General features: G+C 49.6%; 2 protein-coding genes across 2 annotated transcripts; both read right to left on the bottom strand.

Annotated features, from left to right (window-relative positions):
• Window positions 1-109,509: 109,509 nt before the first annotated feature.
• IARS1 (isoleucyl-tRNA synthetase 1) lies at window positions 109,510-287,050 on the bottom strand. The gene is made up of 34 exons (XM_088463393.1): window positions 286,883-287,050; window positions 280,206-280,332; window positions 270,380-270,536; window positions 268,414-268,533; window positions 268,235-268,317; window positions 262,671-262,788; window positions 260,278-260,425; window positions 258,635-258,722; window positions 258,428-258,488; window positions 249,254-249,349; window positions 247,600-247,722; window positions 207,653-207,744; window positions 207,475-207,573; window positions 200,900-201,026; window positions 184,252-184,325; window positions 182,356-182,550; window positions 182,182-182,268; window positions 179,660-179,743; window positions 162,181-162,325; window positions 152,800-152,920; window positions 146,125-146,216; window positions 142,927-143,004; window positions 142,370-142,491; window positions 136,285-136,387; window positions 135,004-135,087; window positions 125,594-125,768; window positions 123,804-123,916; window positions 123,333-123,428; window positions 118,384-118,560; window positions 118,172-118,283; window positions 117,684-117,809; window positions 117,396-117,539; window positions 117,183-117,314; window positions 109,510-109,831 (listed from the first exon to the last, which is right to left on the bottom strand). The coding sequence occupies exons 2-34, from the start codon at window positions 280,322-280,324 to the stop codon at window positions 109,749-109,751; spliced, it is 3,774 nt and encodes a 1,257-aa protein (XP_088319519.1). The 5' UTR covers window positions 280,325-280,332; window positions 286,883-287,050; the 3' UTR covers window positions 109,510-109,748.
• On the bottom strand, window positions 136,401-138,084 carry LOC148443013 (uncharacterized). The gene has a single exon (XM_088463394.1). The coding sequence runs from the start codon at window positions 138,079-138,081 to the stop codon at window positions 136,852-136,854; it is 1,230 nt and encodes a 409-aa protein (XP_088319520.1). The 5' UTR covers window positions 138,082-138,084; the 3' UTR covers window positions 136,401-136,851.
• Window positions 287,051-288,358: the final 1,308 nt, after the last annotated feature.

The following is a 288,358-nucleotide window of genomic DNA, read 5'->3' as shown; positions in this document are numbered from 1 at the left end:
CTGTAATGAGTATTAGTTGTGCTGAGAAGTGTCACTACTATTGGTGTACTCCTAGGCTGCTGGGTACTAATAACTGTAATGATTATTAGTTGTGCTGAGAAGCGTCACTACTATCGGTGTACTCCTAGGCTGCTGGGTAATGAGTATTAGTTGTGCTGAGAAGCTTCACTACTATCGGTGTACTCCTAGGCTGCTGGGTAATAATAACTGTAATAATAACTGTAATGAGTATTAGTTGTGCTGAGAAGCGTCACTACTATCGGTGTACTCCTAGGCTGCTGGGTAATAATAACTGTAATAACTGTAATAAGTATTAGTTGTGCTGAGAAGCGTCACAACTATCGGGAACTCCTAGGCTGCTGGGTAATAATAACTGTAATAATTACTGTCATGAGTATTAGTTGTGCTGAGAAGCGTCACTACTATCGGTGTACTCCTAGGCTCCTGGGTAATAACTGTAATGAGTATTAGTTGTGCTGAGAAGCGTCACTACTATCGGTGTACTCCTAGGCTGCTGGGTAATAATAACTGTAATGAGTATTAGTTGTGCTGAGAAGCGTCAATACTATCGGTGTACTCCTAGGCTGCTGGGTACTAATAACTGTAATGAGTATTAGTTGTGCTGAGAAGCGTCAATACTATCGGTGTACTCCTAGGCTGCTGGGTACTAATAACTGTAATAAGTATTAGTTGTGCTGAGAAGCGTCAATACTATCGGTGTACTCCTAGGCTGCTGGGTACTAATAACTGTAATAATAACTGTAATGAGTATTAGTTGTGCTGAGAAGCGTCACTACTATCGGTGTACTCCTAGGCTGCTGGGTAATAATAACTGTAATAATTACTGTAATGAGTATTAGTTGTGCTGAGAAGCGTCACTACTATCGGTGTACTCCTAGGCTGCTGGGTACTAATAACTGTAATAATAACTGTAATGAGTATTAGTTCTGCTGAGAAGCGTCACTACTATCGGTGTGCTCTTACGCTGCTGGGTAATATTTGCTGGGTAATAACTGTAATGAGTATTAGTTGTGCTGAGAAGTGTCACTACTATCGGTGTACTCCTAGGCTGCTGGGTACTAATAACTGTAATGTGTATTAGTTGTGCTGAGAAGCGTCACTACTATCGGTGTACTCCTAGGCTGCTGGGTACTAATAACTGTAATGAGTATTAGTTGTGCTGAGAAGCGTCACTACTATCGGTGTACTCCTAGGCTGCTGGGTAATAATAACTGTAATGAGTATTAGTTGTGCTGAGAAGCGTCAATACTATCGGTGTACTCCTAGGCTGCTGGGTACTAATAACTGTAATAATAACTGTAATGAGTATTAGTTGTGCTGAGAAGCTTCACTACTATCGGTGTACTCCTAGGCTGCTGGGTAATAATAACTGTAATGAGTATTAGTTGTGCTGAGAAGTGTCACTACTATCGGTGTACTCCTAGGCTGCTGGGTAATAATAACTGTAATGAGTATTAGTTGTGCTGAGAAGTGTCACTACTATCGGTGTACTCTTAGGCTGCTGGGTAATACTTGCTGGGTACTAATAACTGTAATGAGTATTAGTTGTGCTGAGAAGCGTCACTACTATCGGTGTACTCCTAGGCTGCTGGGTACTAATAACTGTAAAGAGTATTAGTTGTGCTGAGAAGCGTCACTACTATCGGTGTACTCCTAGGCTGCCGGGTACTAATAACTGTAATGATTATTAGTTGTGCTGAGAAGCGTCACTGCTATCGGTGTACTCCTAGGCTGCTGGGTACTAATAACTGTAATAATAACTGTAATGAGTATTAGTTGTGCTGAGAAGCGTCACTGCTATCGGTGTACTCCTAGGCTGCAGGGTACTAATAACTGTAATGATTATTAGTTGTGCTGAGAAGGGTCACTACTATCGGTGTACTCCTAGGCTGCTGGGTACTAATAACTGTAATGATTATTAGTTGTGCTGAGAAGCGTCACTGCTATCGGTGTACTCCTAGGCTGCTGGGTACTAATAACTGTAATAATAACTGTAATGAGTATTAGTTGTGCTGAGAAGTGTCACTACTATCGGTGTACTCCTAGGCTGCTGGGTAATAATAACTGTAATGAGTATTAGTTGTGCTGAGAAGTGTCACTACTATCGGTGTACTCTTAGGCTGCTGGGTAATACTTGCTGGGTACTAATAACTGTAATGAGTATTAGTTGTGCTGAGAAGCGTCACTACTATCGGTGTACTCCTAGGCTGCTGGGTACTAATAACTGTAATAATAACTGTAATGAGTATTAGTTGTGCTGAGAAGCGTCACTACTATCGGTGTACTCCTAGGCTGCTGGGTACTAAAAACTGTAATAATAACTGTAATGAGTATTAGTTGTGCTGAGAAGCGTCACTACTATCGGTGTACTCCAAGGCTGCCGGGTAATAACTGTAATGAGTAATAGTTGTGCTGAGAAGCGTCACTACTATCGGTGTACTCCTAGGCTGCTGGGTAATAACTGTAATGATTATTAGTTGTGCTGAGAAGCGTCACTACTATCGGTGTACTCCTAGGCTGCTGGGTAATAACTGTAATGAGTATTAGTTGTGCTGAGAAGCGTCACTACTATCTGTGTACTCCTAGGCTGCTGGGTACTAATAACTGTAATGAGTATTAGTTGTGCTGAGAAGCGTCACTACTATCGGTGTACTCCTAGGCTGCTGGGTAATAATAACTGTAATAATAACTGTAATGAGTATTAGTTGTGCTGAGAAGCGTCACTATCGGTGTACTCCTAGGCTGCTGGGTAATAACTGTAATGAGTATTAGTTGTGCCGAGAAGCGTCACTACTATCGGTGTACTCCAAGGCTGCAGGGTAATAACTGTAATGAGTAATAGTTGTGCTGAGAAGCGTCACTACTATCGGTGTACTCCAAGGCTGCAGGGTAATAATAACTGTAATGAGTATTAGTTGTGCTGAGAAGCGTCACTACTATCGGTGTACTCCAAGGCTGCAGGGTAATAATAACTGTAATGAGTATTAGTTGTGCTGAGAAGCGTCACTACTATCGGTGTACTCCAAGGCTGCTGGGTAATAATAACTGTAATGAGTATTAGTTGTGCTGAGAAGCGTCACTACTATCGGTGTACTCCTAGGCTGCTGGGTAATAATAACTGTAATGAGTATTAGTTGCGCTGAGAAGCGTCACTACTATCGGTGTACTCCTAGGCTGCTGGGTACTAATAACTGTAATGAGTATTAGTTGCGCTGAGAAGCGTCACTACTATCGGTGTACTCCTAGGCTGCTGGGTAATAATAACTGTAATAATAACTGTAATGAGTATTAGTAGTGCTGAGAAGCGTCACTACTATCGGTGTACTCCAAGGCTGCTGGGTAATAATAACTGTAATGAGTATTAGTTGCGCTGAGAAGCGTCACTACTATCGGTGTACTCCTAGGCTGCTGGGTAATAATAACAGTAGTGACGCTTCTTATCACATCTAATACTCATTACAGTTATTATTACCCAGCAGCCTAGGAGTACACCGATAGTAGTGACGCTTCTCAGCACAACTAATACTCATTACAGTTATTATTACCCAGCAGCCTAGGAGTACACCGATAGTAGTGACGCTTATCAGCACAACTAATAATCATTACAGTTATTATTACCCAGCAGCCTAGGAGTACACCGATAGTAGTGACGCTTCTTATCACATCTAATACTCATTACAATCGGTGTACTCCTAGGCTGCTGGGTAATAATAACTGTAATGATTATTAGTTGTGCTGATAAGCGTCACTACTATCGGTGTACTCCTAGGCTGCTGGGTAATAATAACTGTAATGAGTATTAGATGTGATAAGAAGCGTCACTACTATCGGTGTACTCCTAGGCTGCTGGGTACTAATAACTGTAATAATAACTGTAATGAGTATTAGTTGTGCTGAGAAGCGTCACTACTATCGGTGTACTCCAAGGCTGCTGGGTAATAATAACTGTAATGAGTATTAGTTGTGCTGAGAAGCATCACTACTATCGGTGTACTCCTAGGCTGCTGGGTAATAATAACTGTAATGAGTATTAGTTGCGCTGAGAAGCGTCACTACTATCGGTGTACTCCTAGGCTGCTGGGTAATAACTGTAATGAGTATTAGTTGCGCTGAGAAGCGTCACTACTATCGGTGTACTCCTAGGCTGCTGGGTAATAATAACTGTAATGAGTATTAGATGTGATAAGAAGCGTCACTACTATCGGTGTACTCCTAGGCTGCTGGGTACTAATAACTGTAATGAGTATTAGTTGTGCTGAGAAGCGTCACTACTATCGGTGTACTCCAAGGCTGCTGGGTAATAATAACTGTAATGAGTATTAGTTGTGCTGAGAAGCGTCACTACTATCGGTGTACTCCTAGGCTGCTGGGTAATAATAACTGTAATGAGTATTAGTTGCGCTGAGAAGCGTCACTACTATCGGTGTACTCCTAGGCTGCTGGGTAATAACTGTAATGAGTATTAGTTGCGCTGAGAAGCGTCACTACTATCGGTGTACTCCTAGGCTGCTGGGTAATAATAACTGTAATGATTATTAGTTGTGCTGATAAGCGTCACTACTATCGGTGTACTCCTAGGCTGCTGGGTACTAATAACTGTAATGATTAATAGTTGTGCTGAGAAGCGTCACTACTATCGGTGTACTCCTAGGCTGCTGGGTAATAATAACTGTAATGAGTATTGTGCTGAGAAGGGTCACTACTATCGGTGTACTCCTAGGCTGCAGGGTAATAATAACTGTAATGAGTATTAGTTGTGCTGAGAACCGTGACTACCAGTGGCTGTTCTTGGGTCGGGCAAACAGGACTAATTCCCTGGGCGCTGCGTTCTACGGTCACAGCCACAGTGCCCCCGTTGGCAACTGCTCGCGCTTCCCGGTCCGGCCCTTGCACAGCCGTCTTACCATACAGCAGCTGCCACTTGCTCACTCCCATCTTTCTCCCAGAATGCCGTTGCGGCACCTCCATTGCTTTCTGGCAGTACTAGAATGCTAGGCGCGGCCACCGACATCACTGCGCAGGGGAGAGAGGACCGCCAGGACGGACCACCGAGGGAAGTGCTGGCTGCAGTGATTGCCGTTGGGTGTTAATCGCCCGACTCCTCAGTCCTCGCTCCCTCCCAGCTGGATGCACAGTGAATTCCCATCTGAATTCTGAGTCGGCCTGTCCCGGCCCCAGCAGCAGGCAGCACATGGCATTGGGCTAATTAGTACATCCATGCGGTACTAGTAGTAGTCTTTCTAACTATGCTCTCAGACACCTTAGTCCCTGACCGGCCTCTGAGTTCTGGCTCCTGCTGACACTGGACTATGATTTTCTTTTTCCATAAAAGAGCAATAGTGAGTGACAGAGAGCGCAGATCTAGGACAGGTGGGAGAGGGGAGGTCTTCATATCGTCATCAATAATATGAATATTTATACATACAGCAGAGGCCACAGCACCATGATGTAAGTGACCCAGGCATATTATAGTGTCACTTATGTGCAGTCATCCTGAGACGCTCCTTACAATGAAAAGGGACAGTGTGCAAATTAGGGATGAGCGAGTTCGGTTCCCTGAGAACAGAACCTGCCAGAACTACGGGGAATCCGAGGCAGATACAAGTCGGTTCGGGTTTTCTCGCCTGACTCTGATATGAAAACGAGGCAAAACATCATCATCCCGCTGTCGGATTCTCGCAGGGTTTGGATTGTATAAAAGGTCTCGCGATCGCCGCCATTTTTCATTCCGACTATGGAGAATGATGAGGGAGGGGGCTTTGAATGTGATCGCTGTGCTGTTGCTGTGCATAGGGGTTGGCTACTGTTGTCACTCAGGGGCTGGCTGCTTAATGTCCATAGGGGGCGGGGCTGGCTGTTGTACATAGGGGCTGGCTGCTTAATGTCCATAGGGGGCGGGGCTGGCTGTTGTACATAGGGGCTGTCTGATTAATGTCCATAGGGGGCGGGGCTGGCTGTTGTACATAGGGGCTGTCTGATTAATGTCCATAGGGGGCGGGGCTGGCTGTTGTACATAGGGGCTGTCTGATTAATGTCCATAGGGGGCGGGGCTGGCTGTTGTCCTGTCCATAGGGGCTGGCTGTCCTGCTGTGTTGTCCAGGAGGTGCTCTGTCCATCAGGGGTGCTCTTCACCCCCAGTGTTAAAAAAATATATATTTTTTCTGTGTGTGTGCAGATTAGCCACACTTATCAGCAACGTAGGTGTACAGGGGTGCTGCCTGTGTCATTTATCAAGAGGCTGCTGCCTCATTCGGGTACTCTTTCCCCCCACCAAGTGCCAAAAAATGAATCAATCAATGTGTATTTTTTCTGTGTGTGTGTGTTTGCGCGTTAGCCATGACATCACAAAAACCTCAGCTGAGATACCACACAAACATTTTCAAAAGGTGAAATTAGAGGATATTTCTTAAAAATGGAATAAAGTAGCTAAAACTGCGTTCTCTGATTATAGTGTCCCTACTCCCTACCCATGGTCCCTCTACCTTAATTTCAGTGAGTCAGTGGGGCAACTCCATGAAACCGTATTCCAGAATGCAGCTGCTCCTCCTATAGCCCAGGTCAGAAGATGTGTAGGGGGTGTGGTGGTGATATGGACTAAAATGGAGCTCACATCCACTAAAGTGGACTATGAATCCCCAGTCTAACAGGGAGCGCAGCTGTAATTATATACAACACAGGATGGGATGACGATATAGGTTTGGGTGATGGTATAATCTGGGGTGATGGTATAATCTGGGGTGATGTATACATCATCCTCTTCACACAATATTAATTACAGATGATATCCCACTAGCCCGCAGTGAAAGTGCAGAGTATAGTGATTGTTACTATTCAGTACTAAGCATATTACATCATATTACATCATTGCACCTGTTGATACATCTGAGCGCTGCACATTTCCAACCATTTATTCAGGCATTACCTGATTTGGTTCTGGATGCAAACTTTAGTGTCTTCCAGTTTTGTTTCCTTTATTATGTGGACTAGAATGGAATAAAAACACTTTGACACGGACACAGACCGTTTATTTTGTCAGAACCATCTTTTATTAATTTCACATCAGTGTTATGATTTTCATGTTTATTAATTACATATATGCATTGCTATTGATTATGTCAATTTATTATTTATTTATTAATATCATATGGCATAATTGTTTTTCACACTTATAATACAAAAATATATTAATATATTTTTGTATTATATGTATATAAATATTTTTTGTATTATTTTTCACATATCGCCTTTGGCAAATGGTTATTTATACCATTACCATAAATACCTAATTATTGATTTGGGTTGTCCATATCAAGAAATGTATAACCTGATCATCCAACAGATCATTCCGTAGTGGGGCTGTTTTTGATACATGACTGTCAAAATGATGTGTTGGATCCACGGCTGCTCTTATTGCAGAAGTAATGTTAATTGTATTTACTTTACCACAAAGCACTTTAACACTACATGATTTGTGCAAATCTTCTTACTTCAGCCAGGGGCTGCGCCAACTATCAATTCTTCAGCCAGTGGCTGCGCCAACTATCAATTCTTCATTCCTCAAGGGGTACCCTAACCATCATCTTTGCACAGTCCTCAACTCTATTTATCACTCAGTATTGAGCCAGCTAGCTGGATGCAACCTTTTGGCCCTTAACTAGATAAAAAAATCAATATTGTGAGATGGTCAAAATTGACTGGAAACTAGTGGAAATAAATGTTATTGAGGTTATTAATACTGTAGGAACAAAAAAAGGGCAATTTTATTTGCTTTTAGCTGTTTTTATGATTTTTTTTTTTTTTTATAAGAAAAAATTCAGTACCGAAAACCAAAAAAAAACTAAACACTGACGTGAGGTTTTGGCAAAAAAAACTAGATCCAAAGCCAAAACCAAAACACAGGGTCAGTGCACATATGTAGTTACTAATACACTATGAGGGGTACAGGAGAGAGCTGATAAGCTGTAATAGGCCTATAAGGGGCAGTATGTGTGTAGGTAATAGGCCTGTAAGGGGCAGTATGTGTGTAGGTAATAGGCCTGTAAGGGGCAGTATGTGTGTAGGTAATAGGCCTGTAAGGGGCAGTATGTGTGTAGGTAATAGGCCTGTAAGGGGCAGTATGTGTGTAGGTAATAGGCCTGTAAGGGGCAGTATGTGTGTAGGTAATAGGCCTGTAAGGGGCAGTATGTGTGTAGGTAATAGGCCTGTAAGGGGCAGTATGTGTGTAGGTACAGGGCCGGCCCTAGCCCAAATTTTTTGGTAAACGAGTAGGTTTTTTGGCGCCCCCCCTATGCAGTGCCCGCGGTAGTGGTCCCCCCTGTGCAGTGCCCCTTGTGCCCCCATTAGTAAGCTTATACAGTGCCCCCAGTAGTAGTCCCCCCTCTTGTAGTGCCCCTAGTAGTCCCCCCTTGTTGTAGTCCCCCCATTGTTGTGCCCCCAGTGGAGGTTTCCCCCCATGTAGTGCCCCCAGTAGTAGTCCCCCCCCCAGTAGTAATCCTCCCTTAAAGTGCCCCCAGTAGTAGCCCCCTTCAAGTGCCCCCAATAGTAATCCCCCCCTTCAAGTACCCCCAGTAGTAATCCCCCTTTCATGTGCCCCCAGTAGTAATCCCCCTTTCATGTGCCCCCAGTAGTAATCCCCCTTCAAGTGCCCCAGTAGTAATCCCCCCTTCCTGTGCCCCCAGTTGTAATCCCCCCCTTCCTGTGCCCCCAGTTGTAATCCCCCCCTTCAAGTGCCCCCAGTAGTAACCCCCCCTTCAAGTGCCCCCAGTAGTAATCCCCCCTTGTAGCCCCCCCCCAGTAGAGACACACGTTATAAAAAACAAAACAAAAAAAAAGCAGTTACCTGAACCCCCCCGCTCCTGCTCCCGCCGCCGATATACGCTACTCCCGACCATTCTCCAGGGCCGCTTTGCATTATGGGAGAGACGTCGTCATGACGACGTCTCTCCCATTACAAACTGCGGGAGCCGGAAGATGGCTCCCGCAGTGGGAGCTACAGCAGCCGATGAGAGTCTGACAGACTCTCATCAGCTGCTGAAACAAACACACAGTTGCCGGCTCCGGTGGCTGTGTGTTTGGTACTGTGTAGCGCTGACCGAACTCCGTCCGGTCAGCTGACCGAACTCCGTCCGGTCAGCGCTACACGCGCGGTGCAGACTGTGTCACAGAGACACAGTCTGCACCGCGGTAATTCTGCATGGCCGCGGCGCCCTTCACTACGTGGCGCCTTACGCGGCCGCGTACCATGCGTAACCATAGAACCGGCCCTGTGTAGGTAATAGGCCTATAAGGGGCAGTGTGTGTGTAGGTAATAGGCCTATAAGGGGCAGTGTGTGTGTAGGTAATAGGCCTATAAGGGGCAGTGTGTGTGTAGGTAATAGGCCTATAAGGGGCAGTGTGTGTGTAGGTAATAGACCTATAAGGGGCAGTGTGTGTGTAGGTAATAGACCTATTAGGGGCAGTGTGTGTGTAGGTAATAGGCCTATTAGGGGCAGTGTGTGTGTAGGTAATAGGCCTATAAGGGGCAGTGTGTGTGTAGGTAATAGGCCTATAAGGGGCAGTGTGTGTAGGTAATAGGCCTATAAGGGGCATTGTGTGTGTAGGTAATAGGCCTATAGGGGGCAGTATTTGTGTAGGTATTGGGTACACACTAAGCTATTCCTGGCTGGGTTACTATTACACGGCCACTACATAATTTATCAGTGACTCAGTCTATCAGCAGATGTAATTCACAGTCCAGTCTCCATACAAAGACATAATCCCTGCTCCTGTTCCTGCACTATATTTATCTTGCCCATTATATTTGTGCAGGGCCTCAAATGCAGATTTAGGCTTCCAAACAAGCACGATGCCTATAATAAATAATATATGTACCAGTGTCACCGTACAATGCGGAGGGCACATTGTGATTTCAGCCGCTGCGCTCTGTCTGACCTATTTTGCTTCACTGTGGAAATGATTAATTGCATTGGATTCCCCAGTAGATTATTTGGGGAATCTTTTCGGCGCACACACACAGTCGGTACAGAAGATGAGGCCCATCGGCACTGCTGTGGGAACGCTATGGTCTTATAATGTGTGTTTGGTGCATTTATTATGTGACAGATTTTTATTTTAGTCCTAGTAGAGACTCGTGTTCCTGAAGGGAAGCGATAGGAGTTACAGGTTATAGTGTAAAGGGTTTAATGTGGATCCATGAGCTTCCATGACGGGTGAGTGCGGGCAGCGGGCGATCGATGGCGCTGCTCAGACCACTCTCAGCCTCACAAACATGATGAAAATATTTTTGTCACCACCAAAAACTGTAGTGTCCTAGTATTGGGAGCACATGGATGTTAAGTGGACTAGAGAGATTTAGGGTAGGGGTGTGCACCGGCCACTTTTCGTGTTTTGTGTTTTGGTTTTGGATCTGGATCTTTCTTCGTGTTTTGGATCTGGATTGGTTTTGCCAAAACCACCCTTCCGTGTTTTGGGTTCTGGGTTTTGTGTTTTGGATCTGTATTTTTTTTTAAAAAAGCATAAAAACAGCTAAAATCACAGAATTTGTAGGTTTTTCTGCTCCTATGCTATTATTAACCTCAATAACCTTAATTTCCACTCATTTCCAGTCTATTCTGAACACCTCACACCTCACAATAGTGTTTTTATGTCCAAAACGTTGCACCGAGGTAGCTGGATGACTATGCTAAGCGACACGAGTGGGCGGCACAAACACGTGACCCATCTAGGCGTGAAACTGCAGTGGCAGACAGGATGGCAGTTTGAAAAACTAGGCCCCAAACTGTACATAATGCAAAGAAAAAAAAGAGGTGCAAGATGGAATTGTCCTTGGGCCCTCCCACCCACCCTTATGTTGTATAAACAGGACATGCACACTTTAACAAACCAATCATTTCAGCGCCAGGGTCTGCCACACAACTGTGGCTGAAATGATTGGTTCGTTTGGGCCCCCACAAAACAAGCTGGCAATTAATGTGTCCCTGCACAAACTGGCTCTATGGAGGCAAGATGTCATCCTCATCCTCCTCATCCACCGATTCCTCACCCTCTTCAGTGTGTACATCCTCATCCTCACAAAGTATTAACTCGTCCCCACTTGAATCCACCACCACAGGTCCCTCTGTACCTTCTGGAGGCTGGTCTCCCTGGAAGAGCTGATAATTCATTTTGATGAACATCATCTTCTCCACATTCTGTGGAAGCAACCTCCTACGCCTTTCGCTGACAAGGTTCCCGGCTGCACTAAACACTCTTTCGGAGTACACACTGGAGGGGGGGCAACTCAGGTAAAATAGAGCCAGTTTGTACAGGGGCCTCCAAATTGCCTCTCTTTCCTGCCAGTACAGGTATGGACTGTCTGCCATGCCTACTTGGATGCTGTCACCGATGTAATCCTCCACCATTCTGTCAATGGTGACAGTATCATATGCAGTGACAGTAGACATGTCAGAAATTGTTGCCAGGTCCTTCAGTCCGGACCAGATGTCCAAACTTGGTCCTGCCTGTCCTGCATCACCGCCAGCGGGTTGCTTAGGATACCTAAGTTTTTTCCTGGCAGCCCCAGTTGCAGGAGAAAATGAAGAAGGAGCTGTTGACGTGTCACGTTCCGCTTCAGCTGACAGTGTGTTCACCAGCAGGTCTTTGCACCTCTGCAGGCTTGTGTCGGCCGGAAAGAGAGACACCACATAGGCTTTAAACCTAGGATCGAGCACGGTGGCCAAAATGTAGTGGTCTGATTTCAACAGATTGACCACCCTGGAATCCTGGCAAAGCGAATGAAGGGCTTCATCCACAAGTCCCACATGCCGAGCGGAATCGCTCCGTCTTAGCTCCTCCTTCACTTTCTCCAGCTGCTTCTGCAAAAGCCTGATGAGGGGAATGACCTGACTCAAGCTGGCAGTGTCTGAACTGACTTCACGTGTGGCAAGTTCGAAGGGCTGGAGAACCTTGCACAACACGGAAATCATTCTCCACTGCGCTTGAGTCAGGTGCATACCCCCTCCTTTGCCTATGTCATAGGTGGATGTATAGGCTTGTATGGCCTTTTGCTGCTCCTCCATCCTCTGAAGCATATAGAGGGTTGAGTTCCACCGTGTCACAACCTCTTGCTTCAGGTGATGGCGGGGCAGGTTCAAGAGTGTTTGCTGGCGCTCCAGTCTTCGGCACGCAGTCGCTGAATGGCGAAAGTGGCCAGAAATTTTTCGGGCCACCCAAAGCGTCTCCTGCACGCCCCTGTCGCTTTTCAGAAAATTCTGCACCACCAAGTTTATTGTGTGAGCAAAACATGGGACGTGCTGGAATTTGCCCAGATGTAATGCCCGCACAATATTGGTGGCGTTGTCAGATATCACAAATCCCCAGGAGAGTCTAAGTGGGGTAAGCCACTGGGCGATGATTTCCCTCAGTTTCTCTAAGAGGTTGTCGGCGGTGTGCCTCTTACTGAAACCGGTGATACACAGCGTAGCCTGCCTTGTAACGAGCTGGCGTTTCTGAGATGCTGCTACTGGTGACGCTGCTGCTGTTGCTGCGTAAGGTGATACATCTACCCAGTGGGCTGTCACAGTCATATAGTCCTTAGTCTGCCCTGTTCCACTTGTCCACATGTCCGTGGTTAAGTGGACATTGTGTACAACGGCATTTTTCAGGACACTGAGGACACTTTTTCTGACGTTTCTGTACAGTCTCGGTATCGCCTGCCTAGTGAAGTGGAATCTAGACGGTATTTGGAACCGGGGACACACTACCTCCATCAATTGTCTAAATCCCACTGCACTAATGGCGGATACCGGACGCACGTCTAACACCAACATAGCAGTCAAGGCCTCAGTTATACGTTTTGCTTCAGGATGACTGCTGTCGTACTTCATCCTCCTCGCTAAGGACTGTTGGAGGGTCAATTGTTTAGTAAAAGTAGTGGTGTTCCTACTTCCTCTCTGGGATGATGAACGACTCCCAGCAGCAGCAACAGCAGCAGCGGCAGCAGTAGGCGTAGCAATGCAGGATCCTCCAGAGGAATCCCGGATAGGAGAGTCAGTCATGCCAGTGACATGGCCTGCAGGACTACTTCCGATCCTGACTAAGGAGGAAATTGACGAGGAGGGAGTTGACGGTGTGGTTTGCAGGCGCTTGGATACAACAGGACAACGGGATTTAGGTGTCCCTGGACTGCTTACGGTCTTAGCCAAAGTTTCTGAACTTGACAGTAACTTTTTATGAACGCGCTGCAGGTGCCGTATAAGGGAGGATGTTCCTAGGTGGTTGACGTCCCTACCCCTACTTATTTCACCTTTACATATGGCAAGACAGTTGTTGTCCGGATTTGGATAGAAATATTGCCAGACCAAAGAGGTGGAATGTTTGGTCTTCTGCCCAGGCATGACCGTGATGGGCTTTTTCATCCCACGGACAACAACTGTCTCCCCCGGAGCCTGATTTAAACAAACCACATCACCATCAGAATCCTCCTCGCCAACTTCCTCCTCAGCGCCAGCTACACCAGTATCCTCATCCTGTTGTACTTCAACAGTGACATCTTCAATTTGCATATCAGCAAGTGGACTGTGGGTGCTCCTTTCAGCACTTGCAGGGGGCATGCAAATGGTGGAAAGAGCCACCTCTTCCCGTCCAGTGCTGGGAAGGTCAGGCATCGCAACCACCACCACACTTGGACTCTCCTTGGGGATTTGTGATATCTTCTTAGAAAGCACAGTTCTTCGCTGTGCTTTTGCCAGCTTAACTCTTTTGATTTTTTTAGTGGGAGGAGGGCTTCCATCGTCATGTGAAGCTGAACCACTAGTCATGAACATACTAGGGATCGACCTTAGCCGTTCCTTGCCACTCCGTGTCGTAAATGGCATATTGGCAAGTTTACGTTTCTCTCCAGCTGATTTAAATGTCTTTTTCAAGGTCATTTTCCTGAACTTTGCCATTTGGGATTGTATGTGCCCTCTACTATGACATTGGGCATCGGCCTTGGCAGACGACGTTGATGGCATGTTATCGTCTATGTCATGACTAGTGGCAGCAGCTTCAGCACTAGGAGGAAGTGGTTCTTGATCTTTCTCTATTTTATTTTTATCGGAGAAAGTTTGGTCCTCCATTTATGTTATATCGATTTGATATATACGTGCGGCTAAACACAGAAAATAATTTTTTTTTTGGTTTGGACTGGAGTGTACTTTGTGGGTTACAGCACCCTTTAACGGTCAAGCCAGCCGGCCCTTTACTTATGACACAGGCGCACTCTTGGCACTACTTTGTTGATGCACGTGCGGCTACTGCGCACACAATTCACAAACACAGAAAATAATTTTTTTTTGGTTTGGACTGGAGTGTACTTTCGGGGGTTACAGCACCCTTAACGGTCAAGCCAGCCGGCCCTTTACTTATGACACAGGCGCACGCTTGGCACTACTTTGTTGATGCACGTGCGGCTACTGCGCACACAATTCACAAACACAGAAAATAATTTTTTTTTTGGTTTGGACTGGAGTGTACTTTCGGGGGTTACAGCACCCTTAACGGTCAAGCCAGCCGGCCCTTTACTTATGACACAGGCGCACGCTTGGCACTACTTTGTTGATGCACGTGCGGCTACTGCGCACACAATTCACAAACACAGAAAATAATTTTTTTTTTGGTTTGGACTGGAGTGTACTTGGGGGTTACAGCACCCTTTAACGGTCAAGCCAGCCGGCCCTTTACTTATGACACAGGCGCACGCTTGGCACTACTTTGTTGATGCACGTGCGACTACTGCGCACACAATTCACAAACACAGAAAATAATATTTTTTTTGGTTTGGACTGGAGTGTACTTTCGGGGGTTACAGCACCCTTAACGGTCAAGCCAGCCGGCCCTTTACTTATGACACAGGCGCACGCTTGGCACTACTTTGTTGATGCACGTGCGGCTACTGCGCACACAATTCACAAACACAGAAAATAATATTTTTTTTGGTTTGGACTGGAGTGTACTTTCGGGGGTTACAGCACCCTTAACGGTCAAGCCAGCCGGCCCTTTACTTATGACACAGGCGCACGCTTGGCACTACTTTGTTGATGCACGTGCGGCTACTGCGCACACAATTCACAAACACAGAAAATAATTTTTTTTTTGGTTTGGACTGGAGTGTACTTTCGGGGGTTACAGCACCCTTAACGGTCAAGCCAGCCGGCCCTTTACTTATGACACAGGCGCACGCTTGGCACTACTTTGTTGATGCACGTGCGGCTACTGCGCACACAATTCACAAACACAGAAAATAATTTTTTTTTTGGTTTGGACTGGAGTGTACTTTCGGGGGTTACAGCACCCTTAACGGTCAAGCCAGCCGGCCCTTTACTTATGACACAGGCGCACGCTTGGCACTACTTTGTTGATGCACGTGCGGCTACTGCGCACACAATTCACAAACACAGAAAATATATTATTTTTTTAGCACTTGGGGGGAGCACCCCTGATGGACAGAGCACCCCCTGGACAACACTACAGCACTCCTTTAGGACTGGGACACTGCACAGGACTTTGGAGTGGACACAGCCCCTATGGAGAACTGACTGCACAACACAGTCCAGCCAGCCCCTATGGACTTTGAAGTAGTGGACACAGCCCCTATTAACAACAGCAGCACAGCACAACACAGCCAGCCCCTATGGACTTTGAAGTAGTGGACAACAGCAGCACTACACTACACTACACTACACAGCCCTAACTCCCACCCTCCCTCTTCACTGTCCACAGCCGAGTGAGAAAATGGCGCCGACGTGTGTACCTTATATAGGATCCAAAACCCGCGAGACTCGGAAGGCGGGAAGATGACGTTTTGCCTCGATTTCAGATCCGAGTCAGGCGGGAAAAGTCGAGCCTGACTCGGATCGGACTCGGATCGGGGGGGCTCGGGGGGGTTCGGATTTCAGAAATCCGAACCCGCTCACCCCTAATTTAGGGGTAAACTTGCGTTTTTAATAGACTAAAAGTAGTATCTAAATTGATCAACATCGATGTTTAGCTTCAGGGGATAAATCAAATTTACTAACAGACTATTTTTTATATACATTTTTAAGTGTTCGTAAATGTGTGATTTAGGGGCCTATGGACCTCATTCAGACCCGCTTGCAAGTGCTATGTGCTCGCAAGAGGGCTGATAGTCGGGCACTGCGCCCGTACCACGTGCGCAAGCCCCGTAGCAAGTGAGAAATTCACTCGGTCTGGGGCTCGCTATAAATGGGGCGACCGTCGATGTGATCAACAGATCGCCTTGTTTTGTAGGTGGGGAGGCGGGTGGCTGGACAATCGGAGGCGTACCTGAAGGAACTCCTGCCGTTTGTGGGCGACCTTACTGACATCACTCGTGATATCAGTAGTGGGGCCTGCGGCAGACGAGACCATACCACAAGGGTCTCGTCACAAGCCCGATGGTCGCGACCATCACCTGGCCGCTTACAAATGCTGTGGGTGGTCACCCATAGCTTAGCGAATGGCCAGGAGGCCGGCTACAGAAAAAGAAAACGGCCGCCCTCATTAAGAGCGAGCGCTTGCTTTCTGCGAGCGGCTCTGAATGAGGTCCTATGTATCAAGTTGATTTTTACATAAAATTATGCAGAATTGGAAAAGAAGATGAGAAATGTCCCAGAATTCAACATTGAAGACGGCAGAGAAATTATGTTTCTTGTCGATGTGCGGTTCAGTCTCCACATGAATTGAATACGCCTGAACTTAGGGTTATAAGTCAATGCGAGCTGGTGTTCAGGTCTCAAAACGAGGCAAAACGTCATCTTCCTGGTGTCTGATCTCGTGTGTTTTGAATTGCGTATTAAAGTCCCTCCTTTGTGATTGGGCGACATCTTACACTGGAGACCAGGGGACTGGGCTACATGACCGAATAAACACCAATAAGAGGAGTGGAAAGGAAAAGCCTATATAGGGGCACTTATTCCAGTATATAGGGGCACTTATTCCAGTATATAGGGACACTTAGGGCCTGATTCAGACCTATGCAGGTCGATGGTGGCCCAGTGCGCGACGGAGCCGTCTCCGTCGTGTGCATGCGCAAGACCCGGATAGCGATGGGCAAACCGTCGCTCCGGGTCTCGTACCAAAGGGGGCATGCTGTCGATGTTGAGTGACAGCATGCCCCCTTTGGTGGGCGGGCCGGGGGGGTGGCTGCCCAGACGGAGGCGTTCCCATGTGAACGCCTCCTTTTGGGACCGGCCCCACTGACATTACGAGTGATGTCAGTGAGAGAGATTTCTGCTCTGGTAGAGCCAAAAGCACTCTAGGGCTTGCGGCAGCGAGACCCTACCACAAGGGTCTCGTCGCAGGCCTGATGGGCGTGATGGTCTTGACATCTTCCTGGCCGCTTGCTATAGCTGTGGGTGGTCACCCAGAGCTATGTGAGCGGCCAGGAGGACGCTCTGAAAAACAAGGACGGCCCTGATTCAGGCCCTTATTCCAGTATATAGGAGATATATATATATATATATATTAGGAGCAGTGGCACTGGGGACTGGCTGCAGAACTGTGAGGCACAAACAAAACACCATAGGAGTGCACTGCAGCTTTGTGTTTGTTACTGAAATAATAAAGCTTACTAGGACACTGTTTTATAAAACAAATAAAAAACAATTACAACGTCATTGGTGTGCCACCCTTATACTAGTAGCACTATGAGACAGTTTGTTGTGTGTCCAGGCACTGTTGACAATTTTTTTTATATAAAACTTTGGTGTTAAAACTTATAACATCATTATTGGGGTGCCACCGGCTTATACTAGGGGTGCTGTAAGGCAGTCTGTTTGTTTAGGGCCTTCAGCAAGGTTTAAAAAATTTACAATAAAAGTTGTATTTTTTTAATACACATCATTAAGGTACCACTCTTATTATAAGGGCTCTATGAGTCAATGTGAATTAGTCGATAGAAGAGAAGGAGCAGCAACCCAGTACTAATGCTGTGGCTGCTGCCAGTAGTCATGATGGTACTTCAACATCTACTAAAGGTGGTCCAGGAGAAATATTGTTTAGATTTCAGGTGCCCTTTCTTATGTTTTCTTTGACAGTTAAACTTTATTTCACAATGTTAACAGGTAAAATTGCCAACATTCTATATTCCACAAACCATGGCAAGAAAAGGCTCAGACTATGGCCTTTCTTTGCAAGTGATGTTCCTGCTACTGATGTTTCATGCACTAGAATACCTATTGTGGAAGCTGGGGCCAAACACAGTCAGGCATCTTCTAAATACTCACATGCAACACTGTCTCACTGTAAGGGCCTAATTCAGCAGCAACCACAACTGCGATTACGCAGGCAATTGGCCGATTGTTGTGTTCTGTGCATGCATATGCATCGCAGTGTGCAAAGACTTCACTGCGATCGGCAGGGTAGTCTTAAGAGGCAGAGGCTCATTTGCATTCCCCATGCAGGGCCCCCTCCTCTCTCCCTGGTGGCCAGCAGCTGACTGACGTGGCTAGCCGGCCACCATAGAAGCAGTAGACTCTGGGCACTAGAGTGTGCCCATAGTCTACTGCACAGAATGTGGGAAAAATGGCCGCGGTGGACAATTACCATGTTCTGTGCAGCATTTACACGGACATTGGACCATGGACAGATGAGTTTTAAATATGGGTGCAGGGTGTGCGGTGCTGGCCTACCCTGGACTTATAGGCCCATGTGCCGCACACACCCTGCACCCATTACAGATACACCCCTGGTGATCAGAACTGCGATTGGAGTGACTACGCAGACCCAGCGCAGAGTGACTGACAGAAAGTACCATTTGGGGGTGGTGACGGAGGGATGGTCAGCGAAACGCAGGTGTACCAGGGCATTTGAAAGCCATTGTAGGGGTGTGCAGAAATTGGCCACTGCGATGCCATACGCAGCTTGGGCTTGCACTGCGTGCGATGAAGTTAGCAATTCCTGGTCAAGGTCAGACCTTGTGCATGTGGCTGTAATTGTACCCTGTACCGATGGTTTCGCAGTATTATGGATGTGTGTAAGGTAAGGTGGTGTCCTTATGTTAGGCTGCATATGGCATAGCGATTGCACACATTAGCATATCTTCGCAGTGAGACTGCGTGCGTAATTGCTATTGCAATCCATTCACCTCCGTACACCGAAACAAAACTAAGGCTGAAGAACAAACTGTGGGCCTGATTCAGACCCGGTCGCTATGAGCGTATGCTCGCATGATGCGTATGCAAATATTTGAAAGCGATGCGGCGGTGAGCAATCACTCACCAAGGCATAAGCACGCCGATCTTACCTGTACGAGCGTTCCCTTTGTGCATGCAGACTCCCCTTAGCGTATGCAGAGATGCCCACTACACCACGTCATCTCCTGGAAGATTGTGAAAGCATTGGTACATCGACCACTATCGGATGTGAACACTGGGTCTGATTCAGACCCGCTCGGGAGCGCAGAGCACTAGCAAGCGGGTCAATGGTCCCCCACTGCGCATGCCGGAGCCGGCTCCAGCGTGCGCATGTGCGAGACCCGGCCAGCGTACTAAAGCGGGGCAGCTGTCGATTGTGATTGGCAGCTTGCCCCGTTTTTGAAGGCGGGCAGGGGGGTGGCTGGCCAAACGGAGGCATTCCTGAAGGAACGCCTGCCATTTGGGGGTGGCCCCACTGACATCATGAGTGATGTCAGTGGTGAGCTTCCGGCTTTATTGGAGCCGAAAGCTCACTGGGGCTTGTGGGAACAAGACCCTACCACACGGGCCTCGTCGCAAGCCCCAAACGGCCTCTCTTGTCACTCACTCTGCTAGGCTAGTTTTGCTGGGTGAGCGAGGGATCTGTGATCGCATAGTGTAGTTTGCACATGCGCACTGCGATGCATGCGCAGATCTGCAACCATCGGCAATAGCGAGCGCACTGCGGATACCATCCGGGTCTGAATCAGACCCTGTGTCACAAACTTTGCAAATTCCTGAGGAGGGTCTAGTATCCCTTTTACACCGAGCTAAAACCCGGGTTATTGCAGGGATAACCCGGGTAGCTCCTTGGTGTAAAAGGGGACATGGTTGTATTCCCAGGTGGAGTGACCCAGCATCCAACCCAGGTAACTTGGAGGGTGTAACATGGGAATGACCAGTGAAACCCTGCAGTGTAAACAGCGCGATCCGGGTAACGGTAACCTGGATCGTGCCGCATGCCTGCCAATTGGCCCGGCTTCAGTGGCGCTTGGAGACTGTCATCTCCGAGCGTCCACTTCAATGCCGGAAAAGCTGGGTCACTGCAGACCCGGCTCCGGTGTGAAGGGCACCAACTCAGGAATATTCTGGGTCGGCGATGGGGAAATTCCGGGTCTGATCCGGATTGGAACCCTCTTCCAACCTCTGGATCAGACCCGGAATTTAGGTATAAAAGCGGTACAAAGGGGAATTCAATTAGACCTGTTAATTGGACGGGTGTGAAAAAGGGTGATAAAGCCCAAGTGTTATCTCCAGGGCTTAGCAATTAGAGCCCCTTAGTCACCAAAGACCCTTTTTAATGCCCATTAAATTAACGTGTTAACATGCGATAGCACATTACAGAAATATGCATTTCACCCATTAACAGCCTATTTATCAGGGATTTATTTTCGGGTCTGATCAGACCTTGAAAAAACGTCCCTGTTGAGTTCATCCTGCCTTCAGGGCTAATTGAATAGCCCCAGAGGAGCAATTGCCATGTTGTAAATATCTTCGGCTAATTGAATTCCCCCTAAGTGTGTCCATGAGTGCGATGTGTGAAGCTGGGTACACACCTATACAATCATCGGGCCGTTCATCCAATATTGAGAGAACGGTCATTGTATTGTATAGGTGTACTATGTCCCGATGCAGGAGCGTTAGGCCTCCCGATCCCATAGAAGCCTGAAGACACTGTGCTATGTGTGTACGCAGCTGACGGGGGGGGTCACACTGGGGACAGACTGCTCGGTTGATGGGGACAGTTTTCCCATCAGCCTGCAATCGAAAAAGTGTGTACCCAGCTTTAGTCTCACATTTATGACACTGTAATCCTATAGAAGCCTCCTTCCACCATTGCTGCACTTTCTGCAAATAAGGGGATGAGCAGCAGTAAAAGTAAAGATGGTGACTTAGAAATTGAGGTTGCAACCATGAAAGTGGAATAGGATGAGGAGGATGTTTGTGGGAGGGACTAGGTCAGGATCCGTGTCAGTGGATGCAGATTTCCTGGCCTTGCATCTGCCAGGACCTGCAGCCTGGCCAATGGAGCAACCATCGGTTGCGATGGTGATCCCAGGCTATGACCTTGGTTGCAGCACTGGGATCGCAGATGCAGCAAGGAGGTGTCTGTTTTCTACAGACATCTGCATTTACATTTGAGATAAACGAAATTGCACAGTTGCAATTCCATCGATTTCTGAATCAGGCCCTACATGGAAGTACATAATAGAAATGCAACTTAAGCGTGAGAGGCTGTGGAAAGTTACTATTCACCTAGGTGACAATCCATACTCTGATGATGTAGATTAAGCTCACAAAGCAGGAATTGAAGCTGCAATTGAAGTTGCAGAACAAGTATGTGACCCTTGATGTGCCAGCAGCAGGAGACATGTCTGAAGCAGAAACTACCAGCGTGGATATCCAACCACAGAGAAGAATATTTCGAAGGTCAAACAGTGGAAAACCACCTAAAAGATATTACGAGGAGTTTGCAAAAATCACAAAATATCCAAGAGTCAAAGTCAAGTAACAACTGGTGTGAGCGAAAATCAGCCATAAACAAGGAGATGACATCACTCAATGACAACAATACATGGACTTTAGTTGAGAGACCAAGTCACTGCAAAACAGTTAGGAGCAAAAAGTTAGGATCTTCGGCAAAAAGATGTAACAAAGCTCGTCTTACCGATATATGCAAGAACCTGGATTTAACTATGGTGAAACTTACTCTCCTGTACCAAGGTACAGTGCACTCCATTTGGTCATTGCGATATCTACTTTGCTGTTATATCAATTCAACTTTGACTCCGCTTTCTTGAATGGAGAATTAACAGAAGAGATCGTAATGCTCTGGAGGATCCATGTATGAGAGAACAAGTTCTAAGAGGGAGATGTCTGTTTCTTCAAAGAAAGCTTTGTATGGCCTAAAGCAGAGCAGCTATTGTTGGTGCATCAAGCTAGATGCTGTACTGTAAGAAATTTACTTTTGTGCCTTCAAAGACTGATCATTGTCTCTACCACAAATACATAGAGGAAACTCTTTATTATTGTTGTGTGTTACTAGCAGGCCAAGAACAGCACATCACAGATGTCAGGCAGCTGTTAGGGCAAAAGTTCATGATGAAGGATCTACTGTAGGCCACGTCCCCAATGAGCAGTCCCAGTACCAAAGGCATGAAACTAACTAAAGCAACGTCCCCAGTGAAAAAGGTTCCTTATCAGAACGTTATTGGGCATTTAATGTACGCAAGTGCTGGAACTCGCCCTGATATCACACATGCCATTAATCCTGGGGGAGCAGCACTGGAAAACAGTTGAGAATCTAAATATACTTAAAAGGTTCATCTTCCTTGAAGTTGGAATTCACCAAGACTGAAAATTCTTCACTGAAATCCCCGTGATGTGATAGGTGACAGATGAGGATGATGCTCATTCCTATACGGGATATCTATTTCTAGTGGCCGGCACAGCAGAACAGTAAGCTGGTCAAGTAGGAAACAACCCAACGTAACCCACCTACCACAGAACAGGAATATATGGCGCTAACAGAACTAGCTAAGGAAGCATTACACCTTAATGGGACTTTGTGAACAATGATGGCACCATCAGCAGGGAATTGATCTGTCTTCTGGCACCAAGCACTATGGACAATCCAAGCACATGGAAATCAAACAGCACTTTATCAGTGATCTTGTGGAGAATGGGTCTGTAGCTGCGATCCATATAATGGGTGAGAAGAAGCCATAGCTGCGATCCATATATATAACTGGTGAGAAGAAGCCGTAGCTGCGATCAATCTTTATATATATATATATATATATATATATATATATATATATAATGGGTGAGAAGAAGCCGTTATTATACACAAACAGTAACATATACTTCCAATACCACTTACATCTGAGCCAATGTTTGGCCTAGTGCAGTGCAGGGGATGTGATGCATTTGTTTTGCAGGAAGAATGCTGGAGACTCAGCTGCTGCCCAATCTGTAAGCAATGTTCTCTGCTGCAGGAGGAGGAGATATGTCCATGAGGCCACCACTGCCTCAGAGAGCCCCCAGAAGACATACTGCCTCAGAGAGCCCCCAGAAGACATACTGCCTCAGAGAGCCCCCAGAAGACATACTGCCTGGACTACTGGGGGCTCTGAAAGGCAGCGATTTCCAGAGGGACACAGACACCTCCCACAAGCTGTGACACTGCAACACTCCTATGCTGCTAGGTACAGCTAATACAGGCAATACAGAACAGGAAGATATGGGGTCTTCCACTGACTATAGGAACAGGAAAATGACATCTTCATAAAGGGCTACACTTCTCTTGGGAGATTCCATTATTAGAGGAGTACACCTGGGATACACTGCTGAATTAGAGAGACAAGTAAGGTGTTTACCTGGAGCCACAGCTCCAAGGGATAAAGAGCGTATGCTGAGAATTGTGACGGCAGCAAGGACAGATGGAGAGGTGGATGTCATTGTCCACCTAGGGACTAATGACCTGGCCAATGCTGAAGGCATGGCAGTAAGAGATGAAATTGGGGGCTGCTCTATAGCGGGTGGCATCACTGTAACTTTGTCAGAAGTATTCTCAGTACACAGAGGGGAAGATAGAAATCATTGCATCAGAAACCTCAGTGTTTGGCTACAGAAGTGGTGTATGAGGGGGGATTTGGACTGACAGCCCATAGCCACGCCATCTGGTAAGACTGAGGGGCCTATTCATCAACACTAAAATAAAGTTTTTAAGGACATTTTCCTTAATTAACGTTATTTTAGTATTCATGAGCAGACTTAGCACAGGATATATCAGTGATATATCCTGTGCTAAGTCCCCCTGTGTTAATTTCCACACTCACCGTACATTTGTACGGGGATATTAGTACATTATTACGGAGATATGGAAATTAGGCTATTCATCAGATTCCGAAAATTATGCATTTTCGGAATTTGATGGTGTTACCAAATGCCACTGTTGTGTAGTAGGTAACACTTACCTGCTTCCAGCTGGGCAGGTCCCCCGGCGTCTCCCTCCGGTGCTCTGGTCTCTCCTCTGGCTCCGTCTGCTATGCTGTCATGTGTTCTCCCCCCGCTCACCTCGCCCCCATCCCCGCACTTACCTGCCCACGCAGCAGCCTCCGGCTCCGTCTGCTATGCTGTCATGTGTTCTTCCCCCGCTCACCTCGCCCCCATCCCCGCACTTACCTGCCCACGCAGCAGCCTCCGGCTCCGTCTGCTATGCTGTCATGTGTTCTTCCCCCGCTCACCTCGCCCCCATCCCCGCACTTACCTGCCCACGCAGCAGCCTCCGGCTCCGTCTGCTATGCTGTCATGTGTTCTCCCAGCAGGACACAATATAGTTTAGAAGAAAAAAAAAAAGAGTCCTGCTGGGAGAACACATGACAGCATAGCAGACGGAGCCGGAGGCTGCTGCGTGGGCAGGTAAGTGCGGGGATGGGGGCGAGGTGAGTGGGGGGGGACACAAACTTACCACAGCTGTAGGCAGTGCTGCACATGTGCTGGGTTAACGAATGTAATGACGCATGCGCAGCACTGTTTCCAGCTGCAGTAACTTAGAGTAGAGAGCGATAACTATTTATTTCCTGAAAAGCTGTCATCGCAAAAATGACAGGTACCGGAATAGTTATAGGGAGGAGGAATGATGAATCCTCCGGTAATTAGGTAGAACGCCATGCCAGCTCTAAATACTGTGTTCAGTTCTGGAGGCCATATCTCCAGAAGGATATTAATACATTAGAGACTGTACAAAGAACGGCAACTAAAATGGTGCAAGGTCTACACCACAAAACGCACCAGGAAAGACTAAAAGATCATAATATGTATAGTTTGGAGCAGAGAAGGGAAAGGGGGGACATGATAGAAACATTCAAATATATAAAGGGATCTAACATGATAAAGGAAGGAGACGTTCTTCATAGGAAGAGAAGTATTAGAACAAGAGGACATGTACTGACACTGTGGGGAGGGAGGTTCAGGGGAAATTTGAGGAAAAATTACTTTACAAAAAGGGTAGTGTATAAGTGGAATAGCCCCCATCAGGGGTGGTAGAGGCTAAGACAGTAGAGCAATGTAAACATGCATGGGATAGACATTGATCCTTACTTCTTCTGAAGGATATCCTTAAGGGTTTTGGTAACAATGTTTAAAAATGGGGCAGACTAGATGGGCCAAGAGGTTTCTATGAGATTGCGGTGAGAGACGCAGGGTGGAGATGATGGTGTGGCTGAGAGATGACTCCAGGTGGAGATGATGGTGTGGCTGGGAGATGCAGGGAGGAGATTGTGGTGAGAGATGCAGGGTGGAGATGATGGTATGGCGGAGAGATGACTCATGGTGGAGATGATGGTGTGGTTGAGAGACGATGCAGGGGGGGAGATGTTGCAGGGTGGAGAAGATGGTGTGGTGAGAAACTTGGAGATTATGGTGTGGCTGAGAGATGATGCAGGGTGAAGAAGGTGTGTTGAGAGATGCAAGGAGGAGATTGTGGTGAGAGATGCAGGGTGGAGATGATTGTGTGTTTGAGAGATGACGCAGGGGGGAAGGCGATCGTGTGGCTGAAATGATACATGGAGGAGATGATGGTGTGGCTGAGATGCAGGGAGGAGATGATGGTGTGGTGAGAGTTGCATGGTGGAGATGATGGTGTGGTGAGTTGCATGGTGGAGAAGATGGTGTGGTGAGAGTTGCATGGTGGAGATGATGGTGTGGTGAGAGTTGCATGGTGGAGGAGATGCAGGGAGTAGATTATGGTCTGGGTGAGAGATGATGCAGGGTGGAGATGATGGTGTGGTGGGAGAAGATGATGGTGTGGCGGAGAGATGACTCATGGTGGAGTTGATGGTGTGGTTGAGAGACTATGCAGGGGGGGAGATGATGCAGGGTGGAGAAGATGGTGTGGTGAGAAACTTGGAGATTATGGTGTGGCTGAGAGATGACTCAGGGTGGAGATAATGGTGTGGCTGGGAGATGGCGCAGGGTGGAGAAGATGGTGTGTTGAGAGATGCAGGGAGGAGATGATGGTGTGGCTGAGAGGTGCAGGGTGGAAATGATGGTGTGGTGCGAGAAGGGAGGAGATGATGGTGTGGAACAGTATAAGGAAAAGGTGGAACAAGATAACAGGTGGAGAGGAATAACAGATGTACCAAGATAACAGGTGGAGCAGGATAACAGGCGGAGAGGGATAATATGAGGGGCGGGATAAAATGTTGTGAGGGATTACAGGTGGAGAGGGTTAAAAAGTGGAACAGGGTAACAGGTGAAGCAGATTAACATGTGGAGAGGGGTAACAAGTGGAGTGGGGTAATAGGTGTAGAGGGATAACAGGTGGAGTGGGGCAATAGGTGTAGAGGGATAACAGGAGGAGTGGGGCAATAGGTGTAGAGGGATAACAGGTGGAGTGGGGTAATAAATGTAGAGGGATGACAGGTGGAGTGGGGTAATAAATGTAGAGGGATGACAGGTGGAGTGGGGTAATAGATGTAGAGGGATAACGGGTGGAGTGGGGGTAACGGGTGGAGTGGGGGTAACGGGTGGAGTCCAGTTATCGGTGGAGCTGGATAACCCCATAAAACACATTTTAGCTCACAGCTGTGAGCGAGCAGAGAGAGCCCGTGGACTGGTAGAGTGCTTGGTCTTCTCTGCAAAGGAGCCTAGTTGATAAGGTGTGAGATCTCTGGCAGATTCGGCCAATCATGAGCACATCTGGCTGAATGAATGGAATGACAGGCACCGTGGTATCTGCAATCTTTTTAGACACTGCGTTTTGTGGCCAATCAGGACTAGAATTGGTGGTCATCATTGTTATTGTTTATATGTAATACATAGGGCTGTTGAGAGCCGACAAGGGCTTGGGTGCAGGGGTATATGGTGAAATCCGACAGGAGTGGCCACACCCCCTCCCAAAAAATAAAATAATACTATGTGCAAGGCCATAAAGCCCTCTCACACATTACCATGCTGACTTGTGGGAGTCAAGCATTTGGAGGGGGTGGAAGTCATTTTCTGATGGATCTCTGGCACCTAGATACCGATGATGACTGATCTCTGGCACCTAGCATGGGGCTGATGCAGGTGCAGATACTGATTATGACTGATCTCTGGCACCTAGCGTGGGTCTGATGAGCAGATACTGATTATGATGGATCTCTGGCACCTAGCATGGTTCTGATGCAGGTGCAGATACTGATTATGACTGATCTCTGGCACCTAGCGTGGGTCTGAAGAGCAGATACTGATTATGATGGATCTCTGGCACCTAGCATGGTGCTGATGCAGGTGCAGATACTGATGATGATGGATCTCTGGCACCTGGTGTGGGACTGATGCAGATACTGATTATGATGGATCTCTGGCACCTAGCATGGGGCTGATGCAGGTACAGATACTGATTATGACTGATCTCTGGCACCTAGCGTGGGTCTGATGAGCAGATACTGATTATGATGGATCTCTGGCACCTAGCATGGTGCTGATGCAGGTGCAGATACTGATAATGATGGATCTCTGGCACCTGGTGTGGGACTGATGCAGATACTGATGATGATGGATCTCTGGCACCTAGCATGGGGCTGATGCAGGTGCAGATACTGATGATGATGATGGATCTCTGGCACCTGGTGTGGGACTGATGCAGGTGCAGATACTGATGGTGACGGATCTCTGGCACCTGGTGTGGGACTGATGCAAGTGCAGATACTGATCTCTGGCACCTGGTGTGGGACTGATGCAGGTGCAAATACTGATGATGATGGATCTCTGGCACCTGGTGTGGGACTGATGCAGGTGCAGATACTGATGATGACAGATCTCTGGCACCTGGTGTGGGACTGATGCAGGTGCAGATACTGATGATGACGGATCTCTGGCACCTAGCATGGGGCTAAATGCAGGTGCCAATACTACTGATTATGTTGGTGTAATGGGCAGCGCGGGTTTCCTCTTGCTTGTGCACGAACCCCTGCATTAGAGCTAAGGATTCTTGCGTTAGCATGAGGTAGTAAATCTGGCTTCTGCAGGTGCCTGCAGCTACAGCCCCATTACCTGTGACTCAGAATGTGCCCTGTTTTGTGCTCTGAACCACAGACGTATGTGAGTCTCACTATGAAGTTCTATCTCCTGGTGCAGATGGGAGGAATTATTATATCTGCATTTATATTCCGCGTACCCCCTGTCTTCAATCAGATACCTGAATATTTTCATTAATTGTGATCTTGATTTTGATCTATTTGTGTGTATTGTAAAATAACTGGTGTAAGGAATACACATGGTCAGGAATTTACCAGGATATAACCACTGGGGGGAGAGATTGGAAAATAAAGGCCAGCACAAGCGCTGCAAGATTTATGTCTGAACCACAGTATGGGGCTGATGAATCCCAAATCGCAGGTGCAATTTGCATTTATTAAAAGAGCTGCAATTGCAACCATATCACAGAACAGGGCCGTAACTAGCTATGGGCTACTTGCGCCATGGCACAGAGTGCAGTGCTCTGCGGGCGGTACTGCCGACCATTCACAGTCCCTGTATCTGGTTAGCAGGTGCCTGGAACAGCACCCTACAGCCAGAATCGCAGATGCAGTACTGTCCGGAGCGTCCTCTCAACGCCCCAAATGGCAGGCCTCAGACACAACAGCCTATGGAGCATCCTGAGGATGCTCCGGGCAGCGCTGCTGTTCCGGTCGCTTGTGGTTCTGCCCCCCCCCCGTGACATCACGTTGTGCGCTGAGGGGAGCGTGGCCGAGAATTGGACGACAAAACTCACACTTGCGCCACACTTGTTACCATGTGTGGTTCCCCATAAAATAGTCACCTCAACTTACCTCTTGCCCCCCAGTATTCCTTAGGGTAGAGGGGTGTATCCCATAGATGTGCTGCAGCCCCTGACACTTTTTATTTCATTCATCTATATGTCCCCTAAGCCCTAAGGCTTGAGTCTATGCAGGATATCCAGACTGGAACCTGCGGACAGCAATATAGAAAACCCTGCAAATTAACCCCAGAGTGAGAAAGCGAGGATCTTGGTAGGTGGGCTGGCTGGTGGAAGGCACAGAAGGCAGCCTACCTGTGGATCCCCTCAGTCATGTAATTGCCAGGAATAAGGACCATCAGGAAGAGTGGATAAGTAGAAAAGACCGGATGCCCAGTGATCTGGTAGATGAAGATGATAGAGGAGATCAGGGGTCAGCAACTGTGGTAACAATCAGAGGAGCTGCCACACTGAGAAGAATCTGGGTGTGAATCTGGCATGAAGACCAGGGAGGACCCCTGCTGTCCTTGTCTGGATGAGCCATTCCCCCCCCATGTTTTTGCAACTCCAACCCCTCAGTGTCGCCCCAGCCAGCGAGCCTTCTGTCGCCCCAGCCAGCGAGCCTTCTGTCGCCCCAGCCAGCGAGCCTTCTGTCGCCCCAGCCAGCGAGCCTTCTGTCGCCCCAGCCAGCGAGCCTTCTGTCGCCCCAGCCAGCGAGCCTTCTGTCGCCCCAGCCAGCGAGCCTTCTGTCGCCCCAGCCAGCGAGCCTTCTGTCGCCCCAGCCAGCGAGCCTTCTGTCGCCCCAGCCAGCGAGCCTTCTGTCGCCCCAGCCAGCGAGCCTTCTGTCGCCCCAGCCAGCGAGCCTTCTGTCGCCCCAGCCAGCGAGCCTTCTGTCGCCCCAGCCAGCGAGCCTTCTGTCGCCCCAGCCAGCGAGCCTTCTGTCGCCCCAGCCAGCGAGCCTTCTGTCGCCCCAGCCAGCGAGCCTTCTGTCGCCCCAGCCAGCGAGCCTTCTGTCGCCCCAGCCAGCGAGCCTTCTGTCGCCCCAGCCAGCGAGCCTTCTGTCGCCCCAGCCAGCGAGCCTTCTGTCGCCCCAGCCAGCGAGCCTTCTGTCGCCCCAGCCAGCGAGCCTTCTGTCGCCCCAGCCAGCGAGCCTTTTGTCTCTGCAGACAGCCCATGCATCCAGTCCTTTACAACCCACAGACACTTACCTTCTCCTGTATCTTCTGACTGTTTATCTTCGTGCTATGTCTGGTTCCTCTGTCAGTGGTGCAGCGCGCATTATGACTTGACGTCACGTGCGCCTTATCTTAATACTAGAAAAAATAACTTTATTGTACCAGACAGCCGCAATCCCCCCCCCACATTTCTCTCTCAGCAATCCCCCTCCATACTTTCCCTCTCTCTCTTTCACTGATTCCTCCACATTCCCCTCTCTCACTAATTGGTTTGGGTACGGTATGCCGGCACTTGGATCTGCATCTGTACAATGGGAACTAGATGGGGGATGGGCCACAGGGGATTTATGCCACGGGCCCCTTTCTCATTGGAGGCCAGGGGATTCACATCTCCTTACTGTTAATTAATCCTATTTCCCTCTCCCAACTCTCCTCCACCTCTATTCTCCTCCTCTCCTTTCTCATACCCAAATGTGCCCCTGCACCAAACCCCCTCTAAGAGAGTGCCACTGGGGGCCAGACTGCACAGTTAACTGACAATAACCTGTTGGATTGTTAGGACCCGCCGTTGAGTGAACTGCTGCCACTATCACTGCAGAGAAGGGTGCCAGACAGTGAAGACCCCACCGAGAATTAGGATTCTGCCTCTGGATGTTCTGCCACCAGGACTGGAGGAGCTGCTGGAGACCAAATGACACTGCTGGAACCTAGGAGAGAACCCTGCTGGGTGAAGAGGACCTGGAGGAGGTGCCCGTTGCCAAGAAGGACACATCAGAGACAGTGGCGTAACTAGGGTATTTGGAGCCCAGGGCAAATTTTTAAATGGTGTCCCTCCCCCTATGTGCGTGCACCGAAAAAATGGGCATGGTCACTTAAAAATGGGGCATGTCAACATGACACACACCCCTTTCTCATCACTCTATAAGCACCTTAATGCAGTGCCTCTTATACAGTCCCCCCAGTAGTGGTCCCTCTTATGCAGGCCCACAGTAGTGCCCCTTATAGAGTGCCCTGTAGTAGTGATCCCCCCTATCCAGTGCCCCCAGTAGTGGTCCTCCCTATTCATTACACCCAGTGCAGTATCCTTTGTGCCCCCAGCAGTAAGCCCCTTATATAGTGCCCCCAGTAGTAGACTCCCCTATGCAGTGCTCTTTATATAGTGCCCCCAGTAGTGCCACCAGTAGAGATCCCCCACAGTGGTGCCCCCAGTAGTAGTTCACCTCCCCCCTCCCTGACAAATTCACACCATAAAAAAAAAAAAAACAGTAAATAGAAGAAAAATACTTACCTGAATCCATGCTCCGACTACTGCTCCCGTTGCCGTCCACACATCAGTCCTCCCGGGCTGGCGCACTCTGCATTATGGGAGAGACATCATGATGTCTCTCCCATTACCCACTGCAGGAGCCAGAAGATGGAGCTCATGAGTGAGCTCCAGCCCGGCTCTTACAGTGGGCGCAGCAGCAGCCAATGAGAGATTGTCTGACTCTCTTTGGCTGCTGAAATGCACACATTGCCACCGTGCTGGCGGCGATGTGTGTGTAAATGCACCAGTTTGAGCCCGCCTCCCACCTTCCGCCTGGCACTATTGGGAAAGCGCTCAGGGGGAGGGAAGGGGCTCAGCTGTGCAGCACAGGATCGGAGCTGGGCACAGGGAAGCCTAGCGCCAGTCCTGAGTAAATGTGTAGCGCTGACTGCATTCACTGCGGTTGGCACTACACTGGCTAACTAGGATCGGCTGGTACCGTGGCCAGCGGCAAAAAAACCTGTGCTGCCGGTCCCACGGCACCCGGGGCACGTGCCCCAGCAGCCCTGCCCTAGTTATGCCACTGATCAGAGAGGAAACTCCACTAGAGGAGCGGTGCCTGCCGTGTCACAGGAGGACCCATCAGAAGAAGAGTACCTGCCCCTGCCGATCAGAGGGAGTAACACCCACTAGGGATGGTCATCGATGGTTACCATCAATTGCAGAAATCATCTATGGGGATCCGTCGATGGTTTGCACCCCCTCAATAGTCACCTCTGCTGCGGGCCAATGAGAGTTCTAAAGCTAATTATCTCCAGAGTATTTTTACGTTTAATGAATAGGCCCCTAAGACTGGTGAATAGCGCTGAGAATATCACTGGAGAATAGGGGGCCTATTCATTAAACATTAAAATTTGATGGAGATAATTAGATTTAGAACTCTCATGGAGTTCTAGCTAATTATAGGTGGAATTCATCATTCCACCTCTCCATAAGTATCTATTCCGGTAGCTGTCATTTTTGCGATGACAGCTTTTCGGGAAATAGATACTTTTCCCTGCGTACACTACCTTATCGCATCTGGAAACAGTGCTGCGCATGCGCTGTTACATCTGTAAAACCAGCGCATGCGCAGCACTGCCTACAGATGTGTTAAGTTTCGTACCCCCCCACCCCCCTCCGCTCACCTCCCCCCCAACGTACCTGTCCGCGCAGCAGCCTCCGGCTCCGTCCTGCTGCGCTGTCATGTGGTTTCCCTGCAGACCACATGACAGATTAGAAAAAAAAAATTTTTTTCTTTTTCTAAACTTTCTTGTGCTCTGCTGGGGAGCACACATGACAGACCAGCCTCCGGAACCTGAGGACAGAGCAGAGCGCCGGAGGGACTCATCAGGGGACCTGCACACGCGGATACAGGTTAGTGGATTCTGCTATTCGCCACCTCACAGTGGCGAATAGTAACTGCATCAAATTCCGAAAATTGATAATTTTCGGAATTTGATGAATACCACAATTTCCACATCCCCATACTAATGTACTAATGTACTAATACTAATGTATGGGGAGTGTGGAAATTAACGCAGGGGAACTTAGCAAGGAGATATCTGTGATATCTCCTGTGTTAAGTCTGTTCATGAACACCAAAATAACGTTATTTAAGGAAAATGTCCTTAAAAACTTTATTTTAGTGTTGATGAATAGGCCCCTTATGGAGAGGTGGAATGATGAATTCCACCTATAATTAGCTAGAACTCCATGAGAGTTCTAAAGCTAATTATCTCCAGAGAATTTTTAGGTTTAATGAATAGGGCCCTTAATCTCCAGTATATTCTTCCGTGATATTCTCAGTTGATTGTCTTCTGTACTATTCTACAGTGCTACTCCCAGTACATACAATACCTGTCACCTAGTCTCCTCGCTATTTCCCAGGTACCTGACATGGGGGCCGCAACCTGCTCATTGGGCACTGCGAAGCCCATATCCCAATTGGAGGGGTCACTGGTGAAATCCACCAGCGAGTTAGACCCCATGCCTCTGGTTAGGTCTCGCCAACACCTGGATCTAGCTGATGATGAAGACCTACATCCTTCCTCCTCACCTGCTACTCTCTCCTCACCCCAGTACCCCAACTCCCAGTGCTCTGACTAAAGATCCCCAGGGCCAGATTGTGACAAGTATGCATTAGTTAATTCCATCGCTAAGTTCATTTGTATCTGTGCTCGCTATGGCTATTAGTAATATAGGTGCATTGGGTAACCTTTTCCCGCTGTTGCTATTAGTGATATAGGTGCATTGGGTAACCGTTACATGCTGTTGCTATTAGTGATATAGGTGCATTGGGTAACCGTTTCCTGCTGTTGCTATTAGTGATAGCTTAAGAGCCTTTACATGGCTGTAGAAGCCTGGCTGTAGTGCTCAATATAGAAGTGCGAAATTAAAAGTGCAATTTAAACATAATTGTGCCGTTATACCGCCGTTAAACCGAAGTCAAACAGAAGGATAACATGCTAACTGCACCCGAAATCTGAACAACATTTGGACAACGTAACATCATGAAATGAGAGCGCAAAATATTACTTATTCAATGCAAACACCGAATGTCAGAATTGCCAGGACATTATTCACTGGATTCTGCTTGCTCATTGTAAGAACTTAACACTGTACTTACTAAACTTTGTCCTAGACCTCAAAGCCCACTGTATTCTGCACCAATTTCCGTTTTCTTCTTAGGGAACAAGACATAGTTACTAAGTCCTATGCCCTGCCACATGTAATCTAACTTCTAACACTCTACTTTCACATTCATTTTCTCCAACTATTAAATCTCCACTTTTACTCCCCTCAATAATAAACTTTTGTTATTGTGCAGACACCTTTTATCCACTGTATTCTCACGTGATTTTCTGCAAATCTCCTGCACTGTCACTCACATTCATACTTTATTACTTCTTCCAGTCTTCTGCCCCCTAACCACCTCTACCTCACCTTGACCATGTGTTCTTCCACTTCCACCCTCACTCAGTGTCTACCTAATCCTCTGCTCTGCCCCTTTCCTCCACCTTTATCCTTTTCCCCTTGCCTCCTTCACCTTCTCCTTCCCTTATCTCCCCTCCTCTGTCTCCCTTCCTCCCTCTACTCTCCCACTAATACACTTGCATTCTCTTCTAGCCCACCATGGTCCTACTACCCCACTGCTAATCCCTCCTCCAATCCTCCTCTCCATGCCACCTCATCCCACCTCCATACACATCTCATTAAGCCCCCTCCCTACTCACCACCTTCCCAGCATTGGTGACCGCACAATCTCTCCACTCTATTTATCTCAGTCCCCAAAATCAATCTCACATACTCGTTACAGTAATCCTGAAAATCTCATTCACATCTCTCCCACAAACACTGTCACTTTATCCTGTGCACTCTGGAATGCCAGATCAGTCTGTAATAAACTGGTTCCCACCCATGACCTTTTCATCTCCAACAACTTGCATCTCCTAGCCATTACTGAAACCTGGATTTCACCTTCTGACACCACTTCTGCTGCAGCTCTCTCCTCTGGGGGCCTCACCTTCTCTCACACCCCTCGGCCTGGGGGTCGCCATGGTGGTGGTGTTGGCGTCCTTCTATCCCCTGGTTACACCTACCAACTTATACCTCCTGAACCATCCCTTACATTCTCTACATTTGAGGTTCATACTATACGTCTTTTCCAACCAGTACACCTGCGAGTAGCTATCATTTACCGTCCCCCTGGCAATCCCTCCAAATTCCTTGACAACTTTGCTTCCTGGCTCCCTCACTTTCTCTCCTCAGACCTACCCTCCATTATCTTAGGTGACTTCAATATTCCAATTGATATCCCCACTGAACTCTCTGCTTCCAAACTTCTCACCCTCACATCCTCATTTGGTCTTTCCCAATGGACCTCCTCACCGTCCCATGTGAGTGGGCATTCGCTTGATCTGGTCTTTACTCACCGTTGTGATATTTCTGATTATTCCAATTCCCCATTCCCCCTCTCTGACCATCACCTTCTCTCTTTTAACCTATCCCTCTCCCCTTCCCCCCCTCTACCTCCCAAGGCCACTATCACTAGGCGTAACATTGAGGCTATCGACACCGTATCCTTTTCTTCCCTACTTGACTCGCTTCTTTCTCCTTTGCTCTCTCTCTCTCCTGCCCTGAACAAGCTGCTTCCCTATACAATACCTCCCTTACTTCTGCTCTGGACTCTGTTGCTCCGGCGATCACTACTCACCCTCGCAGATCCACACTTCAACCCTGGCATTCCAAATGCACCAGATATCTGCAAAAGTGTTCCCGAACCGCCGAGCAACAGTGGAGAAGGTCACACTCTAAGGCAGATTTTCTCCATTTCAAATTTATGCTCTCATCCTACAGTGCTGCCCTTTCCCTTTCTAAACAGTCATACTTCAAGCACCTCATCTCCTCCCAATCCTCAAATCCGCAGCGTCTCTTCACCACCCTGAACTCCCTCCTCTGCCCACCCCCTCCTCGCCTTCCCTCCTTGCTCTCTGCCCTTGACTTTGCTTCCTACTTCACATCTGAAATTGACTCCATACATCAGGATATCATATCCCACCAGTCGCCCAGCACTACACCTCCTCCTTTCCCGAGTCATCCCTCCCCTTCCATTTTACCTACACTAACATCCTTCTCCCCCATATCTGGAGAGGAAGTCATGGCCCTTATCCAGTCCTCCCCCCCCTTCCACCTCCCCCCTTGACCCTATCCCCTCACGTCTCCTCCGCTACCTCTCTCCCTGTGCCTGTTCCCATCTTGCCCACCTCCTCAATCTCTCCCTCTCATCTGGCACTGTCCCTTCTGCATTCAAACATGCCCTTGTCTCCCCCATTCTTAAAAAACCTACTCTTGATCCTAACACTCTCGCCAACTACCGACCCATCTCTCTCCTCCCTTTTGCATCCAAACTCCTTGAGCGTATTGTTTACAACCGCCTTACCAGCTTTCTTTCCTCCCACTCCCTCCTTGACCCTTTTCAGTCTGGCTTCCATTCTCTCCACTCCACAGAAACTGCCCTCACTAAAGTCAGCAATGACCTCCTTGCTGCCAAATCCAAAGGCCACTACTCTCTACTCATTCTCCTTGACCTTTCTGCTGCTTTTGACACTGTGGACCACCCTCTCCTGCTGCAAATCCTTCACTCCCTTGGTCTACGTGACACTGCCCTCTCCTGGCTATCCTCCTACCTTTCTGATCGATCCTTCTCTGTCTCCTCTCATGGCCTATCTTCCCCCCCACATCCTCTCACAGTAGGTGTTCCCCAAGGTTCTGTTCTTAGACCACTCCTTTTCTCCCTCTATACATCCTCTCTAGGTGAACTCATCAGCTCTTTTGACCTTCATTATCATCTTTATGCTGACGACACTCGGATCTACCTTTCCTCCCCTGACATCTCTCCCTCTCTCCTCACTCGGATCTCCAACTGTCTTTCTGCTATATCTTCCTGGATGTCCCAGCGATTTCTTAAACTTGATCACCTCAGTCTTAGACATATTATCTTCCCACCCTCCCACATAACCTCACCTCCCACTATTTCTTTATCAATTGACGGCACAACTATCTCCTCTAGCCCCAAAGTGCGCTGTCTTGGAGTTATCCTGGAATCCTCCCTCTCCTTTAAACCACATATCCAGAACCTCTCACAGTCCTGTCATTTCCATCTTAAAAATATTTCCAGGATCAGACCCTTTCTCACCCAGGATGCAACTAAGACATTAATACACTCACTGGTCATCTCAAGATTGGATTACTGTAACCTTCTCCTATCTGGCCTCCCCAAATCCCATCTCGCTCCTCTCCAGTCTATCCTTAATGCTGCTGCACGGCTTATCTTCCTCTCCAAATGCTTTACATCTGCCTCCCCTCTCCTACAAGCCCTCCAATGGCTCCCCTTCCCCTTCAGAGCCCAATTCAAGGTTCTCACACTCACTTACAAAGCCCTCACACACTCCTCTCCCATTTACATCTCTGACCTCATCTCCCTTCACTTTCCTGTCCGCCCTCTTCGTTCAACAAATGCACACCTCCTCTCATGCCAGCTGATTACTTCCTCCCACTCCTGCCTCCAAGACTTTGCCCGTGCCGCTCCCCACCTCTGGAACTCTCTCCCTCTCCCCATCAGACTCTCCAACTCTCAACAATCCTTCAAACGGGCTCTCAAGACCCACTACTTCATCAACGCTTTCCAGCTCTCATCCTAACTTGCTACTACATGCTCCCTCCTCCCTGTCTTCCCCATCTGTATCACACCCATCTGTCTGCCCCTCCCCTTGAGAATGTAAGCTCTTGCAAGCAGGGCCCTCTACCCTCTTGTGCTTCTCCTTACTATATGTTCATCTACCTCTTACTCACCACTAGGACACCTAACACTTGGTGCCTATGCTTTGCTGCTTATGTGGGTGTTATGGCCACCTATGTATCAATGTATATTATCCATGTCCTTGTCCTTCATTGTATTGTATTTTACTGTAAGTCACTTTTTGGATATGTACCTTGTAAGGCGCTGCGGAACACTTGTGGCGCCATATAAATAAACGATAATAATAATATAGGTGCATTGGGTAACCGTTTCCTGCTGTTGCTATTAGTGATATAGGTGCATTGGGTAACCATTTCCCGCTGTTGCACGCTCAGTGTCATTTGTGTGATATAAAATGCTGCAGTTTATTATTTTGTGGTTGCCGTGTCCCTCTGCTTCTGTACTGCAGACTTTTTCCCGCATTGCTTCAGTTATTAAAGTCTGTGCTATCCTGGTGTCCTGCTGGTGCTTTGCTCAGCAATGGTAGTAAATTCACTATTCTTCTATTTGTATGGCTAAAATCAGTGTATTATCTTTTTTTACAGGGACATAGATTGCAGCAGGGTGCAGTCTCGTACTGTAGCTTCCGGGAGTAAAGTGTTGCTTATACAGTATCTGGGTATAATTTGTCATTAACCCATTTCCAAAAATACTGTCACTTTCAGAATTGTGTGGTGCCTGGCTATAGTCATCGCATTTACATTGATTCATTGTGTAATTATCTTGTAACTAATAATATGTATTATTGTATGGTCCAGCTCTCATGTAGCCGGCTGTGTGCTCTAAACTCTTCTTGTCAGTAGCTGAGAACCTATAGTACATACTGGAGCTAAATACACAGCTTTGTTTCTGAAGAATTTTTTCCCAGTCTGGTTTCTGCTACAAGGGGACCACCCATCAGTTTGTCTCTGTCCTGGTGTGATACCACGTCCAACGGTCACCAGATACCACAACCCAGGGGAAATCCTCACACCCAGAATCTATCCTGTATAATTCCTAAAGTGCAGGTTTTCTAGAAGTGCGGATGTTGCCCATAGCAAACTATCAGATTCTACTCGGCATATATCTAGAACCTTTGAGAAGTTAACAGGAAGAATCTGAATGGTTGCTATGGGCAACATCTAAACTTTAGTAAATATTGTAGTAACTGGTGATAAACTGTCGGATACTAGAAACCAGTGTTACAAAAGCCGAACCTTGTAACCTCTATTTCTGCTAAATACCGCCACCCCATGTATATTGTCATAGTTGCCTATTCTCATGGAAGTTTCGGGAGACTCCCCATTTTTCTGGTAGTCCCCTGCACCCCAGGAAGAGTAGGGAGATCTCCTGCATTCCTAGTGATGTGGAGAGGAAGATTAGCAATTCCTGAGCAATGTGCGTGAGGCTGCGATGGTACCAAAGGTTTTATAGTATTGCTAAGTATTACAGATGTGTATAAGGTAATGTGGGCGTCCTTATGTTGTGCTGTGACGGCATAGCGATTGCAGTGTATTAACATACTATCGCAGTGAGACTGCGTGCGTAATCGCATTTTGCAATCCATACTGAATCAGGCCCCGTGTTACACATTAATGTTATACAGTACTGCAAAGTTTTGCTGACGGCATTTATAAATATTGGTCTGAATAAACTTTACAGATATGCCAATATATCCTGATGTCCATTGTCTATTGTCTATTGTGTTAGTGTAGGCCTGAGAGTGTATTGTGCAATGTAAATGGTGACCAGGACGCTGTGTGTAATGAGGTTCCGAAGCTTCCTCTGGTGTGGCCAGGAGGGACATTGGCTGCAGGGCAGTTGGGAGAAGTCTTGGTTGTCTGACAGGTGAAGGACATTAGAAACATTCCAACATTTCCTCAACAATATTGAAATTTGGCCTCAGGGACAAACACTTTTTTTGCACAATATTTACTAGAGATGAGCGGTTCGGATTCTGTGGAATCCGAACCGCTCCGAACATTGGGGATCCGAGTCCACCCGAACCCTGTTCGGGTGTTCACCGCCTGACTCGGATCCCCGTTCGGGGCCGAACGGCGGCCGCCTGATGTCGGATTCTCACTAGAGAATCCGACATCAGGGCTCCTATTGTGTAGGGCAGAGCGCTGTGATAGCGCTCTGCCCTACACAGATACAAACACACAGCCGCCAGCGGCAGCTGTGTGTTTGTTACAGCAGCCAATGAGAGTCACACAGACTCTCATTGGCTGCTGCACGGAGGGAGCCGGCTGGAGCTCACACATGAGCTCCGTCTTCCGGCTCCCTCCGCAGTGTGTGACAGCAAAGCGGACGGCGCGGGAGCGGGGAATCAGGAAAGTTGGTTTTTTTTATCTTGTGAAAGTTGTGCAAGGGCCGGGTCTGCTACTTGGGGGGCTATACAACTGGGGGGGTCTGCTACTGGGCGTCCATACTACTGAGGGGCCTGCTACGGGGGGGGCTATACTACTGGGGGGGGCCATACTACTGGGGGGGGCCATACTACTGAGGGGCCTGCTACTGGGGGGGGCCATACTACTGTGGGGGCATACTACTGGGGGGGCTTACTACTACTGGGGGGGCTTACTACTACTGGGGGGGCTTACTACTACTGGGGGGCCATACAACAGGGGGGGGCCATACAACAGGGGGGGGCCATACTACAGGGGCAGCCTACTACTGAGGGGGGCCATACTACTGAGGGGGGCCATACTACTGAGGGGGGCCATACTACTGAGGGGGGCCATACTACTGAGGGGGGCCATACTACTGAGGGGGGCCATACTACTGAGGGGGGCCATACTACTGAGGGGGGCCATACTACTGGGGGGGCCATACTACTGGGGGGGCCTGCTACTGGGGGCACTGTATAGGGGGCACCACTGCTGGGGGCATTGTGTAAGGGACACCGCTACTGTGGGCATTGTGTAAAAGGGGCACTACTGTGTGTCGTAACATAAATAAGAGACACTACTTTATGGTGTAATGTGAATCAGGCCCTATGTGCGGTGTAATGTGAATAAGATTGTGCACTGTGACTCTTTGGGCCGTAGCCCACTATGTAAACAAGTACTGTGACTCTGCTGGCTGTACCCACTGGGTGGGTGCACTACTTTTCATTTCTGCCACTGCTGTGTGGCAATGTGTCATAGATGTGTTTTATACTGTGGTGTCTGTGTCGTTGTGCCGCTGCTTTGTCGCTTAGTAACCAGTCAGCTCACTGCAACCTTTGGCCAATAATGTTGAAAACAATATTATAAGCTGTGATATGGTCTAAATTGACTGGAAATTAATGTTATTGAGGTTAATAATACTCTAGGAAGAAAAAAAAGACCAATTTATGTGATTTTAGCTTTTTTTGTCAATTTTTGTAAAAAAAAAATCCAAATCCAAAGCCAGTCACCGCAGTTTGGCAAATCCAAATCTGGACAACGAATTAGAACCAAATCCAAATCCGGCAAAAATGGTCCGGCGCACATCCCTAATATTTACCAGCATCCTCTTCAGTCACATCTTGTGGCTCCCAATCTCGCCGCTCTGGCCGTGGCTCCCAATCTCGCCGCTCTGGCCGTGGCTCCCAATCTCGCCGCTCTGGCCGTGGCTCCCTTCTCGCCAGTCCAGTTAGTAATAAATAAGTTTATACACTCTAAATGTTCTTCTCAACTCCTGTCACTGAAACTCACAAGGTCCGATCGGTTTGAGGCGTATTTGTCATGGCTAAACCATATACTGTTACACGTGATATCAATGAAACATGATAGGAAGTGGTTTCCGTGTTCGATCAAATTTTTGGGTGTGTTCAGTCGTGCTCGGAGAAAACACAGCTGCGTAAACCATGGGCAAACACAATTATGGCAAACACAAATCTTAGTAATTTGTGAGTTTGCTTGAGAAAAGCTGACTTGTGCCATTGCGATGCCCAAACTGGGACAGACACGATTCTTGGTAAATATGTTCTACTCGGCATGAGGCCCAGGGCTATATCTTGTGCGTTCCTTTCATGAGATGTGGTAATAAGTCTCTCTGACCCTATTTACCATATAGAGCTCATTTCTGCAAATGTCTTCTTACAGATTATCTTACGAAAGCCCTGAAAATGCATTTACATTATAAAAATGTTACTGAGACAAAGTCATAAAATGCAGAGTAATCAGAGAAAATATAGATGTCTGGAAATAAAGATTTCCCAGAAACCATAAATCCAGGCGTCATCTGATTAAATGGCAGAGAGCGCTTCTGAAAAAGAATAGATACAACATAAGTGATGATGTAGGAACGAAATCAATCTCAGAGTACAATTACATTAGTATTTTTGGATGTTTGCCTAACACACAATACCTGAGATGTGCGCAGCGCATGTAACAAGAAGTGGTAGTTGCAAGGTGATACCATTTGCGCCATTATGAGGGCCTGTTAGAGGGGAGTTTGGCCACATTTCTCCCCTTGCTGCTTCCCGCTCTCCATTTCACATTCCTCTGTTACCCTACTGAAACCACCCAGGTTCCACCAATAGGTTATATCAATAGGGCCATGTGGCATCATCACCAGGACCAGCACGACCACTAGACACCTTAAGGCATCCGCCCTACAGTTTGGCCCAGGTCTGAATGTAATACGTCTCTGAAGCTTCTTACTTACCTGTCCCAAGTCTCTACCCAATGTAGGATACAGCACAGCCCATCCCCATCCATGGAGGAGATAGGAGAGTTGGTGGCCTGCCAGTGCTGCATAACCTACATAAATATACTGCCAATGCCCGGCCTCCAGCATTGAGATCCCCACCACTGTGTGCCACCTCTCCTCCACGTTTGCTCCACACAAGGTAGAAAGGAGCAGAGATACAGTGCCTGATGAGGATCATCTGGATGGAAAGGTGCCAGGTCACAATGCCCCTCTCTCTGGAGTCCATGAGGTCTTTCCAAATCAGGAGTCTCCCAGATGCTCGGAGATAGTACCCACCTTCCCCAATAAAATCCACCACTTACACCCCCCCCCCCCCAGTAAGCCCCCAGTCCATATTTCACATTGGAAGCGCTTTCTGCTAGTTGGTCTGTCAGTCCCAGGAGGACTGGGATCGTCCAATGGGAAGCCACTTCTGCGCTTAGTACGCCAACACTACCTGGCTTCTAGGGGCAGCAGCTGACACAGACCCTAGAAGCCGTGTTTTGTGCGCATGCGATGTGCGCTTCTCTCCCTTTCATTTTAGAATGAACACACCGGACTGCTGCAGTCGGGTATCCCACCTCTCTCCATAAGGTAGGGACCACCATGGCATACAGTAATTACTGTAGCGTCTCTGTGCTGCTAAGTGTAACATGTCAAGACAACACGCTCCCCTGAGATGTGGATGAATAGTACATCGTTAGCGTCGCAGTTATATTAGGGCAAGTCTATGTGTCGTTTGTATGTAGTAATAGAAATATGAAAGCTGTGATATAAACATTGTGATGACACTTGTGACCTGATGACCTCACTCATCGGCCAATTATAGATTGAATTTGATCCTCACTGGATCTTGGGGTATCAGGGATTTCCGCTTACCATCAGCGCAGTGGGCGAGTATGTTGCTGCCTTCACCAAACTCTTCCATTGGCTTTTGGAACCACTTCTTACGTACAACCAGGCATCTGGAACCGCTTCGGCTGCGTATGGGTCAACGAGCTGCGGCCACACCTCCTGATGGGTGTTGGCTGATTCCTCTGGATTCCTCGTAATGGACCAGGTACGGTAGCTGGCAGGGGCTTGAGCTTGGAGGCACCTGGCCTCAATCCAGAACAGCCAGAGAATGGAATAGAGTTTGTCGCAATTCTGTTGTCGCAGGACTCGGATGTAGTCGTTGTAACATCAAAGATGTTTATTGCTCAATAGTCTTAAAAAAAGACTCTTCCCCAGGTTAAGGGGCTCAGTATACAGAGAGGTCACATGATACAGAGAGGTCACAGCAGTTTAATCATTGCTATTCAAGAAGATCCAGTAAGGCTCACATGGATGTCATTTATGACACTCCGCCCAGTGGTTTTCAGCCAATCAATTTAAGTGCTTGTGCTGTTCACTTGCACGTTTAATGGACAGTGGGAGTGACGGCTCCTGCCCGTCTGGGATGAACAAAGTTTTCCCTCCAAAATGTCTTTCCAGGAATCTGCTAAGGGACCAAGCCTGCCACCCCTGCCTGAATCTGAGCTCCAGAGGTGGGCAAGCAAGGTCACCGGGCAGGGTTTCCTGGCCATGGAGGGGAAGCTCTTTGGAGCTCCCTAATAATAATTAGCTAGCTGCATTAGCCAGCTCCCCATACACCTCCTCATAGCACTCTCAGGCGTGAGGCTGCAAGGAGGACAGTTTATTTCTCTGGAAGGGGATCCAGCAGCCCACTGAGGACTCTGGATCTCCTGGCCATCCACAGAATCAAGGTAAGTGCACTTTTAACTGATAATTATACAATAAAATACATACATTAAATATATACAGTTAAATTACATTATCACACTGTACACCTGCCCAGCCTCAGACTTAGGACACAGCGCATCACTGCAGCTCAGGATCTGTGTGCCCGGCTCAGTGCTGCATATACAGGGTTAAACACTAATTTTATTTCACATTATTTGTACTTATGTGTTGGTGCTTTTACTCTGTGCCCAGCGCTCAGCACTGGGCTTTTCTGAACCTGCGCTGGGCTTTTCTGAACCTGCGCTGGGAGCTAAGTTCCCAGTCCACAGCATGCAGCACTTGGTCTAGCAGCCTAGGGCTGGGTCTGAAAAGCCCCCCCCCAGGTGTGCTGCAGCCTCTGTACATGGTCGAGGCTGCAGCACACCTGGCCCCTCTTGCGGCCCTGGGGTACCAGGAGCCAGCGCTCCTGACCCCAAAGCATGCGGCCACCACAATCCCCCCTCCTCCGATGCTTGCCCTGTGGAGCTGGGGCGCTGGGAGCTATCTCCTGGTCCCCAGAGGTCAGCCGGCTAGCCCAGTCCCCCTGTGTGTCCCTCAGCCCCACAGTCCGGGACACTTGCCCCAGCTGATGCAACTTCCTGCCGCCCTGCAGCCCAGGACCAAGTCCCGGCTGCAGTGGCTAGTTCACAAGGTCCCCCATTGCCACAGCCACCAGAAATAGTCCAGGGCTGCGGCACTTACATTGTATCGCCGCGGCCGCCGGAGCAGAAGGGTACACCCCCAAAACGGCTTAGACGGGCTGGTTTGGGGGTGTCCTGTGCTCTGGATTTGAACCCTAGAATGTTAGGGACCTACCCGACAGAGGTATGCGGTGGGTGGGCCCATAACCTTGGCCAAGATTATGCCAAAAACCTCTCTTCAGTGCAAAAATGTATTTATTTATATACAATCAGTTAATTTGGAGTTGAGCACCTGTACTTCTTTTTGGGTACACCCAGTGACACCTCTGTCCAGCTTTCATATGCGCACGCGACCTAGCCAGTGCTATCGGGATATCGGGACTGCCATTGCTGGACTACGCAGACCCATCGCAGAGTGAGCAACAGGAAGTGCTGATTGTGGGAGATGACGGGGGTGGTTGGTGAAACGCAGGCGTGCCAGTGAGTTTGAAACACCTTTGCATGGACATGCATGAATTATCCACTGCGATGCCATACGCAGCCTGAGTACTCCTAGCGTGCAATGAAGTTATCAAATCCTGAGTAAGGTCAGAGCTTGTGTGTGTGTGTGTGAGGCTGCGATTGTACTCCATGTTACCGATGGTTTCTCAGTCATGCTAAACATTACGGATGTGTGTAAGGTAAGGTGGGCGTCTCTGTTTAGTGCTGTGGCAGCATAGCAATCACAATGGATTAGCATACCTTTGCATTCAGACTGCATGCATAATCAGTCACGATCGCAGTTGCGATCCGTAATGAATCAGGCCCTAAGTCCTACATCATGTCTTTGTTTCTATCTGAAACAGGTCTTAAGAGATGCTAAGAGCTCCTTGAGAGCAAGTTGTCAGCTCAAGTGGAACATGACACAACAAGGTCTCCTTCTTCAGTTTTTCCTGCAACTGTTGGTGCCATGAAAAAACTGACCTGGTGATGAGTCAATAGTGTTTCACTCTGATTTATGTCATCTGGTCACTCTTCTATAGTAATTAGTCACACAACCACCCTGTAGCCTAATTTTAACCTTTATTTAGCTGAACATTGTTCCAGTAGGAACATTTTTAATGTATATCAAATAAAGATTAAAATCTTTTATATAAATAAAAAAATACTTTTGTGCGCCATACAGAAGACAAACCTTTTCTTTCTCTTCTTACGTGATTGCTATTTCTTGTCAATTTGCAGCATAATAATTACAGGGTTTTCAACTAAATATCATGTGATGTGTGCAGATGTATTTATTCCTTTGTTTTTCTTGGTTTTGCAGATTTGCAAAGTATTTCGGATTTGTGTAAGGTAAAGTGGGCGTCATTATGTTTGGCTGCGATGGCATTGCGATTGCGATCATTACGCACGCAGTCCCACTGTAAAAATATAGTAATCACAACTGCGAACACAATAGTGATCCTTAATGAATCGGGCCCATAGTTTAAAAACATTGCTGCAATAGCGATCATACCACTCAAAAAAGCAGCAGGGCGTCAGCAACCAAGTGTTAGGTGCCCTTGTGGGGAGTTTGGAGTAGACAATCGTATGAGTAGGGGAAAGAGAAGAACATGAGGGAAGAGGGCCCTGCTCATGAGTGCTTACATTCTTAAGGGGGGGGGGGACAGACAGACGGTGGCACAGATGGGGTACACAGAGAGGAAGAAGCTTGGAGCAACAGGTTAGGATGAGAGCTGGAAGGCTGTGATGAAGTAGTGAGTCTTGAGAGCTTGTTTGAAGATTTGTAGAGAGGAGAGCCTGATAGGGAGAGAGAGTTCCAGAGGTAGGGAACAGCATGGGCAAAATCTTGGAGCAGGTAATAACATGTGGCAGGAGAGGTGGCGTGCATTTGAGATCCAAGATGTAAATGGGAGAGGAATGGGTGAGGACTTTGTAAGCGAGTGTTAAAACTTTGAATTGGGTTTTGAAGGAGAAGGGAGCCAGTGTGGGGGCTTGTAGGAGAGGGGAGGCAGCTGTATAACATTTGGTGAGGAAGATGAGCCGAGTAGCAGCATTGAAGACAGATTGGAGTGGAGAGAGGTGGGAGTCAGGGAGGCCAGATAAGAGGAGGTAACAATAGTCCAATTTGGAGATGACCAGTGAGTAGATGAGGATCTTAGTTGCCTCCATGGGGAGAAGTGACGTGACTGCGAGAGGTACTGAATGTGTGGTTTGAAGGAGAGGGAGGAGTCCAGGATAACTCCAAGACAGCACAATTGGGGGCTAGAAGAGATAGTTGTGCCATCAATTGATAAAGAAATAGTGGGAAGTGAGGTTATGTGAGAGGGTGGGAAGATGATCAGCTTAGTCTTAATATGTCTAAGTTTAAGAAATCGCTGGGACATCCAGGAAGCGATAGCAGAGAGACAGTTGGAGATAAGAGTGAGGAGAGACGGGGAGAGGTCAGGGTAGGAAAGGTAGATCGGAGTATCATCAGCATAAAGATGATAATGGAGGCCAAAAGTGCTCATGGGTGCACCTAAAGAATATGTATAGAGGGAGAATATGAGAGGTCCAAGAACAGAACCTTGGTCATTGCTGACTTTCGTGAGGGCAGTATCAGTGGAGTGAAGAGAACAGAAGCCAGACTGAAACGGGTCAAGGAGGGAGTGAGAGGAAAGAAAGGCGATAAGTCTGTTGTAGACCATATGCTCAAGGAGTTTGGAAGCAAAAGGGAGGAGAGAGATCGGTCGATAGTTGGAGAGAGTGTTAGGTTCAAAGGTAGGATTTTTAAGAATGGGGGAGACAAGGGCATATTTAAATGCAGAAGGGACAGTATGAAAGAGAGATTTAGGAGGTGGGCAAGATGGGAGCAGGCAGATGGATAAAGGTAGTGGAGGAGGCAGGAAGGGAGAGGGTAAAGGGGGGAGGTTAGCATAATATTAGCATATTAATGTGCACTACATTTAAATGATATTCTACCAAATATTAATATATATAAAACTGTGCAGGTGATTGCTGGGTTTATGTCTGATCTCCTGAGCTTTGCCCTGTTACAGGTGGTTCAGCTGCTGCTGTTACAATGTGCATACGTTTTCCTGATAGGAGCTACTGCCCATGGCTGTGTCTCTATAACCAGCCATTATTCTGTCCTGGACATTACGTGCCATGTATTGGAAGTAGGAAGTAATGGATGATGATGGGTGCGCGTTACTATCAGTGGTTAGCAGTTGGCCTACGGATCTATCTATGGGCAGCGCCAAGGCCTGTGACAATGCCATTGTAGTATAATATATGCTATTGAGCCTGATATCTAAACCATACTTGCCAACTTCCTGGCTGCCCCCTCGGGGCAGCAGGTGCCATGTGGGGTGGCGTGGGATTGTGGTGGTGCCATCACCTCATCATGGCTCCATCCCCTGCTACACAATGCCGTAATCGCAGCCATTGTACAGAGGGGGCATGGCTAAGATTACACGATTCAGCGCAAATCACGTCATAGGCAGGCTGTGGCACGGTGTCGGGCGGACACGGTGCAGGACCGGGAGACCTAAAATCTCTTTCAGGTGACCGGTAGTAGCACCCGAGAATTTGTAGCCACAAGGCAGTAACAGGCCCTGCTCTGGCCCCGCCACCTTGCACATGACATTGCACATAGAGGGCGGGCCACGTCATGACATTGCACATAGAGGGCGGGCCTCCAGCACCTAGAAGTGCAGACCCTCTGGGCAGCTGTACACATGGTAGGGTGCCTGCCTGTAGCATCCTAAGGACTGGCGTTCCAGGCACCCTGCTAGACAGAAGTAAGGGCCGTGGAGCAGCGATGGTGCCATTGGCAGAGCCCTCTACAACAGTCGCACATTATTTACGGCCCTGGGAGTAGTGAATGTAAGCTTCACTGGGGCAGGTTCTGATGTAAATAGGTGTAGGAAGGGGAACGGATGCTCATTACCAGGCTCTGTTGGGGGGGGGGGGGGGGGGTGCGCTGCAGGATATGGGTCCCCCCAATGTACTTCGGACAGAGAGACAGACCGAGGACTGTAGCCTCCTCTCTCCCCAGCTGAGCACACACGCAGCAGTCAGTCATCGCTCTCCATGCGTTATGTGTTGGGGGGAGTGATCGCACACCCCCCGGACATTGGCGCCATGGTCCTGAACATATTGGATTTCTTTTTTGTAAGGGGTTCTGGCTGCACCTCCCCAGGTTGTTCATGCCGCCTCCGAGTACCAGAGCTGTCAGCAGCCCTGGATGTAAATGGCTAAATATAATATTTATGTACAGTAGCTCACAGATATTATAACTGCTAGATGCCTGAACACTGGAATTACGAGTAGTCTCATTTCTTCCCCTCGGAGCAGTTTAATGAGACAATTCCATCCAATTAGAAAATATTTCCCAAAAGTTAGATTTTTGTTTGTCCAATATACTAATTGGCAAATGCAGAAATCTAACTGTATTTACCCTATAAATAAGCCAAATATAATGCTGCAAACTTTCTACATGCATTTAGTGACATCTGACTCCCACCACTGAGGGCTCATTATAGAGAACCTGAATTTACTTCAATTTTACCTCCTGGAATTCATCCAATCATATAATTTTGGTCAAATGCCTAAAACTGTCGCTCACACTGGCTGTCAGGCTGGGTGGTCAGAGTCTTAGGGAACACACCAGAAAATGACAGCAATCTTATTATAATTGGTACGGTGTACAATTTGCTGTTGTGTATCTGAAATCACCACTTCTCCTAGTTATCTTATATACAAAGAGTTTGTCAGAATAAGGGCAGATGTCAGGAGGTAAAAAGTAACTAAAAATACAATAATGAGCAGGAAATTGCCTCCAGGAGCCATGTGAGGTGAAACCTATAATGTGGAACAACAACTAGCTGTATAGAGTATTGATACCTAATTAAAACCTCTATGCAATCCTGTCTATATAGCGTAATGAGTCGCACAGTAAATAAATGCTTTCAGACTTTGAATGTGGTTCCAAAGCACAAAAAGTTATTCAATATAAAAACAGATGATTACACGCTGTGATCTAAAGACAATTAGCGCAAATAAATTATCCAGACCCAAGGTACAGCTGTTATATATGCACGCGCTCTGGGCCCAGATACCGGCATCAGCATTAGAAACCTCCGTCAACAGCACAGCAAGAAGACTCAAGACTGGGGTCAGAGAGCGCACATATATACTCTTACAGAGATAGACAATATAATAGGCAAGTTTGACATGATTCCATTGGTTTTTCTTAAAGATGCTTCTGTTACAGGTTAGTTCATAGGTCAATTCGAATGGACAGCCTCTAACAACCCTTTGTTTCCTTTTTCCCGCTGCATGCTAATCTAAGCTGCTAACAGTACAGAGTACATTTTAATGTTTTAACTCTCTATAGTCCATAGTTTGCAGATGCATGTTGCGATCTTCTCACCGATGATAACGGGAATCTGTGGAGACACAAACACTGTCTGCTTACCATGTGCTAAACCTTAGATATCAAATAACCTTTATTACACAACATTAATAATTACTGCATAAACCTTGGATATTACACTTTAATACTAGGAAACCTTTTATGTAAGTGTGCAGTGTGTAAGTATTGGGGAATTGAGAAAAGACGCTAGTTAGTCACACAACGCTATGTGATTTGTGGAGTACACCATGATATGTGTTTTGCAGGGATAATCATTTTATATGTTTTAATGACTGTCTGTATTTACATGGTGAGGACTTTTAACTTCTTGCTATTGCATGGGAATCGCACAACGCTAAATAATAGCATCGCCGTATGTACTTATAATGGCAAGTTTCACTAAAATGGCGCTGGGCAGCCACTCGCAAAATGGTGTCGCCTCAATCTAATTTTAAACTGATCCTGTCTCAACCAATTATCTGGCTTCGACAGTCCACCCTTTGATAGCAAACACCATGCTATCATACTCTGATTTAAATATTAATTTAGGCTTACATTATGACATATTATTTAAAGTTATATTATGGGATGGCACAAGGTGGTTCTTAAACCATCAATAATGTGTCTCTAGGAGGGGACATAAAACTACCCCTATACACACACCGCGGATCTTGGGAAAGATGTGGGGATGCACTAATCCTATAAAGGAAGTCTTGAGGGGGAATAAGGACTTACATTATTATTATTCAACAATAACATTTTAATAACACATTTTATGCATGTCTAAATCTTATACATTATACAATGGTACCTTCTAGTTCAGGGTTATAATGCAGTCCTACATTTACCTCAGTATTCATATTGTTACTACTGACCACCATCATAATTTCATTCTTTCGGTTTACCTTATCTTTACATTTCCCACACTTCAACACAGTAGGAACACACCGGACACATATGCCAATTACTATGATGATGACCAGTATGAGGATCAGGAGTTTACCTATGCTTGCGATCATCTCCTGGACCCACTCCCCTAGACCTGAGAACCATTTCACTGGATTCAACCATGAAACCCATTCCTCTACCTTCTCCTCTACTTCAGCCACTGAAGCATTATGGTTCTTCCGAAATTCCCATTTTAGCTGCAGAATTTCATCCATCTTCTGGTCTATCACCTCCTTGGGATCGCTGGTATCGTTTGTAATATAAGTGCAACACTTTACTCCAAATTGGGTGGCCAAAGTTACGCAATACCAGTGACAGCTGTTAAATAATTTAATACTAGTCTGTGTTGCACCAGTTCTTTCTTGTACGCTTGCAACTCCCTACCTGTATACCTGAATGTGTCATCATACATCTCGGTGATATATCCAAGATCTTGCTAAATTAATAGATGATATCTAAAATTTAGTGTACCCCGAGCGATCCTGGTGAGATCCAATGCTACTAAAACTTGAAAGCCAGTTGTCTCACTAATTAACTGAGTGGCTTTATGCACATCACCAGGTATCATATTTATTTTGTCTCTGTGTTCATACTGTGTGTGAAGATATGGTGATGGTGTGTTTTTATGAATACCAATCATTTCACCATGTGTGGGGGTCATAACTTCTGGAATTACTCTTCCCAAATAACACAAACCTTCAGAACTCAGAGAGCCAGTTGTATATTTTATATGTGGAAGGAAAGCATATATCATCGGGGAGAACATAAGGAATAGTAAACATCATTATCGTCGTACACATTTCCCTAGCAAGTGATCCTACTTCAGGTTCTCCCATTTGACTCATACATGTTTCAGGTTGTTATATCTTGGCACAATACCCTTCTGGTACCCTACCAATCATTTCTTTGGTGGGACTCAGTGTATATTTATAACGGAATTGTCTTCCACTCGACCTAATTGTGCGTAACAGTTTATAATTCATAGGCTCACGATCAGCTCTTAGTGAGAAGGTCTTCGTCTGATTATTGCCAGTCACCTCCCAACTTCCTGGTTCATTGGAGTTGGTGATGTTTACACATAAAAGTGATTTATCTACTTGGTACTGGTGCAGTTTAAAATGGGGTGGTTTGGTATTATGAAATTTTCCATCTAGTGCATGTCCTCTCTGTGATTCTAAAATTTCAGAGACATTTAATGGGAATGTCACTAACCCTACATTATGCTGTCCTTGGGGCACGTGAGAGCACACCCAACAGTCAGTTTGGTTAAAAATGTTGCCCATCATGGTGTGATAATCCTCTAAAGGATACCCACCCCAATACTGATTATACTTAGATTGACACCGTTGGATGCAATTCTCATCAATTACGGACCCACAGAACTCACACATACAATAATCCTCAGATGATAGACCTTCACACTATCCCCGAGTATCCAAAATAGCATATCTCTTAACAATTAAAGTACTAAGATTGGTCAGACACTCTCCTGATTGGCATAGCACTCCTCCTCTCGACTCCACTCCATCAATACTGCCATTAGCTCCCATCTCCTCTATTGGTCCCCATCACAGAAACCAGAGATCCCCGAACAAACCAGGATGATGGAAACTCTGGAAGAGAATACAAAAATGAACACAGCAGACCAGTTCATTGCCGTAGCAAGGACCTGCAAATTTCTTTAGTTCAGATATCTCACTGCAACCTTTTAACCCTCCCAGAACAAACTCGCGATCAACAGGTCCACGTTATCCGCCTAGTCTCTGCCTTGTTTCTCCACCGGTTGGTTGACCTTCTTGCAGTGAGTGGAATGGACCCAGGTATCTCTCTCGGCCACCTTCAAAGATGTGGTACTCATCAGCAACACCTGATACAGACCTTCCTAATGATCAGTCAAACAACCTGAATGCAAGAAATTTTTGATCATAACATATTCTCCAGGTTCAACATCATGACAGTTTGTTTCAGGCATATCATGGTACAACAATTTCAGTTTCTGCTGTTATAACAATGAGTAAACAGTTAAAAGATACCTTACAGTTACCTGCAGACTTATAATCAAATGAGGTTGTCTACCAAACGGTATTTCAAAGGGGGACAGATTTAGAGGGGGTCTAGGGGTGGTCCTTATGCTATGTAGGACCAACGGTAATGCTTCTGGCCATCCGAGTCCAGTTTCTGCTATGATCTTACTTAATTTATTTTTAATAGTACCGTTCATCCTCTCCACCTTGGCACTGGCTTGCGGTCGGTAGGGGGTATGAAGTCGACTATTAATACCCATCAGTTTACACATATTTTGGAAAACATCACCTGTGAAATGAGTACCCCTATCACTCTCGATAATTCTCGAGATACTGTATCAGCACACAAACTCCTGAACAATTTTCTTGGCAGTAAACGCAGAAGTATTAGTGGCAGCTGGGTATGCCTCAACCCAATTGGAAAACACATCAGCGCACACTAATACATACTTGAGATTCCTGCAGGGTGGTAATTGGATGCAATAAATTTGTATTACCTGGAAAGGTCCGTCAGTGAGAGGAATGTGGGATGGTTCGGTAGGGATGGTTTTCCCAATGTTTTTCCTCAAGCAGGTCAGACAGGACATTGCTCTCTTTTCCACTTGGGAAGAAAACCCCGGTGCACACCAGTATGCTCTCACCAACTTGCACATACCTTGCTTTCCCAAATGAGTCAGACCGTGCGCTGCCTCAGCCAGGCTGGGGTAGTATGCCTTGGGAGCAACTGGCTTACCTTGTCCATCTCTCCAGAGTCCAAAAGACTCTTGAACACATCCCTTGGACCTCCAGACTGACTTTTCCTGGATAGAACACAAATTTTCCATCTCAATTAATTTCAGCATATCAATTGTTTGAAAAGTCATGATTTGTTCAGTTGGTACATTAATTTGTAACCCTGCTGCCCATTTTGCAGCTTTGTCTGCCCTATTGTTGTCCAGTGACACAGGATCATCCTCACATGTATGGGCTTTACACTTTATCACTGCCACTGCCTATGGCAATTGGATCGCTGTCAGTAGTCCTTTTATATGTTTACAATGTGCAATTGGTGTGCCTGCTGCTGTCATAAATTTTCTCAGACGCCATAAGGCACCGAAATCGTGTACTACCCCGAAGGCGTACCTAGAGTCAGTGTAGATATTAGCAGATTTATCTTCCACTAATTCACACGCTTTCTTTAGTGCCACCAGTTCCGCCATTTGGGCCGAGTGTGGTGGGCCTAAAGGTTTGGCTTCTATAAACGTCCTAGTCATTTACCACAGCACAACCTGTACATAACTCTCCAGTGTCAGTTGGTCTATGACAACTCCCATCCGTGTAAAATGTCACATCTACATTTTCTAAAGGTGTATTCGGTATGTCAGGTCTTGCAATAAAGGTTTGATTCAGAAATTCCATACAATCATGTGCATCAATATACCTGCAGAGCTAACCTGTCGCCAGCGGCTCACCTCTCTCCACGCTTTGTGCATCATGTTGCACATATGGTAAATACGTAGCTGGGTTTAACGTACTGCACCTTTTGATGGTGATGTTTGCAGGTACTATTAAGGCCAGTTCCCATTTTGTGAACCTAGCTGAGGAGACATGTCTGGTTTGGGCAGAGTTTAGCAAAGCAGATACAGCACGGGGAATATAGACAATCATATCATGGCCTAATACTACATCCTCACTCTTACTGACCAATAGAGCAGTTGCTGCTGCACTTCTTAAACACACGTTGGGAGTGATCTTGCCACAGTGTCCAATTGTGCACTGTAGTATGCTACGGGTCTACTGGCATCACCATGACTTTATGTGAGGACACCTGCTGCACAACCATCGGCTTCCGTACAATACAAATCAAAAGGTTTTTCATAATCAGGTATTCCCAATGCAGGTGCTCTTGTCAGACTATCCTTAAGATTAAGGAAAGCCTGCTCTGATTCCTCTGTGTGTATGACTAAGGCCCTGATTCAGAGCCGGACGCTCTGACAGAGCGCTCGCTCTGAATCAGGGCCAGGCTATTTTTTTTTGTAGAACGGCCTCCTGGCCGCTCGCATAGCTGTGGGTGACCACCCACAGCTATAACGAGCGGCCAGGAAGATGGTCGTGATGGTCAAGACCATCAGGCTTGCGACGAGACCCTTGTGGTAGGGTCTCGTTGCCGCAAGCCCCCCGAGAGATTTCGACTCTAACAGAGCCCGAAATCTCTCCCACTGACATCACTCGTGATGTCAGTGGGGCCGCCCCCAAATGGAGGCATTCACATGGGAACGCCTCCATTTGGGCAGCCACTCCCCCGGCCTGCCCACCAAAGGGGGCATGCTGTCACTCAACATCAACAGCACGCCCCCTTTGGTACGAGACCCAGAGCGACTGATTGCCCGTCACTATCCGGGTCTCGCGCATGCGAGCGACGGAGCCGGCTCCGTCGTGCGCATGCGCTCTGGGCCACCATCGACTCGGTTGCGAGCACTCAGCGCTTGCGACCGGGTCTGAATCAGGCCCTAAGTCCTGTAATGGCAAGGCCAAAATAGAAAAACCTTGGATCCACATTCTGCAGTATCCACACATTCCCAAGAAGGTACGAATTTGCTGTTGGTTCTGCAGCAGTATCATGTTCTGTATGGCCTGGATTCTGTCATTTGTGAGATGTCGTAACCCCTGAGTTAGGCAGTGTCCCAAATATTTAACCCTGGACTGGCACGGCTGTAGTTTGTCCTTAGCAACTTTGTGTCCTGTTTGCGAGAGAAGCAACAAAAGTTTAGTATCATTTAAACATGACATAAACGAATCGGAACATAACAAAAAATTGTCCACATATTGTATTAGAACAGATCCATTGGCAGGTTGAAAAGATTGTAAACAGTCGTGTAAAGCCTGGGAGAAGATACTGGGTCTGTCTATGAAACCCTGGGGCAATCGTGTCCATGTGTATTGTATACCCCTCTATGTAAAGGCGAATAGGTACTGACAGGATGAAGAGGTACAGAGAAGAAAGCAGAACAGAGGTCAATGACAGTGAAATGGGTTGCATTGGGTGGGATCTGCATAAGAATGTCAGCTGGATTTGGCACTATGGGAAATTGGCTCTCTACAACCTTATTAACCCCTCTAAGGTCTTGTACCAGCCTATAACCCCTCCCACCACTCTTCTTTACAGGAAAGATGGGACTGTTGGCTACACTTGCTGTGCGAACTAAAATTCCCTGCTGTAACAATCGCTCAATTATAGGATAAACCCCTAATTCTACCTCCTGTCTTAATGGGTACTGGGGAATTTTAGGAGCTTGCCTACCACTTTTTAGATTTACCATTATGGGACTTACATTTGCCATTAATCCAGTGTCCTGTCCATCCTTAGTCCAAAGTGAATCTGGAATTTGGGATAACATTTGATCTACCTAGGATGGATTTTCATTTAAACCAGTAAAGTGATACATTATCCTTTGGGGAGTGTCCAACATATCCCTCACCTCGTGCACAACTCTCTCTGGGATATCTAGAAATACACCATCAGGGGTACAATATATGACACATCCCATCTTACATAACAAATCCCTTCCCAGTAGGTTAGTAGGAGCCGCTGCTGCCAGGAGGAAAGAATGCCTGGTATGCAATGGCCCGATAGTTACCTCTGTGGATTTTGTTAAAGGATAATGTTGCACTTTACCCGTTACACCCATTGCTGGTACCGTCTCGTTGGTTACCTGTAAGTTAGCGGGAGATTTTATCACTGACCTGGTTGCCCCTGTGTCTACAAGAAAAGGATATATAGTACCAGCTACATCAACCATCATCACCGTTTCTTCCCTAGTGCTTCCCGTTAACCTGACTATCTGTAGACTACAGGTATGACCTGACTCCTAGTGTTGACTCTCACTCTCCAATACAGCATTTACAGCCACAATTGGAGCTGGTGCCTGTTGTGGGTTTCCTGTACTCTGTGTATATGCCGTATGGGGATATCCAGGTACTCCCTGGTTAGGGGGGTCCTACCTTCTTCACCCTAAAGTTCCTACTTACGTGTCCCACTTGGTTGCAGTTAAAGCACTTTAGTGAGTGGGGTGGGTGAAAGGATTGCTGTGTGGGTTGAGCGGAAGGGAAAGATGGTGGGTGTGGATAAGGATATTGAGGGTAATATGGTGGTTGTGGATAGTATGGGTTTTGTGGATGTGTGTGATACGTGGAGTAGGGTTGTGTTTGAGGTGGTGCAGGATTGGTGAGGACGTGTAGCTGTGCAGGTGTGTCTTGTGGCTGTGATGTTCTAGTCATTCCTTCTAGAGCTTGAATACTAACAGCCATTAGCTTCTCGCTCTGGGCCTCTCTCTTTTTAAGGATGTTCTTATCGAGTTCAATAGCGAATTCTATGAGTGTGTCTACAGTGACTCCTCTCCAGCCAGGCTGTGAGGTCTGAACTCAGGTCTTTAGGCTCTCTTTTAGACCATCCATAAGTACAGTTATCACTCATCACAGGGGAATGAGCGTATCTTTAATATCCTCTAACCCAGTGTACTGGGTGATAGCCTGCAGAGCTCAGTTACAATAATCTTCTGCAGTCTCACTCTCTTTTTGTTTTATGGTGAAAATTTTGCTCCAGTTAACTACTGGAAAATATACACCCAATTGAGTTATAATGCGGGAAATGTTACCTTGGTTAATTTCGTCTGTTAATGGAACATCTCCATCCAATACACAATCCGTGATAAACTTTGTCACGTCGGTATTGCATGGAAGACAAGCCCTTAACACCACTCGCCAATCTTTATTGGTTGGCTCGTGAGCACTACCCAAATTCTTTAAAAATCATTGGCATTTGGCTAATTCCTTTTTAGGGTCAGGGAAATCATTCATTATGGAATTTAGCTCCGCTCTTGTCCAAGGACAGTGCATTGCTACCTCCCTTGTGGGCACTACACCGTTCACATCAGCATTCCCATTCAGAACAGTTATTGTCCAGATGGGATGCAGACCGGCCGCACTGCTACTTTTGACCTTGTTACATGGCTGGGGATTTAGGGCCTGATTCAGACCCGGTTGCAAGCGCTGAGCGCTCACAACTGGGTTGATGTTTGCCCACTGGGCATGCGCACAACGGAGCCGGCTCCGTAGTGCGCATACGCGAGACCCAGCTAGCGAGTGGTGCTCTGTCGCTCCGGGTCACGCACCAAAGGGGGAGAGCTGTCGATGGTGATTGACAGCTCACACCATTTGGTAGGCGTGGCTGGGGGGTGGCTTCACAAACAGAGGCGTCCGGCTCTGAATCAGGGCCTTAGTCTACTACTGCTACGTATGTGGTTAACAACTTCCTCTATGGGTGCAATGGATGTTAGTACAGGAAGTGTTATCACTGATTAAGATGGCGGCACTACTTGTGTTTGTTGTGATGGAGCATCTAACATGTCTGCCATTTTCCATGCTGTACACATAACAATAGGCTCATCATCCGCATCATAAACATTTTCCTTATGATTACTTAAGAGGGTACAAGTTACTTGTTACATTTTTATGTTTTTTTTCAACAACTGTACCTGCACCCCCATCCGCATAGGATGGCGGTGGTGCGCGTGAACCACTGGCAATACCTTCCGCAACGCTACCTTGTTGCATGTGCAAGCTATCTCGTGGCGCGCACGCACCGTAGTTTAGCGCTGCGTGTGTACTCTCCGGGAACGTGCTTGCGATGCTAGTTTGCGTAGCGTGCACCCCTTTAATCCACGCATCCCCCTCACACTGCCATAATTTTAAACACTCGTTATATTTTACCTTTTTCATTCGAGAGTGCACCATACAGATGCTATCTCGGACATTGTTCAATACATCCTTATCAAAGCTGCCAATTCTGGGAAAAGGTCTAACACTCCTCATCATCATTTTAAACCATACATCACAGTACCTAAGTACGGTGCATAAGCACCGTACTTAGAGCCTGATTCAGACCCGCTCGCGAGCGCTGAGCGCTCACAAGCGGGTCGATGTTGCCCAAGTGCACATGCGCATGAGGGAGCCGGCTCCATCGTGTGCATGCGCGAGACCCGAATAACGACGGCCTAGCCGTCGTTATGGGTCTTGCAGCAAAGGGAGCATGCTGTCTATGGTGATTGATAGCACGCCCCCTTTGGTGGGGGCTTTTGGCTGATAGAGCCAAAGCACTCCAGGGCTTGCGGCAGCGAGACCCTACCGCAGGGTCTCATCGCAAGCCTGATGGTCGCGATGGTCAAGACCATCATTTTGGCCGCTCGCTATAGCTGTGGGTGGTAACCCACAGCTATGCGAGCGGCCGGGAGGCCGCTCCAAAAAGGAGCAGGGACGGCCCTGATTCAGAGCCAGCGCTCTGTCAGAGTGTCCGGTTCTGAATCAGGGCCTTAGTATGCATAATATGGCTTGCCGACCCAAGCGGCGCTTCCAACAGCAGCACATCATCTAACATCTCTACCGTTTGCTTGGCCCCCATCTGGAAGAACCCTAAGCTTTTCAATGGAGATTTAAACTGGTGAAAGACAATCAAGATACTTTCCCTTACCTGTGGATGTCTTAATAGGACGCGCCCACAAACCTATGGAAGGATAGTCTAGATGCTTCCACTCACCTATGGAAGAAAGTGTAGATGCCTCTACTCACCTATTCCCTTTTTGACTACCTTTCAACTGCTGCTAGCATGTAGGTATTCCAATAACACCCTTTTCAGTGATTTCGTCCACCCTCTACTCAGTTCACAATCAGAATTTAGCCAAAACTGTGCGGTTCAATTACAATGCTCAAATAACCCTAACTGATCACTAAATACTGTAATCACACTGAGAGCCGAACCTACAACAAAGACAACAACTACACCTGCTTATGTGTTAGAACAGTATCTACTACCGAGCTACTAGGTCGACCCTTGCACCTAGTCCTTAAGGGTGCTACGATACCCTTAACTAGGGAACTGTTGTCCCTACCAACAAATACTCACTGTTACAGACCCTTTTCCTGTGCAGAAAAATACACATTTTCCCAGACTATGGCAACACTGATCAATGTATTTACAACAATGCTATCTATCAATATCACCATGCGCTCTCAATGGCTTTGTTTAAAACATGTGGCAGCAATATAGGAAATACGTATACGCTATTGTGCAATTAGTTGCATACACAATAAGCGACTACTACACAAAACATATTAGGATTTTTATGCTATAGTGCGACAGGTCGCATACACAATAATGCGACTTCCCCTTTTTAAACACTAAAAAACTACTGATGAAGAAAAACAAACTTTTTTCCTCCCTCGTCCCTGGATTCTCAATCAGCGCTCCTAAAGCCACAATAACAGGTAGCGGACTCTCAGCAACAAAGTGGTAGCAGATTTCAAAGACACAATGTGTTCTCCTGCTATGGCGCCTCCACCCTTTTCCTGAGAGATCGCTACCGAGTGTTACCAAGTGACCAGTAGCGTGATTAACACAGCGAGCCCCCAACTATAGATACCTAATTAAAACCTCTATGCAATCCTGTCTATACCTTCTAAAATCCTGCCTATACCTTCTAAAATTGTCGCTATTTAGCGTAATGAGTCGCACAGTAAATAAAAGCTTTCAGACTTTGAAAGTGGTTCCAAAGCACAAAAAGTTATTATTCAATATAAAAACAGTTGGTTACATGCTGTGATCTAAAGACAATTAGCGCAAATAAATCATACACACCCAAGGTACAGGTGTTATATACGCACGTGCTCTGGGCCCAGACACCGGCATCAGCATTAGAAACCTCCGTCAACAGCACAGCAAGAAGACTCAAGACAGGGGTCAGAGGGCCTGATTCTGACCCACTCGCGACCACTGTACGCTTGCAAGCGGGTCGATGGTGCCTAAGTGCGCATGCGCACGATGGAGGGAGCTCCGTCGTGCGCATGCGCGAGACCTGGTGAGCGACGGGGAATCCGTCGCTCGGGATCTCGTACCAAGGGGGGCATGCTGTCGATGGTGAGTGACAGCACGCCCCCTTTGGTGGGTGTGCCGGGGGCGTGGCTCCCAGACGGAGGCGTTCCCATGGGAACACCTACCGTCTGGGTCCGGCCCCACTGACATCACTAGTGATGTCAGTGGGAGTGATTTTGGCTCTGATAGAGCCAAAATCACTCCGGGCTTGCGGCAGCGAGACCCTACCGCAGGGTCTCATCGCAAGCCTGATGGTCGCGATGGTCTTGAATAGAATAGGAGAATGAAGCAGTGTAGGATAGAATAGGAGAATGGAGCAGTGTAGGATAGGAGAATGGAGCAGTGTAGGATAGGAGAATGGAGCAGTGTAGAATAGGAGAATGGAGCAGTGTAGAATAGGAGAATGGAGCAGTGTAGGATAGAGTAGGAGAATGGAGCAGTGTAGAATAGGAGAATGGAGCAGTGTAGAATAGGAGAATGGAGCAGTGTAGGATAGGAGAATGGAGCAGTGTAGGATAGGAGAATGGAGCAGTGTAGGATAGAGTAGGAGAATGGAGCAGTGTAGGATAGGAGAATGGAGCAGTGTAGGATAGGAGAATGGAGCAGTGTAGGATAGGAGAATGGAGCAGTGTAGGATAGGAGAATGGAGCAGTGTAGGATAGGAGAATGGAGCAGTGTAGGATAGGAGAATGGAGCAGTGTAGAATAGGAGAATGGAGCAGTGTAGAATAGGAGAATGGAGCAGTGTAGGATAGAATAGGAGAATGGAGCAGTGTAGGATAGGAGAATGGAGCAGTGTAGGATAGGAGAATGGAGCAGTGTAGGATAGGAGAATGGAGCAGTGTAGGATAGAGTAGGAGAATGGAGCAGTGTAGGATAGGAGAATGGAGCAGTGTAGGATAGAATAGGAGAATGGAGCAGTGTAGAATAGGAGAATGGAGCAGTGTAGGATAGAATAGGAGAATGGAGCAGTGTAGGATAGAATAGGAAAATGGAGCAGTGTAGGATAGAATAGGAGAATGGAGCAGTGTAGGATAGGAGAATGGAGCAGTGTAGGATAGAATAGGAGAATGGAGCAGTGTAGGATAGAGTAGGAGAATGGAGCAGTGTAGGATAGGAGAATGGAGCAGTGTAGGATAGAGTAGGAGAATGGAGCAGTGTAGGATAGAATAGGAGAATGGAGCAGTGTAGGATAGGAGAATGGAGCAGTGTAGGATAGGAGAATGGAGCAGTGTAGGATAGGAGAATGGAGCAGTGTAGGATAGGAGAATGGAGCAGTGTAGGATAGAATAGGAGAATGGAGCAGTGTAGGATAGAATAGGAGAATGGAGCAGTGTAGGATAGGAGAATGGAGCAGTGTAGGATAGGAGAATGGAGCAGTGTAGAATAGGAGAATGGAGCAGTGTAGGATAGAATAGGAGAATGGAGCAGTGTAGGATAGAATAGGAGAATGGAGCAGTGTAGGATAGAATAGGAGAATGGAGCAGTGTAGGATAGAATAGGAGAATGGAGCAGTGTAGGATAGAATAGGAGAATGGAGCAGTGTAGGATAGAATAGGAGAATGGAGCAGTGTAGGATAGAATAGGAGAATGGAGCAGTGTAGGATAGAATAGGAGAATGGAGCAGTGTAGGATAGAATAGGAGAATGGAGCAGTGTAGGATAGAATAGGAGAATGGAGCAGTGTAGGATAGAATAGGAGAATGGAGCAGTGTAGGATAGAATAGGAGAATGGAGCAGTGTAGGGTAGAATAGGATTATGGAGCAGTAGGAGATAACACTGATATCTCCTTGCTAAGTCCCTCTGCGTTAATTTCCACACTCCCCATACATTAGTGGGGACATTAGTACATTTAGTATGGGGATATTAGTACATTAGTATGGGATATGGAAGTTATGTATTCATCAAATTCCAAAAATTATGTATTTTTGGAATTTGATGGAGGTACTATCCACCACTGTGAGTTATCGAATAGCAGGTGAGACTTACCTGCTTCCAGCTGTGCAGGTCCCCCGCAGCTCCCTCCGGTGCTCTGGTCCCTCCTCTTGCTCCAGTGGTTGCTCGCACACTGTGTTCTCCCAGCAGAACACAATAAAGTTTAGACAAAAAAAAAAGTACTATGGTTTGCTGGGAGACGACGTGAGACCAGCAGGACGGAGCCGGAGGCTGCTGCGCAGGCAGGTAAGTGTGGGACGGAGGGGGAGGTGAGCAGAGATGGGGGGGTTGGGGGGGGCACACAAACTTACCGCCGCTGTAGGTAGTGCTGCGTATGCGCTGGGTTTACGAATGTAACAGCGCACGCGCAGCACAGATTACAGCTGCGGTAAGTTAGGGGTCATTTTTGTGATGACAGCTTTTTGGGAAATAGATACTTTTCCCTCTCTACACCTGAGTTAGCAGGTTTCTTGAATGTGAAAGTCCGTCCTCTAAATGTTTAGATAAGACGTTCTTCTTTTGAACTGTGTGACATTAGGCAATGAGGGATCCTGTGGGTATACCGTCCACCAGAAAATCTCCCAACAGAAGGCCAAAAAGGCAAGATACCAAATGTTTATCAAAAATAAAAACAGGTTCAACATGGAGAAATTCTGGTTCACATAAACAAAGTAAAAAATAACATAAGATAGATCCAATAAAGCATAGAATAAAGAATAAAGATAGAATAAAGCAGTGAGCAAAGGCCGGTGTAGAGGTGTGACATTGCCCAGGGGTAGTGCGCTGAGGCACTAATGATATACGTTAATAAAATGGAAATAGCTGTCAATCACTGTATGTGATCAATCAAACTACATGACCCAGCATACCCGACTTCCACATCCGCTCTCATCACACGCAGCTCACTGCTCCCGTCTCTTACTGAGCGCCCACACAGCGGGCATAACTAAGCGCGCACCTTACATCCATCTATACATGGACCAGTCTCCTCCAGAGTCAGTACAGCCACCTAACAGCGACGGTGGATGGCGGAGGACCACGTGACCTCGCGGAAGCGTGGGACTCGAGCTGTGCCGCCGCTGAGGGTGATTCCGGCCAGCAGCACAGAGCATCTCGTCCATCAATCGGGAGCCGCGTCGCAGAGAGAGACGCATCAGGAGGACAGGGTAAGTTGTCGGACCAGAGCGCAACACACGGAACATTTGTATTTGTACTTTACGAGATCTTCACCTCGATTTGAGACAGTCACCTCTGATTAGGAATTGGTGCACATACAGTGATTGACAGCTATTTCCATTTTATTAACGTATATAATTAGTGCCTCAGCGCAATACCCCTGGGCAATGTCACCACCTTCCCTCCCCCCTCATTCCCTCCCCCACACCACTGCAGGTACATTAGGGATAATGTCAGGGTAGTCACAGTGCTGAGAACCTATTTCTATCTGCTCCATAACATATAAAAGGTATTTATTGTACATATAAATCGGGTATATCACCTTGGTACTAGTGCATATTTCATTATGGGCAAGGTCTTTGCCAATCGTACACTCTTTAGATTAATTAATACATCCAGCACACGTATTCGTGATATATTATCCATAAAATAAAATATGAGAATATAAGAATGACAAACCCTTCCAGACTAGTGGGGCCATGGTATAAAGAATAAATAGTACATGCTGTTACGAATTCCAGTGACCACTCCTAGTAAGCCGTCTAGAACTCAGGCTACGAGGTCTTCTGCCACTAATAGCCGCCCGTTGTTCCCTTAGAGATGAATTGCACACTGGTACTTAGGTGGCCACCTGGACTTACTGCTTGGAGTAGTAGCAGCTTACAGGGGTCACCTGGAATCCTGAGATGAGGGAGAGTCTTGTTCAGGAAGAATTTAAACTGTACCATAAAGAGATGTGGCCTGGGAGCCGATGGTGTGACCAATGTGCCGATGGTGTGGCCAGAGCCGATGGTAGAAAGCTGATAATGAGTGCTGCGGCTTAGGAAGCTGATGGTGCTGCATTAGCCGATGGTAGATAGCATAACAGTAGATGCTGCAGCTTGGAGAGCCGATGGCAGCACTGTGGTATTGGTACGGCTGGAAGAAGCTGAAGAGCCGGGGACAGCACTGAAGCTGTTAGTGCGGCAAAAGGTGCCGGAGGTGCGGCAAGAGCCGATGGTAGAGGAATAAGTAGTCAATGCTTCGGCTTGGAGAACCGATGGCAGCAAGGTGGTATAGGTGAGGCTAAGAAGTCGTAGGGAAGCTGGAGAGCCGGAGGTAGCACGGTGGTATAGGTGAGGCTAAGAAGTCGTAGGGAAGCTGGAGAGCCGATGGCAGCACGGTGGTATAGGTGAGGCTAAGATGTCGTAGGGAAGCTGGAGAGACTGAGGTAGCACGGTGGTATAGGTGAGGCTAAGAAGTCGAAGGGAAGCTGGAGAGCCGGAGGTAGCACGGTGGTATAGGTGAGGCTAAGAAGTCGTAGGGAAGCTGGAGAGCCGATGGCAGCACGGTGGTATAGGTGAGGCTAAGATGTCGTAGGGAAGCTGGAGAGACTGAGGTAGCACGGTGGTATAGGTGAGGCTAAGAAGTCGAAGGGAAGCTGGAGAGCCGATTGCAGCACGGAAGCCACTTAGGGGAAACCAAAATCAACACCACGAGGAGGGACAGAACGCTGACCATACAGCCGAGCCAAGGGAACCCACAGATACGCTATAGTCAGTGAGGCGGCAAAAGTCCAGTGTGTACAAATAAGAGGATCCAGCAATCACGCTGCACTGTGGACGACACGTCATTTCCTGAGGCGTGCCGATCGCCTAGTGACAGGAGAGACTTTAGTTACCCCGTCCTGACCGGGTAACCTGCTCGAGGGAGACAAGTCATGACCACAACTTGTAACACATACTCAAATACAAGCCAATAATCAAAAAGTGTCTGCCACAAAAGTGGTCGAGGCAAACATGACAAACAAAGAAAGTGTCTGTCTTTTTAGGGTTGGCACCTACTGGAGGGTCAGGGCTAGAAAACAAACAAAAAAAAGTGTTGACATTTTTTTTTGGTGTCGACCTTTTGATAGTCAACCATTTGTACCTCTCAACTTTCTTACATGTCGACCTTTTGTCCCTGTCGACCTATTGACTGTCTAACATCAGGGGCCAAATGTAATAGTGTGAGAGTTTAGAAGATGCGAGAGTCTAGTAGTAAACGCTCACACTTTTTAAACTCGGCCAATATAATAGAGTCCGAGAAGAAAGCAACAGAGCAAACTCGCTGCTGAGGAGATGCCACCACCATCGGAGAAAGAGGGCGTACTGATGAGGAGATGACTGTGTTCCGGGACCTGGAGGAAGACCTGCCAGGACAGCAGTGTGAGGGACCACCCACCCCTAAAATGTCCCCGTAGCTCGTGGAGTAGGTTTGCCTGAGGAGAGTGAAATACAGGAATGCAGCCCAGGATTACACATTACTGCCGGCATCGCTAAAAGCCCAATGTCCGCTGCCTGCAGCAGGATCTCGATGCCCCAGTGGAGGCGGTGTGTTCCAGGCGTCAAGGAAGATCGTTGGCGGCAGAAGCGCCACAGCAGGTGGTGAGACCAAGATTACCCCTAACCCACCCCTCTTTAACATGCCATTCCTAGTGGGCCCCCCTTTGTAGTGGCTCATAGCGCTGCCGCCGCGCAGTTAGTGGTGGGGAAGAAAATACTGTAGTAGTTGCCACCAGTGAGTTGTGGATAGGAGCTGAGCTGGGGGTATTCCCAGTAATAGAGTATCTCTTTTAGGCTGGACCCAATGGGTAGGGCAATATGGGGGGAGTTACTCTGTTGCTCAGGTCATAGGTACTGTAAGAGGGCATCTTTGGGGTGAAGATGGTTAGCAGTTTGTTTGAAGTTGAGGCAATAGAAAATGTATTCTATGCTAGACGCTGGGTAATGTGCTTGTACCTGTTATGCTTAAATTCTGCAAACTAATTTATTGGAATCGGAGTAGTGTTCATTCTATTATGCTGTTTTTGGGGGCTCTCACCTTTGGTTTGTGCTAGAAGTTCATGTTTTTATGATACAGTGATCCTGTTATTCTCATGATGTGCAGGTAAAATGTGTCTCATGCTAAAAGTGAATGGTTTGATTTACAAGTAACTGCTAGCCTTTAATCTCGGAAACGGGATCGTTATGAATGACCGCCGGTGCAGCTGTGTGTTTGTAAAAGCAGCCAATGAGAGTCAGGCAGACTCTCATTGGCTGCTGCGTCCCCGGAGGGAGCCGGCTCCCCCCGCTGCGGGTGATGGGAGAGACGTCTCTCCCATAGTGCAGAGAGGAGCGGACGGCAGCGGTCACAGGTAAAAAAATTTTTTCTGTGTAATGCGGCCCTACTGGGGGCACAACTACTGCGGGCATAATCCAAGGGGCACAACTACTGGGGGCATAATACATGGGGCATACTACTAGGGGCATACTACTGCAGACACTACTACTAGGGGCATACTATTAGAGGCACTACTAATGGGGGCATTGTGTAAGGGACACTATTGCTGTGGGCATTGTATAAGGGGCACTACTACTGTGGGCTTTGTGTATAAGGGGTAAATTGAGTAAGAATCGAGATGGGCCGAGATCACCATCTGGGGTGATTTATTCATTTTTTTTCCGGCTTGAAAATTTACTAAAGGCAAAAGTCGTGTGAGTTAGAGAGAGATTTCTCTCATCTCACTCGTAAAACTGGGGTAAGACAGCAATCTGAAATCAAATCACCATCTGGCCAAATCGGAAATACTTTTCACCTAAAACAAACAATTCTCAAATTTACCAAAACACTAACCAGCCCTGAGCTTGCCAGTCTGTCCAGGTTCTTAACATTACAGGGAACAAAATGTGTAGGATTCCACAGTAATGTAAGAACCAGCACCAGGCAGCAGGGACAGACCTGGTTTTAAATATACGGCCAAAAAAATGATATGGGGACTGATGCCACAGCCAGATGTGCCCTTTCACCGGGCCCCCCAGCTGCAGCATCAGTCCTCACCGCTAGTCAGCCCAGGCCAGGGATACCTGGGGAGTTGGTGAGCCCCCAATAAAGGGGTCCCCCTCTCCAGGGCACCCCTGGCCTAGGCTGATAGCCCGCGGCTATCCCCACCACCCCTGGGTGGTGGGTGGCGGGTTGATTGTGTTATGTGGAGTGTAAAATTAAGATTTTTCATCATTGTCTTTACAGTGGAACTACAGGTCCCAGCAAGCCTCCCCTGCATGCTATATACATACATACATACATACATACATACTCACCTGGTTCCAGATGTTCACGTCCACTTGTCAACGTAAAGTATCCTTTTGGAACCACCTGTAAAAAAAAAAAAAAAAAAAAATCCAATACTCACCTTTGTGTCCCACGATGTTCACTGCAGAAATCCAAGCTGGTCCCCCAATACAGTGTAACAGCATGTTACTGCATACTGTTACACTGCGCTACTGTCTGCTCGTAGGAACGAGCAGACTTCAGTCCTAGGCCACCAGCCAATCAGTGCCGGCTAACATTAGCGGCCGCTCATTGGCTGGGACCCACGTGGAGGAGCCGCTCATTGGCTTAGCACACTATTTTGTCCAAGTCTGGACCAAATAACTCCCCATTGAAGGGTAAGGCCTCCAGGCCCTTCTTAGAATCGGCGTCAGATCTCCAGGACCTCTGCCACAAGGACCGACGAGCAGAAACTGCTGCCGCCGAAACTCTAGAGGTCAGCAGACTTGCATCTAAAGACGCTACCCCAATATAGGACGCCGCATCTCTCATCTGTCCAATTGACACTCTCTGAGGATACCTTTCCAGATGATGCTCTGGATGTCCAAACGCGTTGGCCCAGCTCTCAATGGCTTTAGCCACCCAGGAGATGGCCATAGACTGACGGGCCACTGCTCCTGAGAGAGTAGATAGACTTTAAACAAGTCTCCACCTTCCTGTCCATGGGATTTATCAAGGAGGAGATAGATGGTAAGGGCAATGTAGCTCTTTTATTTAAGCGGGTAACATGGGAATCCACTGCCGGTGGGGTTTCCCATTTCCTGAAATGAGCCTCAGGAAACGGATAATTGGTTTTTGTGGCTGGAATCTCTTTCTGGGCAACTGCCAGGCCCCCGCCATATGATCCGTCAGCTGGTCAGACAGGGGAAAACAGTCAAAGTCACCTTAGCCTTTTTAAAATTAGGATACTTTGACCGGTGCATCATCCTCTATGTGAAGGATGGCCCGCACCGCCCTAACCAATGCCGCACATTAATGGAGGACTTAGTCTCTACCTCTTGAGCCGTGGCATCCTAGTCAGTGCCCTCATGTACCTCCCCGTCATCTGAAGACACGTCCGTGTCCGTTAAATGCGCAGCCTGGGCAGCCAGCACTGGGCGCTTAGACGCCTTTGGAGGCATGTCACCCTGTAACATTGACTGAAAAGCCGAAGATGAGGCCGCCAAACTCTGGACAGAGCTGGAGAGTACATCCACCCTGGGTGGAGGTGCCGCCTGAGGAAAACCCTGAAAGGGCACCACAGACTGCTGCGTCACTGGGGTAGACTTAACATACATAGGCAACCCCGTATACTGACCAACAGCCTGAGACACGGGGGGAGACTGCAATAACTGCGGAATACCCGGGGAATGGGGGATGGTCGGCTGGGGCAACGCCCTAGTAGTAACAGCCGTCGGGACCGCTAGACGGTCCGTGATTGACACCAGCACCTGTGAAAACATCACCCAAGGAGGGTCCTGCGACGTAGGGGGTTGAGGAGGACCAGGCAATAGCTGGCACCGCCCGCACAGACCATCCTGAGATAAATCCTCCCTCTCCACTCCTGCAGAACAGCATCTGCAGGAGAACACCACAAGAGCCACGGAGTGCTCAGTCTCCACATCAGACATGTCAGAATATATTTATGGGAGTCCCCATTTTTCTTTTTCCTTATTTAATGTTGTTTAGGGTCATTTCTTTATATATGACTTTTTATTGTTGATTATTTTTGTAATATATATTTTTTTCAATGTTTGGTTTTATGCTGACATATATACCTACACCAACGCATTGCTAATAATATTTTTTTAAATGAGAACCCACTTTTGAACATTTATTCCCTGTGGTGTGTAGTTGTATTATCCTCCAGACCAGCAGGGGGTGTTATTGAGATATGTTGTGCTGCATGCCCTCTATTGTTTGGGTCCTTATGTGCCATTGAAGGCATTAGAGCAATAAACTTTTGCTGCTGAATGTGCAGATGACGTTGATCCCATTTTGGGCACTCTGACACTATTATAATGACAGCCCCATGAGAATGTCAGCGTTATTTGTAACTATAGCGCTGACTAACTCCCGACAATGATTTGTGCGCGACTTCCGGTTGTAGGTATGCGTCCCACTGCTGTGGAACGCATGGAACTTCCGGTAATAGCGCCGCTTTCTTTCTCTTATATCTGTTGTTTAATTCCATGTGGAAGTTGTTCTCGACGCTCTATGGGCGGTGGGACTCATTGCTAATAAGGAAATCATCTTAGTGTCGACTGGGATATGTTTGTTTAGTTGTTTACAATATGCAGTGACTATGTCCCAGCATACATTGTGTTTTGCGTGGGTGGAGCTCCACCTAATGGAAGTGGGTATATATGTCAGCTAGTGGTGGTGGTATTTAGTCTGTCTTTGGTTTTCAAGCTGAAACATGTCTGCTGTGATGTCCTGAAGAAGGTCCTACATAGGACCGAAACGTAGACTATGACTATTGCACTTTATGGCTCTATGCACTTTCTCCCTCAAGATGGGTAATTAAAAACCAATTTTCTTGTCAGCTACCTGGTGAGTGCCAATTCTTCTCATTTTTTATATATATATATATAGCATAATAGAGAAGTATGGTGTTGAACACCTGCGCACTCACCAGTATGCAACACAAACAGCCCACAATATGGTACTGTGTAGCACCCAACAGTATGTGACTGACCTCACAGATACGTGATTTATATATGTGAGGTCCACTGAAAACACCCCTCCCCCACACACCTGCCGGACCGTAGGAGAAGGAAAGGGATAGATATAAGCTGACAGTAAGTAGGAATCAGCACAGACAGGCAGCACTAGCAAAAGTCACATACCATGCAGAGAAGTATTACTCACTGCACCTTCCGCTACAATCACCCTGCCCAGATTCAGGACCTCATTCAGAGTCGGTCGTTGCGGCCGCACGGTCGTACACCACCGATGTTCGCTAAAGTGCGCATGCGCAAAATTCACAATGCGCGTGCGCAAACTAGCTATTACGATCAGAAATTGCTCTCTCCTTCAACTTGGCCAGGTCGTTAGTTTGAGTGACAGGATGAGGCGTTTGTGGGTGGTAACAGGGGAAGGTGCTTGTGAACGGGAGAGTGGAGATCCAAATGCAGGCGTGCCTGACTATGCAAACGGCGGTTTATGGGAGTGCATAATTAACTAAGTAGTGTCATGGCACATGTGACATGGGAGGTTTTTACACTGACTTGATCGTAGTGCTTAAGAGAGGGTATGGTCAACCTTAAGGTCTACAACCAGCTCCGATGGTCTCGATTAATCCTTATATGCCCGGAGATGACATGTATTGTGAACGAGAAAGGGGCGTATTTTAGTCTTGCGGCCGTATCCTCCCCTCGCTCGTCCAGCTAACAATCCCATCTTAACGCCGCAACTTGCGAGCGCTTCATTTGCATATCCAGCCCCTTTTACCTTACGACCATGTGGCCGCAACGACCGACTCTGAATGAGTGTCTGGGAGGGCTATAGCGCTGTGTACACTGTCCTAGCAGGGGAGAGGTACACAGGGGGACCGGTCCATGCACCTGCCTGGGAGATCGGTCCATGCACCTGCCTGGGAGATCTGCGATGTGCCAGGGAAGATGGCCGACGGAGACCTCAGAGGAGGAGTGGCCACAGGAGGAAGCAGCTCAGCGTCGTCAGTACACATGAGAAAAGGTGCGCTGAGCTGAGGGGAGGAGCCGCTAAACCAGGGAAGTCTCTCTCCCCTGGCTAGTGATTAACCCCAGGGATGCTGGTTCCCGTCCAGCCATTACTCTCTGGTGGTCTAGCGGATACGCAGGCTATGCCTGGAGAGGGGGAGCCTGTCGCCGCCACTAGCGCCGCCGGTCTGTCCCCAGAGACCGGTGGCTAAAGACTGCATTTACCCGCGAGCAACACAAGTTAGCGCTGCACGCGGCTTACCTGTCCCCGGCGATCCGGCAGCAGTCTTGGGAGGTCCCGGAGCCCTGCTAGTACAGACTCTGGGGTCCCGCTGCGATCCCCAGATCAGTACTGGCATCACTGCGCCAGCAGGGTGAAGGAGCGGCAGCGTGGACGTCCTAATGGACAATCTGATGCTGCCGCTCTGAAGAATGAAAAAAATAAAACTCTTCTTTTCTTCTGTTTTAAAAAATAAATCAGCTTAGGGGCTGCTCCTGCAGGCCCCCTGCGCAAGGTGACCCGACTCCGGTCGGGCACCAACTAAAACTGGAGTGCCTGTGGCTCGGGGGCAGGGTATAGAGGATGGACCCAGGTGCATGCTGGGAGCAGCAAAAGCTTTAACTGCGTGGTGCCCGTGGATCCAGATATACCCCAAGGTCAACCCTGTGGACCCTGAAGTAGAAATACTGGTAGGCTATTTGGCTCCCAAACAAAATTAGTGTGTTTGATGGGGAATATAGGGCCTGATTCAGGCCCTTACCGCTGTCACTTGGACTGGTCTGGCAGTCTTGTACTGGCCTGGGCCTATGACTGGCGTGTGACGCGCGACGTCATCACGCTGCTCCAGGCACCGGCTCTTCCCTGTTGTCGCGGCCTGAGAAGAGCAACACTGTGACTGCAGTCCGCAGCCAGGGCAGGGAGCACGAAGTAACTGGCTCCCGCGTGTACTGTCAGTTACAGCACCACCACCTCTCCCACTACAGACACCCTCCCATGGTGTCCCACTACAACGCAGCAACCAACACACAGCTTGGAAGTAGCAGCAAAAGGAAAAATTTGATATATATATATATATATATATATATATATATAACCAAATACTCGGCACTAGCACCTATAAATTCGTTATTTGGAGGTGCCTTCCCAGTATAAAATATCCAGACACGCGGAAGCAGTGGGCGGCACTCAAATAATAAGTCAAAAACGACACGGACACACCGTGAATCTAGTCAACGTTTCAATTCTTTTCAAAGAATTTTCATCAGGACATACGTATGCAGTGTGTGTGTGTGTGTGTATGTGTGTATATATATATTATATATCTAACTATGCAGAGTGCAGGGCTGTGTGTGTGTATATAAACTATGCAGAGTGCAGGGCTGTGTGTGTATATATATATAAACTATGCAGAGTGCAGGGCTGTGTGTGTGTGTGTATATATATAAACTATGCAGAGTGCAGGGCTGTGTGTGTGTGTGTATATATATAAACTATGCAGTGTGCAGGGCTGTGAGTGCGCGGCAGTAAGGAAGCCTCTTTCTCCTGAGGCCTCGCGGCTGAGACTCCGCCCCTTTGCCTCCGTTAAGCCCCGCCCCTTTCCCCCCACTCTACCCTGTGTTTAGCCTTCTCCTCCCCTAGTCTCCACCCACCAGCCAGTCCTCTTCTGTCCCCCGAGTCCCCTGTCTGTGTGGGGCAGTCTGTCTCTCTCCTCCTCCTCCGAGCTCTGTAGTGACAGTCTGCTGAGACCAGGACACCATGATCTTCCTGCTGAGGTAAGTACAGTGGATGAGAAGGTGTATGGTGTATGTTAATACAGCCTGGGGGTGGGGTGCATTAATGTTATCTGTGGAGGTACTGTTAATGGGATGGGGGGTGTATTAATATTATGGGGAGTAGATTACTGGCATCTGGGTGGTGGGAGTGCAGATATATTATGGGGATATATTACTGGCATCGGGGTGGTGGGAGTGCAGATATATTATGGGGATATATTACTGGCATCTGGGTGATGGGGTGGGGGTGTAGCAATACTGGGCCTGATTCAGAGGTGGATGGATCTGCAGTAGCAGATCCATCCAAGTCGCAGCCACTACAGCGTCTTGATGCCGCGGTCGGTAGGCATCAATTTTGAGACATCCACCGGCCGCAAAACAAATCCGCCGATGCGTACATGAAGACGCACCATCAGACATTAGAGCAACCCTATGGTTGCTCAGAATGTCTGCGCCAATGCCAGTGAAACTACGTCCGACACCAACACACCCATCGCCATTTAAGTCCCCGCCCAGGAACACCTATTGAAATTGCATAGATCTCTGTGCACTTCCAATATGCGTCCCCCGTTGGTGCCATAGCTGCACCCACCTCGGAATCTGGCTCACTATGTGGGGTGAGGGGTATAGTAATAACATCTGGGAGCATATACGGCAGAACATGCACCCACACACACACATTATATGGTAACAAAATACATATTTTATATAGGGAGAGAGATAATTCATCTGCCTACCTCTGTAATAGGCCCCCCATATCCTTAATCCGGCCCTGGCCGGTAGTCCCTTTTTATACATATACTGTCATACTGGTGTGATTGAAGATAACCTATGTACACAAAGTATCTCATCTCCTATCTATATACATCTATCCATACATTCAGCACCTCTCGCAGTCCTGTCGTTTTCATCTCAAAAATATTTCCAGGATTAGACCCTTCCTCACCCAGGATGCTGCTAAAACCCTCATCCACTCGCTGGTCATCTCCAGATTGGACTACTGTAACCTCCTCCTATGTGACCTCCCTGTCTCTCACCTCTCTCCACTACAATCTGACCTCAGTGCTGCTGCTCGGCCCATTTTCCTCTCCAGACGTTCTACATCTGCCTCCCCGTCAAGCCCTACACTGGCTCCCCTTCCCCTTCAGAACCCAACTCAAGGTTCTTACACTCGCCTACAAAGCCCTCACCAAATCCATCTCTGACCTTCTCTCCCCTCACACTCCCACCAGTCCACTTCGCTCAACTAATGCACACCGCCTCTCCTGCCAACTGATTACTTCCACCCACGCCCGCCTCCAAGACTTTGCCCGTGCTGCTCCCTACCTTTGGAACTCTCTCCCTCTCCCCATCAGACTCTCCTCCTCTCTACAAATCTTCAAACGGGCTCTCAAGACCCCCTACTTCATCACTGCCTTCCAGCTCTCATCCTAACCCACTTCATGCTCTTTCCTCCCTAAATAACCTTTTTCTGCCATGCCTGTCTGCCCCTCCCCGTCTGTGTCACGCCTGTCTGCCCCTCCCCTTCTGTGTCACGCCTGTCTGTCTGCCCCTCCCCTTCTGTGTCACGCCTGTCTGTCTGCCCCTCCCCTTCTGTGTCACGCCTGTCTGCCCCTCCCCTTCTGTGTCACGCCTGTCTGTCTGCCCCTCCCCTTTAGAATGTAAGCTCTCACGAGCAGGGCCCTCTTCCCTCATGTGCTTCTCCTTACACTTTCTTCTACTCCTTAGCAGTCATGTGTTAGGTGCCCTTGTGGGGATTAACTCCCTGCTGCTTATTGTGAGTGTTTGCTGCAATAGCGATTAAATGTATATAAGTCGTGTCCTTGTCCTGCACTGTAATGTACTGTAAGTTACTCGTTTCTTGTTCATCTATTAGTTCTATGTACTATGTAAGGCGCTGCGGAACACTTGTGGCACCATACAAATAATAGATGGATAATAGATAGATCTATCTCATACTTGCCTACCCTATCAATTCGGCCGGGAGCTTCCCATAAATCAGGTGCTGCTCCCGACCCCCCGGAAATGCCTCCCGGCTGCCGCCTACTGTGAAACCCCTCCCCCTCGGTTTAAACAGAAACTCTGAATCGCATAATTTTGGCCCCGCCCCCTGCTTCACAATGCTGGTAATCTCGGCATTGTGTAGCGGAGGGCGGGGCCAAAATTATGTGATCGTGTGGCCACACCCCCCGATCTGCCCCGCAACCCTGTCTGGCCACACCCCCCTGCAATGCCGATCTGGCTGCTCCCTCGCGGAATGGGCAGCCGGAAAATCAGCAACCCTGATCTATCTATCCATGTTCAGATAACACAACCTGTACTCCGGTTCTAGTTACACATCTATTCTGTATTACTCTATTTACACCAAAGGTGAATGTGAGAAGCTGGAACAAGCTGCTGTGAAATCAGAGAGCAGAATATGTCCCTATAATGTAACCTATATTTCTGTGTGTAATGGGGAATCCTGGTACTGAGCGACTGCACTTCCAGAGAGAGTAATTGCTGCCTCCGGCTTTCGCCGTCTATAACAAAACGCTGACTCTGATATAGAGCGACAAGAAAGCTCCGTAATTCTGCTGGAGAGGAAACAGCCCATAGCTAAAAAGCATCTTATTGTGGGAGAACCTTGTTACAGACGAGTAATGGGACCCTTGTGTTACTTTGGGAGTGCACCGCAGTGCTGGCATTCAGTTCAGTACTTTACCAATAGATAAAAAGCCGTAATTGGTGAGAGATCCAGTCACTGAGCAGTAAATGGGGATATGAAGGGATCCTGTAACACAATGATCTACAGCAGGGGTGGCCAAATCCGCGGCTCTTTTGAGTTTCCGATGCGGCTCGTGGCTCGGCAGACACTAGTACTGAGAATGCTGGTCAGAGACTAAAGAAGCCTCTAATCGCTTCATCTAGTGTTCTCCGTAATGCAGTGAGCGGGTGACATCATGTCATTAGCGATGTGAAGAGCATGTGCGTTTGCTGGATCCAGTTAGATCTAGCAGGCAGCGGAAGCAGCAGCGATGGCGGGACTCGGGAGCCCTGGCGCCGAGGAGAGGTGCCAGCATGAAGACAGATAAGTTTCTTCATAGGGGCGTGGGCGGAAAGGAAAAGCTAGTACTGGGAGTACAGCTACAGGGAGCATTGTAGAAGTGGCACTACTACAGGGGGGTACTGCATAATGGGCACAACTACAGGGGGGTACTGCATAATGGGCACTGGCTTTCTCAATTAATTTTATGTGGATCTGGCTTGTTTCAGTGTATGTTATGTGGATCTGGCTTGTTTCAGTGTATTTTATGTGGATCTGGCTTGTTTCAGTGTATTTTATGTGGATCTGGCATGTTTCAGTGTATTTTATGAGAACGTGGCTATTTCAATCTTTTTTATATTGCTCTGTTTTTTTTCTTTCACTTCAACAGTGAAAAAATGATATTGGGAAGTTTATCTAAATTGTAAATACACAATGTGCTGGGCTCACCGCCATTGTGGCTAAAAACGCAGGTGTGACACAAGGTCCTGCAAATGTCATACCAAAAGCGTGCGCATAAAAATGGGGCGTGTCCTTGTGACAGCGCATGCCATCAGCTCTTCAACTTGACCACAGATAATTGGTGTCTCTTTGCCTATGACTGATTGGTCAGCCCTGATCTACAGTCTGAAATAAAATAACGATACTGTACTCTCTCTAAACCCCTCGCCTCCCTCTCCAAACCATTCAGGGAGTTCACCGCGGTTTCTAAATCACATTTCTTCTGCCCGACCCCTTATTACTAAAGCTTAAATTTTACTTCCAATGGTGCAAATACCTGGACATCTGTATCACCAGGTCTTATGCCCAACTTTACAAAGCAAATTCTCCCCCTTAACTTGCCAAATAGAAAACGACCTTTGGACCTGGCATAAATATTATATTTCTTGGATAGGTCGTATTAAAGTGATAAAATAAATATCCTCCTGCGGCTTCTGTATCTATTCCAAGCGCTTCATATACCAGTAACCCATCTCCTTTCCCTGCAAAGTTCCTGTTCTCAATTCGTCTGGAACTGCCAAAAGCCATGTATTAGGAAGAGCCCCTCTCCCCGGACTTCCCCGTGGAACCATTTGCTCTTCCCTCGGGACCGCGTTCTGAAACGGCCTCTAGGTCACTAGACTCCATCATGTCAGTGGTAAATTCGCACCACACATGTTCCAGGAGCTCCAACAAAAATACTGAATCCCCCCACACACTTTGTAGTAGTGGAAAATTGAGTCACTTTGATAGCATTGCGTAAATCTATCAGGCCCAATCACAGATTGAGCGATGTTTAGCCATTGCGCATGTGGGAAAGCCGCACTGACCATGCGCAGCAATTGCTTTGCGATTACGCTCAGACAAAATGTACACGCAAATTGAGTGACAGGTACAGTAGTCTGTGTTTTGGGGAGGATTAAGGGGGGCATAGGTAACTGCAGGCATGTCGGGAACGTTTAAACGCTGGTTCATGGGTGAGCATAAATTAGCCATTGCCATCTCCTTTGCAACATGAGAGCTCTCAGCGTGTCAGCATGTCAGCAAAGACGCTGTGTTTGAGACATTCAACCCAGAACAGGCAGCCGTGCAGCTTCTGAGTGATGTAGCTCATCGGAAACATCGTTGGGCGGATATGAGAAGGCAGCAGGGGGCGTCTCGGGTAAGCTGTGGAAGCCATTAGCATATTTTCACTACTGCCATCCATAAGAGATCACCGTTAGGATTGCATTACCGTAAATCTCTGAATAAGGCCCTTTGTCCGCTCCCTCTTCCTGACTATTAAACCTCTCACCCATTGAACGTTACTGTATGTACAGAGGTGCCATCTCCCATCTTTATCATACTTTTCTAACCCAAATTCCCCCACCTATTGCCCCAGGAACAGGCCTGGGAACCTGATCTTGGCCATGAGCTAGGCCTGGAGGCGTGGAACCTGAAATCTACTGTATCAGTGTTGGCATAAAGTAATCTCATGTCCTCACAACATGGTATTTGGTTCCACATGACCTCCACAAACTGTATTCCTGGTGTCTCCTCTGGTGACCACTCCAGCAGCTTTTTCCACACTTGGTGGTCGTGCCCTGTCCTCACCCCCTTTTGGATCATGATCTATTACCTCATAACATATATACCATGGTTCACTCATTGTGTCTCAACCCAACACATGTACTGCTCTGCCTTCCCCCATGCCACACTCCCAGGCATACCTTCCATCTGATACTCGTCATCGCAGGCGCAGCAAGGTATGAACTTGCTGATTTTTCAGTGACTTTACAATTCTGCCACAAATCGCCATTACAATTTATAAAATGTATTTATTTATTTTTTTCAAATTGCTGAATACATGAAGCTGCCGTTACACAAAACTCAACCTGCAGAAAAGGCGAGATTACGAAAACACCGCTGTCTTGTCTATAATAGTGTAATTGTGCCGATAGGGGCTGACTGGCGCATTAAGGACCCACCAGGAAAATGTAGCTACAGGGGCTCACTGAAAGGGTGTGACCAACTATTTGTGGGATGCTCGTTACCTTCCCGTTGATGACCACACCCACCAAGGACGCGGCCTATTATGCATTCTCAGATTCCCAGATATTTTGTGCCCAATATAGTCCAATAATAATAATCAGCGGCAGCATTTGCACAATATGAAACTGTAGATGGCACAGACTAATGTGAATACAGCTTAGTTAGTTATTAATAACTATAAAAGTGGGCACAATAATAGTCTAGTATACTAAATAAAGATAAAATGTACCCTCTGTCTCACACACACACACTGACGCGCACTCTGTGCCTCTCATACACACTGACGCGCACTCTGGGTTATATCCACCGTTTGTAAGAGGCACAGACAGGTAGATGGATGTGGCAGACAGGTGGATGTGACGCAGGCAGGCAATAAAGTAGGTGGATGCATAAATAAAATACGTCTGCTCCCCTTCTAGTCCTGCACTTACGTCTGCTCCCTCTTGGAGGAAATTTAAGTGGAAGTCTAGCAGGGGAGCAACGATATAATGATTACCAGGTAATTTCTCTTCCTTGAATGCCCAGTGGTGTATATTTCCCACCTGTATTTATGTTTTGTAGGAGAGCTGGAGAAGTTTCCTGGAGTGTAGAGTCATCAATTTCTCAAATTAGACCTTGAACACAATTATCTTATTACCTTGCAAGCTCCGAGCACAGCAGTGAACCCGCATACTGTATAGCAGCATTCTCAAAATTCAGCCAGAGATTTACTGGGTAGAAACTGCAAAACAGGCCTTGAGGATCACAGCTTATATCCTTATCACCCGAGACCAAACACTTCTGAATCGTTGCATCGGACCTGCTGCTGTTTTTATGTAGAAACCTCCTCTTGTTGATATATTAAAGATCTGAGCCGCTACTGCTGATAACAGGATCTGGACGCAGATTAGTACATTCACCTGCAGATGGAACTAGCGTGGAAAGAACATTTCCTTACAAGGTGGCCACTTACCGTTTACCTGCATCCAGGACATGACACAGTTATATCTCCAGTCAGGATGGTCTTGTTATTCTACATGATCAGAAACCTTAACAAGAGATATGGTAAGAACTTACCTTTGTTATCTGTTTCTACGAAGTCCATAGGGTCCACAGGGTTGACCTTGGGGGTATAGCTGGATCTGGATCCACGGGCACCAAACTGTTAAAGCTTTTGCTGCTCCCAGGATGCACTTGGGTCCATCCTCCTCTATACCCCGCCCCCGAGCCACAGGCACCTCAGTTGGTAAGCAGCCAAGGCCGGAGGAGGAGACGAAACAGAGAAGGAAAACGAACACACAAGAACCATACTCACAGAAATGGGAGACAGAAAAACCGGTGACCAGCCACACAGCCCCTATGAAGCGAGGTGCGTCAGGTCAGGCGCCCTGTGGAAACAGAGATAAGAGATATGGTAAGAACTTACCTTTTGTTGTTTTCTACTTCAGGGTCCATAGGGTTGACCTTGGGGATGTCCCAAAGCAGTTCAACTAAGGGCGGGGACGCTCCTGTGCAGAAAGGAGAATCCAGCGCCTGAAGGATGCATCCTGAGAGGCAAAGGTGTCAAACGCATAGAACCTCAAAAAAGTCTGAATGGAAGACCAGGCGGCCGCCTTACATAGTTGAACAGCAGAGGCGCCACGTCTAGCAGCCCAAGAGGGACCCACAGAACGAGTGGAATGAGCCTTAACAGAGGCTGGAATAGGTAAACCCTACTGTGCATAAGCCTCACAAATAACAGAACAAAGCCAACGGGCTAAAGTTTGTTTGTTGGCAGGCCAACTCCTCCTGTGAAAACCAGAGGACAAACAATGAATCAGACTTCCTAACAGAATCAGTCCGGTCCACATAAATTCTGAGAGCACTGACTACATCAAAGGAAGCCTAACCAGCTGAAAGACCAGGTGACTGAAAAGCTGGCACAACAACTTCCTGATTGATGTGGAACGTAGAAACCACTTTAGGCAGAAACTCAGGACGAGTGCGAAGCACCGCTCTGTCCTGTTGAAAAATCAGAAAAGGGGGACGACAGTAAAGCGCCCCCAATTCTGACACCCTCCTGGCAGAAGCAATTGCCAGGAGAAGAACAGTCTTAAATGTTAACCACTTGAGTTCCACCGACTCAAGAGGATCAAAAGGAGGACACTGCAGGGACCCGAAGAACCACCGCCAAGTCCCAAGGAACCACAAGAGGTACAAAGGGAGGCTGGATTCGGAGAACACCTTGGAAAAAAAGTGTGAACATCTGGCAGTGTAGGGATCCTTTGTTGGAACCACACAGACAGCGCGGACACATGAACCTTCAGGGAGGCAAGACGTAAGCCTAGGTCCAAGCCTGGTTGAAGAAATTCCAAGATCCTAGAAACTCAGAACACCTAAGGGATCATACTTTCAGTGGTGTGAGTCCAGAAACTAAGTGCGCCACACCCTGTGGTAAATCCGTGCAGAAGCAGGCTTGTGTGCCCTGAGCATGGTACTAATAACCGAACCCGAGAAGCCCCGAGACCTTAAGACAGCTATCTCAAGAGCCACGCCGTCAAAGACAGCCGACCCAGATCCGGGTAAAGGCAGGGCCCAATGCTGAGGAAGAAGGTATGGAGCGTCGATTGAGAGGCTCCTCAGATCGGAGTACCAAGGATGTCTGGGCCGCGCTGGAGCCACCAGCACTAGCGTGCCGCCGTCCTGCTTGAATTTCCGCAGGATCCGAGGCAGCAGTGATATAGGGAAATAGGTACACCAGTTGAAACGTCAATTTCACCGACAGCGTGTCCACCAGACTTGTTCCTGCGTCTCTTGTCCTTGACCCGTACACGGGCAACTTGTGATTGTGAAGGGAGGAGATCAAGTCCAGCTCCGGCAGCCCCCATCTGTCTACGAGTAGTTGAAATACCTCTGGGTGAAGCGACCATTCCCCGGGATGCACGTTGTGACGGCTGAGGAAGTCCGTCTCCCAATTGAGGACTCTGGGGATGAAATCCGCCGAGATTGCTGGACTGTGGCACTCCGCCCAAGCAAGGATGCGAGACACCTCAGACATCGCAGCCCGACTGTGAGTTCCTCCCTGATGGTTGATGTACGCCACCGTGGTGGCGTTGTCGGATTGAACTTGAACCGCCCTTCCTTGAAGAGCGGTGCCGGACGACTGCAGGGCCCTGTACACAGCCCGCAGTTCCAGAATGTTGATGGGGAGAAGTGCTTCCTTTGCAGTCCAACGTCCCGGAAGTGACAACGAGCCTGTCACTGCCCCCCAACCCCGAAGACTGGCATCTGTTGTGAGCAGGACCCAGTCCGGGCGCCCCTCGACTAGATGAGTTGTTTGAAGCCACCAAGCCAAAGACTGCCAAACCTCCAGGGACAACTCCAGCATCTGAGACCAGATCTGGTGAGGTAACCCGTTCCATTCTGATAGAATCAGCCCCTGCAGGGGCCGGGAATGGAACTGGGCAAATTCCACCCCGTCGAATGCTGACACCATGGACCCCAGAACTCTCATTGCCCAATGGACCGACAGCCGGCAACTGCTCAGGGAACTGTGTAGGGAGGAGACCTTCTCCGGAGTCAGAAAGATCTTTTGCTGTAGTAAAAGGTTTCAGCTGCCTAAAGGCTTAATTTCCTTTTACCCTCTTCCAGCTACTGATTGCACTAATGGGAAGTTCCCCCAGCAGTGGATTCCCACATGACATGCCTGGCGAAGAACGCTACTTACCTATCCATACTGCAACCTCCTTAAAGGAGACTACGGATGGAAGCTTGTCTAAAATCTATATACTCTCTTACAGGAGCTATTACTAGCACTGCCAGGGCTACAGCCTGGGTGGCAAAAGCCATTGAGAGTTGGGCAAAGGCCCTAGAAGATAGATTTCCCTCTGATGCTTCAAGGGAACAGCTGTTCTACATATCTCACATTAGGGATGCAGCCTCCTATTTAGGTGAAGCAGCTTTGGATACTGGCCTCCTAGCTTCCAAGGCATCTGCTATATCCGTTGTAGCCCGCCGTATTGTTTGGCTTTGCTCATGGAAGGCAGATTCGGACTCTAAAAAGGCATTAGAGTCTCGTCCAATTCTGGGCCAAACAGGATCTCCCCAGAATAAGGCAAAGATTATGACTACCTTGGAAGCTTCCAAGATGGCGATCTTGCCTTCTGCATCTACTACGAAGCCTCGGATGTTATCCTTTCATCCTCAAGGAAAAGCTAAAGGTCAGTACTTTCCAAGGCAGTCAGCATCCGCTAAGGCCTCCAAGCCTAGGACCAAACAGGCAGGGGCTACTAGACATCCACCTACCAAATCTGAGGACAAGCCTTCAGCCTCACGGAATGGGCCTCCCAGGGTGGGAGGCAGATTTCTTTAGTTCGCTCTGGCGTCAGACCATCTCAGACGCCTGGGTAAAAGTGGACTCCCACGGACACACTCTCTCATTCCTAAATGACCCCCCTAGCAGTTCTTTTGCACAGGACCTCCATTGGACCCAAGCAAAGCCCTGCTCCTCCAGAAGGCCATTCAGTCCTTGCTACGCTCGGGTGTAATAATTTCCGACCCCTCCACACAGCGAGGGAAGGGCTATTATTCTACCCTTTTCTTGGTTCAGAAGCTCAACGGGTCTCATCGGCGTATCCTAAACCTCAGGTCTCTGAACAAGTTTATCGAGGTGCCCAGGTTTTGAATGGAACCCCTATGCTCTATTATCCTGGCTATGGAGCCTGGGGACTTAAGGAGTAATAGGTACATGAAGGTTATGTGTCTCTGGACATTTAAGACGCTTATCAGCAGTATCTCCGGTTTGCTATACTACAGCAACATTACCAATTCCAGGCTCTACCTTTTGGGCTTTCTACAGCTCCTCGGGTCTTTAACAAGATCATAGCAGTTATGGTGGCCTATCTTCGTAGTCAAGGGATCAGATTGCTCCCATACCTGGACGACCTCTTGCTCTTAGTAAGCTCCCCAGAAACTCTTCACTGCCATCTACAAGTAACCATTGCCTTTCTACAAACACGTTTGGCTGATAAACTGGAAAAAGTCTTCCCTGACTCCTTCACAAAGAATGGTGCAATATCTCTGTATTACAGCACAGAGTGAGCAGATTACTCCACAGTCGCCGAGTGTCAATTCACTCTGCAATGCAGACCTTGGGGTCCATGGTATTCACCTTCAACATGGTGGAGTTCGCTCAGTTCCACTCCAGGCCACTACAACACCTGATCCTCCCCAGGTGAAACGGGCTGCCCCATCTGCTCAGATCCCAGACAATGAGCCTCTCCCGGGGAGGTTTGCCTGTTCCTCTCCTGGTGGCTACAGATGTCCCACTTAAACAAAGGTTGCCCTTTGGATCCTGAACTGGGCACTATACACCACAGACGCAAGCCTTCGTGGGTGGGGCACAATTACCGGCCAGCACTTCTTCCAGGGACGCTGGACTCCAACCAAGGCAGTCTTACCAGTCAACGTCCTGAACTCCGAGCCATTAACAAAGCCCTCACTCTGGCACAAGATATTCTTCTGGGCAGACCAGTACAAGTACTGTCCGACAACACCACAGCGGTGGCCTACCTCAATCACTATGGAGGCACTCAAAGTCGGTCAGCAATGGCAGAAGTGTCCCACATTCTCACATGGGCCGAACGCTATCTCCATGGTGTTCATCCCAGGGATTCTCAATTGAGAAGCAATGGTGTCTACATCCAGAAGTCTTTCAGCTCCTGGTGGACAAATGGGTCTATCAGACGTGGACCTCATGGCCTCACGACACAACCACAAACTTCCAGTGTATGGGGCCAGGATGAGGAACCCCAACGCAGTCTTCGTGGATGCATTATCTGTGAGGTGGACCTTCCATTTGGCATACTGCTTTCCTCCAGTCTCCCTTCTGCCCCGGGTACTTCAGTATTTCAAGAGGGAAAAGTCCTCTTGGTGGGTTGGCCCATACGCAATTGGTACTCCGACCTTCAAAGTCTCTCCTTAGGCATTCCTCTCAAACTTCCTCTGCGACCAGACCTGTTGTTTCAGGGTCCCTGTCTACATCCAGATCTGGCCTGTCTTTAACGGCTTTGCTCTTGAGACATCCCTCCTAAGGTCTAAATGGTTCTCTAACTCTGTCGTCCAGACAATGCTCAGAGCACGTAAGCCAGCCTCTGCCAGGATTCATCACCGAGTGTGGCATACATATTTCCAGTGGTGTGTTACTAGAAACCCTAAAAACCTGAGGGTCAGAGTCCTTGCCTTTCTTTAGGCAGAGTCCAAGATCCAATTCAGCCTGGTCTCCTTGAAAGTACATGTCTCTGCTCTCAACATCTGGTTCCAGCACAGGCTTGCTCCTCTACCGGATGTTCACACCTTCCTGCAAGGTGCTCTACGTATACACCCCCCCCTTGTCCCTCCTGTGGCTCCGTGGGATGTCAGTGGGTCTCCATGCAGACTGGCCTTCCTGTGCTTGCTACAGTTCCTGCTCATTCTACTCGCTCTGTGGGTCCCTCGTGGGCAGCCCGACGTGGAGCTTCTGCTGAACAACAATGTAAGACAGCCATGTGGTCTTCTGTCAACAACTTTCTTAGGTTCTATGCCTTTGATACTTTTGCCTCTCAGGATGCTTCCTTTGGACACCGGGTTCCCCTCTCAGCTCAGGAGCATTCCCTTGTACATCCCCATTGTCGCCCTGTGGACCCTTTAGAAAAGGAGACTTTCTTTGAAGTCCATAGGGTCCACAGGGCACCAGCGCTGACGCACCTGGCTTCTATGGGTTTCTTCTCTTGGTCACTTGTTTCCTTCTCTGATACTGAGGAATCACATTTCACACAGTCTTCCTTCTCTCCTATCCTGCCTTGGGCTTGTTAACAAAACTGATTGCCTTCAGGCTGTGGGCGGGGTATAGGGGGAAGGACCGGAGCATCCTGGGATACGAAAAAGCTTTGCTGTTGGTGTTCGGTCCTCCAAGTACCACCTATACCCCAATGTCTCCGTGTGGACCCAATGGACTTCGAAGAAAGTGTTAAAGGAGAGTAAAACTTACCCTCTGACCCTTGTTAATTGCATAACCTTTGTGACACGCAGCAGCTTTGCCAATAATTATATATAATCTAGTAAAAAAACAAATTATAATTATAAAAATTGAGTTTTTTATGAATAAGCACCCGAAATGTATTACGGATGCCAAAATTTAGTGCAGTGTTTTATTTGATTTTGAGCATAAAATTATGATCTAAGATTATAACTCCAGACAGACTAGAAGCGCATTCCTCCTGTGGATAAAGAACGGGCAGAACAAAGCCACGCCATCAGCTCCGGTATTGGGGAAACAACACTTTCCAAAAGAAGAAGCTAATATATTACCCTGCATTTATTTAGCAGTATAGTAAGATATCTCATAACTATACCTGGTCAGCAGAGAAGATGAATGGAAAAGATGAGCTGCCATTGCTTTAGTCAGATGTTACTGGTGACATCTACAGGTACACTCTATAACATAACCCTCATGTTTGTGTTGTTAATTATATATCATCCAACCTAGGAAAGGACCAGCACACTGTAATACATGTCAACCGTTGTTTTATATGTCGGCAGAATAAAGGCATCCAAATAACCTTCAGTCACTTACTCCTATTTTGCACTTATTATTATAAAGTGACTGAAGGTTATTTGGATGCCTTTATTCTGCCGACATATAAAACAACGGTTGACATGTATTACAGTGTGCTGGTCCTTTCCTAGGTTGGATGATGTTATGAACGTCTTATGACCAAGCACCCACCATAACAGAGTGTAAACCAGAGAAGAAAAAAGGAGAAAGGACTTTGTGGGGGCGCACAGTAGGTACAGAGATTTGGCAAATTCAGCCTTAAAAATATACTTAATAAAAGTTAATGTTAAAAAGAGCAAAATTTTAAAACAATGGACAGACGTGTATACAAACATATAATACATAAATCAATGGCGATGCATAGAAAAGCCAGGCAAAATAATCTAACCGATTAGTATACTATATATTTAGTCAGCAATATAATATGTCGCCGATTATTCACAAACCAGGCATATTGTATGGTAATTGATTTGTTATAGCAATTGGCATGATACATCAAAGAGTCCTTTCTCCTTTTTTCTTCTCTGGTTTATATGTTGGAATCTGACTGTGGGGAGCACCAGGGACTAACCAATACATAGGTCTGTTGCACTGAGGTCTTATGTGGTATCAATATTCCCAACAGATGATCATGAGTATTTATATATAAGAGATATATTAAAAGTCCTTTAATAGGTTCATTTTACTGTTATTATTACAGCAGAATTTTTTTAGTGCGGTTTCCAACTTTTGTTTCTTTTTGTAAACGGAGTGTGCAATACTTGTTTTTTCTCTCTATATATATATATATATATATAGCAGGAACTGGTTGGTCCTCAGATATTCTGCTTTCTGACATAAATTGGTTTAATTATTATTTACCCTTATGTACATTGGAGATTTACAGGTTTTCCTAATCTCCAGAGGCCAAGACTTGTTACTGCATATATCTAAATTAGTCAATCATGTGTCAGCAACTCAAAATAAATACTTCTATACTTATGGTCAGGAAGTGTAGTTGTTGTTCAGACCACCACCAGGATGGGATAGAAATGTGATCTGACACTGTATCTGAGACGTTCCAACCCTCCTGTATGATACAATCTCCTGGGCTTTTGTTATGCACAATTCCTACAGTATACAGAATAGGTGCTACCTGGGGCCTGAAGTGCCTGGAAGAGAGCTCAGAGAATGGCCGACTGGTTCAAATGGAGAGCAAATCAAATAAGCGGGCATCTGATATTGTAGTGGATGGGCTACAGCAGCAGGCCACATGGGGTGCCACTCCTGCCAGCAAAGACCATCACCTCTGTGTGCTAGAGGGCACTAGCTCACCCACACTGGACTTATGCTGCATTCAGATGGTAGGGTCATGAACCTATCCTGCCCAGTGTCAATGCTACATGCAGCTGGGGTAATGTGTGGGGGATGGTCTCTTGGTATACAATAGGCCTCTGCTACAACATGGGCATTGCTTAAATGGCACAGCCTCATTGAGTATTGCTGCTGACCATGTGGGTCCCTTTATGGTCCCTGTCCTTCCACTCCTCTAATGGCAACACCCAGCAGGATAACTCGCCAGGTCACACAGCGCAAGTCCTCTCCAGCTGGTACCATGTACATGACCATGAGCTCAGTGTACCGCAATGGCCATCTGTCACCAGACCTCAGTACACCACCACTAGGATGTGGTACAACGGGAAATGCAGCGCCGCCAAATCTGCAGCAACTGTGTGACGCTATCATGGCGCCATGGACCAGAGTCTGAGGGATATTCCCAGCACAAATAATTCAGGATGTTCAGAGGCAAAGAGGGGAAGTAGCCAGTATAGAAGGGTGTACCATACCTAATAAAGCAGCCTCTATACTGGAACGGTTGTACTATTGCAGCTCTATGTCTGAGGAAGGAGTGTTGGAGACTGACCCTTTGTCAACAAGTTAATATATCTCTGCAGCTGAAGTCGTTTTTATTAGGAAATGCATTGTCATTGTGAATTATGAATGCTTATTAGAGCGTAACATAACTAAGCATGCATAGTTTCATCTATTGTCAGCAGACTGTGCTACTCTGCTAATGAAATATGGCTTTTATCTTATTCAAGACTTACTCTGCAGCAAGGCCTTGTCAATACACTCCATTCATCAGTAATGCACTTACAGTAAGATTCATTGTCCTTTCTCATTACCGCACAGTCTAAGATTCAAGTGCAACTGCCCATCAGCAAAACATCCTCTACCAACATATCCACCAAGATTGTAACTTAAAAACATAGCAAGATGGATGGTTTGTAAAAAGATGGCATCCCGTGTGTGTACTTATAATGCCATCAGCCTGATGGCATTATAAGTGGCAAGAAAGGTATTTTGACACCCAAGATAAAACATCAGACTGCACCCTGACTACAATGTCCACATGGTTCAAACATCCTCAGAACGTCAGCTTGCCAATATTGGAACTGCCGTAATGTTGACATGCTGACGTATGCCAGGGATAGGCTGCAGTAGTAGATTAAGGTCAGGCAGCGGGAGGTTAGGCACAAGGGGGACTGGTTAGAGATAATTACTAACTGGAACACAGGAACATCACAAGTCCGCACCGGCAGTGACTGCCACGTGGAAGCCAGGACCCAGGAGATGACACTGGAGCTTCATCAAGAAGATAAGTGCCTGCTGGGCCAACAGAGATGGATTGTCGACTATTTATCATGTTAACCTGATTAAAGTCGACATAACGGTCTAAAAATCATACCACACCACTTCGGCCTCAGAAGTTGCAATATTATCTTGGTATTCTATGGATCAGACATCCAAGCTATTGTATATGCACATTTATAATGAAAAACATTATGACCACCTACCCACCGAGGCATGGACTGTACAAGACCTCTGAGAGTGTCCTGTGGTATCTAGTAAAAGAGATTTCCAGCAGATTAATGTAAATTGCAAGGTGGAGCATTCGCAGACCAGACTTGTTGCTCCTACGTGTACCTGATTTGAGATGTTGGAATGGCCTTCAAATTCCCCAGATCTCAAACCCTTCAAGAATCGTTTGAGGAACATGGTGAACAATTGGTGGTGTTTGGCGGGGTGCATTATGCTGCTGAAATAAAATACTTCCATTGGAGAATACCATTGCCACGAAAGGATGTACAGTACCTGGTCCACAAAGATGTTTAGGTAGGTGGCACAAGTCAGATTAACATCTGCACGAATGGCTGGGCCCAGGGTTTCCCAGCAGACCACTGCCCAAAGCATCAGACTCCACCAGATGCATTTTGGTGCCATCTCTTCACTAAGTAAATGCTGCACACGTGCCCGGCTGCCAATAGGCACATGCCTGAGTATAGCTCTCCACCATACTCCAGCGTTTCCAGCTGCTCGTTAATGACCTTGGCTTCGTCCGTGACATGGTTCCATCTCCTGTTACTTTGCTTGGTATTCCAGGTTTGACCTTGAATATCCTGCGTCCTGCGTGACCTGAATACGTCTGCTCCCTGGTCCCGTCTTGTCCGTTCAGTTATGACCCGGCTTCATCGTACTCCGCTCCATCTAGAGTACACCAGCACCTGTATTAGGGAACCTAGTCTGAGGGCCGCGACCTGCGTGTCGGACGCAGCTAAGTCCAAATGTCCTTGAGGGGGTCCCTGGTGAATACCGCCGGCACATTAGACTCCACGCCTTAGTAATAGATCTCGTCAATCCCAACATACGTGTTAGGTAGTGGATGCAATCAGTGTATAATATTTGTGGCACTGGACAACCATGGGGAGGGGTAGAGGGCACTGCTGTAGGATAATCACATCCCACAGTGCCAAGCACCTTAGTTTGAACAAGAACGTAAAACTAGAACGAATGAAAGCAGTGTGAATTTTAATAAGCCTATAGGATAGAAATTACAGAGTGTAACAGAAAGGAGGAGGGAATGTAGATGGATCATGAGAAACTAATTTTCTGTTATTCTAAGATTTTTGGTACTTACCATTAAATATCTGGGGGAAACTGGATAACCATAGGGACATTCCAAAGTCGCCCCTGAAGGGAAGGTACACTAAGTTATGGCTATTTTCAACCAAAACTGGCATCTGACTACAGAAACATTACATTTGTATAACATAGTGGAAGTATGGACTGAAGACCAGGTGGCCGATTTGCATAACTGCTCCACAGAGGCACAAAGATCGGATCGCCCCAGTGTCCCATTCTATCAGAAGTCAGGGTCCCCTCTAAAACATGTTTGTCAGATGGTCGTCGTGACTCATCTGTCCAACCTCTTGTGTGCATCATAGAGCAGCAAGAGGCTGTCAGTCTTATGGACTGCAGAAGATACATCAACATAGATCCACAGGTCTCAGGCAATGTTAAGACCACCAAGAGAATCTCCACTGTCAGTAGAGGAGTTGTGGTTCAAAGCCAGAATCACAATATCCTGGTTAAGATGAAACACAAAACGACATTTGGTTGAAAAGAGGGTCTGGTGTGCAGAACCACACTGTCATGATAAAAAACAAGAGATATGGAATTTACCTTTGTTATCTCTGTTTCTACAAAGTCCATAGGGTCCACAGGGTTGACCTTGGGGTATAGGTTGGGAACCAAATCCAGGCACCACGCAGTTAAAGCTTTTAGCTCCCAGGATGCACTTGGGTCCACTCTCCCTATAACCCCGCCCCCCAGCCAGAGGCACCTCAGTTTGTAAGTAGCCAAAGGCCGGAGGAGGAGAGAAAAAGAGAGAGAAAACTGGAACACTCTAGAACCATACTCACAGAAAAGGAGACGGGAAACCGGTGACCAGTAACACAGCCCATATGAAGCCAGGTGCGTCAGGGCGGGCGCCCTGTGGAGCCTATGGACTTCGTAGAAACAAAGATAACAAAGGTAAGTTCTTACCATATTTCTTGTTTTCTACTTCAGGGTCCATAGGGGGTCCACAGGGTTGAACTTGGGGATGTCCCAAAGCAGTTCAACCAAGGGTGGGGTCGCTCCTGTGCTGAGAGGAGAATCCGTCGCCAAAAAGGAAGCATCCTGAGAGGCAAAGGAAACCAATGCCTAGAACCTTAAAAAGGTATGGACAGAAGACCACGTGATCACCTAGGAAGGCAAAACAGTCGAGGCGCCACAACGAGCCGCCCACGAGGATTACATGGCCTGAGAAAAAACAAGCCTCAACAACAGAAATGCCCACCCATGGGTAGGCCCCTGAGGAAGACATACGAGGCCATCCAGCCAACATTTCATTATAGGCCAGCCATCGTTTCCTGTGAAAACCAGAAACCGCAGACCACCAATAAGAAGTCCGATTACCATAAGGAACTTGAACGGATCACATAAAGCCAAAGAGGCCGGACCACAGTCAATGAGGCCACACCAGCCGAGAGGATTGGGGACTGAATGGCCGTACCATAAGTTCCAGAATAATATGGAACCTAAAAACCACTCTAAGAAGAAACACAGGGCAAGAGCAACTCACACCCTGACATGATGCCCTCCAGAAGAGGGAACCACATGAGAACGCTCCCAATTCAGACACTCTCCTGGTTGATTTAAACACCCTGAGAGAGAGAGAGCTTAAACAATAGACCATGTAATGGCTATCACAACCAGCGGTTCCATTGACTGTCCCCGGAGGGAACAAAGAACCACTACTAACTCCCCAGGAGTCCCTAGGGAGGACAAGTGGAGGCATAATCCAGAAAACACTCCAAAGGATGAACTGGATACCAGAGCGGAGCAATTCCATATCTTAACCATACCGACAGTGTAGAGATCCGCACTGTCAGGAAGGCCAGGCCAAGGGTGAAACCCAAGCCAGCCGGAAGGAATGCCAGAATATCTGGAAATCCTGGACACCGGAGGATCGTATCGACAGGCCAGACTTTGCTGGGATCTGCCACGGACTGTGGCATACATAATTCTTATGGTATCATACCTATCTGCTCTAAACATCTTAATGAAGACAGAGCCAGGGAAGCCCTAGGACCACAGTAGGGGCGCAGTCAAAGACAAACTATCCAGGTCCAGGGAAAAACAAGGACCCTGAGACAACAGGTCCAGATAGTGAAGCAGTAGGAAAGGAGCATCGATGAGGAGACTCCGAAAATCTTAGTACCAGTGAGGTCTGGGACGAACTGGAGCCCCCAGAAGGAAAGCCCCTCCGTCTCAAATTAAACTTCCGAAGACTTCGAGGAAGAAGGGAGACCGGAGGATACAGGTACACAAAGTGGAAGGATCACTTCACTGACAAAGAGTCACTGAAGGTAGCTTCAGTACACCTAGAGCTGGACTGTAACACCGGTAATGTGTGATAGAGTCAGAAGGCCATGAGGATCAATCCCCTCAGGGAGGCCCCCTCTGCTCACCAGGAGTTGAAACCTCTCTTGGAGAAGAGACTAGTCCCCAGGATGCACGTCGTGACGGCTGAGGAAGCCCGCTTCCCAATGGAGAGCTCCGGGAATAAACACTGCAGAGTTGGCCAGAAGACCCTTGGACTGTCAGAATGGATGACATTCCTGACATTGCCACCCAACTACCAGTGTTGCCTAGATGGAAGCCACTGTTGTGACACTGTCGGACTGAACCTATTTAGGTTTGCCGTGACATATGGGTTAGGCCAGAGTGAAGGTCCAAGACAGCAAGACAGCCTAAAGTATCAACAAGTTAAGTGGCAGGGCAGAAGCGACAGACGTCCAACTGCCCCAAAACGAATGCGGACCAGACACTGTCTGTAGCAAAGAACACCCTGGACGAGATGGCCATAGCCACCCGGACAGAGACCAACTCACCTCCGGAGAAAGTATCATCGTTCGAACAGCGATCCGATCGAAAAACCTCGATCCATCTGGAGGGGAGTCAATTATGGCAAGGCCTGGAATGGAACTGAGCACATTCCACCCTACCAAAAGGTAGACACTCTGGTAGACCACGCATCACAAATTGTAATTACACATGTCGACTGTGTAGATATCCGCACACTCCAAGTTGAAGAGTGGAGATCTTGTCTTACGCCAGAAAAATTCTCAGATTCTGAGAATCCAGCAGTGCTCCCAGATGAAGAAAACCCTGTGAGGGATGCAGGGAGGACTTTTTCTCAGTTGACTAATTAGCTGTGCCGAGAAGAAGCCATGGTTATCCTGACCTGGCGGTAAAGTACCTTGATGATCCTGCTAAAAGCAGGAGACCGTCCAGAGAAAGGAGCATTCGGATACACTGAACAGGTGAACTGTCAGAAAATCCATAAGGCTGGTAAACCCCGGTGGAGTTGAGGACAGTCCCAAAAGGCAGAGCCCGAAACTTACAAGTGTTGCTGTGGCACAGCAAACCTGAACCCATGCTGATGAGAGGGCTCTGTATGTACCCGTAGGTACGTATCCTGAATACTCAGATATACCATAAAATCCCCAGGTTCCAAACGTCGGATGATGGAGCATGGACGATTCCACCAGGCACCGTTGGAATCTGATTCAGGGATTTGAGACAGAGTATAGGCAAACGAGGACCAGTCGGTCACTGCCCCAGCAAGAAAGTAGAACAACCAGTCCCTCACTGAGATAGTGAGGTTGGCCGAAATAGCTCTGCTTACCACAAAGACTGTATAGCTTTCTGGGATTGTAAGGCCCTGATCAGGTCTTGAAGAAGGGCCCGTGTAACAATGCCTGTGAGGAGGCCGCCTGAGCAATGAGAGGCCGTTGAGAATCAGTACCTCACTGTGGAATTCCCCAGATGTAGACCTGTCCCGTCAGGTGTAGAAACAGGGTCGTCCGGAAGACCAGGACTGCTCGGTACTGGATATGGTGGCCCCCATGGAGGCCGACAGCCTAGGAAAAAACAAGCCTTTAGGCTGACCCTGAGGACAAAAAGACTTACCAGAGTTAGTCCGAATGTAGTGGGAGTAGCTAAAGACGGTATCTCCCCATTAGTGATACTGCCAATGATGCAACGATCTTGTCAAGGTCAGAACCAAACAAGATCTTCCCCATGGAAGGAGTCTGCACCTCTGCTTTCCCATAACGCAGCCATAGGGTATTGCGGCGGATACAGACGCCGCCGAAACCCTGAAAGTTGTAGGTAATCCCACATATGACCACTGCATATTTTATGTGAGCGGCAAAAGATATTTGAACCCCAGACGTGTTGGAGGGGAAAAACGTCACAAAAGCATCACCATGCGATGGCCATGGTAGGACGGGCAACAGGCCCTGAAAACGAGTACATTGATTTCAGGCAAATTTACCACCTACGGATCCGTAAAATCCGTCCAGGCCGGGATGGGAGGCGTATTAATGCCTGTAACCCGACGATTAACATACAAATCCATCCCAGAAGGGGATTTCCATTACTTGTGAGGACCCTCAGGGAATGGGAAACAGGAGGCCTTTGTGACTCCTCATATCTGGCGACAGCCAGACTCCCGCTATGAGATCCACCTGCTGGGCAGAAAACGGGAGATTTATGATACAGGTGCAGGATCGACATTCTCTATATCCAGAATGAACCTGGCTACCAGCCCCAAAGCAGGGATAATAAAACTTGAAATCTGCTCCCCCCATGTGAGAGGGAAAGAGCCGAATATACCATCCAGTTCACGGCAGAGCCACTGGTCAGTAACCACAGGGCGTATATCACGCCAATTAGTATTTTGTATAAAACGACATCCACCAGGGTGGCCGTTGTGGTAATCCCTGCAAGGGGAATGACAGACCGATGTGGTATCGGAGGTAATTCATGTACTGTGAAAAACCCCGGCGGGGAGCGATAGTCTGTTGCACAGGGGTAAATTGCGAGATACCCCGAGTTCAAAAGGGCAGTATGGTGAAGTAACTCCAAGCGAGTGACGACAATGGGGCCCGCCCGGCGATCCTCAAAGGAGAGGATCCTGAGAAATAAACCGCCCTTTAAGGGGGTCGTGCAAGGGGCCCCGCACCAGAAGGTGCCGCATACATAAACCTTTCTGAGTTAAAATCCTCCGCACTAATTCCTGCAGGCTATGACTTGCAGGATAGCAATAATGGGTGCAGTATCGTGTGCAATCTCCTGGTCAGATATATCTGACTATCTTGACGGAAATATTAAGCAGCGCCATACCGGTCCTGACTGACGCTAAGATTAGCTGCAGGGACCCATTATCAGCGTATGCAACTCACAGTTCCATCTAAAATATGGCAACGTGCAGCACGCAACAGTATGTGACAAACCTCACAGATATTAACAAGTATATATATGTGAGGTCTCAGAACCACCCCAGGTACACCTGTATTAGGGGAGATAAAGAAAAGGGATAGATATACACTGACAGGTGAGAGAATAAAGTACAGACAGTCAGCACTAGCATAAGTCACATACAATGGAGACATATATACTGTACATACATTTGCATGACATATAATATACTGCACAATGTCGCTACCTTCAACTGCCCAGATTCAGTGTCTGGGAAGGCTATAGCGCTGTGTACACTCACCCAAAATGGCCAGGTACGCAGGGGGACTGGGCTCACTGTCATCCTAAGAGTTCTGCAGCACCACAGAGAGAAAATGGCCACTGGAGACCTCAGAAGAAGCGTGGCCCGCGGAGGAAGCAGCTCAGCGACGCCAGACTGTAGTATTGAAAGGCGCGCTGAGCTGAGGGGAGGAGCCGCTAGACAGGGAAGGCTTCCTCCCCTGGCTAGCAATTAACCCCCCGGGATGCCGGCTCCCGCTGCTGCTATAATCCCTGGTGGGCTGTGGACACGCGGGGTATGCCTCCATGGAGGGGGAGCCCGCCGCCACCGCTAGCGCCTCCGGTTTGTCCCCAGAGACCGGAGGCATAAGGCTGCATGTACACGCGGGTCACCGCAAGCGGTGACCACGCGACTTACCTGTCCCCGTCGATCCGGCAGCAGCCCAGGGATTCCTCCAGAGCCCGGCTAGTACAGACTCTGGGGTCCCGCTGCGATCCCCAGATCTGTACTGGCGTCGCAGCACCGGCGGGGTGTAGGAGCGGCAGCTCAGACGTCCATTGGACAGTCTGATGCTGCCACTCTGAAGAGTAGTAAAAAATAATAAAACTCTTTTAAAATAAATTTTAAGCTTAGGGGCTGCTAAGCAGCCCCCCTGCAGTAACGGTGACCCGACTCCGGCCGGGCACCAACTTAAACTGAGGTGCCTCTGGCTGGGGGGCAGGGTTATAGGGAGAGTGGACCCAAGTGCATCCTGGGAGCTGAAAGCTTTAACTGCGTGGTGCCCGGATTTGGTTCCCAACCTATACCCCAAGGTCAACCCTGTGGACCCCCTATGGACCCTGAAGTAGAAAAACAGAATAGGAGACCTACAGGAAGGAGTCACTAATGCTGAGACTCATCTGGCAAGAAAAATGGCTACCAAATACCAAACCTTCCAGGGTAGAAAATGTATATTCACCAAATCCAGATGTTCGATAAGTCTTCTGAAGAGTTAAAGAACCAAGCTGAGATCCCCAGGAACAACAACTCGAACAAGTTGCCAAGTTGGGATTTCTTAGAAACCAGTGGGCGAGAAGATGCAGCTGGAAGGTCTGCAAATGGAAGCGCAAGAATGGAATCTCTTCAAAACAAAATTCTATCCTGCCTGGAACTTCTGCTCTGCATGAATAGACACCCTCTTGGCAGTGAGCAGGGTGCAGGCCAGGCACTTGTTCTGCCTGAAGAATAAACTATCTTGGCTGTCATCTTGTGAAACCTGGTTTTGAAGAAGAGACCCAAGAAGATTATGCACTGTGACGGGATGAGGTTGGAGATCTGGAGATCATTACATACCTCTCCTCCAGTAAAGGTCAGCGTATGTAGCGCTATCACTGCCAGGCTGTTGGTCTGTGTAAGTGATTGTATGTGACTTTATGCTAGCTCTGTGTGCCTGATTTTTCTCCTGTCAGCCATTTTAGCTATCCCTATTTCTTCCTCTTGACCAGCCCTCTCAGTGCCAGTACTGTCAGGGTAGGAATTTACCTCACAGTTTTAGATTTATTTCTTTGAGAGGAGTGTCACATACCACTATGTCCAGTGAGGACACTGTTAGAGGAGCACCTCTCCTATTTTCCTGCTCCAGATGTAAAGCAGGTGTGGGGGAGGGGGCGGTACTTCAGGATGGGTTTTGTGCTGCATGTTTGGCCATCCCTGGTACCTCTGCTGTACCCAGCACCTCTCAGGAACCACCTTGGGCTTGTTTTGCACAAGCCCTGACTATTCTGGTAAATAGGCTTGCAGCCCCTCCTACGTTTCCACAATTGGGGTTCGCACAGCAGGCGGTAATCCCGCCTCCTGTTCTGGGAGTTCCGGGACTGATATGTTGCGGGGGGCACTGCATTACTGTCTTTAATCAGGCTGACCCAGGTTTGTCTGATTCTGGGGTGCGGGGCACTCATCAGGATCAATCTAGACCTGCTAAATGACCGTTATTGTCATATCCATCCGCTCAGGATGATGAAGATGACGACTCGTCTGATTAAGGCGAAATTGTAGATTTTTCGGACACTGACAGCCTCTGCCCCTACTTGAGGAGTAAGTCTAGTATTTACATTCCAGGCCTCATACCGGCAGTGCGTGCGGCCATGGTAATTACTGACAACTTACCGGCAGCGCCTACTCATGCTTATTTTAAAGAGGTTAAAGGAGCTGCAGCAGTTTTCCCCCTATCTGGTCAGCTAGTTGATCACATTGAGGAGGCCTGGAAATCTCCAGGAAAAAGATTTCAACCGCACAAGCGTCTGGCTCATACATATCCCTTTGCGGAAGATTACTTCACTAAATGGGAGTCTCCTCCTCAGGTGGATTCTCACGTGACGAGCTTAGTAAAGAGCGCAACTTTGCCTATGCAGTCTACGGTCTGTAGTATCTGTCAGAGAAGACAAAGTGGAGGTGTGCCTAAAGTCCATCTATTCCCTTGCTGGAGGAGCATCTAGACCAGCTATGGCTGTCTGCTGGGTGGAAGGCTATGGAAAGGTGGGTGGACGCTTTGAAAGCATCATTTGCTTCTGAGGGTACCAGCGAACAGGTTGTGTTAGTGGGTAACCTTCGGGATTCTGCTACGTACATTAACGAAGCAGCTTTGGATTTGAGCCTGCTTACTTCTAGGATTTCTGCGGCGGCTGTGGCCGCTCGACGCTCCTTGTGGTTACGTTCGTGGAGGGCGGACGCTGAATCCAAGAAAGACTTGGAATGCTTACCCTACAATGGGCAGGTCCTGTTTGGACCAGCTTTGGACAAAATAGTGGACACGTTGGCGGCTGCCAAATCTGCATGTCTACCCTCAGCCCCGACTCCGTCAGGGCCGAAAGGACGGATTTTTAGACCCAATCGCCCTCCGGGAAAACCTAGGGTTCAGTCTTTTCCCAGACCTTCAGGTCCCTAAAAGACTGCCAAGACCAAGAAGCAAGCTTGGAGTACCAGACGTCCAGCTGCCAAGCTGGACGACAAACCCTCAGCCTGACGGGTTGGGCCTCCCCTTGGGGGATCCCAAGGTGGGAGGCCGACTTCTGCAATACACCCAGTGTTGGTTCAAAACCACCACAGACACTCGGGTAAGGGAGGTGGTATCTCAGGGATATGCCCTCTTCCTTCAGCAGAAGGCCTCCTCATCAGTTCTTTGTAACAGCACGTCCTTCTGATCCAACGAAGGCTCTAACGATCCAAGAGTCGGTGCGTTCTATGCTTCAGAAGGGAGTAATAGAACCTGTTCCGTTATCCCTGAGAGGGACCGGATATTACGCCAACCTTTTTCTGGTTCAAAAACCAAATGGATCATACCGACCTATACTCAACCTCAAGTCCCTGAACAAGTTTTTAAGGGTCCCTCGGTTCCGAATGGAGACTCTTGCGTTCTATTGTTTTAGCTATGCAGCCTGGGGATTTTATGGTGTCCCTGAATATTCAGGATGCTTACCTGCATATCCCCATTGTAAAACTGAGGTAATGCTGATGAACCCTGGCAGTGTCTGACCTCCATTACCAGTTTCAGGCTCTACCGTTTGGCCTTTCCACGGCTCCTCGGGTGTTCACAAAACTAATGGCGGTCATGGCGGCACACCTGCGGTTGCAGGGAGTTCGCGCCTGTTACCTTACTTGGACGACCTTCTGTTGTTGGCAGGGTGGCCACAAGTCCTTTGAAGCCATCTACAACTGACAATATCGGTATTGCAGGCTCACGGCTGGATAGTGAATTGGAAGAAGTACTCTCTAATTCCTTCTCAGAGAATGGTCCATCTCGGGGCATTGTTGGACTCTCAGCAACATAGGATTTTCTTGACGGAGGAAAAGATAGCCCAGTTGCAGTCCAAGATACGCAATGTTCTAAGCAGTCGCCGAGTGTCTCTTCTCTCAGCGATGAAGTTACTGGGTTCCATGGTGTCAACGTTCGACATAGTGGAGTATGCCCAGGTCCATTCCAGGCCTCTACAAATGTTGATCCTGTCCAGATGGGACAGAAATCCCCGTCGAATAAAGACGCAGATGATCAGTCTCACTCCGGAAGTGCGCCTGTCTTTGACGTGGTGGTTACAAAAGTCTCATCTCAGCAGGGGACGTCCGTTTTGGATTTCGGATTGGGTCCTTCTCACAACGGATGCCTGCCTTCGGGGCTGTGGCACTGTGACAGGCCCACACATCTTCCAGGGCCAGTGGACGTCAGAGGAATCGGACCTGCCAATCAATATATTGGAAATTTGAGCAGTGTTCAGGGTGCTGCAGCATGCAAGACCGTTTCTGCTGGGGAAACCTGTGCAGGTTCAGTCAGACAACGCCACCACAGTGGCTTACCTAAATCGTCAGGGAGGAACTCGAAGCCAAGCGGCTCTAAGGGAGGTGTCCTGCATTCTGACTTTGGCGAAATGGCCGGAAGATTGCCTTCTGCCCGTCTTCATTCCGGGTGTGCTCAACTGGGAGCGGACTTCCTCAGTCGCCACGATGTACACCCAGGGGAATGGTCTCTTCACCAGGAGGTGTTCCAACCCCTGGTGGACAAGTGGGGTCTTCCCGAAATAGACCTCATGGCTTCCAGACACAATCGCAAGCTGTGGGCGTACGGATCCTGAACAAGAGACGCAGGAGCTCTCCTGGTGGATGCTTTGTCGGCACAATGGAACTTCCAATTCGCATACCTGTTTCCTCCATTCTCCCTGCTGCCTCGAGTAATTCGAAAGTTCAGACAGGAAGGAGGCAAGATCCTGCTGGTGGCCCCTGCGTGGCCCAGAAGGAGTTGGTACTCGGATCTCCAGTATTTATCCATCGACACTCCTTGGCTGTTACTTCAGAGGCTGGACCTATTGTCTCAGGGTCCTTGTCTCTACCCGGACCTGAGTCGGCTATCTTTGACGGCGTGGCTCTTGAGACTTCCCTCTTGAGGTCCAAGCGTTTCTCTAGAGCGGTAGTCAATACCATGTTACATGCTCGTAAGCTGGCTTCAGCTAGAATTTACCACAGGGTGTTGCATACCTATTTTGAGTGGTGTCGCCCTAAAGCGTACGATCCTCGCGAGTTTAGAATATCGAGAGTGTTGGCTTTCCTTCAGGCAGGCTTGGATTTAGGTCTACGCCTTGCTTCACTGAAGGTGCATGTTTCTGCCCTGTCGGTTTTGTTTCAACGAAGGATTGCTACGTGGCCTGATATCCGTACCTTTATGCAGGGTGTCCTTCGCATCCAGCCTCCCTATGTCCATCCGGTAGCTCCATGGGATCTGGCTGTGGTCCTGAGGGCGCCACAGGATCCTCCATTTGAACCTCTGGGTTCTGTGGATCTGAAATGGCTTGCGGCAAAAACGGTGTTCCTTTTGGCTATTGCTTCAGCCAGAAGGGTGTCGGATTTGGGGGCTCTTTCGTGTTGTCCCCCTTTTCTAATTTTTCATTCGGATAGGGCGGTACTTCGTACCCGTCCCGAATTCCTTCCTAAAGTGGTGTCTAGTTTCCACATTAACAAGGAAATTGTGGTCCCAGCCTTTAATTCATCTGATCTCACAGCTGGTGAGGCTTCTTTGGATGTGGTACGGGCGGATTTATGTGGACCGTACCAGTTCTTTGAGAAAATCGGACTCTTTGTTTGTCCTATATGGATTTCATAAGAGGGGTTGGCCTGCAAATAAACAGACTTTGGCACGCTGGATCTGCATGGCGATCTCTGAGGCATACACTCAAGAGGGACTTCCAGTGCCACCCTCTGTGAAAGTTCATTCTACAAGATCTGTGGGACCTTCGTGGGCAGCTCAACGTGGCGCCTCAGCTGTTCAGCTTTGTAAGGCGGCCACGTGGTCCTCTGTCCATACTTTCGTCAAGCATTACGCCTTTGACACATTTGCTTCTCAGGATGCTTCCTTCGGGCGGCGGATTCTCCTCTTGGCACAGGAGCGTCTCCTCCCTTGAAGGATACTGCTTTGGGATATCCCCAAGTTATCCCTGTGGATCCCTAAGGACCCTGAGGTAGAAAATAAAGGTAAGTTCTTAACAGGAGATATGATATCGCCGTTTCTACGAAGTCCTTAGGGTCCACAGGGCGCCCGCCCTGACGCCCTGTGCTTCCGTAGGGTGTTGTTCTGGTCACCAGTTTCTGTCTCCCTTTTCTACGAGAAGGTGAATCTTGTGTGTTCCAGACTTTCTTCTTCCTTTTTCCTCTCTCCCAGCCTATGGCTTGATACTAAAACTGAGGTGCCTTGGCCTGGGGTATAGGAGGGGGCCCGGTGCATCCTGGGAGGAAATCTGTAACTCTGTGGTGCCCATGGCTGGAGCCAAGCCCTATACCCCCAAGGTATCCCTGTGGATCCCTAAGGACTTCGTAGAAACAGAGATAACAAAGGTAAGTTCTTACCATATCTCCTGTTATCGGGATGGTACAGATACAATACAGGGCTCTTCTGAATAACCTCTTTAGTAGACATTGCTATTCCGGCTTCCGTATATTCCATTCCATCAGGGGCCTAGTTAGACAGCCCCTACATAGCAAGGATAAGTCATTGGAAAAGGATGTGCACAGTGTAAGAATTGGATTTCAGCATTGAAAAAGATTTTTCCTGTATAGCTTGCATGACCTGTGTGGGTTTCCTGCAGGCACTACAACTTCTTCTCCCACTCCAGAAACATCTGCCAGGGTAGCTAGCTCCCGCCTAACTCTGCCAGGGTAGCTAGCATCTGACTAACAATGTAGGGATTTCCGGATGTCCGGTGATGTGTGGGGATAGGCAGACGGAACCTCCTGACTCTACAAATGTAGCAAACTATACACTATTTCATAAAAACACGCTAACTAAAGCCACACAAACCAGGAGAATGTGCATCACACAACAGGGATGGTCCAGGTAAATGTGAGGATGAAGCACTGTACACCTAACGTGCTGCATTTACTTCCCGCAGACGTTCGGTTCCGTGCTTGATAGTATAGTCCTATGTGGCCATTCAGAAGGACTGGACTGTTCCATGGGCAGCATTATTCAGTACTAATACACAACTATATGAAGACAGACGCATGCTTTGTGTTGGCGTGCCAAAAAACAAGAGATATGGTAAGAACTTACCTTTGTTATCTCTGTTTCTACGAAGTCCATAGGGTCCACAGGGTGACCTTGGGGTATACCTGGATCCTGGATCCTCGGGCACCACGGAGTTAAAGCTTTTAGCTGCTCCCAGGATGCACTTGGGTCCAACCTCCCCTATACCCCGCCCCCGAGCCACAGGCACCTCAGTTGGTAAGCAGCCCAGGCCGGAGGAGGAGACGAAACAGAGAGAAGGAAGACTGGAACACACAAGAACCATACTCACAGAAATGGGAGACGGAAAACCGGTGACCAGTCACAGAGCCCATATGAAGCCAGGTGCGTCAGGGTGGGTGCCCTGTGGACCCTATGGACTTCGTAGAAACAGAGATAACAAAGGTAAGTTCTTACCATATCTCTTGTTTTCTACTTCAGGGTCCATAGGGGTCCACAGGGTGACCTTGGGGATGTCCCAAAGCAGTCCAACTAAGGGCGGGGACGCTCCTGTGCTGATAGGAGAACCCGGCGCCCAAAGGATGCATCCTGAGGGGCAAAGGTGTCAAACGCATAGAACCTCAAAAAGGTCTGAATGGAAGACCAGGTGGCCGCCTTACAGAGCTGAACAGCAGAGGCGCCACGGCTAGCAGCCCAAGAAGGGCCCACGGACCGAGTGGAATGAGCCTTAACCGAGGCTGGAACAGGTAAACCCTCCTGCATATAAGCCTCAATAATAGCAGAATGAAGCCAACGGGCTAGAGTCTGTTTGTTGGCAGGCCAACCCCTCTTGTGAAAACCAAAGAGGATAAACAAAGAATCCGACTTCCTCACAGAACTAGTCCGGTCCACATAAACCTGGAGTGCCCTTACAACGTCTAAGGAAGTCTCCCCAGCCGAAAGATCAGGTGACTGAAAGGCTGGTACAACAATTTCCTGATTAATGTGGAACCTGGAAACCACCTTAGGCAGGAAATCAGGACGAGTGCGAAGCACCGCTCTGTCCTGATGAAAAATCAGAAAAGGGGGACGACAAGAAAGCGCCCCCAAATCTGAAACCCTCCTGGCAGAAGCAATTGCCAAGAGGAAAACAGTTTTAAAAGTTAGCCACTTGAGCTCCACTGACTCCAAGGGCTCAAAAGGAGGACCCTGTAAGGCCCTAAGAACCACCGCCAAATCCCACGGGGCCACAGGTGGCACAAAGGGAGGCTGGATTCTCAAAACACCCTGGAAAAAGGTGTGTACGTCCGGCATAGCAGCGATCCTGCGCTGGAACCACACCGACAGACCAGACACGTGTACCTTCAGTGAAGAAAGACGTAATCCTAAGTCCAAACCGGACTGAAGGAAAGCCAGAATACGCGAAACTCGGAACACCTGGGGATCATAGTTTCTGGCCTCGCACCACTGAAAGTAAGTGTGCCACACTCTGTGATAGATCCTCGCGGAAGCAGGCTTGCGCGCCCTCAGCATGGTGGTAATAACGGAGCTAGAAAAGCCCCGAGACCTCAGGACGGCTGTCTCAAGAGCCACGCCGTCAAAGATAGTCGACCCAGATCCGGGTGAAGACAGGGCCCCTGAGACAACAGGTCCCGCCGTTGAGGTAGGAGGTACGGAGCGTCGATGGACAGGCTCCGCAGATCGGAGTACCACGGCCTTCTGGGCCACCAGGATCAGTGTGCCTCCGTCCTGTTTGAACTTGCGCAGGACCCGAGGCAGCAGAGATATCGGAGGAAACAAGTAAGCCAGTTGAAACAGCCATTTCACCGACAGCGCGTCTATCAGACTTGCGCCTGCGTCCCTTGTCCCGTACACAGGCAGCTTGTGATTGTAACGGGACGCCATGAGGTCCAGCTCTGGCAGCCCCCACTTGTCCACGAGTAGTTGGAATACCTCTGGATGAAGCGACCATTCCCCGGGATGCACATCGTAACGGCTGAGGAAGTCTGCCTCCCAATTGAGGACTCCTGGGATGAAAACTGCCGAGAGAGCTGGAAGATAGCGCTCCGCCCAAGCCAGGACGCGGGACACCTCCGACATCGCAGCTCGACTGCGAGCCCCTCCCTGGTGATTGATGTACGCCACCGTGGTGGCGTTGTCCGACTGCACCTGAACGGCCCTTCCGTGAAGAGCGGTGCCGGACGACTGCAGGGCTCTGTATACTGCCCGCAGTTCCAGGATGTTGATGGGAAGAATCGCTTCCTCCGCCGACCAACGACCCTGAAGTGACAAGGAACCTGTCACCGCCCCCCAACCCCGGAGACTGGCATCTGTCGTGAGCAGAACCCATTCCGGGATCCAAAAGGGGCGCCCCTCCAGGAGATGCGCTGTCTGCAGCCACCAGGCTAGGGACAGACGCACCTCCGAGGACAACACCAGCATCTGAGAGCGGATCCTGTGTGGCATTCCGTTCCATTCTGAAAGAATCAGCCCCTGCAGGGGCCTGGAATGGAACTGGGCAAACTCCACCATGTCGAATGCCGACACCATGGACCCCAAAACTCTCATCGCTGAGTGCACCGACACTCTGCCACTGCTCAGACAACTGTGAATCCGCAGCTGTAAGGAGGAGACCTTCTCCGGAGTCAGAAAAATCCGTTGCTGACGAGAGTCCAGCAGGGCCCCCAAATGAACCATCCGTTGTGATGGGATGAGGGAGGATTTCTTCCAGTTGATCAACCAGCCGTGCGCCTGTAGACAAGCGACCGTCAGGTGGAGATGCTGGATCAGTACCTCCGGGGAGCTTGCCAGCAAGAGGAGGTCGTCTAGATACGGTAGCAACCGTATCCCCTGGCTCCGAAGGTGAGCCGCCATGACCGCCATCACCTTGGTAAATACCCTTGGTGCCGTGGAGAGACCAAAGGGTAGAGCCCTGAATTGGTAGTGGTTGTGGAGAATAGCAAACCGCAGAAACCGTTGGTGCGATGTTGCTATAGGCACATGGAGGTAGGCGTCCTGGATATCCAGGGAGACCATATAATCCCCCGGTTCCATCGCCAGTATGATGGAACGCAAAGTTTCCATCCTGAATTTGGGAACCCTGAGAAACCTGTTCAGGGACTTCAAATTAAGGATGGGGCGATGAGAGCCATTGGGTTTCTGCACCAGAAACAGCGTAGAGTAATACCCCATCCCACGTTGAGACTGTGGTACGGGTATAATGACCCCCGCCGTCAGCAAGGCCTCTATGGCTTCCTGAACCTGCAAGGCCTTGGTTTTGTCCTGAGAAGGACTTGTGCAAAAAAACTGGCAAGGCGGCCTGTGCCGAAAAGACAGGGCGTACCCCTGGGAGACCACTTCTCGCACCCAGGCATCCGTGGTTGTATTGTGCCAGCACTGGGCGAATTGAAGAAGTCGGCCTCCCACTCTGGGGTCCCCCAGAGGGAGGCCCGTCCCATCACGCAGAAGGCTTATCTTCTGGCTTGGAAGAAGGGCGCCTAGCACTCCAGGCTTGCTTCTTTGGCTTTGAGGCGGTCTTGGGTGCGGACTGCCTCGGGAAGGACTGACCCTTTGCCTTGCCCTGAACCCGAAAGGAACGAAACGCCGAGCTCCGGACCTTAGCAGGTGTAGTAGCTGAAGGGAGGAAGGCTGACTTGGATTTTGCCAGGGTATCTATTATTTTGTCCAGGTCCGGACCAAATAGTAATTCCCCATTAAAAGGTAAGGCCTCCAAGCCTTTCTTTGAATCCGCGTCTGCTCTCCAAGACCGCAACCACAAGGATGTACGAGCAGACACTGCTGCCGCCGAAACCCTAGAGGTCAACAGGCTAGCATCCAAAGATGCTTCTCCAATGTAGGAGGCGGCATCTCTCATCTGTCCTAACAACGCCATCTGGACGTCCGGAGATTCATCCGTAAACGTGTCCTCCAAGGCGTTGGCCCACCCCTCAATGGCCTTGGCCACCCAGGAGATGGCCATGGACGGCCGGGCTACAGCCCCTGAGAGAGAATAAATAGACTTTAGACAAGTCTCCACCTTCCTGTCCGTAGGATCCTTCAGCGAGGATATAGACGGCAATGGCAAAGTAGCACTCCTGATGAGGCGTGTTACATGGGAATCGACTGCAGGCGGAGTTTCCCATTTCTTACAATGCGCTTCCGGGAATGGATAATTGGACGCCAAGCGTTTCTGTGGCAGGAAACGCTTACTGGACGTCTGCCAGGCCACCGCCATGTGATCAGTCAACTGATCAGACAAGGGGAACGCTGTAGAAGTAACCTTAGCTTTTTTAAAACTAGGATACCTTGACTTGGGAGCGGGTGCCTCATCCTCAATCAGAAGAATAGCCCGCACCGCCTTAACCAGAGCCCGCACATTGATGGAAGACTTAGTGTCTACCTCCTGGACTGAGGCATCTGAGGCTGAGTCATCCTGTACCTCACCATCATCCGAGAACCCCTCAGAATCCGAAAGATGCGCAGCCTGTGCCATGACTGAGCGTTTAGACGCCCTGGAGGGCACGTCACTGCGCAACATCGACTGAAAAGCCGAAGATGCTGCCGCCAAATCTTGGACAGTGTGGGAAAGCGCATCCACCCAGGGTGGAGGAGCTGTCACAGGAGCCTGAAACGGCACCACAGCCGGCTGTGCCACAGGGGTGGACTGAATATACATTGGCAACCCCGCATAGTGACCAACAGGCTGAGACCCCGGGGGAGTCTGCAATAATTGAGGGACACCCGGGGAATGGGGGATGGCAGGCTGGGGCAACGCCCTAGTAGGGGCGGCAGTCGGGACCGACAGACGGTCCGCGATGGACACCAGCACCTGGGAAAACATCGCCCATGGTGGCTCCTGCGAAATGGGAGGTTTAGACATACCAGGGACCGCCTGGCACCGTCCGCACAGGCCGTCCTGTGACAAATCCTCCCTATCCACTCCTGCAGAACAGCGCCTGCAGGAGAACAATGCTGGAGCCCCGGAGTGCTCAATCTCCTCCTCAGACATGACTTAGGAAGAAAACGTGCGCACTCACCAGTGTGCTGAACAACAGCCCACAATATGGCACCGTGTAGCACACAACTGTATGTGACGGACCTCACAAATACGTGATCTATATAGGTGAGGTCAGTAGAAACACCCTTCCCCCGCACACCTGTAGGGCTTGTAGGAGAAGGAAAGGGATAGGTACAGGCTGACAGTAAGTAGAAAAAAGACACAGACAGGCAGCACTAGCAAAAGTCACATACCATGCAGGAGGATAATACTCACTGCACCTTTCCACTACAATCAACCTCCCAGATTCAGTGTCTGGGAGGGCTATAGCGCTGTGTACACTGTCCTTCTGCAGGGGAGAGGTACACAGGGGGACCGGTCCGCGTGCTCCCTGAGAGTATCCACGCTGCCACAGAGAAAATGGCCGCTGGAGACCTCAGAGGAGGAGTGGCCGAGTATCTGCAGCTCAGCGACGCCAGACTCCGAGCTGAAAGGCGCGCTGAGCTGAGGGGAGGAGCCGCTAGACAGGGAAGGCTTCCTCCCCTGGCTAGCATATTAACCCCCGGGTTGCCGGCATCCCGCTTGCCGCGATATTAACCCTGGTGGTCTAGTGGTCTGGCGGGGTATGCCTCCGCTGGAGGGGGGGCCCGCCGCCACCGCTAGCGCCCCCGGTCTGTCCCCTAGACCGGGGGCATGGGACTGCATTTGAAAGGAACCCGCGCACCGCTGCTAATCAGCGGTGCGCGGCTTACCTGATCTCCCCGGCGTCTTCCGGCAGCAGTCCCGGGGGAAACCAGAGTCCGGCTAGTACAGACTCTGGCTTCCCCCGCCGCGATCCCCAGTTCAGTGCTGGCGTCGCGGCGCCAGCAGGGAGAAGGAGCGGCAGCGTGGGCGTCTGTACAGACAGCCCAGCGCTGCTGCTCTAGAGAAAAAACTTATAGTAAAAAATAAATAAATTTAACTAAGTTAAATAAAAAATTAAAAGCTTTAGGGGGCTGCTCCTGCAGCCCACCCCGCAGGGTGACCCGACTCCGGCCGGGCACCATCTAAAACTGAGGTGCCTGTGGCTCGGGGGCGGGGTATAGGGGAGGTTGGACCCAAGTGCATCCTGGGAGCAGCTGAAAGCTTTAACTCCGTGGTGCCCGAGGATCCAGGATCCAGGTATACCCCAAGGTCACCCTGTGGACCCCTATGGACCCTGAAGTAGAAATACAGTATACACATTTATCCCAAAATCAGGATTTATAAGACTTGAAAGATTACAGAATGCATTCTCTATATACAGCCCTTACATGACCCAACCACACCCTACGGGTAGGACAACGCAGGCAGGATGCACATGGCTACAAGGACCACTATATATTTAAGGTCTCACAGAACAAACAAACCAAGTTTAATCACTTTAATGCCTGAATTAACTGCATAATTCAAAACAGAATGGTAGAGAATGAATATTTAGGTGGTCGCTTTGGTTAATAAATACACACATGAAATGATGTGAAAGACCAGTATATTCACACCACAAGTAAATCTTGTAACATGTCGGGGCAGGAGATTGGGACAATGATTGCAGCGTCTCCTGTATGTTGGGAGAAGTCCTCTTTATTCTTCAGATGCAGAAGTTCTGCTAACACTCTGCAGTTGTTGGGAGGAGGTGGACATAGAGAGTCTTCGTATTAAGGCTGGGCAACCGGACGGCTGGGCTCAGCTCTGTGTGGAGAAAATCAGATTATCACTTCCACCTGAGATATTTAGCATTTGGGCTGCTAGATCTGTAATTTTATAGCTAAGCGCCTTTTGTTTTTAATGTGGTCACAACTGTGTATATGCCAAAGATTTACTCATACAATGATATATTCATGGCTCAATACTTTGTGCTGATCTTTTCATTGTGTTTTAAAATAAAAACTTCTGTTCTAGTTTAATGTAAAAAAAACCCCAAAACGGTTCTAATAATGATGACACAGAAATGGATGCAGTACAGATAAAGACTTAGTCTGAAGCCGTGTACACACTTGCCGATGCTGGCAATGACGAACGGCAGCCGGTGAGCTGATAGAGTACACTACCAGCCTAGCATAGGGCTGACACACATTGTGTATAGGGTATGCAATTGGGAAGCTGATTGCCTAAATACCAGCAGCCGGCTTCCTGACTGTCATATCCCGGCAAGGGTGAAATGCCGGGCGTCTAGATGTAGACGCCCGCATTTCCCCGACGCCGGGAGACCGGCGCCCGGCATCCCGATCGTAGTGATGCCAGGCGCCGCGAGCGGACAGCCGCGGGGGGGAGGGTTAGGTTTAGGGCTTCCGGGGGGGACTTAGGGTTAGGCAGCGGGGAAGGGGGTGGATTAGGGTTAGGCATTAGGTTAGGCCATGCGGCCGGCGGTATTTCATACCAATTCCGTGTATAGTATGAGCCTAGCACTCCCGGAGCTATTTACATCGCGTTGAATAGAATCGTGCCCAAAGTGTTAGGCTCATACTATACACAAACTTTTCAAGCAATTCTATTTTAACAACAAAAGTTGGAGAGTGACCAAAATGAAATAGTAAAGCAATAGGTCTCCTCCAAGTGTAAAGTATTTACTGCATTGGCCCAGATTGTGCAGAATAGGACATAGTGAGAGGACGCACAAAGACAGTAATGATATAACACTCAGGGGAGATAGAGAACATCTCCAGCCATACAGATACTGCAGTATTCATGCTTCCTCCCTGTGGGAACTGTCCTACATAACGCGCAGAGGATTTCTCTTTGCCAAGCTAATCGCTGAGCCTACGGCTGTCCCCGTTACAACGCTCACATCTCAAATCCACCTTTCTTCTCACAGCGGGGAACCTAACAACAATCCCCCCTAGAAATGGAATGACCCAACGTAAGCAAATATTGTCAGTTACAGTTAAACCAGCGGTTAAGATTTAGATTTTATTGCACCATAGGCTGTAAATAAATCTATGATATAACATGGCTAGGATGGGAGCTGCCATATTGGAAACCTTCAACTTCTTTGGTCACAATATTCTATCTATCCAGTGAAATCTGTTTTACCCCAATCTGATGTGACCAATCACATAAAGGGCAGCATATAACACAATATAAGAGAAAGATAAATCATTTTCCCACAACCTTCTGAGCTTATGCTGTGGGGTTATAGTTATAGTCAGGAATATACACAAAATGCCACCAGACAGTGTACAATGTGGCACCTGGGTCTCTGAATAACAGAATCATCTAACATGGCTGGGAGGCCTGGCTGGATATCATCTAACATGGCTGGGAGGCCTGGCTGGATATCATCTAACATGGCTGGGAGGCCTGGCTGGTTATCATCTAACATGGCTGGGAGGCCTGGCTGGTTATCATCTAACATGGCTGGGAGGCCTGGCTGGTTATCATCTAACATGGCTGGGAGGCCTGGCTGGTTATCATCTAACATGGCTGGGAGGCCTGGCTGGATATCATCTAACATGGCTGGGAGGCCTGGCTGGATATCATCTAACATGGCTGGGAGGCCTGGCTGGTTATCATCTAACATGGCTGGGAGGCCTGGCTGGTTATCATCTAACATGGCTGGGAGGCCTGGCTGGTTATCATCTAACATGGCTGGGAGGCCTGGCTGGTTATCATCTAACATGGCTGGGAGGCCTGGCTGGTTATCATCTAACATGGCTGGGAGGCCTGGCTGGTTATCATCTAACATGGCTGGGAGGCCTGGCTGGTTATCATCTAACATGGCTGGGAGGCCTGGCTGGTTATCATCTAACATGGCTGGGAGGCCTGGCTGGTTATCATCTAACATGGCTGGGAGGCCTGGCTGGTTATCATCTAACATGGCTGGGAGGCCTGGCTGGTTATCATCTAACATGGCTGGGAGGCCTGGCTGGTTATCATCTAACATGGCTGGGAGGCCTGGCTGGTTATCATCTAACATGGCTGGGAGGCCTGGCTGGTTATCATCTAACATGGCTGGGAGGCCTGGCTGGTTATCATCTAACATGGCTGGGAGGCCTGGCTGGTTATCATCTAACATGGCTGGGAGGCCTGGCTGGTTATCATCTAACATGGCTGGGAGGCCTGGCTGGTTATCATCTAACATGGCTGGGAGGCCTGGCTGGTTATCATCTAACATGGCTGGGAGGCCTGGCTGGTTATCATCTAACATGGCTGGGAGGCCTGGCTGGTTATCATCTAACATGGCTGGGAGGCCTGGCTGGTTATCATCTAACATGGCTGGGAGGCCTGGCTGGATATCATCTAACATGGCTGGGAGGCCTGGCTGGTTATCATCTAACATGGCTGGGAGGCCTGGCTGGTTATCATCTAACATGGCTGGGAGGCCTGGCTGGTTATCATCTAACATGGCTGGGAGGCCTGGCTGGTTATCATCTAACATGGCTGGGAGGCCTGGCTGGATATCATCTAACATGGCTGGGAGGCCTGGCTGGTTATCATCTAACATGGCTGGGAGGCCTGGCTGGTTATCATCTAACATGGCTGGGAGGCCTGGCTGGATATCATCTAACATGGCTGGGAGGCCTGGCTGGTTATCATCTAACATGGCTGGGAGGCCTGGCTGGTTATCATCTAACATGGCTGGGAGGCCTGGCTGGTTATCATCTAACATGGCTGGGAGGCCTGGCTGGTTATCATCTAACATGGCTGGGAGGCCTGGCTGGTTATCATCTAACATGGCTGGGAGGACTGGCTGGTTATCATCTAACATGGCTGGGAGGCCTGGCTGGTTATCATCTAACATGGCTGGGAGGCCTGGCTGGATATCATCTAACATGGCTGGGAGGCCTGGCTGGTTATCATCTAACATGGCTGGGAGGCCTGGCTGGATATCATCTAACATGGCTGGGAGGCCTGGCTGGCATGGAGGAAGTACTGGTAATAATAATTGGCTGTTTCCCTTATAATTCTCCATGGCAATGAGATGTAACCAAGCAATACAGTAGGGAGGGCAATAAGAAAATGCTGCTTAAAAATCAAAAGAATCAGTGGCTGAGTAAAGAGCAGGAGGTGGTTGAGGATAACATCTCCAAGTCATAATGGCAACAGAAAGTATGGTTCTGTCACCAAAGTCCGAGTGCTCTTTGCCCACGAAGTTGCCACCACTTGAGTAGCGGGCTCTTGGTATCTTTGGCACTTTATGATGACTTCTCCGATCACCCAGAATCTGTATAACCTTTCCGAGGTTGCTCAAAAAACAAGTCTTCTGTATGCCTGGCCAAAACACAGTAAGGGTTCTCCCAAAATCCAGTGAATCCGGCGTCCAAATTAAGCATCCTGAAAGGTACTGAAGGCATAGAACATCAAAAAGGTTTGGACAGAGGACCACGTGGCCGCCTTACAAAGCTGTTCAGCTGAGGAGCCATGGCGAGCTGCTCAAGAGGGACCCACAGAGCGAGTAGAATGAGCAGTAACTGTAGAAGGTACAGGAAGGCCTGCCTGTGTGTAAGCCTGTGAGATAGACATTGGCTAGATGGCTTCGCATGACTGTTTGTTGGCTGGCCATCCCTTGGTGAAATCCATAGAGCACAAATAAGGAGTCTGATTTCCAAAGAGAACTGGTACGGTCCACATAGACCCTGAGGGCGCGGACCACATCCAAGGAGGCCTCCCCTGCCCATAGGTCTGGTGATTGAAAGGTCGGGACTACAATTTCCTGGAAACAGGTAACAACTTTTGGAAGGAAACCAGAGTACGAAGCACAGCCCTGTCCTGATGGAATATCAGAAATGAGGAGCGACAGGAGAGCGCCCCTAAATCTGACACCCTTCCAGCGGATGCCATAGCCATAAGAAAGAGAGTCTACGCAGAGGACCCTGAAGGGCACGGAGAACTACTGACAAATCCCATGGCGCCACTGGAGGGACAAAAGGAGGTTGTATACGGAGGTCACCCTGGGAGGAAGGTGTGGACATCCGGTAGTTGAGCAAATCTACGCTGTAACCAAATGGATAGAGCAGAGACATGCACTTTCAGCGGGGCAAGGCAGAGTCCAAGGTCCAATCTAGCTTGAAGGAAAGCCAGGACTCTGGAAATCCTAAACACTTGAGGGTCATAGCTTCTGGTACGAAACCATTGGAAGTATGTATGCCACACTCTGTGGTAGATCCGAGCAGAGTCTGGCTTACACGCTCTAAGCATAGTCTGGACCACAGAGCTAGAGAACCCTTTGGACTTCAGGAGGGATGTCTCAAGAGCCACGCCGTCAAAGACAGACGGACCCAGGTCCGGGCAAAGGCAAGGACCCTGACACAACAGGTCCGGACGTTGAGGCAGCAGGAACGGAGTGTTGATGGAGAGACTCCGAAGATCTGAGTACCAATGATGTCTGGGCCAAGCTGGAGCCACCAGCAGGACAGTGCCTCAGTCTAGTTTGAACTTCCGAAGAACTCGAGGAAGAAGGGAGACTGGAGGAAATAGGTACGCAAACTGGAAGGTCCACTTCACTGACAATGCGTCTACGAAGGTTGCCTCTGCATCCCTTGCTCTGGACCTGTACACCAGCAGTTTGCGATGGTGTTGGGGCCTACCAGAGGTAGGCCATGAGGTCCACCTCTGGTAGGCCCCAACACCCTCTGTTCACTAGGAGTTGAAAAATCTCTGGGTGAAGAGACCATTCCCCGGTATGCACGTTGTGAAGGCTGAGGAAGTCTGCTTTCCAGTTGAGAGCTCCTGGAATGAACACTGCGGAGATGGCTGGGAGGTGACCCACTGACCATGTCAGAATGCGTGACACTTCTGTCGTAACTGCACGACTTTGAATGCTTCCTTGATGGTTAATGTTAGCCACTGTTGTGGCATTGTCTGACTGTACCTGTACAGGTTTTCCTTGAAGTATATCCTGGGCCATTATGAGGGCCCTGTAGACAGCTCAAAGTTCCAATATATTAATTTGCAGGGTTGATTAATTCCAGGGCCGTTGGACATTGGTCTAGTGTTGACCGGTCACTGCACCCCAGCCCCGGAAACTGGTGTCCGTTGTTAGGAGTACCCAGTCCGGGATCTAAAATGGGCGACCCTTGGTTAGATGAGATGTCTGTAGCCACCAAGATAGGGACAGACGAACCTCTGGAGAGAGCACCATCATCTGAGCCCTGATCCCATGGGGTAACCCGTTCCACCTGGAGAGGATTAGCCTTTGCAGAGGCCTGGAGTGGAACGGAGCATACTCCACCATGTCGAAGGTGGATACCATGGATCCCAGAACCTGCATTGCTGAGTGGACTGACACTTGGCGACTGTGGAGGAATCTGCACACTCATATTTGAAGTGTGGAGATCTTGTCTAATGCCAGAAAGATTCTCTGACCCTGAGAATCTAGCAGGGCTCCCAAATGAACCATTCTTTGTGAGGGATTCAGGGAGGAATTTTTTCAGATGATTAACCATCCGTGCTTTTGAAGGAAAGTGATGATTATCCGCAGATGGCATTGAAGCACCTCTGGAAATCCTGATAAGAGCAGGAGGTCGTGCAGACATGGTAGCAATCGAAACCCTGACCACGCAGGTGGGCCGCCATGATGGCCATAATTCTGGTAAATACCCGTGGAGATGTGGATAGTCCAAAGGCAGAGTGTTGCTGTAATATAGCAAACTGGAGTTATCGCTGATGAAAGGGTGCTATATAGTATCTCTGGATATTCGTGACGCTTACTTACCTAAAGTCCCCAGGCTCCATAGCTAGGATGATAGAGCATAGGCTTTCCATCCTGAACCTGGGTACCCTGAGGAGTTTGTTCAGGTATTTGAGGTTGAGGATAGGTCAATGGGACCCATTTGGCTTCTGAACCAGAAAGAGTAGAATAATAACCGGTCCCTCGCTGAGATAGTGGTACTGGCACAATTACCCCTGCTGGCAGCAAGGACTGTATGGCTTTCTGGATTTGCAGGGCCTTGTTTGGGTCCGAAAGCGGCCCTGTGTAGAAAAATTATTGGGGTGGCCATCTTACAAATGAGAGGGCATACCCGTGAGAGACCACTTCTCTTACCCAAGCGTCCATGGTGGTTTGACACCAGCACTGGGCAAAAGTCGTCCTCCTACTCTGGGGTCCCCCAGGGGGAGGCCCGTCCCGTCAGGCTGAGGGCACTGGGTATAATGCAACCACTGGGTATGTAGAATACAAGTAGGAATACAATATAATGATCCTGTCATGCTTGGGCAAGCTGCAGGAGCGCACAGAACAAATATGGCACCGTGCAGTAACCAACTGTATATGACAACCCTCACAAATACAAGAGATGTGAGGCACAGGAAAACCCTGAACACACCTGTATGTTAGGGCAAAGTAAGGAAATGCAGAATGGCCCTACAATCAACTACACAGAATCTGTGGTCAGACTCAGGTTATGTAGCGCTATAGCCTACCAGATGTTGACTCCAGGGTATGTAGGGGGACCGGACCCAGCGTTTCCCTGAGAGCGCTGTGGCTGAGCCTGAGAAAATGGCCGCCGGAGACCTCTGAGGGGGCGTGGTCAGAGGAGGAGAACAGCTCAGGGAAGTGAGACCTCAGAGGAATGGCGCCCTGAGCTGAGGGGCCGCTATAATAGGGAAAGCTGGCCTCCCCATGCTGATTATTAACCACCGGGACGCTGGATTCCCGCTCCATATGTACCCTGGTGGTCTAGTGGATCACTGTGGACAAATCCTGTGTTCACTCCCAGCACCTCCAATCTGTCCCGAGACCGGTGTTAAGACTGCCCACTCTGCTCACGGTGACCCGCCTTACTAGTCTCCTTTTTGTCTGGGATGCAGTCTGGGTCCGTCCGCGGGGCCGGCTAGCAAGGTCCTTGGGATACCCGTCGAAATCCCCAGCCACAGCTAACTTGCAGGATACAGTGCATATATGAGTAGACCTCTAATTTGTTTTCTTTCATTTACCTAACTTAGAAAGGGAATAAACCCATTGTAAGAGCTGCCACATAATATGGAATGGTAGAACTGTTGCATTAGTTGGACCATAATGCAGCCGCTTATTAGTAGAACATTACATTTGCTCCAGGGCTAAAGGAAGCAACCCCCCAATATACACAAAGATATTGTCTCTCACCTTCACTCATTGCTGCATCCAGATACAAACGGAAGCGACGGCTCCTTAGCCCAAACAATTTGGCCACTTCATGATACAGGCCTTGGTACTTCAGGTCATTCTCACCAACTGGGTTCTCCAACAAAAGTGCTCCTGAGGACAAACAAGACAGGAAGGTCCAGCCAGAAAGCGTCACATTCCCATACTCACAGCACAGCCATAGCCTTCACCTACCTTGTGCCTCTGTGCTCAGCAGACTCAGATTGATATACTGGCAGAAAAGAGGACTCTTCTTGATGGACGCAGATGGGGGACCTCCAGATGTAACGTACAGGGTCTTTCCATTTAGACTTAAAAAGTTTGAGTCACTGAGCAATTCTGTGGGAAAGTTAAGGACCAGGTTAGTTTTTTCTATCACTCAAACAGAGCAACATTACAGATATAGAAAAGAAATCTGCTTACTAATTGTAGGGGTCACAAGACGATTTACTAAAGCAAAAACTGTAAGATATTATAATTTACCTGTACTCCCATCGTATAGGGAGAGCTGGGCTGTCTGAAGCTGAAATATACTGCACACCGCTGCTTTAAATTCAAGAAGGGAACTCAGCGTGGCGCCTCTGGGGTTCTCTAGCAGCAGGAATCCACCTATAAGAACATAAAAGCTCAGTGATCTATGACTGATATAGAATTATAATTATATATTACACACACATACTGTATATACAGTCATTCAGCGGCGCTCGAACGTATTGCTGTTTACATTTGGGGCTCACTCTGTACTAAAATAAAAAAGATTTGAAGAGACTGACATGAAAGCCCTTTCTCCAATATGCATCACCCAGAATACAGACACATCCACAGCGTAAGAGGACATGTAGACTGGAGAACAGGAACACGTATACCAACTCCTGACTGATAGATCATGCTGGGAGCTGTAGTTCAGGATAGGTAAGCTGCAGGATGACTAGTGCAATGAGGAAAGAAATAAGAGCTAGTGGCAGCCTTACTTTGCTCTGTGCCATTAACCGCAATATGCAGTGTGACATAACCGCAGGCAGGACCGTCCGCAGCCGGTGAGCAGCCTCTGACCAGCGACACTTCCAACTCTGAGCCTTTTAGCTGAACAAAGATTTAATGTGTTACTCTACACAGATCACATCACTGGGGTCAGACACAAGAAAGATACAGACAGCAGAATGTAGTCACTCAGGGCACTTACCTGCGTTTTCTCCTTTATAATGAGGCTGGACAAGGGCGGCACCGGGTACGGAATTAGTGGCGACTTGACAGTGGCCAAAATAAAATCTGTGTGACTCTGAATGACTGACTGCAAGTAATTTCCAGGCGGCTTTGTCTCATAGTAGATGCTGATCTCATCAGTCGGAACCAAGTTCCCCTGCAGGACAATATAATGTGTCAGGACATGATCTAGGCCTGTATATACAGTAATCCCCGCAGGACATTATAAATGTGTCAGGACATGATCTAGGCCTGTATATACAGTAATCGATCCACTAACTTCACCATAACCTGTGCTAAGGAGGACACCCAAGATGGCTCCTGCACCGATACTGGTAAGGTAAGCTGGTGAGGGGGTACATGACAATTAGCACACTGACCATCCTGCACAATATCCTGAGAGGACAAAGCTGCTGCACCGGTACTGGTAAGGTAAGCTGGTGAGGGGGTACATGACAATTAGCACACTGACCATCCTGCACAATATCCTGAGAGGACAAAGCTGCTGCACCGGTACTGGTAAGGTAAGCTGGTGAGGGGGTACATGACAATTAGCACAATGACCATCCTGCACAATATCCTGAGAGGACAAAGCTGCTGCACAGCACAGGGGATGCAGCCTCCTGTATACCCTTGCCTTTTGAAGACCTAGTAATACAAGTAAGCAGCACACTACAGTGTATAGCGAATAATGCAACATAAATGTGATGTACAATGAACCCCTACACACCTGGGAGCAATGGGGTAAGAAACAGCAGCAGGGATAGATATAACTGACAGTACAGAAAGCTAAAGGCAGTATATCACCAGAGCAGAGCTCGCACAAGTCACATACAATGCAAATAAATACAAATATAAATATATTTGTAATGGGCACTAAATCAACTAATCCTACCAGCCTAGTGTTGCTTGAGTAGAGTGCTGTATCACCTGGCTACAGGGAGAGGCATGGAGGGAGACAGGACCCGATCTCCTGAGACCTACACCTTCAGAAAAGTCCTGATTAAAGGAAACATGAGCGTCTTATTAGGGAGGAGAGTGTAGGATAGGGGTGGGCAATAAGTGGCCCCCCAGATGTTTTAAAACTACACATCCCAGCATGCTCTCCCTCCTTTTACTATTTGGCAATGCTAAAAATGTTGCAATGCATGCTGGGATTTGTAGTTAATCATCTGGAGGGCTGCTTATTGCCCACCCTTGGTGTAGGAGGAAAGACTCACCTGAGAAATCACACTGAGCTGGGGGAGGGGCTGTCAGGGGAGAGCTCACCCCCCCCCCCCCCCCTGCTGTATTAACCCCGGGTCTACTGGCTTAACAAAGGCCCCAGAGGCCAGATTTTACTGCCCAGGTGGTGTAGTGGGAGTGCGGGCGAACCAGACGCCCCACAACAGCGTCCTTCGGCTGGTCTCTACAGCAGGAGGCAAGGACTGCATGCGGGGGAATCGCCTTACCTGACATCCCCATTCTCTGGCTGCAGCTCTGGGTCTCAAAGTGGAGCAGCTAGCCAAACCCTGCTGGTGCCCGTCGTAATCACCAAACCGCAGGGGTAGTAGGAGCAGTCACGCAGGCGTCCATTAGGATGTTCAGCGCAAATTACTCAGAAACAAAGTAAAAACTTTAAAACATTAAACAAAAGCTTGGGGCTGTCTAACACAGGGCCTGATTCAGACCCGCTCGCGAGCACTATGCGCTCGCAAGCGGGTCGATGGTGGCCCAGTGCGCATGCATGTACCAAAGGGGGCGTGCTGTTGATGTTGAGTGACAGCACGCCCCCTTTGGTGGGCAGGACGGGGGAGTGGCTGCCCAAATAGAGGCGTTCCCATGTGAACGCCTCCGTTTGAGGCCGGCCCCACTGACATCACGAGTGATGTCAGTGGGAGAGATTTTGGCTCTTTCGTCGCCGCAAGCCCCAGAGAGATTTCGGCTCAGAGACCCTACCACAAGGGTCTCGTCGCAAGCCCGACCATCATCATGGCCGCTCACTATAGCTGTGGGTGGTCACCCACAGCTATGCGTTCTCAAAGGTGCGACGGCTTCTGCCAGCACCAAACGAAAAAACGGTCTGCCTGTGGCTGAGGGGGGGTGGGGGGTATATATGGAGGAGGCCGATGCATCCTGTGAGCTACAGTGTTAACTGTTTGGTGCACAGCCCACTCCAACCAACTACACCCCATGGTAATCCCTGTGGCCCCCCTATGGATCCTGAAGAAGAAATGTACATTAGATGAATATGCCAACGGACAATCATGGGAAGGCTAATGGATCCCTGGCCATTTTGTTGCTGAACCGAGAAGCCATTAGGTCTATTTCTGGCTGACCCCACCTCTTTACCAGACTGCTGAATACTTCTGGATGCAGAGACCATTCCCTTGGAAGAATGGACTGCCTTCTAATCCTCTATTCCTGGAATAAAGACTGCAGATATCGCTGGAACATAAATCTCTGCGCAAATGAGATGTGAAAAGATTCTCTCATCACCAGGGAACTTTTTGTTGCCTTCCCAATGGTTCACGCATGCTACATCTGTAGTGTTGTCCAACTGGATTCCTATAGGTTTTCCCTGAATAAGAGACTGTGCTTTGTTCACTGGATTAAGTACCGCTCTTAGGGGCTCATTTATCATAAACAAAATGGCAATCTTCGAGTTTTTCCAAATTTATTTCCACCCTCGCAGTCGATTCGGAAATGTTTTCTTTTTGACCCACTTTTCAACCCACCCTAACCCCCATCCCGGGAGAATAGCATCCATTGTAAATAACCAACCAAGCCTGGGTAAGGAAACGCCTACCCTTGTTCACGTTTTCTGACCGGCTCCACCACTTGACAGACTGCCTGGTCTAAGGTGAAAGAACAATACATTTAGCTGATAATCGATGGTTGGAATGCGACCAAGCTTTTACAGATGTGCCCACATACATCTATCCTCCATGCGCTACAAGTCGCGCCACGCGGGAGCTCAGTGAGACTGTAGCGCTGAGCGTCTTTTCAACTTCCAATGCGTCTTATTCGCACAATGATGAAATTGGATAGCACAAGCAGCTTCTGTATGCAGCATGCCTATGTTCTGTGTGTGACTGCGGGTGTATCTGCATGCCTATATTCTGTGTGCGGGTGTATCTGCATGCCTATATTCTGTGTGCGGGTGTATCTGCATGCCTATATTCTGTGTGCGGGTGTATCTGCATGCCTATATTCTGTGTGCGGGTGTATCTGCATGCCTATATTCTGTGTGCGGGTGTATCTGCATGCCTATATTCTGTGTGCGGGTGTATCTGCATGCCTATATTCTGTGTGCGGGTGTATCTGCATGCCTATATTCTGTGTGCGGGTGTATCTGCATGCCTATATTCTGTGTGTGGGTGTATCTGCATGCCTATATTCTGTGTGCGGGTGTATCTGCATGCCTATATTCTGTGTGTGTGTGACTACGGGTGTATCTGCATGCCTGTATTCTGTGTGTGTGACTGCGGGTGTATCTGCATGCCTATATTCTGTGTGCGGGTGTATCTGCATGCCTATATTCTGTGTGCGGGTGTATCTGCATGCCTATATTCTGTGTGCGGGTGTATCTGCATGCCTATATTCTGTGTGCGGGTGTATCTGCATGCCTATATTCTGTGTGTGTGTGAGTGCGGGTGTATCTGCATGCCTATGTTCTGTGTGTGACTGGCTGTATCTGTATGCGACACGCTACGTTACACTGTTACAGCCGCTGACTCTGGCTGTATCTGCATGTGAAATACTATGTTACACAGTCACACACAGAACATATACAGCATGCCTATATTCTGTGTGTGTGACTGCGGGTGTATCTGCATGCCTGTATTCTGTGTGTGACTGCGGGTGTATCTGCATGCCTATATTCTGTGTGTGTGTGACTGCGGGTGTATCTGCATGCCTGTATACTGTGTGTGTGACTGTGGGTGTATCTGCATGCCTATATTCTGTGTGTGTGTGACTGCGGGTGTATCTGCATGCCTGTATTCTGTGTGTGTGACTGCGGGTGTATCTGCATGCCTGTATTCTGTGTGTGTGACTGCGGGTGTATCTGCATGCCTATATTCTGTGTGACTGCAGGTGTATCTGTATGCCTATGTTCTGTGTGTGACTGGCTGTATCTGTATGCGACACGCTACGTTACACTGTTACAGCCGCTGACTCTGGCTGTATCTGCATGTGAAATACTACGTTACACAGTCACAGACAGAACATATACAGCATGCCTATATTATGTGTGTGTGACTGCGGGTGTATGTGCATGTGAAATACTACGTTACACAGTCACATACAGAACATATACAGCATGCCTATATTATGTGTGTGTGACTGCGGGTGTATGTGCATGCCTATGTTCTGTGTGTGACTGCGGGTGTATCTGTATGTGAAATACTACGTTACACAGTCACATACAGAACATATACAGCACGCCTATCATTCTAATCAGCAGAAACGGCTTGTGCTATACAATTTCATCGTTGTGCGAATAAGACGCATTTGAAGTTAAAAAGACGCCTGAAAAAATGCTAAGCGCTACCAAGTCACACCACAGCATGGCACGATGTGAAGGGCTGTTTAACGTGCAAGGAAGCTAGATGTATGTGGAGCCATCTGTAGGATGATTAATTAGAACATCCTGGAATGGGGTCTTGCATACTGGACTGCTTCGAAAGAGAACACCTTCCTAGTAACTTCATACAGGAGAAGCAATGGACCTCTGACCTTCAAAGGTTTTAGAACTACATTTTGAATGCCTTATCCTTTCTGTTGGCAAAAAGTCCCTGGCTAGTTGGGCATTGAGCACAAGGACTCCTGCACTAACTGGGAATCATCTTGAACTTTTGCCAGTTGATAACCCAGACATGCCAAGGGTAGTAAACTTGCTAAAGAGCATCTTTTGAATCTGCTTTGGAACAGCCTCACGTCACCAACCTTTTTCCTTAACTTCTGGATTCGGTTAATTACTTCTCTAGCGACACCTTCATCCACCATGGACTTGTCCGGAGTGACATCCAGCAGAACCAGGACCTGTGCAAGGTAAATCAGTGTGTGTTATACCATTACCTATAGATGTATAGCGCCATTCATGCCATGCTGCGCTGTAATCATTTCCATTAGTCCCTGCCCTGCGCTAGCTGGGACTATGGAACATCTGTTACCTAGAAGACATGAAGTCAATTTGTATTCTGGCATAGCACTGCTCCTAGAAACCACATTGTTCTAAGAATTATTCTGTTTTAATACCGGATTTCTCTGAACCGTAGAGCGGATTATATGCCAGCCATACTAGTTTTTTAGGCAACAATTTCAATTATTTCAGGTTACTTAGCATGAAAGTCTGTGACCACTAAGCTAAGTATTCATATTGGCTATGCTTGTTCTTCAAGGGTTTTTCATACCTACCTGAGCATCAGAATGAGCCTCAAACTGAGAACCACTGCCAGCGCTCTGATCGAAGGTATAAAGCAGCCGCACATCCTCTTCATGTAGTTCATGGCCTTCCACCAATATGGAGCCTGTGGGGGTTACACACAGAAATGTATATATAAGGAGGATACGTACTATGAAATCCCATTTTCCTAAGAGAGTAGAGGGACACAAATAGCAATCAGGCTCTACCATCCAGAATCCAAAGCCTCGAAGGGAATGCAGACCCCATCCCCTTCTACCAATCCCATCTACCTGGCTTCTGGTAAGCAGTAGGTGTAAAGATTCCCAATTTCTCCTGCAGTAGAAGACCATGTGACGGGTACTCAAGACAAAATAGCCATCTGCTATGTTTTCATGGACCCCGACTGCATGGCTCTGGGGAAGAACTGTACAAATAATCGGCCCTGAGATTCAAGACACCGGTAGGCAAGATGGTGTCCTGGGTAAACTACAACCCCTGAAGGCGATGGTGCAGGTGAAGATGACCTCATAGAAACTGGCACCACAAAATAAGATATCTTGAAAGTGTTGTCCAAGATTTCAGTGATAGGAGCCAGGGCGCCTCTACTTCATTAACGGAGGCGCTCACTTATAAAGATTAGAAGGATGTGACCTGGAGATTCCAACCAACTTGCATGATGATCAGCCTAAGTAAACATCCTGACATTTGCAGTACTGAATATTGTGGGCAGAAAGAGCTGAAAAACTTGTCAGATTCCAAAGGAATGTTCAAATGGTCTTTTACCATATCCAAGTCATCATCCTCTCTTTCACCAACTCCTCCAAAATACTCACCATCACAGGGATAGATTTACTAAGCTCTGGAAAGTGATAAACTACCATCCAATTAGCTCTTAATTGTCATTTTTTTCAAACACAGCCTGTAACATAACAGTTAGGAGCTGAGTGGCTGGTAGTTTATCACTCTCCAGAGCTTAGTACAACTCCCCCTAAGGACTTGAATGGAGAATAAGAGAAAACCTATGCTTTGTAGAGCGGCCTACAGACCTCTAATGCATCAGACTAAACCAAACTGCTCAGCCTAATAAGCCGTTTCCAGCTGCCCAGAGGTGAGGGTGAAAGATTTCCATGCTGGGAGGCCATGAGCCACACTTTCTTATGGCCATCAAAGTGCACCAGGGCAGAACATCTGGGTCCTGGAGATGTACACCGGAATGCAATGGACAATATCCAGCGTTACAATGGAGACACAGCTGCCAGGAGCAAACGCTACTGGAAATGTCTAAACCATAAGAAGGTTTTGTACATTAATGCCAGCTGCCATGATTACCAAAGGGATAAAGAGGTGCCTGCTTCCTGTACAGTGCCTAGCCTTTGTGTCCACCTACATCAGGAGCCAAGTTTAGAGAGGATGCCTAGCCTTTGTGTCCACCTACACCAGAAGAAGCCAAGTATAAAGAGGATGCCTAGCCTTTGTGTCCAGCTATACCAGGAGGAGCCAAGTATAGAGATGATGCCTAGCCTTTGTGTCCAGCTATACCAGAAGGAGCCAAATATAGAGAGGATATCACTTCTGCAGAGCTGACAAAAACTGATTAAACGTAAGGGGTATCATATAAAGTTGCAGAAATAGCTCAAGACATAACATTTATTTATTTCATTGGCATCTAGAAAGCTGTAATGTTTTTGCCAAAGAAAACAAGCATTTACTCAATATTTTTGAATGTCATTAATGATTTCCCTTTGTATAAGGAGTTTATACTTTCAAATAAAAACAGAAAAGAAGCATTTTATTGACTTACCAGTTTTCTGAAATTCTTCCAGCTGGTCACTCTTGAGCTCTTTAATGGCAGCCATGACTGATTTAAAGGCCCCTTTTAGACGTTTTCCAAGTACCATGTGATCTGGCTCAGCCCGCAGACGTATTCCATACTTTTGTTTGTTGGTAGAAACAGTTACTTGTCTGACATTCAGCTCCTACATAACGGATGAGGGAACCGTAAGTAAGACTGTGCTGTACGTGGGAACAGAGCCCATCTACTTATCGAGTACATGTAAACATACATCACAGCTTTTCCACTCCACCATGGAGAGGACAGATCGGCTTTAGCTTGGCCAGTTAGGAATCCAGCCAGTGATGCTTAGCATACCATCAGCCAGGCCACACAGGGAGAAGTATAGACTGCCCACGCGCTGCTGATCTACCTCCCCCTCCAGCAATAAGCTAAAATAATATGATTTTACTCACTGCAAAATCTCTTCCTTGGAGTCCATCTGGGGGATGCCATTACCTCTTCGTGATGTACAGTGAGCTGTGGAGTCGGGCACTAACCAAGAATGGTTCCCACTCCCTATATAACACCTCCCCTTCCACTAGAACCTCAGTCTATGTTTAACAAAGCCGGAGAAGGACCCAAAACCAGAAAACCAACACGTAACTAGTATGAAATAAAACAAGGGAGGGATCCCGGCATCCCCCAGATGGACGCCAAAGAAGAGATTTTCCTTTATCATCCATCGTATTACCTTTATCATCCATCTGGGGGATGCCATTACCTCTGGAATCTACCAAAGCAAGACAATTTAAGGCGGGGGGGACATCGGAACCGGTCACTCAAATAATTTTTTTTTCACCCAACACTGGCGTCTCTCGCTCCTAATGTATGGAAGTGGTAAAAGTGTGTACGGATGATCAGGTAGCTGCTCTGCGCAGCTGCTCTACTGAGGCACCATACCGCATAGCCCAAGAAGCCCCAATAGCACAAGTCGAGTGGGCCCAAATTGAAGTTGGAACCGTCACATTTGAAGACAAATATGCCTGCCGGATGGCAGAAGTGACTCATCTAGCGATGGATCCTTTCGAGGCTGGCCAGCTTCTTTTGGTGCGTTAAACACCACCAACAAAGAATATAAAGTACTAGCGGTGATATGCGCCCTCTGGGACACTTTGTCAGAGTTCACAGTACTTGATTAAGTTCTCTTTTTCCTTTATCTAGTTGACATCTTAATTTATACTAATTTGGAAAAGAATAACTTTTCCTCCATCCATAGGGATATGCATGTAATCACAAATAGAGGGTATATATAGTGAAATACCGGTTATTCAGATAAAAAATAATCTTAAAACATTTGACCAAAACAAAAGCAAACAGAGCAGCGTACCACTATCACACACCCAAACTCGCATGTAGGTATATACAGTCACCTCCCGGGTCTCAGGTCACTGGGACACCAATGGTTATGTGTGAAAACCGTGCTCTCCACAGGTAATATCTGGATAGCCCTTTGTCTGCTCACCACCAACGCATTTCTGCTCTCCAGGAGCCTTTCTCAAGGTGTATGGTCATAATAATTCTACCCACTTAATATACCCTCATGTGTCCAGTGATTGGTGTTAGAGATCTTGTCACTAATTACTAAATATCTCTCCCCCATATGGGTTCAGACCACCAACAAAGAATCCGTACGTTTCAAAGACACAGTGCACCCCAAGTAAATGCATAACGCACGTACCACATCCAGCAGTGCTAAGGAAGAAGCATCACTAGTCAGTGAAGCCTGGCGAAAGGCTGGAAGGACGATATTCTGGTAAATGTGGAAAGCCAATACCACTGTCAGGAGAAAGGAAGGTTTAGTGCGTAATAAAAGCTTATCCTCATGACAAAATGAGAAGCGGAGATTTACAAGAACGAGCCACTAACTCAGATTCTCAAGTCCCAAGGAGGAACTGGCGGGACATAAGGAGGTTGTATGCAAAGAACCCCGGGCAAGAAGGTTTGAGCTTCAGAAATGCTGGCCAATTTCCTTTGAAACAAGATCGACAGGGCCGAAATTTGTCCCATAAGGGAGGACAATCTAAGACCCTTAACCAAACCATCTTGCAGAAAAGACAAAGACGAGACACTCGAAACCTGTCAGTCATGTGGATTGACCTTCTGACTTAGCAGCAGGGCGATGGGTGCTGGGGACATCACTCCCCCCGAAGGCACCTCTACAGGGACCCCTAGGCATACCCCAGAAGGACTGAAAGCTTCCCCTGCCTTGGGTCTGAAAGGAAGGAGACCTAGGAGATTTTGGTTTTGATATGGGAAGCTAAGGACTTTGGTCCAGAATTAATTAAATTACGGGAGGTAAAACAGGTCTGAAGCCATAGAGAACGTCTGGTGGAAATGGCCAAAACAGAAATATGAGACTGGTAATAAATTATAGGTGATGCTGTAATAGACACTATTCACATACAGTTATTTATATAGAGCACACATATTCCGCAGTGCTTTACAGAGAGAATATTTGGCCATTCACATCAGTCCCTGCCCCAGTGGAGCTTACACTCTATATTCCCTACCACATGCGCACACACACGGGTTAATTTTTGTGGGGAATCAATTAACCTACCAGTATATTTTTGGAGTGTGGGAGGAAACCCACGCAAGCACAGGGAGAATATACAAACTCCACACAGTTAGGGCCATGGTCGGAATTGAACCCATGACCTCATTGCTGTAAGGCAGTAACGCTTACCATTACACAGTCTGTGCTAAATAGGTCCGAGCCTCCGAAATTTGATCAGCTAAAGAACTAGCTTCAGACAAATCCTCTGATGGAAACCCAGCAATTATCTGGGCCATCCTGGGTCTGATAGCCTTGATCACCCAGGCGCTGGTCAGAACAGGCAGCAGCGAGACTCCAGACAAAGTGAATATAGAGTTTAGTACGGCCTCATTCTTCCTATCCATAGGATCTTTAGGTGTTACAGACTGTGTTGTGGGGATAACAGTATTCCTGCCCAACCTACAGTAGCAATAGGTTGGTCAGAAATACTGGGTGGAATTTCCCAAAGCTTGGTATCCTCTTCCGAAAAAGGATAAAGATAATTAAATTTTTTTAAGAAAATGAAATTTGGAATCGGGTTTTAACCAGGCTTCTTTAAATATTTCTCCAAAATGTGAAAATTCTGGGAAAACAGATACATGTTTCTTTTTACGTTTAAAGAAAGAAACTAAACTAGTCACTGGAATAGCGTTTGCATCTAAAAAAAAAAAGTCTCCTGGACCGAATCTACCAGCATAGATACCACTGAATAATAAAACTCCAAGTTTGAGGAGTCTTCCCAGTCATAATCCAATTCCCCTTCTTCTGGGGAAGAGGCAGCTGAAGCCTCATCTCCAGGAAAGTCCACTGAGGACTGGCCTGAATGTCTCTTAGTGGCTGTGGCCCCTGCTGATGTTACCATTTTATTTAGGAACGTTGCCATCTCAGTGTCCCATACCCTGGGCCCTTCTGGGTTCTACCGAAGGATCAGACAAACTAGGAATTTGAGTACAGGGTAACATATACCTAACACCCACTCTGCTAGTGCACCACGGCCGCGGATGGAATGTTCGCCACCACATACTCATGGTGGATGGTTAAGCGGAGCCATCTGGCTAAGGTCTGCTTCGAAGCCGGCCAACCTCACTTGTGGAACCATAGAGAATGAAAAGGGAATCCGACTTCCGGATATCCCTGATACGATCGACAGATGCGGAGGGCCCTCACAACATCCAAAGAGGTCTCATCTGCCGAATCCTCCGAAGACTGAAATGAAAGGCCACAATCTCCTGATTGGTTTCCAGATTCCACCTCACTTTCGGGAGGGAACATAGTCGAGTCCGAAGAACGGCCAGAAAAGGAGAGCGACATGACAGTGCGCTCAAGTCTGGCACTCTCCGAACCGAAGCTATAGCCAGAAGGAAAATAGTCTTCCACGTGAGCCCACGAAGGCCCAGCGAATCCAAAAAGGCTCGAAGGGAGGTCACTGAAGAGTGAAGCACCAGGGAAGCACCACGGAGCCACAAAATGAGGCTGCACATGGAGGACACCCTGAAAGAAGGTACGAACATTCGGCATCAAAGAAATCTGTCTCAAAGAGAACCGGAAGGGCAGAGACTTGTACTTTTAAGGAAGACAGACTAAGACCCAAATCCAGGCCGGACTACAGAAACGAGAGAACTCGGGAAAGCCGGAAGGATCTGGGGGTTAAAACCTCTGGAAGAACACCAGAAGAAGCGTGCCAAATTTGATGATAAACTTTGGCGGAAGCAGGTTTCCATGCATTAAACATGGTGTGAATGACTGACCGTGAAAAACCTTTAGCTCTCAAGATGAATGTCTCATGAGCCACCCCGTCAAAGTGAGGCGAGTAAGATCCGGGTGGAAGCATCGTCCCTGAGACAGAAGATCCAGCGGGACGTCGACTGAGAGGCTGAGAAGATCGGCGTACCAGGCCCTCCGCGGCCAATTGGGAGCTACCAGAAAGTCCACCGAACCGCCAAGGCGTCCACCAGAAGAGCCCCCAGGTCTCTGGTGTGAGAACAGTACTTTGGTACCTTGTGGTTGAACAGAGACGACATCAGATACACTTCCGGCAGACCCCAACAATGAACTAGAAGCTGAAAGACGTCCGGATGAAGGGCCCACTCACTGGAGTGGACGTCTTGATGACCTAGAAAATGAGAATTATGGTAAAACTTACCTTTGTTAACGCTCTTTCTTTGAAGTCCATAGACTCCACAGGGAGACCTTGGGGGGTGTAGGTGGTGGTTGAGGACCGGGCACCACACAGTTAAAGCTTTCAGCTCCCAGGATGCACTGGTTCAACCCCCTATACCCCGCCCCTGAGCCAGAGGCACCTCAGATAATGACAAGCCATAGGCTGGAAGAGGACAAGAGAGAAGGAAGACTGGAAAACACAAGAATCACAATCTCAAGTAGAAAGAGACGGAAACCGGTGACCAGAAACATAGCCCATACGAAGCCAGGTGCGTCAGGGCAGGTGCCCTGTGGATCCTATGGACTTTGAAGAAGAAAATGAGAGTTATGGTAAAACTTACCTTTTGTTAACTCTTTCTTCGGTCTCCATAGGACTCCACAGGGAGACCTTGGGGATGTCCCAAAACTGTCATTTAAGGGTGGGGACGGTCCTGTGCTGAGAGGAGAATCTGGCGCCCAAAATGAAGCATCCTGAGGGGAAATGTATCAAAGGCATAAAACCGCAGAAATGTATGGACAGTGGACCACGTGGTCGCCTTACAAAGCTGTTCAGCTGAGGCTCCACAGCGAGCTGCCTAGGAAGGACCCACAGAGCGGTAACAGTAGAAGGTACAGGAAGGCTTGTCTGCGTGTAAGCCTGTTAGATAGACATTGGCTAGATGGCTTCGCATAACTGTTTGTTGGCTGGCCATCCCTTGGTGAAATCCATAGAGCACAAATAAGGAGTCTGACTTCCGAAGGGAACTGGTACGGTCCACATATATCCTGAGGGCGCGGACCACATCCAAGGAGGCCTCACCCGCCGGGACTACAATTTCCTCGTTAAATGTGGAAATTAGTAACAACTTTTGGAAGGAAACCAGGGTGAGTCCAAAGCACAGGCCTGTTCTGATGGAATATCAGAAATGGGGAGCGACAGAAGAGAGCCTTCGCTGTGAGCCACTTGAGGCCCACAGATACCAGAGGTTCGTACGGAGGACACGAAAAACTACTGACAAATCCCATGAAGCCACTGGAGGGACAAAGGGAGGTTGTATACGGAGGACACCCTGGAGGAAGGTGTGGACATCCGGTAGTGGAGCAAGTCTATGCTGGAACCAATGGAAAGAGCACAGACATGCACTTTCAGTGAGGCCGGGCGAAGTCCAAAGTGTACTCCATCATGTTGAAGATGTAGATCAGAGATCCCAGGATCCGCATGCTGGTGTGATTTGACACCCGGCGATGAAGTAAGAACCCTCGAATCCTGTCCTGCAGATTCCGAATCTTGTCCACTGGGAGAAACACTTTGAACTTGTGAGCCCAACAGGGCGCACAGGTGGAGCATCTCCTGGTCCGGAGTCAGGGAGGACTTCTTCCAATTGATGACCCACCCCGCGCGACTGTAGAAGATCTATTGTGAGGAGAAGGTGCTCCCTGAGCATATCCGGAGATCTGGCTATGATAAGATCGTAATGGAGAATTCTGATATCCTTGCACCGCAAGTGAGCTACCATGACCTTCGTGAACACACGAGGAGCCGTGGAAAGACCAAAGGGCAAGGCCTGTAACTGGTAGTGCTCCTCCTTGACTGCAAACCCGGAGGAAACGCTGGTGACCGAGTCGTATAGGCACATGTAAATAAGCATCCTGGATATTCAAGGAGGCCATGAAATCTCCCAGTTCCAAGGCCAAAATGATGGAGAACGAAGACTCCATAGGGAACTTGGTGACCTGCAAATACTTTGATCCTGAGGGACAAGAACTATTGCCCTGGAGGTTGATAGAGAGTGAATTGACTCCTGCAGTGCTTTTGCTTTTCCTGGAAGGCCTGTGGTCAAAAAACCCGTGCCGGTGGAAGCCTCCTTAAAGTCAGAGCGTAGCCCTGTGAGACTACGCCGTGAACCATGGCGTCCAACGTGATTGTCATCCAGACGTCGGAGAAAAGCAGAGGCCAACCTCTCACACTGGGGTCCCCCAGGGAGAGGCCTGCCCTGTTAATCCGTAGGCTTGTCGGCTGGCTGGCAGCCGGGCTTCTGGTAGGCCAGGACTGCTTGCTTCTGGGTTTGGAGCTCTTAGCGGAAGAATTCTGGGACCTTGCAAAGGACTGCCCCCTGGCCTTCCCTTGTGGGCGAAAAGAGGATGCTCGAGCTCCAGGGGCTGCTGCCGAAGATAGAAACTGTCTTGGAAGCCACCACTGTGGCCACTATTTTATCCAATTCTGGCCCAAATAGAACATCACCGGAATAAGGAAGGGCCTCAAAGGCATTCTTAGAGTCTGAGTCAGCGCGCCAGGAGTGCAGCCAGAGGGTCCTTCTAGCGGACACTGAAGAAGCTGACACCTTGGAAGTTAAAGATGCCAGTGTCAAGAGCCGCTTCATCCAGATAGGAAGCTGCCTGCTTGATATGCGCCACCAGAGGTAATAGCTGGTTGCCCGTAGGCCACCCGACGTAAGGCCCTCTTCCAGGACATCCGGCCAAGTGCCAATCACCTTGGCCACCCACAGAAGTCATGGCCGAACGTGCGATAGCACCTGCATGAGTATAAATTACCTTAAGGAAATTTTCCAACTTCCTGTACGTCGGATCCTTGAGGGAAGCCGTACTCAAAATAAGAAGGGTAGAACTCAGGCAATCTGCGCGTCATTTGGCAATCTGCGCCCATTTGCTACGCTCCTCGGCAGGGAGCGGGTAAAAGGATGAAATGAGCTTGGAGACCTGAAACTTCCTGTTAGGAGTGGTCCAAGCCTCCGCTAATATTTCCTCAAGTTGTTCAGATTTAGGAATCTCCACTGAGACCTTTTTCTGACATTTGAAAACCGGCGCCTTTGGTCTAGGAGCCGGTTTCTCATCCTATAATAGGAAGGACCGATCTGACTGCCCTAACGAAGACAACAATATCTACTTGAGGGAGTGGCTCCTCCTGAACAGGTTAGACCTCATCCTCCGAGGCACCGTAAAAATCCTCCTGGTCTGAGGAGAGCTCCGAATCAGAAGCCTCAACCGTCTGGGGAACAGAGCTCTCGCGTCTGGGCGGCCTGCGTCCAGAAGTACGGACCCTATCCAGCATTTGCTACAAGGAGGCAGACACCTGAGCGAAGCATTGCACTGATTGTGAGAAGGTGCTCATCCATGGGGGTTCCAGTAGAGACAGCTGCAATTGAGGCTGCATAAATAGGGACGGCTTGGACCCCCAAAGTAGGAAGGATAGGTGCGGGAGCTGCAAGGTGATCCACCAACTGCGCCATGTCCGTTCCTGGTTGGAAGCAGTAGAAGGGACGTCTCGCTGAGTGTCTGATTAACACCGGATACAGAGACCATCCTGGACCACATCCTGTGAGGAAAGACCAGCAGAACAAGATTTACATGTACGCAGCAGAGTACGCCACCACCTCCTTGGGCGTTTTGTTCCTGGAAGACATGTTACCGTGTTCCAAGAAAAGTCCCACACAACAGGTTATAGAACAGGGGTGCGCAATAGGGAACAGTGCGCTGAAGGCAGGGACCACACAAATTTAACAATGAGTGGGATTAACAGAAGGGGAGTTAACCCCTTTCAGAGTTATAGCAATGGAAAATAGAGACAATAGTGTGAAATAGGAGAACAAGCACAGTCACATTCACTGCAATATAATAGGCAGATAATGCTCAACAAACCAACATGTCGGCTGGATGGAGCTAGACTGTATAACATGAGGGGAGGTATACGGGGAGACGGGAGGAGGAGCCTGCCCGGGCTGGGCTATAGGGGAGGAGGAGCCTGCCCGGGCTGGGCTATAGGGGAGGAGGAGCCTGCCCGGGCTGGGCTATAGGGGAGGAGGAGCCTGCCCGGGCTGGGCTATAGGGGAGGAGGAGCCTGCCCGGGCTGGGCTATAGGGGAGGAGGAGCCTGCCCGGGCTGGGCTATAGGGGAGGAGGAGCCTGCCCGGGCTGGGCTATAGGGGAGGAGGAGCCTGCCCGGGCTGGGCTATAGGGGAGGAGGAGCCTGCCCGGGCTGGGCTATAGGGGAGGAGGAGCCTGCCCGGGCTGGGCTATAGGGGAGGAGGAGCCTGCCCGGGCTGGGCTATAGGGGAGGAGGAGCCTGCCCGGGCTGGGCTATAGGGGAGGAGGAGCCTGCCCGGGCTGGGCTATAGGGGAGGAGGAGCCTGCCCGGGCTGGGCTATAGGGGAGGAGGAGCCTGCCCGGGCTGGGCTATAGGGGAGGAGGAGCCTGCCCGGGCTGGGCTATAGGGGAGGAGGAGCCTGCCCGGGCTGGGCTATAGGGGAGGAGGAGCCTGCCCGGGCTGGGCTATAGGGGAGGAGGAGCCTGCCCGGGCTGGGCTATAGGGGAGGAGGAGCCTGCCCGGGCTGGGCTATAGGGGAGGAGGAGCCTGCCCGGGCTGGGCTATAGGGGAGGAGGAGCCTGCCCGGGCTGGGCTATAGGGGAGGAGGAGCCTGCCCGGGCTGGGCTATAGGGGAGGAGGAGCCTGCCCGGGCTGGGCTATAGGGGAGGAGGAGCCTGTAGAATTTAACTGTTTGGTGCCCAGACTTCACCTGCCAGCCTATACCTCTATGGATAGGTGAAGAATAAATAGTTTTACTTATTATCAAAAAACATGTGGTGTCATATAAACATTTATTATACCCTTTATGTTGAACCACGTATATAATGGAACAGTGTATGAGAAGACATGGATATATTAGATCAGAAAATAGTGGTCTAACCTCAAGAATATACTTTTCCAAGGACTTTATGTCAGAGAGTGCCTCTGACTCCTGATGGATGACAATTACTTCCTTCAGTGGGTACTGTGGGAAAGACAGAAGATGTGTTAGAACTCTGTTCTGCTTTGCCATGTTCCCTGCCACTAGGGGTTAGCAGGCCTCCTAATTTGTGAGCTGCAGTTCTCGAGTCTGCCAGAGGGGTGCTCTTCTGACTTTGTTCTGTGGCCAGGTGTCAGGGGATCATTCATTACTAGCAAGGACAACACCTGACAACTGCCTATTTAGTCTGCTGGATCCCAGCACTCTTTGCTGGGTCATTGTTGTTTCCTGTGTAGATGGATTGTGTTGGTCTCTTGCCTGCCATGTGCTAGATCCTCTTGTCCTTGAACTCCTGGATTCTCTGCACTGCCTGAACTATTTGGTATACCTGCTTAGCACTATTCACAGTATTCCATTCCTGCATTGTCTGGTAATCCTGCTCAGTATTGCTACAGCATCTAGTTCCTGTCCTTAGCCTCCTGGATTCTCTGCACTGCCTGTGCCATCTGGTAAACCTGTCCAGTTTTACTCACAGCATTCCATTCCTGTACTATCCTGGACTTCCTCAGTGCTGACTGTGCAATCGTTTGGTTATTTCTGGACTATTTGCATTACTGGTTTCCTGATGTATTGTTATTTATGCTGCTGCATTACTGTACGTCTGTTCCTAATGCTGTGCCATCTATGCACCTGAGTATGCTATAGTGTTGGGAAAAAAACCTGGAATTATTACCAAGCAAGTCTCCTGGTCAATTGAAGGTTGCATCTCCCTAAAGGCGCACATGCGCTAGGCGATATTAATGAACGATTGCGCGATTACGACATCGTAATCGTGCAATCGCTCATTAATCATGCACAAATTGTGCATTATAATGTCGGAAACAACCAGTGATGCGCGCTCCCGTGGATCCACTGGCCGATTAAAATGAGCGATTGAACGATAACGGCATTGTTATAGCGCTCATTAATCGTGCATGAAAATGACCAGCGATGCGCGCTCCCGCTGGTCGTTTCCGACATCAATCATCGCCCGAACATGCTGATAACGAGAGATTGCCCATATTCGGGGATGAGGGGGGATTAATCGTTCAGTGTAGGCACTGCAGGGGATGGGGAACGACGGTACGATTAAGATGTCGCCATAAGTGTAATCATAATAAGTTGCAGCAAGTTTCCTACACAAAAACACAATCACGCAGTTGACCAAAAAGAAAGCCTCTGGTTTCCACATGTCTGACTGACCTTAACGGGCAATGTCTTGCGGTCACGGATCACTCGGCCTAACTCTATGACAGACTGCATTCGGGTCACTGCACTCTCAATCCTTTTATCAATCAAATTCTCTCTGGAGCAAAAACAAAAAAATAAAATATCAGCTACAGAGGCGAATAAAACAAAATATCACATTAATTAGTACAAAGTTTCTACTAAAGCTGGAACATCAGCTTCACGTGTAGTCAGGAGCGACATGCAGACCGCTTGTGTCCAGGGAATCAGCCTATCAGCCCTCACAGATGGCTATACATTTATAACGCCAAACATATCAATTGTGTAAGTATGCAAATAATTTATATATGCAAAATTGAAAAAGGGACGTACACAGAAATAAAATACAGACAGTGAGGAACAGAAGGGACGAGCTGAGCGAATGAGGTGGAAGGGATCGCTACGTTTGTGTAAAGCTCTCCTCTCCTGTCCAGCTCCTGACTAGCCTGGTGGATTTTGGTCCCTCCTGACTGGCCGATTAGGGTCCTGGCCTCTCCTGCTGAAATTCGGAGGTGCGCTAGTTCACTGCTGTCTGGGACAGGGCTATAGCTTACCACATTCCTGCTGCCCTGTCTGGATACCTTTGCGGCATGCTGCTGCGGCTGGTCTCTGATGGATGATCCTGCTGCCCTGTCTGGATACCTCTGCGGCTGGTCTCTGACGGATGATCCTGCTGCCCTGTCTGGATACCTCTGCGGCTGGTCTCTGACGGATGATCCTGCTGCCCTGTCTGGATACCTCTGCGGCATGCTGCTGCGGCTGGTCTCTGACGGATGATCCTGCTGCCCTGTCTGGATACCTCTGCGGCTGGTCTCTGACGGATGATCCTGCTGCCCTGTCTGGATACCTCTGCGGCATGCTGCTGCGGCTGGTCTCTGACGGATGATCCTGCTGCCCTGTCTGGATACCTTTGAGGCATGCTGCTGCGGCTGGTCTCTGACGGATGATCCTGCTGCCCGGTCTGGATACCTCTGCGGTGTGCTGCTGGTCTCTGACGGATGATCCTGCTGCCCTGTCTGGATACCTCTGCGGTGTGCTGCTGGTCTCTGACGGATGATCCTGCTGCCCTGTCTGGATACCTTTGCGGCATGCTGCTGCGGCTGGTCTCTGACGGATGATCCTGCTGCCCTGTCTGGATACCTCTGCGGCGTGCTGCTGCGGCTGGTCTCTGACGGATGATCCTGCTGCCCTGTCTGGATACTTCTGCGGCATGCTGCTGCGGCTGGTCTCTGACGGATGATCCTGCTGCCCTGTCTGGATACCTCTGCGGCATGCTGCTGCGGCTGGTCTCTGACGGATGATCCTGCTGCACTGTCTGGATAGCTCTGCGGCTGGTCTCTGACGGATGATCCTGCTGCCCTGTCTGGATACCTCTGCGGTGTGCTGCTGCGGCTGGTCTCTGACGTATGATCCTGCTGCCCTGTCTGGATACTTCTGCGGCATGCTGCTGCGGCTGGTCTCTGACGTATGATCCTGCTGCCCTGTCTGGATACCTCTGCTGCTGGTGTCTGACGGATGATCCTGCTGCCCTGTCTGGATACCTCTGCTGCTGGTGTCTGACGGATGATCCTGCTGCCCTGTCTGGATACCTCTGCTGCTGGTGTCTGACGGATGATCCTGCTGCCCTGTCTGGATACCTCTGCGGCATGCTGCTGCGGCTGATCTCTGACGGATGATCCTGCTGCTTGGCGTCTCTGGTTTTCCCTCTAGTCTATTGGCAGCTGGAAACACCATTGGTGGGAATGCACAGCTCCATGGCTGCCACATCCTCATCTCCAGAGTGCATAGAGGTCTGATTTGGAGGCCAGACTACGCCACAGCAATATAAATTGTGGGGCTTCCTGAGCATGCTGAGGAATCCCCTCCCGAAATTTTTCTTGACTCTTGGTTGATATGTGTATCTGACTTTCGCAGCAGCTCCCTCCCAGCCTCTACTTCCTGGGGCTCCTGCTGGCACATGTATTACTAAGCTCCTCCATATCAAGGACAGAGATGCAGATTTGTAATCTGACCATGCTAACGTCAAATTCATTCCATGTTGGTGCTCCCAGATGGCGGCGGCCCAGAGAAGCAGGGCACAATTCATTGCAGTCAAGAGGAGACTAAAGGAATTGCAGCAACCCTACTCCAGACGTTGAGTGGTTGCGGATGACTTTGGAGTGGCTTCAGTGGCGCCTTCCAGGTTGGAGCTAGGGAGGTTGATGTGGCCGCTCCCTGCTTTGCTCTAAGTTTAGGTCTCTGGGATAGTCAAGGACCTTCAGCCGATGTGCTTCATTTACTCTATTAGTTCTACTCTTAGATTTTCTCTCTTTGTAGCTCGCTCTTCTAGCTGTGGCTTCATAGTTGTGCGAGGCTGCGAGGGTTTTCCGGTGGTTGAGGTATGGGGGGTGTTAGTGGGTTAGGTATGCCTGGTTGGGTGTGGGTATACGGGATTAGGGTTTTTTGTTTATCTTACAATGTTATTACTGTGAGTATTCTGTTTTTCATGTGGATTTATTCCATATTCTAGAGTGCGCTTATATACAAGTTTCTTTTTCTTTTGTGCTGTTTGCGATCTATGTTCTCTTGACCTTACTTATCTCAGTATGTTGGTTGTGCGTTGTGGGGCTGCCCTGGATCAGCTGTCTCCTTATGCTGTACCGATGCCCTGCCATGACTGTCTGGTTACATCAGGGCGGGGAGCAGAGCGGCTTTGGCTTCATCTGCCCAGACTTCAGAGTTAGGGGCCTTAATGACCAAAATAAATGCTTGCCGATTCCGGCACAGGGTAGGGAGTATAATGGAGGAAAAATCAGGGGTTGGCTATATTATGTCGTCATGGTGATAATGTCAGTAATCATTGTGTTGATGTCAACATGTCACGTCGCAATTTTCCAGATGTCGACGTTGTGGTGTTGACATGCTGACTGCGTACTACTCTACTCACTAACTAAATAGGGTGTCAGCTCTTGTACGGAAAAGCCCCTATACAGGCTGATGCTTATGGCTTTCTGTATTTATTAGGACGGAATCCGTATGATTTACCCCGACAGCGGAAGCCCGGCAGTAAAGATCCTGACAGGTAAGTATATTTACCATTTACTAACCTAAAATTAGGGGTGCCTAACCCTAACCTCTCCCCCAAGTGCCTAACCCTAACCCACCCTTTCCCGCAGCCTAACTCTACCCTCCCCCCTGGGGGTGCCTAACCCTAACCCCCCCCCCCCTTCCCCTAGCCTAGCCTCCCGGGGGGGGGGGGTGCCTAACCCTAAGCCCCCCCCCCCCCCCGGGTGCCAATAAACTAACCAACCCTCAGCCCCCCGGCTGTCCACCTTTGATCGGTAAGCCAGGTGTCGGGCTCCCCACGTAGGTCTAATGACAGACGCCTGTCATTAGACACTTGCCGGGATTAGACAGTCAGGATACCAACGGTCGGCATTTAGACAGTCGGCATCCCAACTGCATACCATTAGGACGACTGTTTGAGTCACTATAGTAATGGCACAGGGCACTGCAGGGCAGGGGGCACTGTTTGGGCCTGTCAATTTTCCTGTGTATCATCATTCTCACTTGTAGCTTCCTCTTATTTCATCCCCAGCATCTCCTGGCCTCCCCTATCTCTTCCCTGGCCCTTCCCCATGAGGCCATGGCCCTCTCTCAGGTGTACTATATTATGTCCCTATTTATCCCCAGCATCTCCTGGCCTCCCCTATCTCTTCCCTGGCCCTTCCCCATGAGGCCATGGCCCTCTCAGGTGCACTATATTATGTCCCTATTTATCCCCAGCATCTCCTGGCCTCCCCTATCTCTTCCCTGGCCCTTCCCCATGAGGCCATGGCCCTTTTATATCCCTACTTAAAAAATGGGGGGGTGCCAATGCTCTCTCTGGCACATGGCACCAAAAAGTCTAGTTACGGCTCTGTCTTTGATAATAACCTGTTGGCTGATCATTCTGCGACATCGTGCGAGGACTCTTTAGGGCCTTCCTAGGTGCACTTTCACTAACAACATTTCCAAATGAAAACTTACAATAGACAGAGGCGCAGTTGGAACAGATGCCCTGATTTTGAATGTTTATACATTTCCTCTAAGTCGTTACAGTCTTGTACCAACAATAATTGTTGCCAATGGAAGTCGGGCAACTATCTTTTTGACAAGTCTAGGCGATGGTTGCTCTTTTACAGAGGGACGTAGGGATGCAGTTACTTAAGGTGCGTAACCACTTGCTGACTGAGGAACGTTTGAACGATTACGACATCGTATTTGTTCCGCATCCTGTAGGTGCCCACACTGAACGATATGTCTTTCAGTGCAGGCACCCTCCCTCATCCCCAAAAATGCCCAATCTGTCGTTATCGGCAGATTGACTGGCATGTTCGGGCGATGTTGGAAATGTCCAGCGGGAGCACGCATCGCTGGTCATTTTCATGCACGACTAATGAGTAATATAACGATGTTATCGCTCATTTTAATCAGCAAGTGGATCCGCAGCCTTAAGCTTGCTTTGCTAGGGTGAAACTGGCAGGTAATGCAGTTACGCTCATACTGCTGGTGAGGGTCAGGTCACAGGATAGCTCATAACTTTTTTTCTGTACTACTAAGACCTATTGGCCTCCAAAGTGTTGTATCATGCCGACTATTGGCCGTCACAGATGGCAAAGCGTTGCTGAGACTTTTCCATGAAGCTGTGGATTTTTTGGACACTCCCTTTGCTAAGGAGGAGCTTGACCTTGTCACTACGGAGTTCCAAAATAAGGCGCCAGAGGTCAACATAATCCTGCTTCAGTTATTACTATAACAATCTGAAGGACGCGGCTCGCTTACCACACTTGATGTCAGCAGCTCTAGTCATAGTATTGTGAAACCCAGTTAGGAACCCATGAGTGCAGGTTCATACCGCCCAATCTGCCGCTGCCATCAGAAGCCACAATTCTGGCTAAATTACCGGCTATTTAATACTATGATCTCGCAGTTGGTACAGCCTGACCAGATGAGCTTTATGTCTGGCACCTCAACGGCCACAAATCATGAAGGTTTGGTTACCCAAATTCAGAGAACTTGGCTCTGTGGGTCCTTGGATGCGGTCAAGGCCTTTGAGTAGGTGGAGTGGGAGTACTTGCGGCTTCAGCTCCTTTACTGCCTCATGTAGATCTGCACTAATGGGCTTTACCTCTGCTGTGTTTTCACTTGGTAGGGGCACAAGACAGGGCTGCCCATTGTTTCCCCTTTCTATAGAATACATGACATGCCTTATTCTGCATCACACAGAGTGCTAATGATTATACCAGGCTTAATCTGTGACCCAATCATTTAAATCTACATCTCACCTATAGAAAATGCTTCCACTGTTGATTAGAGGGAGATTCAACTGCTTTAAAATGATTGTACAACCAAAATACTTGTATGTGTGCACTCAGGGTTACTTAGATGTCAAATCATCTGAACAATTCACAATGGATTATAGTATTCTAAATGTGTCGTCTTGCCGTTACTTGCAACTGAGAGATGCTTTCGGTGCCCAGTTCGGAGACTGTTCAGTGGCAGTTTGTCCATCTCGCCAGCACCTTGCTCTCCAGAACTGGCTCTTGCAGGTGTTTTAGGTATACCAGTTATAAGTGCTGCCTAAATATAATACAATATGGGTGCCATGGTACTAATCCAGACCTTGTGGGCAGCTGACTGGTGTGAGCCGGGGGCACCTTTTACTTTGGGCCAGAGTGTTACGATGTAGGGTGCAGTTGCTAAACTCTTCCTGAGATTTACCACCCAATCTCCCGCTGACATCAGAAGTCACAAGTTTGGCTTAATTACTGGCTATTAAATACTATGATCTTGCAGTACAGCCTGACCAGATGAGCTTTATGCCTGGCACCTCAACGGCCACAAGTCTCGAAGGTTTGGTTACCATTACTATGTTCCTACTGCTTCATTTACTAATATGCACCATCAGTGCAAATATACTGGTCACTGTGACGTAACACTGTATGAATCATACCTGACCTAGAAAAAGAATGGGTTAAAGAAAAAAAGACAAGATGGAAGCATTGAGTGATATGGAGGAATAAAGCAGCAGAGACTGTACCGAACGGGAGGCAGCATGAGGTAGTGGATGCTCTGGGAGCCTTTCTCCTGGATGGACGCTGGCTCAATCAGCAGTCTCAACTTCTGATACATCATTTCCGTAATGAACGGGGTAAACGGGGCCTGGGGAAGACACGGGATGAAAGAAAAATACATTAATTGTGAGTGCAGGCTGAAGCGATCGTGGACTCCTGCATTGCTCGTCCAGCGAGGGAACACGCACTGTGTGGGCCTCCTGAGATAAGTGTACAGACCATGGGGGGGAAGAGGTACATAGAGAGAGATAACAGTATACAGACCATGGAGGGAAGAGGTACATAGAGAGAGATAACAGTATACAGACCATGGAGGGAAGAGGTACATAGAGAGAGATAACAGTATACAGACCATGGAGGGAAGAGGTACATAGAGAGATAACAGTGTACAGACCATGGATAGAGGGAAGAGGTACATAGAGAGGTATAACAGTGGGCAGTCACCCAGCGGGAAGTGGAGAGAGAGTAATGTGCAGTTCTCCTGGGTCCATGGAGGGAGAGCACTGGTTCCGAGGTCTCTTACCATTAATCTACACATGGAGAAGAGGACACTGAATAAAGTCTCTAAGGCCATTAGACAGTCTCCTGTACCGCCTTCACCCTGGGGAACATAGGAAACAATGACACATGATATAGCAAATGTTGAATGAAGCCAATAAAATTATATATATATATATATATATATATATATATATATATATATATACACGGACAAACATATATACACACATACTGTTGATTGATTTGTGGTCATATGATTTATGTCACTATTTGACCATTACCTTTATCAACAGACTAACACGGCTTCTTCTTTAATAAGGTATGCTATCATGTATGTATACTTTATTCATTATCCATTTCACCGCAGCTACTGGTACTACCTATGTGTATCTCTACTATATACTATTGCCACCACTATATATATATATATATATATATATATATATATATATATATATATATATATTCACAAACAGGATACATCTTATCTATAGCTGAGCGCAGTATAACCATTTCTTTTGTGCATGACCTGGGGATAGTCAGCTATCCCATATAGCAGCTCGCTTTCTTCCACTGCTCCCATCCGTCTTAGTGCGCTAGTATACTTCTGTTCTACTCTACAAGTCCCCAGGTACGAGTCCAGGTCCAGAGACCCATCAGCAGCCTTCGAGGACACACTGGCAGTAAGATGGGACTTCAAGCTGACGTCTCTCTTTCCTCCAATCTCCCTCCTCCCAAAAGTTCTCAGGGAGTTGAAGCAGGAAGACGGAACAGTAATACTGGTGGCTCCGGCTTGGCCCAGACATCACTGGTTCACCGATATACAGAATTTATCAATAGACAGTCCATGTCCTCTTCCTCTATGGCAGGATCTGCTAATGCATGGTCCCTGCCAGCATCCAGACTCATGGTACGTACACACGGGACGATCATCAGCGATAACTATATGACTCAACGATCTCCTTTTAAAAACCCTGGTATGCTGGATGAACGCTATCGTTCATCCACACACCAAAAACCCACCAAGGACCCACAATCAACGATCGCGGACTCCTCATGGAGAGAGAACGATATCGTCCAGGTTGGCCTGCATGCATAGCCGATGGACGATATAGTTATCGTCCATGCGGGAACGCGCATCGTTGGTCGTGGGTAAGTTGGTTGGTACTTAACTATATCGTTCATTGTTCATATCGTTCATTTTTATCGTACCGTGTGTACGCACCATTACCTCGTCTGGCTTTGATGGCGTGGCTCTTGAATCTTTCATCCTAAGAGCAAAAGGTCTTTCTAATTCTGTAGTTCAGACGATGCTTAGGACACGGAAGCCTGCCTCTGCCTGCATCTATTATAGTTTGGCATTCTTTTGGTCAATGGTGTTCCCAAAGGAAGTATGATCCTAACGTGTTTAGGATTTCCAGGGTACTGGCTTTTCTCCAGGCAGGTTTAGACAGTGATCTCCGCCTGGCTACTTTGAGAGCGCAGGTTTCAGCACTGTCGGTCTGGTTCCAGAGGAAGATTGCCTCATTACCAGATGTTATCATTTTTTTCCAAGTAGTTCTGCGAGTTCAGCCTCCTTTTGTTCCACCGGTAGCATTGTGGGATTTGGTTCTTAAGGGGCTACAAGATCACCCATTTGAAGCTCTAGATACTGTAGATATGAAGTGGTTGACAGTGAAGACACTTTCTTCTCACCATCTCTTCTGCTCTCAGAGTCTCGGATTTGGCAGCGCTGTCTTGTCGCTCCCCATTTTTAATTTTTCACCCGGATAAAGCTGTTCTTCGTACAAGGGAGGGTTACCTTCCATGTTTTCATGTGAATGAATAAATTGTTGTTCTAGCTTTTCAGGCTCTAGATCTTTCTGTAGGTGAAGCCTCCCTGGATATAGTTTGTGCTCGCCGTATCTACATGTGGAGCGTACAATCGGTGTTAGAAAATCAGATGCTCTTTTAGTAATATATGGTTTTCACAAACGAGGATGGCCAGCTAATAAGCAGTCTCTGGCGAGATGGCTACGCATGGCTCTCTCTCAGGTGTACACACAGGCTGATCTCCCTGTCCCAAGCACGGTGACAGCACATTCTACTCAGTCTGTAGGGCCATCATCGGCATTTAGTCGTGGTGCCTCTGCTGACCAGCTGTGCAAGGCAGCCACATGGTCTTCTGTCCCACACTTTTCTTATGTTTATGTTCTATGCCTTTGATACTTGTTGCCCAAAGTGAAGCATCTTGAGCGGCAAGAGTTCTGCTTTCTGCTCAGGAGCATCCCCCACCCTAGGGGAACTGCTTTAGGACATCCCCATGGTATCCCTGTGGATCCCTATGGACCCCGAAGAAGAAAATCAGCGTTATGGTAGACTTATCTAGATAACTCCTTTTCTTTGAGGTCCACAGGGCACCCACCCTGACGCACCAGGCTTCATTGGGTAATTTTTTCTTTCGGTCACAGAGTCCCTCATCTTGTGTAAGAGTGTATCTGGTGTACGATTGCTCTTCCTTCTCCTGCCTTGACGCTTGTTAACTAAAGTCCTATGGCTAGGGGCAGGGTAAATATGGAGGAGGACCCGAGGGCATCCTGGGAGCTGAAGCTGTAACGGTTTGGTGCCTGGTCTCTCCAACCATAATATCCCCATGGTATCCCTGTGGACGCTATGGACCTGGAAGAAAAGGAGTTATCTAGGTGAGTCTGCCATAACTCAGATATAGATAATCAATCTGAGAAAGAAATATGTGATTTCCTAGTACAGTATAGATTCAAGTACAGTATATTCATTACATGCATTTCTCTATGTTGCCAACAGGATTATGCAGATGACCAGGACATAATATAGAAGTGATTATAACGACAGACATTCCTGCTTCACCTTCCATCCATGCTGCTTTCAATGTGAAGACCCAGAGACGGTCACTGAATATTCTGAACCAATGGACTTTTAAAGACCAACATAAGTTCTCTGCACACAAAGGAGGCAGGGTAACCATTCTGACCTGCTTACCGCAGAACTTCTGTACTATGCCAGCTAAGATTCTTATTAATAAATTTTAATAAATACTTTTATACCAACACTATATTGTAAGGATATTCAATACTTAATCACTTTAGTGTAGAAAGAAGTTGGAGACAATAGTTTTTAACCATCATTAATATCAGACATAGAAGTACAGGTCTCGATATATTGATCCCCATGTACAGCTGACATTCCTGATCCTACTTCTTACCTTCAGCCGCCTGCGGTTCATCCGCACGTACCAGTTAGTGAGCATATCAACAAACTTGACAAGACGCGGAACCACGGTGTAAAGTCTGTAAGCTGAGGAATGAAACCCAGAGACTTGGAGTCAGGTTCTAAACTAAATGACGTCATCTGAACACTAATCTATCACAATCCAACCAGAGTCACCAGCAGTCAACACAAGAATCCTTCTATGAAACCCTCATGGAAACCCTCTGGCAAAAGTCAATGAATATTGTAGGGACTGTGAACGTCATCCCAAGAGCCTACTACAGGACAGGCCAAACACCAAAGTGAGCAACAATGGGAGAAAGACTAGAACGCTTCTAATATGGTTTGAAATGTAATGATAATTGTCCATTCTGTGTGGTCTTTGGTCTAGCTGGGGAAGTCTGTTCCAAGCCCACCGCAAGCAAAAAGACAGACAGCCCGGCGAGTATTGTGTATTATTCCATTTCTGCATTTGCTTTTGTAGATCTATTTTGCAATATCTCATTTCTCACCATTTATTCTGTAACCATTGTATCTTTTTTGTATACTAAATTTTAATTTTAGTTGATGTCCTTATAGCCCATAACAGCACTATAGACTGTTTAGAAGAGTTAGATTGCTATGTAAATTAGGATTGTGGCTTAGAGCATTGCTAATTGGTTATAGGCTCATAGTGGCCTCTTCCTCTATCTGGTGGCAGTTACATGGGTCAGGGAGTAACCTCTCTGTATGGGGAGAAAGTGGTCTATGGTGTAAAATATAGCAAACACAAGGTCTCTGTCCCAACCCGAGGGCTCCCAGTTTGTTACTAGCCCAGCAGCCTGGCTCTTCCCAGGGTGGTGTCGAAGTCAAATAATTGGTTATGATCTTTTGTAATTATTACCTGACAATCTAGTAGTCTGTGAGCTGATAAAGAGTATATCGGACGCTACTTTGGATCGGCGAAATCCGATACGCACAAATGCATATATGTATATCTATGCAAGGTTTAGTCAGTGATGAGAAACAGGTTCTGTATACATGTCTGTGACTAGTAATTAAAATACACAAAGATACTGTGAAGTGTTTAGGAATCCTTTAATTGCAAAGTTAGAAACAATTGTCAGAAGTTTGACTATCGTTAGCAATTGTATGCCTTGTGTTCAACGCTAATGTGGTTAAGAAGAACTGACAATTATATTCTAAATAAGAATAGGGAAGCCTTTGTTGAGTTATCAGACTTCTTGACAACTGCAAAAGCTTGCAATGTCACCTGTGAGCAGAACAACTTCATTGTATATGACTCCTTGGAATTAGATCCAGACAGATATAATATCAAATATGCCAGTTAATATATAAATATATATATATATATATATATATATATATTATATATATATATATAAAATTTCCATGACACATACAATGATGCACATTTGCACACACATATATACATGCATACACAGACATTTACATGCATACTCACATACATATCCATAGTTGCTAATTCAATATACAGACGCTCAACGCATACTGATGAATTTCTTTAAATATCTCACATTCACTTATTATGCTCAATGCTAGGGAAACTTTTATATATGTGCTTGTAAATTAGAGGTTTTGTTAGCTAATCATTATGGTGTAAAATGTACATATACGATATTTAAAGGTATAGAACTTAGTAGACATGTCATGTTTGGTATCATACTGACACCCTGTTTATTTCCAGATATCCGAATCTAATCTTGCGTTCGGTGGTTATGGATTATGGGGAATTATTGGTTAGAATGTGTACTCTCTGTATGTAGTGTCTTAATCAGTTGTAACTCGTTTGGAGGGATGGACCATATCCCTGTTGTCACCATATGAACTGTCCTATGACCTGCACCGTACCAGAATGACAGGAATCAAGAACCAATGAAATCACATATGCTTGTCTCTATTGTTGGTGTAACACTCTGGAGGGTACATAGGCTTGTGCTTTTGGGGCTAGATCTCAGTCATACCCATTTGATGAGCGCAGACGTCAGGATTGATGACTGGGACCTGGATCCAGGGCGCATTCGTATGTATTGGCTCTACCTTTTGTATTTAATTGTCTTTGCACTAATTGTGATAGATCACAGCGTGTAACTTACTTTTTATTGCAATAAGAACTTTTTGTGCTTTGGAACCACAATCAAAGTCTGGAAAGCAGTTCTCATGTTTAGCGATATGTATTCATAGTAGTGACGCACAGTGTACTTACAGCCCGTTACTAGTCCAGCAGCTCGGCTCTTCCCAGGGTAGTGACATAGACAGTGTACTTCCAGCCTGTTACTAGCCTAGCAGCTCAGCTCTTCCCATTGTAGTGACGCAGACAGTGTACTTACAGCCTGTTACTAGCCTAGCAGCTCAGCTCTTCCCATTGTAGTGACGCAGACAGTGTACTTACAGCCTGTTACTAGCCCAGCAGCTCAGCTCTTCCCAGGGTAGTGACGCACACAGTGTACTTACAGCCTATTACTAGCCCAGCAGCTCAGCTCTTCCCAGGGTAGTGACATAGACAGTGTACTTACAGCCTACTACTAGCCCTGCAGCTCGGCTCTTCCCAGGGTAGTGACGCAGACAGTGTACTTACAGCCTGTTACTAACCCAGCAGCTCAGCTCTTCCCAGGGTAGTGACGCAGACAGTGTACTTACAGCCAGTTACTAGCCCTGCAGCTCGGCTCTTCCCAGGGTAGTGACATAGACAGTGTACTTACAGCCTGTTACTAGCCCAGCAGCTCGGCTCTTCCCAGGGTAGTGACGCACACAGTGTACTTACAGCCTGTTACTAGCCCAGCAGCTCAGCTCTTCCCAGGGTAGTGACGCAGGCAGTGTACTTACAGCCTGTTACTAACCCAGCAGCTCAGCTCTTCCCAGGGTAGTGACGCAGACAGTGTACTTACAGCCTGTTACTAACCCAGCAGCTCAGCTCTTCCCAGGGTAGTGACATAGACAGTGTACTTACAGCCAGTTACTAGCCCAGCAGCTCAGCTCTTCCCAGGGTAGTGACGCAGACAGTGTACTTACAGCCTATTACTAGCCCAGCAGGACGGCTCTTCCCAGGGTAGTGACAGACAGTGTACTTACAGCCTATTACTAGCCCAGCAGCTCAGCTCTTCCCAGGGTAGTGACATAGACAGTGTACTTACAGCCCGTTACTAGCGGAGCAGCTCAGCTCTTCCCATTGTAGTGACGCAGACAGTGTACTTACAGCCTGTTACTAGCCCAGCAGCTCAGCTCTTCCCAGGGTAGTGACAGTGTACTTACAGCCTGTTACTAGCCCAGCAGCTCAGCTCTTCCCAGGGTAGTGACAGACAGTGTACTTACAGCCTATTACTAGCCCAGCTGCTCAGCTCTTCCCAGGGTAGTGACAGACAGTGTACTTACAGCCTGTTACTAGCCCAGCAGGACGGCTCTTCCCAGGGTAGTGACATAGACAGTGTACTTCCAGCCTGTTACTAGCCCAGCAGCTCAGCTCTTCCCAGGGTAGTGACATAGACAGTGTACTTACAGCCAGTTACTAGCCCAGCAGCTCAGCTCTTCCCAGGGTAGTGACGCAGACAGTGTACTTACAGCCTATTACTAGCCCAGCAGGACGGCTCTTCCCAGGGTAGTGACAGACAGTGTACTTACAGCCTGTTACTAGCCCAGCAGCTCAGCTCTTCCCAGGGTAGTGACAGACAGTGTACTTACAGCCTGTTACTAGCCCAGCAGCTCAGCTCTTCCCAGGGTAGTGACAGACAGTGTACTTACAGCCTGTTACTAGCCCAGCAGGACGGCTCTTCCCAGGGTAGTGACAGTGTACTTACAGCCTGTTACTAGCCCAGCAGCTCAGCTCTTCCCAGGGTAGTGACATAGACAGTGTACTTACAGCCTGTTACTAGCCCAGCTCTTCCCAGGGTAGTGACGCACACAGTGTACTTACAGCCTGTTACTAGCCCAGCAGGACGGCTCTTCCCAGGGTAGTGACATAGACAGTGTACTTCCAGCCTGTTACTAGCCCAGCAGCTCAGCTCTTCCCAGGGTAGTGACATAGACAGTGTACTTACAGCCAGTTACTAGCCCAGCAGCTCGGCTCTTCCCAGGGTAGTGACAGACAGTGTACTTACAGCCTGTTACTAGCCCAGCAGCCTGGCTCTTCCCAGGGTAGTGACATAGACAGTGTACTTACAGCCAGTTACTAGCCCAGCAGCTCGGCTCTTCCCAGGGTAGTGACAGACAGTGTACTTACAGCCAGTTACTAGCCCAGCAGGACGGCTCTTCCCAGGGTATTGACATAGACAGTGTACTTACAGCCAGTTACTAGCCCAGCAGCTCAGCTCTTCCCAGGGTAGTGACAGACAGTGTACTTACAGCCAGTTACTAGCCCAGCAGGACGGCTCTTCCCAGGGTAGTGACATAGACAGTGTACTTACAGCCAGTTACTAGCCCAGCAGCTCAGCTCTTCCCAGGGTAGTGACATAGACAGTGTACTTACAGCCAGTTACTAGCCCAGCAGGACGGCTCTTCCCAGGGTAGTGACAGACAGTGTACTTACAGCCAGTTACTAGCCCAGCAGCTCAGCTCTTCCCAGGGTAGTGACATAGACAGTGTACTTACAGCCTGTTACTAGCCAAGCAGCTCAGCTCTTCCCAGGGTAGTGACATAGACAGTGTACTTACAGCCAGTTACTAGCCCAGCAGGACGGCTTTTCCCAGGGTAGTGACATAGACAGTGTACTTACAGCCAGTTACTAGCCCAGCAGGACGGCTCTTCCCAGGGTAGTGACATAGACAGTGTACTTACAGCCTGTTACTAGCCCAGCTGCTCAGCTCTTCCCAGGGTAGTGACAGACAGTGTACTTACAGCCTGTTACTAGCCCAGCAGTTCAGCTCTTCCCAGGGTAGTGACATAGACAGTGTACTTACAGCCAGTTACTAGCCCAGCAGCTCAGCTCTTCCCAGGGTAGTGACATAGACAGTGTACTTACAGCCAGTTACTAGCCCAGCAGCTCAGCTCTTCCCAGGGTAGTGACATAGACAGTGTACTTACAGCCTGTTACTAGCCCAGCAGCTCAGCTCTTCCCAGGGTAGTGACATAGACAGTGTACTTACAGCCAGTTACTAGCCCAGCAGCTCGGCTCTTCCCAGGGTAGTGACAGACAGTGTACTTACAGCCTGTTACTAACCCAGCAGCTCAGCTCTTCCCAGGGTAGTGACATAGACAGTGTACTTACAGCCTGTTACTAGCCCAGCAGCTCAGCTCTTCCCAGGGTAGTGACATAGACAGTGTACTTACAGCCAGTTACTAGCCCAGCAGCTCGGCTCTTCCCAGGGTAGTGACAGACAGTGTACTTACAGCCTATTACTAGCCCAGCAGCTCAGCTCTTCCCAGGGTAGTGACATAGACAGTGTACTTACAGCCCGTTACTAGCCCAGCAGGACGGCTCTTCCCAGGGTAGTGACATAGACAGTGTACTTACAGCCCGTTACTAGCCCAGCAGGACGGCTCTTCCCAGGGTAGTGACATAGACAGTGTACTTACAGCCTGTTACTAGCCCAGCAGCTCGGCTCTTCCCAGGGTAGTGTACTTAGTCTGTTTCTCTGCTTCCCAGCGTATAAGCACAGGGATAATAAGCTGAATGACCAATGAATGTCCTGACTGCCTCTTATAGTAAACACTGTGGGGTACTGCGTGGCCAATGTAATAATCTATGTAATGATGTTGTAATGTTTGTTACTGGGTTTTGCCTGGAGTTGTAGTTGGAGCAGTGACCTCGATTCCTTATACTGTAAATATGTTTTGTAAGCATGCATGGGGAGAAGCTTCCTCTACTGCAACACAAGTCACAAATCAGACGGGAGCAGCCAGGTACCACATTTACATGCTGGGATTCAAATTCCACCCAATCCCTGCAATGGACTGAGGGACACAAAGGGGCTGCACTACAGACAGTGTTCTTTGCTGTGTGACGTGGGAGCTGGCATAGGACTCTGCGGATCCTGTAAGGCTTGTATACAGCGCTACCTTCCAGCAGCGGTGTTTACACAGCAGCGAAGGGCCCAGGAAAAGTTACGCAGTCTAAGCGCCTGTTCCAACGGGAGTCGCCCATATGCTGGTGGACCTACAGTAGTGTACCCCTTGGATAGGGACTGACTAGTAAACCAGAATATACCCCGCTGGTAGAGGACCGAAATCAGAGGGGTGAGAGGGCCAGGACTGAAAATCAGGGGGGGGCGCAGCTTTATTGATTGGAAGAACCATAATATACAGAGCTTCCCAAACAGTGATTATACAAGTTACATAAGTAGTGATGTGATTTAGCCTGGCCATAGGAGAACTAAACCACCTGATTAGGAGGAGCCGTCCTCTAGGAGTTGGCGGGCAGAATAAGGTGAGACACATAAATAAGTGTAGGTCATGGAACATTAAAAGTCTGTTTTTGGCCCCAGTCCCATAATGCACCATTCTGGTGTCTCTATTGTGCATGCTTCTTCAGGAATAAATGACACAAATATACTTCATTCCATGTCTTTCCAATGACAGTACTTTAGCCCATACCAGTGCCTGTTATTTAGTAGGGTGCCGCTACCTACTCTCCACATTACATTACAAGGAACACCTAACACAGAGGCTCCAAATGGGGATGTTAGTACTATAATGTCCATCACAGGGAGCCACCTACCTGACATCTCCGCATTGAAGAATTGGATGAGCGATTGAGTGAAGGACACAATCCACTTGTCCATAATGTTACTGCTCAACTTCACCGAGTTTTCATTAAAGAAGAACTGGACACCCTCTTCCTAGGAGAACAGAAGTCACAACAATCAGTACATGATAGAGAACAGATTAGACTGGATTCACCCAGGCTCCCTCCAGTCACTCCCCCTCATCCAGGCTCCCTCCCAGTCACTCCCCCTCATCCAGGCTCCCTCCCAGTCACTCCTGCTCGCCCAGGCTCCCTCCAGTCACTCCCCCTCATCCAGGCTCCCTCCCAGTCACTCCCCAGCTTTCTGACTCACCCAGTCACAACCCCTCGCCCAGACTCCCCCAGTCACTCCTGCTCGCCCAGGCTCCCTCCCACTCACTCCCCCTCATCCAGGCTTCCTCCCACTCACTCCCCCTCATCCAGGCTCCCTCCCACTCACTCCCCCTCATCCAGGCTCCCTCCCACTCACTCCCCCGCTTTCTGACATGCCCAGTCACTCCCCTTCGCCCAGGCTCCCCCAAGGCACTCCCCCTTGCCCAGGCAACTCCCAAAGCACTCCCCATCACCCAGGCTACCCCCAGTCAGTTCCGCTTGCCCAGGCTCCCCCCCTCAGTCACTCTCCCTCGCCCAACCACTGCTACTGGCTGCTCTTCTTGCAGAGCTGGGAAGTTGTATGAGAAGTGTAATTAAAGAGAGACACAAGTCTTAGATTTTTATAGTTGTAAAAAAATTATAATGTTCCTAAAATCATTTACACACAATTTGAGATATGTTAGTTACTGTTAAGCGGTTAATACAATCACCCTCAGAACTGACACAATGATATAAACAAGAGATATGGTAAGAACTTACCTTTGTTATCTCTGTTTCTACGAAGTCCATAGGGTCCACAGGGTTGACCTTGGGGTATAGGTTGGGAACCAAATCCGGGCACCATGCAGTTAAAGCTTTTAGCTACCAGGATGCACTTGGGTCCACTCTCCCTATAACCCCACCCACAAGCCAGAGGCACCTCAGTTTGTAAGTAGCCAAAGGCCGGAGGAGGAGAGAAAGAGAGAAAACTGGAGCACTCAATAACCATACTCACAGAAATGGGAGACGGAAAACCTGTGACCAGCCACACAGCCCATATGAAGCCAGGTGCGTCAGGGCGGGCGCCCTGTGGACCCTATGGACTTCGTAGAAACAGAGATAACAAAGGTAAGTTCTTACCATATCTCTTGTTTTCTACTTCAGGGTCCATAGGGGGTCCACAGGGTTGACCTTGGGGATGTCCCAAAGCAGTTCAACCAAGGGTGGGGACGCTCCTGTGCTGAGAGGAGAATCCGTCGCCAAAAAGGAAGCATCCTGAGAGGCAAAGGAAACCAATGCCTAGAACCTTAAAAAGGTATGGACAGAAGACCACGTGATCACCTAGGAAGGCAAAACAGCCGAGGCGCCACAGCGAGCCGCCCACGAGGGTTACATGGCCCGTGAAAAAAAAAAGGCTCAACAGAAAGGCCTACCCATGGGTAGGCCCCTGAGGTAGACATACGAGGCCATCCAGCCAACATTTGGTTATAGGCCGGCCCATCCTTTCCTGTGAAAACCAGAAATCGCAGACCACCAATAAGGAGTCCGATTTCCGTAAGGAACTTGAACGGATCACATAAATCCCAAGAGGCCGGACCACAGTCAATGAGGCCACACCAGCAGAGAGGACTGGGGACTGAATGGCCGTACCATAAGTTCCAGAATAATATGGAACCTAACAACCACTTTAAGAAGAAACACAGGGCGAGAGCAACTCACACCCTGACATGATGGCCTCCAGAAGAGGGAACCACATGAAAACGCTCCCAATTCAGACACTCTCCTGGTTGATATAAACACCCTGAGAGAAAGAGAGAGCCTAAGCAATAGACCATGTAATGGCTATCACAACCAGCGGTTCCATTGACTGTCCCCGGAGGGAACGAAGAACCACTACCAACTCCCAAGGAGTCCCTAGGGAGGACAAGTGGAGGCATAATCCAGAAAACACTCCAAAGGATGAACTGGATACCAGAGCGGAGCAATTCCATATCTTAACCATACTGAGTGTAGAGATCCGCACTGTCAGGAAGACCAGGCCGAGGGTGAAACCCAAGCCAGCCGGAAGGAATGCCAGAATATCTGGAAATCCTGGACACCGGAGGATTGCATCGACAGGTACAATACCATAAGAATTATGGCTGCCACAGTGTGTGGTAGGTCCCAGCAAAAGCTGATCTATGTGCTCTAATCATTCCAACGATGACAAAGCCAGGGAAGCCGTAAGACCACTGTAGGGACGCAGTCAAAGACAAACGACCCAGGTCTAAGGCAAAACCAAGGACCCTGAGCCAACAGGTCCGGGCAGTGAAGCATCAGGAATGGAGTATCGATGGAGAGACTCCGAAAATCCAAGTACCCCTGACATCTGGGGCAATCAGGAGCCACCAGCAGGAAAGCATCTCCGTCCCGATCGAAACACTTCCAAAGACCTTGAGGAAGAAGGGAGACTGGAGAACACAGGTACACAAAGTGGAAGGACCACTTCACCGACAAAGTCACTGAAGGTTGCTTCAGAATCCCCAGAGCTGGACTGTAACACCATAGTGTGATAAAGTCAGAGTGCCATGAGGGTCACCTCAGGGGCCCGGCCCCCCCCCCCCCCCCCCCCCCCCCTGCTCCCCAGGAGATGAAACCTCTCTTGGAGAAGAGACTAGTCCCTGGGATAAACGTCTTGACGGCTGAGGACTCCCGCTTCCCAATGGAGAACAGCTGAAACGAACGCTGCTGAGATGGTCGGGAGGAGACCCTCGGTCTATGTCCGAATGTGTGACATACCTGTCATTGCCAACCAACGAACAGTGTTGCTAAAAAGGAAGCCACTGTCCTGACCCTGTCGGACTGAACCTTTTCAGGATCACCGGGAAACAAGAGTTATGCCAGAGTGAAGGCCCAAGACAGACTAAAGTTCCAACAAGTTAATTGACAGGATGGAATCGACAGACATCCAACTGCACTGAAATGGATGCGAACCAGACACTGTCCATAGCAAAGAATACCCTGGACGAGATGGCCATAGCCACCCGGAAAGGGACCGACTTGCCTCCGAAGAGAGCATCATCGTTGGAACGAGTTTTTTCTGTCGGATCACTGTTCAATCTGGAGATAAGCCAATTATGGAAAGGCCTGGAATGGAACTGAGCCCAATCCACCCTTCCAAAGGCAGACACTGAATATTTGACCATGCATCCCAGAGTGTAAAGACATATGTCGACTGCGTAGACATCCATGTACTCCTAATGGAAGAGTGGAGATTCCGTCTTACGCCAGAAGAATTCTCAGATTCTGAGAATCCAGCAGGGCTCCTAGATGAAGAATACCCAGAGAGGGATGCAGGGAGGACTTTTTCCCCGTTGATTAAACATCTGCACCCTGAAGAAGCCACGGTCATCCTGACCTGGCTGTAAAGTACCCCGGTGATCCCGCTAAGAGCAGGAGGCAGTCCAGGTACAGGAGCATTGGGATATACTGAACAGGAGAACTGTCAGAAAATCCAAGACGCAGGGCAGTCCCAACAGGCAGAGCCCCAAAAATTGTAAGTGTTGCTGTGATACAGCAAACCTCAGTCCATGCTGATGAAAGGTCTCTGTAAGTACCCGTAGGCACGCGTCATGTATATCCAGTGATACCATAAAGTCCCCAGGTTCTAAACATAGTATGATGGAGCATAGGGATTGCCTCCTGAGCCCAGGTAGCTTTAGGAACTGGTTCAGGGAACTGAGACAGAGAATAGGCCAAAGAGGACCATTCAGCCACCGCACCAGAAAGAAAGCAGAACAACCAGTCCCTCGCTGAGAAAGTGGGGATGGCCTAATTAGCTCCACTTACCGCAACCACTGTATAGCTTTCTGGATTTGTAAGGCCCTGTTCGGGTCTGACTAAGGGCCCACACATGTAAAGAGGCCGCCTGAGCAAAGAGAGGGCATACCCTCCTACCCACGTAGCCGCGGCAACTTGACACTAGTACCGGGCGAACTGAGAAAATCGGTATCTCCCAGTGGTAGGCCTGTCTCGTCAGGCTGAAGCTATATCTGTAGGTTCAGAAGCAGAATCGGCTGGCAGTCCAGGCCTGCTCGGTACTGGATATGTCGGCCCTTGTAGAGGCCGACAGTCTACGAAGAAACAGACCTTTAGGCTGACCCAGAGGACAAAAAGACTTAACAGACTTAGTCTGAGGCCTTGTAGTGGGCATAGCTGAAGGCGGTAAACTTGTCGTTAGTAATACTGCCAATGTTACTACAATCTTGTCAAGGTCAGGACCAAACAAGATCTACCCTATAGATGGTATCTGCACCTCTGCATTCCCAGAGCGCAGCCATAGGGTATTACGGAGGATACCGTCGCAGCCGGAACTCTGAAAGATAGAAGACTGGTATCCAATATAGGCATTTCCACCTATGACAACTGCATATATTACGAGAGCGACCAATTACATTTGAACCCCAGACGTGATGGAGGGGAAAAAACATTACAAATGCATCAGCTCAGTATGCAATAGTATTAACCAACCATGCTATAGCCATGGTAGGATGGGCAACAACCCCTGAAAGCGAGTATACTGATGTCAGGCAGAGTTACCACATACGGATCCGAAGAATCCGACCACGCAGGAATGGGAGGCGTAGTAACGTCTGTAATCAGACGAGTAACACGCCCATCCACCCCAGGAGGGGCTCCTGATGACCCTCAGGGAATTTGGGACAGGAGGCCAAACACTGTTGTAATACTTCGTATCTAGCGACAGCCAGAGTCCCGCCATGCGATCCACCAGCTAGTCAGCAACAGGGAACCCGAAGGCACGTAAGACTGAGGGTGTATGATACAGGTGCAGGTCAACATTCACTCTAACCAGAATGGACCCGCTACCAGCCCTAAAGCCCTAAAGCAGGGATAATAAAACCTGAAATAGGCTTCTCCCCGTGTAAGAGGGAAAGAGCCCAAAACAGTATCCAGTTCACGGCAGAGCCAACTGGGAAGTAACCACAGGGCGTCACCCACGCCAATTTGCGTTTCATAGAAAAACAACATCCACCCAGGGTGGCAGCTGTGGTAATCCCTGCAAGGGGAATGACAGACTATTGTGGCACCAGGGGGAATTCATATACTCGAAAAACCCCTGCAGTGAGCGGTAGTCTGTGTCACAGGGGAAGAGTGCGAGAAACTGCGAGATACCCTGAGATGAAAAGGGCAGTATGGTGAAGTAACCCCAAGTGAGGTACAACAATGGGGCCCGCCCGGCGATCCGCAAGTGAGAGGATCCCGAGAAAACAAACCGCCCAAGGGGGTCGTGAAAGGGGCCGGCACCAGACGACGCCACATACAGAACCCTTTATGAGTCAAATCCTCCGCACTGACACCTGCAGCACATGGCTTGCAGGATAGTAAAAATGGGTGCAGTATAACGCTCTCTCTCCTGGTCAGACCTATCTGATCAATCTTGGCGGAAATATTAAGCAGCGCTATACTGGTCCTGACTGATGCTAAAATTAGCTGCAGGGACCCATTTTCAGCTTATGCAACACACAGTTCCATCTAAAATATGGCAACGTGCAGCACGCAACAGTATGTGACAAACCTCACAAATATTAACGAGTATATAAATGTGAGGTCTCAGAACCACCCTAAGTACAGCTGTATTAGGGCAGATAAAGAAAAGGGATAGATATACACTGACAGGTGAGAGAATAAAGTACAGACAGTCAGCACTAGCATAAGTCACATACAATGCAGAAATATATACATATATACATAAACATGACATATAATATACTGCACTATTACACTGCATTCAACTTACCCAGATTCAGTGTGTGGGAAGGCTACAGCGCTGTGTACACTGACCTGATGGTGAGGTACGCAGGGGGACTGGGCTCACTGCCATCTCCAGAGATTTCTGCTGCACCACAGAGAAATGGCCGCTGTAGACCTCAGAAGAAGCGCGGCCCGCGGAGGAAGCAGCTCAGCGACGCCAGACTAGAATACTGAAAGGCGCGCTGAGCTGAGGGGAGGAGCCGCTGTAACAGGGAAGGCTTGTTCCCCTGGCCGGCTATTAACCCCCGGGACGCGCGCTCCCTGCGCCGATCGTTAAGTCCCTGGTAGTCTAGTGGACACACGGGGTATAGGGGGCCCGCCGCCACTACCGGCGCCTCCGGTCTGTCCCCAGAGATCGGAGGCACAGGACTGCATTTGAAATGCGCGGTGATCCGCGACCTTACCTGCTCCCCGTGGATCCGGCAGCAGTCCTGGGCGCCCACAGAGTCCGGCTAGTACAGGTTCTGGGGTCCCGCTGAGATCCCCAGATCTGTACTGGCGTCTCAGCGCCAGCGGGGTGACGGAGCGGCAGCTTAGACATCCTATGGACAGTCCGACGCTGCCGCTCTGAAGAGTCCAAAGTCTATGGAAAAAACTTTGTCCCTAAAAAAATAAAATAAGCTTAGGGGCTGCTAATCAGCCCCCCTGCGCTAGCGGTGACCCGACTCTGGCCGGGCACAAACTTAAACTGAGGTGCCTCTGGCTTGGGGGGGGGGGGGGGGGGGGGGGGGGGGGGGTTATAGGGAGAGTGGACCCAGTGCATCCTGGGAGCTAAAAGCTTTAACTGCGTGGTGCCCGGATTTGGTTCCCAACCTATACCCCCAAGGTCAATCCTGTGGACCCCCTATGGACCCTGAAGTTGAAAAATGGAATAGCTCTCCAATAGGGATTCTCTCACAAGTATGTATATCTCACACCAACCAAGTGTACATACATGTAATAGGGACTCTCTCAGTTATGTATATCTCGAACTAACCAAGTGTACATACATGTAATAGGGACTCTCTCACAGTTATGTATATCTCGCACCAACCAAGTGTACATACATGTAATAGGGACCATCTCACAGTTATGTACATCTCACACTAACCAAGTGTACATACATGTAATAGGGACCATCTCACAGTTATGTACATCTCACACTAACCAAGTGTACATACATGTAATAGGGACTCTCTGTTATGTATATCTCGCACCAACCAAGTGTACATACATGTAATAGGGACCATCTCACAGTTATGTACATCTCACACTAACCAAGTGTACATACATGTAATAGGGACTATCTCAGTTATGTATATCTCGCACCAACCAAGTGTACATACATGTAATAGGGACCATCTCACAGTTATGTATATCTCACACTAACCAAGTGTACATACATGTAATAGGGACTATCTCACACTAACCAAGTGTACATACATGTAATAGGGACTCTCTGTTATGTATATTTCACACTAACCAAGTGTACATACATGTAATAGGGACTCTCTCAGTTATGTATATCTCGCACCAACCAAGTGTACATACATGTAATAGGGACCATCTCACAGTTATGTACATCTCACACTAACAAAGTGTACATACATGTAATAGGGACCATCTCACAGTTATGTACATCTCACACTAACCAAGTGTACATACATGTAATAGGGACTCTCAGTTATGTATATCTCGCACCAACCAAGTGTACATACATGTAATAGGGACCATCTCACAGTTATGTACATCTCACACTAACCAAGTGTACATACATGTAATAGGGACCATCTCACAGTTATGTATGATCTCGCACCAGATAAGTGTACCCACATGTAATAGGGACTATCTCAGTTATGTATATCTCACACTAACCAAGTGTACATACATGTAATAGGGACTATCTCAGTTATGTATATCTCGCACCAACCAAGTGTACATACATGTAATAGGGACCATCTCACAGTTATGTACATCTCACACTAACCAAGTGTACATACATGTAATAGGGACTCTCTCAGTTATGTATATCTCGCACCAACCAAGTGTACATACATGTAATAGGGACCATCTCACAGTTATGTATGATCTCGCACCAGATAAGTGTACCCACATGTAATAGGGACTATCTCAGTTATGTATATCTCACACTAACCAAGTGTACCCACATGTAATAGGGACTATCTCAGTTATGTATATCTCACACTAACCAAGTGTACATACATGTAATAGGGACTCTCTGTTATGTATATCTCACACTAACCAAGTGTACATACATGTAATAGGGACTCTCTCAGTTATGTATATCTCACACTAACCAAGTGTACATACATGTAATAAGGACCATCTCAGTTATGTATGATCTCGCACTAACCAAGTGTACATACATGTAATAAGGACCATCTCAGTTATGTATGATCTCGCACTAACCAAGTGTACATACATGTAATAAGGACCATCTCAGTTATGTATATCTCACACTAACCAAGTGTACATACATGTAATAGGGACCATCTCACAGTTATGTATATCTCACACTAACCAAGTGTACATACATGTAATAAGGACCATCTCAGTTATGTATATCTCACACTAACCAAGTGTACATACATGTAATAAGGACCATCTCAGTTATGTATATCTCACACTAACCAAGTGTACATACATGTAATAGGGACTCTCTCACAGGTATGTATGTCTAGCACAAACCAATTGTACATACATGTAATAGTGACGATCCCAGAGTTATGTATGATCTTGCATCAACCAATCCAGTAGTCAATCTAGTCACAAAATAAAGATCATGTTGGGAGAGAATCCCTGATGTGTTTTGTGTTCTTGGTTATAACTAGATCCCGTATTTACATCATTGTGTCAGTGCTAAAAGCTGGTGCATTAATCCTTTATCTGTGCAATTCAACCAAATAACTTTTGCACAATCATACTGTGCACATAATCTATGTACATATCAGCACAGTGCTTATGTTGCATTAAGCATTTAACCTCTAAACAAAAGGAACGTACTTTTACAATTGTATATTTGCAGGTGGATTTGGATAGTATTAGCGCTGTAATGGATATTTGCTATATGAATATTTCTGTTTGTTTTTTAGGAGGACTCTCCTATAATTCATGGCTGCACATATTTCATTTCCTTACAGCTGTATTATATTGTTCTAGAATCTCATCATTCTGGTTCATTTTTCATGGATTCCTTGATCTAGTAAATACTGAGTGACAAATATACAAGCTGTTATCTATTACTGTCATTTACAAGCTGTTCCCACACAACAGTACATCAGTGTTCTCATTGTGTAACTAGTCACAATTCTACTACACTGTAGCTGGCCTGCGCCATGGACAAATCGCGTATCTGAAGCAGAGCGCCAGCCTGGCGGAGCAGCAGGAGGGCTCTCAGGTTAGCAATGTATTCATGTATACCCAGGAGGACATTATAACTAATATAATATCGTACTAGCTCAGGCCTGGTACCTTGTGCAGCCGGTAAAAATTCTGCATCAGAAAACGGAAGGCGTTGTACCATGGCAAGAAGACGTCCTTCAATACATCGCGAACCCCATCTTCCTTAAACCGCAGATTCTCTGCTCTCACAACAGGAGAATTTATCAGATATAACCTGGAAATAGTCACCAACAGGCAGGGTCAGGGGGAGACCAAAGATATAAATTCACACTGCTCTTCAGTTCCCTGAGACAACTCATCGGGCACAAAAGCTTTGCAGGATCCCTCAGTCCTCAGGTTTATTAATATACAGCTCATGTAACCAGCACTAAATTCTCAGTATATGCATCATATAATTCCTGCAACTGCAGAGCGCAGCCATCCTAGGTGTCCCCAGGCATCTCTCCAGTGCTGTCCCCAGGCATCTCTCCAGTGCTGACCCCAGATGTCTCCCCAGCAAAGTACATAGATTGCCCTTTAGGGAATTGGTATGAAATACCGCCAGCCCGACATCAGCAGAGATCCCGGCAGCGGAAGTCCGACAGCGCTGGAAATCCCGATCGTGGATAGGTAAGTATTGTCTAACCTAACCCCCCTAACCCTAACCCTCCTTAGGGGTGCCTAACCCTAACCTCCCCCCCAAGTGCCTAACCCTAACCACCCCCTTCCCCGCTGCCTAAACCTAAGTCCCCCGGGGGGGTGCCTAACCCTAAGTCCCCCCCCCGGGATGCCTAACCCTAACCCTCCCTCCCCCTAGCCTAACCCTTACCCTCCTGGGGGGTGCCTAACCCTAAGTCCCCTCCTGGGAGCCCTAAACCTAACCCCCCCCCCCCCCACGGCTGTCCGCTCGCTGCGCCCGGAATCACTACGATCGGGATGCCGGGCGCCGGTCTCCCGGCGTCGGGGAAAAACCGGGCGTCTACATCTAGATGCCCGGCATTTCACCCTTGCCGGGATATGACAGTTGGGAAGCCGGCTGCGGGTATTTAGGCAGTTGGCTTCCCGATTGCATACCCTTCAGTGGCGAGGAAAGTCTTCACGCGGCAGGGAGAGACGGCACTGCCACTTTCCTGTATACCTGTACAAGGAGATGGCCCAGGAATTTAGCATTGTGTACAGTATACAGAAACGTCGGGAGTATACACATTCTGCTACTAGAATTAGAACTCAAACAATGCGAAACAGCACAGGACAACTAGTGTAACTATACATACACTGGTATATAACAAGAGATATGGTAAGAACTTACCTTTGTTATCTCTGTTTCTACGAAGTCCATAGGGTCCACAGGGTTGACCTTGGGGTTATAGCTGGAACAGGATCCATGGGCACCACACAGTTAAGCTTTTAGCTCCCAGGATGCACTTGGGTCCTCCTCTATACCCCGCCCCCGAGCCACAGGCACCTCAGTTGGTAAGCAGCCTAGGCCGGAGGAGAATATGGAACAGAGAGAAGGAAGACTGGAACACACAAGAAACCATACTCACAGCAATAGGAGACGGAAAACCGGTGACCAGCCACACAGCCCATTTGAAGCCAGGTGCGTCAGGGCGGGCGCCCTGTGGACCCTATGGACTTCGTAGAAACAGAGATAACAAAGGTAAGTTCTTACCATATCTCTTGTTTTCTACTTCAGGGTCCATAGGGGGTCCACAGGGTTGACCTTGGGGATGTCCCAAAGCAGTACAACTAAGGGCGGGGACGCTCCTGTGCTGAAAGGAGTACCCGGCGCCCAAAGGATGCATCCTGAGAGGCAAAGGTGTCAAACACATAGAACCTCAAAAACGTTTGAATTGAAGACCAAGTGGCCGCCCTACACAGCTGAACAGCAGAAGCGCCACGTCTAGCAGCCCAAGAGGGACCCACAGAACGAGTGGAATGAGCCTTAACAGAGGCTGGCACAGGTAAGCCCTCCTGTGCATAAGCCTCACAAATAACGGAACGAAGCCAACGGGCTAACGTTTGTTTGTTGGCAGGCCAACCCCTCTTGTGAAAACCAAAGAGGATAAACAAGGAATCAGACTTCCTAACCGAAGCCGTCCGGTCTACATAAATTCTAAGCGCCCGGACCACATCTAAGGAAGTCTCACCAGCTGAAAGATCAGGGGACTGAAAAGCTGGCACAACAAGTTCCTGATTAATATGGAACTTCGAGACCACTTTGGGCAAAAACTCAGGACGAGTGCGGAGCACCGCTCTGTCCTGGTGAAAAATCAGGAAAGGAGGGCGACAGGAAAGCGCCCCCAATTCAGACACCCTCCTGGCCGAAGCAATTGCCAGGAGAAAAACCGTCTTAAATGTCAGCCACTTGAGCTCCACCGCCTCAAAAGGCTCAAACGGAGGACCCTGCAGGACCCGTAGCACCACCGCCAAGTCCCAAGGAGCCACAGGAGGCACAAAGGGAGGCTGGATCCTGAGAACACCTTGGAAAAAGGTGTGAACGTCTGGTAGTATTGCAATCCGCCGTTGAAACCACACGGACAAGGCGGACACATGAACCTTCAGAGATGCAAGGCGTAAGCCGAGATCCAATCCTGACTGAAGAAATTCCAAGATCCTAGAAACTCGGAACACCTGAGGATCATAAAGTCTGGACTCACACCACTGAAAGTAAGTGTGCCACACTCTGTGATAAATCCGTGCTGAAGCAGGCTTGCGTGCCCTGAGCATCGTACCAATAACCGAACTGGAGAAGCCCCGAGACCTCAAGACGGCTGTCTCAAGAGCCACGCCGTCAAAGACAGCCGACCCAGATCCGGGTAAAGGCAGGGCCCCTGAGACAACAGGTCCCGACGTTGAGGAAGAAGGTACGGAGCGTCGATGGAGAGGCTCCTCAGATCGGAGTACCAAGGACGTCTGGGCCACGCCGGAGCTACCAGCACGAGCATGCCGCCGTCCTGCTTGAATTTCCGCAGAACCCGAGGAAGCAGGGATATCGGAGGAAACAGATACGCCAGGTGAAACGTCCATGTCACCGACCGCGCGTCCACCAGACTTGCACCTGCGTCTCTTGTCCTTGACCCGTAAACGGGCAACTTGTGATTGTGACGGGAGGCCATCAAGTCCAGCTCCGGCAGTCCCCACCTGTCCACGAGTAGCTGAAACACCTCTGGGTGAAGCGACCATTCCCCGGGATGCACGTCGTGACGGCTGAGGAAGTCCGCCTCCCAATTGAGGACTCCGGGGATGAAGACCGCCGAGATCGCTGGAATGTGACCCTCCGCCCAAGACAGGATACGAGACACCTCCGACATCGCTGCCTGACTGCGAGTTCCGCCTTGGTGATTGATATACGCCACCGTGGTGGCGTTGTCGGACTGCACCTGTACCGCCCTTCCGTGAAGAGCGGGGCTGGACGACTGCAGGGCCTTGTATACTGCCCGCAGTTCCAGGATGTTGATGGGGAGAAGTGCTTCTTCCGCTGACCAACGACCCTGAAGCGACAAAGAGCCGGTCACTGCCCCCCAACCCCGGAGACTGGCATCCGTCGTGAGCAGGACCCAGTCCGGGATCCAAAATGGGCGCCCCTCGACCAGATGAGCTGTCTGAAGCCACCAAGCCAAAGATAGCCGAACGTCCGGAGACAACACCAGCACCTGAGAGCGGATCCGGTGAGGTAACCCGTTCCATTCTGATAGAATCAGCCCCTGCAGGGGCCGGGAATGGAACTGGGCAAATTCCACCATGTCGAATGTCGACACCATGGACCCCAGAACTCTCATAGCCGAATGGACCGACAGGCGGCAACGGCTCAGGCAACTGCGTATCCGCAGCTGTAGTGAGGCGACCTTCTCCGGAGTCAGGAAGATCCTTTGCTGACGCGAATCCAGCAGGGCTCCCAAATGAACCATCCGCTGTGATGGAATCAGAGAGGACTTTTTCCAATTTATCAACCACCCGTGTGCTTGCAGGCAAGCGATCGTCAGGTGGAGATGTTGAAGCAGTACCTCCGGGGAGCTCGCCAGCAACAGGAGGTCGTCCAGGTACGGCAGCAGCCGTACATTCTGGTTCCGAAGATGTGCGGCCATGACCGCCATAATCTTCGTGAACACCCTCGGTGCGGTGGAGAGACCAAAGGGTAGCGCCCGGAACTGATAGTGGTGTTGAAGGATAGCGAACCTCAGATACCGCTGGTGTGAAGATGCTATCGGAACATGGAGGTAGGCGTCCTGGATGTCCAGGGACACCATGTAATCCCCCGGTTCCATCGCCAGAATGATGGAACGTAACGTTTCCATCCTGAACTTGGGAACTCTGAGGAATTTGTTCAGAGACTTCAAGTTGAGGATAGGGCGATGAGAACCATTGGGTTTCTGCACCAGAAACAGAGACAAATAATACCCCGTCCCTCGTTGTGATAGAGGAACGGGAACAATGACCCCTGCTTTCAGCAAGGACTCTATAGCCTCCTGAACCTGTAACGCCTTGGTCTTGTTCTGAGAAGGACTTGTGCAGAAAAACTGGTGGGGTGGTCTGTGCCGAAAAGACAGGGCGTACCCCTGGGAGACCACTTCTCGAACCCAGGCATCCGTGGTGGTATTGTGCCAGCACTGGGCAAATAGAAGAAGTCGGCCTCCCACTCTGAGGTCCCCCAGAGGGAGGCCCGTCCCATCAGGCCGCAGGTTTATCTTCCTGCTTGGAAGAAGGGCGCCGAGCACTCCATGCTTGCTTCTTGGGTTTAGAGGCCGTCTTACTCGCAGACTGTCTCGGGAAGGACTGACCTTTCGCCTTACCCTGAACCCGAAAGGAACGAAAAGCCGAACTCCGAACCTTAGCAGGCAGTGCCGCCGAAGGGAGGAAGGCCGACTTGGATTTAGCCAGGGTGTCCACTATTTTGTCCAAGTCCGGACCAAATAGTAATTCCCCATTGAAAGGTAAGGCCTCCAGACCTTTCTTTGAATCAGAGTCCGCTCTCCAGGACCGCAACCATAAGGATCGGCGGGCAGACACCGCTGCAGCCGATACCCGCGAGGTCAGCAGACTAGCATCTAAAGAAGCTTCTCCAATGTAAGAAGCGGCGTCCCTCATTTGTCCCAACAACGCCCGCTGGACATCCGGAGCGTCGTCCGGGAAGGTATCTTCCAATGCATTGGCCCACCCCTCAATGGCCTTGGCCACCCAGGAAATGGCCATGGACGGTCGGGCCACCGCCCCGGAGAGGGAGTAAATAGACTTTAAGCAAGTCTCAACTTTCCTGTCCGTGGGATCCTTCAGCGAGGATATCGACGGTAATGGTAAGGTGGCGCCCCGAGTTAAACGGGTGACATGGGAATCCACCGCCGGTGGAGTTTCCCATTTTTTACAATGTGCCTCAGGGAAGGGGTAATTAGAAGCCAACCGCTTCTGAGGAAGGAATCTCTTACTGGGCGCCTGCCAAGCTACCGCCATATGATCCGTCAACTGATCCGACAGGGGAAACACCGCAGAAGCCACCTTAGTTTTTTTGAAACTAGGAAACTTCGACCTAGGAACCGGTGCCTCATCCTCTATAAGAAGAATAGCTCGCACCGCCCTAACTAGTGCTCGCACATTAATGGACGACTTGGTATCCATTTCCTGGACCGAGGCGTCTGAGTCAGTGTCATCAGGGACCTCCCCATCATCTGAGGAACCCTCTGAGTCCGATACCTGAGCAGCCCGTGTCATGAGTGGGCGTTTAGAAATCCTAGAAGGCATGTCAGTCTGCAACATTGACTGAAAAGCCGAGGAAGCGGCCGCCAAATTTTGCACGGAGTTGGAGAGCACATCCACCCATGGTGGAGGCGTCGCCATAGGGGCCTGAAAAGGTACCACAGGCTGCTGCGGCACAGGGGAAGCCTGTATATACATAGGCAACCCCGCATAGGGACCTACTGATTGAGACCCAGGAGGACTCCGCAATAACTGCGGGACACCCGGGGAATGGGGGATGGTCGGCTGGGGCAACACCCTAGTAGGGAGAGCAGTCGGGACCGACAGACGGTCCGCAATAGACACCAGCACTTGAGAAAACATCGCCCACGGTGGTTCCTGCGCCAGAGAAGGTCTGGATGGGCCAGGAGCCACCTGGCATCGACTACACAGGCCATCCTGTGACAAATCCTCCCTATCTACTCCTGCAGAACAGCGTCCGCAGGAGGCCAACACCGGAGCCACTGAGCGCTCAACCTCCTCGTCTGACATGACAGAATATATTATATATCTGGCACCAGGGTAGAAGTAAAACGCACTCACCGGTGTGCTGAACAACAGCCCACAATATGGCACTGAGTAGCACACAACTGTATGTGACGGACCTCACAAATACGTGATCTATATAAGTGAGGTCAGTAGAAACGCCCCTCCCCCACACACCTGCAGGGCTTGTAGGAGAAGTAAAGGGATAGGTATAAGCTGACAGTAAGCGGAAAATAAGCACAGACAGGCAGCACTAGCAAAAAGTCACATACCATGCAGGAAGATATACTCACTGCACCTTTACACTACAATCAACCTGCCCAGATTCAGTGTCTGGGAGGGCTATAGTGCTGTGTACGCTGTCCTTAATCAGGGGAGAGGTACACAGGGGGACCGGTCCGCGTGCTCCCTGAGATCTGCGCTGCCACTGGGAAAATGGCCGCTGGAGACATCAGAGGAGGAGTGGCCGAGGAATCTGCAGCTCAGCGACGCCAGACTCCGTGCTGAAAGGCGCGCGCTGAGCTGAGGGGAGGAGCCGCTGACAGGGAAGGCTTCCTCCCCTGGCTGGCCATTAACCCCAGGGATGCTGGCTTCCCGCTTGCCGGTTATCCCTGGTGGTCTAGTGGTCCCACGGGTTATGGGGGGGCCCGCCGCCACTGCCAGCAGCCTCCGGTCTGTCCCCCGGACCGGAGGCTAAAGGACTGCATTTAAGGCATTCCGCGCGCCGCCGCTAGCCAGCGACGCGCGGCTTACCTGAATCCCCGGCGACTCCGGCAGCAGTCCTGGGAGGTAGACAGAGTCCGGCTAGTACGGACTCTGTCCTCCCGCCGCGATCCCCAGATCAGTACTGGCGTCGCGGCGCCAGTCGGGGATCAGAGCGGCAGCGTGGGCGTCTGTACAGACAGCCCTTCGCTGCCGTCTGTAGTAAAAATAGATTAAAAATAAATAAAATCCAACTTAAAATAAAAAGCTTCTGGGGGCTGCTCCTGCAGCCCCCCTGCGCGGTGACCGACTCCGGCCGGGCACCAGCTTACACTGAGGTGCCTGTGGCTCGGGGGCGGGGTATAGAGGAGGACCCAAGTGCATCCTGGGAGCTAAAAGCTTAACTGTGTGGTGCCCATGGATCCTGTTCCAGCTATAACCCCAAGGTCAACCCTGTGGACCCCCTATGGACCCTGAAGTAGAAACACACAGGGCTGAGAGCTACCAGCACAGGACACGTAGTGTAACTATACATACACTGGTATATACACACAGGGCTGAGAGCTGCCAGCACAGGACATGTAGTGTAACTATACATACACTGGTATAACAAGAGATATGGTAAGAACTTACCTTTGTTATCTCTGTTTCTACGAAGTCCATAGGGTCCACAGGGTTGACCTTGGGGATATAGCTGGATCAGGATCCATGGGCACCACACAGTTAAGCTTTTAGCTCCCAGGATGCACTTGGGTCCTCCTCTATACCCCGCCCCCGAGCCACAGGCACCTCAGTTGGTAAGCAGCCTAGGCCGGAGGAGAATATGGAACAGAGAGAAGGAAGACTGGAACACACAAGAAACCATACTCACAGAAAAAGGAGACGGAAATACCGGTGACCAGCAACACAGCCCATTAGAAGCCAGGTGCGTCAGGGCGGGCGCCCTGTGGACCCTATGGACTTCGTAGAAACAGAGATAACAAAGGTAAGTTCTTACCATATCTCTTGTTTTCTACTTCAGGGTCCATAGGGGGTCCACAGGGTTGACCTTGGGGATGTCCCAAAGCAGTTCAACTAAGGGCGGGGACGCTCCTGTGCAGAAAGGAGAATCCTGCGCCCGAAGGATGCATCCCGAGAGGCAAAGGTGTCAAACGCATAAAATCTTAGAAACGTTTGAACCGAAGACCAAGTGGCTGCCTTACACAGCTGAACAGCTGAGGCACCACGTTTAGCAGCCCAAGAAGGGCCCACAGAACGAGTGGAATGAGCCTTAACAGAGGCTGGAACAGGTAAATGCTCTCGTATCTAAGCCTCCCTAATAACAGAACAAAACCAACGGGCCAAAGTCTGGTTGTTGGCAGGCCAACCCCTCTTATGAAAACCAAAGAGGACAAACAAGGAGTCGGACTTTCGAGCAGAAGCAGTCCGATCAACATAAACTCTGAGAGCACGGACAATGTCCAACGAAGTCTCCCCTGCTGTAAGATCAGGGGACTGAAAGGCTGGGACCACCAGTTCCTGATTGATATGGAACTTAGAGACAACCTTAGGTAAACACTCAGGACGAGTGCGAAGCACTGCTCTGTCCTGGAGAAAATAATTAAGAAGGGGGGACTACATGAAAGTGCCCCCAACTCGGAAACCCTCCTTGCTGAAGCAATAGCCAGGAGAATCCTGAGAACACCCCGGAAAAAAAGTCTGTACGTCCGGTAACATAGCAATTCTACGTTGGTACCAAACCGATAAAGCAGACACGTGCACCTTCAGAGAGGAAAGGCGTAAACCTAAGTCCAAACCCGACTGAAGAAAAGCCAGAATCCTTGAAACTCTGAATACCTGAGGATCATAAGTTTCTGGACTCACACCACTGAAAGTACGTGTGCCACACTCTATGGTAAATCCTTGCAGAAGCAGGCTTGCGTGCCCTCAGCATGGTGGAAATAACGGAACTAGAAAAGCCCCGGGACCTTAAGACGGCCGTCTCAAGAGCCACGCCGTCAAAGACAGACGACCCAGATCCGGGTAAAGGTAGGGCCCCTGAGACAACAAGTCCTGCCGCTGAGGAGGAAGGTACGGAACGTTGATGGACAGACTCTGTAGGTTGGAGTACCACGGACGTCTTGGCCACGCTGGGGCCACCAGTACCAGAGTGCCTCCGTCCTGATAGAACTTGCGCAGGACCCAAGGCAGAAGGGATATCGGAGGAAACAGATATGCCAGCTGAAACGTCCATCTGACCTACAGAGCGTCCACCAGACTGGCGCCGTCGTCCCTTGTCCTTGACCTGTACACGGGCAACTTGTGACTGTGACGAGAGGCCATCAAGTCCATCTCCGGCAGTCCCTACTTGTCCATGAGTAGTTGGAATACCTCTGGATGAAGCGACCATTCCCCTGGATGCACGTCGTAACGGCTGAGAAAGTCTGCCTCCCAATTGAGGATTCCGGGAATGAAGACTGCAGAGATCGCTGGAAAGTGGCACTCCGCCCAGGTTAGGATGTGAGACACTTCTGCCATCGCAGCCCGGCTGCGAGTTCCTCCCTGGTGATTGATGTACGCCACCGTGGTGGCGTTGTCTGACTGCACTTGCACCGCCCTTCCGTGAAGAGTGGTGCTGGCCGACTGCAGAGCCCTGTACACGGCTCTTAGTTCCAGAACATTAATGGGGAGAGCCGCTTCCTCCGCTGTCCAAAGACCCTGAAGTGACAAGGAGCCTGTCACCGCCCCCCAACCCCGAAGACTGGCATCTGTCGTGAGCCGAACCCAGTCCGGGATCCAAAAGGGGCGAACCTCGAGAAGGTGAGCTGTTTAAAGCCACCAATTCAGGGACTGTCGTACATCCGGAGATAGCACCAGGGTCTGTGACCGGATCCGGTGAGGCAACCCATTCCAGTTTGCTAGAATCAGCCTCTGCAGAGGCCTGGAGTGAAACTGGGCAAATTCCACCATGTCGAATGCCGACACCCTGGAACCCAGCACTCTCATTGCCGAGTGTACCGAAAGACTGGCACAATCCAGGCAACTGCGTATCCGCAACTGTAGGGAAGATACCTTTTCTGGAGTTAGAAAGATCCGCTGCTGATGAGAGTCTAGGAGGGCCCCCAGATGGACCCTCTGCTGAGATGGGATCAGGGATGACTTCCTCCAATTTATTAACCACCCGTGCATCTGCAGACAAGCCACCGTCAGTTGGAGATGTTGCAGCAGAACCTCCGGAGAGCTTGCCAGCAATAGGAGGTCGTCCAGATACGCTAACAACCGTACCCCCTGGTTCCGAAGGTGGGCAGCCATAACTGCCATCACCTTGGTGAACACCCTCGGCGCTGTGGAGAGCCCGGAACTGGTAGTGACGGTGCAACAGAGCGAACCGCAGACACCTCTGATGTGACGTTGCTATCGGCACATGGAGGTAAGCGTCCTGGATATCCAGGGAGACCATGTAATCCCCTGGTTCCATAGCCAGAATTATGGAACACAAGGTTTCCATTCTGAACCTGGGAATCCTGAGAAACCTGTTCAAAGACTTTAAATTTAGAACGGGTCGATGGGAGCCATTGGGTTTCTGTACCAGAAACAGCAGAATAGTACCCCATCCCATGCTGAGATTGTGGAACAGGTACAATGACCCCTGCAGTCAGCAAGGAGTCTATAGCTTCCCTGATCAGCATAGCCTTGGCTATGTCCTGAGAAGGACTCGTGCAGAAAAACTAGTGAGGCGGTCTGCGCCGAAAAGACAGGGCGTACCCCTGGGAGACCACTTCTCGCACCCAGGCATCGGTGGTGGTATTGAACCAGCTCTGGGCGAAATAAAGAAGTCGGCCTCCCCTCTGGGATCCCCCAGAGGGAGGCCAGTCCCATCAGGCGGAAGGCTTATCTTCCTGTTTGGAAGAGGGACGCCTGGCACTCTAAGCTTGTTTCTTGGACCTAGCCAGTCTATCCACGATCCTATCCAAGTCTCGACCAAAAAGTAATTCCCCATTAAAAGGTAAGGCCTCCAGGCCCTTGTTTGAATCAGCGTCTGCTCTCCAGGACCTCAGCCATAAGGAGCGGCGGGCATGCACAGCCGCAGCCGACACCCTAGAGGTTAGCAGACTAGCGTCCAAGGAAGCTTCTCCAATATAAGAAGCCGCATCACTCATCTGTCCTAGTAATGCCCTCTGGACTTCCTGAGTATCCTCAGGAAAAGTGTCCCCTAAGGCATTGGCCCAACCCTAATGGCCTTAGCCACCAGGAAATGGCCCTGGACGGGCGAGCAATTGCTCCCGAGAGGGAATAAATAGACTTAAGGCAAGCCTCAACCTTTCTGTCCGTGGGATCCTTTAACGAGGAAACTGACGGTATTGGCAGCGTAGCACTCTTAATAAGGCGTGTGACATGGGAATCCACCGCCGGTGGAGCTACCCACTTCCTACAATGCGCCTCCGGGAATGGATAATTGGAAGCCAACCTCTTTTGAGGCACAAATCTCTTACTGGGTGTCTGCCAAGCCACCGCCATATGATCCGTTAATTGATCAGATAGGGGGAATACCGCCGAAGTCACCTTAGTTTTTTTTTTTTTTTTTTTTAAACTAGGGAATTTCTACTTAGGATCAGGTGCCTCATCCTCTATTAGGAGAATGGCACGCACCGCCCTAACCAGAGCTCGTACATTAATAGACGACCGAGATTCCAACTCCTGAGCCGAGGTGTACGAATCGGAGTCGTCCTGGACATCACCCTCATCTGAGGACCCCTCAGTGTCCGAAATCTGCGCCGCATGCAACTTATGTGCACGCTTAGACGCCCCTGCAGACCTGTCACTGTGCAGCATCGACTGAAAAGTCGAAGATGCAGCTGCCAGACTCTGGACTGAACTGGAGAGCACGTCCACCCATGGTGGAGGAGCTGCCACATTGGCCTGGAAAGGCATCACAGACTGTTGTGTAGCAGGAGTGGCCTGAAAATAGATAGGCAACCCTGAATAAGGGGCCACAGTCTGTGACCCAGAGGAACTCTGCAATAATTGCGGGGTACACTGGTAATGGGAAATGGTAGGCTGGGACAGAGTCCTCGTAGGGACAGCAGACGGAGCCGCAAGGCGGTCCGCCAGAGACACCAGCACCTGTGGAAACATAGCCCATGGTGGCTCCTGTGTCATAGGGGGTCTGGATTGACCAGGAGTCAACTGACACCGCTCATAAAGGCCATCCAGAGATGCCTCTTCCCTATGTGATCCCGCAGAGCAGCGCCTGCAGGAAAACAACACTGGAGTCCCGGAGTGCTGAACTTCACCCTCAGACATAACCAAATATAATGTACAGACAAAATATATATGGCAATAGAGGAAAAAAGAACTGCACTTCCCTGTGTGCTGAACAACAGTCCTGAATATGGCACTGTGTAGCACACAACTGTATGTGACAGACCTCACAAATACTTGATTTATATATGTGAGGTTAGTAGAAAAGCCCCTCCTCCACACCTGTAGGGCTAAGGAAGAAGGAAAGAGATAGATATAAGCTGACAGTAATAAGAGAAAAATACAGACAGCAGCACTAGCAAAAGTCACATACCATGCAGGAAGATATACTCACTGCACCTTTACACTACACTCAACCGCCCAGATTCAGTGTCTGGGAGGGCTATAGTGCTGTGTACGCCGTCCTAACAGGGGAGAGGTACACAGGGGGACCGGTCCGCGTGCTCCCTGAGGGATCTGCGCTGCCACATGTAGAAAAAAATGGCCGCCAGAGACCTCAGAGGAGGAGTGGCCGAGTGAACTGCAGCTCAGGGACGCTAGACATGCAGGCTGAAAAGCGCGCTGAGCTGAGGGGAGGAGCCGCTGAACAGGGAAGGCTTCCTCCCCTGGCTGGCCATTAACCCCAGGGATGCTGGCTTCCCGCTTGCCGGTTATCCCTGGTGGTCTAGTGGGTTATGGGGGGGGGGCCCGCCGCCACTGCCAGCAGCCTCCGGTCTGTCCCCAGGACCGGAGGCTAAAGGACTGCATTTAAGGTATTCCACGCGCCGCTGCTAGCCAGCGACGCGTGGCTTACCTGAATCCCCGGCGACTCCGGCAGCAGTCCTGGGAGGTAGACAGAGTCCGGCTAGTACGGACTCTGTCCTCCCGCCGCGATCCCCAGATCAGTACTGGCGTCGCGGCGCCAGTCGGGGATCAGAGCGGCAGCGTGGGCGTCTGTACAGACAGCCCTTCGCTGCCGTCTGTAGTAAAAAGAGAAACTAAAATAAATAAAATCTATTAGAAAATAAAAAGCTTCTGGGGGCTGCTCCTGCAGCCCCCCTGCGCGGTGACCGAGTCCGGCCGGGCACCAGCTTACACTGAGGTGCCTGTGGCTCGGGGGCGGGGTATAGAGGAGGACCCAAGTGCATCCTGGGAGCTAAAAGCTTAACTGTGTGGTGCCCATGGATCCTGATCCAGCTATATCCCCAAGGTCAACCCTGTGGACCCCCTATGGACCCTGAAGTAGAAATACACAGGGCTGAGAGCTACCAGCACAGGACATGTAGTGCAACTATACATACACTGGTATATACACAGGGCTGAGAGCTACCAGCACAGGACATGTAGTGTAACTATACATACACTGGTATATACACACAGGGCTGAGAGCTACCAGCACAGGACACGTAGTGTAACTATACATACACTGGTATATACACACAGGGCTGAGAGCTACCAGCACAGGACATGTAGTGTAACTATACATACACTGGTATATACACAGGGCTGAGAGCTACCAGCACAGGACACGTAGTGTAACTATACACACTGGTATATACACAGGGCTGAGAGCTACCAGCACAGGACATGTAGTGTAACTATACATACACTGGTATATACACAGGGCTGAGAGCTACCAGCACAGGACACGTAGTGTAACTATACATACACTGGTATATACACACAGGGCTGAGAGCTACCAGCACAGGACATGTAGTGTAACTATACATACACTGGTATATACACAGGGCTGAGAGCTACCAGCACAGGACACGTAGTGTAACTATACATACACTGGTATACACACAGGGCTGAGAGCTACCAGCACAGGACATGTAGTGTAACTATACATACACTGGTATATACACAGGGCTGAGAGCTACCAGCACAGGACACGTAGTGTAACTATACATACACTAGTATATACACACAGGGCTGAGAGCTACCAGCACAGGACACGTAGTGTAACTATACATACACTGGTATATACACAGGGCTGAGAGCTACCAGCACAGGACACGTAGTGTAACTATACATACACTGGTATATACACACAGGGCTGAGAGCTGCCAGCACAGGACACGTAGTGTAACTATACATACACTGGTATATATACACAGGGCTGAGAGCTGCCAGCACAGGACATGTAGTGTAACTATACATACACTGGTATATACACACACAGGGCTGAGAGCTGCCAGCACAGGACATGTAGTGTAACTATACATACACTGGTATATACACACAGGGCTGAGAGCTGCCAGCACAGGACACGTAGTGTAACTATACATACACTGGTATATACACACAGGGCTGAGAGCTACCAGCACAGGACATGTAGTGTAACTATACATACACTGGTATATATACACAGGGCTGAGAGCTGCCAGCACAGGACATGTAGTGTAACTATACATACACTGGTATATATACACAGGGCTGAGAGCTGCCAGCACAGGACATGTAGTGTAACTATACATACACTGGTATATACACACACAGGGCTGAGAGCTGCCAGCACAGGACACGTAGTGTAACTATACATACACTGGTATATACACAGGGCTGAGAGCTACCAGCACAGGACACGTAGTGTAACTATACATACACTGGTATATACACACAGGGCTGAGAGCTACCAGCACAGGACATGTAGTGTAACTATACATACACTGGTATATACACACAGGGCTGAGAGCTGCCAGCACAGGACATGTAGTGTAACTATACATACACTGGTATATACACAGGGCTGAGAGCTACCAGCACAGGACACGTAGTGTAACTATACATACACTGGTATATACACACAGGGCTGAGAGCTGCCAGCACAGGACACGTAGTGTAACTATACATACACTGGTATATACACAGGGCTGAGAGCTGCCAGCACAGGACACGTAGTGTAACTATACATACACTGGTATATATACATACAGGGCTGAGAGCTACCAGCACAGGACATGTAGTGTAACTATACATACACTGGTATATACACAGGGCTGAGAGCTACCAGCACAGGACACGTAGTGTAACTATACATACACTGGTATATATACACACAGGGCTGAGAGCTGCCAGCACAGGACATGTAGTGTAACTATACATACACTGGTATATACACACAGGGCTGAGAGCTACCAGCACAGGACATGTAGTGTAACTATACATACACTGGTATATACACAGGGCTGAGAGCTGCCAGCACAGGACATGTAGTGTAACTATACATACACTGGTATATATACACACAGGGCTGAGAGCTGCCAGCACAGGACATGTAGTGTAACTATACATACACTGGTATATACACACAGGGCTGAGAGCTGCCAGCACAGGACATGTAGTGTAACTATACATACACTGGTATATATACACACAGGGCTGAGAGCTGCCAGCACAGGACATGTAGTGTAACTATACATACACTGGTATATACACACAGGGCTGAGAGCTACCAGCACAGGACATGTAGTGTAACTATACATACACTGGTATATACACAGGGCTGAGAGCTACCAGCACAGGACATGTAGTGTAACTATACATACACTGGTATATACACAGGGCTGAGAGCTGCCAGCACAGGACATGTAGTGTAACTATACATACACTGGTATATATACACACAGGGCTGAGAGCTGCCAGCACAGGACATGTAGTGTAACTATACATACACTGGTATATACACACAGGGCTGAGAGCTACCAGCACAGGACATGTAGTGTAACTATACATACACTGGTATATACACAGGGCTGAGAGCTACCAGCACAGGACACGTAGTGTAACTATACATACACTGGTATATACACAGGGCTGAGAGCTACCAGCACAGGACATGTAGTGTAACTATACATACACTGGTATATATACACACAGGGCTGAGAGCTGCCAGCACAGGACATGTAGTGTAACTATACATACACTGGTATATACACACAGGGCTGAGAGCTGCCAGCACAGGACATGTAGTGTAACTATACATACACTGGTATATATACACACAGGGCTGAGAGCTGCCAGCACAGGACATGTAGTGTAACTATACATACACTGGTATATACACACAGGGCTGAGAGCTGCCAGCACAGGACATGTAGTGTAACTATACATACACTGGTATATATACACACAGGGCTGAGAGCTGCCAGCACAGGACATGTAGTGTAACTATACATACACTGGTATATACACACAGGGCTGAGAGCTGCCAGCACAGGACATGTAGTGTAACTATACATACACTGGTATATACACACAGGGCTGAGAGCTACCAGCACAGGACATGTAGTGTAACTATACATACACTGGTATATACACACAGGGCTGAGAGCTACCAGCACAGGACACGTAGTGTAACTATACATACACTGGTATATACACAGGGCTGAGAGCTGCCAGCACAGGACACGTAGTGTAACTATACATACACTGGTATATATACACAGGGCTGAGAGCTGCCAGCACAGGACATGTAGTGTAACTATACATACACTGGTATATACACACACAGGGCTGAGAGCTGCCAGCACAGGACATGTAGTGTAACTATACATACACTGGTATATACACACAGGGCTGAGAGCTGCCAGCACAGGACACGTAGTGTAACTATACATACACTGGTATATACACACAGGGCTGAGAGCTACCAGCACAGGACATGTAGTGTAACTATACATACACTGGTATATATACACAGGGCTGAGAGCTGCCAGCACAGGACATGTAGTGTAACTATACATACACTGGTATATACACACAGGGCTGAGAGCTGCCAGCACAGGACACGTAGTGTAACTATACATACACTGGTATATACACACAGGGCTGAGAGCTACCAGCACAGCACATGTAGTGTAACTATACTTACACTGGTATATATACACACAGGGCTGAGAGCTGCCAGCACAGGACATGTAGTGTAACTATACATACACTGGTATATACACACACAGGGCTGAGAGCTGCCAGCACAGGACACGTAGTGTAACTATACATACACTGGTATATACACACACAGGGCTGAGAGCTACCAGCACAGGACATGTAGTGTAACTATACATACACTGGTATATACACAGGGCTGAGAGCTACCAGCACAGGACACGTAGTGTAACTATACATACACTGGTATATATACACAGGGCTGAGAGCTACCAGCACAGGACACGTAGTGTAACTATACATACACTGGTATATACACACACAGGGCTGAGAGCTACCAGCACAGGACATGTAGTGTAACTATACATACACTGGTATATACACAGGGCTGAGAGCTACCAGCACAGGACACGTAGTGTAACTATACATACACTGGTATATATACACATACACACACACACACACACACACACATATATATATACATACACATGAGAAAGAGACACAGAAGGGCAATCTGTCACATTGTACATGATCTAACCTTAGTGCATCTGCTCCATAATTATTAATGACGTGCATGGGATCTGGGTAATTCTTCTTACTCTTACTCATCTTCTGTCCATCACTGTCACATGGAGGAACCAAGATAATAAACCATCAGTGCTATATACAGACAGCAAGTCATACACGTGTTCTTATAGTCATACACGTGTTCTTATAGTCATACACGTGTTCTTATAGTCATACACGTGTTCTTATAGTCATAGAAAAACAACAAGTGAAAACCTGCCTCAGCAGGTCATGTGCTCAGGATTTTTGTCTGACCCAGCAACATACACCCATACATCAGACGGACGTTTCCCATCCACGAGACATCTATAGTCGGCTATCGGAAATCTTTTATGTTAAAAATCACAGATTTGCTAATCACGATAATATTTTGGTTGGGATCAGAAAATCCACCATGTTGCATTTCACCAATGGTACGCCATCTGGGGTCGGGGAACGGTGACACTCTGTCGCTGATGTACGGGGGCCTGGAGTCACCTGTGCTTCATCAAATACAGCCACAAAACATGACAGGTTAGTGGTTCTTGGGGATTGGCGTTGAGAACCCTTGTCCTACAGCGTTCAGGCACATTAACTCAGTACACTCTTCTGCAGGAACGCCAAAAAACAAAGGGGGTCAAATTCAATTAGCTGCGAGATTGCAAAAGCAAACTTGCATGAGGAAGCTTACATATCCGGTGACAATGCCCCCGCAAAATTCAATCAGAATGGACGAATCACGGGACTGGCAGCTACAAAAAGTGACCTGGCAAAGTGAGGAAACCATCCTGGACCCCCCAAACAAGTGGCAACTAAGATAGCAGGGCCATATAGAAGCTGTTACTGGTCAGGATGCAAGCACTGGAAGTTCTTAACAGGTATAAAATAATGGATTTTGCATTTTTCATGAATGGGGGAAAAATTATAGCAAGTAAATGTTTTTCTGAAATATAAAAATCTTTACAATATTTTGGGGAAGAGAAAAATGTTTAATGATTTTTCAGTGTTTTTATACAAGTTTTAAAAAGTTGGAAAAATACACTTAGCTCCACCTTCAAGTTCTAAAACCCTTCTCCCATCAATACCACATCTCCACATCCCACCTCTATACATATACCTGTCCCCCATCATTTACATCTCCCCATATACCTGTCCCCCATCATTTACATCTCCCCATATACCTGTCCCCCATCATTTACACCTCCCCATATACCTGTCCCCCATCATTTACACCTCCCCATATACCTGTCCCCCATCATTTACACCTCCCCATATACCTGTCCCCCATCATTTACATCTCCCCATATACCTGTCCCCCATCATTTACACTTCCCCATATACCTGTCCCCCATCATTTACATCTCCCCATATACCTGTCCCCCATCATTTACATCTCCCCATATACCTGTCCCCCATCATTTACACCTCCCCATATACCTGTCCCCCATCATTTACACCTCCCCATATACCTGTCCCCCATCATTTACACTTCCCCATATACCTGTCCCCCATCATTTACACTTCCCCATATACCTGTCCCCCATCATTTACACTTCCCCATATACCTGTCCCCCATCATTTACACTTCCCCATATACCTGTCCCCCATCATTTACACTTCCCCATATACCTGTCCCCCATCATTTACACTTCCCCATATACCTGTCCCCCATCATTTACACTTCCCCATATACCTGTCCCCCATCATTTACACTTCCCCATATACCTGTCCCCCATCATTTACACCTCCCCATATACCTGTCCCCCATCATTTACACCTCCCCATATACCTGTCCCCCATCATTTACACCTCCCCATATACCTGTCCCCCATCATTTACACCTCCCCATATACCTGTCCCCCATCATTTACACCTCCCCATATACCTGTCCCCCATCATTTACACCTCCCCATATACCTGTCCCCCATCATTTACATCTCCCCATATACCTGTCCCCCATCATTTACACCTCCCCATATACCTGTCCCCTATCATTTACATCTCCCCATATAGCCAGTCCTAGTGTTCGTGATGGGCTGTTTTAGCCCTGCCTGATTTTTAAAGGGTAAAATGCGCCCAGCCCTTTTTAGCAGCACCCTCCTAAAACAACCTGGCCACTGCCATTCTGCCGTTGTGTGACTAGATGGTGTGCGCATGTGCACGGCATCTATTCACATTAAGGAAGAGCTTGAAGGAAGCTTAGCACCTCCGTAGGTGCTGGGCACTCCCCCATTAGAGATGCCGCCGGCTGGGCACTCCCCCAAAACTGACGTCAGCGAGGCCACACCGCCACCAACAGTGACCCTCCTAATCTAGAACATCTGTATAAGGCACAGACTGTACCCTCTTCTAATCTACCCCAATCCTATAACATACACTGTACCCTCCTAATCTATAACATCTGTATAAGGCACAGACTGTACCCTCTTCTAATCTACCCCAATCCTATAACATACACTGTACCCTCCTAATCTATAACATCTGTATAAGGCACAAACATACATACACACTTACCTGGCCAGTACAAGGCCATTGACTATGACATTCTTGAAGGGTGGCTGACCGAACAGAGCCGTAGAGAGCACAAGGAGGGTATAGAACCTGGGAGCAGAAGACAGAACAATGAATAGACTTGCCTGTACACTGACACTTTCATAGTTTACATTCACGCCGCCATGCCTTACTTACCACCCTCGAGTCTGGTCGATACCTTCTGCAATAAAGTCAGCAGGGAAGGAATCTTCAAACTCTCTTCTGTTTTCAAACGGATAGTGCACCTGAGCATAAGGCATGCTGCCACTTTCAAACCAGCAGTCAAACACTTCGCTGACTCGCCGCAGGACGCCTTTTCCACAGCGAGATGGAATGGTTAGCATATCCACACTGAGGAAACAAGAGATTTTCAGTATTTACAGGCTAACAAAAACAGCACTGATCAAAGCCAATTGCCAACTTGGACAGATCCATCTTCACTTCTGCTCGGGGCGAGGGCCGGGCGGCTCTCGGGGCGAGGGCCGGGCGGCTCTCGGGGCGAGGGCCGGGCGGCTCTCGGGGCGAGGGCCGGGCGGCTCTCGGGGCGAGGGCCGGGCGGCTCTCGGGGCGAGGGCCGGGCGGCTCTCGGGGCGAGGGCCGGGCGGCTCTCGGGGCGAGGGCCGGGCGGCTCTCGGGGCGAGGGCCGGGCGGCTCTCGGGGCGAGGGCCGGGCGGCTCTCGGGGCGAGGGCCGGGCGGCTCTCGGGGCGAGGGCCGGGCGGCTCTCGGGGCGAGGGCCGGGCGGCTCTCGGGGCGAGGGCCGGGCGGCTCTCGGGGCGAGGGCCGGGCGGCTCTCGGGGCGAGGGCCGGGCGGCTCTCGGGGCGAGGGCCGGGCGGCTCTCGGGGCGAGGGCCGGGCGGCTCTCGGGGCGAGGGCCGGGCGGCTCTCGGGGCGAGGGCAGGGCGGCTCGTGGGGCGAGGGCAGGGCGGCTCGTGGGGCGAGGGCAGAGCGGCTCTCGGGGCGAGGGAGAACAATCCCTTTGTTACCCGCTTTCCCTCGCAGCATGTTATACAGTGTATGCTACATCAGCTTATACTATTACTGGGTGCAATGTGCTGGCTGCCATAAGACATGCAATGGTATAGCCTGTTCTGATTGACACATGGTGGGATATCCCTTAATAGCTTTATCTGTAGAATGGATCTTATGCCGGGTACACACTAGATGATCTGTGGTCCGATCCCGTGGATCGGCCGACATGTCGGGCACATTGTCTAGCGTGTACCCACTGGTCAATATCGGGGTCATTCCGTCATCTGTGCATGCACGGACAACGGAGCAACCCAGCTGCCAATGCCGGCAAGGTCAATGGTGCCGGTGAACGTCATGTCAGGTGAGCGGTCACCAGATCGTGCAGTGTGTACAGGCTGCCCGATATGTACCCACCTTTAGTCCTAAATACCTGCAATACAGAGGTGTCCACAAACGCCTATCCTTACATCGTACCAAATAGGATTAGTGTTCTGGGGCACTAATCGGGGCCAAGTGCCTAGTACATGAGCGAACCAAGACACAACTGAGAAAAAGGTGCACAGCACGGGAATAGTGGCCGGCATGTCGCACCACATGGCGCAGAAGGGAGAGCTGTACAAGAACACATTATTTACAGTCAAACATAAAAAGACAACACGTTCCTATTACAGATTATCTGATATCAACAAAATGTATCAAACTACATGACTGGATGTTTTCTTCTCAAACTCATGTTATCAGGAAGATTTGCTTTCATGGAAGGAGCCTATAGAAAGGTATTGGGAACTTCAGCACCATCCTATCCCAATTACAGCCAGCAATGAAAGGGGAAATGATGGGTTACAGGGTAAAATATAGGGGGAAAAAAAAAGAGGGATCAATTGGTGACAAATGGAGACAGAGCAGGGACCCCATTCAGTGCCTGGATGTTTGTATCTCACCTGCCCAAACACATTCGTCCTCCGGAGCTCCCAATGGAGACCCTTTAGTTTATGCCCCACATACAGTCCATTACCGGGTGTTACACGGATAAAGAGATTACCCATTAACGGAACTGGGTACATAGCGTGTCTAGGATTTACCTTTCCCGATGCAGGTCTGTAACTTTGGTGCCCGTTAGCTCTTCCAGCTCAGCCAGGGACCCCACACACACAACCTGCAACATATAGGACATATATACCTTCATCATAAAGCCATGTAAAATGCGGCACATCCAGCCTACATGCAACACATGAGTAACGGGGTTGTTCAGAAACACACTGATATAACATACCAGGAAGTTGCTGATAAGGGCAGGCGTACAAGGGGATACTGCACCACAGGAATTAACAGCACCATATACAGACTGTCGTGTCACACTTTGGGGGATTTACATTTTTTTGCCGGCAGCTGTCAGTGATGGGCTCCTGACGGAGCATCACAATCATTTGGACACAAGGGTCATCTGCGCCGGCATTTCAGTTTACAGCCTCCTAAGGTGGTGAGCAGGGGTTGGGTATGATATCCCGGCTGTTGGGATGCCTCTGTTCAGAATACAGACAGCAACATCCCGACAGCCAGAATATGGACACCCATTGGAATGCAAGGTAAGTTTTTCCCTACCCAGAACCCTCCCCAGTGCTTATACCTAACCTCCCCCTCCCCCTAATCCTCCCTCCCAGTGCCTAACCCTACCCCTAATGCCTAAACCTAACCCTGCTACCTTACGCTACCCTCCCTGTGCACCCCGATACTTACCATTCGGGATGCAGACGGTCAGGATACTGCTGCCCGGGATCCCGACCTGTCGGTATTTTGGCGCTGGTATTTAGACCGTTAGCATCCAGCACGCTGGGATGCCGACTCTATTCCTACATGCGAGCAAATGTGCAAAAAATCCCAACCAGGACTTTAGACGGGTGTAGCCGCTTTACCTGGTTTTATTTGGCAATAAGGCATGGGCACACGAAAACAATTGAGAATCACACCAAGACCTCCAGCCGCTTTAATCGGGAGATCAGGTGCAATAAAACGATTGAGTCGTCCCCAATGACTTAAGTTAATGTTTACATATAAACTCTGACAAAACTTTAAGACAACCAGTTAAAAATGCCACTGTATTGTGAACTCCAGGTACTGTAGGTAAAGATCAGAGCTTGGGGTAAATAAAGCAATGTATACAGACTAAGGCACCTGTAATGGGAGGTCAGATAATGATTGCTGAAAGCCATATTGTGTGTAGTGATTTTATAAATGTATCAGGCAATAGATAATGGTCAGACATTAGAAGGTGGTCAGAAACTGCATAAGGTCACTGTTTAGTTATGTGACCAGACCTACTTAATCCTGAGCAAACATTTTGTTACTTTCATTTGTTTATTTTACTTTACTCTCTTTCACTTTGAAATAAATGTCTTTTTAACTGATATTTATTATGTGGCTTGATTAACGTCTTTGTGTCCAAAGAATCTCATCTCATTCCACCAAGAACAGCACCTGATGTCCTACATATAGAAAATAACAGGCCTCTAGGACCCAGCGCAGGTTTATTTTCTAATGTTCTAGCATCATACAAATGCCCGCCCCCCCCCCCCCCCCCCCAAAAAAAAAATTAAATAAACAAGTACATGAAAAAGTCAGGCCCACCCAGAAGGACAAAACAGAACTAGAGGGCAAATGGGATCTTTATACATACGTTAAATCCTTTTCTGAAATAAATGAGGGACACTGGAACACTAATGCGATATCAGGAGCTTGGACACTTAAAATAACTGACAAAAAGGCGAGGTATCGTACAACTTACCTTTGCTAACACTTTGTTCGTAGACCATAGGGTTCACAGGGAGACATTGGGGTGTAGGTGGGACCTGGAGGACCGGAAAACAACAGCAAAGCTTTTCAATCCCCGGATGCTCCGGTCCTTCCTCCTATACCCCCGCCCACAGCCTGAGGGCAATTCAGTTTCGTTAACAAGCCCAAGGCAGGAGCAGGATAGGAGAGAAGGAAGACTCGTAAACTGAAGAATCACACTCACACAGAGAAGCAAACAAGTGACCAGGAGAAGAAACCCATAGAAGCTAGGAGAATAAGGCGGGTGCCCTGTGGACTTCGAAGAAAGAGTTAACGAAGGTAAGCTTTACCATAATTCTCCTTTTATTCTTCAGGGTCCATAGGGCTCCACAGGGAGACATTTGGGATGTCCCAAAGCAATTGCTCAAGGGCAGGAACGCTCCTAAGCAGATAGAACCCTACGCCCGAAGGAAGCATCCTGATAGGTTTTATGCCTTTGATACATTTGCCTAAGAAAGGTGTGGACAGAAGACCAGGTGGACTCCTTGCATAGCTGTTCAGCTGAGGCACCACAACGGGCTGCCCACGAGGGACCCACAGAGCAAGTAGAATGACCAGATACTGAAGCCAGCAGAGGAAGGCCAGTCCATGTAAGCCTGTGAGATAGTCATGCAATTCCATTTGGTTATCCCTTCTTTTGGAATCCATACAGGACAAAGAGGGAGTCTGATTTCCTGATGGAAGTAGTGCAGTCCACACAGATCTTCAGAGCACAGACCATGTCCAACGAGGCCTCACCTGCCGAAAGGTCTGGTGAATTAATGCCGGAACCACTATTTCCTCATTCAGGTGGAAGTGAGAAACCACCTTGGGAAGGAAACCTGGGCGTGTACGAAGAACAGCCCTGTCCTGATGAAATATTAAAAAGGGAGAGCAACATGAAAGTGTCCCTAAATCCAATACCCGACGGGCAGATGCTATAGCCAGAAAAAACAGTTTTCACAGTGAGTCACTTGACATCCACTGATTCCAGGGGTTCGAATGGAGGAACAAAGGGAGGTTGTATACGTATGCCATATTCTGTGGTAAATCCTGGCCGGATTATGTGCTCTGAGCATGGTCTGGACCACAGGGCTGGAGAGACCCTTAGCTGTTAGGAGGAATGTCTCAAGAGCCAAGCCAATAAAGACAGACTGGCTAGGTCTGGATGTAAACATGGACCCTGAGACAACAGGTCTACTTGTAGAGGAAGTTGAAGAGGAACGTCTATGGAGAGCCTTTGGAGATCGGAGTACCAATGACGTGTGGGCCAAGCCGAAGCTATGAACAGGACTGTGCCCCCTTCCTGCCTGAACTACCAAAGAACTCGAGGAAGTAGGGATATTGGATGGAAGAGATATGCCAAATGGAAGGTCCATTTCACTGACAATACGTCCACGAAGGCTGCGTCGGGGTCCCTTGTCCTGGTTCCATATACTGGAAGTTTGTTGTTGCGGCCATGAGATCCACTTCCGGAAAAACCCCATTTGTCCACTAGAAGCTGAAAGACTTCTGGATGTAGAGACCATTCTCCTGCATGCACGTTGTGACGGCAGGGAAAATCCGCTTCCCAATTAAAAATCCCTGGGATGAACACTGCAGAGATGGCTGAGAGATTGCTTTCGGCCCATGTGAGAATGCGGGACACTAATGTCATTGCTGGCTGACTCCGAATGCCCCCGTGGTGATTGAGGTAGGCCACCACCGTGGCGTTGGTCGGACTCAATTTGTATTGGCCTGTTTTTAAGAATATTCTTAGCCAGAGTGAGAGCTCTGTAGATGGCTCGAAGCCCCAGGATATTGAGTGGTAAACACTGCCTCGACTGGGGACCATCGGCCCTGGAAGGAGTGCTGGCCAGTTGCTGCACCTCACCCTTGGAGGCTTGTGTCCGTGGTGAGGAAAGCCCAGTCCAGGATGCAAAAGGGACGATCCTGGCTTATATAGGAAGTCTGTAGCCACCAGGTTCGGGACAGGCGAACCTCTGGGGGGGGGGGGCATCATCTGAGATTTGAGCAGATGGGGTAGCCCATTCCACCTGGAGAGGATCAGGTGTTGTAGGGGCCTGGAGTGAGACTGGGCGTACTCCACCATGCCGAAGGTGGACACGGTTGATCCCAAGGCCTGCACTGCAGAGAGAATTGACACTTCGCGCTTGTGGAGCAGTCTGCGCTGGACTGCTGAAATCCAGAAGGGCTTCCAAATGTACCATTCTTTGAGATATTGTTGGATAAGAGTTTTTCCAGTTGATCAACCAACCATGCATTTGAGGAAAGGCAACAGTTACCTGTAGATGGCGGTAAAGTGTCTCTGGGGAGCTGGCCAACAGCAAAAGATCGAGCAGTCTGATCCCTTGATGGCGAAGAGAGGCTGCCATAACTGCCATGATCTTGGTAAAGACCCGGAGGATCGTTGAAAGGCTGAACAGCAGAGCCTGAAATTGGTAATGTTGCTGTAGTATAACAAACCGTAGAAGTGGTTGATGAGAAGGTGCCATAGGTACATGTAGGCAAGTGTCCTGAATGTCTACAGATACCATAAAATCCCCAGGCTACATAGCTAGGATAATGGAACGGAGGGTTTTCATACGAAACCTGGGCACACCGATCAACTTGTTCAGAGATTTGAGGGTAGGCCGATGAGACCCAATGGGCTTCTGAACTAAGAAAGGGTAGAATAATAGTCCTTGCCCCATTGTGAGGAGGGGACCTGAAGAATTACTCCTGAATTCAGTAAAGACTGAATGGCTTTTTGAAGCAGCAGGGCCTTGGTTGGGTCCGATGGAGATTCTGTGCAAAAGAACCGCTGGTGGGGCGCCTCAGGAGTGAGAGGGCGTACCCGTGGGAGACCACTTCCCTTTACCCAGGCATCTGCCGTGGTTTGATGCCAAACCTGGGTGAATTGAAGTCGGTCTCCCACCCTGGGAGCCCATGGAGAGGCCCGCCCAATCAGGCTGTAGGCTTGTCCTCAGACTTGACAGGTGGAGGTCTAGTAGCCCAGGCCTGTTTGGCCCTAGGCTAGGAGGCCTTGGTTGATGTCTGCTGTTGTGGAAAAGACTGACCCTTGGCTTTTCCTTGAGGGCAAAAGGAACGAAAGGATGACGTCCGAAGCTTTGTATTATACGCAGGGCAGGAACGCCGTCTTGTTAGCCGCCAAAATAGTCACAATATTATCCAATTCTGGACCAAGTAGGATGTCTCCTGCATAAGGTAGAGAGTCTAGAGCCAGTTTTGATTCTGAATCTGCTTTCCAGGAACGTAGCCAAAGATTACTGCGGGCCACTACCCTAGTGGCAGATATCCTGGAGGCCAGGAGAGCCAAATCCATACCTGCTTCACTTCACTTCAAGTAGGAGGCTGCATCTCTAATGTGAGATATGTAGGAAAACTGTTCCCTTGAAGCATCAGAGGGAAATGTCTCTTCTAGGGCCTCTGCCCAACTCTCAATGGCTTTTGCCACCCAGGCCGTAGCCCTAGCAGGACAAGTAATAGCTCCTGTAAGAGTATATAGATTTATGACAAGCTTCTATATGTCTAATCTGTAGTCTCCTTGAAGGAGGTTGCAGTATGAATGGGTAAGATGGCATTTTTAACCATACGTGTTACATGAGAATCCACTGTTGGGGGAACGTCGCATTTAGTACAATCAGCAGATAGCTGGTCAGAGTGAGTGAACTCTGGTAAAACTACTCTGTCGTTTAAAAAATGCTGTTTTTTTTCTTAGGAATATTTAGCTTAGAGGACGGCTCCTCTTCTCCTGAGACGGAGTCAGAGTGAGAGAGGTCTACGTATCCTGCCTCCCCAGATGGTGCATCAGAATCAGATAACTGGCCGTACTGGGAAGATATCACAGCACACTTAGTAGGTAAAGGTTTATCTTTTTGCAGCATTTGCTGAAAAGCCATAGAGGTATTAGGTAAACTCTGCACAGATGTAGACAGTACATCTATCCATGGGGGAGGCAGAGGATTTGCAGGGAGACCTGCTGTGGCTATCCCATAGGGGGAGCTACCACGGGGACTGTCACTTGGTCCACAAGTTCTGCCAGCATCTGTGAAAAGGCCGCCCAGGGTGGGTCCTGAGGGAGAGACACCGGGGCTGATGGGCCTGGGTAACAATTAAGACCACCCTGAATGAGGTCCTCTGTGGCTAAGCCTGCTGAGCAGGACTTACAGGACACCAGAGTAGGAGCAGCAGCATCAGGCTGCTTGTTATTCTTTCCTCTGCTGGCCATAATACACAGTATGGTACAGTGCAGTGCGCACCCTGGATAATATGGCACAGTGTAGCGTGAAACCGTGCAAAGTATGTGATAGTACTCACAATTATATAGGAGATGTGAGGTACAATGAACCCCTTTATACCTTAGTATGTCAGGGTATAGTAGAATAAAGGGAAAGGTATAAGCTGTACAGTATAGAAAGTAGGGATTAGCGCTAGCACAAGTCACAGAAACACAGAACATGACATGTCTGCAATGGGCACTAAAATCACTTACACAGAGCGCAGTGGCTGATAGGATATAGCGCTGTATGACCTGGCCCGTGGGAGAGTTATACAGGGAGACTGGACACAGCGTTCCCGGGAGACCTGCTTGCAGAAAATGGCTGCCGCGCGTCCCTGGGGGGCGGAGCAGCCCAGGGAACACCAAGAGCGCAGTGGAATGGCGCCTTGGACTGGGGGAGGGGCTGCAAGGAGAGCGCCTTCTCCCCTTGCTGACATTAACCAGGGGGTCCCCCAGCCCCCTTACATATGCCCTGCGCCAATATGTTATACACCGGTGTCCACATCCCTGTGCAACAGTGCGGGTCCCTTCGAACGGGGTTCCACCTTAGCTGTCCCCTGGATTCTGGGCTGCAGTCTGGGGTCCGAGGAGTCTGCTAGCTAGTCCCCCTCGGAGCCCCGCCGGGAGTACCTAGCACAGGCTTGAAGTCACGGTGCCTCGGAGAGGTGATGAGGTGGCAGCTCAGACGTCCGGAGGACAGTCTAGTGCTGCTCATCCGTTATAGTAAAAACAACAAAAAAATAGAGATAAATGAAATCATAAAATAAAAACTCTGCCCCCGTTATAATGGTGATCCAGCTCCTGCCGGACACCAACGAAAACTGGAGTGCCCTCAGGCTATGGGCGGGGTATAGGAGGAAGGACCGGAGCATCCTGGGATTGAAAAGCTTTGCTGTTGGTGTCCGGTCCTCCAGGTCCCACCTACACCCCAATGTCTCCCTGTGGAGCCCTATGGAATCTGAAGAAGAAATCTGAATTTCCTCCCCGATTACACCTGAGATGCTGGAAGCCAATAATACGCAACATTCGCCAACAAGAGCATAAAAGGTTGGGCATACAGGGCTGCTCACAGGACTCTCAGAAAAGCGAATAACAGAAATCTGCTTTTCTCTTTCATCCATAGGGGACACTAATATTAGGAGCTCCCAACGTACTCCGTACAGGAGGGAGCTATGCTGGATCTGCAGATGTCTGTGACGGAGCAGATGTAAAACAAGAGATATGGTAAGAACTTACCTTTGTTATCTCTGTTTCTACGAAGTCCATAAGGTCCACAGGGTGACCTTGGGGTATAGCTGGATCCTGGATCCTCGGGCACCACGGAGTTAAAGGTTTCAGCTGCTCCCAGGATGCACTTGGGTCCATGCTCCTCTATACCCCGCCCCCGAGCCACAGGCACCTCAGTTGGTAAGCAGCCCAGGCCGGAGGAGGAGACTACACAGAGAGAAGGAAAACTAAGGATGCATCCTGAGAGGTAAAGGTGTCAAACGCATAGAACCTCAAAAAGGTCTGAATGGAAGACCAGGTGGCCGCCTTACACAGCTGAACAGCAGAGGCGCCACGGCTAGCAGCCCAAGAAGGGCCCACAGACCGAGTGGAATGAGCCTTAACAGAGGCTGGAACAGGTAAACCCTCCTGCATATAAGCCTCAATAGTAACAGAACGAAGCCAACGGGCTAGAGTCTGTTTGTTGGTAGGCCAAACCCTCTTGTGAAAACCAAAGAGGACAAACAATGAATCAGACTTCCTCACAGAACTAGTCCAGTCCACATAAACCTGGAGTGCACGGACAACGTCTAAAGAAGCCTCCCCAGCCGAAAGATCAGGCGACTGAAAGGCTGGTACAACAATTTCCTGATTAATGTGGAACCTGGAAACCACTTTAGGCAGGAAATCAGGACGAGTGCGAAGTACCGCTCTGTCCTGATGAAAAACCAGAAAAGGGGAACGACAGGAAAGCGCCCCCAAATCAGAAACCCTCCTGGCAGAAGCAATTGCCAAGAGGAAAACCGTCTTAAAAGTTAGCCACTTGAGCTCCACTCACTACAAGGGCTCAAAAGGAGGACCCTGTAAGTCCCGAAAATCCCACGGGGCCACAGGTGGCACAAAAGGAGGCTGGATTCTTAAAACACCCTGGAAAAAGATGTGTACGTCCGGCATAGCAGCAATCCTGCGCTGGAACCACACCGACAGAGCAGACACGTGCACCTTCAATGAGGAAAGACGTAATCCCAAGTCCAAACCCGACTGAAGAAAAGCCAGAATACGCGAAACCCGGAACACCTGGGGATCATATCTTCTGGCCTCGCACCACTGAAAGTAAGTGTGCCACACTTTGTGGTAGATCCTCGCGGAAGCAGGCTTGCGCGCCCTCAGCATGGTGGTAATAACGGAGCTAGAAAAGCCCCGAGACCTCAGGACGGCTGTCTCAAGAGCCACGCCGTCAAAGATAGTCGACCCAGATCCGAGTGAAGACAGGGCCCGAGACAACAGGTCCCGTCGTTGAGGTAGGAAGTACGGAGCGTCGATGGACAGGCTCCGCAGATCGGAGTACCACGGCCTTCTGGGCCACGCTGGGGCCACCAGGATCAGTGTGCCTCCGTCCTGCTTGAACTTGCACAGGACCCGAGGAAGCAGAGATATCGGAGGAAACAAGTAAGCCAGGCGAAACAGCCATTTCACAGACAGCGCATCTATCAGACTTGCGCCCGCGTCCCTTGTCCTTGACCCGTACACGGGCAGCTTGTGATTGTGACGGGACGCCATCAGGTCCAGCTCTGGCAGCCCCCACTTGTCCACGAGTAGTTGGAATACCTCTGGATGAAGCGACCATTCCCCGGGATGCACGTCGTAACGGCTGAGGAAGTCTGCCTCCCAATTGAGGACTCCCGGGATGAAGACTGCCGAGAGAGCTGGAAGATAGCGCTCCGCCCAAGCCAGGACGCGGGACACCTCCGACATCGCAGCTCGACTGCGAGCCCCTCCCTGGTGATTGATGTACGCCACCGTGGTGGCGTTGTCTGACTGCACCTGAACGGCCCTTCCGTGAAGAGCGGTGCCGGACGACTGCAGGGCTCTGTACACTGCCCGCAGTTCCAGGATGTTGATGGGAAGAATCGCTTCCTCCGGGATCCAAAAAGGGGCGCCCCTCGAGGAGATGAGCCGTCTGTAGCCACCAGGCCAGGGACAGACGCACCTCCGAGGACAACACCAGCATCTGAGAGCGGATCCTGTGTGGCAATCCGTTCCATTCCAAAAGAATCAGCCTCTGCAGGGGCCTGGAATGGAACTGGGCAAACTCCACCATGTCGAATGCCGACACCATGGACCCCAAAACTCTCATTGCTGAGTGCACCGACACTCTGCCCCTGCTAAGACAACTGTGAATCCGCAGCTGTAAGGAGGAGACCTTCTCTGGAGTCAGAAAAATCCGTTGCTGACGAGAGTCCAGAAGGGCCCCCAAATGAACCATCCGCTGTGATGGGATGAGGGAGAACTTCTTCCAGTTGATCAACCACCCGTGCGCCTGTAGACAAGCGACCGTCAGGTGGAGATGCTGGATCAGTACCTCCGGGGAGCTTGCCAGCAAGAGGAGTTCAGCTAGATACGGTAGCAACCGTATCCTCTCGCTCCGAAGGTGAGCCGCCATGACCGCCATCACCTTGGTAAATACCCTTGGTGCCGTGGAGAGGCTAAAGGGTAGAGCCCTGAATTGGTAGTGGTTGTGGAGAATAGCAAACCGCAGAAACCGTTGGTGCGATGTTGCTATAGGCACATGGAGGTAGGCGTCCTGGATATCCAGGGAGACCATATAATCCCCCGGTTCCATCACCAGAATGATGGAACGCAAAGTTTCCATCCTGAATTTGGGAATCCTGAGAAATTTGTTCAGGGACTTCAAATTGAGGATGGGGCGATGAGAGCCTTTGGGTTTCTGCACCAGAAACAGCGTAGAGTAATACCCCATCCCACGTTGAGATTGTGGTACGGGTATAATGACCCCCGCCGTCAGCAAGGCCTCTATGGCTTCCTGAACCTGCAAGGCCTTGGTTTTGTCCTGAGAAGGACTCGTGCAAAAAAACTGGCGAGGTGGCCTGTGCCGAAAAGACAGGGATTACCCCTGGGAGACCACTTCTCGCACCCAGGCATCCGTGGTGGTATTGTGCCAGCACTGGGCGAATTGAAGAAGTCGGCCTCCCACTCTGGGGTCCCCCAGAGGGAGGCCCATCCCATCATGCAGAAGGCTTATCTTCTGGCTTGGAAGAAGGGTGCCTAGCACTCCAGGCTTGCTTCTTTGGCTTTGAGGCGGTCTTGGTTGCGGACTGCCTCGGGAAGGACTGACCCTTTGCCTTGCCCTGAACCCGAAAGGAGTGAAATGCCGAGCTCCGGACCTTAGCAGGTGTCGTAGCTGAAGGGAGGAAGGCGGACTTGGACTTTGCCAGGGTATCTACTATTTTGTCCAGGTCCGGACCAAATAGTAACTCTCCATTAAAAGGTAAGGCTTCCCAGCCTTTCTTTGAATCAGCGTCTGCTCTCCAAGACCTCAACCACAAGGATCTGCGAGCAGACACTGCTGCCGTCGAAACTCTAGAGGTCGGGCAGGCTAGCATCCAAAGATGCTTCTCCAATGTAGGAAGCGGCATCTCTCATCTGTCCTAACAACGCCCTCTGGACATCCGGAGCATCATCCGTAAACGTATCCTCCAAGGCGTTGGCCCAACCCTCAATAGCCTTGGCCACCCAGGAGATGGCCATGGACGGCCGGGCTACAGCCCCTGAGAGAGAATAAATAGACTTCAGACAAGTCTCCACCTTCCTGTCCGTAGGATCCTTCAGCGAGGATATAGACGGCAATGGCAAAGTAGCACTCCTGATGAGGCGTGTTACATGGGAATCAACCGCAGGCGGAGTTTCCCATTTCTTACAATGCGCCTCCGGAAACGGATAATTGGACGCCAACCGCTTCTGTGGCAGGAATCGCTTACTGGGCGTCTGCCAGGCCACCGCCATGTGATCCGTCAACTGATCAGACAAGGGGAACGCTGCAGAAGTAACCTTAGCTTTTTTAAAACTAGGATACCTCGACTTGGGAGCGGGTGCCTCATCCTCAATCAGAAGAATGGCCCGCACTGCCCTAACCAGAGCCCGCACATTGATGGAAGACTTAGTGTCTACCTCCTGGACTGAGGCATCTGAGGCTGAGTCATCCTGCACCTCGACATCATCCGAGGACCCCTCAGAGTCCGAAAAATGCGCAGCCTGCGCCATAACTGTGACGTCCTGTGACAAAAGTCCAGGAATGATGATGTTCGTCCATGCAAGATGACGTTTTGCCTCTTTCTGAGTTCCGTTTTTTTGGAGGGAAAAATCCGAACTCAACGTGCAAACTCGAACCTATCCGAGCCTGCACATCCCTAATTCAGACGCAAGCAAGCGGCTGCGTAATACCGTCCAACCAATATATCCCACTACAGCAGGTGCCTCTGATCACCATGACAACGCAGACCCTGGCCTCACCATTCCCTGGGGCAACACTCCCCTGATTCCAGTAATCGCCAAAGGCAGGGGGACCCCCATGGACCCTCCCCCAGCGTCTGCCGATCAAGGACCACTGCAGCCGCCGGGAAATGTAATCTACTACATACTGTATATATAAAAGACTAAGATGTGATGGGTGCGATGTGCCGTGGCAACAGCGTTAAAATACCGGCAACAGCAAGTTTGTTTGCTGACGAATATCTTCCACAGCTCTCAAGGTAAAGCTGCCAATTTAACTCAGTTGTTTAGTATAAAAATGTCAGTGTGACAGTCAGTCAGAGTGTCACAGTCAGTCACAGTCAGTCTGTCTGTCTATCCAAATCCATCCAGTGACAGACAAACACATCACAGAGGGGAGGCACTTGGTCTTGGACACCTAATGGAGTGGTTGGGGTGGTTATGTTATAAATAGATGTTCTTGACCTAATTCAATCATAAAAAAACGTTTTTTGGAAACAATATTAGCCAGTGAAATGGTTAATGGAATATAAGGGAAGGCTGTTCCCTGGTGTGGAATAATACAGCATAATAATAGTGTATAATACAGCAATTAGTTGAGCAGATGGTGTACTAGATGTAAAGTCACGGCATGCTATAGGAGGTATAGATGTGTGACTGCCGTAGTGTATATGAAATACTAGTATGAACTAGTATTGGGTGCATAATGTGACCCGATGACGATGGTAGGGAGGGGCTGTGTGTGTTATATAGAAATATATATATTACAGATGCTAGTGCCAAGTAGGATATTGTTGCATGTGATCTTGTTCTAAACGTGTTCTGCTGACTGTAAGATTCTAGGACCCTGGAGAGAACTGGAGCGAGGCGGATATACACTGACAACTGTGTGATACGTTCCCCCTAGGGCTAAGGTTCCCATAAGGGATTCCTCACATTGCGTCTGTCTCCTCACCCCCCCTCACCAACCTTGCTGCTGTCTGTATCCACAGAGACACTCCCCTCCCCCCCTCCCACCGTGGCGGTGTCTGCCCCCGGCCAATCCAGCCTCCCCACCACTGTGTGTAACCAATCACATTCCCCGCCAGTGTCTGTCCCAGCCCAAACATCCCCCGCCGCCCCCCTCAGTGTCTGTCCCAGCCTCCTGCAGCAACCACTGTGTCCACCGTCCCCCGTCCGTGTTTGAACCAGCCCCAACACCCCCCCCTCCCCCATGCCAGTGTCTGTCCCCAGCATATCCAACCTCCCCACCGCTGTGTGTAACCACCTACCTCTTTCCCCCGCTGGCATCTGACCCAGCTTACACCCCCCCCCCTTCCCCCCGTGGCCGCCACTGATACTGTGGGGACTGTGAAAATTATGGGGGGAGGATTACTTGTAACCAGGATATCTCCTGCATTAGAAGCTTAATGAATGGCCCACAACCTTAATTTTTACAAAAGTAGGGGGAAATATAAATTTTTTAAATGACTTTTGTAGAAATTGAGGGATGATGAATAGACCCCATACTCTTTCTCCTATGACCACAGAAATATTCTTGTCCAGTTCAGGATCAAAACAGATCTCTACAGAAACTCTACATCCACCTACTAAATCCCAATGAGCCAAAACGTAGCCCAAATGAACCCCAATATTGATGGTGGCATCCTCCAGATTCTGAAGTATCACAGATATCGTCCAGTGATGATAAATCCAATCCCAACAGCTTTCAAACTCTCTGCTACATCTCTGTTGCTTTATTGCTAAGGGAGGCTCAAGCCATCTAAAAACAGACATAAGGGCAGCCTCAAGTTTACTATCACTGCTATCCCATAGACTAGCCAGAGCTTCTTACCATGGCTCATCAATGATGGATCAGATTCACGAGCCTGAGGGTTCAGACCCTGTGGTGGCTGCTTGTGCTCCTGCGGATACTCCATCCTAGGTGGCTACCTTAGCAGTGCCATGTCTGACCTGTCTGGCCTCCAGTCCCGATTCATCAGAGCACTCAGGGATTTTATTCAAATCAGTTTGTTGTTCTAAAGTTGGACAATTCAGTCAGGCCTATTTTGAATCTCAAATCCTTAAATGGTTATTTGATTTTTTCACCGTTTCAAGATGGAATCCCTGCATTTGGTGATCGTGGGTTTGGCGGCCGAACATTTCTTAGGGACCTGTACATTAGGGATGCATACCTTCATATTCCGATCTCGGAACTACTTCAGGCGTTCCTCCGCTTTGTCACCGGGACAACCATTATCAGTTTCGAGCTCTGCCCTTAGTCTTCCCCCCGGGTGTTTACCAAGGTAATGGCAGTAATGGTGGCCCATCTACAGTCCCTGGGGGTGTCCACTGTGCCATACCTGAACGACCACATCAAGGCTCCATTGGCAAAGAGGCTTCTAAATCATGTCTCCTTGACAAATTAAGTTCTAACCATCATGGCTGGATCGTCCACTTCAAGAAATCCAATCTCGTGCTGTCCCAGAGTCCCCAGTTCCTCGGCATGATTCCCTGCAGACAAGGCCCTGGCAATTCAGGAATTGGTCAGGATGGTCCTCAACCCGGAAAGGGTTTCAATTCATCTGTGCAGTAATTTGCTGGGCAACATGGTGGCATCTTTCGAGGCCATTCAGTTCAGCAGATTCCATTGCAGGCCTCTTCAGTTGGACCTTCTGACTCAGTGGTCGGAGACCCATCTTCAACTGCACAGACTTATTCAGCTGTCCCCTCAGACTGGCATCTCTCTTCTCGGGTGGCTTTAAACCAGATATCTTAACGCATGTTGCCGCTTCTGCATCTGGAATTGGATTTTCCTGAACACCGACGCCACATTACGCGGCTGGGGTGGGGCAGTGGTGGTGCTAGACAGTCAATTTCCAGGTCGCTGGACACGCCAGGAGGCGCTTATGCCTATCAAAATGCAGCAACTCAGGGCAATGTACAGTGCTATGCCCTCCCCGCAGTGTCCCCTCTTATGCATGAACTAGCAATTTGAATGCAGCCGGACAACACCGCGACTGTATCGTACATAAATCTGCACGGGCGTAATCGTAGGCACATCCTACAGTGAATGGAAAAACACCCCCATGGCTATCTCAGTTAACTTCATACCCAGAGTAGAGAACTGGGAGTTGGACTCTCTGTCGTCAGGATCTCCATCCCGGGGATCGGGTAGTCATCATCCAGAGGTGCCCCAACAGCTGGTGCAGCGTTGGGGCAGGCCTCAGATAAACCTAATGGTTTCTCAGAAGAATCACCAGCTTCCGAGCTATTGCTCCAGGACACAGAATCGAGCTGCAGAAGCGGTGGACAGTCTAGCCATTCCATGGCGGTATCACCTGGTGTATCTCTTCCGCCCTTTCCTCTTAGTGCCAAGCGTGGTACTTAAACTATCTACTGCTTCCCGCAGACGACTCTTGGGCACTGGAGATCAGGCTGGCTCATCTTCAGCAGGGTCAGTTTGTGTTCCCGACTTTCCGTGTTTGCATTTAACAGCGTGGCTATTGAGACAGAAATCCTAAAGCGGAAGGGTATACCAGAAATGGTTATTCCTACGATGCTTCTGGCCCGCATGCCGATGACATCAGCCTACCATCGCAATTGGGTGGTCTTATGTGGCTTGGTGTGAACGAAGTGGACTCTCCACTCCTTCCTTCCAGCTACCCAGTCTTCTTCTCTTCCTGCAGGCGGGTTTGGATGCTGGTCATTGTCTGGGTTCGCTGAAGGTACAAGTGTCAGCCTTATCCATCTTTTTTCAGCAGCAGTTGGCCCTGCTTCCAGAGCTTCAAACTTTCTTACAGGGCGTACTGCGAGCCCTACCACCTTTGTGCCTCCTACTGCTCCTTGGGATCTCAGCTTAGTTTTGACCTTCCAATCGGCTGTGTTTGAGCCCATGGAGGAGGTGGACTTCTAGTATCTGCTTTGGAAGATGGTTCTAATTTTGGCTTTGGCTAGGAGAGTGTCAGAGCTTGGGGCCTTGTCCTGTCACTCCCAATACCCCATCTTCCACGATGTTAGGGCTGAGCTTCTTGCTGGTTGTTACTGCTTTCCACATAAAGGTGCTTCTGCGTCTCAGCTTTGCCGTGCGGCCACATGGTCCACGATCCATACGTTTGTACGGTTTCACCATTTTGATACCTTTGCAGCCACTGATGCAGCGTTTAGTCTCAGGTTTTGCCCACCGGGGAGGGGAGAGGGGGGGGATGGGCACTTACCGATATCTTTTTCTCCGATTACATAGGGGACACTGGACGCCCACCCAGCACTGTTCTATTCCTGCCATGTTTCCTTGTATGTATTAAACTACATGTTGGCTGTCTGCCGTAAGTTTGTTGTTACTGTTCTGTGTTTGGGTCCTTAGACCATTTTCCCGTCTGTTCCTCTTAATCCTTATTTCATTTTCTCTCGTGTTTCTGCTCTTCGCCTCCACTCAAGTCTTCGCAAATCTGGGGTATAGAAGGGAAGGAGCCAACAACATTTCTAAAGAATTTTAAAGTACCAAGCTCCACTCATCACCAGTCTATACCCAGTGACCCCTATGGCATCGGAGAAAGGAATTTAATCAGTAACTACCAAAATCCCATTTTTAGTCCTAATGATGATATTTATTGTCCAGGTCAAGTCGACCAGGTAAATTAGGAGAAAATTAGTTTCCGCAGAAAGGAGAATTATTTCATCTATTAGTGAACTACTTAATCTGCATCATCTCAGGTTCAGGATCACTATAGAAAGGTGTCTGGCAGGAGAAAGCACAAAGCAAAGAAAATGTACAGCGAGACTGTGAAACTGTAAGTTAAATGGTTAATGAATTACATATAGAATTCAACAACTGGGTGTCATGGATAGAATACATTTTACACAACAACCAATAACCCGTCCCTAGTACTTGTAGGATCCATGGCAGGAGAAAAGAAAGCGGACAGCTCAGGACTGTACCCCTTCTACTACTCCCAGGGGAACATAATGTTTACGAAATGTCTCAAGATACAAATAGTAGATCGAAAAATGTGTATGTCAAAAATTTAAATAATACAGCTCAAAACTGCAGCCATTTGGCTAGGGGAGGTAAGAGAGGTGCATCAGTAACAAGCGTCGTCTTCCGGTCGTCCAGCGCGTCCATCTCATGGGAAACATTACCAAAGGGTTAGCCACAAAAAACAAACCTCTTCAAAGTCCTCGCTGACCCACAGTGGTATCGGGGTGCCCCAGTACCGATTCCTGGATATAGCCCAGTCACGGGCATCTTTCAGCCAGTTCCCAAAACGCTTCTCTCGTACAAACTCAGGTACCCTATGAGAGACAGACAGCAGGGAAATACTACTGGTTACACGTATGTTACTGACGACTTTATCCAGAGCCGTTATCAGACACTTCCTGCAGCGCATCGAGGCTTAACTTTAGGATAACATTACCAAACACGACAATTGCCTGTATGTCCCCCTTGTTATATTCTTCCCCTCTCTTTTTTCTGTACCCTTCCTTTGTTTGATTTTTTGTTATCTTTACAAAAACAAAATTTGAAAATTCAATAAAAATTATTATTGTTTAAAAAAAAAAATTACCAAACACACTCTAGGAATTTCCTGGCTTCTAGGGACAACAAGAATGTTACATAGAGACAACCCTGTAGTGCATAACGCTTCTAATAGCCCAATAAAAAGTCCTTACATCACAGTTACCCAGTGGCTGCAGAGAGGAGCAGATACTGTATATACACAGGCAGCGAGAGGGGGGGTCCTTACATCACAGTTACCCAGCGGCTGCAGAGAGGAGCAGATACTGTATATACACAGGCAGCGAGAGGGGGGGTCCTTACATCACAGTTACCCAGCGGCTGCAGAGAGGAGCAGATACTGTATATACACAGGCAGCGAGAGGGGGGGGTCCTTACATCACAGTTACCCAGCGGCTGCAGAGAGGAGCAGATACTGTATATACACAGGCAGCGAGAGGGGGGGTCCTTACATCACATTTACCCAGCGGCTGCAGAGAGGAGCAGATACTGTATATACACAGGCAGCGAGAGGGGGGGTCCTTACATCACATTTACCCAGCGGCTGCAGAGAGGAGCAGATACTGTATATACACAGGCAGCGAGAGGGGGGGTCCTTACATCACATTTACCCAGCGGCTGCAGAGAGGAGCAGATACTGTATATACACAGGCAGCGAGAGGGGGGTCCTTACATCACAGTTACCCAGCGGCTGCAGAGAGGAGCAGATACTGTATATACACAGGCAGAGAGAGGGGGGGTCCTTACATCACAGTTACCCAGCGGCTGCAGAGAGGAGCAGATACTGTATATACACAGGCAGCGAGAGGGGGGTCCTTACATCAGTTACCCAGCGGCTGCAGAGAGGAGCAGTTACTGTATATACACAGGCAGCGAGAGGGGGGGTCCTTACATCACATTTACCCAGCGGCTGCAGAGAGGAGCAGATACTGTATATACACAGGCAGCGAGAGGGGGGGTCCTTACATCACAGTTACCCAGCGGCTGCAGAGAGGAGCAGATACTGTATATACACAGGCAGCGAGAGGGGGGGTCCTTACATCACAGTTACCCAGCGGCTGCAGAGAGGAGCAGATACTGTATATACACAGGCAGCGAGAGGGGGGGGGTCCTTACATCACATTTACCCAGCGGCTGCAGAGAGGAGCAGATACTGTATATACACAGGCAGAGAGAGGGGGGGTCCTTACATCACAGTTACCCAGCGGCTGCAGAGAGGAGCAGATACTGTATATACACAGGCAGTGAGAGGGGGGGTCCTTACATCACAGTTACCCAGCGGCTGCAGAGAGGCGCAGATACTGTATATATACAGGCAGCGAGAGGGGGGGTCCTTACATCAGTGTTACCCAGCGGCTGCAGAGAGGAGCAGCTACCCTATATAGACTGGTGCAGATCTCACCTACATCTATTAGAGACTCCTTCCTCTATAGCCTGATAGTGATAGATGTAGGTGAGATCTGCACCAGTCTATCACTATCAGGCTATAGAGGAAGGAGTCTCTAATAGATGTAGGTGAGATCTGCACCAGTCTATTAGAGACTCCTTCCTCTATAGCCTGATAGTGATAGACTGGTCCAGATCTCACCCTACATCTATTAGAGACTCCTTCCTCTATAGTCTGATAGTGATAGACTGGTGCAGATCTCACCTACGTCTATTAGAGACTCCTTCCTCTATAGCCTGATAGTGATAGACTAGTGCAGATCTCACCTACATCTATTAGAGACTCCTTCCTCTATAACCTGATAGTGATAGACTGGTGCAGATCTCACCTATGTCTGTTAGAGACTCCTTCCTCTATAGTCTGATAGTGATAGACTGGTGCAGATCTCACCCTACATCTATTAGAGACTCCTTCCTCTATAGTCTGATAGTGATAGACTGGTGCAGATCTCACCTACGTCTATTAGAGACTCCTTCCTCTATAGCCTGATAGTGATAGACTAGTGCAGATCTCACCTACATCTATTAGAGACTCCTTCCTCTATAACCTGATAGTGATAGACTGGTGCAGATCTTACCTACACCTATTAGAGACTCCTTCCTCTATAACCTGATAGTGATAGACTGGTGCAGATCTCACCTATGTCTATTAGAGACTCCTTCCTCTATAGCCTGATAGTGATAGTGATAGACTAGTGCAGATCTCACCTACATCTATTAGAGACTCCTTCCTCTATAACCTGATAGTGATAGACTGGTGCAGATCTCACCTATGTCTGTTAGAGACTCCTTCCTCTATAGCCTGATAGTGATAGACTGGTGCAGATCTCACCTATGTCTGTTAGAGACTCCTTCCTCTATAGCCTGATAGTGATAGACTGGTGCAGATCTCACCTATGTCTGTTAGAGACTCCTTCCTCTATAACCTGATAGTGATAGACTGGTGCAGATCTCACCTATGTCTGTTAGAGACTCCTTCCTCTATAGTCTGATAGTGATAGACTGGTGCAGATCTCACCCTACATCTATTAGAGACTCCTTCCTCTATAGTCTGATAGTGATAGACTGGTGCAGATCTCACCTACGTCTATTAGAGACTCCTTCCTCTATAGCCTGATAGTGATAGACTAGTGCAGATCTCACCTACATCTATTAGAGACTCCTTCCTCTATAACCTGATAGTGATAGACTGGTGCAGATCTTACCTACACCTATTAGAGACTCCTTCCTCTATAACCTGATAGTGATAGACTGGTGCAGATCTCACCTATGTCTATTAGAGACTCCTTCCTCTATAGCCTGATAGTGATAGTGATAGACTAGTGCAGATCTCACCTACATCTATTAGAGACTCCTTCCTCTATAACCTGATAGTGATAGACTGGTGCAGATCTCACCTATGTCTGTTAGAGACTCCTTCCTCTATAGCCTGATAGTGATAGACTGGTGCAGATCTCACCTATGTCTGTTAGAGACTCCTTCCTCTATAGCCTGATAGTGATAGACTGGTGCAGATCTCACCTATGTCTGTTAGAGACTCCTTCCTCTATAGTCTGATAGTGATAGACTGGTGCAGATCTCACCCTACATCTATTAGAGACTCCTTCCTCTATAGCCTGATAGTGATAGTGATAGTGATAGACTAGTGCAGATCTCACCTATGTCTATTAGAGACTCCTTCCTCTATAGCCTGATAGTGATAGACTAGTGCAGATCTCACCCTATAACAAGTAATATTACTGCTCCCAGAACAGACTGAGCAGATACTGGTGACGGGGCCTCTCAGTGTTACTATCTGTAAAACGGGGATATTAAGGGGAACTTGTTTGAAATCTAAACAATTAGTACATTTAAAAACACAAGATTACTTTGTTCCCATTTTAACTGACTTATTTTTTTAAAATAAAAAATGGAACATTTGAAAAATGAGAGTAAATTGCGCAAACTTTTATTTATGATGATTTTTATTTCCTGGACTAAACTACAAAGTAACTAAATGACGGAAGATCACAGGACATGTATGTAAGGTGGGGCGGTCACGCAGTATATTCTGTACTCTAAGCTCAATGATCAGAAGATTACTGCAGATGGCGTTACACGTAGCTTCTCGGAAACTAGTTACAGAACTAATTAGGGAAGTGAAGTCTGCTGAGGCCTATGTGGGGAGGTGCAGGGATAGAAGTGGGTTATTAGTACATCTCTATTAATACGATGCTCTTCTTAGTCCCTCCGGGTAAGCTGGGATGAAACACTGCGACCTCTTTTCTGATAATATACGGACGGACCCCGAAGGAACCCAAATACGGAAAACTAATTACAGTCATTAATTCCTTAACTTCCTCCAAGGCATACAGCCCAAATCCAGGTAACACTCAATATAGCGGAGTGACACAGCACAGTATACAGGGGAGCATAGAGCGACACAGCACAGTATACAGGGGAGCATAGAGCGACACAGCACAGTATACAGGGGAGCATAGAGCGACACAGCACAGTATACAGGGGAGCATAGAGCGACACAGCACAGTATACAGGGGAGCATAGAGCGACACAGCACAGTATACAGGGGAGCATAGAGCGACACAGCACAGTATACAGGGGAGCATAGAGCGACACAGCACAGTATACAGGGGAGCATAGAGCGACACAGCACAGTATACAGGGGAGCATAGAGCGACACAGCACAGTATACAGGGGAGCATAGAGCGACACAGCACAGTATACAGGGGAGCATAGAGCGACACAGCACAGTATACAGGGGAGCATAGAGCGACACAGCACAGTATACAGGGGAGCATAGAGCGACACAGCACAGTATACAGGGGAGCATAGAGCGACACAGCACAGTATACAGGGGAGCATAGAGCGACACAGCACAGTATACAGGGGAGCATAGAGCGACACAGCACAGTATACAGGGGAGCATAGAGCGACACAGCACAGTATACAGGGGAGCACACAGGACAGTATACAGGGGAGCACACAGGACAGTATACAGGGGAGCATAGAGTGACACAGGACAGTATACAGGGGAGCATAGAGTGACACAGCACAGTATACAGGGGAGCATAGAGTGACACAGGACAGTATACAGGGGAGCATAGAGTGACACAGGACAGTATACCGGGGAGCATAGAGTGACACAGCACAGTATACAGGGGAGCATAGAGTGACACAGCACAGTATACAGGGGAGCATAGAGCGACACAGCACAGTATACAGGGGAGCATAGAGCGACAGCACAGTATACAGGGGAGCATAGAGCGACACAGCACAGTATACAGGGGAGCATAGAGTGACACAGCACAGTATACAGAGGAGCATAGAGTGACACAGCACAGTATACAGAGGAGCATAGAGTGACACAGCACAGTATACAGAGGAGCACAGAGCGACACAGCACAGTATACAGGGGAGCACAGAGTGACAGAGGACTGTATACAGGGGAGCACAGAGTGACAGAGGACTGTATACAGGGGAGCACAGAGTGACAGAGGACTGTATACAGGGGAGCATAGAGTGACACAGCACAGTATACAGGGAAGCATAGTGACACAGCACAGTATACAGGGGAGCACAGAGTGACACAGCACAGTATACAGGGGAGCATAGAGCGACACAGCACAGTATACAGGGGAGCATAGAGCGACACAGCACAGTATACAGGGGAGCATAGAGCGACACAGCACAGTATACAGGGGAGCACAGAGTGACAGAGGACAGAATACAGGGGAGCACAGAGTGACACAGGACAGTATACAGGGGAGCACAGAGTGACACAGCACAGTATACAGGGGAGCATAGAGTGAAACAGCACAGTATACAGGGGAGCATAGAGTGAAACAGCACAGTATACAGGGGAGCATAGAGTGAAACAGCACAGTATACAGGGGAGCACAGAGTGACAGGACAGAATATAAAGGAACAAAGGAGTATAAAGTAGCACAGGACAGTATACAGGAGTATAAAGTAGCACAAGACAGTATACAGGAGTATAAAGTAGCACAGGACAGTATACAGGAGTATAAAGTAGCACAAGACAGTATACAGGAGTATAAAGTAGCACAGGACAGTATACGGAGGGGGAGAGAGAGAATATAGAATATAGGTGACATTATGAGGAATCCTGAATGAGTACTGAGAAGCAGATGTGCGCTTTACCTTCTGCTATGTAGTATTAGGAGCGATTTATAGATATATAAAGCGTATTTCACAGTCACTGGATGGCGGTTCCTGGTGGTCTCATTTGGATGGAAGCTACATGGTAAATCTCCAAGAGAGATGTATATGGAATAAGTCCAGCATCAAGCGACAGGTGATGACTGGTGATATCTCCATGAGCGATATCGTGTGTTACGTCCCCGGCAGTGGTGCGATCAATGTCCTTAACGACACAGAGCACCCACACTGAACGATATATCATTCAGTGACTTCGCCATCACATCGGAACAGCTGATTTATCGCCCAGTGTGTAACCAGCTTACGCTCTCACGAGCAGGGCCCTCTCCCTCACCCTTGGGTTTGGCGGTTTATTTAGGTACTATGATCGTCTTTGCAGCAATGTCTATACACCTTGTCCATGTCCTGCAATGTTCTTTACTGCATCATAGCGCTTCGTGTACTCTGTAAGGCGCTGCGGACCCCTTGTGGCGCCATATAATAAAGGATGATAGCTAAATGGAGGTTTTATAGGACTCATACACTTTGGATTTAGGCAATGGCCTCCATTGATTATTACTGTATATAGACAATATATACATATATATCCTGTCTCCTTACCAGTAACACTGACTGTTGTTCTGTAACAGCTTCTCCACCATGTGCTCAACTCTAACAAACCAGCTGGGAACAGCTTTGTAAATAAGCGGCGTGTCAGATCTAAGGAGAGAACGATGCAGTTATAGATGGCTGAATGTGGCCGTGACTGTATGATACGAGCGCAGCACAGAGTCCTCACCTCCAGCAGAACGGGTAGTTGTGTGTGTACGTGCTGCTGTGTAACAGGCGGCCTTGCTCCTTTAGTAGCTTTATAATGTTCTTATCAGCGTCCTGTGGATACAGACAAGATTCTCACAAGAGTAGAATATGGTAGGAAAGAAATACATCCATTGCAATATATTGTCTCACTGAACCAAACTTTTACTGTTTCCAGTGAACAAAATCTGCCTACAGAGAGCAGCACACAGACTAAACTTTGTAATTAGAATGATGAAATAATGCGGCTTCTTACGGACTATTGCAACTCCAAGCAAGGAAGAACCAATAGTGACCCTCACCTTGCATGTTGTCATCCGCTATAACAGCAATCTAGTGTTATTATGGGCACCACAGATTATGTAATGGTTAGTATTACTGCCTCACAGCACTAAAGGTCTCGGGTTCAATTCTCATCACGGCCCTAACTACAGCCATGGCCAAAAGTTATGAGAATGACACAAGTATTGGTTGTCACAAAGGCTGCTGCTTCAGTGGTTTTATGATGGCAATTTGCATATACTCCAGAATGTCATGGAGTGATCAGATGAATTGCAATTAATTACAAAGTCCCTCTTTGCAATGACAAGGAACTTAATACGAAAAACTAAATTCCACTGCATTTCATCCCTGCCACAAAAGTGATTCTCTTGTTAATACAGGTGAGTGTGGGGACGAGGACATGGCTGGAGATCACTCTGTCATGCTGTGAGTTAGAACAGCAGACTGGAAGCTTTAAAAGGAGGGTGGAGCTTGAAATCATATTTCTTCCTCTGTTAACTATGGTTACCTGCAAGGAAACATGTGCAGTCCTCATTGCTTTGCACAAAAATGGCTTCACAGGCAAGGATATTGCTGCTAGTAAGACTGCACCTAAATCAACCATTTATCAGATCAACAAGAACGTCAAGGGAGAGAGGTTCATTTGTTGTGAAGAAGGCTTCAGGGTGCCCAAGAATGTCCAGCAAGCGACAGGACAGTTTCCTAAAGTTGATTCAGCTGCGGGATCAGGGGAACCACCAGTGCAGAGCTTGCTCAGGAATGGCAGCAGGCAGGTGTGAGTGCATCTTCACGCAGTGAGGTGAAGACTTTTGGAGGATGGCCTGGTGTCAAGAAGGGCAGCAAAGAAGCCACTTCTCTCCAGGAAAAACATCAGGGACAGACTGATATTCTGCAAAATGTACAGGGATTGGACAACTGACTGAGGTAAAACAAGAGATATGGTAAGAACTTACCTTTGTTATCTCTGTTTCTACGAAGTCCATAGGGTCCACAGGGTTGACCTTGGGGTATAGCTGGATCTGGATCCACGGGCACCACGCAGTTAAAGCTTTGCTGCTCCCAGGATGCACTTGGGTCCGTCCTCCTCTATACCCCGCCCCCGGCCACAGGCACCTCAGTTGGTAAGCAGCTATGGCCGGAGGAGGAGACTAAACAGAGAGAAGGAAGACTGGAACACACAAAAAACCAAACTCACAGAAATGGGAGACGGAAAACCGGTGACCAGCAACACAGCCCATTTGAAGCCAGGTGCGGCAGGGCGGGCGCCCTGTGGACCCTATGGACTTCGTAGAAACAGAGATGACAAAGGTAAGTTCTTACCATAGCTCTTGTTTTCTACTTCAGGGTCCATAGGGGGTCCACAGGGTTGACCTTGGGGATGTCCCAAAGCAGTTCAACTAAGGGCGGGGACGCTCCTGTGCTGAAATGAGTACCCGGCGCCCAAAGGATGCATCCTGAGAGGCAAAGGTGTCAAACACATAGAACCTCAAAAACGTTTGAATTGAAGACCAAGTGGCCGCCTTACACAGCTGAACAGCGGAGGCGCCACGTCTAGCAGCCTAAGAGGGACCCACAGAACGAGTGGAATGAGCCTTAACAGAGGCTGGCACAGGTAAACCCTCCTGTGCATAAGCCTCACAAATAACAGAACGAAGCCAAAGGGCTAACGTTTGCTTGTTGGCAGGCCAACCCCTCTTGTGAAAACCGAAGAGGACAAACAATGAATCCGACTTCCTAACCGAAGCAGTCCGGTCCACATAGATTCTAAGTGCCCGGACTACATCTAAGGAAGCCTCACCAGCTGAAAGATCAGGTGACTGAAAAGCTGGCACAACAAGTTCCTGATTAATGTGGAACTTCGAGACCACTTTGGGCAAAAACTCAGGACGAGTGCGGAGCACCGCTCTGTCCTGATGAAAAATCAGAAAAGGGGGGCGACAGGAAAGCGCCCCCAACTCTGACACCCTCCTGGCAGAAGCAATTGCTAGGAGAAAAACGGTCTTGAATGTCAGCCACTTGAGGTCCACCACCTCAAGAGGCTCAAAAGGAGGACCCTGCAAGACCCGTAGCACCACCGCCAAGTCCCAAGGAGCCACGAAGGGAGGCTGTATCCTGAGAACACCCTGGAAAAAGGTGTGAACATCCGGTAGTGTAGCATTCCGTCGCTGAAACCACACGGACAAAGCAGACACATGAACCTTCAGAGAGGCCAGGCGTAAGCCGAGGTCCAAACCTGATTGAAGGAACTCCAAGATTCTGGAAACCCGGAACACCTGAGGATCATAGTTTCTGGATTCACACCACTGAAAGTAAGTGCGCCACACCCTGTGGTAAATCCGTGCGGAGGCAGGCTTGCGTGCCCTAAGCATGGTACCAATGACCGAACTGGAGAAACCCCTAGACCTCAAGGCGGCTGTCTCAAGAGCCACGCCGTCAAAGACAGCCGACCCAGATCCGGGTAAAGGCAGGGCCCTTGAGACAACAGGTCCCGACGCTGAGGAAGAAGGTACGGAGTGTCGATGGAGAGACACCTCAGATCAGAGTACCAAGGATGTCTGGGCCACGCCGGAGCAACCAGCACGAGCGTGCCGCCGCCCTGCTTGAATTTCCACAGAACCCGAGGAAGCAGGGATATCGGAGGAAACATACGCCAGGTGAAACGTCCATTTCACCGACAGCGCGTCTACCAGACTGGCGCCTGCGTCTCTTGTCCTTGACCCGTAAACGGGCAACTTGTGATTGTGACGGGAGGCCATCAAGTCCAGCTCCGGCAGTCCCCACCTGTCCACGAGTAGCTGAAACACCTCTGGGTGAAGCGACCATTCCCCGGGATGCACGTCGTGACGGCTGAGGAAGTCCGCCTCCCAATTGAGGACTCCGGGAATGAAGACTGCCGAGATCGCTGGAATGTGACACTCCGCCCAAGCAAGGATGCGAGACACCTCCGACATCGCTGCCCGACTTCGAGTTCCTCCTTGGTGGTTGATATATGCCACCGTGGTGGCGTTGTCGGACTGCACCTGAACCGCCCTTCCGTGAAGAGCGGGACCGGACGACTGCAGGGCACGATAAACCGCCCGCAGTTCCAGAATGTTGATGGGAAGAAGAGCTTCTTCCGCAGACCAACGACCCTGAAGTGACAACGAGCCGGTCACTGCCCCCCAACCCCGAAGACTGGCATCCGTCGTGAGCAGGACCCAGTCCGGGATCCAAAAGAGGCGCCCCTCGACCAGATGAGCTGTCTGAAGCCACCAAGCCAAAGACTGCCGAACCTCCGGGGACAACACCAGCAACTGAGAGCGGATCCGGTGAGGTAACCCGTTCCATTCCGATAGAATCAGCCCCGGCAGGGGCCGGGAATGGAACTGGGCAAATTCCACCATGTCGAATGTTGACACCATGGAACCCAAAACCCTCATAGCCGAATGGACCGACAGGCGGCAACTGCTCAGGCAACTGTGTATCCTCAGCTGCAGGGAGGAGACCTTCTCCAGGGTCAGGAAGATCCTTTGCTGACGCGAATCCAGCAGGGCTCCCAAATGAACCATCCGCTGAGATGGAATCAGGGAGGACTTTTTCCAATTTATCAGCCACCCGTGCGCTTGCAGGCAAGCGACCGTCAAGTGGAGATGATGAAGCAGTACCTCCGGGGAACTCGCCAGCAACAGGTCGTCCAGATACGGTAGTAGCCGTACATTCTGGTTCCGAAGATGTGCGGCCATGACCGCCATAATCTTCGTGAACACCCTCGGCACGTGGAGAGACCAAAGGGTAGCGCCCGGAACTGGTAATGGTGTTGAAGGATAGCGAACCTCAGATACCGCTGGTGCGAAGGTGCTATCGGAACATGGAGGTAGGCGTCATGGATATCCAGGGACACCATGTAATCCCCCGGTTCCATCGCCAGAATGATGGAACGTAACGTTTCCATCCTGAACTTGGGAACTCTGAGGAATTTGTTCAGAGACTTCAAGTTGAGGATAGGGCGATGAGAACCATTGGGTTTCCGCACCAGAAACAGAGACAAATAATACCCCGTCCCTCGTTGTAATTGAGGAACGGGAACAATGACCCCTGCTGTCACCAAGGACTCTATAGCTTCCTGAATCTGTAAGACTTGGTCGTATCCTGAGAAGGACTCGTGCAGAAAAACTGGTGGGGTGGTCTGTGCCGAAAAGACAGGGCGTACCCCTGGGAGACCACTTCTCGAACCCAGGCATCCATGGTGGTATTGTGCCAGCACTGGGCAAATAGAAGAAGTCGGCCTCCCACTCTGGGGTCCCCCAGAGGGAGGCCCGTCCCATCAGGCAGAAGGTTTATATTCCTGCTTGGAAGAAGGGCGCCTGGCACTCCAGGGCTGCTTCTTGGGCTTAAAAGCGGCCTTGGTCGTCGACTGCCTCGGGAAGGGCTGACCTTTGGCCTTGCCCTGAATCCGAAAGGACCGAAAAGCAGAGCTCCGTACCTTGGTAGGAGCAGAAGCCGAAGGGAGGAAGGCTGATTTAGACTTAGCCAGAGTGTCCACAATTTTGTCCAAGTCTGGACCAAAAATCAACTCGCCATTAAAAGGTAAGGCCTCCAGCCCCTTTTTGGAGTCAGCGTCAGCTCTCCAAGACCTCAGCCACAAGGACCGACGCGCCGACACAGCTGCAGCCGACACCCGAGAGGTTAGCAGGCTTGCGTCTAACGATGCTTCCCCAATGTAGGAAGCCGCATCCCTCATTTGACCTATCAACGCTCTCTGGATCTCCGGAGCATCTTCCGGAAAGGTATCCTCCAAAGCATTGGCCCAGCTCTCGATGGCCTTAGCCACCCAAGAGATGGCCATGGACGGACGGGCCATCGACGCCAGCACACATGAGAGAAGGCGCGCTGGGCTGAGGGGAGGAGCGCTGAAGCAGGGAAGGCTGCCTCCCCTGCTAGTACTAAACCCCCGGGGAAGCCGGTTCCCCGCCGGTACTTACACCCCGGGGGCCAGCGTTCACGCGGGGTATTCCTGAAGAGGGGGAGCCCGCCGCCGATCTGTCCCCAGAGACCGGCGGCATGAAGACTGCATTATCCCCGTCCATAGGGTCCACAGGGTTGACCTTGGGGTATAGCTGGATTTGGATCCACGGGCACCACGCAGTTAAAGCTTTTGCTGCTCCCAGGATGCTCTTGGGTCCATCCTCCTCTATACCCCACCCCCGAGCCACAGGCACCTCAGTTGGTAAGCAGCCCAGGCCGGAGGAGGAGACTACACAGAGAGAAGGAAAACTAACACACAAGAAAACCATACTCACAGAAATGGGAGACTGAAAACCGGTGACCAGCAACACAGCCCATTTGAAGCCAGGTGAGTCAGGGCGGGCGCCCTGTGGACCCTATGGACTTCTTCAGGGTCCATAGGGGGTCCACAGGGTTGACCATGGGGATGTCCCAAAGCAGTTCAACTAAGGGCAGGGACGCTCCTGTGCAGAAAGGAGAATCCTGCGCCCAAAGGATGCATCCTGAGAGGCAAAGGTATCAAACGCATAAAACCTCAAAAACGTCTGAACGGGCAACAGTTTGTTTGTTGTGCACCTAGGGGAATGGCCTGCCGTCGCGATGGCTGAGGAAGTCCGCCTCCCAGTTGAGGACTCCCGGGATGAAGACAGCAGAGATTGCAGGAAGGTGGCTCTCCGCCCAAGCCAGGATGCGAGACACCTCCAACATTGCTGCTTGACTGCGAGTCCCTCCCTGGTGATTGATGTACGCCACCTTGGTGGCGTTGTCGGATTGCACCTGTACTGCCCTTCCGTGAAAAGCGGTGCCTGACAACAGCAGAGCCCTGTACACGGCCCGCAGCTCCAGAACGTTTATAGGAAGAACTGCTTCCTCCGCAGACCAATGGCCCTGAAGAGACAACGAGTCGGTCACTGCCCCCCAACCCCGGAGACTGGCATCTGTCGTGAGCAGAACCCAGTCCGGGATCCAATAGGGGCGACCCTCGATGAGATGAGCTGGCTGAAGCCACCAAGCTAGAGACCGGCGCACTTCCGGGGACAAGACCAGCGTCTGGGATCGGATCCGGTGAGGTAACCCGCTCCATTCGGATAGAATCTGTCCCTGCAGGGGCCTGGAATGGAACTGGGCAAATTCCACCATGTCGAATGCCGACACCATGGACCCCAGGACTCTCATTGCCGAGTGGACCGACACCCTGCAACTGCTCAGGCAACTGTGTATCCTCAGTTGTAGGGAGGACACCTTTTCTGGAGTCAGGAAAATCCTCTGCTGAGGAGAATCCAGAAGGGCTACCAAATGGACCAACCGTTATGATGGGATCAGAGATGACTTGTTCCAATTTATCAACCACCCGTGTGCCTGAAGACAAGCAATGGTCAGGTGGAGATGTCGAAGAAGTACCTCCGGGGAGCTCGCCAGCAGAAGGTGGGCGGCCATAACCGCCATCACCTTGGTGAACACCCTCGGAGCCGTGGAAAGGCCAAAAGGCAACGCCCGAAACTGGTAGTGATGTTGCAGGATAGCAAACCTCAGATACCGCTGGTGTGCAGGTGCTATGGGCATGTGGATATAGGCATCCTGGATATCCAGGGAGACCATGTAATCCCCAGGTTCCATCAACAGAATGATGGAACGTAACGTTTCCATCCTGAACTTGGGAACTCTGAGGTATTTGTTCAGAGACTTCAAATTCAGGATAGGGCGATGAGAACCATTGGGCTTCTGTACCAGAAACAGAGTAGAATAGTACCCCGTCCCGTGTTGAGACTGCAGAACGGGAACAATGACCCCTGCTTGTAGCAAGGATTGTATAGCCACCTGAATCTGGGAAGCTTTGGTCTTGTCCAGAGAAGGACTCGTGCAAAAAAAACTGGTGGGGCGGCCTGAACCGAAAAGACAGGGCGTACCCCTGAGAGACTACTTCTCGAACCCAGGCATCCGTGGTGGTATTGTGCCAACACTGGGCGAATTGGAGAAGGCGGCCTCCCACTCTAAGGTCCCCCAGAGGGAGGCCCGTCCCATCAGGCAGCAGGTTTATCCTCCTGCTTGGAAGTAGGGCGCCGAGCACTCCAGGCTTGCTTCTTGGGTTTAGAGGCGGTCTTACTCGCAGACTGTCTCGGGAAGGACTGACCTTTTGCCTTACCCTGAACCCAAGAGGAACGAAAGGCCGAGCTCCGGACCTTGGCAGGCATTGCTGCTGAAGGAAGGAAAGCTGACTTGGATTTAGCCAGGGTATCCACTATTTTGTCCAAGTCCAGACCAAATAGCAATTCTCCATTGAAAGGTAAGGCCTCCAGACCTTTCTTTGAATCAGCGTCTGCTCTCCAGGACCTCAGCCATAAGGATCGGCGGGCAGACACTGCTGCAGCCAATACCCGAGAAGTCAGCAGACTAGCATCCAAAGAGGCTTCTCCAATGTAGGAAGCAGCGTCTCTCATCTGTCCTAACAATGCCCTCTGGACATCTGGAGCATCGTCCGGAAAGGTATCCTCTAATGCGTTGGCCCAATCCTCAATGGCCTTGGCCACCCAGGAGATGGCCATGGACGGTCGGGCTACTGCCCCTGAGAGGGAGTAAATGGACTTTAAGCAAGTCTGAACTTTTCTGTCCGTGGGATCCTTCAGCGAGGATACAGACGGTAATGGCAGAGTAGCGCTCCTTATTAAACGGGTGGCATGGGAATCCACCGCCGGTGGAGTTTCCCATTTTTTACAATGTGCCTCAGGAAAAGGATAATTAGAAGCCAACCGCTTCTGTGGCAAGAATCTCTTACTGGGCGCCTGCCAAGCCACCGCCATATGATCCGTCAACAGATCAGACAGGGGAAACACCGCAGAAGCCACCTTAGTTTTTTTGAAACTAGGATACTTCGACTTAGGAGCTGGTGCCTCATCCTCTATTAGGAGAATGGCTCGCACCGCCCTAACCAGTGCTCGCACATTAATGGACGACTTGGTATCTACCTCCTGGAACGATGTGTCCGAGTCAGTGTCTTCATGAACCTCCCCATCATCTGAGGACCCCTCGGAGTCCGATAAATGCGCCGCCTGCGCCATTAGTGTGCGTTTTGACGCCCTAGAAGGCATGTCACTCTGCAACATTGACTGAAAAGCCAAAGACGCGGCCACCAAATTTTGCACGGAGTTGGAGAGCACATCCACCCAGGGTGGAGGAGCCGCCACAGGGGCCTGGAAGGGCACCACAGACTGCTGCATCACAGGAGAAGCCTGTATATACATAGGTAACCCCGCATAAGGACCAACAGACTGAGACCCAGGGGGGCTCCGCAATAATTGCAGGACACCCAGGGAATGGTGGATGGCCGGCTGGGGCAACACCCTAGTAGGGACAGCAGTCGGGACAAAGAGGTGGTCCGCAATAGACACCAGCACCTGAGAAAACATCACCCATGGTGGTTCCTGCGTTATAGGAGGTTGTGAGGGGCCAGGAATCACCTGGCACCGTCTACACAGGCCGTCCTGTGACAAATCCTCCCTATCCACTCCTGTAGAACAGCGTCCGCAGGACTCCAACACCGGAGCCACGGAGTGCTCAATCTCCTCTTCCGACATGACAAAATATATTATATAAATAAATATATCTGGCAACAGAGCAGAATCAAGCGCACTCACCAGTGTGCTGAACAACAGCCCACAATATGGTACTGTGTAGCACACAACTGTATGTGACAGACCTCACAAATACGTGATTTATATAGGTGAGGTCTGTAGAAACGCCCCTCCCCCACACACCTGTAGGGCTTGTAGGAAAAGGAAAGGGATAGGTATAAGCTGACAGTAAGTAGAAATAAGCACAGACAGGCAGCACTAGCAAAAGTCACATACCATGCAGGAAGATATACTCACTGCACCTTTCCACTACAATCACCCAGCCCAGATTCAGTGTCTGGGAGGGCTATAGTGCTGTGTACACTGTCCTTAAATCAGGGGAGAGGTACACAGGGGGACCGGTCCGCGTGCTCCCTGAGAGTATCTGCGCTGCCACTGAGAAAATGGCCCCCAGAGACCTCAGAGGAGGAGTGGCCGAGTAACTGCAGCTCAGCGACGCCAGACTACGTGCTGAAAGGCGCGCTGAGCTGAGGGGAGGAGCCGCTAAACAGGGAAGGCTTCCTCCCCTAGCTAGCTATTAACCCCCGGGTTGCCGGCATCCCGCTTGCCGCTAAATAACCCTGGTGGTCTAGTGGACTGACAGGGTATTCCTCCGAAGGAGGGGGAGCCCGCCGCCACCGCTAGCAGCCCCCGGTCTGTCCCCTAGAACCGGGGGCAAAGGACTGCATTTATAGTAAGACCCGCGAGCCGCTAATCGGCGACTCACGGATTACCTTCTCACTGGCGAGTCCGGCAGCAGTCCAGGGAGGTCCCCAGAGTCCAGCTAGTACGGACTCTGGCCTCCCGCCGCGATCCCCAGCGGGGAGTAAGAGCGGCAGCGTGGGCGTCTGTACAGACAGCCCTTCGCTGCCACACTGAAGAGCCCCTGTTAAAAATAAAAACTAACAGGCTCTTTTTTTTTTAAATTAAAAAGCTTTGGGTGCTGCTCCTGCAGCCCCCCTGCGCAGGGTGACCCAACTCCGGCCGGGCACCAACTGAAACTGAGGTGCCTGTGGCTCGGGGGCGGGGTATAGAGGAGGATAGACCCAAGAGCATCCTGGGAGCAGCTAAAGCTTTAACTGCGTGGTGCCCGTGGATCCAGATCCAGCTATACCCCAAGGTCAACCCTGTGGACCCCCTATGGACCCTGAAGTAGAAACATCCCCCAAGAACAACTTCTCCCAACCATCCAAGAACAGTTTGGTGACGAACAATCCCTTTTGGACCACCTTGCTACAAGGCAAAAGTGATAACTAAGTGGCTCAGGGAACAAAACATCGAAATTTTGGGTCTATGGCCAGGAAACTCCCCAGACCTTAATCCCATTGAGAACTTGTGGTCAGTCCTCAAGAGGCGGGTGTACAAACAAAAACCCACAAATTCTGACAAAGTTTAAGCATTGATTAGGCAAGAATGGGCGGCCATCAGTCAAGTATGTGGCCCGGAAGTTGTTTGACAGCATGCCAGGGCGAATTGCAGAGGTCTTGAAAAAGAAGGGTCAACACTGCAAATATCTTTGCATAAACTTAATGTAATGTTCAATAAAAGCCTTTGACACTTATGAAATGCTGTAATGTTACCTCAGTATACTATAGTAACATCTGACAAAAAGGTCTAAAATCACCGAAGCAGCAACCTTTGTGAAAACCAATACTTGTGTCATTCTCAAAACTTTTGGCCATGGCTGTATACTTACCAGCCTTGCCGGGATTTTGCAGATCAAGATGCTGCTGTCAGTCTTCTGACCGTTGGCATCCTGTCCGCCGGCTATCCAAACCCATTCTAGACAACTAATGCTTGGTCTCCCACATAGCTAATGGACACCGAATTCCACCCCAGGAACGGTTGTAAGCCGGACATGTTGGACTGAACCTGAGCAGGCCTGCCCCCTCAGCAAATTCTGAGCTTGAGCTTCAGGTACAGAGGTATGTGCCTATTCTTCACTGCATGCAATTGCTGGGCAAAATGTTGGCCTCTTATGAGGTGGTGTCCTTTGCTCGGTTATATTCACAGCTTCTTCAGTATCAAATCCCAGGAAGCTGGTTCAGGGCCATTCGTCACCTTGACAGGCACATTATCCACTTAGACCCGCCTGTTAATTCGGGACACTGGTCACTTTAACCAGTGTTAAAAAGGACACTGGTTAATTCGCCCAACGACCTCAATAATATGCCCTCTGTTTGGGAAAAAAGGATAGTGACGACAGATGCTAGCCTCTTGGGCTAGGTTGCAGTGACGTTGAGTCTACAGTTGTAGGGCTTTTGGTTCAGGGACAAACCTTCACCACTCATCACTGTTCTGGAGTTGAGGGCGGTCATGAATACCCAAACCCAATCTTAGACTATGCTGAGGGGCAGGCCTGCTCAGATTCAGTCTAATGGTCAAGTGGAAGACTAAGCAGATCATGTCATGGGCAGATAAATTGTTTAGCAGGGAGTGTTATTTCAACATCAAACCTAAGAAGCTGGATGATTGACCCCTTAACTTGAGAAACTGAACTGCTCATTTCAACTTTGTCAACACTGAAATAGCCAAGACTGACATTCTGGAGAGGAGTTAACAAGCATCCACGATATATGCAGGGGCCTCCTTCATTTGATCCACCAAAGGCAGGATGCCAGCCCTAGGAACATTAGACTGGAGACCATCAACCAAATTGGTCAGACCAAGATTAAATGGCCATGATCACCCAAACTATAGCCAACACTGGTCTCAGAGAGGTCACTGGAAACGGAACGTTCAGCTTTCAGAACAGCCTTGTACTTCCTGTCAGCGCCATCATTTAAGGATGCATAATAGTAGTGGGAAAGGAGGGGTGTGGCATGACAGCTATGTTAGGTGGGCATTAATTACAGGAGCTCTGTCTCTCAATGTGCTTTTATTTGGATTTCCCCTGGCATTCCCGGCTGACGAGTGCCTTCCCACATCTGGATCTGTCCCTTGACTGCTCTGAGGTACAGCGGGTCCTTTTCTGCCCAATTTGGACACCTGACTGGCCGGCTTTCGGCCTCGGGGCCACCACACCGACTAGACCGGCTCCTCAAGTTTCGTGGCTGTCCCTCAAGCCGTGACCTCCCTCTTACCTCTCTCCTGGAGTTGCGGGAGTCGCTGCCCACATGTGCCTCCTGGTGACCAACAGCTCTGATAACTGCTGCCACACTGTGCGCCCTGACAGACGCAGCATGTGGCTGCTGGAGACTCCTGGGACCATCGGTGGCTCTATGCTCCTTTTGCCGGACGCCTCTCCCGGTCTGCCTGAGACAGCCCCTAGGCTTGCTCCAAGTGTGCCTGTCCTACAGGATCCCACCTGTGCTGAGCTGCTGCAGGAAGGGGGTGAGCTGAATACAGGCAGTACATCTGCCATACCTCCAGCCAGGCAGGCAGTCAGGGCATATTTGTGGACATTGTGCTCCCCTTTTGTTCCAAATCTTGTTACTCACCCCCAGGGTTAATCCCCCCACCCCCTTATTATTTTATTTTACAACTGGGGAATTAATGTTTTTATTCTAAAGTTCTACTCTGAGTAGATTGGCTGGCTGCAGTTTTATATTTTCTTCCATATTTAATCTTAATGTGGAACTGGATCTCCATCTGGTGGTCCTTTGGTACAATTGCTTGCATTTACACTTTTTTTTCTATTTTCTACTCATCTAGTCCTGCAAAGAGACTATCACTCATAGGTTGCTCCATATCTCCGTTTTTCTTGTGTATGTGTGTCGACCTGGCAATTAAGATGCTCTAATAGATCTTGTGTTATCTACACCCAACCTATTTTCCCATACACACAGCACATTGGTCAGACTGACCTACAACCTTTCTAGACATTCCAATAATGTCTCAGATAACCAAGAAACTGCAGACTGCCTCTAAGGCTCGCTCGGATCTGTGTCCCAACCAGAATCTCTATCTTCGCCGCACACCTCGGAAAAGGGCATTGACCCTCAGATCCAAACAGTTATGATTAGCCTACTGGAGGGCGTACAGTCAACCTTCCATCTGTCAAATGATCAGTCCAATCCGTCTGTGCAGCGAACAATCATTTGACAGATAGAATGAACCACAGACTGTTGTTCCGTTGCCATTTGCCATAGGGTCCACAGGGTCGACCTTGGGGTATAGCTGGATCTGGATCCATGGGCACCACGCAGTTAAAGCTTTAGCTGCTCCCAGGATGCACTTGGGTCCGTCCTCATCTATACCCCGCCCCCGGCCACAGCACCTCAGTTGGTAAGCAGCCAAGGCCGGAGGAGGAGACTAAACAGAGAGAAGGAAGACTGGAACACACAAGAAACCATACTCACAGAAATGGGAGACGGAAAACCGGTGACCAGCCACACAGCCCATTTGAAGCCAGGTGCGTCAGGGCGGGCGCCCTGTGGACCCTATGGACTTCGTAGAAACAGAGATAACAAAGGTAAGTTCTTACCATATCTCTTGTTTTCTACTTCAGGGTCCATAGGGGGTCCACAGGGTTGACCTTGGGGATGTCCCAAAGCAGTACAACTAAGGGCGGGGACGCTCCTGTGCTGAAAGGAGTACCCGGCGCCCAAAGGATGCATCCTGAGAGGCGAAGGTGTCAAACGCATAGAACCTCAAAAACGTTTGAATTGAAGACCAAGTGGCCGCCTTACACAGCTGAACAGCAGAAGCGCCACGTCTAGCAGCCCAAGAGGGACCCACAGAACAAGTGGAATGAGCCTTAACAGAGGCTGGCACAGGTAAGCCCTCCTGTGCATAAGCCTCACAAATAACGGAACGAAGCCAACGGGCTAACGTTTGTTTGTTGGCAGGCCAACCCCTCTTGTGAAAACCAAAGAGGATAAACAAGGAATCAAACTTCCTAACCGAAGCCGTCCGGTCTACATAAATTCTAAGCGCCCGGACCACATCTAAGGAAGTCTCACCAGCTGAAAGATCAGGGGACTGAAAAGCTGGCACAACAAGTTCCTGATTAATGTGGAACTTCGAGACCACTTTGGGCAAAAACTCAGGACGAGTGCGGAGCACCGCTCTGTCCTGGTGAAAAATCAGGAAAGGAGGGCGACAGGAAAGCGCCCCCAATTCAGACACCCTCCTGGCCGAAGCAATTGCCAGGAGAAAAACAGTCTTAAATGTCAGCCACTTGAGCTCCACCGCCTCAAGAGGCTCAAACGGAGGACCCTGCAGGACCCGTAGCACCACCGCCAAGTCCCAAGGAGCCACAGGAGGCACAAAGGGAGGCTGGATCCTGAGAACACCTTGGAAAAAGGTGTGAACGTCTGGTAGTATTGCAATCCGCCGTTGAAACCACACGGACAAGGCGGACACATGAACCTTCAGAGATGCAAGACGTAAGCCGAGATCCAATCCTGACTGAAGAAATTCCAAGATCCTAGAAACTCGGAACACCTGAGGATCATAATGTCTGGACTCACACCACTGAAAGTAAGTGTGCCACACCCTGTGATAAATCCGTGCTGAAGCAGGCTTGCGTGCCCTGAGCATGGTACCAATAACCGAACTGGAGAAGCCCCGAGACCTCAAGACGGCTGTCTCAAGAGCCACGCCGTCAAAGACAGCCGACCCAGATCCGGGTAAAGGCAGGGCCCCTGAGACAACAGGTCCCAACGCTGAGGAAGAAGGTACGGAGCGTCGATGGAGAGGCTCCTGAGATCGGAGTACCAAGGACGTCTGGGCCACGCCGGAGCTACCAGAACGAACATGCCGCCGTCCTGCTTGAATTTCCGCAGAACCCGAGGAAGCAGGGATATCGGAGGAAACATACGCCAGGTGAAACGTCCATTTCACCGACAGCGCGTCCACCAGACTTGCACCTGCGTCTCTTGTCCTTGACCCGTAAACGGGCAACTTGTGATTGTGACGGGAGGCCATCAAGTCCAGCTCCGGCAGTCCCCACCTGTCCACGAGTAGCTGAAACACCTCTGGGTGAAGCGACCATTCCCCGGGATGCACGTCGTGACGGCTGAGGAAGTCCGCCTCCCAATTGAGGACTCCGGGGATGAAGACCGCCGAGATCGCTGGAATGTGACCCTCCGCCCAAGTCAGGATACGAGACACCTCCGACATCGCTGCCTGACTGCGAGTTCCGCCTTGGTGGTTGATATACGCCACCGTGGTGGCGTTGTCGGACTGCACCTGTACCGCCCTTCCGTGAAGAGCGGGGCCGGACGACTGCAGGGCCCTGTATACTGCCCGCAGTTCCAGGATGTTGATGGGGAGAAGTGCTTCTTCCGCTGACCAACGACCCTGAAGCGACAAACTGCCCCCCAACCCCGGAGACTGGCATCCGTCGAGAGCTGGACCCAGTCCGGGATCCAAAATGGGCGCCCCTCGACCAGATGAGCTGTCTGAAGCCACCAAGCCAAAGATTGCCGAACGTCCGGAGACAACACCAGCACCTGAGAGCGGATCCGGTGAGGTAACCCGTTCCATTCCGATAGAATCAGCCCCTGCAGGGGCCGGGAATGGAACTGGGCAAATTCCAACATGTCGAATGTCGACACCATGGACCCCAGAACTCTCATAGCCGAATGGACCAACAGGCGGCAACGGCTCAGGTAACTGCGTATCCGCAGCTGTAGGGAGGCGACCTTCTCCGGAGTCAGGAAAATCCTTTGCTGACGCGAATCCAGCAGGGCTCCCAAATGAACCATCCGCTGTGATGGAATCAGGGAGGACTTTTTCCAATTTATCAACCACCCGTGTGCTTGCAGGCAAGCGATCGTCAGGTGGAGATGTTGAAGCAGTACCTCCGGGGAGCTCGCCAGCAACAGGAGGTCTTCCAGATACGGCAGCAGCCGTACATTCTGGTTCCGAAGATGTGCGGCCATGACCGCCATAATCTTCGTGAACACCCTCGGTGCCGTGGAGAGACCAAAGGGTAGCGCCCGGAACTGGTAATGGTGTTGAAGGATAGCGAACCTCAGATACCGCTGGTGTGAAGATGCTATCGGAACATGGAGGTAGGCGTCCTGGATGTCCAGGGACACCATGTAATCCCCCGGTTCCATCGCCAGAATGATGGAACGTAACGTTTCCATCCTAAACTTGGGAACTCTGAGGAATTTGTTCAGAGACTTCAAGTTGAGGATAGGGCGATGAGAACCATTGGGTTTCTGCACCAGAAACAGAGACGAATAATACCCCGTCCCTCGTTGTGATAGAGGAACGGGAACAATGACCCCTGCTTTCAGCAAGGACTCTATAGCCTCCTGAACCTGTAACGCCTTGGTCTTGTCCTGAGAAGGACTTGTGCAGAAAAACTGGTGGGGTGGTCTGTGCCAAAAAGACAGGGCGTACCCCTGGGAGACCACTTCTCGAATCCAGGCATCCGTGGTGGTATTGTGCCAGCACTGGGCAAATAGAAGAAGTCGGCCTCCCACTCTGAGGTCCCCCAGAGGGAGGCCCGTCCCATCAGGCCGCAGGTTTATCTTCCTGCTTGGAAGAAGGGTGCCGAGCACTCCAGGCTTGCTTCTTGGGTTTAGAGGCAGTCTTACTCGCAGACTGTCTCGGGAAGGACTGACCTTTCGCCTTACCCTGAACCCGAAAGGAACGAAAAACCGAACTCCGAACCTTAGCAGGCAGTGCCGCCGAAGGGAGGAAGGCCGACTTGGATTTAGCCAGGGTGTCCACTATTTTGTCCAAGTCCGGACCAAATAGTAATTCCCCATTGAAAGGTAAGGCCTCCAGACCTTTCTTTGAATCAGAGTCCGCTCTCCAGGACCGCAACCATAAGGATCGGCGGGCAGACACCGCTGCAGCCGATACCCGCGAGGTCAGCAGACTAGCATCTAAAGAAGCTTCTCCAATGCAAGAAGCAGCGTCCCTCATTTGTCCCAACAACGCCCGCTGGACATCCGGAGCGTCGTCCGGGAAGGTATCTTCCAATGCATTGGCCCACCCCTCAATGGCCTTGGCCACCCAGGAGATGGCCATGGACGGTCGGGCTACCGCCCCGGAGAGGGAGTAAATAGACTTTAAGCAAGTCTCAACTTTCCTGTCCGTGGGATCCTTCAGCGAGGATATCGACGGTAATGGTAAGGTGGCGCCCCGAGTTAAACGGGTGACATGGGAATCCACCGCCGGTGGAGTTTCCCATTTTTTACAATGTGCCTCAGGGAAGGAGTAATTAGAAGCCAACCGATTCTGAGGAAGGAATCTCTTACTGGGCGTCTGCCAAGCTACCGCCATATGATCCGTCAACTGATCCGACAGGGGAAACACCGCAGAAGCCACCTTAGTTTTTTTGAAACTAGGAAACTTCGACTTAGGAACCGGTGCCTCATCCTCTATAAGAAGAATAGCTCGCACCGCCCTAATTAGTGCTCGCACATTAATGGACGACTTGGTATCCATTTCCTGGACCGAGGCGTCCGAGTCAGTGTCATCAGGGACCTCCCCATCATCTGAGGAACCCTCTGAGTCCGATACCTGAGCAGCCCGTGTCATGAGTGGGCGTTTTGAAATCCTAGAAGGCATGTCAGTCTGCAACATTGACTGAAAAGCCGAGGAATCGGCTGCCAAATTTTGCACGGAGTTGGAGAGCACATCCACCCATGGTGGAGGAGTCGCCATAGGGACCTGAAAAGGTACCACAGGCTGCTGCGGCACAGGGGAAGCCTGTATATACATAGGCAACCCTGCATAGGGACCTACTGATTGAGACCCAGGAGGACTCCGCAATAACTGCGGGACACCCGGGGAATGGGGGATGGTCGGCTGGGGCAACGCCCTAGTAGGGAGAGCAGTCGGGACCGACAGACGGTCCGCAATAGACACCAGCACTTGAGAAAACATCGCCCACGGTGGTTCCTGCGCCAGAGAAGGTCTGGATGGGCCAGGAGCCACCTGGCATCGACTACACAGGCCATCCTGTGACAAATCCTCCCTATCTACTCCTGCAGAACAGCGTCCGCAGGAGGCCAACACCGGAGCCACTGAGCGCTCAACCTCCTCGTCTGACATGACAGAATATATTATATATATATTATATAAAAAATATATCTGGCAACAGGGCAGAAGAAAACGCACTCACCGGTGTGCTAAACAACAGCCCACAATACGGCACTGTGTAGCACACAACTGTATGTGACGGACCTCACAAATACGTGATTTATATAGGTGAGGTCTGCAGAAACGCCCCTCCCCCACACACCTGTAGGGCTTGTAGGAGAAGTAAAGGGATAGGTATAAGCTGACAGTAAGCGGAAAATAAGCACAGACAGGCAGCACTAGCAAAAGTCACATACCATGCAGGAAGATATACTCACTGCACCTTTCCACTACAATCAACCTGCCCAGATTCAGTGTCTGGGAGGGCTATAGTGCTGTGTACACTGTCCTTATATCGGGGGAGAGGTACACAGGGGGACCGGTCCGCGTGCTCCCTGAAGATCTGCGCTGCCACTTGTAGAAAATGGCCCCCAGAGACCTCAGAGGAGGAGTGGCCGTGTAACTGCAGCTCAGCGACGCCAGACTCCGTGCTGAAAGGCGCGCTGAGCTGAGGGGAGGAGCCGCTGACAGGGAAGGCTTCCTCCCCTGGCTAGCATATTAACCCCAGGGCTTGCCAGCATCCCGCTTGCCATATATCCCTGGTGGTCTAGTGGTCCCACGGGTTATTCCTCCTCAGAGGGGGAGCCCGTGGCCACCGCTAGCGGCCCCCGGTCTGTCCCCTAGGACCGGGGGCAAAGGACTGCATGTGCAGGCAATACCCGCGAGCCGCCGCTAATCGGCGACTCGCGGCTTACCTTGTCCCCGGCGACTCCGGCAGCAGTCCAGGGAGGGACCCAGAGTCCGGCTAGTACGGACTCTGGCCTCCCGCCGCGATCCCCAGTGCAGTACTGGCGTCGCGGCGCCAGCGGGGAAGGAGAGCGGCAGCGTGGGAGTCTGCATAGACAGCCCGTCGCTGCCACACTAGAGCCTCTGTTTTAAAATAAAAATCCAACAGGCTCTTTTTTTTTTTTTTTTTTTCTTCTTTAAATAAAAATAGAAAGCTTTTGGGGGCTGCTTATGCAGCCCCCCTGCGCAGGTGACCCGACTCCGGCCGGGCACCAACTCAAACTGAGGTGCTGTGGCCGGGGTATAGAGGAGGACGGACCCAAGTGCATCCTGGGAGCAGCTAAAGCTTTAACTGCGTGGTGCCCATGGATCCAGATCCAGCTATACCCCAAGGTCAACCCTGTGGACCCCCTATGGACCCTGAAGTAGAAAGAATCTGAAGATACATATCTATAGACGGGTACATTATGTTCTTAAAGTCTCCCAAACATAATACGGGAGTATAGAGAAGGGGCCATGAATCTAGCAACTTGTTTTAAAACATGATATGAAAAACAAGAGATATGGGGAGAACTTACCTTTGTTATCTCTGTTTCTACGAAGTCCATATGGTCCACAGGGTTGACCTTGGGGTATAGCTGGATCTGGATCCATGGGCACCACACAGTTAAAGCTTTCACTGCTCCCAGGATGCACTTGGGTCCATCCTCCTCTATACCCCGCCCCCGGGCCACAGGCACCTCAGTTTTAGTTGGTGCACGGCCGGAGTCTGGTCACCCTGTCGCAGTGGGGCTGCAGGAGCAGCCCCTAAGCTTATTTTAACGGAAGAAAAATTATTTTATCTATACGCCACCCCCGAGCCACAGGCACCTCAGTTGGTAAGCAGCCAAGGCCGGGTGGGAAGAACAGACTCCTGAGGAGACCAATGACTTTGAAAATGTTGATTCAGAAATACTGCCCACCATCCGGTCAGGGTGGCATTTGTTGTGACGATCACCCAATTCCAAATTTGAAAGGAGGAGCCCTTTGTCAAATTCGGGGTGTGAAGTCACCACTGTAGGGAGCGACGAGTCCGAGAAGACAGAGTGAGAAACCGCCTGTCCAGTCGAGGACATGTCTTCAACACCAGATTCTTTTCCATTGGTTCAAGTGTTCTGGCATGAAACCTGAAGAAAGGAACCGCCTCATAGGCTGCTAACATCCTTCCTAGGACTTGCATGCATCGGAGAACTGAGACTCAATGCTGCTGAAGGATAGAACATACTCTGGATTGTAGGTCCTGGACCTTTTGTGATGGAAGGAAAACTCTGAGAAACTGTCAAATAAAAGACCTAGAAACACCATGCGTCGAGATGGCAGAAGGATTGACTTTTGAAAATTAACAATCCATCCGTAAGCTTGCAAGGTACAGATCGTGTCCTGTAGATCTTGGAGCAGAAGGTCATCCAATGGATCCTTTAGCAAGAGATCTTCCAAATATGGAACAATGGTTACCCCAGCGATCTTTAGTAAAGAGACCATGAGCCATAACTTTCATGAACACTCTTAGAGGTGTAGAAGGTCTGAATAGGACTTGAAATTGAAAATGCTGATCCCCCACCGCAACACAGAGGTGTTGATGCCCTCTCCAAATAGGAATGTGGAGGTAAGTGTATTTGATGTTTATGGATGCAAAGAACTGGCCAGCTTCCATAGTGTGGATGACAGAAAGCAAAGACTCCATTTTGAACCTTGCCAGAAAAAAAAAACGGTATGGCTTTAGAGATTTTAGATTCAAGATCAGACAAACAGACCCGTCTGGTTTGTCCACTACAAAAAGGTTAGAATAGATACCTTTTCCCTGTTGGTGAAAGGGAACCTGAGTAATAACTGTCGAATCTAAAAGAGAACGAGCCGACTGCAGTAGAGCATGATGCTGCTTGCTGTAAAGGAGTGAAGAAAAACCGGTGTGGTATGTAGTCGTCCAAATCGAGAATGTACCCTCTGGTTATGTATTATGCTCTGTATCCACCAATCCAGATTTGATTGAAGCCAAACATCCATGAACTGGAGGAGACAGGCCCACAACTAGCTGAGAGGGTTGTAGAAAGCTTCTCTGTTGGTTTAGCAGCAGGTCAACGGGTGCCGGTGGTGTGAAGGACGAGGCCGAAAGGCTCCCCTGCAGGTATAATTGAACGTACCTCGAAAGGACTGAAAGGATTCTCTTCCTTGTGGTCGAAAGACATGGAAACGCAAAGTTTTTGTCTTAGGAGCAGAAACTGGTAGACACAAACTTTTGCCCCCAGTAGCCTGCAAAATGATCTTCGTAAGCTCAGAACCAAATTGAAACTCGCCCTCAAAAGACACCGCTTCTAGAGTACGTTTTAAATCAGTATCCGCATTCCAAGAGCGAAGCCAGATTGACCTCCGGCTGAAATTGCCAATGCAGAAACCCTGGACTGCATAGAAATTGTGTCCAACAAAGCATCTCCATCATATACTAGGGCCTCTCGTACCTGCCCCGCAAGGGTACAGAAATCCGAATATGCACCAACAGAAGGAAGAGCAGATGACATCTGGGCTACCCAGGCTTCAACAGCTCTAACAACCAAAACACTAGCTAGGACGAAGAGAACTCCTTTAAGGGTAAACATGGACTTCAGAGCAGCATCAGTCTTTCTATCCATGTGATCCTTTAACGTCTCTGATTGAACAGTAGGATTAACTGTGGCCTTTGCCAACCGAATTACTGGAGCATCCACCCGAGGGGGAACCTCCCAAGGTTTAGTTATCTTCAGCTCCAAAGGGATACAAGAACCTAAACTTTCCAGTGGCCTGAAATTTTGTATCAGGTTTAAGCCAAGCCTCTTTTAAAGTCTCCCCAAAAATGATAAGACAACGGAAAGACAGACACTAACTTCTTCTTAGAAGGAAGGTGGTTATGGTAGACTTACATAACTCAAAAGTGCATAGGAGTCCAGGGGTTCAAACAGAGGCCCCTGAAGTGCATGGAGAATCACTGACAAATCCCACGGAGCCACAGGATGGACAAAGGGAGGTTATATATGGAGAACATCCTGAAGGAAGTTGTGAACAGTGGAGCAATTCTGGGCTGGAACCAGATGGACAGAGCAGAGATGTGCACTTTCAGAGAGGCCAGGCGGAGTCAGAGATCCAATCCATCCTGAAGGAAGGCAAGGATCCAAGAAAGCAGATGGTCATTGCTTTTGGTAGGACACCACTGGAAGTATGTAGATCCAGGTGGAGGAAGGCTTACGCGCTCTGAGCATGGTCTGGACCACGGAGCAAGAAAACCCTTTGACACATGAGGGGGGATGTCTCAAGAGCCATACCGTCAAAGACAGATGGGCCAGGTCTGGATGTAGACAGGGACCCTGAGACAACAGGTCTGGCCGTTGAAGTTGAAGAGCGCATATGGAGACACTGAATATCGGAGTACCAATGGCGTCTGGGCCAAGCCGGAGCTACCAACAGATCAGTGCCTCCTACTTGCTTGCATTTCTGAAGGACCAGAGGAAGAGGGGAGACTGGAGAGGAAGAGGTACGCCAAATGGAAGGTCCACTTCACTGACAAGGCATCCACAAAAGGCCGCTTCGGGGTCCTGGGCCCGTACACTGGAAGTTTGTGGCTGTGTTGTGAGGCCATGAGGTCCATGTCCGGTAGACCCCATTTGTCCACCAGGAGCTGAAAGACCTCTGGGTGTAGAGACCACTCCCTGGCATGCACGTTGTGACGGCTGAGGAAATCCGCTTTCCAATTGAGAATCCCCTAGAAGCGGAGATGGCTGGGAGATGACGTTCGGCCACGTGAGAATGTGTGCCACTTCTGCCATAGCCGTCTGAATGAGAGCGCCACCCTAGCGATTGAGGTTGGCTACCGCCGTGGCGTTGTTGGACTGTATTTGTACTGGCCTGCCCTGAAGAATGTCCAGAGTGAGGGCTCTCTAGACGGCTCGGAGCTCCAGGAGGTTGATTGGTAGGACCCCCTCGGTGGGAGTCCAGTGACCCTTGAAGGAATGCTGGCCGGTCACTGAGCCCCACCCGCAGAGGCTTGCATCCGTGGTGAGGAGCTTCCAATCCGGGATCCAGAAGTGGCGACCCTTGTTTAGGTGGAACATCTGTAACCACCAGGAGAGGGATAGACGAACTTCTGGAGGAGCATCATTTGGGATCTGATCAGATGGGGCAGCCCATTCCACCTGGAGAGAATTAGGTGTTAGGGGCCTGGAGTGGAACTGGGCGAACTCTACCATGTCCAAGGTGGATACCATGGACCCCAGGGTCTGCATTGCTGAGTGAATGGACACTCGGCGACTGGAGTAACCTGCGCACTCATTGCTACAGTGCAGAGATTTTTGTCTGCTGAAGATTTTCTGAACTTGAGAATCCAGAAGGGCTCCCAGATGTACCATCCTCGGAGGAGGAGTCAGGGAAGACTTTTTCCAGTTGATCAACCAGCCATGTAGAAAGACCATGGTTATCTGAAGATGGGGGTGAAGGACCTCTCGAGAGTGTGATAACAGCAAGAGGTCGTCCAAGTATGGGAGTAGTCTGACCCCCTGACGACGAAGATGGGTCGCCATAACTTCCATGATCTTGGTAAAGACCCGCGGAGCTGTAGAAAGCGCAAAAGGCAGTGCTTGAAATTGGAAATGTTGCTGTAGGACAGCAAACCGGACATACTGCTGATGAGAAGGTGCTATAGGTATAAGCAGGTAAGTGTCCTGAATGTCCAGAGAAACCATAAAGTTTCCATAGAGGACAATAGAGCGGAGGGTCTCCATACTATGATAAACTTGTTCAAAGACTTGAGATTGAGGAAAGGCCGATGAGACCCATTGGGCTTCTGAACCAAGAAAAGGGTAGAGTAATAACCGGCCTCTCGCCGTGACCGGAAATAATCACCCTGAGTGCAGCAGGACTGAATGGCTGTCTTGAGGAGCAGGGCTTTGCTCAGGTCTGATGGAGAGCCTGTGTAAAAGAACTGCTGGGGGGGGGGCATCTCAGGAAAAAGAGAGCGTACCCGTGAGAGACCACTTCTCGCACCCAGGCGTCTGTGGTGGTCTGACGCCAGAACTAAACTAACTTCCTACTGGAACAGCAGTGGCCAAAGGCATGCCAAAACTCTGAAATAGATGCGAGCAGAGGAAGGCTTTCGTGCTCTAACCATCATTTGAATCACAGAGCTGGAAAAACCCTTGGCTCTTAAGATGAAAGATTCAAGAGACCCGCTGTTAAAACCAGACGAGGTAAGTCTGGATGTCGGCAGGGACCCAGCATTAGCAGATCCTGCCGCAGAGGTAGAGGATACGGATTGTCTATGGATAGATTCTGTATGTCGGTGAACCAATGACGTCTGGGCCAAGCTGGGGTCACCAGTATTACTGTTCCGCCTTCCTGCTTGCATTGCCTGAGAACTCTTGGGAGGAGGGAAATTGGGGGAAAGAGATCCGCCAGCTTGAAGTCCCATCTTACTGCCAGTGCGTCCACAAATACTGCATATGGGTCTCTGGACCTAGACCCGTACCTGGTGACGTGACACCATGAGATCTACTTCTGGTAGACCCCACTTGTTTACCAGGAGCTGAAACACTCCCGGGTGGAGAGCCCACTCTCCGGTGTGCATGTCCTGACTACTTAGGAACTCTGCTTCCCAATTGAGAACTCCCGGTATGAATATTGCAGAGATGGCCGAAAGATGACGTTCTGCCCAAAACAGAATTCTTGTCATTTCATTCATTGCTGCAAGACTTCACGTACCTCCTTTATGATTGAGATAGGCTACTGAAGTCGCGTTGTCGGACTGGATCTGGACCAGCCTTCCCTGGAGCAGGTCCTGTGCCATGATTGGTGCTCTGTATACTGCTCGCAGTTCCAGATTGTTTATTGGCAGATGACTTTCATTTGCAGTTGTCTGAGGTGGATACCATTGATCCCAGGACTTGCATTGCTGATAGAATGGATACCCTTTGCTTACATAACAGCTTGCTTATGCGCAATGATAGGGGTGTAATCTTGTCCTCTGGCAGAAACACCCATTATTACTGAGAATCCAGTAATGCTCCCAGATGTACCATCTGCTGTGTTGGAAGAAGAGATATTTTTTCCAATTGATGATCCAGCCGTACCTTTGTAGACAGGCTTGTCAATTGAAGATGGTGTTGCAAAACATCTGGAGTCTGTGCCAATATCAGAAGGTCATCCATATATGGAAGTATTCCGATATCCTGGCGCCTTAGGTGAGTAATCATGACTGCCATAATTTTAGTAAAGACCCAAGGGGCTGTCGACAGACCAAAATGCAGTGCCTGAAATTGGTTATGTTGCTGCAGGACAGCAAACCATAGAAATCTTTGGTGGGATGATGTAATGGGAACATGTAGATACACATCCGGAATGTCCAGGGAAACCATAAAATCCCCAGGCTCCATTGCCAAAATAATTGACCGAAGAGTTTACATAGGAAACTTGGGAATATGGATAAACCGGTTGAGGGTTTTGAGGTTCAGGATGGGATGAAAAGCCCAATTTGTTTTCTGAACCAAAAACAGATGGAATACACAGGGACCGGGATTATTACCCCCTCCTGCAGAAAAGATTGAATAGTCTCCTGAAATGCCAAGGCCTGGACCGCATCTGATGGGGTATCTGTGCAAAAAAAAATAATAATTGAACGTGAGCATACCCCTTAGGGACCACTTCTAGGACTCAGGCATCTGTTGTTGTTTTACGCCAATAATCCGAAAATTGAAGAAGTTGGCCTCCCACCCTGGGATCCCCCAGGAGAAGGCCCACCCAGTCAGGCCGAAGGCTTGTCGCCCTGTTTAGAAACGGTCGACGTTTTGTCGGCACCAACCTCCTAGTTTGTCGCCTTGTTGTCTTGGGAAAATTACCTGATTTGGAGTAATTATTTGCTCTTCCCTGAGGTCGAAAAGGCCAAAAGAAAATGCTTAGGTTTTACTGATGGTAACCCTGCTGATTTTTTAAGCTGCCAGAGTAGAAATGATCTGGTCTAACTCTGCTCCAAAAAACAAGAGATATGGTAAGAACTTACCTTTGTTATCTCTGTTTCTACGAAGTCCATAGGGTCCACAGGGTGACCTTGGGGTATAGCTGGATCCTGGATCCTCGGGCACCACGGAGTTAAAGCTTTTAGCTGCTCCCAGGATGCACTTGGGTCCAACCTCCCCTATACCCCACCCCCGAGCCACAGGCACCTCAGTTGGTAAGCAGCCCAGGCCGGAGGAGACGAAACAGAGAGAAGGAAGACTGGAACACACAAGAACCATACTCACAGCAATGGGAGACGGAAAACCGGTGACCAGTCACAGAGCCCATATGAAGCCAGGTGCGTCAGGGCGGGTGCCCTGTGGACCCTATGGACTTCGTAGAAACAGAGATAACAAAGGTAAGTTCTTACCATATCTCTTGTTTTCTACTTCAGGGTCCATAGGGGTCCACAGGGTGACCTTGGGGATGTCCCAAAGCAGTCCAACTAAGGGCGGGGACGCTCCTGTGCTGATAGGAGAACCCGGCGCCCAAAGGATGCATCCTGAGAGGCAAAGGTGTCAAACGCATAGAACCTCAAAAAGGTCTGAATGGAAGACCAGGTGGCCGCCTTACAGAGCTGAACAGCAGAGGCGCCACGGCTAGCAGCCCAAGAAGGGCCCACGGACCGAGTGGAATGAGCCTTAACAGAGGCTGGAACAGGTAAACCCTCCTGCATATAAGCCTCAATAATAACAGAACGAAGCCAACGGGCTAGAGTCTGTTTGTTGGCAGCCCAACCCCTCTTGTGAAAACCAAAGAGGATAAACAAAGAATCCGACTTCCTCACAGAACTAGTCCGGTCCACATAAACCTGGAGTGCCCTTACAACGTCTAAGGAAGTCTCCCCAGCCGAAAGATCAGGTGACTGAAAGGCTGGTACAACAATTTCCTGATTAATGTGGAACCTGGAAACCACCTTAGGCAGGAAATCAGGACGAGTGCGAAGCACCGCTCTGTCCTGATGAAAAATCAGAAAAGGGGGACGACAAGAAAGCGCCCCCAAATCTGAAACCCTCCTGGCAGAAGCAATTGCCAAGAGGAAAACAGTTTTAAAAGTTAGCCACTTGAGCTCCACTGACTCCAAGGGCTCAAAAGGAGGACCCTGTAAGGCCCTAAGAACCACCGCCAAATCCCACGGGGCCACAGGTGGCACAAAGGGAGGCTGGATTCTCAAAACACCCTGGAAAAAGGTGTGTACGTCCGGCATAGCAGCGATCCTGCGCTGGAACCACACCGACAGACCAGACACGTGTACCTTCAGTGAAGAAAGACGTAATCCTAAGTCCAAACCGAACTGAAGGAAAGCCAGAATACGCGAAACTCGGAACACCTGGGGATCATAGTTCCTGGCCTCGCACCACTGAAAGTAAGTGTGCCACACTCTGTGATAGATCCTCGCGGAAGTAGGCTTGCGCGCCCTCAGCATGGTGGTAATAACGGAGCTAGAAAAGCCCCGAGACCTCAGGACGGCTGTCTCAAGAGCCACGCCGTCAAAGATAGTCGACCCAGATCCGAGTGAAGACAGGGCCCCTGAGACAACAGGTCCCGCCGTTGAGGTAGGAGGTACGGAGCGTCGATGGACAGGCTCCGCAGATCGGAGTACCACGGCCTTCTGGGCCACCAGGATCAGTGTGCCTCCGTCCTGTTTGAACTTGCGCAGGACCCGAGGCAGCAGAGATATCGGAGGGAACAAGTAAGCCAGTTGAAACAGCCATTTCACCGACAGCGCGTCTATCAGACTTGCGCCTGCGTCCCTTGTCCTTGACCCGTACACAGGCAGCTTGTGATTGTAACGGGACGCCATCAGGTCCAGTTCTGGCAGCCCCCACTTGTCCACGAGTAGTTGGAATACCTCTGGATGAAGCGACCATTCCCCGGGATGCACATCGTAACGGCTGAGGAAGTCTGCCTCCCAATTGAGGACTCCTGGGATGAAAACTGCCGAGAGAGCTGGAAGATAGCGCTCCGCCCAAGCCAGGACGCGGGACACCTCCGACATCGCAGCTCGACTGCGAGTCCCTCCCTGGTGATTGATGTACGCCACCGTGGTGGCGTTGTCTGACTGCACCTGAACGGCCCTTCCGTGAAGAGCGGTGCCGGACGACTGCAGGGCTCTGTATACTGCCCGCAGTTCCAGGATGTTGATGGGAAGAATCGCTTCCTCCGCCGACCAACGACCCTGAAGTGACAAGGAGCCTGTCACCGCCCCCCAACCCCGGAGACTGGCATCTGTCGTGAGCAGAACCCATTCCGGGATCCAAAAGGGGCGCCCCTCCAGGAGATGCGCTGTCTGCAGCCACCAGGCTAGGGACAGACGCACCTCCGAGGACAACACCAGCATCTGAGAGCGGATCCTGTGTGGCAATCCGTTCCATTCTGAAAGAATCAGCCCCTGCAGGGGCCTGGAATGGAACTGGGCAAACTCCACCATGTCGAATGCCGACACCATGGACCCCAAAACTCTCATTGCTGAGTGCACCGACACTCTGCCACTGCTCAGACAACTGTGAATCCGCAGCTGTAAGGAGGAGACCTTCTCTGGAGTCAGAAAAATCCGTTGCTGACGAGAGTCCAGCAGGGCCCCCAAATGAACCATCCGTTGTGATGGGATGAGGGAGGATTTCTTCCAGTTGATCAACCAGCCGTGCGCCTGTAGACAAGCGACCGTCAGGTGGAGATGCTGGATCAGTACCTCCGGGGAGCTTGCCAGCAAGAGGAGGTCGTCTAGATACGGTAGCAACCGTATCCCCTGGCTCCGAAGGTGAGCCGCCATGACCGCCATCACCTTGGTAAATACCCTTGGTGCCGTGGAGAGACCAAAGGGTAGAGCCCTGAATTGGTAGTGGTTGTGGAGAATAGCAAACCGCAGAAACCGTTGGTGCGATGTTGCTATAGGCACATGGAGGTAGGCGTCCTGGATATCCAGGGAGACCATATAATCCCCCGGTTCCATCGCCAGTATGATGGAACGCAAAGTTTCCATCCTGAATTTGGGAACCCTGAGAAACCTGTTCAGGGACTTCAAATTGAGGATGGGGCGATGAGAGCCATTGGGTTTCTGCACCATAAACAGCGTAGAGTAATACCCCATCCCACGTTGAGACTGTGGTACGGGTATAATGACCCCCGCCGTCAGCAAGGCCTCTATGGCTTCCTGAACCTGCAAGGCCTTGGTTTTGTCCTGAGAAGGACTTGTGCAAAAAAACTGGCAAGGCGGCCTGTGCCGAAAAGACAGGGCGTACCCCTGGGAGACCACTTCTCGCACCCAGGCATCCGTGGTGGTATTGTGCCAGCACTGGGCGAATTGAAGAAGTCGGCCTCCCACTCTGGGGTCCCCCAGAGGGAGGCCCGTCCCATCACGCAGAAGGCTTATCTTCTGGCTTGGAAGAAGGGCGCCTAGCACTCCAGGCTTGCTTCTTTGGCTTTGAGGCGGTCTTCGTGCGGACTGCCTCGGGAAGGACTGACCCTTTGCCTTGCCCTGAACCCGAAAGGAACGAAACGCCGAGCTCCGGACCTTAGCAGGTGTAGTAGCTGAGGGGAGGAAGGCTGACCTGGATTTTGCCAGGGTATCTACTATTTTGTCCAGGTCCGGACCAAATAGTAATTCCCCATTAAAAGGTAAGGCCTCCAAGCCTTTCTTTGAATCCGCGTCTGCTCTCCAAGACCGCAACCACAAGGATCTACGAGCAGACACTGCTGCCGCCGAAACCCTAGAGGTCAACAGGCTAGCATCCAAAGATGCTTCTCCAATGTAGGAGGCGGCATCTCTCATCTGTCCTAACAACGCCCTCTGGACGTCCGGAGATTCATCCGTAAACGTGTCCTCCAAGGCGTTGGCCCACCCCTCAATGGCCTTGGCCACCCAGGAGATGGCCATGGACGGCCGGGCTACAGCCCCTGAGAGAGAATAAATAGACTTTAGACAAGTCTCCACCTTCCTGTCCGTAGGATCCTTCAGCGAGGATATAGACGGCAATGGCAAAGTAGCACTCCTGATGAGGCGTGTTACATGGGAATCGACTGCAGGCGGAGTTTCCCATTTCTTACAATGCGCTTCCGGGAATGGATAATTGGACGCCAAGCGTTTCTGTGGCAGGAAACGCTTACTGGGCGTCTGCCAGGCCACCGCCATGTGATCAGTCAACTGATCAGACAAGGGGAACGCTGTAGAAGTAACCTTAGCCTTTTTAAAACTAGGAAACCTTGACTTGGGAGCGGGTGCCTCATCCTCAATCAGAAGAATAGCCCGCACCGCCTTAACCAGAGCCCGCACATTGATGGAAGACTTAGTGTCTACCTCCTGGACTGAGGCATCTGAGGCTGAGTCATCCTGTACCTCACCATCATCCGAGAACCCCTCAGAATCCGAAAGATGCGCAGCCTGTGCCATGACTGAGCGTTTAGACGCCCTGGAGGGCACGTCACTGCGCAACATCGACTGAAAAGCCGAAGATGCTGCCGCCAAATCTTGGACAGTGTGGGAAAGCGCATCCACCCAGGGTGGAGGAGCTGTCACGGGAGCCTGAAACGGCACCACAGCCGGCTGTGCCACAGGGGTGGACTGAATATACATTGGCAACCCCGCATAGGGACCAACAGGCTGAGACCCCGGGGGAGTCTGCAATAATTGTGGGACACCCGGGGAATGGGGGATGGCAGGCTGGGGCAACGCCCTAGTAGGGGCGGCAGTCGGGACCGACAGACGGTCCGCGATGGACAGCAGCACCTGGGAAAACATCGCCCATGGTGGCTCCTGCGAAATGGGAGGTTTAGACGTACCAGGGACCGCCTGGCACCGTCCGCACAGGCCGTCCTGTGACAAATCCTCCCTATCCACTCCTGCAGAACAGCGCCTGCAGGAGAACAATATAGGAGCCCCGGAGTGCTCAATCTCCTCCTCAGACATGACTTAGGAAGAAAACGTGCGCACTCACCAGTGTGCTGAACAACAGCCCACAATATGGCACCGTGTAGCACACAACTGTATGTGACGGACCTCACAAATACGTGATCTATATAGGTGAGGTCAGTAGAAACACCCTTCCCCCGCACACCTGTAGGGCTTGTAGGAGAAGGAAAGGGATAGGTACAGGCTGACAGTAAGTAGAAAAAAGACACAGACAGGCAGCACTAGCAAAAGTCACATACCATGCAGGAGGATAATACTCACTGCACCTTTCCACTACAATCAACCTCCCAGATTCAGTGTCTGGGAGGGCTATAGCGCTGTGTACACTGTCCTTGTCGGGGGAGAGGTACACAGGGGGACCGGTCCGCGTGCTCCCTGAGAGTATCTGCGCTGCCAGTAAGAAAATGGCCGCTGGAGACCTCAGAGGAGGAGTGGACGAGTATCTGCAGCTCAGCGACGCCAGACTCCGAGCTGAAAGGCGCGCTGAGCTGAGGGGAGGAGCCGCTAGACAGGGAAGGCTTCCTCCCCTGGCTAGCATATTAACCCCCGGGTTGCCGGCATCCCGCTTGCCGCGATATTAACCCTGGTGGTCTAGTGGTCTGGCGGGGTATGCCTCCGCTGGAGGGGGGGGGCCGCCGCCACCGCTAGCGCCCCCGGTCTGTCCCCTAGACCGGGGGCATGGGACTGCATTTAAAAGGAACCCGCGCACCGCCGCTAATCAGCGGTGCGCGGCTTACCTGATCTCCCCGGCATCTTCCGGCAGCAGTCCCGGGGGAAACCAGAGTCCGGCTAGTACAGACTCTGGCTTCCCCCGCCGCGATCCCCAGTTCAGTGCTGGCGTCGCGGCGCCAGCAGGGAGAAGGAGCGGCAGCGTGGGCGTCTGTACAGACAGCCCAGCGCTGCTGCTCTAGAGAAAAAACTAATAGTAAAAAATAAATAAATTTAACTAAGTTAAATAAAAAATTAAAAGCTTTAGGGGGCTGCTCCTGCAGCCCACCCCGCAGGGTGACCCGACTCCGGCCGGGCACCATCTAAAACTGAGGTGCCTGTGGCTCGGGGGCGGGGTATAGGGGAGGTTGGACCCAAGTGCATCCTGGGAGCAGCTAAAAGCTTTAACTCCGTGGTGCCCGAGGATCCAGGATCCAGCTATACCCCAAGGTCACCCTGTGGACCCCTATGGACCCTGAAGTAGAAAGTATCCTTCCCTGGATGGGTAAAGTTTCCAGAGCTTTGTTTGATCCTGTATCAGTCTTCCAGGATCTTAACCAAATGGCCCTGCGTGCTATAACTGAAGCTGCTGATGCTTTAGAAGCTATAATTCCAGCATCCACTGCAGCTCTTCCCCAGATAGGAAGCTTCTTCCCGTATATGGGAGATATTCATCATCTGTTCCCTGGTAGCCTCTTCTAATGCCCCTGTCCATTCTTCAACAGCTCTAGCTACCCAGGCTCCAGCCATAGCTGGACGGTTAACTGCTCCAGAAGCTTAATACTGTCTTAAGACATGCTTCAATCTGTCTGTCTGTGTAGCGTCCTTCAGAGACGATGCCAATGAAATGGGCAATGTAGCCCATTAACTAAGTGCAATACATGAGCATCCACAGTAGAGGAAGCTCCCACTTCGTACATGCAGAAGCCGGGAAAGGATACAACGATGTTACTCTTTATTGACATAAAACCATTTACCCGGGACAGCCCATGCCTACTCGGCAAGCTCCCCAAGATGGCTCTTGTATATTGGCCTGATGTGGCTCTTTATAACAGGCAATACACAAACCATCCCTAATAACATCCTGTGAGGAGAAACTTGTCATACAGGATTTACATGAAATCAGCACAGGAGCCTCTCTGTCCTGTTACTTTTATCTTTTGACATTTTTCAAAGTAAAGGAAACAATATAAATGCAATGTGACAGCCTTCACAAATTCAATGTAAATGTGAAGTACCCATAGGAACAGCCCCCCCCCCCCCCAGAGGGATGGAGAGAAAACACAGTGATAGTTATAACTGATAGTCAGAAATAAAGGACAGTATCAATACATGCTAGCAAACCGTCACACATACACTGCCCATGTAATATAATTACAGTCACACATACACTGCCCATGTAATATAATTGCAGTCTCACACACTGCCCATGTAATATAATTACAGTCACACACACTGCCCATGTAATATAATTACAGTCTCACACACTGCCCATGTAATATAATTACAGTCACACACACTGCCCATGTAATATAATTACAGTCACACACACTGCCCATGTAATATAATTACAGTCACACACACTGCACATGTAATATAATTACAGTCACACACACTGCCCATGTAATATAATTAGTCTCACACACTGCCCATGTAATATAATTACAGTCACACACACTGCCCATGTAATATAATTACAGTCACATACACTGCCCATGTAATATAATTACAGTCACATACACTGCACATGTAATATACTTATAATCTACTCTAAATCAACTACTGAAATACGAGGCATGCTGGGATGTAGAGCACTGTATACCATAACCATGGGAGAGGTATAAATGGAGACTGACCCAAACAGCAGCGTACCGATATCGGGCTGTGAGTGCCTCCTATACATGTGGAGGATAAGTGGAGCAACCCAGACACGCAAAATATTATTGAAGGACTGCGTCTGGGTCGGGGGAACGCCTGCCTCCCCTAAGCTGCATCAACCAGCCGGGTACACTGGCCTCATGGCAGCAGATAAGCGTCTGCTACCGATCCCTGGCGTCAGACGATGAGGCACCGGTGGTCTAGTGAGGACGCGGACAATCCCGGGCCCTGACTGCAGCGGCTTCTGCTGCATCTCTGACACCATAAGCAAGGACTACCGGGCAAGATTCACATAGGCGAGGAATCGTATTACCTGTCATCTCCGTGCATCTGGTGCAGTCCGGGTCCCAGCGTCCTAAGCAGAGACCCACTGAAATCACCAGCCCAGTTACTGGTGTTGCGGCCCGGCGGAGATAGATGGAGTCGCATTATCTGCGTCTTAATACAGACACTGAGTACTGCTGACTCAAACATAAGAAATAAAATAAAAGCTAAGGACTGCACGAGCAGTCCCGTTACAAAAGGTGCATCCAACGAACAACTGAGGTCCTATGGCTATGGGGCATAGCCGGAGGAGGAGGAGAGGAGGAGGACCCAGGGCATAGCCGGAGGAGGAGGAGAGGAGGAGGACCCAGGGCATAGCCGGAGGAGAGGAGGAGGACCCAGGGCATAGCCGGAGGAGAGGAGGAGGACCCAGGGCATACCCGGAGGAGAGGAGGAGGACCCAGGGCATACCCGGAGGAGGAGGAGGACCCAGGGCATACCCGGAGGAGGAGGAGGACCCAGGGCATACCCAGAGGAGGAGGAGGAGGACCCAGGGCATACCCAGAGGAGGAGGAGGAGGACCCAGGGCATACCCAGAGGAGGAGGAGGAGGACCCAGGGCATACCCAGAGGAGGAGGAGGAGGACCCAGGGCATACCCAGAGGAGGAGGAGGAGGACCCAGGGCATACCCAGAGGAGGAGGAGGAGGACCCAGGGCATACCCAGAGGAGGAGGAGGAGGACCCAGGGCATACCCGGAGGAGGACCCAGGGCATACCCGGAGGAGGAGGAGGACCCAGGGCATACCCGGAGGAGGAGGAGGACCCAGGGCATACCCGGAGGAGGAGGAGGACCCAGGGCATACCCGGAGGAGGAGGAGGACCCAGGGCATACCCGGAGGAGGAGGAGGACCCAGGGCATACCCGGAGGAGGAGGAGGACCCAGGGCATACCCGGAGGAGGAGGAGGACCCAGGGCATACCCAGAGGAGGAGGAGGACCCAGGGCATACCCAGAGGAGGAGGAGGACCCAGGGCATACCCAGAGGAGGAGGAGGACCCAGGGCATACCCAGAGGAGGAGGAGGACCCAGGGCATACCCAGAGGAGGAGGAGGACCCAGGGCATACCCAGAGGAGGAGGAGGACCCAGGGCATACCCAGAGGAGGAGGAGGACCCAGGGCATACCCAGAGGAGGAGGAGGACCCAGGGCATACCCAGAGGAGGAGGAGGACCCAGGGCATACCCAGAGGAGGACGACGACCCAGGGCATACACGGAGGACGACGACCCAGGGCATACACGGAGGACGACGACCCAGGGCATACACGGAGGAGGAGGACCCAGGGCATTCCTGGAAAGGACCTTCAAGTTTACGTTTCAGAGAAACAGGAGGCTGAGATTGTGCCTGAGAAGGGGACGGAGCAATATCACTAAGATTAGACTGAAGTGACATCAATCAGGTAAGTTCTACAATAGCACTGGTCATTGGCCAGGATTTGGTGCAAAAAACGGCGGGATTTGTGGCTCTAAGCCCGGGATTTTTAGGATTAAGATGCATGGCTTGTGCTGTGTGGCTGCGCATGACATCATAGGTCACGCTGCGCAGCCACACGCCAACCCGCCCCCTTATACAGACGCGCCCACTCGCACTGGAGTCTGTGTGCTGACAGTGACACTCCTGGACCCTGCAGCGAGCGGTGCCAGACACTAGTACGGCCTGAGAGGGGAAGAACTGGAGAAGATGAGACGGACTGACTGACTGGTGTGTGTCTGTAGGAGTCGGTGCCACACACTGCCTGCTAGTGCCAGGGTCCTGGGCTGGCCCTGCTGCCTTCACTGAAATCAAAACTGATGAAGAGGAGTACACTCAGAGCAAAGCTTCTACACACAGTGTCACACACACACACACACAGTGTCACACACACACACAGTGTCACACACACACACACACACACAGTGACACACACACACACACAGTGACACACACACAGTGTCTCACACACAGTGTCACACACAGTGTCACACACAGTGTCACACACAGTGTCACACACAGTGTCACACACAGTGTCACACAGTGTCACACACAGTGTCACACAGTGTCACACAGTGTCACACACAGTGTCACACAGTGTCACACAGTGTCACACACAGTGTCACACACAGTGTCACACACAGTGTCACACACAGTGTCACACACAGTGTCACACACAGTGTCACACACAGTGTCACACACAGTGTCACACAGTGTCACACACAGTGTCACACAGTGTCACACACAGTGTCACACACAGTGTCACACACAGTGTCACACACAGTGTCACACACAGTGTCACACACAGTGTCACACAGTGTCACACACAGTGTCACACAGTGTCACACACAGTGTCACACAGTGTCACACACAGTGTCACACAGTGTCACACACAGTGTCACACACAGTGTCACACAGTGTCACACACAGTGTCACACAGTGTCACACAGTGTCACACAGTGTCACACAGTGTCACACACAGTGTCACACACAGTGTCACACAGTGTCACACACAGTGTCACACAGTGACACACACAGTGTCACACAGTGACACACACACACAGTGACACACACACACACAGTGACACACACACACAGTGACACACACACACAGTGACACACACACACACACACTCACACACACACTGACACACACACACACAGTGTCACACACACACACAGTGTCACACACACACACAGTGTCACACACACACACAGTGTCACACACACACACACAGTGTCACACACACACTGAACGGCTTAGAAATGGTACAGAATAATATTTTCATAGTTCAACTCAATCCCAGGGACTAGAACACAGGCTAACAGGTAACATAAGCCAGTAACAGGTGAATAGAACTATAGCAGATACATTTCCTATACAGTGTAAGGAGAGAGAGTGCAGGGACTAGAACACAGGCTAACAGGTAACATAAGCCAGTAACAGGTGAATAGAACTATAGCAGATACATTGCCTATACAGTGTAAGGAGAGCGAGTGTGCAGGGACTAGAACACAGGCTAACAGGTAACATAAGCCAGTAACAGGTGAATAGAACTATAGCAGATACATTGCCTATACAGTGTAAGGAGAGAGTGTGCAGGGACTAGAACACAGGCTAACAGGTAACATAAGCCAGTAACAGGTGAATAGAACTATAGCAGATACACTTCCTATACAGTGTAAGGAGAGAGTGTGCAGGGACTAGAACACAGGCTAACAGGTAACATAAGCCAGTAACAGGTGAATAGAACTATAGCAGATACACTGCCTATACAGTGTAAGGAGAGAGTGTGCAGGGACCAGAACACAGGCTAACAGGTAAGGTAAGCGATCCCAGACCAGCTCCTTTACCTAAAACACAGGCTAACAGGTAAGGTAAGCGATCCCAGACCAGCTCCTTTACCTAAAACACAGGCTAACAGGTAAGGTAAGCAATCCCAGAGCAGCCCCTTTACCCAAAACACAGGCTAACAGGTAAGGTAAGCGATCCCAGAGCAGTCCCTTTCCCTAAAACACAGGCTAACAGGTAACATAAGCGATCCCAGACAAGCCCCTTTACCTAAAACACAGGCTAACAAGTAACATAAGCGATCTCAGATCAGCCCCTTTACCTAACAATAGGCCTGAGTCAGAGCTGTAGACTATTTGCATTGCTGCTGCGTCTATGGATACAGCAGTGGTGTAAAAAAATGCTAATACTGCAGGTGACACCTCCTGCCAGCATCGCATATCTGAGTGATGTGCCGAAGACGCAGCATTGGATCACCATCGGTCAGTTATCGTCCATCTGAGTAAGCTTAGCCGCCGACACAACTGTGCCGGGGCCAGGAAATCTGCCTGAGAAGACGCGGACCCTGGCCTGGCCATCGCTGCCCCACCCGGCAGCGGCATGCCAATCACAGACCCTCCAATATGACCCCTTCCATCAGGTACACAGTGCTCTGCTCCTGTACTCCCCACCTAATGTATGACTGCAGCCACCTGTGGTGTAACACCTGTCTCATCTATTACCTAGCTCAGCACAGGTGTCTGCAGTCATCCATTATATACACAGTGCTCTGCTCCTGTACTCCCCACCTAATGTATGACTGCAGACACCTGTGGTGTAACACCTGTCTCATCTATTACCTAGCTCAGCACAGGTGTCTGCAGTCATACATTATATACACAGTGCTCTGCTCCTGTACTCCCCACCTAATGTATGACTGCAGCCACCTGTGGTGTAACACCTGTCTCATCTATTACCTAGCTCAGCACAGGTGTCTGCAGTCATACATTATATACACAGTGCTGCTCCTGTACTCCCCACCTAATGTATGACTGCAGCCACCTGTGGTGTAACACCTGTCTCATCTATTACCTAGCTCAGCACAGGTGTCTGCAGTCATACATTATATACACAGTGCTCTGCTCCTGTACTCCCCACCTAATGTATGACTGCAGCCACCTGTGGTGTAACACCTGTCTCATCTATTACCTAGCTCAGCACAGGTGTCTGCAGTCATACATTATATACACAGTGCTGCTCCTGTACTCCCCACCTAATGTATGACTGCAGCCACCTGTGGTGTAACACCTGTCTCATCTATTACCTAGCTCAGCACAGGTGTCTGCAGTCATACATTATATACACAGTGCTCTGCTCCTGTACTCCCCACCTAATGTATGACTGCAGACACCTGTGGTGTAACACCTGTCTCATCTATTACCTAGCTCAGCACAGGTGTCTGCAGTCATACATTATGTACACACAATGCTCTGCACAAATCAAAGTGGAGGTCGGAGGATACAGAGGGGTAGGAATCTTGGATTAGTTAGTGCTCAGAGTCAGCAGGGCCCCGTCCCGTCCCTCCCCTCCCCCAGAGTCAGCAGGGCCCCGTCCCGTCCCTCCCCTCCCCCAGAGTCAGCAGGGCCCCGTCCCGTCCCGTCCCTCCCCCAGAGTCAGCAGGGCCCCGTCCCGTCCCGTCCCTCCCCCAGAGTCAGCAGGGCCCCGTCCCGTCCCTCCCCTCCCCCAGAGTCAGCAGGGCCCCGTCCCGTCCCTCCCCTCCCCCAGAGTCAGCAGGGCCCCGTCCCGTCCCTCCCCTCCCCCAGAGTCAGCAGGGCCCCGTCCCGTCCCTCCCCTCCCCCAGAGTCAGCAGGGCCCCGTCCCGTCCCTCCCCTCCCCCAGAGTCAGCAGGGCCCCGTCCCGTCCCTCCCCTCCCCCAGAGTCAGCAGGGCCCCGTCCCGTCCCTCCCCTCCCCCAGAGTCAGCAGGGCCCCGTCCCGTCCCTCCCCTCCCCCAGAGTCAGCAGGGCCCCGTCCCGTCCCTCCCCTCCCCCAGAGTCAGCAGGGCCCCGTCCCGTCCCTCCCCTCCCCCAGAGTCAGCAGGGCCCCGTCCCGTCCCTCCCCTCCCCCAGAGTCAGCAGGGCCCCGTCCCGTCCCTCCCCTCCCCCAGAGTCAGCAGGGCCCCGTCCCGTCCCTCCCCTCCCCCAGAGTCAGCAGGGCCCCGTCCCGTCCCTCCCCTCCCCCAGAGTCAGCAGGGCCCCGTCCCGTCCCTCCCCTCCCCCAGAGTCAGCAGGGCCCCGTCCCGTCCCTCCCCTCCCCCAGAGTCAGCAGGGCCCCGTCCCGTCCCTCCCCTCCCCCAGAGTCAGCAGGGCCCCGTCCCGTCCCTCCCCTCCCCCAGAGTCAGCAGGGCCCCGTCCCGTCCCTCCCCTCCCCCAGAGTCAGCAGGGCCCCGTCCCGTCCCTCCCCTCCCCCAGAGTCAGCAGGGCCCCGTCCCGTCCCTCCCCTCCCCCAGAGTCAGCAGGGCCCCGTCCCGTCCCTCCCCTCCCCCAGAGTCAGCAGGGCCCCGTCCCGTCCCTCCCCCAGAGTCAGCAGGGCCCCGTCCCGTCCCTCCCCCAGAGTCAGCAGGGCCCCGTCCCGTCCCTCCCCCAGAGTCAGCAGGGCCCCGTCCCGTCCCTCCCCCAGAGTCAGCAGGGCCCCGTCCCTCCCCCAGAGTCAGCGTAATTGAGAAGAACACAATGCATGAAAATTGAGGTCAGCAGAACAGAGGAAATCCCCTGTACACAGCACTGCTCCTGCCCCAAACCAATATGCCCAGGTAGAACCTTCTAATGATGAGCACCGCACAGAGGAACAAGGCTGAGGAGATGGTGCCGGTTCTCCTGCCAAACCTTGTCCTTCCGGACATTCCCCCCCAGCCACTGGAGCTCTTGCAATGCAGAACACAGCAACTGGGGTGGTTCGGTCAGAAGTAAGCCGGGTTGAATGGTGCCCACTCCATGTCTGCATGTCGGGCACACACTCTGCATATTCCTCATTCTGAATATAACCCTTCCACTAGTTGTATGAAAACTTATGTACACAACCCTTTTACTAACTGTATGGAACGTTTGACATCACAAAAGGTTCATAGTCATAATTCATGTACAATATGTGTTTGCAAATGATCCCGTAATACAACCTTGACATACTGTCCGGCAAAGTCGGTCACTTCCGGCGTGAAGCAGCCAGATGCATTAACGGGACACACGGGCACTGAGTCCTTCTGGATGATGTTGAAGTCCATGCAGACCCTATAGTCATCCTACGAAAGAGGAACACAATCAGAGTACAATCTGCAGAGCAGGAAGAATGACAGCACAGATAACAATAGGAGTCACAGTAACCCGAAGCTTCCAGTATGTTCCCAGAGTTTAGTTTGGATATCATACAGTATACGTGGATGGAAACTGCAGATAAGAGATCAGGCGCTGTTTATGGGACACACAGTGTAATTCTCAGAATACCCAGTCATCGCAAATACGCGCTATAGCGTGTATTTTACCCACTTTTGTTGACCGGGGACTCACTTTTCAAAAATGTGTGGGTCCCCGGGGACGCGCTCGTACCACCAATTAAAGTGTATGGCAGGGATGGGCTCGGGTGGGAGGCTGGGAGGGGAATATGCCTCCCGGGCTGGACCTCTCTGTAATGAACCGGTGATTGCGGCAGTGCCAGACGCTCTCTTTAGGCCGGCTCCCATTCGCAGGATCGCCCCCATGGTTCTGCCACATGCTGTGGAGCTTCAGCCTGGGGAGGGGGTATGTCGCAGCAGATGACCCAGCGCCGGTTCCTGCGAGCGGGGACTTACTGTGTTGCAGCCAGGAGCATGGGATACGGATGAGGGCAGGCGGCATAGGCATGGCCGGGACGGGTGCTGGGGGAGCGAGCCCCCTGCTGGACGGTCAGCAGTAATCTGGTTCCGATGCACTTTATCCTGCACATGTGCCCGATCCCAGGTGTGGTACTCGGGGGGCCGGCTGGCTGCTGGTCGTGGCCATGGAGTCCAAGCTGCAAGTTCCAGGGTGGTGCATCACTGAGATCTCAGAGGAGGGCTCACCAGGGACAACGACTATGACTACTACTCAGAGAAGTGCTCACCCAGGACTAAACTGCTACTACTACCACTACTGTTACTACCCCTTACCCCCTCCCTAGCCCGCAGAGCTGATTGCCCCTAGTATAGCCCCACTGCCCTTAACCCCATCTTTGTGCCCGAGTACTGTGCCAGTTGCTATCTAACTTTGCACCCTCCCTACACCCGTACTGCCTGCTCCTATCCCCCCTCCTTGCCCCAAGCAACTGCCCTTCCCTACCTGCCCTTACTCCCCTCTACGCCCAGCTCAACACCAACAGCTGCTTGACCTTAACCCCATCTACCCCAACTGCTCTCTGCCCCCAGCTCTGTCCCAACTGCTGCCTGCCCCCCCCCCCCCCCCCCCCAATAATATGTGATGGAACCCATAAACAGTGGCATAGAACCCCCATTTTATAAGGTGAGTGATCCACAATTCTTTTCACTCAGCGGGATCACTGCATCTCCTCTGGCCATTGGCCTCCCATCTAATTCCTTAACCAGTGATCTATCTCCAGGCATGTGGGTAAAGTCCCTGCAGAGACGCAACCGCCATAATTCCCGTAACAAATCACAATAACACCAGAGACCGCCAACGGTAAAATAATGTTTGTTTTCTCACATTTACACTTTTAGGCAAAGCCTTATATCTGATGCACATGACACAATACAGCTAATACATAGCGTGCACCCAACTAACAGAATGACTCCTCCTACTCACCGCGCCAAAGTACGGAGCCTGATGTACCACCCCGGTGCCTTCTTCCGACTTCACATAGTTATCAAACACAACAGTAAACGCTCCTCTTCCTGCAGCCTGCAAATGAGAAGCAGCCAATGGCAACAATTATTATTACTCCTTTTATGGTGCTCAGCAAGTGACCGTGCTTACAGTGCCAGAATTAGCTCTATAAAGAGCGCTACATATTTATTACGCGATATTCACACTTCGTTCGGTGGACTATACGATCAGCAGCGTCACACAAGCCACTGTCATCAGGTGTTCTACAATAGATACAATGTCTGTGGCACAGCGGTAATGTGTAAATCCAGTGTGTGCCACATATTATACAAGGGTGGTTTAATAAGTAAGGCAACAAGACCTCTAACGTGTGCAATGGTTCACCATTCCATTCCAGTTTCATGCCAGGCAGGAGCAGGAAGACCACCGCACGGCCATTAGACTGAGCCTCATATCAGTCATACTGTCCCAATATCAGTTGTATGATGACTGGGCTGTGGGGAAACATGGTCACTCATTAAGGTGCATAGTACGATCAGATTTCTGCGTATAACAAGAGATATGGTAAGAACTTACCTTTGTTATCTCTGTTTCTACGAAGTCCATAGGGTCCACAGGGTTGACCTTGGGGTATAGCTGGATCAGGATCCATGGGCACCACACAGTTAAGCTTTTAGCTCCCAGGATGCACTTGGGTCCTCCTCTAAACCCCACCCCCGGCCACAGGCACCTCAGTTGTAAGCAGCCAAGGCCGGAGGAGGAGACTAAACAGAGAGAAGGAAGACTGGAACACACAAGAAACCATACTCACAGAAATGGGAGACGGAAAACCGGTGACCAGCCACACAGCCCATTTGAAACCAGGTGCGTCAGGGCGGGCGTCCTGTGGACCCTATGGACTTCGTAGAAACAGAGATAACAAAGGTAAGTTCTTACCATATCTCTTGTTTTCTACTTCAGGGTCCATAGGCGGTCCACAGGGTTGACCTTGGGGATGTCCCAAAGCAGTTCAACTAAGGGCGGGGACGCTCCTGTGCTGAAAGGAGCACCCGACGCCCAAAGGATGCATCCTGAGAGGCGAAGGTGTCAAACGCATAGAACCTCAAAAACGTTTGAATTGAAGACCAAGTGGCCACCTTACACAGCTGAACAGCAGAAGCGCCACGTCTAGCAGCCCAAGAAGGACCCACAGAACGAGTGGAATGAGCCGTAACAGAGGCTGGCACAGGTAAACCCTCCTGTGCATAAGCCTCACAAATAACGGAACGAAGCCAACGGGCTAACGTTTCTTTGTTGGCAGGCCAACCCCTCTTGTGAAAACCAAAGAGGATAAACAAGGAATCAGACTTCCTAACCGAAGCCGTCCGGTCCACATAGATTCTAAGCGGCCGGACCACATCTAAGGAAGTCTCACCAGCTGAAAGATCAGGGGACTGAAAAGCTGGCACAAGAAGTTCCTGATTAATGTGGAACTTCGAGACCACTTTGGGAAAAACTCAGGACGAGTGCGGAGCACCACTCTGTCCTGGTGAAAAATCAGGAAAGGAGGGCGACAGGAAAGCGCCCCCAATTCAGACACCCTCCTGGCCGAAGCAATTGCCAGGAGAAAAACAGTCTTAAATGTCAGCCACTTGAGCTCCACAGCCTCAAGAGGCTCAAACGGAGGACCCTGCAGGACCCGTAGAACCACCGCCAAGTCCCAAGTTGCCACAGGAGGCACAAAGGGAGGCTGGATCCTGAGAACACCTTGGAAAAAGGTGTGAACATCCGGTAGTATTGCAATCCGCCGTTGAAACCACACGGACAAGGCGGACACATGAACCTTCAGAGATGCAAGGCGTAAGCCGAGGTCCAATCCTGACTGAAGAAATTCCAAGATCCTAGAAACTCGGAACACCTGAGGATCATAATGTCTGGACTCACACCACTGAAAGTAAGTGTGCCACACCCTGTGATAAATCCGTGCTGAAGCAGGCTTGCGTGCCCTGAGCATGGTACCAATAACCGAACTGGAGAAGCCCCGAGACCTCAAGATGGCTGTCTCAAGAGCCACGCCGTCAAAGACAGCCGACCCAGATCCAGGTAAAGGCAGGGCCCTTGAGACAACAGGTCCCGACGCTGAGGAAGAAGGTACGGCGCGTCGATAGAGAGGCTCCTGAGATCGGAGTAACAAGGCCGTCTGGGCCACGCCGGAGCCACCAGCACGAGCGTGCCGCCGTCCTGCTTGAATTTCCGCAGAACCCGAGGAAGTAGGGATATCGGAGGAAACAGATACGCCAGGTTAAACGTCCATTTCACCGTCAGCGGGTCCACCAGACTTGCGCCTGCGTCTCTTGTCCTTGACCCATAAACGGGCAACTTGTGATTGTGACGGGAGGCCATCAAGTCCAGCTCCAGCAGTCTCCACCTGTCCACGAGTAGCTGAAACACCTCTGGGTGAAGCGACCATTCCCCCGGGATGCAAGTCGTGACGGCTGAGGAAGTCCGCTTCCCAATTGAGGACTCCGGGGTTGAAGACCGCCGAGATCGCTGGAATGTGACACTCCGCCCAAGTCAGGATGCGAGACACCTCCGACATCGCTGCCCGACTGCGAGTTCCTCCTTGGTGGTTGATATACGCCATCGTGGTGGCGTTGTCGGACTGCACCTGTACCGCCCTTCCGTGAAGAGCGGGACCGGACGACTGCAGGGCCCTGTATACTGCCCGCAGTTCCAGGATGTTGATGGGGAGAAGTGCTTCTTCCGCAGACCAACGACCCTGGAGAGACAATGAGCCGGTCACTGCACCCCAACCCCGGAGACTGGCATCCGTCGTGAGCAGGACCCAGTCCGGGATCCAAAAGGGGCGCCCCTCGACCAGATGAGCTGTCTGAAGCCACCAAGCCAAAGATTGCCGAACCTCCGGAGACAACACCAGCACCTGAGAGCGGATCCGGTGAGGTAACCCGTTCCATTCCGATAGAATCAGCCCCTGCAGGGGCCGGGAATGGAACTGGGCAAATTCCAACATGTCGAATGTCGACACCATGGACCCAAGAACTCTCATAGCCGAATGGACCGACAGGTGGCGACTGCTCAGTCAACTGCGTATCCGCAGCTGTAGGGAGGCAACCTTCTCCGGAGTCAGGAAAATCCGTTGCCGACGCGAATCCAGCAGGGCTCCCAAATGAACCATCCACTGTGATGGAATCAGGGAGGACTTTTTCCAATTTATCAACCACCCGTGTGCTTGCAGGCAAGCGATCGTCAGGTGGAGATGTTGAAGCAGTACCTCCGGGGAGCTCACCAGCAACAGGAGGTCGTCCAGATATGGCAGCAGCCGTACATTCTGGTTCTGAAGATGTGCGGCCATGACCGCCATAATCTTCGTGAACATCCTCGGTGCAGTGAAGAGACCAAAGGGTAGCGCTCGGAACTGATAGTGGTGTTGAAGGATAGCGAACCTCAGGATACCGCTGGTGCGAAGGTGCTATCGGAACATGGAGGTAGGCGTCCTGGATATCCAGGGACACCATGTAATCCCCCGGTTCCATCGCCAGAATGATGGAACGTAACGTTTCCATCCTGAACTTGGGAACTCTGAGGAATTTGTTCAGAGACTTCAAGTTGAGCATAGGGCGATGAGAACCATTGGGTTTCTGCACCAGAAACAGAGACGAATAATACCCCGTCCCTCATTGTGATTGAGGAACGGGAACAATGACCCCTGCTTTCAGCAAGGACTCTATAGCCTCCTGAATCTAACGCCTTGGTCTTGTCCTGAGAAGGACTGGTGTAGAAAAACTGGTGGGGTGGTCTGTGCCGAAAAGACAGGGCGTACCCCTGGGAGACCACTTCTCGGACCCAGGCATCCGTGGTGGTATTGTGCCAGCACTGGGCAAATAGAAGAAGTCGGCCTCCCACTCTGGGGTCCCCCAGAGGGAGGCCGTCCCATCAGGCCGCAGGTTTATCTTCCTGCTTGGAAGAAGGGCGCCGAGCACTCCAGGCTTGCTTCTTGGGTTTAGAGGCAGTCTTACTCGCAGACTGTCTCGGGAAGGACTGACCTTTTGCCTTACCCTGAAGCCGAAAGGAACGAAAAGCCGAACTCCGAACCTTAGCAGGCAGTGCCGCCGAAGGGAGGAAAGCTGACTTGGACAAAATAGTGGATACTCTGGCTAAATCCAAGTCCGGACCAAATAGTAATTCCCCATTGAAAGGTAAGGCCTCCAGGCCTTTCTTTGAATCCGAGTCCGCTCTCCAGGACCGCAACCATAAGGATCGGCGGGCAGACACCGCTGCAGCCGATACCCGCGAAGTCAGCAGACTAGCATCTAAAGAAGCTTCCCCAATGTAAGAAGCAGCGTCCCTCATCTGTCCCAACAACGCCCTCTGGACATCCGGAGCGTCGTCCGGGAAGGTATCTTCCAATGCACTGGCCCACCCCTCAATGGCCCTGGCCACCCAGGAGATGGCCATGGACGGTCGGGCCACCGCCCCGGAGAGGGAGTAAATAGACTTTAAGCAAGTCTCAACTTTCCTGTCTGTGGGATCCTTCAGCGAGGTTATCGACGGTAATGGTAAGGTAGAGCCCCGAGTTAAACGGGTGACATGGGAATCCACCGCCGGTGGAGTTTCCCATTTTTTACAATGTGCCTCAGGGAAGGGATAATTAGAAGTCAACCGCTTCTGAGGAAGGAATCTCTTACTGGGCGCCTGCCAACCTACCGCCATATGATCAGTCAACTGATCCGTCAACTGATCCGACAGGGGAAACACCGCAGAAGCCACCTTAGTTTTTTTGAAACTAGGAAACTTCGACTTAGGAACCGGTGCCTCATCCTCTATAAGAAGAATAGCTCGCACCGCCCTAACCAGTGCTCGCACATTAATGGACGACTTGGTATCCATTTCCTGGACCGAGGCGTCCGAGTCAGTGTCATCAGGGACGTCCCCATCATCTGAGGAACCCTCTGAGTCAGATACCTAATCAGCCCGCGCCATGAGTGGGCGTTTTGAAACCCTAGAAGGCATGTCAGTCTGCAACATTGACTGAAAAGCCGAGGATGCGGCCGCCAAATTTTGCACGGAGTTGGAGAGCACATCCACCCAGGGTGGAGGAGTCGCCATAGGGGCCTGAAAAGGTACCACAGGCTGCTGCGGCACAGGGGAAGCCTGTATATACATAGGCAACCCCGCATAGGGACCCACTGACTGAGACCCAGGAGGACTCCGCAATAACTGCGGGACACCCGGGGAATGGGGGATGGTCGGCTGGGGTAACGCCCTAGTAGGGAGAGCAGTCGGGACCGACAGACGGCCCGCAATAGACACCAGCACTTCAGAAAACATCGCCCACGGTGGTTCCTGCGTCAGAGAAGGTCTGGATGGGCCAGGAGCCACCTGTCACCGACTACACAGGCCATCCTGTGACAAATCCTCCCTATCCACTCCTGCAGAACAGCGTCCGCAGGAGGCCAACACCGGAGCCACTGAGCGCTCAACCTCCTCGTCTGACATGACAGAATATATTATATATCTGGCAACAGGGCAGAAATAAACGCACTCACCGGTGTGTTGAACAACAGTCCACAATATGGCACTGTGTCGCACACAACTGTAAGTGACGGACCTCACAAATACGTGATCTATATAAGTGAGGTCAGTAGAAACGCCCCTCCCCCACACACCTGTAGGGCTTGTAGGAGAAGTAAAGGGATAGGTATAAGCTGACAGTAAGTAGAAAATAAGCACAGACAGGCAGCACTAGCAAAAGTCACATACCATGCAGGAAGATATACTCACTGCACCTTTCCACTACAATCAACCTGCCCAGATTCAGTGTCTGGGAGGGCTATAGTGCTGTGTACACTGTCCTTATCGGGGGAGAGGTACACAGGGGGACCGGTCCGCGTGCTCCCTGAGATCTGCGTTGTCACAAAGAAAATGGCCCCCAGAGACCTCAGAGGAGGAGTGGCTGAAGAGTCTGCAGCTCAGCGACGCCAGACTGCGTCCTGAAAGGCGCACTGAGCTGAGGGGAGGAGCCGCTGAACAGGGAAGGCTTCCTCACCTGGCTAGCATATTAACCCCAGGGATGCTGGCTTCCCGCATGCCTGTTATCCCTGGTGGTCTAGTGGTCCCACGGGTTATGGGGGGCCCGCCGCCACTGACAGCAGCCTCCGGTCTGTCCCCAGGACTGGAGGCTAAAGGACTGCTAAAGGCTTACCTGAATCCCCGGCGACTCCGGCAGCAGTCCTGGGAGGTAGACAGAGTCCGGCTAGTCCTCCCGCCGCGATCCCCAGATCAGTACTGGCGTCGCGGCGCCAGTCGGGGATCAGAGCGGCAGCGTGGGCGTCTGTATAGACAGCCCTTCGCTGCAGTCTGTAGTAAAAAGATAAAATAAATAAAATCTATCCTAAAATAAAAAGCGGTGACAGACTCCGGCTGGGCACCAACTTACACTGAGGTGCCTGTGGCTCGGGGGCGGGGTATAGAGGAGGACCCAAGTGCATCCTGGGAGCTAAAAGCTTAACTGTGTGGTGCCCATGGATCCTGATCCAGCTATATCCCCAAGGTCAACCCTGTGGACCTCCTATGGACCCTGAAGTAGAAAAAGGGCACATCAGCAGCTGAAATTCATCCCCAACTTCTTGAGGTGTACGGCGATAACGTCAGATCCTGGAAACAGGTTTGGGTTAGGTGCCCGGCCTTTGATAATGGTAGGACAGATGAGCAGCGATCCGGTCGGCCAAGCCCGTCCACCACAGACAATTAGTGCCCCTTGAAGGTCTGATTCAGCAGGACAGTCACAATCCAGCTAGTGATATTGCTGAGGAACTGAACATCTCAGTGGGTACCGTGCACAACATCGTCCATGAGTAACTGGGGTACAGGAAAGTGTTCACGCTGGGTACAGCAACTACGCACAGAGGTTCAGATAAATATGATGGGATAGTCACTTGTGCACTCGATGTGGTACCATAAGGATGGAGGGCGGTTCCGGCAGAACATTGTTACAGGCAATGAAATGTGGCTGACACGGGAGATGAAGCATCCATGACGTGGGAACACGCATTGTCCACAGCTTCAAAGAAATTCAAAATAACTCCATCAGCAAAGAAGGTCATGGCGGCCGTGTGGCTTGCTGATTTCATAACCTAGGGAGATAACTAATGCTGTCCGCTGTAGTGACACATTGAGCCGGCTGCGAAGGAATATTTGTCGAAAATACCTGAGTTGCTGCATGATAAGACCAAGCCAACTGCACCTGTGTGTAGTTACAGGCACTAACATTGGGAAGTACTGTACCATCCTCCCTACAGCCCTGACCTGGAACCGAGTGATTTCCATCTTTTTGGACCTTTTTAGAAGCACCTGGGTGGAAGGCGATTCACAACAGACGGTGAAGTTCAGCAAGTCGTCATATCCTGGCTTCAGGCGCTTGACATGGGAGGTACTGTACCTTCCTCCCTACAGCCCTAACCTGAAATGGGAGGTACTGTGTACCTTCCTCCCTACAGCCCTAACCTGACATGGGAGGTACTGTACCTTCCTCCCTACTGCCCTAACCTGACATGGGAGGTACTGTACCTTCCTCCCTACTGCCCTAACCTGACAAGGGAGGTACTGTACCATCCTCCCTACAGCCCTAACCTGACATGGGAGGTACTGTACCATCCTCCCTACAGCCCTAACCTGACATGGGAGGTACTGTACCTTCCTCCCTACAGCCCTAACCTGACATGGGAGGTACTGTACCTTCCTCCCTACAGCCCTAACCTGACATGGGAGGTACTGTACCTTCCTCCCTACAGCCCTAACCTGACATGGGAGGTACTGTACCTTCCTCCCTACAGCCCTAACCTGACATGGGAGGTACTGTACCTTCCTCCCTACAGCCCTAACCTGACATGGGAGGTACTGTACCATCCTCCCTACAGCCCTGACCTGGAACCGAGTGATTTCCATCTTTTTGGACCTTTTAAGAAGCACCTGGGTGGAAGGCGATTCACAAGAGACGGTGAAGTTCAGCAAGTCGTCATATCCTGGCTTCAGGCGCTTGACATGGATTTCTTCTATTCCGGAAAAGATGCCTTGGAGTACCGTTGGAAGAAATGCTTAGACAAGTATGGGGACTATGTGGAAGAATAATCTGTAGCAAGGCCATACTACTGATCATACATATATGTAAGTGAAGAGGTCGTTACCTTACTTACTGAACCACCCTCGTACATTTCTCGGTGTTCAGAGACTGGGAGAAAGCAAATTTGTGATAAATATAAAGTAGGCTCAGGGGATATCTGTGGAAGAATTACTGCACAGACAGGGTAGTGGATAAGTGGAACAGCCTCCCATCAGGGGTGGTATAGGGTAATACAGTAGAGCAATTTAAACATGCATGGGATAGACATAAGGATTCCTTACAAAGATCTAAGGAACAAATTGGGGTTGAGGTTACCATAAGTTTTAAAAAGGGGCAGACTAGGTGGACCCAGTGGTTCTTATCTGCCATCACATTCTAAAGCTGGCCACACATCTAAAGATTATCTGTCCAACCACCCAACTTGTTGATTAGTTGGAATGTAAATCTGGTAACGTATGGGAGTAAAGGATGATCAGCAATTTGCTCCTAAATGCCAGAAAACAGATGAAGATGGTCGTTCAGACAAGTTTGTTAAATGTTTGATCTAAACTATTTGTTCAAACAACAGTTTTAGTCCATTTTCCGTAGTTTGGGAGCAAATTGCTGATGGTCACTTACTCCCATTCCTTACCAGATTTTCATTCCAACCAATCAACAAGTTGGCTGGTTGGATGTAAGTTGGTCTAGTGTGTGGCCAGCTTAAGTGTCTAATAACCTAAAATCCAGAAACAGGGCGCTGATCTCCTACTTCAGGTCACCATAGAGGATAGAGAGTGATTATTATTACATATAGAAGTTTATTATATGTATCAACAAAGGATGAAAAACTTTGTACTATAACGCTCTTTCCATTTAACACAGACCAAATGTGGCATAACAGAGGTGATATAAAGAATAAATACATTATGATATACTTTCTGATGGAGTTATACAGTAACGGGATATAAAGAAGGAGAACTATCACAGTACTGTACGCAGACCTAACACTACGGTACAGGGAGTAATAACGGGCACATAAATCATGCAGTTACTACCTTAGCAAAATAGTCAAACAATGGCTCATACTTCTGTCCCTTCAGTGTAATGCCAGGAAACCTGATGGAGAAAATACAGATAAAAATTGGGGGACATCTCTCGTACAATGTATATAATACAGGCTTGTACTGACAATGACAAAACCAGCAAAGACCATAACTATGTACTACCCAGTAACACGTGTTAGACAGGGGGGGTGCAAGTACCTGTCCAAAATGTCATATTCATCCTCGCTCTTGTACAGAGTGGACAGTCTGGCTTCCATCAACACATAGAGACTCCCACTGGCCTTATCTAGGGAAAGACGTGGTTAACTCTGTATGTCACTCAGTAGGGACACACACACGGACGGACTCTGCAAGGGAGGGGGGGGCGGCCACACACACACTCTGTAGGGGGGGGGACACACACACGGACGGACTCTGCAAGGGAGGGGGGGGGGGGCGGACACGGACTCTGTAGGGGGGGGGGCGGACGGACTCTGTAGGGGGGGGGGCGGACGGACTCTGTAGGGGGGGGGGCGGACGGACTCTGTAGGGGGGGGGGCGGACGGACTCTGTAGGGGGGGGGGCGGACGGACTCTGTAGGGGGGGGGGCGGACGGACTCTGTAGGGGGGGGGGCGGACGGACTCTGTAGGGGGGGGGGCGGACGGACTCTGTAGGGGGGGGGGCGGACGGACTCTGTAGGGGGGGGGGCGGACGGACTCTGTAGGGGGGGGGGCGGACGGACTCTGTAGGGGGGGGGGCGGACGGACTCTGTAGGGGGGGGGGCGGACGGACTCTGTAGGGGGGGGGGCGGACGGACTCTGTAGGGGGGGGGGCGGACGGACTCTGTAGGGGGGGGGGGCGGACGGACTCTGTAGGGGGGGGGGGCGGACGGACTCTGTAGGGGGGGGGGGCGGACGGACTCTGTAGGGGGGGGGGCGGACGGACTCTGTAGGGGGGGGGGCGGACGGACTCTGTAGGGGGGGGGGGCGGACGGACTCTGTAGGGGGGGGGGCGGACGGACTCTGTAGGGGGGGGGGCGGACGGACTCTGTAGGGGGGGGGCGGACGGACTCTGTAGGGGGGGGGGCGGACGGACTCTGTAGGGGGGGGGCGGACGGACTCTGTAGGGGGGGGGCGGACGGACTCTGTAGGGGGGGGGCGGACGGACTCTGTAGGGGGGGGGCGGACGGACTCTGTAGGGGGGGGGCGGACGGACTCTGTAGGGGGGGGGCGGACGGACTCTGTGGGGGGGGGGGCGGACGGACTCTGTAGGGGGGGGGGCGGACGGACTCTGTAGGGGGGGGGGGCGGACGGACTCTGTAGGGGGGGGGGCGGACGGACTCTGTAGGGGGGGGGGCGGACGGACTCTGTAGGGGGGGGGGCGGACGGACTCTGTAGGGGGGGGGGCGGACGGACTCTGTAGGGGGGGGGGCGGACGGACTCTGTAGGGGGGGGGCGGACGGACTCTGTAGGGGGGGGGGGCGGACGGACTCTGTAGGGGGGGGGGCGGACGGACTCTGTAGGGGGGGGGGCGGACGGACTCTGTAGGGGGGGGGGCGGACGGACTCTGTAGGGGGGGGGGCGGACGGACTCTGTAGGGGGGGGGGCGGACGGACTCTGTAGGGGGGGGCGGACGGGCTCTGTAGGGGGGGGCGGACGGGCTCTGTAGGGGGGGGCGGACGGGCTCTGTAGGGGGGGGCGGACGGACTCTGTAGGGGGGGGCGGACGGACTCTGTAGGGGGGGGCGGACGGACTCTGTAGGGGGGGGCGGACGGACTCTGTAGGGGGGGGCGGACGGACTCTGTAGGGGGGGGACACACACTCTGTATGTAGCGGAATTGCTGGACCTGCTGGTTCCTCACCTCTCAGCTTGATGTACATTAATTCTGGATTGACACAAAGTGCCAAATTACTGGGAAGGGTCCACGGTGTGGTTGTCCAAGCTACAAGTGATACGGTTGGGTCTTCCAGTAATGGGAAGGTGACGATGACAGAAGGATCCTGGACGTCCTGAGATAAAGGTGATAAGAGCGCTCAGAAAGGGAAGAGGGGCTCAGGTGCTGTGGCCTATATTACCATAGTAATGTCTGTACCATATTCCCAAACATCAATAGTAATGATCATGCCAGTGATGCCAGGACAGCCCATCCCAGCTATGTCCTGCCACCCTTCTTTCTGCTGTAGAACTACAGGTCTCAGCATGGTAGCACCTATTATCATGTTTAATATTAGGATGTAGCCCCTCCTTTTTCCTGTGTGTATGTAAGATACATTATGAAGGTGAGACCCCTCTCCTGGGCTCGCCCTCCTCCTACCTGCCCCAGGTGATGTTACTTGGTATAGGTCCTTACATTGCAGTACACACACCTAATGGGCCCTATGATAGGTAAGTCCTAGATAAATTAGTTCATGTGTCAGTATTAGGGATGTTAGGGACCCACCTGTATAAGGGTCACCATGACCTGGCAGGTGGTGGGCAAACATGTACTAAAAATGTTAATTGTTGGAGTTTATTATAAACTTTTTGATCATTAGAATTCTTAGTGCTTATAGTGTGCACCTGCTCCCCCCCCCCTTCTTTTCTACTGTAGAACTACAGGTCTCAGCATTGTAGCACCTATTATGTTTAATACTAGGATGTGCAGCCCAGCCTCTCCTTTTTCAAATGTGTCAGTGATTAATGAATACACCTGTGCACCTGCTGGGTGACCTGAGAAATGTGTCAGTGAGTAATGAATACACCTGTGCACCTGCTGGGTGACCTGAGAAATGTGTCAGTGAGTAATGAATACACCTGTGCACCTGCTGGGTGACCTGAGAAATGTGTCAGTGAGTAATGAATACACCTGTGCACCTGCTGGGTGACCTGAGAAATGTGTCAGTGAGTAATGAACACACCTGTGCACCTGCTGGGTGACCTGAGAAATGTGTCAGTGAGTAATGAATACACCTGTGCTCCTGCTGGGTGACCTGAGAAATGTGTCAGTGAGTAATGAGTACACCTGTGCACCTGCTGGGTGACCTGGGAAATGTGTCAGTGAGTAATGAGTACACCTGTGCACCTGCTGGGTGACCTGGGAAATGTGTCAGTGAGTAATGAGTACACCTGTGCAGCTGCTGGGTGACCTGGGAAATATGAACTGTGTGGGGTCCTGAATACAGAGTTTGAGAACCCCTGCCCTAAGGAAATACTTTGTTAAATAAGAAGTTTAACCTGAACACTAACATGCTGAAACAGCTGCTTTCGGTCATGTGAAAACACCCATAGGCCCCTGACGGGCAAACCTTGGCGCTATTACACTAGAGCACAGGTCCTCAGGACCCCAAACAGTGCATGTTTTGCAGGTCTCCTCACATAATTACTAGTGATATAAATAGCTGCACCTGTGGATCTTTTAAAATGTGTCAGTGAGTAATGAGTACACCTGTGCACCTGCTGGGTGACCTGGGAAATGTGTCAGTGAGTAATGAGTACACCTGTGCACCTGCTGGGTGACCTGGGAAATGTGTCAGTGAGTAATGATTACACCTGTGCTCCTGCTGGGTGACCTGGGAAATGTGTCAGTGAGTAATGAATACACCTGTGCTCCTGCTGGGTGACCTGAGAAATGTGTCAGTGAGTAATGAGTACACCTGTGCACCTGCTGGGTGACCTGGGATATGTGTCAGTGAGTAATGAGTACACCTGTGCACCTGCTGGGTGACCTGGGATATGTGTCAGTGAGTAATGATTACACCTGTGCTCCTGCTGGGTGACCTGGGAAATGTGTCAGTGAGTAATGAATACACCTGTGCTCCTGCTGGGTGACCTGAGAAATGTGTCAGTGAGTAATGAGTACACCTGTGCACCTGCTGGGTGACCTGGGAAATGTGTCAGTGAGTAATGAGTACACCTGTGCACCTGCTGGGTGACCTGGGAAATGTGTCAGTGAGTAATGAATACACCTGTGCCCCTGCTGGGTGACCTGAGAAATGTGTCAGTGAGTAATGAATACACCTGTGCTCCTGCTGGGTGACCTGGGAAATGTGTCAGTGAGTAATGAATACACCTGTGCACCTGCTGGGTGACCTGGGAAATGTGTCAGTGAGTAATGATTACACCTGTGCAGCTGCTGGGTGACCTGGGAAATGTGTCAGTGAGTAATGACTACACCTGTGCACCTGCTGGGTGACCTGGAAAAAGTGAACTGTGTGGGGTCCTGAGGACTGAGTTTGAGAACCACTGCACTAGAGATACCAGTAATACTATCTGTACCTTGTAGTTCTGGTGGGATTCAAAGTTGGATAAGGGAGTATTGCAAGCAGTGGAGAACGGCATAACCTTAACGCCTCGATACACCAGTCCTTTGTCATAGAGCTGTTTGAACACCCACCTGATTGCCATAAAGAAACAGCAATTACAAATCATTGACAATATGTGGTCAGTGCATTTACAGCCATTACATTACACAAATCACCACATTAGAATGCAAACCCCATCCCGACATATCTTTTTTGAATTCAATCATTTTTATTACATTTTTGAAATACACCCAAACAAATAATTAAAGACAATATAGTACAGATGTCGGCAGATAATGAGAGTTATGGTAAAACTTACCTTCGTTAACTCTTTCTTCAAAGTCCATAGGGTCCACAGGGAAACCTTGGGGTGTAGGTGGCGGTTGAGGACCGGGCACCAAACAGTTAAAGCTTTGCTCCCAGGATGCAACAGACCTCCCCCCATACTCCGCCCCCGAGTCAGACACACACAGTTTGTGACAAGCCTAAGGCTGGAGGAAGACTGATACACACAAGAATCACATTCTCACACAGGAGACAGGAAACAGGTGACCAGGAAACATAGCCAATAGTAGCCAGGTGTGTCAGGGAGGGTGCCCTGTGGACCCTATGGACTCTGAAGAAGAAAATGAGTTATGGTAAAACTTACCTTTTGTTAGCTCTTTCTTCGGAGTCCGTAGGGCTGCTTTGGGATGTCCCAAAGCAGTAATTCAAGGGTGGGGATGCTCCTGAGCTAAGAGGACAATCCGGCATCCAAATGAAGCATCCTGAGAGGCAAATGTATCAAAGGCATAGAACCTAAGAAAGGTGTGAACAGAAGACCACGTGGCCGCCTTACAAAGCTGATCAGCTGAGGCACCATGGCGAGCTGCCCACGAGGGACCCACGGAGCGGGTGGAATAAGCAGTAACAGTAGCCGGTACAGGAAGGCCTGCCTGCGTGTAAGCCTGTGGAGAGTCATGCAAAGCCATCTAGCCAATGTCTGTTTATGGGATGGCCATCTTATTTGTGCTCTATGGAGTTCACCAAAGGAAGTCTGATTTCCAAAGAGAACTGGTACGGTCCACATAGACCCTGAGGGCACGGATCACATCCAAGGAGGCCTCACCTACCCATAGGTCAGGTAATTGAAAGGCCAGGACTACAATTTCCTCATTAATATGAAAACGAGTAACCACTTTGGAAAGCAAACCAGGGCGAGTCCGAAGAACAGTCCTGTCCTGGATGAAGATTAGAAATGGGGAGCAAGATGAGAAAGCCCCTAAATCCGATACCCATCGGGCAGACTCCATAGCCAGAAGAAAACAGGATTTTGGTACTTATCGATAAATCCCTTTCTCCGATTCCACAGGGGACACTGGAGCGCAAGACAGTGGGGTATAGACGGTGGCAAAGTAGAGCCTGGCACTTTAAATAATTTAGAAGTGTGACTGGCTCTTCCCCCCTATGCCCCATCAGCCCCAGTATAAGAAACTGAGCCCGAGAGGAGACGGAGGACAACAGGAAAACAAGGAGAAGTAGAAGTCCACTGAATGGAACAAGACCAACTGAAGGAGAACAGAGGAACCCGGAACCCACTGCAGGGAGCACTTGCAGTCACACAACCATATAATGAAAGAACAAAACGGCAGGTACGCAGTGCTGGGCGGGCGGGCGTCCAGTGTCCGGTAAGTACCAAAATCCTGTTTTCTCCTTCATCCACTAGGGGACACTGGAGCTCAAGACAGTGGGGACGTCCCGTGTGGGAAGTGCTAAGAACTCGCCGACCCCGTGGTCAAAACGAAACAGGGATCGTCAAGATTCGTAGGTCCAATTGAAAAGAAGAACTGAGGATTAAACGTCAGAGCACAGGCGACAATAAGAACTCCGCACTGAACAGCCACAGAAAATACCACAATATACAGCGTAAGTCGAATAAAACAGAACGGCTATCCAGTGGACAACAGCAGATGAGAATCGTCAGAACACTAATCTCAATTGAAGACCAACCAAACCGGACCATTGGTAGCAGAGAGACCCAACAAGAATCAATAGAAGGGCGGTAACAAGAGAACAAAACTCGAGAAAACCGTACCAGAGTATAAAGACATGAAGAAGCAAAAGTCGCAGACAGTAGAATCCCAGCACTGCCGGGCATAAGCAAACATTATCGATATATGTATAATGATACAGATTCAGAGCTGATCCTGTCCACAAACTACTCTAACAAAGAGTATACATGAAGGCCAATACCAAATAGTCGACCAGGACCCTTGTTGAGGTCCAACTAATTAGGTCTTTCGTTTTATTTTTAAAAACAGCGGAAGGGTTAGACCGTAGAAGTCTCCAACAAGTGGAGATCCCACTGACATGAGGCAGAGACGGCATTGAGACAACAAGTCCTTGCAGACGGTCAGACAGCAGGACAACCCTTTCTGGAACAGAGGGATAAAACAGCAACTGGAACCCTTCAGCGAGTCCAGGCGAAGACTCTCACCCACTTCGTCTGGAAAAACATTAAAACCTTCGGCCACAGCGGGAAAGAAAACCAGAGCGGAAAACTCCAAAACAGACTACTTCCAATGTGATGGAAGCGTATAGACAGTACCAGCTTCTGGCCCGAACATAATATGAAAACAACCGGGATACCCTAGTGTTTAGCCACCCAAGGAGAGCGAGCTACCAACATTGGGAAGCATCCCATACAGCGAGGCCAGAGCACTAGGACAACCATGAAGGTATTACTAGTGGTATCTATTCTCATGAAAATCAACAAAATATATACTGTATATATACTAATTAACCCCTTATATCAAACCAATTGAAATGATTAAATTCATTCAATTTAAGGACAGGGGTGCTATCTTCCGACAATGTTGAGCTACATAGGAAATCAAAAAGGAAGAATTGTTGTTGCGCGATGCACTTGAATTAAAACATAACCTTTATTGTCCACAACTTAATATATATCAATATTTAATTGTTATACAAAAGAAAGAAAAATGTGTAATGTGTAATGTGTAGGACCGTTGCATCCTGAGAGCAAAGCTTTAACTGTTCAGTGCCCGGTCCTCAACCACCACCTGCACCCCAAGGTCTTCCTGTGGAGCCCTATGGACCCTGAAAAAGAAAGAACAGATGACTTAACACAGGATAAGAAGCCATCCCAACATATCTGGTATCCCATGACACTGGTCAATTCCATCAGTTATTCCTGCAGACTGGAGGCCAGAAGGGGTATATGTATGTAAGGCTGGCTGCTAGCAGGGGGGGATAACACAGACACAGCCCTGCATCAGTTATTCCTGAAGACTGGAGGCCAGAAGGGGTATATGTATGTAAGGCTGGCTGCTAGCAGGGGGGATAACACAGACACAGCCCCGCATCAGTTATTCCTGCAGACTGGAGGCCAGAAGGGGTATATGTATGTAAGGCTGGCTGCTAGCAGGGGGGGGGATAACACAGACACAGCCCCGCATCAGTTATTCCTGCAGACTGGAGGCCAGAAGGGGTATATGTATGTAAGGCTGGCTGCTAGCAGGGGGGATAACACAGACACAGCCCCGCATCAGTTATTCCTGCAGACTGGAGGCCAGAAGGGGTATATGTATGTAAGGCTGGCTGCAAGCAGGGGGGGGGATAACACAGACACAGCCCTGCATCAGTTATTCCTGCAGACTGGAGACCAGAAGGGGTATATGTATGTAAGGCTGGCTGCTAGCAGGGGGGATAACACAGACACAGCCCCGCATCAGTTCTTCCTGCAGACTGGAGACCAGAAGGGGTATATGTATGTAAGGCTGGCTGCTAGCAGGGGGGGGGGGATAACACAGACACAGCCCTGCATCAGTTATTCCTGCAGACTGGAGCACAGAAGGGGTATATGTATGTAAGGCTGGCTGCTAGCAGGGGGGGATAACACAGACACAGCCTGCATCAGTTATTCTACAGCTGACGTTACATTAGAGCCGTCCTTAAGTGCTGCCAACAGGTCATGTTTTGTGGATGTCTTGAAGCATGCACTGGTGAGCTAATCTAGTTTGCTGGGTCAGTAATTATCCCACCTGCTTCCACAGACAGAAATCCTCAGAACTTGAGGTTGAGGCTTCGACCCTGCATTAGATTTCCATCCACTCTGACAACTAGATCAATGGTCAGAGATGGGAAAGATCTTGAAGTTACAGAGACTTCTCTGCACAATTTTACTGTACTCTGAGATCTGCAGAATGAACACAGATTAAAGATCTAATTGTGCCTTGGCAGATCATCTCATGTACGATAACTTCAGAACAAGCGTTGCTCTGCGTTACTCTTCGGGATTGGCTGGAATCCTAGATCAGGGCTGGTAAGAGGTATTCCAGGGATGGACAAGAAGTCAGGACAGAGAATGGAAACCATCCGAGACTGGTCTTGCATCAGGACAGTGCCCAAAATGCAGGAGTGCCCCACTGAAATTGGGAGGTATACCAAGTTCTTATCGCTGATCTTACACACACATTTCAATTAATTGGTCTAGATTAACATCTATACAGTATGTTCCAGCAATAGCCCAGAAGGCTGTGTAAGGGCGCACATCCACTACCCGATTAAAAAGAGCGATTGAACGATAATGACATTGTTATCGTTCAATTGTTTGTTAATCGGGCACAAATTGGGCCACTTAATGTCAAACATGACCAGTGATGCGTGCACCCGCTGGTTGTTTTTAACAACTATCATCGCCTGAACGTGCTGGTCAATCTGCCAATAACCACAGAAAAAAGGGATGTTCCCCCCAGCACACTGCAGCAATATCAGCAAAAATACGTATATCCTAAATGATAATAGAAATTCAGAGGTATTAGTTGCATAAGTTTGCAAATATATGATTAAGCGCCGGGCCAGCGTCAAGGCTCCTCCATATCGGCGTCCCTAACATTAAGGGTTCACGTCCGAGGAGCAGGCCAGCCAGCCCGGCGCTTAATCATATATTTGCAAATGTATGCAACTAATACCTCTGAATTTCTATTATCATTTAGGATTCAAGTATTTTTGCTGATCTTGCTGCAGTGTGGAGGGAATATCCCTATTTTTCTGTGGCTCAGTGTAAACCTCGCCCTTTACAAGCACCTGTGCAATATCATTATGCTGATGCGAGCGACCACCATACTTTCTGTTTGCAATCTGCCAATAACGACAGATTGGCCATGTTCGGGGATGAGGGAGGGAGCAGACACTGAACGACTGATCAGCACAGACTGTGAAACGGCTGCATGATTACAATGTCGTTTCATAGTCTGCTAGTGGATGAGCCCCTTTAGTCTTCAGGATATAGAACATTTATATGCTCTGCTGCCATTATAAAAAGAGTTAGTCGGTGGCAGCTTACACCATGGAGATGAAAGAAATCTACAAGCGGAGTAATCCCCAGCACAGAATGGGTAATATACATCGTATAACAAGATACAATGTGTGTAGAAAGTGTCTCAGTATTCGGCAGGGAACCCCAGAGAATTGGGTGGTATTCTAGAACACAAGTTTATTTAGTTACTGGTTGATAAAAAAATCTCAGAAACCTACCACACGGTCTCCATGAACCAGGGATAAAGAGTCTTGTAGTCATTCTTAAAGTCGATCCATCGGCCCAGTCTTGTGACACTGACCTGGGTAAGAAGAAGAGAGATTATACGTGTAATGTGTGGGGCACAGGTCATGGAGTCCCGTCACCCGCCCCCCCCCCTCCCCACCATCAGCTGTACCTCCCAGTCCTGAGAGTATCTCATCACAATCCCACGGCACTGCTTGTTGTACTCCGCTATCCCCATCGCAGCAACATCCTCAGGACCTTTTATTCCCAGCGTTTTGTCTATCTCATATTCCTGTGGGAGCGGATAGAAGTCATTGCTTATTATGGACAGACTTTCCCTGCCAGCCCTGCAGAATGATACAGCATGTGTGCACCCCATTACCTTACAGGGGAGTGGGAGATGGGGAGCTCTGGGGATATATAGTCAGGTATTTAATTAATATTGTTATTTATATAACTCTCACATTCCGTAGCGCCTTACGGAGGGTATTACAGTCAGTCACATCGCTCCCTGCCCCAGTGCTTACACTCTATATTCCCCATCACATGGTCACACACATACACACTAGGGATCACATCACTCCCTGCCCCAGTGCATCTTACACTCTATATTCCCCATCACATGGTCACACACACACATACACACTAGGGGTCACATCACTCCCTGCCCCAGTGCTTACACTCTATATTCCCCATCACATGGTCACACACATACACACTAGGGGTCACATCACTCCCTGCCCCAGTGCTTACACTCTATATTCCCCATCACATGGTCACACACATACACACTAGGGGTCACATCACTCCCTGCCCCAGTGCATCTTACACTCTATATTCCCCATCACATGGTCACACACACACATACACACTAGGGGTCACATCACTCCCTGCCCCAGTGCTTACACTCTATATTCCCCATCACATGGTCACACACATATACACACTAGGGATCACATCACTCCCTGCCCCAGTGCTTACACTCTATATTCCCCATCACATGGTCACACACATACACACTAGGGGTCACATCACTCCCTGCCCCAGTGCTTACACTCTATATTCCCCATCACATGGTCACACACATACACACTAGAGGTCACATCACTCCCTGCCCCAGTGCATCTTACACTCTATATTCCCCATCACATGGTCACACACATACACACTAGTGATCACATCACTCCCTGCCCCCGTGCTTACACTCTATATTCCCCATCACATGGTCACACACATACACACTAGGGGTCACATCACTCCCTGCCCCAGTGCTTACACTCTATATTCCCCATCACATGGTCACACACTAGGGGTCACATCACTCCCTGCCCCAGTGCTTACACTCTATATTCCCCATCACATGGTCACACACATACACACTAGAGGTCACATCACTCCCTGCCCCAGTGCATCTTACACTCTATATTCCCCATCACATGGTCACACACATACACACTAGGGGTCACATCACTCCCTGCCCCAGTGCATCTTACACTCTATATTCCCCATCACATGGTCACACACATACACACTAGGGGTCACATCACTCCCTGCCCCAGTGCAGCTTACACTCTATATTCCCCATCACATGGTCACACACATACACACTAGGGGTCACATCACTCCCTGCCCCAATGCTTACACTCTATATTCCCCATCACATGGTCACACACATACACACTAGGGGCCACATCACTCCATTCCCCAGTGCTTACACTCTATATTCCCCATCACATGGTCACACACATACACACTAGGGGTCACATCACTCCCTGCCCAAGTGCTGCTTACATGCTATATTCCCCATCACATGGTCACACACTAGGGATCATTTTTGGCAGGAGTATGTTTTTGGATTGTGGGAGGAAAGCAGATCACTAGGAGGTAACCCATGCAAGCATGGAGAGAATATACAAATTCCACACAGCAAGGGACTTGGTGGGAATAGAAGCCAGAACAGTACTGTTAGGCAGCCAGCTAATCTGTGCCACCATGCTGCCCTATATATAGGTATGTATGTATCTATGTATGTATAAGCGCTACTATTGCATACATGACATGTAGGTTTTTCCACATGCTAAACCATCTTCTCTGAATTGGCTCACAATGTAATACACAGAGTAATGACGAGAACCTACCACTGGCAATCCGTGACAGTCCCATCCAAACCTTCTCTCAACATAAAATCCACTCTGGTGAGCAAATCGGGTGACAATGTCCTTAATGGTGCCAGCCAGAATGTGCCCATAATGAGGAAGCCCTGTTGCGAAGGGTGGTCCATCGTAGAATGTATATCTGTAGGTAAGCGAGAGGCGGGGTGAATTCCAGTACAGGAGATCTAGTACACTCAGATGTCGGGACACGGAGCTACACCGATTACTACAGGAGATCTAGAGATGTCGGGACACGGAGCTACACCGATTACTACAGGAGATCTAGAGATGTCGGGACACGGAGCTACACCGATTACTACAGGAGATCTAGAGATGTCGGGACACGGAGCTACACCGATTACTACAGGAGATCTAGAGATGTCGGGACACGGAGCTACACCGATTACTACAGGAGATCTAGAGATGTCGGGACACGGAGCTACACCGATTACTACAGGAGATCTAGAGATGTCGGGACACGGAGCTACACCGATTACTACAGGAGATCTAGAGATGTCGGGACACGGAGCTACACCGATTACTACAGGAGATCTAGAGATGTCGGGACACGGAGCTACACCGATTACTACAGGAGATCTAGAGATGTCGGGACACGGAGCTACACCGATTACTACAGGAGATCTAGAGATGTCGGGACACGGAGCTACACCGATTACTACAGGAGATCTAGAGATGTCGGGACACGGAGCTACACCGATTAGTACAGGAGATCTAGAGATGTCAGGACACGGAGCTACAATGATTAGTTAATATTTACATACCACCTCCGAAAAAAGTTGTTTTCTGGGACATACAGACATATTCTTTGATAAATATGCCTCTTATTATTACCTACTGCCTTATTCACTATGGGTTGTGTGTACAGACAAGTCATTTCACCTGTAGGATCATGGAGGCATTAAACATGCATTTAAGGGGCATGTGGGGAGGTCTGACACTGTGGGGGGTATCAGATGGACATCATAGGGGCATGTGGGGAGGTCTGATGCTGTTGGGGGTATCAGATGGGCATCCTAGGGGCATGTGGGGAGGTCTGATGCTTTTGGGGGTATCAGATGGGCATCCTAGGGGCATGTGGGTAGTCCCTGGGACACACATATTTAGTCACTCAACACGATCGCTGGGTGGACTCTTTATGAATGGCTGCATATGGGGCTGAGTAGCCACAGGCCGTGACCATGTAATCCCTACAATGTGCATGTGAGCGTCAGAACTGGGCCTCGGATCAATGGGAAGAAGGATCCCAATGCTGAGAGATAATGAAAACATCTGAATATAAGACATTTACTCCATCTTCGATAAAAACAAAAAAAGGTAATTCAAGGGCAGAGCTTCATTGAAGTGTGTATACTCCATTCTTATTATAAATATGTCAAAATACAATATTTTATGAATGCAAATTATATACAACACACAACATGTTTATTAACATATGTAATATTAAAAGCTCTATTAATAATAAAGTGTTGCAATTTAAATATGTGTATAATTAATGCTGCTTGGTAGCTGGATGCAGGCAGCGAGCTGCTCTTTGATAAAGTCTCCATTAAAGAGTAAACGCGTCAGAAGTGCGCCGTGTGACTGATTGATACGTTAGATGTCATTGTTATCTTACAGTCAGAGAAAGCGGAGGATCATTTGCTCCTTTGGGGCAGTAAATATGAAGAAGTAGTTTAAATACTTAAGGTGGCCACACTATATGGTTACATGTGCGGAAGGAACTGTCCTGCTAAACACTTCTGTAACTTCATCAACTTCATTACTATCATTTTATATAGCACTTTACTTACACTGCACAGACAGCATGTAGCACTTTACTTACACTGCACAGACAGCATGCAGCACTTTACTTACACTGCACAGACAGCATGCAGCACTTTACTTACACTGCACAGACAGCATGCAGCACTTTACTTACACTGCACAGACAGCATGCAGCACTTTACTTACACTGCACAGACAGCATGCAGCACTTTACTTACACTGCACAGACAGCATGCAGCACTTTACTTACACTGCACAGACAGCATGCAGCACTTTACTTACACTGCACAGACAGCATGCAGCACTTCACTTACACTGCACAGACAGCATGTAGCACTTTACTTACACTGCACAGACAGCATGTAGCACTTTACTTACACTGCACAGACAGCATGTAGCACTTTACTTACACTGCACAGACAGCATGTAGCACTTTACTTACACTGCACAGACAGCATGTAGCACTTTACTTACACTGCACAGACAGCATGCAGCACTTTACTTACACTGCACAGACAGCATGCAGCACTTTACTTACACTGCACAGACAGCATGCAGCACTTTACTTACACTGCACAGACAGCATGCAGCACTTTACTTACACTGCACAGACAGCATGCAGCACTTTACTTACACTGCACAGACAGCATGCAGCACTTTACTTACACTGCACAGACAGCATGTAGCACTTTACTTACACTGCACAGACAGCATGTAGCACTTTACTTACACTGCACAGACAGCATGTAGCACTTTACTTACACTGCACAGACAGCATGTAGCACTTTACTTACACTGCACAGACAGCATGCAGCACTTTACTTACACTGCACAGACAGCATGCAGCACTTTACTTACACTGCACAGACAGCATGTAGCACTTTACTTACACTGCACAGACAGCATGTAGCACTTTACTTACACTGCACAGACAGCATGTAGCACTTTACTTACACTGCACAGACAGCATGTAGCACTTTACTTACACTGCACAGACAGCATGTAGCACTTTACTTACACTGCACAGACAGCATGTAGCACTTTACTTACACTGCACAGACAGCATGTAGCACTTTACTTACACTGCACAGACAGCATGTAGCACTTTACTTACACTGCACAGACAGCATGTAGCACTTTACTTACACTGCACAGACAGCATGTAGCACTTTAATAATAGTGTCAAGTATTTCAACTATTTGTTAATTGATCAGCCAGCACCTTGAGATTATGGGAGATTTCTATATGAATACTCTTTAGCACTTAGGAGTCAATTACAATACTAGTACTTTACACTGGAAATGATTTTAGATCATTTATTTTCATGGGTAAGTTTTCTTCTTCCTGTTCATAGGGGACACAGGGACAACGCTGGGGTGTAGAGATGTACAGGAGGACTGGGCACCAAACAGTTAATCTTTAAAAGAACTCGGAACAGCCCAGCCTCCTTCTCCCCTATACCCCGCCCCCCAGCCTCCTTCCCTATACTCCGCCCCCAGCCTCAGTCAGGCCAGCCTCCTTCCCTATACTCCGCCCCCAGCCCCAGGCAGCCCAGTCTCCTTCTCCCCTATATCCCACCCCCAGCAACCCAGCCTCCTTCCCTATACTCCGCCCCCAGCCAGGCCAGCCTCCTTCTCCCCTATACCCCAGCCAGGCCAGCCTCCTTCCCTAAACTCTGCCTCCAGCCCCAGGCCAGCCTCCTTCTCCCCTATACCCCAGCCAGGCCAGCCTCCTTCCCTATACTCCACCCCCAGCCCCAGGCAGCCCAGCCTCCTTCTCCCCTATACCCCACCCAGTTCAAGTTTGGTGTCGGCAGGAGCCGGGCACACTGAAGCAGGGTTACTACTGCAGCCTCTAATCTTTAGTTTCTCTTCTTTTTACTTTGAATGGACAGCTCAGAGCGTCCTATAGAATACTCAGCTCAGAGCGTCCTATAGAATAATCAGCGCTGCCGCTCCATCAACCCCCAGCACCGGTATCGACCATGTCAGTGACCTCAGCCGGGTCCTCTACAAGCACAGAGGAGCCCAGCCGCAGCACATGGTAAGGCGGCTCCTGATTGGAGTTTTTTTCTGTTTCTGGTTCCCCTGTCAATCTCTGTGGTGTGGTTGGACCTGTATGTATGTGCCAGTCTTCCTTCTCCTTTTCTCGCTCCTGTCTTGGGCTTGCCAACTAAACTGGCCTGCCTAGGGCTGGGGTATAGGAGATGAGGCTGGCCTGCTGGGGGCGGGGTAAAGGAAAAGGAGGCTGGGGGCGTGGTATAATGCATTAGGCTGGCCTGCCTAGAGCTGGGGGTGAGGTATAGGGGAGAAGGAGGCTGGCCTTCTCCTATACCCCACCCCCAGCAGGCCAGCCTCCTTCTCCCCTATACCTCACCCCAGCTCCAGGCAGTCCAGCCTCCTGCCCTATACCCTGCTCCCAGCCTCCTTTTCCTATACCCCGCCCACAGCAGGCCAGCCTCCTTCTCCCCTATACCCCGCCCACAGCAGGAGGCTTGGGGCAGGGTATAGGGGAGAAGGAGGCTGTCCTGCTTCGAGCAGGGTATTGGAGGCGGCTGGGGGCAGGGTATAGGGAAGAAGGAGGCTGGCCTGCCTGGGGCTGGGGTATAGGGGAGGAGACTGGGCTGCTCTGAGTTCTCTTAAAGATTAATTGTTTGGTGCCCAGTCCTCCTGTACATCCCTATACCACAGCGTTGTCCCTGTCACCTATGGAATTCGAAGAAAGGATTTAACAAGGCAAGAACATAAATCTCCCTTTGTTATTGTGGCTGGTGTTGTTTCCTTCCAAATCCTAACCCATAACACGGAGGTTTATTTATTACAGCACAGATTAGTGAATTATTTTCTGTGTGTTTGGTAACAGACAACTTTTTTTGTATCTTGCAGCTTTATTACATATTTCAGTATTATTTTCTCTAGTCTCCAAGCGTTCCCTGAAAACTCACCTCTTCAGACAAGCTTATCAGATTCCAGAACCACCCACATAACCTTCAGAGCTTCCATGTCTTATTCCATCCCCTCTCACAGTCCACACACAACCTCACACATTGTCTTTCTCTCACATACTTCTGATATTTGGGCGACATTCCTGTGTGACTGGATCATGCAGCCAACCAAGAAACTCTGCATTCTGGCTGGACCAAAATGCAATATATATAGCACCTATCCTTGTGTACCATATATAGCACCTATCCTTGTGTATCATATATAGCACCTATCCTTGTGTATCATATATAGCACCTATCCTTGTGTATCATATATAGCACCTATCCTTGTGTATCATATATAGCACCTATCCTTGTGTATCATATATAGCACCTATCCTTGTGTATCAATGCCTATTTCCCTATAGATTGTAAGCTTGCGGGCAGGGCCTTCCTACCTATATAGGAGTGCTATTACCAAGTTTTGTTTTATTTATGTTTCCAAATGTAAAGCGCAACGGAATATGCTGCGCCATATAAGAAACGGTTAATAAATTATAATTATTTAATTAGCAATTTTCATTAGTGCCTGCAGACTGTTTGGAGGAGTTGGATATGAGTTACCTCAAAAGTAAGTTTATGTGAAAGTTTTACTAAGAATTTGTTATTGAAAACCCATCCTAGGCAGTAGTGACACGTGTCAGTGATCGGAATAACCCATCCTAGGCAGTAGTGACATGTGTCAGTGATCGGAATAACCCATCCTAGGCAGTAGTGACATGTGTCAGTGATCGGAATAACCCATCCTAGGCAGTAGTGACATGTGTCAGTGATCGGAATAACCCATCCTAGGCAGTAGTGACATGTGTCAGTGATCGGAATAACCCATCCTAGGCAGTAGTGACATGTGTCAGTGATCGGAATAACCCATCCTAGGCAGTAGTGACATGTGTCAGTGATCGGAATAACCCATCCTAGGCAGTAGTGACATGTGTCAGTGATCGGAATAACCCATCCTAGGCAGTAGTGACATGTGTCAGTGATCGGAATAACCCATCCTAGGCAGTAGTGACATGTGTCAGTGATCGGAATAACCCATCCTAGGCAGTAGTGACATGTGTCAGTGATCGGAATAACCCATCCTAGGCAGTAGTGACATGTGTCAGTGATCGGAATAACCCATCCTAGGCAGTAGTGACATGTGTCAGTGATCGGAATAACCCATCCTAGGCAGTAGTGACATGTGTCAGTGATAGGAATAACCCATCCTAGGCAGTAGTGACATGTGTCAGTGATAGGAATAACCCATCCTAGGCAGTAGTGACATGTGTCAGTGATAGGAATAACCCATCCTAGGCAGTAGTGACATGTGTCAGTGATCGGAATAACCCATCCTAGGCAGTAGTGACATGTGTCAGTGATCGGAATAACATATCCTAGGCAGTAGTGACATGTGTCAGTGATCGGAATAACCCATCCTAGGCAGTAGTGACATGTGTCAGTGATAGGAATAACCCATCCTAGGCAGTAGTGACATGTGTCAGTGATAGGAATAACATATCCTAGGCAGTAGTGACATGTGTCAGTGATAGGAATAACACATCCTAGGCAGTAGTGACACGTGTCAGTGATGGGAATAACCCATGCTAGGCAGTAGTGACATGTGTCAGTGAGAGATAGGAATAACCCATCCTAGGCAGTAGTGACAGGTGTCAGTGATAGGAATAACACATCCTAGGCAGTAGTGATATGTGTCAGTGAGAGATAGGAATAACATATCCTAGGCAGTAGTGACACGTGTCAGTGAGTGACAGGAATAACCCATCCTAGGCAGTAGTGATATGTGTCAGTGATAGGAATAACCCATCCTAGGCAGTAGTGACATGTGTCAGTGAGAGATAGGAATAACCCATCCTAGGCAGTAGTGACATGTGTCAGTGATAGGAATAACCCATCCTAGGCAGTAGTGACATGTGTCAGTGATAGGAATAACCCATCCTAGGCAGTAGTGACATGTGTCAGTGATAGGAATAACCCATCCTAGGCAGTAGTGACATGTGTCAGTGATAGGAATAACCCATCCTAGGCAGTAGTGACATGTGTCAGTGATCGGAATAACCCATCCTAGGCAGTAGTGACATGTGTCAGTGATCGGAATAACCCATCCTAGGCAGTAGTGACATGTGTCAGTGATAGGAATAACCCATCCTAGGCAGTAGTGACATGTGTCAGTGATAGGAATAACATATCCTAGGCAGTAGTGACATGTGTCAGTGATAGGAATAACCCATCCTAGGCAGTAGTGACACGTGTCAGTGATGGGAATAACCCATGCTAGGCAGTAGTGACATGTGTCAGTGAGAGATAGGAATAACCCATCCTAGGCAGTAGTGACAGGTGTCAGTGATAGGAATAACACATCCTAGGCAGTAGTGATATGTGTCAGTGAGAGATAGGAATAACATATCCTAGGCAGTAGTGACACGTGTCAGTGAGTGACAGGAATAACCCATCCTAGGCAGTAGTGATATGTGTCAGTGATAGGAATAACCCATCCTAGGCAGTAGTGACATGTGTCAGTGAGAGATAGGAATAACCCATCCTAGGCAGTAGTGACATGTGTCAGTGAGAGATAGGAATAACCCATCCTAGGCAGTAGTGACATGTGTCAGTGAGAGATAGGAATAACCCATCCTAGGCAGTAGTGACACGTCAGTGAAAGGAATAACCCATGCTAGGCAGTAGTGACATGTGCCAGTGAGAGATAGGAATAACCCATCCTAGGCAGTAGTGATATGTGTCAGTGATGGGAATAACATATCCTAGGCAGTAGTGACATGTGTCAGTGAGAGATAGGAATAACCCATCCTAGGCAGTAGTGACATGTGTCAGTGATAGGAATAACCCATCCTAGGCAGTAGTGACATGTGTCAGTGATAAGAATAACATATCCTAGGCAGTAGTGACACGTGTCAGTGATAGGAATAACCCATCCTAGGCAGTAGTGACATGTGTCAGTGATAGGAATAACATATCCTAGGCCGTAGTGACACGTGTCAGTGATGGGAATAACCCATGCTAGGCAGTAGTGACACGTGTCAGTGATAGGAATAACATATCCTAGGCAGTAGTGATATGTGTCAGTGATGGGAATAACCCATGCTAGGCAGTAGTGACACGTGTCAGTGATAGGAATAACATATCCTAGGCAGTAGTGACATGTGTCAGTGAGAGATAGGAATAACCCATCCTAGGCAGTAGTGACATGTGTCAGTGATAGGAATAACCCATCCTAGGCAGTAGTGACATGTGTCAGTGATAGGAATAACCCATCCTAGGCAGTAGTGATATGTGTCAGTGATAGGAATAACCCATCCTAGGCAGTAGTGACACGTGTCAGTGATAGGAATAACCCATCCTAGGCAGTAGTGACACGTGTCAGTGATAGGAATAACCCATGCTAGGCAGTAGTTATGTGTCAGATTTATAGATTCCAGTGATTTTAGAAGCATTGACTTCTAATGTGTAGTTAAATGATGACTTTGTTGTGGGCCTGACACTTTACGGCTAACCCCCAGAGACAAAGACGCCATATCAGCACCAGCGGCCTTGAACAGACATCACTAATATGCGCAGAAGAACCAATTACAGATCTTTCTTTTCTGCCCCAGTCCCACCGACTCCTCTAGTCTCCCTCTAGGACATAAGCTCTCATGAGCAAGGCCCTCTGACCCACCCGTCGTGCTACTTATAACTGTATAATCATTACATGATTACACATTATACCTGCTCTATAGGCCCCCATACACCTACGCGATTTCTAGACGATCACACGAGGTACATTCAGTCTTGTTGAAATCGTCCATGTTTTCATCCGATGCGCGCTCCCGTGGGTCCTTCAATCGTATCTTATGATCATATGTGCAGCACATATGTTCCATCGTATCGTGTTCAGAATGTGGCATTTGTTTTTTACATGCGATCCATCTTGTGGTAATTCAAGTCATTGTCCATATTCCCTTAATGAGTGCGTGAGGCGCAGGATCGATCATACGACTGATCTTGTGCTAAGAAAAAAAAGAAATGGTGTCGACGGGCCTGCAGGTAATCTGATGTGAATCCGATCGGAGGCTGATCGCGTAGGTGTATGGGCCACTTAAGAATATATGATACGTCACAGTTCTTACATGAATTATACATTTGTGATCTTTTATTCCGGTAGTGTCCGCACAAAGTTGCAGAACTTTAAGTAAACTTTAAAGATTGCTTTGGACAATTAAGTCTTTCAAATAGTAAATGATAAGGCAAAGCATAGCAACGCTCTGCAAAGGGTGGGAACGCTTATTAAAGGATATTTCCAATGAACAGCGACGGCTACATACAGTCTGTATGAAGAACATGAAATAACTGCATCCAACCAAAGTCTGCTGGGAAATACACCAGGCTGAAGTCGGCCTCTTATTCACTTTCCAGCTTCTTATTCAGAACACGTTATATTAAAAAAATATATCATATAGAATCAATAAGCTTACGTTGACTAAACACAATATAATATCTATTACACACATTTCAATTCTATTTTGCTAGGCCCACAAAGCTTTTGGGCATGATACTGAGTGGTAAAGTGGGCACAGGGACCAGATTTTATTCAAATGTATTAACTGGCGCCTATGCCCACTTTACCACCCTATTTCATGTCCAAAAACTTGTTGGGCAAGGCCAAGTGGGTCATATGTAAGTGACCCCCCCCCCGTGTGGATTCAAAATGTCACATTCGTTGCCCAAGGTTAGTTAACCCTTGCACAACTACAGCTACTTATCCAAATATAGAAACCTGGTCCCTGTGCCCAAATTACCACCCTATTTCATGCCCAAAATCTTTGTGGGCCAAGCAAAGTACAATTGAAATGTGTGTAATAGATATATTTTGTTTATTCATTGTAAGCTTAGTGATTCTATTTCATAAAAATGTTTTAATATAAAATATTCGGAATAAGAAGCTGGAAAATGAATAAGAAGCCGACGTCCGCCTGGTGTGAAATACCCAGAATAACACATTTCAGGTCTTTTATATAAGAGAACTCATGAGGAGAAGCGTCTCACCTGGGTCTATTCCTGGATTGCTTCAGACACTCCTGAAAACAGTCCAGCGATTTCCAGAGCTGTAATATCTTCTCTTCCTCCGCAGGGAAATTCACAGAGTCTGGCACCTGCTGAGCCATGACGGACACTGCACAGGATGACAATTATAGCATAGTATATTGTCTATATTGTGCTGCTTTTATGTCACAGCTACACAGACAGTGCTGACAAATGTTCTCTCACACATCCCATGTACCAAGCAAGCGCAGCAGCCGCTAATATAAGGCGATGACTACATTAGTGATAACGCACTTCATGCGCTCAGTATGTCCGTACATAGGGCCCGGATCAGCAGGCTTCATGCGCTGCGATTACAGACGCTCTGAGGAATCCATCGCACAGTGAGTGACAGGCTGTCAGCGTTTTGGTGGTGGTGACGGGGGAGTGGTTGGTAAATCGCCGGTGTGTCTGTCCGTATGAACGCAGTTCATGGGCATGCATAAATTAGCCACTGCGATTACACACAGCCTGAGTACTCACTACGAGCGCCGACACTTCTGCAGCTGGTCAGACATGCAGTAACTGCTACGTGACGGGCCCATGTGCGTTCATAGTACCGATGTAGCCGCCATCCCAGCTACAGGCACCACGACGCAACCGCCATCCCAGCTACGGGCACCGCGACCCAACCGCCATTCCAGCGACGGGCACCATGACCCAACCGCCGTCCCAGCTACGGGCACCATGACCCAACCGCCGTCCCAGCTACGGGCACCATGACCCAACCGCCGTCCCAGCTACGGGCACCATGACCCAACCGCCGTCCCAGCTACTGGGCAGAGTGACGCAACGTTCATCATAGCTACGGGCACCATGACGCCAGACCCTCCAACATGACCCGTTCCATTAGGTACACAATGCTCTGCTCCTGGACTTCCCTCTTAATTGATGATTGCAGTCACCTATGGTGAATCACCTGTCTCATCAGTTGCCTAGGTACTCCACAGGTGACTGCAATCATACATTAGGTGGGAAGATCAGGAGCAGAGTGTTTTGTACCTAATGGAAGGGGTCATGTTGGAGGGTAGGTGACGCAACATCCATCACAGCTACTGGGCAGAGTGACGTAACCTCCATCTCAGCTACGGGCAAAATAATGCAATGTCCATCACAGATACGGGCAGAGTGACGCAGCGTCCATCACAGATACGGGCAGTGACGCAGCATTCATTACAGATACGGGCAGTGACGCAGCATTCATTACAGATACGGGCAGTGACGCAGCATTCATTACAGATACGGGCAGAGTGACGCAGCGTCCATCACAGATACGGGCAGTGATGCAGCATTCATTACAGACACGGGCAGAGTGACGCAGCGTCCATCACAGATACGGGCAGTGTCGCAGCATTCATTACAGATACGGGCAGTGACGCAGCGTCCATCACAGATACGGGCAGAGTGACGCAGCCACCATTACAGATACGGGCAGAGTGACGCAGCATTCATTACAGATACGGGCAGTGACGCAGCATTCATTACAGATACGGGCAGAGTGACGCAGCCACAGGCAGTGACGCAGCATTCATTACAGATACGGGCAGAGTGACGCAGCGTCCATCACAGATACGGGCAGAGTGACGCAGCGTCCATCACAGATACGGGCAGAGTGACGCAGCCACCATTACAGATACGGGCAGAGTGACGCAGCATTCATCACAGATACGGGCAGAGTGACGCAGCATCCATCACAGATACGGGCAGAGTGACGCAGCGTCCATCACAGATACGGGCAGAGTGACGCAGCGTCCATCACAGATACGGGCAGTGATGCAGCATTCATTACAGACACGGGCAGAGTGACGCAGCGTCCATCACAGATACGGGCAGTGACGCAGCATTCATTACAGATACGGGCAGTGACGCAGCATTCATTACAGATACGGGCAGAGTGACGCAGCATTCATTACAGATACGGGCAGTGACGCAGCCACCATTACAGATACGGGCAGAGTGACGCAGCATTCATTACAGATACGGGCAGTGACGGAGCATTCATTACAGATACGGGCAGAATGACGCAGCGTCCATCACAGATACGGGCAGAGTGACGCAGCCACCATTACAGATACGGGCAGAGTGACGCAGCATTCATTACAGATACGGGCAGTGACGCAGCATTCATTACAGATAGGGGCAGAGTGACGCAGCCACCATTACAGACACGGGCAGTGACGCAGCATTCATTACAGATACGGGCAGAGTGACGCAGCGTCCATCACAGATACGGGCAGAGTGACGCAGCCACCATTACAGATACGGCAGAGTGACGCAGCGTCCATCACAGATACGGGCAGAGTGACGCAGCGTCCATCACAGATACGGGCAGAGTGACGCAGCGTCCATCACAGATACGGGCAGAGTGACGCAGCGTCCATCACAGATACGGGCAGAGTGACGCAGCGTCCATCACAGATACGGGCAGAGTGACGCAGCGTCCATCACAGATACGGGCAGAGTGACGCAGCGTCCATCACAGATACGGGCAGTGATGCAGCATTCATTACAGACACGGGCAGAGTGACGCAGCGTCCATCACAGATACGGGCAGTGACGCAGCATTCATTACAGATACGGGCAGTGACGCAGCATTCATTACAGATACGGGCAGAGTGACGCAGCATTCATTACAGATACGGGCAGTGACGCAGCCACCATTACAGATACGGGCAGAGTGACGCAGCATTCATTACAGATACGGGCAGTGACGCAGCATTCATTACAGATACGGGCAGAATGACGCAGCGTCCATCACAGATACGGGCAGAGTGACGCAGCCACCATTACAGATACGGGCAGAGTGACGCAGCATTCATTACAGATACGGGCAGTGACGCAGCATTCATTACAGATAGGGGCAGAGTGACGCAGCCACCATTACAGACACGGGCAGTGACGCAGCATTCATTACAGATACGGGCAGAGTGACGCAGCGTCCATCACAGATACGGGCAGAGTGACGCAGCCACCATTACAGATACGGCAGAGTGACGCAGCGTCCATCACAGATACGGGCAGAGTGACGCAGCGTCCATCACAGATACGGGCAGAGTGACGCAGCGTCCATCACAGATACGGGCAGAGTGACGCAGCGTCCATCACAGATACGGGCAGAGTGACGCAGCGTCCATCACAGATACGGGCAGAGTGACGCAGCGTCCATCACAGATACGGGCAGAGTGACGCAGCGTCCATCACAGATACGGGCAGTGATGCAGCATTCATTACAGACACGGGCAGAGTGACGCAGCGTCCATCACAGATACGGGCAGTGACGCAGCATTCATTACAGATACGGGCAGTGACGCAGCATTCATTACAGATACGGGCAGAGTGACGCAGCATTCATTACAGATACGGGCAGTGACGCAGCCACCATTACAGATACGGGCAGAGTGACGCAGCATTCATTACAGATACGGGCAGTGACGCAGCATTCATTACAGATACGGGCAGAATGACGCAGCGTCCATCACAGATACGGGCAGAGTGACGCAGCCACCATTACAGATACGGGCAGAGTGACGCAGCATTCATTACAGATACGGGCAGTGACGCAGCATTCATTACAGATAGGGGCAGAGTGACGCAGCCACCATTACAGACACGGGCAGTGACGCAGCATTCATTACAGATACGGGCAGAGTGACGCAGCGTCCATCACAGATACGGGCAGAGTGACGCAGCCACCATTACAGATACGGCAGAGTGACGCAGCGTCCATCACAGATACGGGCAGAGTGACGCAGCGTCCATCACAGATACGGGCAGAGTGACGCAGCGTCCATCACAGATACGGGCAGAGTGACGCAGCGTCCATCACAGATACGGGCAGAGTGACGCAGCGTCCATCACAGATACGGGCAGAGTGACGCAGCGTCCATCACAGATACGGGCAGAGTGACGCAGCATTCATCACAGATACGGGCAGAGTGACGCAGCATTCATTACAGATACGGGCAGTGACGCAGCCACCATCACAGATACGGGCAGAGTGACGCAGCATTCATTACAGATACGGGCAGTGACGCAGCATTCATTACAGATACGGGCAGAATGACGCAGCGTCCATCACAGATACGGGCAGAGTGACGCAGCCACCATTACAGATACGGGCAGAGTGACGCAGCATTCATCACAGATACGGGCAGAGTGACGCAGAGTCCATCACAGATACGGGCAGATTGACGCAGCATTCATCACAGATACGGGCAGATTGACGCAGCATTCATCACAGATACGGGCAGAGTGACGCAGCCACCATTACAGACACGGGCAGTGACGCAGCATTCATTACAGATACGGGCAGTGACGCAGCATTCATTACAGATACGGGCAGAATGACGCAGCGTCCATCACAGATACGGGCAGAGTGACGCAGCCACCATTACAGATACGGGCAGAGTGACGCAGCATTCATCACAGATACGGGCAGAGTGACGCAGAGTCCATCACAGATACGGGCAGATTGACGCAGCATTCATCACAGATACGGGCAGTGACGCAGCATTCATTACAGATAGGGGCAGAGTGACGCAGCGTCCATCACAGATACGGGCAGAGTGACGCAGCCACCATTACAGATACGGCAGAGTGACGCAGCGTCCATCACAGATACGGGCAGAGTGACGCAGCGTCCATCACAGATACGGGCAGAGTGACGCAGCGTCCATCACAGATACGGGCAGAGTGACGCAGCGTCCATCACAGATACGGGCAGAGTGACGCAGCGTCCATCACAGATACGGGCAGAGTGACGCAGCGTCCATCACAGATACGGGCAGAGTGACGCAGCGTCCATCACAGATACGGGCAGAGTGACGCAGCGTCCATCACAGATACGGGCAGTGATGCAGCATTCATTACAGACACGGGCAGAGTGACGCAGCGTCCATCACAGATACGGGCAGTGACGCAGCATTCATTACAGATACGGGCAGTGACGCAGCATTCATTACAGATACGGGCAGAGTGACGCAGCGTCCATCACAGATACGGGCAGAGTGACGCAGCGTCCATCACAGATACGGGCAGAGTGACGCAGCGTCCATCACAGATACGGGCAGAGTGACGCAGCGTCCATCACAGATACGGGCAGTGATGCAGCATTCATTACAGACACGGGCAGAGTGACGCAGCGTCCATCACAGATACGGGCAGAGTGACGCAGCGTCCATCACAGATACGGGCAGTGATGCAGCATTCATTACAGACACGGGCAGAGTGACGCAGCGTCCATCACAGATACGGGCAGTGACGCAGCATTCATTACAGATACGGGCAGTGACGCAGCATTCATTACAGATACGGGCAGAGTGACGCAGCGTCCATCACAGATACGGGCAGAGTGACGCAGCGTCCATCACAGATACGGGCAGAGTGACGCAGCGTCCATCACAGATACGGGCAGAGTGACGCAGCGTCCATCACAGATACGGGCAGTGATGCAGCATTCATTACAGACACGGGCAGAGTGACGCAGCGTCCATCACAGATACGGGCAGTGACGCAGCATTCATTACAGATACGGGCAGTGACGCAGCATTCATTACAGACACGGGCAGAGTGACGCAGCGTCCATCACAGATACGGGCAGTGACGCAGCATTCATTACAGATACGGGCAGTGACGCAGCATTCATTACAGATACGGGCAGTGATGCAGCATTCATTACAGATACGGGCAGTGACGCAGCATTCATTACAGACACGGGCAGAGTGACGCAGCATTCATTACAGATACGGGCAGTGACGCAGCATTCATTACAGATACGGGCAGTGACGCAGCCACCATTACAGATACGGGCAGAGTGACGCAGCATTCATTACAGATACGGGCAGTGACGCAGCATTCATTACAGATACGGGCAGAATGACGCAGCGTCCATCACAGATACGGGCAGTGTCGCAGCATTCATTACAGATAGGGGCAGAGTGACGCAGCCACCATTACAGATACGGGCAGAGTGACGCAGCATTCATTACAGATACGGGCAGTGACGCAGCATTCATTACAGATACGGGCAGAATGACGCAGCGTCCATCACAGATACGGGCAGTGTCGCAGCATTCATTACAGATAGGGGCAGAGTGACGCAGCCACCATTACAGATACGGGCAGTGACGCAGCATTCATTACAGATAGGGGCAGAGTGACGCAGCCACCATTACAGACACGGGCAGTGACGCAGCATTCATTACAGATACGGGCAGAGTGACGCAGCGTCCATCACAGATACGGCAGAGTGACGCAGCGTCCATCACAGATACGGGCAGAGTGACGCAGCGTCCATCACAGATACGGGCAGAGTGACGCAGCGTCCATCACAGATACGGGCAGAGTGACGCAGCGTCCATCACAGATACGGGCAGTGACGCAGCCACCATTACAGATACGGGCAGTGACGCAGCCACCATCACAGATACGGGCAGAGTGACGCAGCATTCATTACAGATACGGGCAGTGACGCAGCCACCATTACAGATACGGGCAGAGTGACGCAGCCACCATCACAGACACGGGCAGAGTGACGCAGCATCCATCACAGACACGGGCAGAGTGACGCAGCCATGGTGGCGCAGCTACAGGCGCTAGGCCCGGGCCGAAGATACGGAGCAGGAGTCACACGGCGGCCTCACCTCTGCCAGATCCCACGAGGAGAATAATGACAGCGCTGTCACCACGCGGAACGCCGGAGCTGTATCAAGCCCGGAAGTCGCACTATGCAGACGTCATCATATCGCGACTCAAATCACAGTTTCCTCTACTGATCGACGCTAAGGACATAGAACCGGACTTCCGCCCTCATTTACGTCACTTCCGGGTAGATCTAGTTATTTCCACTTCATCCTAAGTACAGGGAAGTGGAGGTTAGTTAGGGCGGAAGTAGCGTGAGGTGAGGGCGGAAGTGCGGTTTCCTGCCCATACAGCCCACCTAGAGAAGCCTCTTCTCCACTCGCCACAGGATCATGACATCTTTCCCCTCTGTGTCCACGTAGATGTTAGGGAAGTAGCTGATGACGTCAGGCTCCTCCGCGAAGGGCATCTAGCCACTACCATCTACAGTACTGAGGGGGATCTATACACTACCCTAATATAACAGCATACCCCTCCCATCAGGTACACAGTGATCTGCTCCTGGGCTCCCCACCTCATTAATGATTGCAGACACCTGTGCTGAGCTAGGTAATAGATGAGACAGGTGTTACACCACAGGTGGCTGCAGTCATACATTAGGTGGGGAGTACAGGAGCAGCACTGTGTATATAATGTATGACTGCAGACACCTGTGCTGAGCTAGGTAATAGATGAGACAGGTGTTACACCACAGGTGTCTGCAGTCATACATTAGGTGGGGAGTACAGGAGCAGAGCACTGTGTATATAATGTATGACTGCAGACACCTGTGCTGAGCTAGGTAATAGATGAGACAGGTGTTACACCACAGGTGTCTGCAGTCATACATTAGGTGGGGAGTACAGGAGCAGAGCACTGTGTATATAATGTATGACTGCAGACACCTGTGATGAGCTAGGTAATAGATGAGACAGGTGTTACACCACAGGTGGCTGCAGTCATACATTAGGTGGGGAGTACAGGAGCAGAGCACTGTGTATATAATGTATGACTGCAGACACCTGTGCTGAGCTAGGTAACAGATGAGACAGGTGTTACACCACAGGTGGCTGCAGTCATACATTAGGTGGGGAGTACAGGAGCAGAGCACTGTGTATATAATGTATGACTGCAGACACCTGTGCTGAGCTAGGTAATAGATGAGACAGGTGTTACACCACAGGTGGCTGCAGTCATATATTAGGTGGGGAGTACAGGAGCAGAGCACTGTGTATATAATGTATGACTGCAGACACCTGTGCTGAGCTAGGTAATAGATGAGACAGGTGTTACACCACAGGTGGCTGCAGTCATACATTAGGTGGGGAGTACAGGAGCAGAGCACTGTGTATATAATGTATGACTGCAGACACCTGTGCTGAGCTAGGTAATAGATGAGACAGGTGTTACACCACAGGTGTCTGCCATCATACATTAGGTGGGGAGAACAGGAGCAGAGCACTGTGTATATAATGTATGACTGCAGACACCTGTGCTGA

The sequence above is a fragment of the Taudactylus pleione genome, unplaced genomic scaffold (genome assembly GCF_031769625.1).
Source record: "Taudactylus pleione unplaced genomic scaffold, aTauple2 ptg001353l, whole genome shotgun sequence".
NCBI lineage: Eukaryota > Metazoa > Chordata > Amphibia > Anura > Myobatrachidae > Taudactylus > Taudactylus pleione.
Note: the sequence above shows the minus strand (reverse complement) of the source record. Positions and strands in the feature narration are given on the sequence as shown.

What these genes read in the sequence shown, in the direction of transcription:
- LOC148443013 (XM_088463394.1), bottom strand. Translation starts at nt 138,081, where the DNA reads ATGAGGATGTGGCAGCCATGGAGCTGTGCATTCCCACCAATGGTGTTT.
- IARS1 (XM_088463393.1), bottom strand. Translation starts at nt 280,324, where the DNA reads ATGGCTCAGCAGGTGCCAGACTCTGTGAATTTCCCTGCGGAGGAAGAG. An exon ending in CAATCCAGGAATAGACCCAG is followed by an intron (nt 270,537 to 280,205) that starts GTGAGACGCTTC and finishes GCTTACCTACAG; the next exon opens with ATATACATTCTACGATGGAC. An exon ending in ATCGACCAGACTCGAGGGTG is followed by an intron (nt 182,269 to 182,355) that starts GTAAGTAAGGCA and finishes TTCTGCTCCCAG; the next exon opens with GTTCTATACCCTCCTTGTGC.